Source organism: Cololabis saira, chromosome 13 (assembly GCF_033807715.1).
Source record: "Cololabis saira isolate AMF1-May2022 chromosome 13, fColSai1.1, whole genome shotgun sequence".
NCBI lineage: Eukaryota > Metazoa > Chordata > Actinopteri > Beloniformes > Belonidae > Cololabis > Cololabis saira.
The window spans coordinates 38374289-38579288 of NC_084599.1; the positions used below are offsets into that span (position 1 = coordinate 38374289).

Consider the following 205000-nt stretch of genomic DNA (forward strand, 5'->3'; position numbering starts at 1 on the left):
GAAGAAGCGACAAAGACGGACAAATAATTCAGCTATCAGTAAATAGTTGAAGGAGTAGGACGACCCGGCAGAATTCTCCTCCGTGTGAAGGAAAGACTTATCAAATAAAAGTCTTCCTGACACCTGCTGAGCTCCGGAAGATAACGAGAGCCACCGGGGCAAAAAAAAGAAAGCGGCTTAGAAAGAGAGCTGGGAGCAGCGGGTTCCCTTTTGCTGTTAATCAGCTGGGATTGTGACGGCGGCATCGTCGCTCCAATCGGGTCCTGCTGGATGAAAGAGATCCTGGTTCTGAGCGGCTCGGGCTTATCTGGCAGCTGATGAAAATTACCCCTCGTACCGGACTCGCTTGCCTTCATCAGATATGACCCAAGCCAGACGAGCGCTAGAGCCGTCCATACCCCCTCCTTCCCTCCATCCCACCGGCTGCATTAAGCTCTCCCGTGTCACTCGGCAGCCCTCATCCTCCCAGCCAGTCTGGATGAAAAGCCGTTCTCTCCCCCTAAAACCATCAAGGACTGTCTCTCTTGCTCTGTCGGATCCTGATTTCAGACAGCCCTGAGGTGAACCGGGTCGCAGGAAGGGGGATTCGCTTTCAGCATGCAGACTCCTCGATGAGTATCCCCAACCTCCCAACCTTCTCCGTGACATTTCCCAGGAAATTAGCTGCTTTGCTTGGCTGGCAATGTCACAGTTGCGGGTCTGGATCCAGACCCTGGTGGTCGGTAGAGGAGCCGCTGGTCCGGATCCAGACCCTGGTGGTCGGTAGAGGAGCCGCTGGTCCGGATTCAGACCCTGGTGGTCGGTAGAGGAGCCGCTGGTCCGGATCCAGACCCTGGTGGTCGGTAGAGGAATAAAAACAATCCTGATTCAAGCCACCTCCACAATGCATGTACCGGCAGTTCGGGGTTAGGGGTTACGGTGGAAGGTTAGGGTTGGGGGTTAAAGGAGCTTGAGGCTCCTTTTAAGAAATGAGACTCTCTAGCACCACCCTTCACCACGACGGCCGTTGGGGGTACTGCAGCCAACAGCGAAGCCGGCACGGGAGAACGGGGAGAACGTGCATGCAGCGTCATGTGACGTCACTTCCGCAGGACAGCGCGGGAAATTCGGACACAGAATTGCAGAACATTTTGCAGCACACAGCCTGTTCAAGGCAAAGGAGAGATACACTAGAGGAATCATTCTTTTGGGTTTGGAACGCTTCATCTGACATTATTACTAGAAAACTTAAAATGTATACAGATTTTTTTCATAAATCCGGCCTCAAGCTCCTTTAAGGTTGGGGATTATGGTTGGGGGTTAGGCTTGGATGTTAGGGATTAGGGTTAGAGTTTAGAGTTGGGGGTTAGGCTTGGGGGACAGGGTTGGAGGTTAGGGGTTAGTGTTTGAGGTTAGAGGTTAGGGTTTGAGTTGAGTTGAGTTATACTTTAATGTCCACTAGGGAAATTTGTTTTAGGCATCAAATACATGCATAGCTTATAAAACCACATACCATCAACACAGACAACAACAGATATCAGGCTCAATACCACAATAAAATTAGTAAGAAACCAAGCAGCAGTGAACGACATTACACACACCCTAGGCAAAAATTGCATCTATCCCGGAACCTCATTTCATTACATTTCATTACTGGTACAGTATGAAAAAAAGCAAGAACAAAGAATAAAAACAAGCCTTTTCCTCATTTCCTCATTAGCAGCATGGTAGTAAAGATATAAAAACAAGGACTGACTACTACTGGATCAGTCAGCAGCTAAGTTACATCAGATCAAGTCTGCTCCTGTCCCCTACCTGTCCCGGTAGGGACTCTGCCCTCTAAAGGGAGGACAGGTAGTTTATTTAATAAGGACAGGGAGGTGGGGTGAAAAGAGAGCTTGTAACAATCTCTCTTCCATTTACTGGCTCTGAACCGTTTCCTGGACGGCAGGAGCTTGTACTCAGAATGTAAGATATGGGAGGGGTCTCGAAGGATGCTTCTGGCCAGAACTACTACCCTGAACTACTGAATTGAGCCTAAACTACTGGGTTTAGGCTTGGGGGTTAAGGTTGGAGGTTAAGGGGTTATGGTTGGGGGTTAGGCATGGATGTTAGGGTTAGAGGTTAGAGTTGGGGGTTAAGGTTGGAGGTTAGGGGTTATGGTTGGGGGTTAGGCATGGATGTTAGGGTTAGAGGTTATGGTTGGGGGTTAGGCTTGGGGGTTAGGGGTTAGGGTTAGAGGTTAAGGGGTTAGGGCACACCTGATTACCTCATGCAGCACACTACGAGGTGGAAACGACCTGGACCAGAAAGACCAATGCAGTCCCTTCACTTAACTTCAGAGGGATTATTTCTGTTACACATGTTTAATCGGTCCGCTCGCGTCATGTTTTACTGGTTCACCGACGGAGAAAAACTTTAGAGGAAGATCAGGTCATCTTCAGACGCTGGCAGGCTCCTCGAAGGCAGTCAGAATTCTGTCCAGCTCAGATTAAGTTACTCAGCACTCACAATAGGTGATTTATCAAAGCTGCAATTAATTCCAGCGCAGCCACTACGTCCAGAGTATAAAGAGACGTCTGCAGTCGTAACACCGTCAGGTTTGTTGTCTCTTTGCTTTATTTTTCAAACGGCCTTGTGGCCGACCCTCACCGAGTCACTGGGAGGATATCTGTGCAATCATGTCTGAAGGAGGTCGTCCATCATCGTCTCCCTCATTTCTTCCTGGATATTCTGCAGGTAAATAGGACAATGGGCATTATTGATTTTCCACCACTGAGACGAAATTGGCTCGGAGCATTTTGGGAGGATGCCGCTTCAGGTCCACGGCTCCCTCTGCAGGTCAAAGGGACGCTGACGTTTAACCCCCCCGAAACACCCAAGCCAACTCTGTAATTGGGCCGGTGAAATTCATGAGCACGCGCAGGTGATGGTGCGACTAAAATACGAGACGCTTCCAGAGTCAACAGCTCCCATGGATGTTCATAAAGATAACAGAGAATATACTGTTGGTTGTTCTTCCCAATCCCCCCAGGGGGAGGTAAATACAGCCTGGAGTATTGAGAGGGTTTTTGAAAACATCACCGTCATTCTGCATTCACAGAGGCTTGTAACCCACATTACTGATCACTTACAACAGATGCACAAGAAAAAAACACCACGCGATAGAGAATCGGGAGCTCCTGTTATCTTAGACTTGATACAGCGTTAAAGGTAGGGTAAGCGATTCTACATGACTTGAATCTTTGCTCTCCATCCACCGGCCGCCCGTCTCGTGTACATAGTTACTGGGATGTACCTGCAGGCTGAACGAGCGTTCACGTCTGTTCTCGTATGCGTGAACCACTATGTAGCGATGCTATAGTGGTAATATAGCGGTACTATAGCGATGCTAAAGAGGTACTATATTTGCACTATAGCGGTACTATAGTGCTACTTTAGCGGTAATATAGCGGTACTATGGCGATGCTATAGCAGTAATATAGAGGTACTATAGCGATGCTGTAGCGGTAGTATAGCGGTACTATATTTGCACTATAGCGGTACTAGAGTGGTACTATAGCGGTACTATAGCTGTACTATAGCGATGTGATAGTGGTAATTAGGGCTGTTTGATTAATCGATTTTAAATCGTAATCGCGATTATGTAATTAGAACGATGTTAAAACGTGAAAATCGTAAAATCGATTTTTCACTTTTTTTTTCTTTTTTTTTCTTTTTTTTAATTTTTATTTATTTTTTTTACCTTGTCTGCACACATATTAATGATTGATGGAAATACCTCTCAATACCTGCGACAAGTGCCCCATCGGAGAGGCTCTTTAGTGTAGGAGGGGGCGTTGTAACATGCCACCGGGCATCCCTCAAGCCAGATGCCGTAGACCGGCTCGTGTTCCTTGCAAAAAACTTGCAAATGTGAACAGCAAATGTAATGACTGACATTACACACCTCTACCTCCTTCATGGGTTGCATTATTATTTAGCATGCAAAGACCCAGTTTAGTTTAATTAGAAAATGTCTTGTTTTATTTAATTGGAAATATAACTTACTGTATGTTTGCAAGTGCTGATTTGCTGATTTTTTTTTTCAGAGATAAAACTTTATATTTTATTATATTTTTTAAAACTTTTTTTCAACTTATTTTACAGAGTTTTGCACTTTATTCATTCATTTTTGGTTTAATAAGAGCAAAGTTTGCACTTAAAGCCCAATGGGGCAAATGTTCAATAAAAAAACAGCATATTTGAAATAATTTCTTTGCCTTTTGTCAATTCACAAAATAATCGTAATCGAAAATCGGATTTTGAGAGAAAAAAATCGAGATTTTATTTTTGGGCAAAATCGAACAGCCCTAGTGGTAATATAGAGGTACTATAGCGATGCTGTACTGGTACTATAGCGATGCTATAGTGGTACTATATTTGCACTATAGCAGTACTAGAGTGGTACTATAGCGATGTGATAGCGGTAATATGGCGATGCTATAGCGGTAATATAGAGGTAGTATAGCGGTTCTACAGTGGTACTATAGCGGTGCTATAGTGGTACTATATTTGCAGTATAGCGATGTGATAGTGGTAATATAGAGGTACTATAGCGATGCTATAGTGGTAGTATAGCGGTACTATATTTGCACTATAGCGGTACTAGAGTGGTACTATATTTGCACTATAGCGGTACTAGAGTGGTACTATATTTGCACTATAGCGGTACTAGAGTGGTACTATAGCGAATCTATAGCTGTACTATAGCGATGTGATAGCAGTACTATGGCGATGCTATAGCGGTACTATAGTGGTGCTATAGCGGTACTAAAGCAGTACTATAGTTGTACTATAGCGATGCTATAACGGTACTATAGCGGTACTAAAGCAGTACTATAATAATAATAATAATAATGATAATAATAATAATGACTTAGCGCCCTTCAAGGCACCCAGAGCGCTTTACAGAGACCATTATTCATTCATACACATCCTCACTGGTAAGCTGGTGGTAAGCTACGTTTTGTAGCCACAGCTGCCCTGCAGACTGACAGAAGTGTGGCTGCCATATCGCACCTAACGGCCCCTCCGACCACCACCAACATTCATACACATTCAAACACATTCACACGGGGCAAGGTGGTAAGATGTCTTGCCCAACAACAGCAAACTGGGACAGAGCGGGATTCGAGCCCCAAGTTGTACTATAGCGATGCGATAGCAGTACTATAGCGATGCTATAACGGTACTATAGTGGTGCTATAGCGGTAGTATAGCGGTATTATAGTTGTATTATATATAGTGTATATATATATATATATATATAGTTGTACTATAGCGATGCTATAGCGGTACTATAGATTAGATTAGTTTAGATAGTCCTTTATTCATCCCTCAGTGGGGAAATTCGCTTTGAGCAGCAGCAGTACACAACACACACATGCAGCGAAAGGAGGATAAAAAAGTAAAAAACATATAATTACAAAATATAAACAGTATATACATTGGAATGAAAATAAAGGTAGTGCAGTACGAGAAAGAAAAATGATAATACTCACATACAGTAATGAAGGGAAGTGAGACATACATGCTCTGCGTGGGTCTGGTGGTGTCATGTCTCTGGTCTGGCGTTCCCTGCACGGTGGGGATCAGAGTTCACCCTTTCATAGACATAAATCCATCCCTACGATCTGACCTCCGACCCATCAGCATGTTCTCCATGAATGTGCTCATCCAGGCCTTTGACAGATCACGTGTCGGCTCCACAGGTCCGGATTTAACTCCCATTGTTATCCTCTGATGTGACGAGCAGCGTCTCTTTGGACTGCTTTAATCACATCGGACAGATTCCCGTTCCTGCGGAGATTAATTTCAAAAATGGACTTCACTCTTCATGATCTTTAATATTTCAAATGGAAAAAAAGAGAAGGTGAATTGTGGTTATTTCTGTGGAACCCAGCCCAGCGATGTCTGTGAGTCTGGAGTCTGAAAATGTCAGGAAATGGTGGAGTAGGACCCAGATGCAGGAGACCAGGAGTTCCAAAAATGGTGATTTATTGTACTTAAATCTAAGAAAAGCGCTGCTTAGCAGGATTGCAAAACACCAGAACATGAACATTACAAAAACCAAAAACCAGACCTGAAACATGGAGGAACAAAACAGTACAGACCAGCAGGGAGGAAGGGATAAAACAAGACCAGATATACACAGAGGGGTTAACGAGATACAGGTGCAGACAATCAGGGCAGATGGGAACCAGTCAAGACAAAACTGAAACACAAAGACACGGGCTTCTAAATAAAACAGGAACTTAAACCAAACACGACAGAAAGAAAACGTTTCCATTAGTCTGTTCGGGATAAACCCGTCCGTCCGTCGAGATGAAGACAAGGCAAGTTTATTTGCATAGCACAATTCAACACAAGGTAATTCAAAGTACTTTACATCAACACAATTAAACAATAAATAACAAATAAAATGAAATAAAATGATAAGAAAAGAGCTAAAATAAATAAAAAGCACAGGTTGTTAAAAAGTAAGGGCAGTAGAGTACAGCAGGTACATCTCATTGTTTTTAAAAAGAAAACTCGCGCACACACATCTCATTCTTAAAATAGCAAGAATTACGTTTCTATACGGTCAAAACGTACAAAGACCGGGTCAAATACAGGATTACAAAAGTAATCTGTAAGAATTCGTACGGTGAATTAAACCAATTTGACAATTCTATGCCACAATACCTGTTTCTGGGTCTTATTTGCAACAACTGACGAGAATTACGTTACAAACGGTCAAAACATACAAAGACCAGGTCAAATACAGTAGGCTATTACAAAAGTAATCTGTATGAAGGCGACTGATTTTGCATTTGTGTCTTCATTTCCTCGTCTGGTTTCCTCTGACTGTTTATCTGGGAATGCATGTGCCGTTGTGAAAATCTCTAGGTGGCATGAGGCTGAACTAGACTCCCAAAGAAAGAGAAAATACAGACCCGTTTTTTGTGGAAAAACCTGTTAAATACTCTATAATATGTTTTTCCCACTAGCTTAATATCCAGACTGAAACCAAATCCATCTAAGTTACCAAGAATAGGACCTGAGAGATAATCCAGTTTTCAGTATGTTTAATTAAGCTATTGCATGCAAGTGGGTCAGAACCTACATGCAGGAATGACAACAAACAAAGGGATGTTCAAAAATTTAAAACAAAGTACAATTCATCCCTACGATTCTGATGAACGGATCATTGTAACGTCAGAGCTGATGTTTTAGGGACAAAGTATCAGTCTGCACACTCTGTACTCAGGCCAAGGCTAAATTTTCTATCACACTGTTTCTCCGTCTGTAGAGAAGAGTCATTAATATTAACGATAAGGCTTCCTCAGATTCAGCCGAGCTGGTGTCTCTGCAGCTGCTACCTTCGTAATAGTGGAATGGTGACTGGAAAACTGAGGAAAATTAAGAATAAATTCAATCATCATGAAATAAAGCCATGAAAGACTAAGGCCCAATCCCAATACTCCCCCTACTTTCTTTCACTAGGCCTAAAAAAGAAGAGCCAGATTTTAGGGCACTTGTAATCTTCCCAGGGCCCTGTCCCAATACTCCCACTACCCCTACTTTCAGCACCAACCCTAAAATCAGGAAGCTGAGAGGCGAAAGCTGTTTTAATTTCAGCTGTAGTGCTGTTAATATGCCACTTTAAGTTTGAATATTTTTTCAGGTGTAAAAGTAACCGTTAAGATCCCCAACCTGGGCTCAGTTTATCCAAATAACGCCTGTTAAGAAATTTGACCCGATGTTTTCGGAGATGATAAGAGCCGCCGGTCCGGAGCAGCAGCAGCAGCTCACGTACAGACGTGATCCCCAGGTCGACCTGCGCCGTCGTCCCGGGGGAGAAACCTGCAGCTCTGTTGAGAACTACCGCTGGCTGAAATAAATCATTTAGGAAGATAAATGTTGGATTAATAGATTAAATCTAACAGTTGTAGCTACGCCTGTTAAGAAATTTGCTCCGAAAATTTCGGGATTTCTGCCTGCCGGCTCCGGAGCTGATTTATGGTTCCGCGTTAAATGGACGCAGAGCCTACGGCGTAGGTAACGTAACCTACGCTGTAGGCTCTGCGTTGGTGTAACTCGGAACCATAAATCAGCCTTTATTCTGGCGTGATCTTCGCAACAACGGGCAAACAAGTGATTATGTACATTCACTGAGTGAATATTATGAAAGTAAAATATATATTTCTCGCTAGAAATGTAATCAAAACACATTTTTATGCAGAAACTAAATCAAAATATTGATTTTATTCACTAAAAAATAAGAAATGTCCGCCATGTTTGTTTTTTTTTTTTTATTCAGACCGCAAATGACGAAAAGCATTCTGGGAAATTTTTCTGGCCCTAGATAAGCTAGTGAGAATCGTAAATCCCTCGATCCGTAGAGACAAATTCATAGCAACTACACTCGTTTTCTCCACTACCCCTAGGTGAAAAGAGGAATTGGGACACCACTACCCTCACGGGAATGCGCAAAATTTAGGGGTAGGGCTGAAAAGTAGGGGTAGTGATAGTATTGGGACAGGGCCTAAATGGCAGGATTAAATGTTCGAGTTTTGTTGAAATCAGTGCCTTCAGAAAAACTGAGAATATAATGACAAATACAGCATTGATTAACCAAATGCAGAATCTCACGATGGACCTCTCTGCCGCCAAACAGTTCAAACGGAATAAAGGAGCCACCGCGGCGTGCGACCCGGCCTTGTCACAGAGGTTGACACGCCCACATCTCCACAAACAGTCTCCAGATATTTCTGGGTTAACTTCTAACTTCATTTTAATTTTTGGTCATTTCCCATTTTTCATCCTCTTGTAGCTCGGATTGATTTTGACTGTAAAACCAGAGATCGACTGCGATCAATAACACATTAATGCATCTCCATCTCTCCATCGTCCTCTCCTCCGTTTAGTCGCCGTCGCCATGAATCATTAAACAATCGTCTGACTGATCAAACGAGAACCAGTTGGGGTTAATGAAGGGTTTCAAATGCTTCCTCTGGGTGATGTTCCAGGTGGGGGTTAGGGCAGGGCCGGTACTCCCCCACCCCTGAGGCAGCACGGGAGATTTTTTTATTTTTTATTTTTTTGTGGCACCACTTGGTTCATATTAGATATAAAGCATTGTATAATATGTTGCACACTCACAGTTAACATTAAAACAAAAATTGCAAGTGAATCTCCAAATGTATTTTGGGTATAATCGTTTGTCATCAACAGCCGTCTATCAACGTCATACGTCATCATGGATCACTTGTCAACAGAGCGCAGTAATCCTACAGCCTAAACATGAGCAGGAGTTAGAAACACAAAAGTGGAGCGATAAAACGCAAAGAAAAAAAAAAAGGGAGCAAGAAAAAGCCAAATTGCCCAAGCTAGATGAATATTTTGTTGGCCATAATCCTCCTCCTGTGGGGGATGAACCTAACGTTGTTAGCAGAGATTCATCCCCGGGCCCGGGCCGGGACAAAAGCTGCATCATGGTCAGGGAGCAGGTTTACAGGTAGCTACAGTTAGAACAATCACAGACACACTGGCAGCAAGAACATGTGAGTTTGTAAATTGTTGATATAGTAGCCCGAGAGACGAGAGGCTCCAGGATGCAAAGGGTCCGGACATATGCCCCGCCCCCCGGGCCAGCTCGGATATGTTCCACTACTGGGTTAGGGTGATATTCAGGGAGATGTTTAGGGTGATGTTCAGGGTGATGTTCAGGGTAGGGAGTTAGGGTGATGTTCAGGGTGATGTTCAGGGTAGGGAGTTAGGGTGATGTTCAGGGTGGGGGGTTAGGGTGATGTTCAGGGTGGAGGGAGTTAGGGTGATGTTCAGGGTGGGGGGTTAGGGTGATGTTCAGGGTGAGGGAGTTGGGGTGATGTTCAGGGTGGGGGAGTTAGGGTGATGTTCAGGGTGAGGGAGTTAGGGTGATGTTCAGGGTGAGGGAGTTAGGGCGATGTTCAGGGTGATGTTCAGGGTGGAGGGAGTTAGGGTGATGTTCAGGGTGATGTTCAGGGTGGAGGGTTAGGATGATGTTCAGGGTGGGGGGTTAGGATGATGTTCAGGGTGAGGGAGTTAGGGTGATGTTCAGGGTGGGGGAGTTAGGGTGATGTTCAGGGTGGGGGAGTTAGGGTGATGTTCAGGGTGAGGGAGTTAGGGTGATGTTCAGGGTGGAGGGAGTTAGGGTGATGTTCAGGGTGGAGGGAGTTAGGGTGATGTTCAGGGTGGGGGGGTTAGGGTGATGTTCAGGGTGGGGGGGTTAGGGTGATGTTCAGGGTGGGGGGTTAGGGTGATGTTCAGGGTGATGTTCAGGGTGATGTTCAGGGTAGAGGGTTAGGGTGATATTCAGGGTGATGTTCAGGGTGGGGGGTTAGGGTGATGTTCAGGGTGGGGGGTTAGGGTGATGTTCAGGGTGGAGGGTTAGGGTGATATTCAGGGTGATATTCAGGGTGATGTTCAGGGTGGGGGGTTAGGGTGATGTTCAGGGTGATGTTCAGGGTGGAGGGTTAGGGTGATGTTCAGGGTGGGGGGTTAGGGTGATATTCAGGGTGATGTTCAGGGTGGAGGGTTAGGGTGATGTTCAGGGTGGGGGGTTAGGGTGATGTTCAGGGTGGGGGGTTAGGGTGATATTCAGGGTGGAGGGTTAGGGTGATATTCAGGGTGATGTTCAGGGTGGAGGGTTAAGGTGATGTTCAGGGTGACGTTCAGGGTGGAGGGTTAGGGTGATGTTCAGGGTGATGTTCAGGGTGGAGGGTTAGGGTGATGTTCAGGGTGGGGGTTTAAGTTGATGTTCAGGGTGGAGGGTTAGGTTGATGTTAAGGGTGAGGGAGTTAGGGTGATGTTCAGGGTGGGGGGTTAGGGTGATATTCAGGGTGGAGGGTTAGGGTGATATTCAGGGTGATGTTCAGGGTGGAGGGTTAAGGTGATGTTCAGGGTGACGTTCAGGGTGGAGGGTTAGGGTGATGTTCAGGGTGATGTTCAGGGTGGAGGGTTAGGGTGATGTTCAGGGTGGGGGTTTAAGTTGATGTTCAGGGTGGAGGGTTAGGGTGACGTTCATGGTGAGGGAGTTAGGGTGATGTTCAGGGTGAGGGAGTTAGGGTGATGTTCAGGGTGGAGGGTTAGGGTGATGTTCAAGGTGGAAGGATAAGGTGATGTCCAGGGTGGAGGGTTAGGGTGATGTCCAGGGTGATGTTCAGGGTGGGGGGTTAGGGTGATGTTCAGGGTGGGGAGTAAAGGTGATGTTCAGGGTGGGGGGTTATGGAGATGTCCAGGGTGATGTTCAGGGTGGGGGGTTATGGAGATGTCCAGGGTGATGTTCAGGGTGGGGGGTTATGGAGATGTCCGGGGTGATGTTCAGGGTGGGGGGTTATGGAGATGTCCAGGGTGATGTTCAGGGTGGGGGGTTATGGAGATGTCCAGGGTGATGTTCAGGGTGGGGGGTTAGGGTGATGTTCAGGGTGGGGGGTTAGGGTGATGTTCAGGGTGAGGGAGTTAGGGTAATGTTCAGGGTGAGGGAGTTAGGGTAATGTTCAGGGTGATGTTCAGGGTGATGTTCAGGGTGGGGGGTTAGGGTGATGTTCAGGGTGAGGGAGTTAGGGTGATGTTCAGGGTGGAGGGTTAGGGAGATGTTTAGGGTGGGGGGTTAAGGTGATGTTCAGGGTGAGGGAGTTAGGGTAATGTTCAGGGTGAGGGAGTTAGGGTAATGTTCAGGGTGATGTTCAGGGTGATGTTCAGGGTGGGGGGTTAGGGTGATGTTCAGGGTGAGGGAGTTAGGGTGATGTTCAGGGTGGGGGGTTAGGGTGATGTTCAGGGTGGGGAGTAAAGGTGATGTTCAGGGTGGGGGGTTAGGGTGATGTTCAGGGTGAGGGAGTTAGGGTAATGTTCAGGGTGAGGGAGTTAGGGTAATGTTCAGGGTGATGTTCAGGGTGATGTTCAGGGTGGGGGGTTAGGGTGATGTTCAGGGTGAGGGAGTTAGGGTGATGTTCAGGGTGGAGGGTTAGGGAGATGTTTAGGGTGGGGGGTTAAGGTGATGTTCAGGGTGATGCGGATGAGAGGCTTGTACTTACATCCCGGCTTATCTAATGGAGAAGTTAAACTCGTGTTTAATTCAGGAAGAGTTCCGCAACCATGAAACACACAGCTCCTGTTACGGGCAGCTCTTCATCATTCCTCAGTCATATTTGTTTTGTCTTCCCATCTTTCCTGCCATCAACAACGTGACAATGGAAACCACCAGGAGACGGTCAGCTCTTCCCTGCCGTCTCTCCTGATGAAACACATTTGTTCCTGCCGTTCTCGCCTCCTCGGACTTCCCTGCCAGGAACGCCGTCTTTTCCCAGCTTCCCTGCGATGTGTCTGAGAGACGAGATGTTCTCTCTGGAAATGTGATTATCACCAGTGATGTTCCGACGGAGGCCAAAATGCACAGACGGGCCGCTGCGTCACGGTACAAACAGACGTCATGCCGGCCCATCTCAGACTGGTTCCTCGCCAGCAGACTGGCGGCCAGAGATGCTGCACCTGGTCTCGTCCACTGTGACCAGTTGACGTCAGAACCTGCAGTCCATCTGCTCGTTTCCACGGCTGGTAGCTGGTAAAGGAACCGCAGGTCCGGACCCTAGCAGTTGGTAGAGGAACCGTAGGGCTGGATCCAGACCCTGGTGGTCGGTAAAGGAATCGCTACTCTGGATCCAGACTGGTGGTTGGTAGAGGAACCGTGGGTCCGGATTTGGACCCTAACGGTCACTAAAGGAACCGTAGGGCTGGATCCAGACCCTGGCGGTCAGTAAAGGAATTGCTATACTGGATCAGGACTGTCGGTCGGTAGAGGAACCGCGGGCCCTACGGTTACTTTACCGACTGCTAGGGTCTAGATCCGGACCCTAGCAGTCGGGAGAAGAACCTTAAGGCAGGATCCGGACCATAGCGGACGGCAAAGGAGCCGCTGCTTTTTTAAGGCTGAGTTATGGTTCTGCATCAAAACGACACCGTGCCTACGCCGTAGGGTACGCGTCGACGCGTACCACACGCCGTCGCTGACGCGTACCTCCCAAAAATTGTAACTACGCGTCGAGGCGACGCAGACCACATGCAGACGGAGAGGGCTGTGATTGGTTTGCTTGGTATCAACGCATTTCCGGTTTCCGGTTTGAAGCAGTCGTGAACTTTCAGCGCTCTTTTCTTCGTTTATGTGTGATTTTTTTGTTTTTTTGCACAATAGTCGTCCTTATCTCTTTGATTCACTGTGACCGGAAAAGTCGGATAAACCATTCAGGAAAAGATCGCGACCTAGTGGTCGCGGGGGGTACTGCACCGCGGAGAAATGGAGTGACGGAGAAGTCCGAAGGGTTCACAACGGCGTCATGGTGACGGCGTAGACATGGCTTCGATTTGACGCAGAACGATAATTCAGGCTTTAATGTGCACATAAGCTTCAACCTCGAGGTGAAAACGCTGAGGCTGGTCTCGCCATGGGTGCAGATCCCGGGGGGCACAGGGGGGACATGTCCCCCCCAATTTCTGAAAAACATGAATTGTCCCCCCCAATACAAATACCATAAATTATTCAAAATTGAACAAATGTATTTTCAGACTTAAAGGTTGAATATGTAGAATATTTATTAAAAATATATACTTCTAAAAAAATAATACATCCACGGTGCGTTTTGAGGTGTACAGAATGAAAGTATTGCTACTCCATAAATTTATTTTTTTAGTCTGAATTAATATTTTTAAAATTTTTGACGGGCTCGACAATGACTTTTTGTCAACGTTTTGTTTACATTCGTACCTGCCCGTACTTGTACTTGTTTAGGGCTCCATATATCAATTGATCATGCATAAAGTAGTCCCATAGGATAAAAGGAAGATGGTGAGAAGAATTTGAGATGAGAAGACACTACATGCCCAAAACCCTTAAAATTATGATTTACGAATATAACAGTTAAAGGAGCATGAGGCTCCTTTTAAGAAATGAGACTCTCTAGCGCCACCCTTCACCACGACGGCCGTTGGGGGTACTGCAGCCAACAGTGAAGCCGACACGGGAGAACGGGGAGAACGTGCATGCAGCGTCATGTGACGTCACATCCACAGCCCAGCGCGGGAAATTCCGGTCACAATTGCAGCACATTTTGCAGCACACAGCCTGTTCAAGGCAACGGAGAGATACACTAGAGGAATCATTCTTTTTGGTTTGGAACACTTCATCTGACATTATTACTAGAAAACTTAAAACGTATACAAATTTTTTTCATAAATCCTGCCTCAATCCGGCCTCAAGCTCCTTTAAGTAAGCAGTGACACACACTGTTGGCTGTTTAGGACAAATAAACAAGAAAGGTAAGCACAGTAAATGATTCCCTGTGCAGTATTTTTCGGCGAGTCTTTACCAATTTATGGCATGGTATGAGTTGCATATCGGCTAAAAATTAAATTCACGTTGGTGTCCCCCCCAATCCTGACATCGGATCTGCACCCCTGGGTCTCGCCCCATCTGAGCTGGTGTCATGAGGACATGTGTAAAAGTACAAAAGTACAAATCTTCAAGCATGTGAGGATTATTCCGGGACTCTACGTTGACTCAACCCAGCGAGGAACCTACAGACTTTAATGTGGAGTTTGCTGACAGTTATGATGGACATGCAGTTATTTCACTGGAGAAGCATCACGGTGAAACACATGGATCTCAGAGGGAACCACTGGATCAGAAGGTCAGTCAGAGGATGGATGCTGACGGTGTTGAAGGAGAAACCGAGGCGCTGCTTCTCCCTCCTGGCTCTCAGCCACCACCTCGCAGCTCCGGAGGGCAGTAAAAGAGAGTTATAACGATGCTGAGGACTTCCACTCCTGCTTCACTGACTCTCACCTCCAACACCGTCGTAAAAGTCACTTCCATGGAGGTAAATCACATCACGCCGGGCTTCGGACGTGAACAAAACTTTGTGAATGATTGCATACTTTACACGGGAACGTCAGTCACTAAAACATCGCTAAAAAGTGACCTAGAAGCCGCGATAAAATCAATGAACGGATGCAGGCATCTCCAAGGTCCCTAAAAACTCAGCTCAGTTCTTTTTTTTTTTACTTTATTTTTCAATTTTAAGACATAATAGAAAAACAAGAACAAAAACAGATATACAACAATACAAGAAAACAAGTGGGGAAAAAAAATGCCATTTTGTCCATCTCGCTAACTACATTTCTGTTTTTTAGTTAGTTAATATTAATTTGGTCAATCACAAACATAAAACTCAACAAACAAGATAACACAGGTTTTTCCCTGGTCAACATTGTGATTATTTTGACCAAAAAGGTCTGGGCTTGAAGCATAAAGCTTATCTTGCCCACCTTTTAACAGAATAGAATATACAAAAAGAACAAATGAAGTATCATAAGTCTACACAAAATAATAATAATAGTAATAATAATAACAATAATGATGATGATGATAATAATAATAATAGTAATAATAATAATAATAGCTTAAATAACTGTTATAATAGTAATAGTAATAATAATGATAATAATAATAATGATAGCTCTGAAAACAGAAAGTGAAAAGATGCTAAGGAAACCAACAAAACCAATTTAGGTTGTCATTTCATCTCATGCATGTGTTCATTCTTCTATGTTTGCTTATTATGCTCCTATATATGTGTCCATTACCTTTGCTTTGAATAATATCTTGTATGCTTTTATTGAGTTTCCTAGTTTAAGGTTGTTGTCTAATGAGTTCCACAGTGGTGTTCAGAGTGGTGTTCAGATTAACTATATCTTGCAATTTAAGTGTATTGTTTTGAATGAAAAGTGGGTTTGTTGATGCAAGATAATCAGCCAAGTTTACAATTCTAATTGCTTTTTTTTGTAAAATATAGATGGGTTGGATTATTGATTTGTACGTATTCCCCCACACTTCCACACAATAAGTCAGGTATGAGAGTAGTAGGGCTCTGTATAGTGTTTATAATGATCTTTTATTTATAATACCTTTCATTTTATATAATATAGCTATTGTTTTAGATCATTTTAAGTTATTAATGTATGGCTTCCATATGAGTTTTTCATCAATAGTTATTCCTAAAAAATGTAGTAGTGTTTGTTCGTTCTAGTTTTATGTTATTAATGATTAGGTTTATTGGAGCATTTATCATTTTGTTGCCAACAACAATGAATTTGGTTGGTTTAAAGTCGTAGGCTGTAGGTATTTTTTTCCATTGGTCGTATTTCTTCTACAACGTCCAACCATTGGCTCAGTCCAGGGGAGTCCATTAGCCAATTTCTTGTAATGGCTTTATTAGTCGCAAGAGATAGAATTTTAAAAATGTTTATGTCCTCTTTATTTATTACATCCTCTGGTATCAGTCCTAAGTAAATAACTCAGGGATCTTTAGGAATCCCATATCCCAAAACGTTCTCCATGGCTCTTAGGATCCCATCCCAAAATGCTTGTATTTTCTTACACGACCAGAGTGAGAGTGGTTGGCAATCAATTGCCCACACTGTCTCCATTAATATTGTTGCTCACGCAGTTGTTTATTTTGTAATTTTGGAGTAATAAAAAAACGAATACAATTTTTCCAACCAAATTCCCTCCATCTTTTGGAGCTGGTTGAGGTGTGTTGGGTCCAGTGTTGTGCATGAACGAGTTCAAATAAACGCGTTCATTGAACACGTTAATTTCTGTGAGAACGTTGAACTGAACGCAACGTATTTGCAAATAAAGAACTTGAACGTGAACTTGTTCATTCTGCAGATCATGAACTGGAATTTGAACTGTTCAGATTCTGTGAGTTTCAGCTTCACTGTTTAGGTCCAATTATTACGGAATATATTTCACCAGCGGATGGCACATTTAAAATACTCAACAAGACGACGACTTCACACTACATTACCCACAATGCAGTGCACACTAGCATAACAACGGGCACCAGCTCCATGGCAACAGCGGGCCGAGCCCGGTGCATCTTTACATGACCAGTGAAGAGAGAGACGTTGCAGACGCAGCGTCAGTGAGACGTCAGATGATGATCTGCTTATCATTATCTGCAGGAATTTTACATATTGTCTCCCAAAGAGTCCGACGGTAAAAATCGAACCTTTCTGTGCAAATTATGTCCACCTGCACTTCGAAAACAAGTCCCATTGTCTGCCTCGTCAACTTCAAATTTAAAACGTCATGTGGAGTTAAAGCCTCCGTCCAGTGTGAGAAAATATCTGCAAGTCCTTGATAATTAAAAAAAGTCATCAGGAAAGACCAAGAAGACCCAACAGCCCCAAACGACCCCAGTCCCACTGCTGCACCTTCAGGGGGAGGATTTACCTGCAACGCAGAGACAAACTGATTATGGACTACATTGTTGGAGATTTACAGCCTCTGAGTAAAGTTGAAAAGCCACTAGGACAGGGGTCGGCAACCCGCGGCTCTAGAGCCGCATGCAGCTCTTTAGCGCCGCCCTAGTGGCTCCTGGAGCTTTTTCAAAAATGTTTGACCTTTCTTTTCCTTTTTTTTCTTGTTTTTTTCTATTTTTCTCTTTTTATTTCTTTTTTTCTTTTTTCTTCTCTTTTTCCTTTTTTTCTTCTTTTTTTCCTTTTTTTTCTTTTTTTCTCTTTTTCTTTTCTTTTTTTCCTTATTTTCCTTTTTCTTCTCTTTAATTTTTTCCTCTTTGTTTCTTCCTTTTTCCTTTTTTAATCTCGACATTTCGACTTTTTTCTCAACATTTCAACTTTTTTCTCGACATTGTACTTCAACATTAATCTTGACATTTCGACTTTTTTCTCGACATTTTGACTTTTTTCTCAACATTTCAACTTTTTTCTTGAAATTTTGACTTTTTTCCTAAACATTTAGATTTTTTTCTCGACATTTTGACTTTTTTCTTGAGATTGTACTTCAACATTAATCTCAACATTTCGACTTTTTTCATGAAATTTTGACTATTTCCTCGACATTTAGACTTTTTTCTCAACATTTCGCCTTTTTCTCAACATTTCGCTTTTTTCTCAACATTTCGCTTTTTTCTCAACATTTTGACTTTTTTCTCGAAGTGCACAGGGAACAGTTTTAGGATAGGGGGGCGTTTCATTCGTACTTCTCACCTAAAAACATCGAAATTAACTGTATTTGAACTAGTTGAAAGTGAAAATGGTGAACTATGAACGTGAACTATTCATTTATAAACTATGTTGACTGAACTTTAGTTCATGAGAAGTATGAATATGCACAACACTGGTTGGGTCTTATTCATGGAGTGCCAATCCCCCTCTGACAACTCTATGTTTAACAGCTCAGTTCTTAAAACAGAACCAGACCTTTCGACAAAAACAAGCACGTTTGCACGAAGTACATTTATCGGTGACTCACTGTCGCCGCTGTGGGATTTGTCGCATCAAAGGAGGAAGCTCTGGGTTCAAATCTGACGGCCGGCGGGACTTTGTGTGTCCGTTCTGTTCCCTCACAAACCCAAACATAAATTAGTTTCTGTCTCCAGTCTGGGCCGTCTGCTCCTTCACCCGACGAGCTGCCTCTCTGCAAGCCTCTAATGGGATAAGTGGGCATAGCTAATGGGGCTCTGATTGCGCCGTCATGTCCTGAAAGGGGCCAGTTCCAGCCAGTGGCTGTCATTGTGTGCACATCTATGATGGCACGTTGTTTATTCCCAGTCCAAATGTAGAAATACAGATTTAGCTCGTCGTGTATCCCAGAGTTCAATAAACAGATTACTGAGCACAAGCGTAGCAGCTGTACGATGCAGCCGGGATTTAAAATGCTCTTCGATCAGGGATCATCACGCGCACCAGGCGTTTGTGAGACAAGCAGATCACGTGACCATTTTCTGTGTGGGAACAATAAAGTGTTTATCAAGAAATTAAACACTTTAGAGTCTATTAGAATGAAAATAGGGTTTAGAATACGTATCGTTGAGCCGCTTCACACACAGCTTACCATATATATGGCTTCTTCTGTGCTTGCTAACTTTGCTTTTTACCAAGTTCCCATTAATGTTGCTTCACCCAAACAACATCAGCCAAAATGAGCTGAAACAGCGCGAAGAAAACAAGAAAAAAGTAAAAACCTATGTGCCAGATAATAAAAGGGGGAAAAAGCAAATCAAGAGCCGTATCTCAGTGTTAAATGTTAATGTAGCAACCTCGTGCCACTGGGGTCACCAGACAGAACAGAGGACACAGGGTTTAGTGAAGAAATCCTTAATTTATTCTTTGCACCCAGACACACGTGAACCAGCACCTTCAGCAGCTCTGTCCTTCCTCCCAGCAGAGACGCTTGCTGGTGAGCAGCCGCTGTTCAAGTAGCCAGGCAGGGTGGAGAGATTGATTGGGCACAGGTGTGCCCAATCAGCTGAGTGACTGCTCCCCCGCAGCCCACGCCCAATCCTCCACCCTTCCACAGTTAACGTTTATGACAGATCGTTTAGGAAAAGACTGAACAAGCACAGGCTTTTGTAAGTTTGCAAGTTGCAACTGATCAAACCAAGAGACTTCTGCAGCAACGTTTTCTGAACGGACAAGACATCACTTGTCATAAAGTGCAGAACTTCAGCACAAACACCTCTGACCCACTGTGAAGCACGGAGGCAGAGGGTTGATGACACGGGCTGGTTTCAAAATTCACAGGAATACGGTCACATGCTGTGAAGTGAGCAGAGACTGTTTTTATCAGTATCAGCTACTCTGGAGGCCTCTTCACCACACTGGTGCCTTTCCTCTTCTTGATTAACCACGTCAGGAACAAGTCCCTCATGTGTGCACTGGAAAAACAGCCCCTCTAGAATTAAACCTACTATTAGTTAAATTTAGTCAAAATTGTCTTATTTTAAAAAACAAAATCTTTGCCAATGGGGCAAGAAAAATGTTCTTGGCTAGAATTCTTAAAATAAGCAAAACGGTCTTAAATAGTACTCTGGTTTTCATGAAACAAGGCTTTTTTTACTTTCCAAGAAATGTGTTTTTGTAGTTTGTGGTCACCCACTGCTGTATTTAGTCAGAGATGGAAAACACCAGTTTGAAAAGCGAAACAAACAAAAAAAAAAGATTTCCCCTTCCGCACAGATTTAATCCATCCTCATGCCTCTGTTACACCTTTCTGCAATGCTGGTCCACACAGAACTCATTCCAGTCATGTATTTACAGCGCTTGCAATGCCCCTGTATTGCCCCTGCATCAACCCTGCATTGCCCCTGTATTAATTCAATTCAATTTTATTTATATAGCGTCTAATACAACAAAGTTGTCTCTAGACGCTTTCCAGAGACCCAGAACATAAACCCCCGAGCAGTTATTACATAATCCATGGCAGGTAAAAACTCCCCTAGTGGGAGAAAAACCTTAAGCCAAACAGTGGCAAGGAAAAACTCCACTTTAGGAGGAAAGAAACCTGGACCAGGACCAGGCTCATAAGGGGAAACCCTCCTGCCGAGGGTCAGACTGGTGGGTCAGGGACGGCAACAGCACAGCAGGCAGGTGGAAGCAGCAACGGGATGACCAGGGGTGGGGACCGCAGGCCAGCACGCAGCTCCCGAAGCTCCGGCCCAATCATCAAGTCCCAGGTTGGGGTGCAGGGTCGGGGAAAGGTTGAAAAGTCAAAAATCAACCCTGCAACACCCATGCAACGCCCCTACATCACCCCGTGGAACGCCCGTGCATCGCCCTTCCAATGCCCCTGCAACGCCACTGCATCGCCCCTTCAAACGCCCCTGCATCAACCCTGCAACGTCCCTGCAATGCCCCTGCAACACACCGTGGAATGCCCGTGCAACGCCCTTGCAACGCCCCAGCAATGCCGCTGCATCCTCCTACATCACCACTGCAACACCCTTCCAACACCCCTGCATCGCCCTTCCAACGCCTCTGCATCGCCCCTGAGTCGCCTCTGCAACACCCCTGAACCCCCTATTCCATCACCGCTGCATCGCCCCCGCATCGACCCTGCAACGCCCTGCAACACCACCGTAACAGCGTCACAAGGTGGTACAGGGGTGTATCAGCCACGGGGAGAACTGTTCCACCTCCAGGCCATTCACACAACACAGCGGCGTAACGTGGATGGAGCTTGATCATGATTTCCTTAGCTTTTATTAAATAGATTACATAATATAATATTTCCTGTGTTGTTCATCTGAGGCTGTTTTTGTGTTATCACGTTCTGACGTGTCGACTTAGGGAATTAAAGTAGTTTTTCTCAGGTCAATAGTGCGTTCGTGAGAACAGTAACGCCTCTCGGAGCAGCCGCGGTGATGAAGTGTAAACTGCCAGCGACCTCTACACGGGATGCTGCCCTCACTTTGATTATGTATATCAGAGTGTTATTAATCCATTTTCAAACTCAGTGGTCCAATAAATAAATACATGACAGCGCCTCGCAGAAGTGATGAGCAGACTGACACTCGGCGCACTAATAACTGACAAAAGACAAGAATGTATGTAAGATAGATGAGAACGCGGCATCTGGCCCTTTCACGCCTCATTGAGTTGATGGAATACTAATAAAAGCTATATGACAACAGCATACCAAGTGTGCAATTAATATTCTAAAATATTCCTGCTCTGCGTGGGGCACAGACCTGTTCGAGGCTCGCAGGCAGGGAAAGTGGCGGCGCTGTCAATCCGGTACAAAGAAGACGTCCTTATTAACCTTCCCCCCCGAGCTCCGGCTCCGACAACCAGGCCGGCTCTGCCGGACGCTCAGCGCACACAAGGCTGCCGTTTGTTGTGCTGCCGCCTGACAGCCGTCCTGACAGCAGATAAATAACTCCCTCTGGACCCTTTTGTTCGCCAAGCAGAAAGGCCGGGAGGAGCTAATTGATGGATCTGAAGATGAAACTGAATCCAGAATGGTGAAGTGCCGTTCCTGCTGCTTCTTTCTTTACACCCTGGGTCTGAAGGTGAGTAAAACCATACGCTGTAGTTTAATTAACTTAGGAAAGTAATGAATTAACAGTGCTGTGTCAGTATTTCTTCAGGCAGGAGGACCAGAGAGGAGATTTCTGAAAGTGGGGAAAGAGGATGAGGTTGGTGCAACAGACCGAGATCTAGAGATCCAGAAGATGGAAACAGATGACCTGCTACGACCAACCCTAAAGGCATTAAACATACACAGGAATCTCCTGGAGGTCTGCAGAGGACTGCTGCTGAACTGGTTTCTGGACTTGATCTTTTCTGAAGACTCTTCTATCACGGTGGCCTTCAGGGTCCAAGAAGACTTATCAAAGCCAGACTAAGGCCCCGTTTACACGTAGCAAAAACGGTGGCATTTTCATGCGTTTTGGCCGTTCGTTTACACGAAAACGAAGCTCAAAGTCACCAAAAACGATCATTTCTGAAAACTCCGGCCAAAGTGGAGATTTTCAAAAAGTCCGTTTTCACGTTTGCTTGTAAACGGAGAGAAACGGAGATTTAGGTTTCAAAACGTCACATTATGCCACAGAAACGTCACCAGCGTCATTTGTGCGACCTGTGTTTACAATTCGTTTGGCCACCGTCAATATTTTCTTGTATTTTACCTGTTTTATATTCTGAAGTCACACTTAAAAGTAACTCCACTTCTCTGTCACTCCAAACGAAAGACTCTTGTTCCGTCTTGGAAGTAACTGGCAGTCAAGGCTGATTTATGGTTCCACGTTACACCAACGCAGAGCCTACGGCGTAGGGTACGCGGCGACGCGCACCGTACGTAGGCTACGCCGTCGATTTAACGCAGAACCATATTATTCAGGCTTCACACGTGTCATTTGTTGACGTTTTCTTCCAGGATTCTGATTGGCTAGCATGACTTTACGCTTCTCGTTACACTGCCCCCTGTAGGTTTGGATGCTCATAGCACCTTAACAGCGTATTCATGTGGGTTCGTGTAAACGAGGATATTTTTCAAAACGTAGAGGGGAAAATATCCGTTTTTGTAAATACCCGGCTATGTGGAAACGTGGCCTTAAGTTTAAACATTGAAACATGGAGATGACCAAACTCGAACTGTCTGAAAACACGTGCTTCATGTTTCATCTCATATGACTCAAGTCCTCAGATCGTTACATTTCAGTCCTGGTAGTACCGGATCTCAGTGCTGGATTCCACGCCGTTGACTATAATGTCATACTGGACCGGCTGAAAAACTGACCAGCACTTAATCCCGTTACCTGGTCTCATCAGGCTTATGTTCTTATATGGCAATTGCCCCCCGTACCAGGGGCTCCATGATCTAACAAAAATAGCAGTTCCCCAAGGCTCCATCTGCTGCTCAACATCTACATCCTCTCTCTCATTCAAATATGTTATCATAATTATGCAGATGACACACAAATATACATAACAATCTCACCAGGAGACTACAGTCTCCTACAGTCCAATTCAAACACTGATCCAATGCATTGATCAAATGCCACAATTTCTTCAGTTAAACATAGACAAAACTGAAATAATAGTGTTTGAAACCAAGGAAGAAAGATTTAGGGCCAATCCCAATACACCCCCTACTTTCTACCACTAGCCCTCCCTCACTACCACTACCTCTAAAAATGAAGCCACAAATTTTAGGGCCCTTGTAATCTTCCCAGGGCCCAGTCCCAATACCCCCACTACTCCTACTTTTCAGCACTACCGCTAAATTTTGCTTGCTACGTCACTGCGTGGTTTACGTTCGGCTACATAAGCGACTGCGTAGTTACGTTTGCACATACGTCACACCATATCAGGAAGCCCAGAGCTAAAAGCTGTTTTAATTTCAGCTGTATTTCTGTTAATATGCCACTTTATTAAGTTTTAATATTTTTTCAGGCGTAAAAGTAACCGTTAAGATCCCCAACCTGGGCTCAGTTTATCCAAATAACGCCTGTTAAGAAATTTGCTCCGAAAATTTCGGGATGAGAACAGTCTGCCGGCTCGGGAGCTGATTTATGGTTCCACGTTAAATCGACGCAAAGTCTACAGCGTAGGGTACGGCGTACGGCGCGCGTCACCGCGTAACCTACGCCGTAGCCTCTGCGTTGGTGTAACGCGGAACCATAAATCAGCCTTTATTCTGGCAAGGTTTGAAAAAGACTTTGCAACAACGGGCAAACGAGTGATTATGTACATTCACTGAATATTATGAAAGTAAAATATATATTTCTCGCTAGAAATGTAATCAAAATGCATTTTTATGCAGAAACTAACTCAAAATATTGATTTTATTCACTAAAAAATAAGAAATGTCCGCCATGTTTTTTTTTTTTTTTTATTCAGTCTGGAAATGATGACGTAAAGCATTCTGGGAAATTTTTCTTTTTTAAAAGGTTTTTTTGGGCTCTAGTGGCCCTTTATTGAGATGCAGACTGGAAAGGGGTAGAGAGAGAGAACGGGGAAGACACGCAGCAAAGGTGCGCGGGCTGGATTCGAACCCGCGACCGCTGCAGTAGGAGGACTGTAGCCTCAGTATATGGCCCGCTGCTTAACCCACTGCGCCACCGAGCGGCCCATTCTGGGAAATTTTTCTAGCCGTCGGTCAGCTAGTCAGCATCTGAACACCCTCGGTCTGAAGGGCTAGAATGGTAACCACTCGCCCTAGGTGGAAAGAGGAATTGGGACACCACTACCCTCACGGGAACGCGCAAAATTTAGGGGTAGGACTGAAAAGTAGGGGTAGTGGGAGTATTGGGACAGGGCCTTAGCCTTGGTTTTGTACGCAAGCCTTTCTTTCCCACCTCGATTCCCGGCAGGCTCTAGGACCCAGTAGAAATTTAGACCAATGAGAGCATGGCTAGATTATAAACAGGTCATATCCGGATTCTCCTGGTCTGAGACAAAGCACCAACCATCTTCACTAAGTAGTGGCTCTACGTCAATGATCCGTAGTCCTACTGGTCTGAACAGAACTTTGTTCACTACAAATTTCCCCAGTATATCATCTGAGCCGGGAGTGTTAGTGGTTGCACTTTTGATGGCTTGACAGCTGAATCGGTGTGTATTTGTTCCAGTGTGTGTAGTTCAGTTTCCGTCTGTCTCCAAGTTGCACACGAATGATTTCAAGTTTTAGCTGTATCAATCTTAAATAATTTGATCATTACACTTGTGTTTACATGCAACAAAGTCAAATTGTTGCCTTAATCCAACCATATATCAAATTTTGAAAAGCAATCTATACACTTTAGCCGGGCCGAACTGAAGCTCTTGAGATGGAGCTTTTAGTGCCAGATAAGGCATTCTAATCAGAGTTATTCCGGCATGTATACCAGCCCACACTTACCCGAACTACTGACCGCACCGGGACCCTTCTGGAAGTGATGACACCGGGAAAACCAGAATATCAACACGGTTGGAGAAGAAGACGGACAACAAAGAAGGAACCAGAAGACAACCAGCGCGAAAGTGGGTGTGGCGCCACCTAGCGGCGGGGAGTTGAATGAACCTCACTCAGTAATTGTCTTCTTGCGCATTTTTACTTGGATTTCTCTGAAACTCCAGTTTAATCCTCAACTAGATTGTTGCCAATAGCTGGATTTAGATGTGCATGAAACCACAGAGAGTAACCTGAGTTGACAGTCTCCACGTATAACTGGGGGGGGGGGGGTATCTTCACCGTTAGATTACAACTGAGGGTGGCTTTGTCACCATTAGATTGTTGTGCTATTGGCCACGCGGGGTTGCCAGGAGACGAGCTCTGTTCTCCTCCGGTGGACTGGAGATGGGGATGGACTCATCTTTGAAGTCAGCCCTCCAGGAACCGAGGTCTTTTTTATCCACTGGTTTGTTCAGACTAGAACAAAGGTCGGCAACCCGCGGATCCAGAGTCGCATCCTAGTGGCTCCTGGAGCTTTTTCAAAAATGTTTGACCTTTTTTTTCTTCTTCTTTATTTTCTTTCTTCTTTTTTTCCTTTTTTTCCTCTTTTTTTCTTCCTTTTTCCTTTCCTTTTTAATCTCGAGATTTTGACTTTTTTCTTGAAATTTTGACTTTTTTCTTGAAATTTCGACTTTTTTCTCGACATTTCCACTTTTTTCTCGAAGTGCATAATGAAAAAAAAATCTTCCCCCAGTTATAACTAATATAGAAACATGCAGCATGTGTTGTCTTCATTCTAAGGCTTATACAAGACTTTTCATTTTTTGCGGCTCCAGACATATTTGTATTTTGTGTTTTTGGTCCAATATGGCTCTTTCAACATTTTGGGTTGCCGACCCCTGGTATAGAAGGTTACAGGAACCGGATGGAACCGCTCCCGAGTTTCAGCCCTCAAGTGTCAGTTCAGGAACCCAATAATATCTTGAGGGAAAGAAATGAGCATTTTAACAGGAGGAACAGTGTGAGCAGAGCGCTGCTCGAGTGAGGACCTCTTTAAAAGAAAGACGTGGCCCCCCTGCAGATGCAAACTGGATTCATAAGGCTCTTCCTTTCTTACTCTGGTGATTATTCTGTTCATCTGCCTGAACGTGAGGCGTGAAGAACATAATCTTAAATGAAACCTGGACGCATCACGTAGCTGGACAGGACTCTGGATGCTGCCGTCTGTTATGAACCAAGACCTGAACCAAGACCTGAACCAGGACCTGAACCAGGACCTGGACCAGGACCTGGACCAGGACCTGGACCAGGACCAGGACCTGAACCAGGACCTGGACCAGGACCTGGACCAGGACCAGGACCTGGACCAAGACCTGAACCAGGACCTGGACCAGGACCTGAACCAGGACCTGGACCAGGACCTGGACCAAGACCTGGACCAAGACCTGGACCAGGACCGGGACCAAACCCTCTGGGACTTGGGATTTGAAGCCCAGTTTAGAGCTCTAAATGACTGCGTTTCCATGCATCAATAACCCTTTTAAAACCAGAATATTAGCAATAACCCGAATTTGCACGGCCATGTAAACACCAATAACCCCTTTGTATAACCCGAATTTGCTCATATTGGGGTTTTTAAAAACCCGAATATGACCCCTGGGTTACTGCTTTTAAAACATGAATATTGGGTCATGTAAACGCCAAACGGAATATCCCCATCAAACGGAACAGGAATTTGTTTTCTGCGCATGCTCTGTTCACAAGGAATCCTGGTCTTTTGAATCCAGGAAGTTCTTATAAACACGGAGAAATCTCTTTTGGAGTGAGGAAGAGACTAATCATTTCATAAATGTAATAAAGGATATGAACATTTTAGCATTTGTAGACGGTAGAAAGTACCGCGATAGTGAGATTTACAAGACAGGTGAGCGAAAAGTTGCGCAAAGCAGCATTTGTTTTGAATTTGGATACAGGAAGAAGAAGCAGAAATTGCGTCATGATGTTCTCCGCGCGTCGCTGTTTTGATCAAGATATCCCGAATGATTAATTACCATGTAAACGGATTTTGCGAGTACATTCCTGTAATGTTTTTTCAAACAGTTATTTCCATCCGTGCATCTCAGTCGCACATTGAATCCTATAACGCAGCATTCTTAGCTTGACGGTTGCGTTTAAGTGGACACAGCTTTGGCTGGACGGCAGGGACACTCGTCCTCGTCGCAGCTGCTGCAGAAGCTTCCAGGTCTGACCTGAGTGTGACATCACAGGGGGCGTGTCCCATTCTGTGCAGTCGGTGGTCAGATCGTACATCATTTGCACACGTGAAGGTTAAAGGCGCAGCGGTAACCCCGTAAACCAGGGATGTCAAATGTGCGGCCCGAGAGAAGTTTCCAACGCAAAAAAACGAAATGTTAATTTACTAAAAAGGAAGGCATAAATAATTGCCATGAATCGCAGCATATCGATAATATATTTCTTCTACAAATCCATCGTTATTCCACAAACAGAGCAGTTTTCAACATTTTTTTAGTTTTCTAGAATGCATTTGCCGATTTTATTTCTTTGTAGACGGTCGTTTATTTTTATTAACTGACTACTATTATATATTTTCGCAGGAAAAATATCACTGCTAAAAAAGATGATAGAAGATATTTATTCGGAAATTTCAGTTCTGAATACGAGGATAGTGACAAAGTAAAACAGTTAAAAAAGAAGTGCTGACTTTTTCGGCACACTGGCGTAAATATCCGCGCCAATTTTTAAAAATAAATTGTACTGGAAAAATCTCTAAATCACAAAGAAACACTCTCGGATGTAATAAGAAAGATTTTGCTTTTAATTAAATTTCCTATAAAAAAGCGAAATATAAAAAAAACATACTTGTTTCTGTTTATTTTTGTAAAATGATATTAAAAGTATCTTACATAATTTGAAAAAAAACGAGAAATTTCAAGAAAAGATCCTGAAGAAATATATTCTACATAATTAGTGTAAACAAAGTGCATATTTGCTTTAAAATTAACTAAACTGATATTGGATTAGATAAAAATAGTAAAAAAAAGAATTAAAAAAAAAAATGTTTGCACCGTTTTTGTTATTTTGAGCGTGCGGCCCGCGAGAAAAAAAATTGGTCAAATCCGGCCCGCCAAGCAAAATGAGTTTGACACCCCTGCCGTAAACGATCCATTTATCACTCTGATAACAGTCTTTTCTTTCCCAAACATCTTACAAACACAGACTCCGAGGGAAGTGCAGCCACAAATACTTAAAAACTCCTGATAAACCTTTGACTCTGTCCGCCGTGCCCCCTGGGTAATCTGTCTGCTCATCTGGGCCGCAGGGCCGAGCCGGCTCTTAGCTGCACGTTTACATCCGTTATCAGTCTGCAGCAAACCTGATTTAGAGTCTCGGTAACAGAATTATTCCAAGGAGAGATCGTCTGGACTCCGCCGCCGTCGACCGCCTCATCAGATCGGATCATCTGGACCGAGGTCGAGGTCAAGGGTGTCGTGGATCCGGAGAATGTTTGGTTGTTGACTGTTTGATCTTCCTGTGGGAGGCGGTTCCCCGTGAAAACTTCACAACCGCTCCAGGCCGACCCAGAACCCAGAACTGGTCCCGGCTTCTCCAGGTCGTCTCAGTGGAGGACGAGAACGCAGGACTAGAACGCAGGACTAGGACGCAGGACTAGTGGAGCTCGTAATTACTGTAATTAGGACCTTGGCAGCATCTCCACTCAAGCGCATTTCCGTTCGTACAAAACGCGAGCGTGTTTTCATTCGTATAAAACGCAAATACGCTTAAAGTCGTATAAAACTCGAGCGGGTTTAAGTTCGAATAAAACTCAAGCTTTTAAGTTTTTTTTTGTTTTTTTTTACCTTGTCTGCACAAATATTAATGATTGATGCCATAACGGTAGAAACCAAAGGCATATATATGTGCATTATTACTATATTTTATATATATATGCATACATGCGCATACACATACATAAATATACACATACAAACCCAGTGATTTTTTATTTTTTTTTTAAGGGGCGTTTAAGTTTGTTTAAAACGTGAGCAGATTTCCGTTCGTATGAAACTCAAGCGTCTTTCAGTTTGTATAAAACTCGAGCGCGTTTAAGTCCGTTTAAAAATCGAGCGCGTTTAATTTTGTATAAAACTGAAGCACACATAAATTTGTTTAAAACGCGAGTGCGTTTAAGTTCGCATAAAACGCGTATACTACCCAGGACTAGTGGAGCTCCACCAGGATACCGGTGTTGGTGCTTTTTTTTCCCACCTGCTTTTTTTTCCCGGCTCCCCGTACGTGATGACGTTCCGTTTTGTGATTGGCTTCCGTACGTGATGACGTTTCGTCTTGTGATTGGCTTTTGACCGTACGTGATGACGTTCCGTCTTGTGAAAACTGATGATTAATAAATGTAATAAAGCAAATCGATAATTTAAAATGTCTATTAAGATCAAAATATTTAACTGCTTACTGCTATGCAGCAAGCAAAAGATTGTTTACCCTATACTGTATATAGTAGGCTATTATTGTTCTCAGCTCACTGATGAATCTCCAATGGTCTAATGAAAATAGTCCCTAATAAATATTTTAACTCTAATATTTTTTTTAGCCTATGTCAGTAAGATCACTGATAATTCTGATAATTCCTTGTATATGTTTCTTCTCCCTTTTACCTCCACTATGATCTGCTGCTTCTGACTAAAATACCATCGCGGGGAAAAAATGCACACTTCCGGGGAAAATATTGCAGCCCGATACAATCTGGTACCCACACCGGGTCAACGACTCACGTGATCCTAGACCCGTCTGGCTCCAGCCAGAACCCTGAACGGGTCTCAACCATGGATCTATTATATAACTGGATACCGTGCCAAAAATGGCCGCCCATTCATTTCAATGCATTCTGCTCAGCCAGCGCATGTGCCGAAAAAATTTCTGACTTCCTGGTTTACTTCCTGGTACACGGGCCCATAGAGCATGCGCAGTTGAGTCACCTCCCATGATGCTCTGGGGCAACATCAATGGCACCGACACAGCCGTGACGTCACGCCCAGAAAGAGACTTTTCTTTGACTTTTCTGGCCGTTATAAAACATTTTTGACGGATATAAAGTCCATGACTTAAAAATATAGAATACAAAGATTAGTAAATGCCGGTGATTACAGCTGGAGGTGTCCTGTAAACAGTTTTAGAGGCTTCTCTTTTACTATTGTGGTCTATGGGAAAAAAGCTTTCTGGGCCCCATGGGATTTTTTGTTGCAGTACCGCTGCTGGCCACTGGGAGAAATCGGCACACCTTCTGAGCGCGAGGCTGGGGGGCTGCTCTCAACCCAGAGCGATAAAACCTGGTTCAACCGGAACAGCTGTCACCACTCCTGGAGCCGCCCCCTGGTGGTCGGTGGAGGAACTTCACAGGAAAACGGGATACTGCCGGGATTTTAACCCTAGTGCTCCGTGTCAAAATGACCCAATTCTTCTATCCTTCTTTCCTCCTGCCATGCTCTCTCCTTCCTTCTTCCTTTCCTCTTTTCCTCCTTTTTCTTCATACCTCCCTTTTGTCATTCATTCCTTTATTACCTTATTTGCTTTTCCTTCCTTCTTCCCTCCCTTCCATCTTTTCTCCCTTCCTTACTCCCCTTCCTACTTCCTTCCTTCTTTTCTCCTTTCCTTCCATCTTTTCTCCCTTTCCTACTTCCTTCCTTCCTTCTTTTCTCCTTTCCTTCCATCTTTTCTCCCTTTCCTACTTCCTTCCTTCTTTCCCTTTTTCTCCTCCCTCCCTTCCATCTTTTCTCCCTTCCTTCCTTACTTCCTTCTCTTCTCCCTTCTCCCTCCCTTGACCCAAAGACAGCACAAGTGTTAAATGTTGCCCCTGGTGGTTAATCAGAGAACTGCAGCTCTAACTGCAGAGACTGCGAGGTGGCGTGGTGAGCTCTTCTTAACCTCCCCCAGACAGGATTTCACGGCGGCTCCAGACGGGCCTTTGAAGAACCTCGTGGCCGTAAACGGCTCCTGGCCCTCGTTTGATCGTAAAGACGCCTCCACCTTCACCGTGGCGGCAGCAGCAGGACGTGGAGGGACTGACAACGGCGTGGAGGCCGAGCGGCGTCTCCACGGCTATCAGGAGTGTTTAATAACCAACTCCTGCGAACCAAACGGGGGGAGGCCGGTCTGGCGGCGAGCCCGTCCCGCTCGGCTCGGGGAAGATTAGAGGCCGCAGGACTTACAGGCTCAGGTTCCTCCTGCAGGTAGAAAGTAATTACTGTAATTAGGAGCTGGGCAGCATCTCCACTCAAGCCTCTTATCAGAGCTGCGTCCTTATCGGGGAATTTAATTAGAAAAATCTCTCCGCTTAATGATTCAGTGAAGTTCCCGTTAACTGGAGCCAGGCGACTCCCTCGCCGATTGTGGTCCGGAAGTTTATTAGCCGGCTGAGGGAAGATGTACGAGATGAACTCTCTCAAGTTCTTAAAGCGGAGTTACAGAGTTACAGAGTTCTGGTTCAGGACGGGTTCGTCCTGGTCGTCGTGCATGAACTTCAGGGATGGAAAACCATGACTAGGCTGCATTGAAACCTCTGAGGATCAGCGCCGCTGACGTTCAGGTTCATCTGCCGACCCAGAAATACTGAAAGTTTAAAACCCAAACTGCATCTCGTTTAGGTGCTGAAGAAGTTCATAAACTACAGCTCCGTTCACAGCAGCTGGATTTTAAAGTCAGATAGCTTCCTTCCAAGAGGATACAAACACTGATCCAAGACGAGACGACAAACCTCAAACGTAGTCTGTTTTTAATTGGCGCTGATTAAAACAAAGAAAAGAGGAGGTATTTTTGGTTTTAATGTTGAAAGTTGATTTGTTGAAGGAGTGGAAGCAGAGATCTGTGTCTTCTTAATGTTTTAGTTCCAGTTTCCTCCACTAATATCAAACCCAGTGTCTCAGAGGCGTCCTGTGCGACAGCGCCCTCTAGCGGCGGCCGCGGCTCTGTCCGTGACGGAGGATAAACTCACCTGTTCTTCAGGTCCAAATGTGACGGAGGATAAACTCACCTGTTCTTCAGGTCCAGATGTGACGGACGTTCGGCTGCTGGTCCGGTTCCTGACCGGTTCCTTTCAGTGTCCAGTTTGCATCTTCTCTGTTCGTGCCTGCACTTCCTCCCGCAGTTCAAACAAGAACGCGTATCCGCTCGTATAAAACTCAAGCGCGTTTAAGTTCGTACAAAATGCGAGTGCGTTTAAGTTCGTACAAAAAACAAGCGTGTTTCCGTTATTATAAAACGCAAGCGCATTTCCATTTTCTATAAAACACGAACATGAAACACGAGCGCGTTTAAGTTTGTATAAAAAACCTGAGCGCGTTTAAGTTTGTATAAATACGCGAGTGCGTTTCCGTTTCTATAAAACACGAGCGGATTTCAGTTATTATAAAACGTGAGCGCGTTTCTGTTTCTATAAAACGCAAACATGTTTCCGTTAGTATAGAATGCAACGCGTTTAAAGGAGCATGAGGCAGGATTGAGGCAGGATTTATGAAAAAAATTTGTATACGTTTTAAGTTTTCTAGTAATAATGTCATAATGTGATGAAGCGTTCCAAACCAAAAAGAATGTTTCCTCTAATGTATCTCTCCGTTGCCTTGAACAGGCTGTGTGCTGCAAAATGTGCTGCAATTCGGGGGCCGAATTTCCCGCGCTGTCCTGCAGATGTGACGTCACATGACGCTGCATGTGCGTTCTCCCCGTTCTCCCGTGCCGGCTTCACTGTTGGCTGCAGTACCCCCGACGGCCGTCGTGGTGAAGGGTGGCGCTAGAGAGTCTCATTTCTTAAAAGGAGCCTCAAGCTCCTTTAAGTTCGTATATAAAGCGAGCACGTTTAAGTTTGTATAAAACACAAACGTGCTTAAGTTCGTACAAAACACAAGCTTGTTTCCGTTCGTATAAAACGATACTGCGTTTCCGCTCGTAAGGCCGCGTTCAGACTGCCAGCCAATATCCGATTTTTAGCCCATCCAGATTGAAACTGGATGACTCTTTTGAAGTCTGAACAGTCCCAAACCGCATGAGATCCGATTTTTGCAAACCAGATGGAAACCACCTCCGGGAGGTAGTTTCATATCCGATCATTATCGCATTTGGGCAGATGCGTCTCAGTCTGAACAGCTCCAAACACTCAGATCGGTTTTGACTGTCCGTGACGTCACTCTACGCGACGCCAGACCAGACCCGTGCGCCAAACCACCCGCCCATTTCCAGTTGTGGAGCTACGTTACAGGTATGGCTGTTCGATTAATCGATTTTAAATCGTAATCGCGATTATGTAATTAGAACGATGTTAAAACGTGAAAATCGTAAAATCGATTTTTCACTTTTTTTTTTACCTTGTCTGCACACATATTAATGGTTGATACCATATTAATGATTGATGGCAATACCTCTCAATACCTGCAACAAGTGCCCCATCGGAGAGGCTCTTTAGTGTAGGAGGGGGCGTTGTAACCATGGTGATATACTAACATGCCACCGGGCATCCCTCAAGCCAGATACGGTAGACCGGCTCGTGTTCCTTGCAAAAAACTTGCAAATGTGAATAGCAAATGTAATGACTGACATTACACACCTCTACCTCCTTCATGGGTTGCATTATTATTTAGCATGCAAAGACCCAGTTTAGTTTAATTAGAAAATGTCTTGTTTTATTTAATTGGAAATATAACTTACTGTATGTTTGCAAGTGCTGATTTGCTGATTTTTTTTTCAGAGATAAAACTTTATATTTTATTATATTTTTTCAAACTTTTTTTCAACTTATTTTACAGAGCTTTGCACTTTATTCATTAATTTTTGGTTTAATAAGAGCAAAGTTTGCACTTAAAGCCCAATGGGGCAAATGTTCAATAAAAAAAACAGCATATTTGAAATAATTTCTTTGCCTTTTGTCAATTCACAAAATAATCGTAATCGAAAATCGGATTTTCAGAGAAAAAAATCGAGATTTTATTTTTGGGCAAAATTGAACAGCCCTAGTTACAGGTATGGAGCAGTCGGAAGATGCTGAAAACAGCAGTCCTTGGACAGAGGAAGAAACAAAATGCCTCATTAATCTGTGGTGAGCTGGCTCCATCTTATTGTTTTTGTTGTCGCAATTACATGACTTCACACAATACACGTGCTGGGTGTCGCCTCCGCTCCGACGTCGTTGCTACGGCAACCCGTCAGATCAGTCAATGTGTGGCGCAGTCTGAACAGAGCCAGATCTGATTTGGACACTTGCTAAAAACAGTGTGGACAGTCAGCCCTGAAAATCGGATATGAGAAGGAATCAGATATGAATCAGATTTGCCTGCAGTCTGAACGCGGCCTAAGAAATGCGAGCGTGTTTTAGTTCGTAATAAAACACGAGTGCGTTTTGTTCGTATAAAACGCAAGCGTGTTTTTACGTCCGTATGAAACGCGAGTGCGTTTCCATTCGTACACAACACGAGCGTGTTTCCAGTCGTATAAAACACGAGCGCTTTTCCGCTCGTATACAACGCAAGCGCGTTTTGTTTCTATAAAACACAGGCGCGTTTTGTTCGTATAAAATGCAAGCGTGTTTAAGTTCCTATAAAACACGAGCGCGTTTCCGAGTTTTGTGCGGCTGATGCGTCTTGAACACATTCCTTCAGGTGAGTCAGATGTTTTTCCTCCTGGTAACAATCCTGATAAATCACTCCCGTCCATTTTCTCATAAATGTTGATGTTTGTGTTGAAACAGAAAAACTTTTACACACATTGAACACACTTTTCAGTTTTTCTCCTTTTTTGTGACTTTTTTATTCAAACATTTTGTCCCTTTGTTCTCTCTACCTGCGTTTGGCACTACAGACACGTTAGATCGTTGTTTTTCACCATCTATTCAAAGCCTTCATCTTGCAACGAGCAAAGTATGAATACAGCTAATAAAAATAAAGGTTTACATTTTTCCTCCTTACTTTACACATAAAATAAAAACACTTTTTTGGACCCCCTCAAAAATGGGGGTATTAAAATATTTGACATTTGTATCACAAATCAATGCAATGAAACAAAAAAATAAAACATAAAAACTGTACAAAAATGATAAAATTCATTTTAAAAATGTTGTGATCTGGAGATGCGGAGTACATGATGCTGTGTTCTATCACTGACCGTAAACCTAATTAAAAACTGCTGCCGCCTCATTTCTTCTGCTGGATGAAGTTCAGGTTGACGGGGTGCCGGACGTGTGGGAGCAGCGGGAAGTTTGGGTTGGGATGAACCACGGACCCTTTGGAGACAGAAGAGAGACCAGGGTCAGTCCCGCTGGACAGCTGTGACTGCAGATGTTTAACCCTTTATGACCTAATATAGAACAAGTCTAAGCATATTTTTACATTTCTGCATGCTATACTATTTATGGAGTATTTTTATTTGCTATGCATCAAAACAACCCATATAAATCAATCTTTAATAACCTGGATGTTACAAGTCCATATTAACTAAATAAATTGCTAAAAAGTGCAAATAACTACCGAAAAATAGTTTTTTAATTTTACACATATTTTTCTAAATACAGAAATCCCATAGCTAGAAAAAAGTAACAGAAGCCTTTCAAACCACGGAAAATGTATTTGGAATTAATTCATACTTCAGTTTTTGAGATACAGTAATCCCTCGCTATAACGCGGTTCACTTTTCTGCTGCTTCGCGGATTTGCATTGTGCATCGTGTTCTGCATTTTTTTTTTATTTCGGTCCATTTGGATACAACATAATACAACATAAAAAAAAAAGGTCCAATATTTTAAGTGGCACCGAAAAGGTATAGGTTGAAGCCAAGGCTTATTATGCCTACCCTTTTATGAACCTCGACTCAGGAGGTTTTATACAAAACAAAACTAATAATTTGGGTTCAAACATTGAAAAAGAATGGATATATTGGACAAGTAACAGAGGTATCTAGACAAGAAGCAAAGACAAAAAAAAAAACAAAGATGAAAACAAAACAAAAAACATACTATAAATTACAAGGAGTGATAAATTAAGTGGTTCTTGGCTAGAGACTGTACATAGCGGAGAGCAGAGGTTAAGAGTAGGGTGTGTAAAAAAAAAAAATAATAATTTTAACATACCAAGTGGCTTACAGGAACCTGGTATGATGTGGTGCTGCTTCACCACACTCCTCGGCTAAACGGCCGCGGAGAGCGGTCATGCAAAACACTTGCTTCAATTTGCTACTATCATGGTATTTATTATAATATTATCATATCAATGTTTTATATTTAATTAATATTTTATTTTTGAACTTTTTTTTGAATTTGGTTACAGTAGTGCATAGTTTCAGTTCATTTTCATATTCTGATTGGCTAAACAGTCTCCCCGCTTCTTCACTTCCTGTGTCAATAACGTTGGTCGCTTAGCAACGATGCTGAGAACGGCCAATGAGCTTCAGCAGCAGCTCAAGAACGGGACCTTTGATGAATCGTTCATTACAGTCTCAGATATAATCCATGGTGGCATGTCGGTTTATAAGAATCTTTTTGCCCAGAAGAAAAAAGAGCGACAACAACGACCCATAACTATGTTCTTCTCTGGAAAAAACACACCTGCACCGCAGCTTTAGGAGAAAAAGGCGCTACAGAGCGAGTCAGGATGCAGCAGCATCAGAAGAGCAGTGAAATACGCGCCAGTCACAATTTGCCCTGCTGTACTTATTGTATTTTTTTTCATAATCACTTTTCATTTTCTCTCGTTCAAATCCAGTCACTCAGGTTGCGGTGGGTCGGTGCTGATCTCCACAATTTGAAGCCTTGTATAATAATTGTAAAAAAAAATAAAAGGTTGCTACTTTGCGGATTTCACTTATCACGGGTTCTTTTTTTTAAACGTAACCCCCGCGAAAAACCAGGGATTACTGTCCCTAATGATTACTATCATTTTATACATTGCATCTTCATCCGGCGGTGAAATCAGCTCCAAAGCTTCGCTGAAGGTAAACCATTTTGTGCGCACAGACTTTGGTGGATCCATAATATGTGTGTGTGTGGGCTGTTGCTGAGTAATCTTTTGTGAAAATCTCTGATAAAAAGCACGAACAAGACCCGACTGCTGATTTGACGTCACCTCCCTTTTTGCGGGAAGTGGCGTGAAAAAATCCAACCTGACGACATCAGTGATGATGTACGTGTCGACGTACGTCAACGTAGGACGAGCTGTGAACACGTACCGGATCAAGAAATAAACCGCAATGACAATTATGAAGATTTTCGCAGTTTCACTGGATTATTATCTGATTTTTCCAAATGATTTAATGGATTAAAACTCTGGGACTCTAAATGCAGGATATGGAAGTGAAAATGATTATTGCTCTGTTTTATTTGGTTGTAATTGTACATTTTAAATATCGATATGCAAGCAGGAGCGCCGGCGCTCCAGGCGGTCTTTAAAGGGTTAAACTGCAGCGCGTCTGGTCTGACCTGGAGCCATGAAGGGTTTCCCCGGCTGGAAGCCTCCGTTTCCCTGCTGGAGGAAGTTCTGGGGCATCCTGTAGGGCCAGGGCGGGGAGAGGCCGTACTGGGGGGTCTTACTGGGCTCCCACATCCAGGGGCCCTGGCTCAGGCCCGCGGGCTGGGCTGGGTGGCCCGAGTCTGGAAACAGAAACAGATATTACCTCCCTGGGTTCAGGTGAACAGCTGCTGCATGGGTTTAAAGGTCAACATCGGCTGTGAGAGTACAGTCCTGCAATCGTTCGTACCCTCTCCAAACCCGCCGGCTTTTCTTCTTCAGTGGATTAAAAAAGAGATAACCATATGATCGTATTATTACTCAAAGAAAACTACCAATGATTCTGACTCTTATGGTCGAGATTTCGTAATAATGAAGCCAAAACCAGAACAATGTGGGCAATACCAAGTACCACAAATCAGGAAGGGTAGATCCTCCAGAACCAGATGTTTCCCTCGGCAGCAGGTGTTTCCATCGACAGTACCGTATTGGCCTGAATATAAGACGGTGTTTTTTGCATTGAAATAAGACTGAAAAAGTGGGGGTCGTCTTACATTCGGGGTCTAGACGTTATACCCATTCACAACGCTAGATGGCGCCAAATATCTATAAAGCCAATGCTGAACTTAACTCCCCAGGCCAAAGCCAACCCGTCACGAAGAAGAAAAATAAAAAGAGCGGTAGCACGAAAAAGAAAAATTAAAGAAATAGCGTTAAGAAAGAAAAGAGAAGAAAATAAGAGAAAAGAAAACAGAAAATGGATGAATGTAACGACAATCTGGAGAAAAGTGGGTTGAATATCGGCCAGGTTAAACGGCAGCTGAGAAGTTATGATGCAAACTTCAAGATGATTATTTGAATGAGGCAAAATAACATGATTTTTTTAGTTTAATCATTTGTTTCAGATGTACTGTAATTATTTTCTGTATAAAAATGGAATTTGGTGTTCAAAAAGTCTTTTTTTCAAACTTGAGTCTTGAAAAAGAGGGGGTCGTCTTATATTCGGGCCAATACGGTCTTTCAGCACCAGATGTTTCCTTAATAAGCAGATGTTTCCTAGAGGGGTACTTGGTATTGCCCGCATGTCATTTTATCTTTAGCTTCTTTTTCTGTTAAATCAACGGCATGTTGAAGAAAAACAGATTTTTGCAACAACAACAAATAAAACAACAACAAACCGGCAGGGTAAAGGAGGGGGCACTAACGTTTGCATGTTGTAAAGCTGGACCTCTATGGAGCCAAATCAAGGCCAAAAGTTTTGCTAATTTGAAAATAAAATTTGAACCTGAAAATAATTTTTTAGTTTCAATTTTTTTTTCCAGTATCAGATCTTTTTTTCAGTTTCACATGTTTTTTTTTTTTCAGTTTCACATGTTTTTTTTCAGTTTCAGATCTTTTTTCTTCAGTTTCACATGTTTTTTTTCTTCAGTTTCACATGTTTTTTTTCTTCAGTTTCACATGTTTTTTTTTCAGTTTCACATGTTTTTTTTTTCCAGTTTCACATGTTTTTTTTTCAGTTTAAGATATTTTTTTTCAGTTTCACATGTTTTTTTTTTCAGTTTCACATGTTTTTTTCAGTTTAAGATATTTTTTTTCAGTTTCACATGTTTTTTTTTCAGTTTCACATGTTTTTTTTTCAGTTTCAGATCTTTTTTCTTCAGTTTCACATGTTTTTTTTCTTCAGTTTCACATGTTTTTTTTTCAGTTTCACATGTTTTTTTTCAGTTTCACATGTTTTTTTTCAGTTTCACATGTTTTTTTCAGTTTAAGATATTTTTTTTCAGTTTCACATGTTTTTTTTCAGTTTCACATGGTTTTCTTTCAGTTTCACATGTTTTTTTTCAGTTTCACATGTTTTTTTTTTCAGTTTCACATGTTTTTTTTCAGTTTCAGATCTTTTTTTTTCAGTTTCACATGTTTTTTTTCAGTTTCACATGTTTTTTTTCCAGTTTCACATGTTTTTTTTTCAGTTTCACATGTTTTTTTTTCAGTTTCACATGTTTTTTTTTCAGTTTCACATGTTTTTTTTTTCAGTTTCACATGTTTTTTTTTTCAGTTTCAGATCTTTTTTTTTCCAGTTTCAATTTTTTTTTTCAGTTTCAGACTTTGGTTAGTGACACATTTCTGTTTAAAAAGCTATTTTAGACCGTACTTGAAAAGTCTGAAACTGGAAAAAAAAAATTGAAACTGTGAAAAATAATTTTCAGGTTCAAATGTTATTTTCAAATTAGCTAAACTTTTGGCCTTGATTTGGCTCCATACACCTTGAGTAAAGTGAGTTGTGTAAAGGTAAAGTGAGTTGTGTAAAGCTTCAGAAACCCCCGACAGACGCCCCCCACCTTCACCCGTGAGTACCTGACTTGACTAAAGTGCCGTTCCCCATGAGTGAGCCCGCCTGTGCCATGTGGTTGTGCCAGTCGCGGCCGGGCCCCCCGGGGCCCCCGACCCCGCCCAGCTGCCGCCCCGCCGGCTGGGCGAAGATGATGCTGGGGTCGTTGAGGTTCAGGGGGCCGGGGTTTCCCCCCGAGCCCGTGGGGCTGCCGCTCCCCGAGCGCAGGGCGAACTTCAGGCCCGGCGGGGACGGGACGGTGGGGGAGGACGAGCTGAGCACCGGGCCGTGGATGGGCCAGGAGGGGGAGGGCAGGTGCACCGGGTGGTGGGGCTTCCCCTGGGAGGAGGGGAGCAGCCCCAGGGTGCCCAGGGCCCCCGGGTGGAAGGGCCCCGGGTGTGAAGGGGGGAAGCTGAAGAGGGAGAGCTGGACCTGCGGGTGGACGGGCTTCTGGGGGCCCGCCGGGCCGCTCTTGCCCACGGCGGCCTGAGGAGAACCGGAGACCTGGGAGGAGCTGGGGGCGGGCTGGGGGGAGTAGGGCGGAGTCTGCCTGCTGTCCGACTGCAGAGAGAGAGAAAAGACAGGTGAGGACATGTGGGTCTGGAGCAGGGGTCGGCAACCCGCGGCTCTAGAGCCGCATGCGGCTCTTTAGCGCCGCCCTAGTGGCTCCTGGTGCTTTTTCAGAAATGTTTAACCTTTTTTTCTTCTTTTCTTTCTCTTTTTCTTCTTTTTTTTAATCTTTTTTCTTCTTTATTTTCTTCTTTTTTTCCTTTTTTTCTTTTTTCCTTTCTTTTTTAATCTCGACATTTGGCCTTTTTTCTCGACTTTTTTCTCGAAATTGTTCTTCAACATTAATCTCGACATTTCAACTTTTTTCTTGAAATTTTGATTTTTTTCTCAACATTTCGACTTTTTTCTCGACAATTCGACTTTTTTCTCAACATTTCGACTTTTTCCTCGAGATTGTACTTCAACATTTTGACTTTTTTCTCGTCATTTTGACTTTTTTCTCGACATTTTGACTTTTTTCTCGTCATTTTGACTTTTTTCTCGACATTTCGACTTTCTTCTCGTCATTTTGACTTTTTTCTCGACATTTCGACTTTTTTCTCAAAATTTTGACTATTTCCTCAACATTTCAACTTTTTTCTCAGCAATTCGACTTTTTTCTCGACATTTCGACTTTTTTCTCAACATTTCGACTTTTTCCTCGAGATTGTACTTCAACATTAATCTCAACATTTTGACTTTTTCCTCGACATTTCAACTTTTTTCTCAGCAATTCGACTTTTTTCTCGACATTTCGACTTTTTTCTCGAGATTTTGACTTTTTTCTCGAAATTTTGACTATTTCCTTGACATTTCCACTTTTTTCTTGAGATTGTAGTTCAACATTAATCTCGAAATTTCGATTTTTTTCTCGAAATTTTGACTATTTCCTTGACATTTCAACTTTTTTGTTGACATTTCGACTTTTTTCTCAACCTTTCGACTTTTTTCTCGAAATTTAAACTTTTTTCTCAACATTTCAACTTTTTTGTTGACATTGCGCCATTTGCCTTCATTCTAAGGCTTATACAAGACTTTTCATTTTTTGCGGCTCCAGACATATTTGTCTTTTGTGTTTTTGGTCCTCTTTCTACATTTTGGGTTGCCGACCGCTGGTCTAGAACAGAACCAGAAGCTGGTGCTCCGGGCCGGGACTCACACATTCAGACGGCTGGCGGGTCCTGCAGGGCCCGTCTGGGCCAGGCTGGGGGATCGGGATGGACTGGGAGCTCACCATGGACCGCACCATGTGAGGAGCTGGGGGGACAGGAAACACGTTTAATTCAGGTAATACAGCATTTAATGATCACACCGCAGTAACCAATCAATCAATCAATCAATCAATCAATCAATCAACCGTATGTATGAAGCATTCTAACGTGCCATAAGGTGATCAAAGTGGCGTACAAGTGCATGAAAACATATGAAACCAACAGGCTTTTAGTTTCCATTCTGCGCGGAAGAAAGTGAATGGATGGATGATGGATGGATGGAAGAATGCATGAATAAATGGAAGGATGGATGAGGAAGGATGGATGGATGTTCTAGTTTCCAAATCCTGAGACTTGTTAGGATCTAATCTTTTAAATAAATGGACATGAGGAACCGGGGGTTTGAGACCTGGGGCTCCGGCGCTCCTCTTCTTCAGGTTCCGGTACTCGGGACAGTCTCTCCGCACGTGTCCCGCGTCCCCGCAGTGGAAGCAGCGTCTGTCCTTGGGCTCGCGCTCGTCCTCCTTCACGTCCTCGTCTTTGTCGTTCTCCTTCTTCTTCATCCTGCGGAGAACGAGGAGGAGTGAGAACAGGCTAACGGCTACGTGCTACTTCCTGTCCGCGGGGCCGGGCGGCGGACGACCTGCGTCTCTTGGGACAGTCCTTCATGTAGTGTCCGATCTTCCCGCAGATCCGGCAGCAGCGGTCGTTGGGCGCCAGCTCGCCGTCCGTCAGCACCTTCGAGTCGAAGAAGTAATCCTGCGAGAGACGAGAGAGGGATTAGCGTTTAGCGGCGTGAGTATGGAGCTAGAACAGTCTCATAATTTGCAAATGCACACACCGTTTCACAAATGCACAGGACAAAATTCACGCAGTTCAAACAGCAGGTGTATCCGCTCTTTTAATCTGATTGGTTTATGATTAAATCGTCCCCCACGTGGGGTGCGCTCTTATGATTGGCTGAAACAAAGGAAGACATCTGATTGGTTGCAGATCCTTCCGTGTTAAAAAAAAAACGTATTTGTGGATCGAGTCACGTCAGAGGAGTCTCAAAAGTCACACGCAAATGCAGCGCAGCTCACAGACAGAAAACGTTTCTAAATCAGGTTATATTTGTGTGCGTATCAAAAATACATTTGTGTATCTTGTCCTACGCACGTGTGAATTTTTCCGTGCATTTGTTGAAACGGTGTGTGCATTTACGAATTATGAGACTGTTCTAGCTCCATACGCGAGGCGTGAGACGGAGCACGGACGAGGACGAGGACACGTACCACTTCGGTGCCGGGGATGGGGTAGAAGGGCATCCCGAACAGCTTCCTGCCGTTGATGAAGGCCTTCATGATGAAGTTGGTCACTGAAAGAGAAGAAGAGGCAGCAGGTCGGTTCACCTGACACCTTCAAATCTGGACCCAAAAGAACCTATAAACCTGAACCGAGTTTCGGTTTCCACCAAGATCAACCTTCGCTGGACAGATGAGACCATGTCCTCCTAAGGCATCACCTTCTAAAACATGTTCTCCTAAACCAGGGGTCGGCAACCCAAAATGTTGAAAGAGCCATATTGGACCAAAAACACAAAAAACAAATATGTCTGGAGCCGCAAAAAATGAAAAGTCTTGTATAAGCCTTAGAATGAAGGCAACACATGCTGCATGTTTCTACATGTATATTAGTTATAACTGGGTCCTCGGCTGCAAATGTAGCTGCTAATGTCTTTCCACATCTCTTTTTGTTACGCAAATCTATGGAAGAGTATTAGGGCCAGGTAGGAGAAAAATAAAAATAATATTTTAGAGGAGGAAGATTTTTTTTTCATTATGCACTTTGAGAAAAAAGTCGAAATGTTGAGAAAAAAGTCAAAATGTCGAGATTAAAAGGGAAAGGAAAAGGGAAGAAAAAAATTAAAAAAAAATGGAAAAAAAAGAAAGAAAAAAAGAGGAAAAAAAGGGAAAAAAAAAGGTCAAACATTTTTGAAAAAGCTCCAGGAGCCACTAGGGTGGCGCTAAAGAGCCGCGGGTTGCCGACCCCTGTCCTAAGACATGTCCTTCTAAAGCCTGCTTTATGGTTCTGTGTTAAACATACGCTGTAGGGTATGCGGCCACGCGGGAGTCTCTCCGTAGGCTACGCCGTAGCCAGACGCTTACCTCCCAAAAATGTAACTACGCGTCGAGGCGACGCAGACCCAACGCAGACCGAGAGGGCTGTGATTGGTTTGCTTGGTAGCAACACTTTTCCAGTTCCAGACTGTGCCATCCCCGCCAATTTTAAACATCTTGTTGTACACGGACAGAACATTATCAACATGGACCAAGTCAAGGAGCGACTCATTGTGGAAGTCCGTAAAAAAAAACAACAAAGAATCAACTAGAGACGACGATAAACCATTCAAGAAAAGAACGTAACCCCCTAGGGGGGGTACTGCACCGCGGCAAAATGGAGTGACGGAGAAGTCCGGAGGGTTCACGACGGCGTCACAGCAACGGCGTAGGCTCTGCGTTGGTTTGACGCAGAACCTTAAATCAGGCTTAAAACATGACCTAAGACATGTCATCCAAAGACATGTCCTCCTAAGGTTCCTACAGACAAACTGGGGGCATTTTAAAGTGCATAAAAGGACTGGTCGGCGTTTACTGGTCGCTGTCATCTTGTCCCAACTCCGTAACCGACGGCAACACATTTTGCACAAATGATGGAGTGCAGACGATTTAAGTGTTGCAGAAAAACAAAGTACTTACTTTTGCGCGAGACTCCGGCACCCAGATTGTGATTCAAGTCAAAGGGATCTGAGGAGGAAAAGACAGAGTAGCTGTGGTAAAAAATATTGATATGGCAATATATATCGTGATACTTTGCGGGCCGATTCGATATCAATATTCAAAATTTTTATATATTTTTTTTTTTTTTTTTTTTTTTTAAATAATAAATCATGTTTCAGACAGGTTGTATATCTAGTACAACTTTATTGTAACATGGGCTTAAATAATATTGTTAATGTTAATTTCATATTATGTAAACAATATGAAAAAAATACGCAAATATGTTGTAACTTTAACTTGTATAGTTACAATATTATGACTGAAATGTTTATTTTTCATTTGTAGTGAAATTTGTCAGCTTTCATGAAACATTTTGTTAAGCAGCACTGATACGTGTCCATGTTTACATAGAATAAGTGGATCAAATGAGCACTGATTTCCTGCATTAATTTAGTTTTTTAGAATTTTCTGTTAATTTGCAGATGGGAAATGTAACTTTTGTTAAGTGGATTCAGTGCAGCCAATAAATTCTGAATTTCTTTAGTGACACAGATATCGTGATGTATCGTGGATGAAATGTCTTGCAATATATAGATTATCGCAGAATCGCTGTATTGTGATATTATCATTATCGTTGGCAAAATATTGGGATATTATTGTACCTATAAGACATTTAAGTTAAACGTTTAAACCAGGGGTTCTTAACCTTTATGACCTTGGGGCCCAATTTTTTCAGTACAGAGTGGCCCGGGGCCCATTAAATATTAACACTGTATAGCAGGGGTATTCAACTAAAACTTGAATACTATATATATATATATATATATATATATATATATATATATATATATATATATATATATATATATATATATATATAAAAGTACATATTTGCCCATTAACATGTGTAACTTGAATTACACATATTTTTTTTATCTTAAAAATAAAATAGATTTAATTTTATTTTTTAAATGCTATTTTATTTCTCTACCAGCAGTTTGAATTTCCCCTTTTCTTTGTCAATTGTCTCAACACATTTTTATAATAAATGAATATAAACACATCTTAACAATTGAACAGTTTTGCAATTTCTCTTTCTTCCCCTTAATCTTATGCCCCACCTTTCTGTGTCGTTCAGTGAGAGAACTGAGCTTTCTCCTGTCAGGACTTTAAATCTGGGCTGGATGGTGTCAGGTTCTCATGTGAAGATGCTCATTGGTGAGCCTGGAACGATATTTAGTTTTAATCATGTTCATTATGGAGAAAGCTGCCTCACAGCTGTATCTGGACCCAAACATGCATGGCAGGATGTTTTAAGATGGTCAGTTTATTTTTCTGTGACTTCAGTTCAGACTTGAGTGAAAATGTTTGATGAAAAACTTTGTGTTTTGTTTCAGTGGCGTTTCACTTTCGCACTTTGAACGCCACGGTCTCTGAACGTATGAGACACTGGTTTTGTCCCAGTGGGAAGACTGAACCAGGATGAATCTGTCCATTCTGGGTTGAACTTTCCTTTCCACCTGTTACGCTTCTCATCTCTGTATATAGAGTCAAGCTAATTACCGTATTTTGTTGACCATACGGGCGCCGTGTGGAAAGGCGCACCTTCAGTTTTGTGTCATTTCTGGATTTAAACACACACACGGCGTGCTGCCTTACAACACACACAAGCATACAAGTGTGCATATTTAAAAATAGAGCGGGAACAAAACCTATTTTGATTTTACTTTAAGTTATTTACATTAATAAGTTGTCAGGACTGCGCGTGTCGGGTTTCATCCGAGCCTGATCAGCTGCAGCGCGGCCAGAGTCCGCAGCTCTCTGGTCGCGCTGCAGCCGAGTCCCTATCCGATGCTTTTGCAAAAGCTCGAACAGTCCAGTCCAGCAGACACGTCAGCCCACGCATCTACATCTACCATCCTTCAGCAGTAACGACGGAGCCGCCGCCCGAGCGGCACCGACCTCCTCGGCCGCGGGGACGCTTCAGGATAAATGATCACGCCGCGCTCGCTCGCTCTGGGCGCAGACGCAAGTAATCGATCCCTCATCCTGGCGGATCTAAACCTACTCTGTGCAAAATGAAGGATGTACTCTGTAAATACACACCATTTCTCTTACTATTACACGTACAGCTAGCTGAGTGTCTTCTCCTCATTTGGTCGGGAGTTGTTATGCAGTCCCGCGGCCCCCGCGGCCCACACGTACAAAACAGAATTCTTTTCGCGGCCCACTAGATGGCGCTCGCGGCCCAAGTGTGGGCCGCGGCCCTATGGTTAAGAATCACTGGTTTAAATGTTCTTCTTAGTGACTTGAATTATTGGATGTTTTGGAGAAGCCATGGTCCTATGACTACTTAACTATTAGCTAGACGAGCTACCTCAGTGACAAACTAAACAAGCTGTCAAAGATCCTGTTTCGAACACTTTAACTCTCTGTTACAGTAATCATAATACTGCACTTTAATTACTTCAAAGGCTTGTTAACTACAGTTTACACTGTTTCAATAAATTGAACTAATTTTCTCATTACATCTTTGATTCATTTTGTCCAGCTTTTGCAAGCTGTAGATTCAATCAGACACATATAATGTGTAATTTGATGTTTTTAGTTTTCGGTTCAATAAATTCAATCCAAGTAAACAGAATACTCACTAGACGTCACCAAAACCCTCTGTCTCTCTGTCCCCTTTAAATCTTTCAGAAAATTATGCAAATGTATCGGATTACATCGAATCGCGTCAAATCGTATCGTGAGCTGAATATCGTGGTATATATCGTATTGTGAGCTAGTATCATGTATCGTATCGTGAGACCAGTGAGAACAGCAACAAGCTGACAGAGCCAGAACCAGAGGCGGGTCAGTACCTTCGATGGCGATGCACTTGCTGGTCCACTGCTTCTCAAAGGTGGTGAGCCGCTTCCTCTGGCGGATGCTGATGACGTGCTCCTTGAAGTCGAACTCCTCGGTGTAAAACCGCAGGAGCCCCAACCACAGCTCCCCCACCGACTCTGCGTTCGGCCGGCGGTCCGACAGGCGGCGGCGCTGCGCGTGAAGGAGACCGACAACAGAACCTCATTCATTCTTCATCATCATCATCATTCATGCATCAACTGCGACTCTGGAGTAGGTAGGAATGGGCGATATTTTACCGTTCATGATATACCGTCAAAAAAATTCCCCACGGTAAGAATTTGTCATCTCGTGGTAAAAACGATAAATTCCCGTTGATGATGTTTTTGTGTAAAGCTGATTTATGGTTCTGCGTTAAATCGACGCACAACGTACGTGTGAAAGAAAGAAAGAAAGAAAGAAAGAAAGAAAGAAAGAAAGAAAGAAAGAAAGAAAGAAAGAAAGAAAGAAAGAAAGAAAGAAAGAAAGAAAGAAAGAAAGAAAGAAAGAAAGAAAGAAATGAGCAAGAAGAAAGAAAGAAAGGAGCAAAAAGAAAGAAAGAAAGAAAGGAGCAAAAAGAAAGAAAGAAAGAAATGAGAAAGAAAGAAAGAAAGAAAGAAAGAAAGAAAGAAAGAAAGAAAGAAAGGAGCAAAAAGAAAGAAAGGAGCAAAAAGAAAGAAAGGAGCAAAAAGAAAGAAAGAAAGAAAGAAAGAAAGAAAGAAAGAAAGAAAGAAAGAAAGAAAGAAAGAAAGAAAGAAAGAAAGAAAGAAAGAAAGAAAGAAAGAAAGAAAGAAAGAAAGAAAGAAAGAAAGAAAGAAAGAAAGAAAGAAAGAAAGAAAGAAAGAAAGAAAGAAAGAAAGAAAGAAAGAAAGAAAGAAAGAAAGAAAGATAAATTCCCGTTGATGACGTTTTTGTGTAAAACATGGTGGATCTGAGAGCGAGGAGCTTGAGTCATTCCAGTTTTGCAGTACAGGTGTAACTCATTTAATTGGTTTTTATTAATTAAATTTAATTGGTGTAGTTTAGTAGTATTTAGTATTATTTTAGACCAGTGTTTTGGCTCCAAAGACTGAATGTGGTGATAGATTTATAGTTACAAAGGTGGAGTTGAATTGGTATTTTTTTATCGTCATCGGGATAAATGCCAGAAATTATCGTGATAAATCTTTTAGTTCATACCGCCCATCCCTACTCTGGAGTCACTTCAGGCTCCAGGCGGACTCTCCGGGACCAGATCCTAAGAACGACGGGGGTCCGGAGGATTGAAGCGGAGCTGCCCTCGTGGTCCAACTCACCAGATCTTCAAGGTCGCCGAAAAAGAACGCGTTCCAACCATCGACCATCCGCTGAGGGACGGCGTCACCGTCGAAGATCTACAAGAGAGCAGATGCTAGTTTTGAAAATGCAAATGCTAGTTCTGTTTTATTATTGTAGCTGTAGTTTTTTTGTTTTGTTTAAAAAATTTTTTTAATTATTTATTTTTTTTGCATATGACGAGGAGAGAATCTTTGACCGTACTGCTTCCATTATCTATGCCAATTATGACAGTACTATGATCATCTTGTTACCATGAGATTCTTAATAAAAAATTGATCACAAAAAAAAGAGCAGATGCACAGCTTCAACCATGGCTCGGCGTTTGGGGAGCGGCCCGGGTGCCGGCTGGACGGACGTACCTCCTGCAGGACGGGGATGACCGGCGGCTCCCGCTGCTGCAGGAAGTAAAGCACCATCAGGATGTAGGCGTAGGACGAGAGGCTTCCTCTGGAGGCGTCTCCGATGTCGCAGCGCTGCCAGGACCAAAGACACAACACCTGATGAGCTGCGCGTTGATCATAAAGTTGCTTTCGTCAATGAAAATTAAGACTAAATATCATCGTCAACGAACCTTTATTTGCTGAGGAAAACGAGACAAGTTCATGTGACGATAATGATAATTAAATATATAATACAATATCGTAGAGGAATAAAAACCAGACTAAAATATAGATTACAAAATAAAAACTCTGCTAAAATGTGTCTTCATTTTTCGTGACCAAAACGAGACAAGATGAAATGTTATAACAAAGATCCTTAATATCCATTTTTCAAGTTGTTTCCTCTCGTTTAGTCTTTAAACCAGTTTAATCTTTAGATCTTTGGATATACTTTCCTACATAGACGTGGAAAAGAAAACCCAATGTGTCGTCGAAAAAGAAAATAAATAAATATGTTGTAAACTCAAATTAGAGTCTTATGTATCTGGAAAAATGTATTCTTGAGTCTATAAGGTAACAATAATATAATAACAAGATAACCTTGTTTGAATTGTAAAATGGGTTTGGCTAAATACAATCTTTGACTAAAACTAGACTAAAATGGACAATTCTGACTAAAATGAGACTAAAATGCTCAGACTTTTAGTCGACTGAAACTTGACACGACTAAAAGGAGAATGAACGTGACTAAAACTAATACAAACTATATTGATAGCTTGACCCAAAAACTAAACTAAAACAGGCTGATAGAAACAACACTAGTTGATCAGACCCCCCCCGCACGCGCTCGGTTTGCAGACGCACCTTTGCGAAGACCTTCATGGTGTAGCCCAGGAACTGCACGCGCGAGTCCAGCGCCGCGTACGTCGCCAGCATCCGGGTGTTGTGTTGAGCCTGCGGAGGAGATCGCTCGGTTAGTTCACACAGACCCCTTTTACACCAAGCTGGTTCCAGGGCTGGTTCTGGGCTAGAGCCAGACTTAGCGCCAGTTCTTTGGTTTTACACAGCCTAAGCACCGGCTCCTGGCTCTCAAAACTGGTGCTACAGGAGAACCGACTCATTGCTGGGCCAGCTCAAAGAACCAGTTTCGTCGGGGGCTACGTGCTTACGTCGGGGGCTGGGGGCGGGGCTGGGGACGGTGCTCCTGAACAACCAAAGCAGAATAAACACGGAAGAGCGCCGTTTTTAAACAACGGAGCATTGAAGACGGCGGTTAAGCAAGCAGACTCTTTTATTATGACATCAATTTATTTAATAATGGATGTAAAACAGAAGCAGCAGTGGTCTACGGTACATTCCATCAACAGTAACGTTGGCGGGCTCCGTGCCGCCGATGGAGCGAGGACGTGAGGCTGCCGCTCGATCGGCGGGTTCCCGGCCCACGGGGAAGCGTTCCAGCCCTGGGACGCTTGGACGCGAGGCTGCGCTCCATCGGCGGGCTCCGTGCCGCCAATTTTTATTAAATAAATGGATGTCATAATAAAAGAGTCTGCTAACTTAACCGCCGTCTCCAACGCTCGATCCATTTATTTAATAAAAATTCCTGGCCCGCGGGGACGCCTCCCAGCCCGCGGTTCTGGTTCCGCGTTACACCAACGCAGAGCCTACGGCGTATGTTACGTAGGAGGAGAGGAGTTCCTGAGGAGAGGAGCTGCTGTGCCCCGGGGCTGCCGGCTCTCGAGTCAAATTTCTTAACAGGCGTTATTTGGAAAAACGGTTCTTACTTAGAACCAACCGCGAACCGGCTCTAGCACCAGCCCTGGAACCAGCTTGGTGTAAAAGGGGTAAGAGACGGAGTCCAGGGGGCGGGCCTTCAGATGTGGGCGGGGCCTCCACTCACCAGCGTGTTGTAGAGGCTGATGTCTCCCTCCAATCCGCTCTGCCGGTGCTCAAACTTCACGATAGGCACTTTGGCGGTGGTGATGGGCAGGATGTTCCTCAAACCTGCGGCGGCCGGGACACGGGAGACGGTCAGTGACCCCGACCACAGACACGATCAAGCTACGGGAGAAACCAGCAGCTAAACGGCGAGTCACCTGCGTGCTTCTTCAGGATCTTTGCCAGGCCTTCGATGATCTCTTTGCAGTTCAGCTTCTGTTGAGGGATCAGAGGTGGTGAACACGAGGAAAATAACCCTTAACTGCATGAATCACACGCGTCTAGGACGCCCACCTCGGCGGTCTCGTGGCCCTCCAGGGTCATGCAGATGTCAAGGTCGCTGTCACGGAAACCAAAGCCATTTTTAGAGGATCCGAACAGGCAGAGCTGGGCTTTATCTGTGGATGGAAGGCAAAGAACGATGATTATGTAGCAGAAAACACTGATGGGATGAAGAAGCCGACGCCTTTGGACTCCAAAAGGAGAGGAACAGACGGCCCAACTCCGCCAAACGTGTATCCATGACAACGGAAGGTTGTTTACATGACGAAGAGGCCGATAGAGGTTTCCACAGACACTTTCCTACATAGACGTGGAAAAGAAAACCCAATGTGTTGTCGAAAAAGAAAAAGATGGGGAGAAATGCGGAAAAATAAATATGTTGTAAACTCAAATTATAGTCTTCTGTATCTTGAATGAAAGTATTCTTGAGTCTATAAGGTAGGGGTGTAACGATACACTAATCTCATGATACGATACACGATATTGAGGTCACGATAACGATACGATACGATATTATAGCAGTATTTTTTTAACAACCTTGAATGAGGAACATGAAAAAATTAAAAAATTATCTTTTATTTGAAAGACACAAAATACAAAACAATGCTGTGTGTTTGCCCTATTGTTACAGTTTGTAATGCTTTATAACTGTTTAAGTTTTAAAGAGAAAGCCAGGCCAACCATTTTCCACAAACTGAACTAAAAGTAAATGTCAGGTTTGCATTATGCATCTTCAGTTTCAAACAAGTAAAAATATTTAGCCACAAACTGAATAGTTTCTCTCATGTATGACTTGACTTTTTTTTTCTCCAGAAATTTAACAACTAAAATTAAATAAATAAATAAAAGTAAATAAATACATACAATTTTACATCATAAAACAGATTGATTCATGCTCACCTTATAAGTGTAAGAGGAGATTTATTTTTGTTAAGAAAGTTATTTTGGTAATTCAGGGTTCATTATTTTATAGATATATTCTTTATATTCTGATGTAAATCAGGGACTATAATGACACTAGTCAGTTTATCTGTAGTGATTAGTCTGTTTTAGATTGGGCGGAGTGATACGCCACAGTACGGCACTAGCTGCTGTGTTGATGTTCTAAAATCCTACACTGTTGAGGGACAGTAAAGTACACTGGAACTCAGCAGAAGTTTCCCCGTGTTTATCCTACTCATGACCCAAAAAAGTTTTAATTTAATAAGGTAAGGCTTAACTCTACACCAGCCTTACATAAGTAAAAGTTCAGAGCGGAGGAAGATTTTGGTCCGCGGGTCGAGGCGCCGTCAGCTGCGCGTTTCTAGTCAACACAATAGATTAATATTAATAACCCAATATCACGATACAGGTTGTCACCTCCACGACATGTTTCGTGACGTTTTTTGTATCGCGAAATTTCGTGGCACGATATATTGTTACACCCCTACTATAAGGTAACAATAATATAATATAATATAATATAGTATGAACGTGACTAAAACTAATAAAACATAAAATGATAGCTTGACCCAAAGACTAGACTAAAACTAGAATTGAAACAGGCTGCTAAAAACAACACGATAAAAGATCAAACCAGTTCCTCTGCAGCAGCTGAACTCTCACCGTTGAACTCCTTCCTGATGAATCTCTCCAGGCCGACGAGGATCTGCTCCCTCTTCTGCTGCTCCAAGTGCGAAGGCGACAACTCGTCTGCAAACCAACAAACAAACACAAACTTAGTTGCGATTAAAGAATAAACGGCCTCAGATCTACCGGAGCGACAGTCACAGCGAGTCTGGTTTGATAGAGCTGCTGATTGTTCGACATAAAAGTGATGTTCCCAAACTGGCGGAGAGACGTGGTCTCGCCAACGTGTCCTGGATCTGGTCCAGGACCGCTGTCCGTCTGGATATGCTGGAAGGAAGCCTCTAAACCTGCTGCAGAGAAGCTGCTGTACTCCTTACTTTTAACTTATAGACACAAGTAACCACAACAGTCCTGACATGTCTCAGTTCAGAAGACCAGTATCAGATCAACAGAAACCATCGATGTCCATCCCTGGCAGCGCATCGGTTGTCCGGGTCGACCTCGCTGTTAGTGGCGACGTTGTAACACGTGAGCGCTCGAGTGGATGAAGCCTTGCTGAACGGTGTTCTTCACTTTTGAACAGCTTAAATAGTAGAGCTGGAGGTAAACGATTATTTCTAAAACAATTAATCTGGCGATTATTTTATCTATTTATTAGTCGACTAATCTAAGGAGTAATTGGATGATTATTCTAACAATTATTTTTCTGTTGTTCGATTAATAAAAACTATAATGTATCATATAAATAGAAAAAAAAACTCTTAAAAATTGTTTATTAAAGGCAGTTAATAAAATCATACAAAATAAAAAGAACTGTTTACTCTTACAGTCCAACAAAAATCTCTCCTTTAAAAAATTACTGAATATTTTAAAAATACACTGCCATTTATCCAAATTTGTTAAACATTTTCATATTTGGATAAAACAGGGCACTGTTTCACACGAAGTACATATTTTGATTACATAAAAAAAAGTCTAATCATGAAAGGAACTTTTTCTACGGGGGATGGAACTAAAAAAACAAGTTGTTTTCGGTAGGAACCATTTTCCAGTGACACTTTAGCGTCTGCTAACCAATTAAAAAAGGTTTTTCATGCTAGTAAACGGAGTTATGACCAGAAAACATCAAATAGGAGCTGATGCAGACCATAATTTGATCATGTGACTTCGTTTTATTATCATTATTATGCTGTAGATGTGGCTGTTTTGCTAGTGTGAATCAACTTCAGAAGGTTTTTGGGACTAAAGTTAAAGTATTCACATAGTTTTGATGACTTAGAGCTGTTTTTTGGGTTTTTTTACAGGACTTTGTTGGGCTGTGATGAGGTTGCAGTTTCAGTCCCATCCTGCAGAGTGAGGACTGTTTGTTTTGGGTGACTACCGTATTGTCCCGAATATAAGACGACCCTGATTATAAGACGACCCCCTCTTTTTCAAGACTCAAGTTTGAAAAAAGACTTTTTGAACACCAAATTACATTTTTTTATACAGAAAATAATTACGGTACATCTGAAACAAATGATTATAATATATTGGAGAGAAAAAGCATGTTATTTTGCCTCATTCAAATCATCATCTTGAAGTTTGCATCATAACTTCTCCTCAGCTGCCAGTTAACCTGCCGATCTTCCACCCACTTTTCTCCAGATTGTCGCTACGTTTTTCCATTTTCTGTTATCTCTTCTCTTATTTTCTTCTCTTTTCTTTCTTACCGCTATTTTTTATTTTTCTTCTTCGTGCTACCAGCTATTTTTATTTTTCTTCTTCGTGACAGGGGTTCGCTTTGGCCTGGGGAGTTAAGTTCAGCATTCGCTTTAAAGATATCTGGAGCCATCTAGCGTTGTGAATGGGTATAACGTCTAGACCCCGAATGTGAGACGACCCCCACTTTTTCAGTCTTATTTCAATGCAAAAAACACAGTCTTATATTCAGGCCAATACGGTAACGTGTGCGTGGAGATGTGTCGACAACAAAATATGACGTAGATGATATTTTGAAGCTACCGGCCTCTTTAGTGGAAAACATCTGTTCTAAATGTAGCCTTCATTAAAGTTCATGACATCAGAATCATCTCCAGCTCAAGCGTGGGCGTGGCCACGGCGGTCTGGGGGAGGAGCCTACGTACAGTAGCACAGCTTGCAGAGGCCGTCCAGGATGTCCCGGAAGCGCTCGTTCATCGGAGGCAGAACCGCCAGCTCGATCTTCTTGAAGTCCTCGGGACAGTCGTCCTTCAGGTGACCGTCTCGCTTGCAGATGCTGCACACGACCGTCGGAGGCTGCAACGACAAGAGGACCAAAGTGTTTCCCACCAGAACGAGCAAACGTCTGTCCTGCATGAAAACGTCTCCGGTTCGCGGCCGGTGAGGACACCGGACACCCGTGACGGGTCAAACCAGCAGGACCGGAACCTGGGGAAGCTACTAGAGATGCACCGATCGATCAGCCACCAATCACAATAGGGCCACCTATCAGTTCTGATAGGAGTTCTCAAAATAGTTCAAAGCTGATCCGATGACGTTTACAACAACAAACTGCCGCCGGCTCTTGCATTCCTACATCTCAGACCGAGGTCTCCTAAGGGGGCGTGACAGTCTCTACAAAACATCAACACTGAAACTGGCGTCGCCGGTATGGGAGTTTTACAATGTCCAAAAAGGACAACAAATTTGCAGTTTGCAAGGTGTGCAAAGGAGATGCCCCGAGGAGGAATGTTACAACAGAATTTCAACACAACGAAGCTGATAAGACATTTGAACGTTTCTCACATCAAGGAGTATATTAAGTTGTCAAAGTCGGCCGCTAAGGCAGAGAAAGAAAAGGAGGAGCAGCAACACCACTAACTCAACTGTAACAGAGACCTATAAACAACAGCAACAACAGCAAAAAAAATTACGAACTACATCACAAGGTGATGGATTCATAAGCCTTGATCATCCTTTCTAATACAAGACATCGGGTTTAAACGCCTCGTTAGCTGCTTGGATCCCGGTACACACTGCTGAGTCGTAAATATTTCACTGATGAAATCCCGCCGGATTTAAACCAGACTATATACAGTCACATCCAACCCTTAACCCTCACGCAGGACGACAGTCGTGTCAGTCGCTCCACGAGTAACATCTGGAGTTCTAGTGTGAAGAGTTTCACTCACAAGAGTTTCCTCACACGCGGCGGAGGCTATCGCTAAAGCTTTCACAAAGCTTTCATAATTAATTTTTATTTCAAGATTTAATTCCTTTTTCCACAGGAAAACTAAGGTTTACAGTTTACAACTTGTATCAACTCTAAGAGAATGACATGTCTGCTGTTGTGTGTGTTGGTGTACATGTTGTACATAATTACTGCCACAAGAAAGCTTAAACTAGTAAGCTTCATTTACTTTTTGTAAGTGTCAAAGTCAAAGTCGTCATCTAAGAGTCTCTTGAGTGAAATATTGCACATCAATCTGCAATAAAACAGTCAATTCATGATACTTTCTCATCTCCTCATTTTTAGTAGAGACAACAATATCGAAGAATTTATGGATTTCATGGTGTGATCGGTGATCGGAAATATCGGGATTGGCAGATACTGCTTTCGTTGATCGGCCCTCAAAATCCTGATGGGTGCATCTCTAGAAGTTACTCCCCAAGAACGTCAGCTTGAGCATCAAACTTTGATTTCACTCTCGTGTCGTCAGAGGAAAAATCCATCTTCCCCACGTGAACAAGCTGCTTACCTTCCCACCGGTGAAAATCATCTTATCAAACACGTAGTGCAGGTCGTCTGAGGCGACAGGTCCAGCCGTCTTCCCCCCCTCTTCCTCCTCTTCTTCTTCTTCCTCCTCCTCCTCCTCCTCCTCCTCGTCGCTGTCCAGCAGGCCGTTGGGGGAGGAGGAGGAGGGTTTGTTCCCCTCCCGTATTCCCAGGTTCATGAGTTCAGCATCTAAAGTCTTCCCGTCTTCCCCGTCGCTGTCGGGCTCCTCCTCGTCCTTCGACTCCTGTCGTCCTCCCGGAGTGCCGTGACGTCCCTCATCCTTCCCATCATCCTCCTCTCTGTTCGTGAGCGCATCCTCCGTCATCCCCGGTCCCTTCAGCCCTCGCCCCCCCGTCCTCTTGCGTCTCCGGCGTCCCCCGGCGCCTCTGGTCTGAGGGCAGGCGAAGTATTTGTAGGCGGTTCGGAAACGCTCCTGGATGGACTCGAACACCATCTGGCTGTTCAGGCTCCGCGCCACGTTCCTCTTCAGGGCGAACGGATCTGGAGAAGGAAGAAGAGACGGGTGAACCTCTGAGATCTATGGGCTCAAATTAAAGCCATAAATATTTTGTATTATATTCTGTAAATAAACTTTGTACTTGTAGAAATATTTTGTGCATGTGCAAAAAATATTTGTACTTGTAGAAATATTTTGTGCATGTGCAAAAAAAGTACAAAAATAGAGACATATTTTTTATCAACAAAACAAATTAAAAAAATTTCAAATAACAAAATAACATATTTAAATATTTTTTGCACATGTACAAAATATTTCTACAAGTACAAATATGTTTTGCACATGCACAAAATATTTCTACAAGTACCAATTTTTTTTGCACATGCACAAAATATTTCTACAAGTAGAAATATTTTGTGCATGTGCAAAAAATATTTGTACTTGTAGAAATATTTTGTGCATGTGCAAAAAAAGTACAAAAATAGAGACATATTTTTTATCAACAAAACAAATTAAAACATTTTCAAATAAAATAACATATTTAAATATTTTTTGCACATGCACAAAATATTTCTACAAGTACCAATTTTTTTTGCACATGCACAAAATATTTCTACAAGTACAAATATTTTTTGCACATGCACAAAATATTTCTACAAATAAAAATATTTTTTGCACATGCACAAAATATTTCTACAAGTACAAAAAATATTTGTACTTGTAGAAATATTTTGTGCATGTGCAAAAAAAGTAAAAAAATAGAGACATATTTTTTATCAACAAAACAAATCAAAAAAATTTCAAATAACAAAATAACATATTTAAATATTTTTGCACATGTACAAAATATTTCTACAAGTACAAATATGTTTTGCATATGCACAAAATATTTCTACAAGTAAAAATATATTTTGCACATGCACAAAATATTTCTACAAGTGCAAAGTGTATTTACAGATACAAAATATTTATGGCTTTAATTTGAGCCCATAGAGATCCCCCTGGACGGTGCGGTGGCTTCTCTTGAACCGGACCGGCCACCCACCTTCGATGGCGAGCCGCCGCCGAGGCCAGTTCTTGCCCTCCCGGGACAGCAGCTGCTTCAGCCGGATGCTGATGATGTGTTCCTCCAGAGCGAACTCCAGCGTGTAGAAGCGCAGCAGCTCCAGCCACAGCTGGCCCAGAGACGCCCCCTTGCCCTGGTCCGTGGTCAGGTTGATCTGCAGGAGGAAGCAGGAGAGGTCAGCGCGAAAAACACAAAAACAGGCTGGTTTTTCTTCTTAAAAGTCATGAATCAGTAACAATTAACTGGGTTTGTGTCTTAATTAGCTATAAAATGACATTCACTGCGTTTACCGACGTCAGTTTTCCCACGTCGGTAAATTTGGTGTTTTGATAAAAAAAAAGAAAATAAACAACCTTTTATCTGTTTTGACTGTGTGCTGATAGGCTTTCATTCCCCTTTAAAGGGGAATGAAAGCAGCTCAAGCAGTAAACAAATTACCGTAGATGACCATTTAGTAGCCCGGGCGTTTAATATGTTAAATCCACTTGGACCCCAGGCGTTTATAAGAACCAGGCGGGTATTTGCACCAGGCTACAATTTATTTTTGCAATGAGCAGCACCAGACCATTACTTACAAAGAACATATGAGATCACCATAAACCACTGGAACTAAAATTGTACACACTGTACACAACACAACACCTCACGACGAGCTCCCGATCACGAATCGTGAGGTCGCAATAAAATCAAGCGTGTTTGAAATCCTGGTCTCTCCTCGTGAAGGAATCACAGTTGAAGCAGCTACGACCCGATTGGACTCATCCTTTCACAGAGAGCATGCGCAATCTCTGATGTTACGTCAAAAACTATTATTTGTAGTTTAAGTTTTGCAAATTCACATTACAAATCATGTTTTAATAGCAAAAAAAAAGAGCGCAGTTCCACGTACGGTGCGTGTCGCCGCGTCCCCTACGCCGTAGGCTCTGCGTTGGTGTAACGCGGAACCATAAATCAGCCTTCAGTGTGTGCGCTGTCTGCTGAACTCTTTTTTCTCTTCTCGTTTTGCTGGGACGCCGGGTTCCTCCGCCGAGACCTTTTGCGGTACGCGTTCTTTGTTGTGTCTAAAAATGATTCGCAGTGCACACACCCAATCAGAAACGGTACAGATATTTTGGGATTTTAATATATTAAAAAAAAAAATTATAAATAATAAAGAATCCCCATAACCTTTGATCAGGTTGGCAGGACGCACGTTTGGGTGTGGGAACAGCCCACCCCTGCCCCAAAACCGGCCTCGAGTTCCAGTACACAGACTTCAGGTAAACATGTGCATTTTATATGCATGCAAACATTTTTGGAGCGGAGCGGGGTGCAGTGTTACTGGAGCGCTGAGCGGTTATGGGTGGAGCGTTTTTTTTTTTCTCGTGCTCTGATATACAAAGACAGTTTGTCTGTGTAACGGCGACACACGGAGCTGATCAGAGCAGTATGAACGATACTGTACACAATACAATGCAAATACAGTGTTATTACCAGGTTATTACCGGTAGTCGCCCGGGCGTTTAATTGAACCGGCGTTTATTATGCCAAATGGGCTCGGACCCCCGGCGGCTATTAGAGCACAGGCGCGTATTTGCGCGCAGGCGACTATTTGGTCATCTACGGTATTTTAGCTTGTCTGATTTATTCTGTCACCAGACACACAGCTTGCCATGAAGCACCCGGCATTTTTCAGGTATTTCATGACAAACCGTGTCCGATAACAGAGAAACCAAACAAGCTACAGTAAATATAGATAATATGAACTTCAGAATCAGAATCAGAATCAGCTTTATTGGCCAGGTTCGAACATTGTCCAACAAGGAATTTGACTCCGGTAATTCATTGAACTAATATAACATTTAGAAATTTAAGCTGAAATGTCCAGCATTTTCTCTAAAGAAAAAGAGTTTTCAAAACTAGTGGGACTACTGGAATTAAAGTTCACCAGGCAAAAATGTAATGATGAGAAAAAAAAAAAAAAAAAGACATACAAATCGATTTTTAGGAATTAATATGAGAATCGATTTAGAATTAAAAAAAACGATTTTTGTCAACACAGGCCTACGCAAGACGCAAACAGGACGTCCGTTTGCGTCTTTGAGGAGGTCCTTTGAGGATTTCCAGCACCTGAATCAGGACTTGCGTACCATCCCATCCCGTACCGTCGCATTTATCGTGCATTTATCGTTATCGAGGTAAAACTGCCCAGTTTATCGTGATATTGATTTGAGGTCATGTCGCCCAGCCCTAGCTTTAACCATATATGTCACAGCTCAGTTTGTCCATGTCAAAGCTGCGGTGTCCCCCAGGGCTCTGGACTCAGACTCCTTTCATTCCCCCTTCACTTGCGTCCCCCTTGGTAACATCATTGAATAAACGCTCGGCTCGACTCACCAGGCCTTCCGTGTAGTGACCGTCGTCAAGTTTCTTCTGCTCCGGCTTCGACCTGCTCTCCCCCCGGGCCTCGTTGCGGTTCTCCCCCCGACCCTCCGTGGAGCTCGGGGGTCTGTGCTCCCACTTCACGAACATGTCCAGCACGATTCCAGTCAGGTGATACTCGTCCACCCGCTTCACCTCGAAGCCTTCGATCTGAACGGGAACAGAAATGAGCAGAAACTCAAGGGGGGGTTCAGGTCTGCAGCTCGGTCCAGGTAGCGGACTTCCTCGTCCCCGTCACCCTGCTGGTGAGACGCTGAAGTGCAACAGTTTGCTCAGGGAAAACTTTTACAGGTATTAAAAATAAATCAAATAAAAAACATAATCCTTCATGTTTTTGTTGAACACCTGAACCAGCAAGACCAGAACCTGAAAATCAGACCTGCAGGTCTGGATCCAGACCTGCAGTTCCTCTACTGACCACCAGGGTCTGGATCAAGACCTGTCTGTTAACTTAAATAAATAAATATATAAACATATTTACAGTCTGGTACTAAAGAAAGGAACAGTTTCTGTCTGGAAACGCCCATTAACGGGAGGTAGAAGGCGTTGCCGTGACGACAGGAGTTAAAGAGGGAATCTCTGATACAAAGATGTTTCAGTGATATTTTTAAACAACGTGTCTCTCAGTTGGAGGCTGAACAACTAACAAAAGGTTCAACATCTCAGTCCCTCGGTGATGAGTAATCTGATTACAATCTTCCGTCTCCAGAGCTCCAAGGCCCTTTCACTACTCCAACAAGGAAGTGACTCACGCCGGGAAGCTTTTCGGAGAAATGAAACCTAAACTCCGAGCCTTAAGTTTCACCGATGACATCACGGTGTCCGTCGTCACGGCAACCCCTCCCACACAAGCCCCAGCAGCGTTTCACCACCGCCACATTGATCACATTTATTACATTCATCAATGATGAATATCAGCGTAGTTTAACGGGTCGTTTATGTTTATATTATTGTGATTTTTAGCAGGAACAAGTGGGGTTTTATCAGACTGGAACAAACCATAGAAGAAGAAGTGTAACTATAATTTGTTTAATATCCTTTTGAGATTCATTTGATTCATATTTAACATAAACAGAAGTTTAAAGTTGGAAGGCTTTACAGGCGTCTCTATCTATATTTATTTTTGTTTTTCATGATTTCACCTGCTATATTAACACAGACAACCCCCCTGCCCCGACAGGTTCACATGGAGGTGAAATACAACCATAAAGGACCAAAACTGTTTTAAAACCAGGCTGTAGATGTCAAGTTGGACGTTTAAACTAGGGCTGCAGCTATTGAATATTTTGGTGATCGATTATTCTATGAAATATTGCATCGATTAATCGGATAAAACTTACTTTTTCTTTATTAAAGCCCAATTATAAATACACAATAGAAAACAAGACAGATTACTTGATTAAAAAACAACCAATTTGTTTCTTTTATGAGAATAATTGACATTTATTTACATATTATGCTAACTAGTACATTTTCCAATAAAAATAAATACAATTATTTTAAACTTAACATTTCCTGAAACATTAAAAAAAAAATTTTTTTTTAAGTATCAAAAATAAAGAATATTCTCAAACACTGCTTTTAAATTGTGCAACTTCACATTCAGAACCAACACGTTTCAACGGAGACGCTTGGCTGTGGACTGGGACAAGAGTCTTACACTATGTTTTTATTATTTTTATAGATTTTGTATTCATTTTTAATTTGAAATAATCCAACACTTTCCGCATCTTTTTTCTCTTCCTCTTATTACTTTCGCTTTGCTTCGTTTTCTCATTGTCCCTGTTGTCAGTCCCGGCCGGCTAAACTGTTCACACACGTTACGAAAAGCGCGATGCCGCCTTCTTCCGCTTTGTAAGGGACACATGCGTGTTAGCACGTTATCACGTTAAAAAGAAGCTGTGCGAAACGTGAAGTTTAAATTTATTTTTTATTTAAACGAGGCTTCGAGGCAGAGGAAATTCCTCCATCATTTTTTGTAATCGAATTACTCGAGGAATCATTGCAGCCCTAGTTTAAACCCTGAAGGTCACCGACTGACCCGCCCTTCGAGCCGGACCCCGGTGGCCAGCGAAGGAACTGCAGCGTCGTCGTGTAGAGAGACCGATCGGAGACTCACGTACCCAGCGGCCCAGGTAGACGGGGAGGACGGGATCCTTCCTCTGCTGCAGGAAGAAGATGACCATCAGGGCCAGCGAGTACGACGGGACGCCTCCTTCGGACTGGCAGTCGATGTGACACAGCTGCAGACAAACATGTACAGGGAAGATACGTTTTTGAACTTTATTCAAACTAAAATATCAACCTTTATGATGCAGGGAACCTCTGGCCAGTGGTGCAACTACAGACTCTGGTTACTGCAGTAAAACCGATGGGTGGATCATCGTTTGATCTTTTTAAAACACAATTACACGGCTACAAATCCTGAACTCAACCATGTTTTTATTTTCTAGTTCTCCTGAATACTGATCTGTTTTTTTGTTCTATTATTCCATAAAACTAAAGGTCAATTTAAAAAGAGAGAACAGAATCTAAAGACAAACTTTAAACCGTTATAATTTTACAACCACGTCATGGTGCATCGCCACACAGCCAGTTCCCTTGGAGATGACCCGGTGGCCGCCTCTGTAACCCCTTCAGAAGGGCTGGTCCCTGTAGCACTCTATAATGTAATAATTTCCTGAAAATGTAATAACCCCTAAAAATGTAATAAAATTTGCACTTAACTCAATCGAAAATTTAATAAAAGCCAATATAACATAACATATAAATAACATTTTTACCAATAATGTAATACCTTATTACATTATTGGGAATTTATTACATGGTACTCAAAGTCTGCAATTTAACCCAATAGTCATAACATTCTTAGATACTTAAAACACAAAATGTAGAACTCTGCACTGAAAATGAATATATATATTACATTATTTGTCAAGTATTACATTATCAGTTTTGGAAAAAAAAAAAAAAAAAGACCCACCTATAAATGTAATAAATAATAAGGTATTACATTATTGGTTAAAAATGTTATTACAATATCAGTTAGGATATATTATTACATTATTGGTGAAGTTATTACATTATTGGATTTTATTACATTTTGGATTGAGTTAAGTGCAAATTGTATTACATTTTCAGGCGTTATTACATTTTCAGGAAAGTATTACATTATAGGGTGCTACAGTCCCCCCCCCAGCGGAGGTTCCCGGTCTTACCCTGGCCCAGTAGCGGAAGGCCAGCACCAGAGGAGCCAGTCTGGGTTCCAGTTTGACCAGAGCTGCCAGGTGGTTGGTGGTGAGACAGGCCACGTCGTTCCCCGCGCTCACTTTACACATCAGACCGCTGCGAGAGAGAGAGAAACCAGTCACGGAGGGCAACAGCTGGGAAAAAACACCCATAATGCACTGCAGTCTTCCTATCAGGTGGATTTTTCCTTGTTGCACTGAAGTCGGCTCGCGACTCAAAGGTCAAAGGTCAGACCTGGAGAACACCAAAGTCCATCTAACAGTCAACATAGTTGAAATAAATATCTGTATAAATACACACTCACCTGCAAGGGTCTCGGCAGAACACAGCGGGAACTTTGGCGTGAAAATCTGACTCCACCTCAGAAAACTCAGCTGGAAACACAAGAGGACAGGAAGGTAAACAAAAGAAAAGAACGAGCGTCGCTCTTCGTTACAAACGTTACAGTTTCCTTGGAGACGTAAACAAACAAACTAACAAACAATACTGAAGAAAAAAAACAGTCAAATGAGTCAAAAGCGCTTAGTTGCATCGCTTGCTCGGGGTCGGTTGTCATGGAAACGGGACGGGAGCCTTGTGAACCGTCCTGTGTAAGAAACGTCATCAGGTCAAAGGTCAGATCTCAGGCGGGCTCAGACCGTTGAGACTTACGGGTCTTTTTGAGGATTTCCAGCACCTGAATCAGGACTTCCGGCTGCGTCATCTGGAGACGAAAGAGACTCGTTAGCGTCACGTACTACGGAGGACGTACGACGCCCTGAAGACACGGGCGACTCACCGTGGAGGGGTAGGTGACGTCGATGTTGATGTCGCTCGTCTTGAAGGCAAAGCGGGTGAGACAGGAACCGTAGAGACGGAGAGAACAAGCTGGAGGAGCAAAGATCAGACCAGGATGTTAAACACAAATCTGTCAAATATAAACGTCATCTAATGACTAATGAGTTACTGACTCGATGTCGTTCACCTCCCTGAACCTGGACCAGAGAAAGATGAAGAGAATTGTCTGACGTTCTAGAACCATCTATCATCCAACCATCCATCATCTATCCACTCAACCATCCATCCATTGTCATCCAATAATCTATCCATTCATCCATCTGTCCGTCTGTCCGTCCGTCCATCCATCCATCCATCAATCAATCATCCATCCATCATCTATCCATTCATCCATCTATCTATCATGTGTTCATTTGCAGTGAAATTTGTCAGTTTTCATGAAACAATTTGATTCTTGTTGGGCAGCACTGATGTGTGTCCATGTTTACAACGAGCACTGAAAATGTGTATTTTCTGCATTCATTTAGTTTTTTTATAATTTCCTGTTAATTTGCAGACAGAATAATCTTTGTGAAGTGTATTCAGTGGTCAATAATTAATTCTGAATTTCTACAGTGACACATATCATGATGTATCGTGGATGAAATGTCTTGAAATGTATAGATTATCGCAGAATCGCTGAATCGTGATATTTCAATTTTTAGATTAGATTAGATCTTTTTGTGATTGTTATATAACAACGAAACTAAAAGAGCCATCCGTCAGTGCTAAAAAATAAATAGATTCATATAGAGAAATAGAGTAATAATAGTATGATATTATCATTATTGATGGCAAAATATCGTGATATTATCATTATCTTGGTCCACATTGTTGGCCTTAAAGGGATTGTGACATGAAAAACACATTTTTCTTGATTTTTTGTGTTTAGTTGATTTTCGCCTACGACCTCAGATCAGACGAGACAACCCGCTGCATAAGCATATTACTAAGCGGAGGAAAAGAAACTAACAAGGATTCCCTCAGTAGCGGCGAGCGAAGAGGGAAGAGCTCAGCGCCGAATCCCCGTCCGAGCGGCGGGCGTGGGAAATGTGGCGTACGGAAGACCGCTTGCGGTCGGGGGCCTGAGTCCTTCTGATCGAGGCTCAGCCCGTGGACGGTGTGCAAGACAAAATCACATACCATTGATCCACTGTCTGCTGTGTGCGGGGAGTTTGGGGGAGAGGAGGAGTGGAGGGGGGGGGGGGGGGATGGGGGGGGGGGTGTGGTTTGGAGGAGGAGCGGGGCAATGATTGACAGGAAAGGGGGAAAAGGACGCGTTTTTCACAGGCAAAAAACACCGTCATAAAAAAGCCAGGCATGGAGTACTGGAGTGAAGTTTTTCTTGTTACACCCTTTTAGACACATTTGAGGGATGTTGGCCAAGACTTTTTATAGTGTTAAAAGCATGTTAAAAATTATGTCACAATACCTTTAAAGGAGCTTGAGGCCGGATTGTGGCAAGATTTATGAAAAAAATCCGTATACGTTTTAAGTTTTCTAGTAATAATTTCAGATGAAGCGTTCCAAACCCAAAAGAATGAGCCCTCTAGTGTATCTCTCCTTTGCCTTGAACAGGCTGTGTGCTGCAAAATGTGCTGCAATTCGGTCCCGAATTTCCTGCGCTGTCCTGTGGATGTGACGTCACATGACGCTGCATGCACGTTCTCCCCGTTCTCCCGTGCCGGCTTCACTGTTGGCTGCAGTACCCCCGATGGCCGTCGTGGTGAAGGGTGGCGCTAGAGAGTCTCATTTCTTAAAAGGAGCCTCATGCTCCTTTAAGTCGGACTCGTGGGGGGAGTTGGAATCTAGCACGGCTGCCCTTTGTCACCGATTCTGTTCACTACTTTCATGGACAGAACCAACAAATTCTTCCTCATGTTGTCTATCTTCAAACAGCAACTAGAGATGGTTTAGACACCTAAAGGGCCCACGAGGACTAGACCAGCGTTCTCTGGTCCAGGTCCATTTCTAAACAAGAACTCTCCCTCTAACAGTTCAGACTAAAGACGACATCACATCCCGCCGTACAAACCTGCCAGGTGCCTCTTGATGACCTCCTCCATCCGGGCCACCACCACCTTCCGGGTCTCGAACTCCTCCTCGGAGATGCCTTGCTGCCGGGCCGTTTCCACCACGGCCAGGTCCACGGCCCTCAGCTGGGCGGCGGAGGGCGGCGGCAGGGCCCTCAGCTCGTTCTCCTCCTGCTTTTCCTGACGGAGCACAGCAGAAATTAGTGACTACGTTAACATGCAGTCAATGGCCCTTTTCTAGCCGGAATATTAGCAATAACCCGGTTTTGCATGGCTAGGTAAACACCAATAACCCCTTTGAATAACCCGAATTTGCTCATATTCTGGTTTTTAAAAACCGGAATATGACCCCTGGGTTACTCCTTTTCTAACCCGAATATTTGGTCTTGTAAACGTAATGGGATATTCACATCAAAAGGAACATGAATCTGTTTTCTGCTAATGTTCTTTTCGCAAGGAATCTTGGTCTTTTGAGACCAGGAAGCGACATACGGAAATTCTCACGCCAGTCGGCATCGTGAACTCCATCATTACTACCCGTTCCCACCAGTCCTGACTGCACCTTCATTTAAACTTTCTAAAGTGTCCGGGGTCTCTGGTGGAAACGGGTAGCATGGATATGGACGGCACAGCTCCGGCTCCAGTTGCCATTTCTTCACGTTCTCGCCTTCCATTAACCCTTGTGCTGTCTTTGGGTCAAAATGACCCAATTCTTCTATCCTTCTTTCCTCCTGCTTCCTTCTTCCTTTCCTCTTTTCCTCCTTTTTTACTCTCCTTTACTCCTTTTTCTTCCTACCTCCTTTCGTCATTCGTTCCTTTATTACCTTCTTTGCTTTTCCTTCCTTCTTTCCTTATTTTCTCCATTCCTTCCTTCTTCCCTCCCTTCTTTCTTTCTTTCCTTTTCTCCATTCTTTCCTTCCTTTCTCCCTTCTTTCCTCCCTTCCTTACTCCCTTTCCTCCTTCCTTCCTTCTTTCCTCCTTTCTCCCTTCCTTCCTTACTCCCTTCTTTCTTTCTTTTCTCCTTTCTCCCTTCCTTCCATCTTTTCTCCCTTCTTTCCTCCCTTTCCTACTTCCTATCTTCTTTCCTTCTTTGCTCCTTTCTTCCTTCCTTCCTTCCTTCCTTTCTCCCTTCACCCTCCCTTGACCCAAAGACAGCACAAGGGTTAATGAAGAAGGAGACGAGGAATAGGTTTAAGTCCTGGTGATGGGTCAGTACCAGCATCAAAGCGCAAAAGAAGGCGACTTGGGCTGTTGATTATCCGCCGTGCTGCTGTTATTGTTGTTGTTTTGAATTTGGATACAGGAAGAAGAAGCGGAAATTACGGGAATTGCGTCATGACGTTCTCCGTGCGTCGCTGGTTTGATCGAGATATCCCAAATGATTAATTACCATGTAAACATAGATAACCCTGTTTGCTCACGCATGTAAACAGATTAATCCAAATGTTTCAGTAACCGGAATATTGACGTTAACCTGAATTTGGACTGCATGTAAACGTAGTCAGTGATGGTGTCCGGTTCCTCCCCCCCCCAATGGGCAGCAGAACCGCGGCTCGGACTCACGTACCGTGATGTTCTTCTTGTGCCTCTTCTCCTTGATGTGCTTGTGAGCACCCTGGACGTTCTCGATGTGCACGGAGCACAGCTTGCATAAGTATTGGTAGTTGGGGTATTCGGGGGACTGCTGCAGAACCAAACAGGAAACAGGATCAGTTTGATGCCGAGAGGAGAAACGTTTAAAGAAGAAACAAAATCAGGTAAAAGGAGGGAAAGTAAAACTACAAGTCTGACTTTGATGTCGGTAATCAACAACCACACCTAATAATAAATGCCAGAGAGTAAATAATTATATTGATTTTTGCCTTTTAAACAAAGAACTATGTGAGTTATGAAGTCATGTCACCCAGGTAGGAATGGGCGATATTTTAAGGATTTTACAATATCAGCTTCTGTAGTTTATGACGGCTGCTAAACAGGACAAACAGGATGTTGAACGATTTAAGAGAATGAAGACAAAGGGCACAATGAATACATTTAAAGAAGAGCTGAATACGCAGAACTGGGAGTGAACTAACAACTCTACAATTTAGCATTAGACTAATGTTATATTACTTTCTGCATTCCTTTATAAGTATACATGTTTGTTTGGGGTTTTTGTTGTTTTTCTTAAGACCCAGAAAAACTGGATGAAAGTAAAGTGTAATTATGGAATACCGCAGACGTTTTACGTCATCTACCCTTTCAGACACGTTAAACAGGATTCATGTGTAAGTTTATTGTTATGCGTGTGCACATTGGTATGTATTTATTTTGTCTACATTCATTGAAAACATCTAATTATTTATAGTGTTAACGTTGTTATACAACAGTTTTGACGTGTCTGGAATGAATCAATAAAGGAATGAATAAATGAATGAAGTGCAGGAGTAGGCATGTGTTGAAAAACATTGATTCTTCGATTCTAAATCGATTTTCATATTAATTCCTAAAAATCCGGACTGAGGAAATGTCACCCAGCTGTGTCGATGTTCCATCCATCCATCATCCATCCATCATCCATCCATCATCCATCCATCATCCATCCATCATCCATCCATCATCCATCCATCATCCATCCATCATCCATCCATCATCCATCCATCATCCATCCATCATCCATCCATCATCCATCATCTATCATCCATTCATTCATCCATCCATCCATCATCCAGCATCCATCCATCCATCCATCCATCATCCATCCATCATCCATCCATCATCCAGCATCCATCCATCATCCATCCATCATCCAGCATCCATCCATCCATCATTCATCCATCCATCATCCAGCATCCATCATCCATCCATCCATCATCCATCATCCAGCATCCATCCATCCATCCATCATCCATCCATCATCCATCCATCATCCAGCATCCATCCATCATCCATCCATCATCCAGCATCCATCCATCCATCCATCCATCCATCCATCATCCAGCATCCATCATCCATCCATCCGTCATCTATCATCCATTCATCCATCCATCCATCCATTTTTCATCCTATCCATCCATCCATCTATCATCCATCCATCCATCCATCCATCCATCATCTATCATCCATTCATCCATCCATCCATTTTTCATCCTATCCATCCATCATCTATCATCCATTCATCCATCCATCCATCATCCATCCATCATCCATCCATCATCCAGCATCCATCCATCATCCATCCATCATCCATCATCCAGCATCCATCCTCCATCCATCCATCATCCATCCATCCATCATTCATCCATCCATCCATCATCCATCCATCATCCAGCATCCATCCTCCATCCATCCATCATCCATCCATCCATCATTCATCCATCCATCCATCATCCATCCATCATCCAGCATCCATCCATCATCCATCCATCATCCAGCATCCATCCATCATCCATCCATCCATCATTCATCCATCCATCCATCATCCATCCATCATCCAGCATCCATCCATCCATCCATCCATCATTCATCCATCCATCCATCCATCCATCCATCCATCCAGCTAACATCCATCCATCAAGCATCCATCCATCCGTCATCTATCATCCATTCATCCATCCATCATTCATCCATCCATCCATCATCCATCCATTCATTCATCCATCCATCCATCCATCCATTCATTCATCCATCCATCCATCCAGCTAACATCCATCCATCAAGCATCCATCCATCCGTCATCTATCATCCATTCATCCATCCATCCATCCATTTTTCATCCTATCCATCCATCCATCCATCAATCCATCCATCCATCCATCATCCATCCATCACCAGACCCAGTAACAGTCCTCCTGCTCACAGAGCCACGTTAATAGATAACGTATTTACTAATCTGGTAGAAAACTAAACATTAAGTTTAAGTATTAATGAACAATATCAGCTTCTGTAGTTTATGACGGCTGCTAAACAGGACAAACAGGATGTTGAACGATTTAAGAGAATGAAGACAAAGGGCACAATGAATGCATTTAAAGAAGAGCTGATTAAGCAGAACTGGGAGTGAACTAACAACTCTACAATTTAGCATTAGACTAATGTTATATTACTTTCTGCATTCCTTTATAAGTATACATGTTTGTTTGGGGTTTTTGTTGTTTTTCTTAAGACCCAGAAAAACTGGATGAATGTAAAGTGTAATTATGGACTACTGCAGACGTTTTACGTCCTCCATCCTTTCAGACACGTTAAACAGGTTCATGTGTAAGTTTATTGTTATGCGTGTGCACATTGGTATGTATGGGATGTATTTATTTTGTCTACATTCATTGAAAACGTCTATTTATTTATAGTGTTAACGTTGTTATACAACAGTTTTGTCTGGAATGAATCAATAAAAGAATGAATAAATGAATGAAGTGCAGGCCTGTGTTGAAAAACATTGATTCTTCGATTCTACATCGATTCTCATATAAATTCCTAAAAATCGATTCGTATGGCTAAAGATCTTTTTTTTTTATTATTATATTTTTGTGAACTTTAATCCCAGTAGTCGCGTCATTTAATACATGCACGTGGTGTGAAACTATCAAACAATGAACACGGTCAGGTTTAATACTAGTATTAATATGTTGCATGACTACACAGTCATGTTATTCAGTTAACAGCTCAAAAAAACATTTTAACAACACTAACCCAAGTCGATATCGGATCGGATTGAATCGTGATAATCGATTCTGAATCTTAAGAATCGGAAATCGATTCTCGACATTTGAATCGATCTCCAGCCCTATGCAGGAGTCTAGACTCTGGGTTGATGTCTAAAGATTGATTTTTTTTAAGTTTTTTTTTTTATCATTACATTACAACTTTTGGTATTTTTTTGTTTATGCCCAATAAATGAATGTTTTGTTGGACACGAGAATAACTAGTACCATATTTTTGCCTTTAAATATGTTTAAAAAGTATGTAAAGGTATGTAAACATTAAAGTTTTCAGTTATAATTGCTTAAATTGTCTATATTTCATTACTTTATATACTGTCTTGGGATTACATTTGCATAAAATGCTAAAAACCAAATTCAAAATCAAAATGATTTCATGTGTCCTCTGTTTGCTGCCTTGGATCTATTTGATAATTCTGACCCACACAATGTTTCTGAAAGCAGTTACAGGACTGTCTCAGAAAATTAGAATATTGTGATAAAGTCCTTTATTTTCTGTAATGCAAAAATGTCATACATTCTGGATTCATTACAAATCAACTGAAATACTGCAAGCCTTTTATTATTTTAATATTGCTGATCATGGCTTACAGCTTAAGAAAACTCAAATATCCTATCTCAAAAAATTTGAATATTCTGGGAATCTTAAACTGTAAACCATAATCAGCAATATTAAAATAACAAAAGGCTTGCAATATTTCAGTTGATTTGTAATGAATCCAGAATGTATGACATTTTAGTTTTTTTAAATTGCATTACAGAAAATAAAGAACTTTATCACAATATTCTAATTTTCTGAGACAGTCCTGTATATCAGCATTCTGGGAGCTGATTGGTCCTTACAGCATCATTAGCTGCAAATACTTGCTGTTGAATCTCAATATAATACTAGTATTAATATTTTGCAGAACTACACAGTCATATAATTCATGCAACAGCTGAAAAAAAGAGTTTTAATAACACTAATCCAAATCAATATCGGAATCAAACCGGATCAAATCTTGATAATCGATTCTGAGTCGAATCGATTCTTGACATTTGAAGCGATCCCCAGCCCTAGGTGTGAGCAGGAAGCTGAACTGTAAACCGGGACAGTTCTGGGACATAGGGCTGCACGATTCTGGACAAAATGAGAATCACGATTTTTTTGCTTAGAATTGAGATCACGATTCTCTCACGATTTTTTTCCAATATAAAATTTATTGCACTTATTACTTTAACTTTGCAACAGCTGAACAAAAATATAATAACAATAAACATCTCTTGTCTTCTTTACACAAACTTTTGAATAATTTAAACAATAATAACAATTTTGAACAATATTTGTTCCTCCCTGAGTTGAACCCCCTTTCAGAAAGGGGACTTGTAACAGATCCTGTAGTTCTGAGGCAACAAATTATTCCTCTGGCTGCTTTCTGCTGTAATAGCTGACATTGAACATAAAAACAATAAACATCTCTCTTGTCTTTAAATAATAACAATTTTAACAATATTTATGTACAATATGTGTCAGGTGATGATAAAGGTAGATGTTTCTCCAAATGTAATCCACAATCATTAACAAAATATAACAAACATGACAACATGATAGTTGACCATGACAGGACTACAACAACCTAGAACATAGGCCTAGTCCTTTTTTTATGCAGTCATCTTTAAAAAAAAAAAAAAAATTAAAAATCGTCGTCATTTGGAAATGAGATTGCGTTCAAGCATGAATCGAGATCGCGATTTTTTAACGATTAATCGTGCAGCCGTACTGGGACATGTCCTTACTTTGATCAGCCGGTGGATGTAGTCTCTGTAGAGGCGTTCCTCCGCCTGCTGGAGGCCCAGCTGCTGCTCCGCCAGGAGTCCCTCGTCCATGTCGAGCCTCGCCTCCGCCGCCTCCTCAGCCTCCAGGTCCACCGGCGCTGCAGCTTTCACCACTATAACAAACATGGAACCGTTTAGCCGAGGTGACACGCCGTCTCAGAGACAGTCCTCCAACCCACCGTGGGATAGGGTTGGGCGGTATTATGGTAACACCCTATACTGTCGGTGTCTAAAAATAGCAGCGTTATCATTTTCAATACCGTCGTGAAAAAATGCAATGGACTTATATAACAGATAGGGGTGTAACGATACGATAATCTCACGATACGGTACGATACACGATATTGAGGTCACGATAACGATACGATATTATAGCAGTATTTTTTTAACAACCTTGAATGAGGAACATATGACTGGAAAAAATGGTCTTTTATTTGAAAGACACAAAATACAAAACAATACTGTGTGTTTGCCCTATTGTTACAGTTTGTAATGCTTTATAACTGTTTAATTTTTAAAGAGAAAGCCAGGACAACCATTTTCCACAAACTGAACTAAAAGTAAATGTGAGGTTTGCATTATGCATCTTCAGTTCATACAAGTACAAATATTTTGCCGCAAACTGAATAGTTTCTCTCATGTATGATTTGACTTTTTTCTTTTCCAGAAATTTAACAACTAAAATTAAATAAACAAATAAACTATGAAAAGTCCCAAACTCCAAATGCAGCATGACTTTTATTTATCTTCTGACAGAGCTAAGAGCTTCAGCCACAAGCTCCCAGCCTTCAGCCGTAAGGTGAACCCCGTTATCGTTTCATCCCGCTCCCACCTTTGGTGACACAATCTTTACATCATAAAAAAGATTGATCCATGCTCACCTTATAAGTGTAAGAGGAGATTTATTTTTGTTAAGAAGGTTATTTTGGTAATTCAGGGTTCATTATTTTATAAATATATTCTTTATATTCTGATGTAAATCAGGGACTATAATGACACTAGTCAGTTTATCTGTAGTGATTAGTCTGTTTTAGATTGGGCGGAGTGATACGCCACAGTACGGCACTAGGTGCTGTGTTGATGTTCTAAAATCCTACACTGTTGAGGGACATTAAAGTACACTGGAACTCAGCAGAAGTTGTCCCCGTGTTTATCCTACTCACGACCCCAAAAAGGTTTAATTTAATAAGGTAAGGCTTAACTCTACACCAGCCTTACATAAGTAAAAGTTCAGAGCTCAAAACCCCCCAAGAGTCCCGTAATCGGGGCCACAAAACGGTACTAGTTTCTTCTGGGTGTAGTGAGATTTTGGTCCGCGGGTCGAGGCGCGGTCGTCACGTGATCCCGCTGCACCAATAGGATGCAGTTACTAGTAAACACAATATATTAATATATATAGTAGGGCTGGGCGATATGGACCAAAAGTCATATCTCGATATTTTCTAGCTGAATGGCGATACTCGATATATATCGATATTTTTTCTGTGCCATAATTGGGGTTTCCCCCAAAGCTTTATAGCATCTCTGTTAGCTTCATTTTTTTCTGAGGCAAACCCTTAAAAAAACAGTCAGTTTTAATACAAAGCCTCGTGCCAAATGTCACAGAGGTTCCTTTATTAAAGGAGCTTGAGGCCGGATTGTGGCAGGATTTATGAAAAAAATCCGTATACAATTTAAGTTTTCTAGTAATAATGTCAGATGAAGCGTTCCAAACCCAAAAGAATGAGCCCTCTAGCGTATCTCTCCGTTGCCTTGAACAGGCTGTGTGCTGCAAAATGTGCTGCAAAATGGTCCCAAATTTCCCGCGCTGGGCTGTGGATGTGACGTCATATGACGCTGCATGCGCGTTCTCCCCGTTCTCCCGTGCCGGCTTCACTGTTGGCTGCAGTACCCCCGACGGCCGTCGTGGTGAAGGGTGGCGCTAGAGAGTCTCATTTCTTAAAAGGAGCCTCGAGCTCCTTTGGGGAAGGAGCGCGGGAAATTCGGTACCGAATTGCAGCACATTTTGCAGCACACAGCCTGTTCAAGGCAAAGGAGAGATACACTAGAGGGCTCATTCTTTTGGGTTTGGAACGCTTCATCTGACATTATTACTAGAAAACTTAAAATGTATACGGATTTTTTTCATAAATCTTGCCACAATCCGGCCTCAAGCTCCTTTAACAGAGGTCTGCACAATATCAAAATATATAAATATATAAAACAAATGAAATAAAAATAAACTGCCTGCATATATAGAATAAAAATGCTTCTTGAATAAAATAAAACAAATATCCCTTTCCTGCATGACAATTAAATTAAAATACACTGTGCAATTAATACAATGTAGACGGTAACAGGCAGACTTTTCCACTGACGTTGAGAGTTGTGCAAATAACAAAACATTTGTGCAAATCTCAAATAAAACATTCAAGTCAATTTGTCACAACACAAACTATATCAAAATCCTAAAAAAAAAAAAAAAAAAAAAAAAATGTAAATCGATATAAACGATATTGTCTCGTACCATATCGCGTTTGAAAATATATCGATATATATTAAAATCTCGATATATCGCCCAGCCCTAATATATAGCTACAGTTTGTCACCTCCACGACACGTATCTTGACGTTTTTGTATCGCGAAATTTCGTGGCACGATATATTGTTACACTCCTAATAACAGATAATTAAATATCAAATAAAAGTCATTTATTGCCTAAAGCTGATTATATGTCCAGTAGCACTTATGTGTGGTTGAATTTTCAGTTTTACTTAAATAGTTGAATATGTTTTAGCATACATTTTGGAGCCCAAATTTGGATACCGCCCAAGCCTACCGTGGGACTTGGCCGAGGCTCCAGCGGGGTTCCGGTCCGGCTCCGCGACGCCCCTCAATGGAGGTCCAGGCGCGGCAGGAGAGCTGGCGTCCCTGTCCACAAGAGAGCGAGGCGCCCTGGAGTCGGCAGACTGGGCCAGCTGGTTCTGGGAGCTACCCGCCCTGCCTTTGGTTCTCTCCCCAGAACTAGTTCTTCCAGTCAGTCGGGTCAGTCTGGAGGACCGGCCTCTCTTCCTGTCCTGCGGTTTCTCTGGAAATGCCTTCCCTGGCGCGCAGCTCAGCGGGCTGCCTGTGCTGTGTTCATCCTTGGCAGCGGCGAGGTGATCTCTGCCGCGCTGCGGGAACTTTGAACCCTCCTTACTGGACCTCTGAGCGGGCGACGCCTTGGCTCCTCTGGACTGGGACTGTCTGGCTGGTTTCACTGGACTCACGGACTCGTCCATCCCTCCTGCAGCTCCAACACCACGGAGAAGAGGCCGGGGGGGCGGGCCGCTTACGCCTGGGGGGGGAGAGGAGATCACAGCTGTCAATCAAGGTGCAAAAGCTCAATGTGTCCTGGTTGATCCGATTCATCTGGGATAGTAAACGTGTATGTATGTGTATGTGTATATATATATATATATATATATATATATATATATATATATATAAATAAATGAAAATGTATTAAAAATGGTTATTGGTTCAAACTATGATAACTATACATTGTTTCAATTTGTTGATGTTATAAAATGTATGAATATGTATTGTTTTTATTTAGATCTGGATGATAAACGGTATGACTATTTTTTCTTTATTTTCTGTTTTTCCTTTTTTTTATATATATATATATATATATATATATATATATATATGTTACCTCTTTAAGTTTTGCTTTTAATTTTTTTATGTAATTCTACTGTGTATTATGTGTCGGCCCCCAGGGAGAATAGCTGCAGTTTTGCTGTAGCTAATGGGGATCCAAATAAAACTATAAACTTCCACATGAGGTCACATGACAGTCCCATCTTCCAGTTCGTGGGTCGTTTAAATGACCTTTACTGACAATCAAGTCTACTAGGCTACGTTCACACTCCAGTTCCCAAGTGACCCAAATCCGATTCTTTGCTCATATGTGACTCAGATCCGATTTGTTTATGACAGTGTGAACAGCACAAGTCACATGGAATCTGATCTTTTCAAATCAGAGTCAGGTCGCTTCCATATGTGGTTCTAAATCGGATACAGGTCTGATGTTTTGCAATGCGACCTCAGTGTGAACAGCCAGGTCGGAATTAATGCGACTTTGACGTCACACGCAGAGCCCCGAGCCGCGGGGGAGACACGGGAGACGGCGGGGGTCCCTCCGGGCCGCCTCCGCCTCTCCTCCTCCCCTCCCCACCGCTCACCTCTTTTTCACCTACGACCTCAGAACAGACGAGACAACCCGCTGAATTTAAGCATATTATTAAATAAAGAAGCTAAGGATTCAAATCCGCGAAGCGGTCGTGGTCGCATAACCTGCCCGTTTTACAACAAGCTGGACCGTGTGTTAGGTGATAAACCCGGCTGAACGCCGGAGAGCAGAGCTGACACTCCGGGGAGCGGAGCTAGAGCCCTGCTATAGCGGGACTGTGCAAAACTCTGAGAATTCATGCCCGCATAATGATAGAGATGCAAGAGAAATGTCCAGACAAATCTATCTGATTTAATGTTAACATGATAATTGTGGAGCTTGATGGATAATTAGCAGTTCACAGGCACCTGTTGGATGCAAATCCATCATTGTGATCATCACACGCCTCTGCGCATGCGGGTCAGTTCAGGGCCACGATGCGTTCACACTCGAGTCGGATATAGGACACATTTTAAAAGATAATGTGAACAGCCACACAAAAAAATCGGATATGGGAAAAAATCGGAATTGAGCATTAAGGACTGCAGTGTGAACGTAGTCCTAGTTTAACTCAATTGTCAGCACGTTTAAGCGCCTCTGTAAAAGCAGCTGCTCTCGCTTTGTTTTCAGGTGTTTGTTAACACAATGGCACTCAGGAATGACATCAGCGAGAATCTCAGAGAATCAACTGTTGCTGCTGCACATCACTCTGAGAAGTGTTGATGTTATTTCTAAACAATTTGGATTCCATCGTTCTACAGCGATGCCCCGTTTCCACCAAACTGGTTCTGGTTCTGGGCCAGTGCCGAGTTTGGAACCGGTTCTTCTGTTTCCACTGACCAAGAACTGGCTCCGGGCCAGAAGAACCGGTTCCAAGGTAGCACCAACTCTTTGCTGGTCTAGAGGAAAGAACCGCTTACGTACGCGGAGGAGGCGGAGTCATCAAAACCAACAGCAAGACTGGGAGACGGAGACATTTTCAAATAAGAATTAATCTGGATGCAGCAAAGCATCATGGGTCTGAGGAGGAGACAACCTGTCTTTTATGGCCCTTTTACACTAGTACCTACTCTGCGCGCTTCTACTCGCCCCCGTCTTGCGCTTTTCCACTACGGGCCGAGGCGGGTGGAGCCGTGCCAAGTAGATACTTTTTCTGTACCTATTTTGCAGAGGTTCTGAGTGTGCTGAGTCGGCCCTGGATCTGACGTCATCACAATACACGCCACTGATTGGTCGGGGGGCGGGGCCGTAAGACGTTTGAATCAGGAAGCGGGAGTCAGCGCGAGAACGACTTGCGGCTCGCTGCAATTTTATTATACAGCGCAAACGTCTGTTTCATGATCAAACTCTGAGGTGCAGATGTTCATAAACCTGGTGCTGAGGAGAGAATTAAAAAAGGGATCTAGACGGGCAATAAGGAACAATCAGATCAACCAGGCGCTCTGTTTTCTTCTCAGCCGCTCGCGCCTCCAGCTGATTTCTCATCAGCGCCGACACGAACAAAGCGGTTGCGCAATTGAGTACGTCACAGCAGCTTCACCCCAACCTGCCCACTTCTCACCTGGATGTGGAAAAACAAATGAGGACAAAGCGGGTGGAGCCGAGACGAGGCGTGCTGAGTCGAGGCGCGCTGAGTAGGTACTAGTGGAAAAGGGCCATTAGAGATGTGTTCACGGAGGTGCTACGTGGTTGGTCCACGTAGCACCTCCGTGTTAGAGCAGATACCTTGTTGTTGCTGCAACTTTCATGCAAACGCAAATGAAGTAACTGACGTTTGCAGCGACGTAATGACGTGGCTCCCCTTAGCACCTGAGCTGTGGAAAAACAAACCAGCACTGGCCCAGAACCAGCCCTGGAACCGGTTTGGTGGAAAAGGGGTACAAGAGAGATGATGCACAAGTGGAAAACATTAAAACTGGAAGAGTTTTGAGGAGAAAGCCCCGTTTCTCTGAGAGCAACATGGCTCATGTTTGCAAAGTATGGGCTCAAATTAAAGCCATAAATATTTTGTATCTGTAAATAAACTTTGTACTTGTAGAAATATTTTGTGCGTGTGCAAAAAATATTTGTACTTGCAAAAAATATTTGTACTTGTAGAAATATTTTGTGCATGTGCAAAAAATATTTGTACTTATTATTGGCACATCAAAACAGTGCCATAATTCGCCATAATTCGTAGTTGTAAAAAAAGTTTGCAGCTTTTGTAAAAAGGTTTGTAGCTTTGTATATCCAATGTTGCACAGACGAATTAATTCCACAGCTACAAAAATGTTTTAAACATGCACAAAATATTTCTACAAGAACCAATTTTTTTTTGGACATGCAAAAAATATTTCTACAAGTACAAAGTTTATTTACAGATACAAAACATTTATGGCTTTAATTTGAGCCCATAGCAAAGCTGCATCTGAAGAAACAACACCACTTCTAAAACGGCAAATTAGAAAGGTTTGGTCATGAAGAATCCCCGCATTTAAAACTGTCAGGCACGGTGGTGGAGGGCTGGTGGTCTGGGTCGGTTCTGCAGCTGCAGGACCCGGATATCTCCGCCGTGAGCCTGTCCGTCTGACAGCTAAAGCTTAGCTGAAACTGGGTCACACAGCAGGATTATGATCCCAGACACGACAACAAATCCACGGCTGAACCAGAACAGAACCAGAACAGAACAACGGCGATGCAACGGTCCAACCGGGGGGAACCCTGAACCGGACCGGGATGTTCTGGGGGGCTCAAGAAAGTTATAGGACCTTTTCATGGCTTTATAAACACGAGAAACAGTTTGGAAAAAGAGAGGATAAATTATGTTGGGCCTTTCTCCGGTTGGACTAGTTTAGGACCAGACAAGGACTAGTTAAGGACAAGTTTAACACCAGGTCAGGACTAGTTTGGGACTAGTTTAGGGCCAGGTCAGGACTAGTTTAGGGCCAGGTCAGGACTAGTTTAGGGCCAGGTCAGGACTAGTTTAGGACCAGGTAAGGACTAGTTTAGGGCCAGGTCAGGACTAGTTTAGGGCCAGGTCAGGACTAGTTTAGGGCCAGTTCAGGACTAGTTTGGGACCAGGTAAGGACTAGTTTAGGACCAGGTAAGGATTAGTTTAGGACTAGTTTAAGACCAGGCCAGGACTAGTTTGGGGCTAGTTAAGGACTAGTTTAGGACCAGGTCTGGACTAGTTTAGGACCAGGTCAGGACTAGTTCAGGACTAGTTTAAGACCAGGCCACGACTAGTTTGGGGCTAGTTTAGGACTAGTTTAACAGCACGTCAGGACTAGTTTGGGGCTAGTTAAGGACTAGTTTAGGACCAGGTCAGGACTAGTTTAGGACTGGTTTGGGACTAGTTTAGGACTAGGTCAGGACTAGTTTGGGACTAGTTTGGGACCAGGTCAGGACTAGTTTGGGAGCAGGTAATGACTAGTTTGGGACCAGGTAAGGACTAGTTTAGGACCAGGTCAGGACTAGTTTGGGACCAGGTCAGGACTTGTTTGGGACCAGTTTGGGACCAGGTCAAGACTAGTTTGGAACCAAGTCAGGATTAGTTTAGGACCAGGTAAGGACTAGTTTAGGACTAGTTTAGGACCAGGTAAGGACTAGTTTAGGACCAGGTCAGGACTAGTTTAGAACCAGGCCAGGACTAGTTTAGGACCAGGTAAGGACTAGTTTAAGACTAGTTTGGGACCAGGTAAGGACTAGTTTAGGACCAGGTCTGGACTAGTTTAGGACTAGTTTAAGACCAGGCCACGACTAGTTTGGGGCTAGTTTAGGACTAGTATAACAGCACGTCAGGACTAGTTTGGGGCTAGTTAAGGACTAGTTTAGGACCAGGTCAGGACTAGTTTAGGACTGGTTTGGGACTAGTTTAGGGCTAGGTCAGGACTAGTTTGGGACCAGGTCAGGACTAGTTTGGGAGCAGGTAATGACTAGTTTGGGACCAGGTCAGGACTAGTTTGGGAGCAGGTAAGGACTAGTTTAGGACCAGGTCAGGACTTGTTTGGAACCAAGTCAGGATTAGTTTAGGACCAGGTAAGGACTAGTTTAGGACTAGTTTGGGACCAGGTAAGGACTAGTTTAGGACCAGGTAAGGACTAGTTTAAAACTAGTTTGGGACCAGGTAAGGACTAGTTTAGGACCAGGTAAGGACTAGTTTAAGACTAGTTTGGGACCAGTTAAGGACTAGTTTAGGACCAGGTAAGGACTAGTTTGGGACCAGGTCTGGACTAGTTTGGGACTAGTTTAGGACCAGGTCAGGACTAGTTTAGGACCAGGTCAGGACTAGTTTAGGGCCAGGTCAGGACTAGTTTAGGGCCAGGTCGGGACTAGTTTAACAGCACGTCAGGACTAGTTTGGGGCTAGTTAAGGACTAGTTTAGGACCAGGTCAGGACTAGTTTAGGACTAGTTTGGGACCAGGTAATGACTAGTTTTGGACCAGGTCAGGACTAGTTTGGGACCAGGTAAGGACTAGTTTAGGACCAGGTCATGACTAGTTTAGGACCAGGTCAGGACTAGTTAAGGACTAGTTTGGGACCAGGTCAGGACTAGTTTGGGACCAGGTCAGGACTAGTTTGGGACCAGGTCAGGACTAGTTTGGGACCAGGTCAGGACTAGTTTGGGACCAGGTCAGGACTAGTTTGGGACCAGGTCAGGACTAGTTTGGGACCAGGTCAGGACTAGTTTGGGACCAGGTCAGGACTAGTTTGGGACCAGGTAAGGACTAGTTTAGGACCAGGTAAGGACTAGTTTGGGACAAGTCTGGACTTGTTTAGGACCAGGTCAGGACTAGTTTAGGACTAGTTTAGGACCAGGTAAGGGCTAGTTTAGGACCAGTTTGGGACCAGGTCTGGACTAGTTTGGGGCTAGTTTAGGACTATTTTGGGACCAGTTCAGGACTAGTTTGGGACCAGGCAAGGACTAGTTTAGGACCAGGTAAGGACTAGTTTAGGACCAGGTAAGGACTAGTTTAGGACCAGGTAAGGACTAGATAGGACCAGGTAAGAACTAGTTTGGGACCAGGTAAGGACTTGTTTAGGACCAGGTCAGGACTAGTTTGGGACCAGTTCAGGACTAGTTTAGGACCAGGTAAGGGCTAGTTTAGGACTAGTTAGGGACCAGGTCTGGACTAGTTTGGGACTAGTTTAGGACCAGGTAAGGACTAGTTTAGGACCAGGTCATGACTAGTTTAGGACCAGGTCAGGACTAGTTAAGGACTAGTTTGGGACCAGGTAAGGACTAGTTTGGGACCAGGTCAGGACTAGTTTGGGACCTGTTCAGGACTAGTTTAGGACCAGGTCAGGACTAGTTTGGGACCAGTTCAGGACTAGTTTAGGACCAGGTAAGGGCTCGTTTAGGACCAGGTAAGTACTAGTTTGGGACTAGTTTAGGGCCAGGTCAGGACTAGTTTAGGACTAGTTTAACACCAGGTCAGGACTAGTTTGGAGCTAGTTAAGGACTAGTTTAGGACCAGGTCAGGACTAGTTTAGGACTGGTTTGGGACTAGTTTAGGGCTAGGTCAGGACTAGTTTGGGATCAATTCAGGACTAGTTTGGGACCAGGTCAGGACTAGTTTAGGACCAGGTCAGGACTAGTTTAGGACCAGGTCAGGACTAGTTTAGGACTAGTTTCGAACTAGTTTAGGGCTAGGTCAGGACTAGTTAAGGAATAGTTTGGGACCAATTCAGGACTAGTTTGGGACCAGGTCAGGACTAGTTTGGGACCAGGTAAGGACTAGTTTAGGGCCAGGTCAGGACTAGTTTAGGACCAGGTCAGGACTAGTTTAGGACTAGTTTCGAACTAGTTTAGGGCTAGGTCAGGACTAGTTAAGGAACAGTTTGGGACCAATTCAGGACTAGTTTGGGACCAGGTAAGGACTAGTTTGGGACTAGTTTAGGGCCAGGTCAGGACTAGTTTGGGATTAGTTTAGGGCCAGGTCAGGACTGGTTTAGGACTAGTTTGGAACTAGTTAACGACTAGTTTAGGACCAGGTCAGGACTAGGTCAGGACTAGTTTGGGGCTAGTTAAGGACTAGTTTAGGACCAGGTCAGTACTAGTTTAGGGCCATGTCAGGACTAGTTTGGAGCTAGTTAAGGACTAGTTTAGGACCAGGTCAGGACTAGTTTAGGACTGGTTTGGGACCAATTCAGGACTAGTCTGTGAGTAGTTTGGGACCAGTTCAGGACTAGTTTAGGACTAGTTTAGGACCAGGTCAGGACTAGTTTAGGACTGGTTTGGGACTAGTTTAGGGCTAGGTCAGGACTAGTTAAGGACTAGTTTGGGACCAATTCAGGACTAGTTTGGGACCAGGTCAGGATTAGTTTAGGACCAGGTCAGGACTAGTTTGGAACTAGTTTAGGGCCAGGTCAGGACTAGTTCAGGACTAGTTTGGAACTAGTTTAGGGCTAGGTCAGGACTAGTTAAGGAATAGTTTGGGACCAATTCAGGACTAGTTTGGGACCAGGTAAGGACTAGTTTGGGACTAGTTTAGGGCCAGGTCAGGACTAGTTTGGGATTAGTTTAGGGCCAGGTCAGGACTGGTTTAGGACTAGTTTGGAACTAGTTAATGACTAGTTTAGGACCAGGTCAGGACTAGGTCAGGACTAGTTTGGGGATAGTTAAGGACTAGTTTAGGACCAAGTTAGGACTAGTTTGGGACTAGTTTAGGACCAGGTCAGGACTAGTTAAGGACCAGATCAGGACTAGTTTGGAGCTAGTTAAGGACTAGTTTAGGACCGGGTCTGGACTAGTTAAGGACTAGATTGGGCTAGTTAAGGACTAGTTTGGGGCTACTTAAGGACTAGTTGAAGACTAGTCAGAACTAGTTTGGGGCTAGTTATGGACTGGTTATGGGCTAGTTAATGACTAGTTAATGACTAGTTGTGACCAGGTCTGTACTAGTAAATGACTAGTTAATGACTAGTCAGCACCAGCTCTGGGCTAGTTAAGGGTTAGTTAAGGACTAGTTAATGACTAGTTAAGCACTAGTCAGCACCAGCTCTGGGGGGATGAGGGGCTAGTTAATGACTAGTTAAGAACTAGTTAGGCACTACCTAGTACCAGCTCTGGGGGGGATGAGGGCTCCTCCAGCCCCCAGACCTCCATGACCGAACCTGTCGCAGTTAAAACCAGCCCCGTGTCACGAGTCACGTGTCTCTCCGCGGTCTCTGCTTTGATGTTTTTATTCGCCACTAGCTGAGGTGTTAGCCGAGCCTGCTAACGGGCTAGCTCCAGGAAATAAGCCCAGCTGGCCCAGAGGAACCGGGAGCAGAGCCGACCCCCGCCGCGCCGCCGCGGCCCCGAACACTTACTGCGAGCTGAGGCGGCTGGGTTACGGTTTAGAGACGTCCATGTCCAGGTCCATCATGTTTAACATCCACGGCCCTGAGAACCCGCTGCATTGTGGGAGTGCCGGTGACGACACAGGGGGGCGTGGCATCTGCTGCCTTCATGGTCCCTCGGAATATTGGAACTCTGTCTACCTGTCTATCTATATATATATATATATATATATATATATTTACTTATTTATAAGTTATCATTTACTTATGTATTTATATATATATGTATGTATGTAAATAAATACTTATTTTATATCGGTATAATACATATTATTTAATATTTATTACTTATAATACTTATATGTGTGTAAATAATACGTTTATTTAAGTTTAAGTTTACTTATTTATAATAAGTTATTATTTACTTATTTATTTACAATATATATATATGTGTGTAAATAAATAAGTATATATATATGTGTGTGTGTGTGTGTGTGTGTGTGTGTGTGTGTGTGTGTGTGTGTGTGTGTGTGTGTGTGTGTGTGTGTGTGTGTGTATATATATATATATATATATATATATATATATATATATATATATATATATATATATATATATATATGTATAAATATGTGTGTGTAAATAATATGTTTATTTAAGTTTAAGTTTACCTATTTACAATAAGTTATTTACTTATTTATTTACAAATAAATATATACATATATATATATATATATATATATATATATATATATATATATATATATATATATATATATATATATATATATATATATATATATATATATATATATATATATATATATATATATATATATATATATATATATATATATACATATATATATATATATAACCTGAGGAGATTGTAAAACTGCACATAGAAAAAGTGCCTTTGGGCAGTCATACTTTTCCTATCGAGCAGCTCATACCTGGAACACTATACCCATACAACTAAGGAACAAAACATCTCTTCATTCATTCTCTAAAAACACAAAACAGTGGTTACTGGATAATCAAATATGCTGTCATAATCTGGTATAGGGGTCAGGTTATTGTTTTTATACCTGTTTTTGTGCTTTTGTGTGAGCTAATGTGTTTGTGTGCTATAATTCTTTTATGTTGTTTGTCTTTATTCGGAGTGTCATGGTTTTACTAATTGTTTGTACTCTGTGTTTTAATGTTTTAGTGCGTGTTTTTCAATGTTTTTTATATATACCATCAACCTGCCAGGGACTGCAGATGTAAATTAGCCTGTATGGCTAAATCTGGCACATTTACATGTGGACTCAAGTGCTCATGTCAATCAATGTGCGTTGTCCCTTTTAAATAAATAAATAAATAAATAAATAAATATACCACCGTGAGCTCAGTGCGTTCAGTATCTTAAACATTACCAACTAATACTGGAGGATTTTCAACTGGAATATCTTTTTACAGGAAGTGTATCGTGGGAAAAAGAACGCTCAAATTCAAATGTGAGAAATGTATTTGTCCTCAGGGGGAAATTAAAGCCACATTGTAGCAGCTTGACATAAATATTATACAGGACATTATATTTACATCTCTTGTGCTTCCATTGAGAACATCTATTTGGGAGTCTGGGGGTCTGGGGGGGGGTCTATCAATTAAAAAGCCCTATAAAAAATTAAAAAAAAAGTCCCTATAAACAACAGCCCAGAAAAATACATCCCCCATTGTTGTGTATTTTAGTAGTATTTAAAGTAGAACAGCGTAGCCAAAAGACTGATGAGACAACAATAGTAGTATTTGCTGATGTGATTAAATGTAGTTTGTGAAAGTATTCCTTTGAGAAATGTGACCCAGTTTGTGCAAAGTTCTCTTTGAGAGGAAAAACAAAGACTTTTAGCAGCTGATTTGGTTTTCCTCCAGCAGAAACTGGGCCACAGTCTGCAGGACTTCAGGACTAATGAGCTGGGGGGGGTCTTGGTTCTTCCAGTTCCGTTTTCCCTTTCAGAATAAAAGCTTAAAACGTCAGCTCATCCTAAATTTGGAAAGATAATTTATTCCCTATATATTTTATTATGAAAGACGAACAGTCTGTCTCTGTCAAAGTGGACCAATGTCGCCTCCTAGTGGTCAGAGGTGTCACATCCCAACATCTGAACCTCCAGGTGATGGATCTCCAGGTGATGAATCTCCAGGTGATGGATATCCAGGTGATGGATCTCCAGGTGATGGATATCCAGGTGATGAATCTCCAGGTGATGGATATCCAGGTAATAAACCTCCAGGTGATGAATCTCCAGGTGATGGATCTCCAGGTGATGGATCTCCAGGTGATGGATATCCAGGTAATAAACCTCCAGGTGATGGATCTCCAGGTGATGGATATCCAGGTGATGAATCTCCAGGTGATGGATATCCAGGTAATAAACCTCCAGGTGATGGATCTCCAGGTGATGGATATCCAGGTGATGGATATCCAGGTGATGGATCTCCAGGTGATGGATCTCCAGGTGATGGATCTCCAGGTGATGAATCTCCAGGTGATGGATATCCAGGTGATGGATCTCCAGGTGATGGATCTCCAGGTGATGGATCTCCAGGTGATGGATATCCAGGTAATAAACCTCCAGGTGATGGATCTCCAGGTGATGGATATCCAGGTGATGAATCTCCAGGTGATGGATATCCAGGTGATGGATCTCCAGGTGATGGATATCCAGGTAATAAACCTCCAGGTGATGGATCTCCAGGTGATGGATATCCAGGTGATGGATCTCCAGGTGATGGATCTCCAGGTGATGGATATCCAGGTGATGGATATCCAGGTGATGGATCTCCAGGTGATGGATATCCAGGTGATGGATCTCCAGGTGATGGATATCCAGGTGATGGATCTCCAGGTGATGGATATCCAGGTGATGGATCTCCAGGTGATGGATATCCAGGTGATGGATCTCCAGGTGATGGATCTCCAGGTGATGAATCTCCAGGTGATTTCATACTTCAAAGCTTCAAATTGAACTTTAATGAATTTTAGCAACAATAACTATTTTGACTCACATGAGATGAAATAAAGACCTCAGGCTCCGGTTTCATATTTTATTGTCCTTCTGTCTTTGAGGAAAGAAATATAAACAAAAGACATGAATTTTGGGGTGAATTGTCCTTTTATTTTACTTTATTCGTCATTTCATGAGTGAAACTCTGGCCAGCAGCTTTCTGGAGACGGTACTGCTGGTGGTACTACCTAGTGGTCTGTAGAGGACCTGCAGGTCTGGATCTGGACCCTAGTGGTCTGTAGAGGACCCGCCGGTAAACAATTCTGCACATGTAGACATACACATAGGATACTATCACACGCACACACACACACACACACACACACACACACACACACACACACACACACACACACACACACACACACACACACACACACACACACACACACACTTATAATTATGTTTATTTTATATTTTATTGTCATTTTTAATCTCATTTTGTTATTGAGGTTATCTTGCATTATTACTATTACTGTTAAGGTTGTTTTATTAGACTGTTAAATGTACTTAAGCAGGGAATATCAGTATGGATCATATTGTTTCTGTACATTGTTATGTCTGTTATGTGTGGACCCCAGGAAGAGTAGCTGATGTACTGCCAGAGCTGGGTAGAGTAGCCAAAAACTGTACTCAAGTAAAAGTACTGTTACTTCAGAATAATATGACTCAAGTAGAAGTAAAAAGTAGTCATCCAAATAATTACTTGAGTAAAAGTAAAAAAGTACTTGGTGGAAAAACTACTCAAGTACTGAGTAACTGTTGAGTAACGTCCGATTCAAAGAGACAAAAGTACAAAATAATCATCTTCAGCCAAATTAAATCAATAAAATAATAAAATAAATTAAAATTAATAAAAAATAGCTTAAATTAAAATAATCTTAAAGTAAATTCAAGTACTTTAATACATAATAAAATTAATAAAACAGAATAAAAAAATCAATTAAGCACAAGTAACACAAATTTCAAGCCTTTGTACTTTTCTTTTTTAACCAGGCAGAACTAGAACAAACATGAACTCATAGAAACTTTGTGTGTGTTTGAGTCTGTGTAAATGTGACAAAACATGCAAAAACAAACATTTTTCCTAAAGAATCACTCAGATATGTCATGAGATTGACGCGTACGCGGATAAAAGGGATAAAAGAAAAGTAACAGCTCAACGTAGCCTAATGTAGCGGAGTAAGAGAAACAGTTTCTTCTTCACAAATCTACTCAAGTAAAAGTAAAAAGTATAATGATTAAAAACTACTCCTAAAAGTACAACATTTCCCAAAACTTACTCCTCAAGTAAATGTAATGGAGTAAATGTAACTCATTACTACCCACCTCTGTGTATTGCATCAGCTAATGGGGATCCTAATAAACTCATAAAATCATAATAAATATATAATTCATAAATAAAGCTGCAGTCGGAAACCCAGCATCCAGTAACTGGATGTAAAATGTAAACATAGTTTTTAGTCATGAAACTCCTGGGCTTTTATTGTGAAGTCCGTCCCGGAAGCGGCCCGGTGCCGGGTCGGTAACTTGACCGCGGGTTCTGCTGTTGAGTTGGCAGTTCGGCTGCAGAGATGCTTCCCGCAGCGATCGCCGTGTTCCTGACTTTATTCTCGGTGACGGAGAGCAAACAGAAAGACCTGTACACCTTCAAGGTGGTGAACAGCAGGGGGAAGCTGGTGTCGCTGGAGAAGTACCGGGGGTCGGTGAGTCCCGGTCCGGAACCAAAGAACTTTAACTTCTCCTCCACAGATGTTGCTCTGCATGAAGGACTCATGCGTTTCCTTCATGCACTTTATAAAAGTCTTTTGCATGCAGCATCTGCAGATTCAAGTAAGGTGGAGGGGCTGCAGACCCAGGTCCAGTACCGGGTTCTGGTCCAGGACCAGGTCCAGTACCGGGTTCTGGTGCAGAACCTGGTCCAGTACCGGGTTCTGCAGCCCGCAGGCACCAGCCGACGTGGCAGCCGCGGTAGGTTTGCAGTCAAGACCCCCAAACCCAGACCAGAACCAGGACCAGGACCAGTTCAGCTCCAGACTGCACTGATACAAATATTGTGCTTGATCTACTTAAAAAAATAACTCAACTTTTTGCATGAGATTATTATGTAGATCAAGAAAGACTAGTCTTTGTATAAACTTGTTATGTATGTAAATAATACATTTTGCAAGTACACTCAACTTAATTGGGTTTAAGTTTACTTTACTTATCAACATTAAGTTGACTTTGATTTATTCACACACTCACACATGTGAATTGGTCTCCTGGAGAAGCTATCCAAAGCTTATGGTAAGAGCCAATGAACATACCCGTAAATACAGTAGACAGGAATACATACATGCACTTGCACTTATATAAGCTACACACTTAACAATACAACATGCACATTATACTAGACTACCACTTACATCACAACATATCACATTGCAAACACTTAACATGAAACATTTTGTGGTCCCAAAGTGTACATTTATATGAGCTTAACAATTGTTTCTTTAACTGGCGTTTGAAACTGTTCAGATTGTTCCATAAACTGATTCCTTTCACACAAACACAACGTTCCATCAATTTAGTCCTGAATCTTGGTTTTTTAAAGATCTCTGTTCCTTTTAAGTTATACTTGCTTTCTCTTTTTTCAAATCTTTTCTGAATGTTGATTGGTAATTTAATCCTACCCCCATTCACTAATCATTTATTAACAAGTACTTATAATAACTAACTATAATATAATTATACTCACACACTTACTGTACCTATACATACATACACATAATTGAATATTTCTATATATTTATACACACATGCCCATATAAATATTTATATAAATATACTTATTTACACCATACTATCTCTATATTAACTCGGTACATTAAAAGTTGAAGTTTTTCATTCCACATACTGATACGGGCTCGGATCAGAGCCGTCTCTGAGTTAGGTTCCTTCGGGAACCGTGAGCGGGTGTGTTATGGGTGTTTTACGGGTGTTTCCGTGGCCGCAGGTGTCCCTGGTGGTGAACGTGGCCAGCGAATGCGGCTACACCGAGGACCATTACACGGACCTGCAGCGGCTCCAGCGGGACTTCGGCCCGTACCACTTCAACGTCCTGGCCTTCCCCTGCAACCAGTTCGGGCAGCAGGAGCCCGGCAGTGACAAGGAGATCGACAGCTTCGTCCGCAGAGTCTACGGAGTCTCCTTCCCGCTGTTCAGCAAGATCGCGGTGGTGGGAACGGGAGCCAACAACGTCTACAAGTACCTCGTTGGTGAGTGAGCCCTGACGCTTCGGTCTGACACAGGCCTGGTACACAGCCAGTACCAAACCAACGGTAACAGAACAGGGCCAGCATTTACATGAGGACTCACGCAAATGTCTGGCTGTAGTTTCCAACAACGGCTCGGATTGGCGGGTTTTTACTTTAGAACCAACAACAGTCGCTCACCAGCGTCCGCGACCCCCTGTAGACCTTCTAGATGTCTTCAGTTGAGACCAGTCTGGTCCCTAGTGTGGCGTGCGTGCGCACAAAACAGGGCTTGAAAGATGCGCACGCCACCTTCTACGCAAAGGTTGGTGTAGCAGGGCGAGTGCTACGGGGCCCGACCTTCAGGATAGAGAGGACATGGAGTTTAGTGCAGAACCCTTTTATTGACTGACACCGCCACACGTGCACAAGCGCAGTAACACACCGATCACCAGCAGCTTCTCCGTAGCCCAGCTGCAGTCTCCCAGTCCTCCTTATCAAGGCTGGCAGGCAGGAGAGGCTGACGGGCCACACCTGTGTCCCGTCAGCCTGAGTGGCTGCAGCTCCTCCACCCTGCCACAGTTGGGTTTTTTTTTTAAAACGGGAAAATGTGCGTATCTTTACGCCAACCCTGACCTTCGCGCACGAACATTTTGAAGATATGGGGAACTGGCGACACTGGCGGTGAGGTGGTGAAATGAAGCCAGATTCCTGTCATACTTTTAATTTCATCACATATCAGACTTATAATATAATAGCGCTGATCGTGTCCCTCTGTGTTTGAAGCTCAGCATCAGTCAGGACGCGGCCACTTCCAGCTGCGCCATGCCTTTGGTTCGCTCTGGTGCTGATGGTGCTGCAGCCGCGGTGCAGGGCACGCCGTGCCGGTGTCGTGCCAAAAAGTGATTGCCTGCCAGAATCTGATTTCTCCCCTAAAAATGGGTCTTTTTACCTGCCGAAAATTGATTGAAGGCCAAATACAATTAATGAAAGGTTGTTTCTGCCCTAAGTATGACTGGATCTCATTCTTGAGCTTCATAATCTGAAAGATCTGAAAGATCTGAAAGATCCGTCCATGGCATTCACGGTGTTTAGCGCAGCAACGACGTGCTGCCACTCACTCGCTTTCTTTTTGTTAGTGACGCCAATACTGTGACCACCAAATAATGTGGTTTTCCTGTTCTCATCCACAACATCTCCATCTCAGTCTCCGTGAAATTTAGTGGCACAGTGGCTCGACACATGTCTCATTCATCCTGACGCACAGCAGAAACAGACTGCAGGCAGAGGCTGTGCATGCTCAGCAGGCTCATTTATATGCAAATACAGTCATGAAGTACTTTGCATTGCCCATTCATGGTATAAAGTGGGCGTGTAGAGGGTGGGATATGAGGCGAATTCACGTGCGCAACCTTCCAGCTGGACTGTGATTTATAAAGCGAACATTGCGTCCAAGTGTGCGTGCACACGGTTTTATAAATCAGGATTTTTTTGTGCGCACGCCATTTTCGGCTTTTGAGCGCACGTACACTTTAAGTATGAACCATACGCACTCTTTGATAAATGAGAACCCTGGTCACTAGTGTAGTCACTAGTCGGCGGCAGATATCGATCAGAGCCAGAGATCCTCCAAGTCCGTCTACTGACCAGTCACAGTGGAACTTGAAATACGTATTAAAAAAATTGAAACGTTAGAAGAAAGTAGGGCTCTAAGGGCCTGATTTACTAAAGGTTTGCGTGCGTAAAAACGTGTGCAAACTTGACATCACCCGCAAACCAATGTGCAAGCTGATCTACTAACAGCGTGCAAAGAGGACTGCGCCTCTCAAATGCGCAAAATAGCACACGCTGTTCATTTAGTACTTTTGCCCTGATGAATAATCAATATGGGGCGTACCCGCCAGAAAGCGCTACATACTGGGAGGGGAAAATGCAAATAGGTTCATTTACCACACGCAATGAGATTTACCAAGCCTGAAAGTTATTGCGGGGATTGTGATTGCGTCTGTATTTAGTACGTTCGAAAGGAAGGTGCTAATCTGCTGCTGCTGTTATTGTGGCAAGGAGGCGACATCACTAAAATCAAAGAATACGCAGAGAGAGAGTCTTTATTCTGCTGCATGCTATTTTAAAAATGGTTGCACAAGTTTTATTAAAGGCCACTTTTTCTTTAGTTCTTCACCTCATATCTTGTCACCTTCTTTTAACCTCATCTGCCGTTCTTTTTGTCTTACCAACTGCATTTATTCTATTGCAGATTTTCTCCCATATTGCGTTTCTTTTGGTAATGTTTAAATTTCTTTGCTGTAGTTCATGAATGTGTTTATTTGCCTCTTCCACTAATATCTCTAACTCCAACTCGTCAAATTTCATTTTGCGCTTGCGACTATCCTGCTTTCCATCGAGACTCTCCATGGCGCAAACCGTAAGACACGCAACACCTCATTTAAATACTGAGGTTTGCACCTGTTATCAATTGCGCAAGCATTCTCAGTTGATCACCCGCAAAACACACAACAACAGCACGTGCAAACTTTTTCAGTGCACACGCAATTTAGTACTCTTTATTTAGGATCTTAGTAAATCAGGCCCTAAGAGTCAGAAACAGTGGTAACAGAAACAGTGCTAACAGAACCGGTGGTAACAGAACCGATGGTAACCGCTGCTCTGTTCTCCTGAGAGGTTCTGCTTTTGTTCGGGACGTGGAAACATTTGACTGATGTCCCTGTCTCCTGTGCAGAGGTGTCTGGGAAGGAGCCCGACTGGAACTTCTGGAAGTATCTGGTGGACGTGAGCGGCCGCGTGGTGGAGGCCTGGGGTCCTCAGGTGTCCGTCAAAGAGATCCGACCCAGAATAGCGGAGCTGGTACGGCAGATCATCCTAAAGAAGAAGGAGGAGCTTTAGCGCCTCCCCGCGCCGGTTCTGCGTGCGACCCGACTCGCTGGAGGCACTGATTAAACGCTGCTGTGTCCACTAGGGTCCGGGTGTTTGATGCCAGCTTGTGTACGAGGAAGCGCTGCAGCAGCAGTTTTACACCAAAGAGATTCTGTCAAGTGTGTTTAAGTCTGTTTTTGGAATAAAGGTTTACTGTGATCACCTGCTTCAGTGTCCACGTCGTCTTTCTGGGTAGAACTGCGGTTCCTCCTGACCACCAGGGTCTGGATCCGGACCCGTGGTTCATCTACTGACCACTAACAAAGTACTGTCAGTATAGATACAGTAGTTTGACTGTATGAGTCAAATAAAAAACTTAAACATGAAATAAATAAATAAAAAAACTCCAGCTACAACTACTGCTACTAATACCACTTATACTAATAATGATGATAATAATAATAATAATGATGATAAAAACTACAAGTTACTTGTATCCAGTACTGGAGATGAGGGGGGATGAGGGGGGATGAGGGGGGATGGCATCCCCCCTGAAATAAAAATGGTCAAAATCATCCCCCCTGTAAAACTGCCATCCCCCCTTTCCATCCCTTATGTCATTTCATCAATGAATGTCGTATTACTATTTCAACATTTAGAGTCATCACTAGAAAAATAACAGCAGAAAAATAACTTATTTGACAATTTTCACCTGTTTCAAGTACATTTTCACTTGAAATAAGTAGAAAAATCTGCCAGTGGAACAAGATTTATCTTCTTATTACAAGCAAAAAAATCTTGTTCCACTGTCAGATTTTTCTACTTATTTTAAGTGAAAATCTACTTGAAACAGGTGAAAATTGTTGTTTTTTCCAGTGATGAGTCTTGTTTTAAGTGTAATGAGATTTCTTTTTACTAAAATGAGACATTTTAACTAGAAATAAGACAAATATTCTGGTTAAGATTTTGCGTTTTTGCAGTGATCCATTTTACTTATCCTGTGAAGGACAGAGTCATATTGATAAGTTCAGAAAACTGTTTTTTATTGTTGTGTTTTGATGTATTTGATGTAAGCCCAGTGGATATTTAAAGCTTACAGAAGGCTGCATTTAACTGCTGCTATGTCATTCCTGCAGTATTTCTGCAGGTGTTTTGGTCACTGCTATTATTTGTAATATATTATATTATTTATAATCAGCACAAATTATCTGTCCCCATAAGATAAAATCCACCATCCCCCCTGATTTTTTTTTTACAACTCGAGTACTGCTTGTATCTATTATTGTAGATTATAATACAAGTACTACTACTATTAGTATTGGGCTGGTAGTGCTACTACTACAATTAATATCAACAAAAACAACAACTTCTGCTGATTATTATTATTATTATATTAATTAGTTTTAGTCCTAAGGAAACTTAATTCAGGATCAAATAGACTTATATTTATTTACATTCAAGTTTAGTTCCCTCCGTCAACAAAAGCATCATCATTTCAGGATTTCTCAGTGACGTCTCCTCAAAGGAAAAGTTGGGACTTAGGTTCACCACCAGATGGGGACATTTATCTCCTCAAGAAAACTCAAAAACCTCTCATCACAGGTGACAGAGACCAGAGACATAGACAGGAGACAGACAGAAATAGAGACAGGTGACAGACAGAAATAGAGATAGGCAACAGACACAGGAGACAGAGACTAGAGACAGAAACAGGAGGCAGGTGACAAAGACAGAGACATAAAACAGAGACAGGAGGCAGACACAGGAGAGATAGACAGAGACTGGCGACAGAGACAGGAGACAGAGACTAGAAACAGAGACAGGTGACAGACAGGATACCGAGACAGAGACAGGAGAAAGGAGACAGCAGAGAGGAAACAGAGACAGGTGACAGACAGGATACCGAGACAGAGACAGGAGAAAGGAGACAGCAGAGAGGAAACAGAGACAGGTGACAGAGACAGGAGACAGGTGACAGAGACAAAGACGGACTCGAAACAGGTGACAGAAACAGAGACTGGAGACAGAGAAAAGCAGGAGACAGGTGACAGGAGACAGACAGGATACTGAGACAGAGACAGGAGAAAGGAGACAGGTGACAGGAACCAGGTGACAGAGACAGGAGACAGGAGACAGAGACAGAGACAGTTGACAGAAACAGGAGACTGTGTCCAGAACTAAATAAGGAGACAGTGTTTTGCAGCAGCGTGACGACATGACGTCACCAAGTGGTCACAAGAGTCCCAACATCTGGAGCAGCTTCCTGGATCTCCAGTTTCTGACGCGCTCTTTTCATCCAGCCATCACATCTGGGCACCTTTAACCGGTCTGAACCGGTTTGTTCTGGACTTACATGTGACGGTGACCACAAAGGATGCACCAGGTGGCAGCAGGGCCGCCGCAAGGGGTGTGCACGGGGCCTCGCGCTATGGGCCGTTTTTTTTTTTTCCTTCTTTCCCATATAAATATCAACAGTCACGTTCCATTACAGACCTAAATGTGTACTAGTCTGTGCATATCAATAAATATATGTGCAATGATGCGCGTGTCTGTTGTTCAATACAACTGATCAGACCAAGCGCAGACACCAGCTGCTCTGATCCAGACGGTGGAGTGTGGAACAAACTGTCACACAATGTCGAGAGAACGTGACAGATTTAGGAAATTTCCATCAGGGGATGAAAAAGAAAAAAACTAAAGAAAATGGAAGAGTTTAATGCCTCTCTGAAAGGCTTGTTTGATAAATTTGTTGTTTGTTGTTTGTTGTTAGAAAAATCACTGATCCGACCGGGTCTCCAGCAGCCATGGGGCCCCCCGTCGAGGCAAGCCCAGATGATGATGAGGCAGGGGAAGGTATCCAGTATTTTGCTAATTGGAGAGTTAAAATTGTGCATATAGACACCCGATCCGACTTGAAAAACCCCAAAATTTTGCGCGTGTGAGCGTAGCGAGTGCGCAAGGGCCCCTACCAGCCATTTCGCACAGGGCCTCGCAAATCTCCCAGACGACTCTGGATGGCAGCTTCCTGTTTCCATCTTCTCCAGGGCTCTTGAAGCTAAAACCCTCCCTGACCTGGTGCCTCCTCTTTAGGGAAGGAAGTAAAACACAAACCAGCAGTTTTCTATCATTTCATGAGCAGCGTTTAGGGATGATGGTGTTTCCAACTCGCCTACAGAAGTCTTACAGCATTTGTTTCCCCTGTAAGGATGTGGCCAAGCAGATAATAAGTCTTATTTACAATAAACCTTTGATACGTTTATCTTTAAACAACTGTGAGGGAAACAGAGGGCCACCGGCGGCTGGGAGTCATGTGACCTCCTCATCCTCCTTAACGCAGACTGATGCGGTCAGTGGATTAAGCCGTGTTGTCCTCTCTGCCACGGGCTGCTTCCCTCCGACTCCTCTGCCGTCCCAGGACCTCTCCGGACACCATGGGCCTGTTGGACATCTTCTCCTCCATCAGAGACCGAGCTGAGAAGTTTCTGAATGAGAAAAACGTGGTGACAGACGCCTTAGCGAGGATAGAGGAGAAGACGGGGATCCGGAAGAAAATCGTTGCCTTTGGTACGTCAGCTTCCTCTTTGTTCTGCAATGTGCTCCGTTCATGTGAAGCACCTTCTGGACGGTTCTGTCGGCCCGGTTCTGATCCAGTGGACCGCCGTCTGTCTGCCTCCTGCTCGCCGGAGGATTCAGTTAATCCTCCAGCGAGCAGCTGCTGTCTCTGCATGGAAATGCTTCGTGTTTCATTCACGGGTTTCTCTTCTGACATTGCTTGGGAGTCCGGGGTCTCTGGGTCTCTGGTTCTTTGGGTCGCATAGAGGCAACTTGTATCGTAAAAGATGCTATATAAATAAAATGCAATTGAGTTGACATAAATCTCTTAATAAGTAAAGCATTCAGACACTTTTATTTCATCTTAACGGTGCCAAGACACTTTTTCTGCCCAGTTCAGCAGTTTTTATCCCAGATAGGAAAGACTGTCTGGTCCAATCGTGGCCACTTCTGCTCTATTTGGACTTAATGTGGCCCAATTCTGCTGTCTTTGGCCCAAACGTGGCCCACTTGTGCTCTATATGGAGTTAATCTGGCCCAATTCTGCTGTCTTTGGTCCAAATGTGGCCCAATTCTACTCTCTTTGGCCCAAACGTGGCCCACTTCTGCGCTCTTTACTTTAAATGTGGCCAACTTCTGCTATCTTTGGTCTAAACGTGGCCCACTTCTACTCTCCTTGGTCTAAACGTGGCCCACTTCTGCTCTCTTTGGTCTAAACATGGCCCACTTCTCCTCTCTTTGGTCTAAACATGGCCCACTTCTCCTCTCTTTGGCCCAAACGTGGCCCACTTTTGCTCTCTTTGGTGCAAACATGGCCACTTCTACTCTCTTTGGTCCAAACGTGGACCACTTCTGCTTTCTTTGGCCCAGACGTGGCCCACTTCTGCTCTCTTTACTTTAAATGTGGCCCACTTCTACTCTCTTTGGTCTAAACGTGGACCACTTCTGCCATCTTTGGTCTAAACGTGGCACACTTCTACTCTCTTTGGTCTAAACGTGGACCACTTCTGCCATCTTTGGTCTAAACGTGGCACACTTCTACTCTCTTTGGTCTAAACGTGGACCACTTCTGCCATCTTTGGTCTAAATGTGGCCCACTTCTACTCTCTTTGGTCTAAATGTGACCCACTTCTACTCTCTTTGGTCTAAATGTGGCCCACTTCTACTCTCTTTGGTGCAAACATGGCCCAGCTTTGTCAGAATGTGCAAGTGGGCCATATCTGAATTAAAATAGCTGCTATTTTGCTATTTTGTCGCTATCTGCTATTTTGGTACAGATGGGGCTTGAAATCAACGAATAGTAGGGGTCCCTTATGGTTTACGGAAGTCTAGGTGCGTTTCCACCAGCAGGAGTTCCGGGTAAACCCGCCAGACAAGACGTCTTGGGATTCAAACAACCCCTCCGCCGGACCTCTATGTTGGTGTAACATGACAGCAAGACCTGAACCGACTCGACGGTCCATCCCTCGTTTTTTTCATGTAGCAAAATGTCTTTGGTCCGAATGCTTAAACGATTTGTGGTCCCATGACTCTCCCCCTCCAGTCCCTACCGGTCCTCGGCCAGAGGGAACCCCTTCCCTGCGTGCTTCATGCCCATTTTACACTTCTGGCTGTCCTAATTTAATCATCAGAAAAAGAGAGGTTCAAAGAGCACCTGTCTTTCAACAAGAGGCGGTGTAATTATCCAGAAGTTCTCATTAAATCTAAATCCAAGGACCACTCAACAGGAGCATAGCCTGGAACAATGTGGTACACCAACACCGTACAAGCCAAACGTAGACGGAAACCAAATGAACAAAATGTAACTTTAGCTTTTTAACTGGCATCTTCAACCAAGGGGATCCGTTCAATTCACTAAACACAGACATATTCCACAAAACCCTTTCTTCATGAAAATGAATGTAAATTTTTCTTTATTCCCAAATAAAGTTAGAGATTTAGATATATACGTTTATTGGAAAGTGTTTTTTTTTAATTGCTTTAAAATTATTATTATTTTTTTTATTATTACATTAATTGAAATTTGATTTATTAGGAAAAAGGGAGGGATAAAATAAGCGTAGTCTTCTTTCTGTTCCCTTTCATTCAAGGAAAGAGATTTGTGATGAAATGAAATGAAGTCCAGGTCCTCCTCTTCATCCTCATTCTCTTGAGGGTTTTTTCCAAACACATGCGGTGCGTCCGAAATGCCATACTAAACAGTATATATTCAAAAAGTATACTTAAGTTTGGCACACTTTTGAGTAAATATCAGTAGTGTGCATTAATTGGGACGTACTACTCAGAGCCACACGGCACTTCCTGCCGTTGGGAGGGGGAGTTGTTACCATGGTAACAACTCCTGTCACAGCAGCAGTAGCAGCACCGCTCCGCTCTTTCCCGTTTATCCTGGCCCAAACAAGATTACATTATATAATATTATTATATACAAATATTATAATATCAATACTATATAATCATATTATTATACTTAATATTATACTTATGAGATATACATATCTGGTTAGCACGTAGCAACCAAACACCGCTGCATTGGATTGTGGGACATTTCTGCTTAGCTAGTGTCCATCAATCCACACTAATAAATATCTCCGCAATGAGTATGGATAGAGCTACTATTGAGTACATACTAATGTTTCGGACGCACTAAAAAATCTCACATACTGTTTTTGCTACTCATTAGGGGGGAAGTATGGAATTTTGGACGCAGCTCTGGTTTATAACTTTATCACCGAGCCTTAGGAGTCTGAGCAGGACTGGTGGGTGGTACCTGGTGGGACCCAGGACCCGGTCTGAACATGCGGCTGCAGAGGAACAGTTCAGGGTTGAGTCCTCAGGACATTTGTAGGGTTGCCACCTTTCAGAAATAGAAATAAGGGACGCCCCAATTTCAACAGCCCAGGAGCCAAAAAAAGGGACATCCCCAAAACTTCTGAACTGCATAGAGATGTATTTATTTTATATGAAAAAACAAAATGCTTTGATTTAAAGTTTAAAGTGTCTTAATAGACCCTAGGCCGGAGGTCAATGATCGACTTTGTTGTCGTTTCATCTGACCTTCGGCCGCATGTCTTGGACACTCGGGTGAAGAGAGCGGCTGAGCTGTCAACTGATCACGACCTGGTGGTGAGTTGGATGCGCTGGCGGAGGAGGAGGTTGGACAGACCGGGCAGACCCAAACGGATTGTGAGGGTCTGTTGGGAACGTCTGGCTGAGCCCTCTGTCAGGGACATCTTCAACTCTCACCTCCGGGAGAGCTTCTCTCGGATCCCGGGGGAGGCGGGGGACATCGAGTCCGAGTGGACCATGTTCTCTGCCTCCATTGTCGACGCGGCGGCTCGAAGTTGTGGTCGCAAGGTCTCCGGTGCCTGTCGTGGCGGCAATCCTAGAACCCGGTGGTGGACACTGGAAGTACAGGATGCCGTCAGACTGAAGAAGGAGTCCTACCGGGCTATGTTGGCCGGTGGGACTCCTGGCGCAGTAGATAGGTACCGGCAGGCCAAGCGAGCCGCGGCTCGGGCGGTCCTGGAGGCAAAAACTCGGGTCTGGGAGGAGTTCGGGGAAGCCATGGAGGAAGACTTTCGGTCTACCTCGAGGAAATTCTGGAGGACCGTTCGGCGCCTCAGAAGGGGGAAGCAGTACTCTGCCGGCACCGTTTACGGTGTGGGTGGAGAGCTGTTGACCTCGACTGGGGACATTGTCGGACGGTGGAAGGAATACTTCGAGGATCTCCTTAACCCGACTGACATGCCTTCCACTGAGGAAGCAGAGGGTTGGGGCTCGGAGGCGTGCTCATCCATCACCCAAGCCGAGGTCACTGAGGTAGTTCGTAAGCTCCTCGCAAGCTCCTCGGTGGCACCGGGGGTGGATGAGATTCGCCCTGAGTACCTCAAGTCTCTGGATGTTGTAGGGCTGTCTTGGCTGACACGCCTCTGCAACATCGCATGGAGGAAGGGGACAGTACCGCTGGAGTGGCAAACCGGGGTAACCGGATCATTTTTATGGACAGGATTTCTAGGCGCAGCCAGGGGCCGGAGGGGTTCCGGTTTGGGAACCTCAGGATTTCATCTCTGCTTTTTGCAGATGATGTTGTCCTGTTGGCTTCATCAGACCGGGACCTTCAGCATGTGCTGGGGCGGTTTGCGGCCGAGTGCGACGCGGCAGGGATGAGAATCAGCACCTCCAAAACCGAGGCCATGGTTCTCCACCAGGAAAGGGTGGCATGCCTTCTCCGGGTGGGTGGAGAAGTCCTGCCTCAGGTGGAGGAGTTCAAGTATCTCGGGATCTTGTTCACGAGTGAGGAAACGATGGAGCGTGAGATTGACAGACGGATCGGTGCAGCGTCTGCAGTAATGCAGTCGATGTACCGGACCGTCGTGGTGAAGAAGGAGCTGAGTCGAAAGGCGAAGCTCTCGATTTACCGGTCAATCTACGCCCCTACCCTCACCTATGGTCATGAACTTTGGGTAGTGACCGAAAGGACAAGATCGCGGATACAAGCGGCTGAGATGGGTTTCCTCCGCAGGGCGGCTGGACGCTCCCTTAGAGATAGGGTGAGGAGTTCGGTCACCCGGGAGGAGCTCGGAGTCGAGCCGCTGCTCCTTCACATTGAGAGGAGTCAGCTGAGGCGGCTTGGGCATCTGTACCGGATCCTCCTGGACGCCTCCCTAGGGAGGTGTTCCAGGCATGTCCCTCCTCCCTAGGGAGGTGTTCCAGGCATGTCCCTCCTCCCTAGGGAGGTGTTCCAGGCATGTCCCACCGGGAGGAGACCCCGGGGAAGACCCAGGACACGCTGGAGAGACTATGTCTCTCAGCTGGCCTGGGAACGCCTCGGACTCCCCCCGGAGGAGCTGGAGGAAGAGCTGGAGGAAGAGCTGGAGGAAGAGCTGGAGGAAGAGCTGGAGGAAGTGTCTGGGGTGAAGGAAGTCTGGGCATCTCTGCTGAGGCTGCTGCCCCCGCGACCCGGGAACGGATAAAGCGGCGGACGATGGATGGATGGATGGATGGATGGACGGATGGATGGATGGATGGATGGATGGATGGATGGATGGATGGATGGATGGATGGACGGATGGATGGACGGATGGATGGACGGATGGATGGATGGACGGATGGATGGACGGATGGATGGATGGATGGATGGATGGATGGATGGAGTGTCTTAATAGCATTGAACTTGCATGACTGTACAGACAGCCAACCATACTAGCAACTGAAATAGCCTCCTATGCTATGTATGTCCACATCAGCCAAGATGTAGAATATAGCTACAGGTGAAGGTCGGAAAATTAGAATATGGTGTAAAGATTAATTTATTTCAATAATTCAACTTAAAAGGTGAAACTCTCATTACATGGAAAGCAAGATGTGTTAAACCTTTATTTGTTATAATTATGATGATTGAATTGTTTATTGATTTCATAATATAGAGATTTTTTATTTGGGGTTTTCATAAACTGTGAGCCATAATCACCAAAATTATAACAAATAAAGGCTTGAAATATCTCACTTTGAATGTAGTGGGAAATAATATATTTGTTTCACCTTTAGTTGAATTTACTACGAATGAAGTTTTGCAATATATTCAAATTTTCCGACCTTCTATGGAGGTAGATTTGTTTCTTAATTATTCAATCAAAAAAAAGATTGCTTCAATCAAAAAATATATTTTCAATTAAAAAAATACTTCAATCAAAGAAAAAAAGTGTTTGAATGCAAAAAAATATTTGAGCATGTCTGACCCTGTGGGCTAAACAATGAGGAAGCATCCGCCCACTGCGGGATGTTTGTGTCAAAATGATTCAATCAAAAAAAAAAGATTTCAAAACTTTTTTCACTTCAAACAAAAAGAAATCAAATCAAATCCAAAAAAATATTTTCAATCCAAAAAAAGTGTTCAAATTTTTTGGGTCTCAAATATTTTTTTGCATTCAAACTTTTTTTCTTTGACTGAAAAAGTTTTTTTATTGAAGTGATTTTTTTTAATTGAAAATATTCAATTTTTTTGAAGCAACTTCTTTTTTGATTAAATGATAAAGACACAAATGTCCTACCCATAATATTGCCCAAACACAAACTACTTCAATCAAAAAAGTTGCTTCAAACAAAAAACTTCAAAACATTTCCAATCAAAGAAAAACATTGTTCAAATGCATTTTTTTGAGTCTCAAATATGTTTTTTGCATTCAAACACTTTTTTCTTTGATTGAAATATTTTTTTTGGATTGAAGTGAATTTTTTTTAATTTTAAATACCTATATTTTTTGATTGAAGCAATCTTTTTTTGATTGAATAATTAAGAAACAAATCTACCTATATAACCTTCACCTGCATATTATGATATCAATAAATAAGAGCATTATATATGTCTGAATTGGTTCAATGTTGTGCCAAAAAGTGATTCCCTGCCAGAATCTGATTTCTTCTGATTTCTGGCCGCGGGAGCGCGCACAGCAGCCCGTTGAGCGATAGCGCTAAAACGTCAGATTTTCAGATTATGAAGCTCAAGAATGAGATCAAGTCATATTTAGGCAGAAACAACTTTTTCATTAACTGTATTTGGCCTTCAATCAATTTTTGGCAAGTGAAAATGCCTATTTTGTGTTGTAATGGTCCTTTAAAAGAGTTAAAAGCAATCCTGTGAGCCCTAGTATTTAAATTATGAAGCTCAAGAATGAGACCAAATCATATTTAGTTAGAAAAACCTTTCATTAACTGTATTATTTGGCCTTCAATCAATTTTTGGCAGGTAAAAAGACCAATTTTCAGGGGAGAAATCAGATTCTGGCAGGCAATCACTTTTTGGCACGACAACAGAACGCATTTTTTAATTCCCATAATAACAATTCCATAGTTCAAAGGCCTAATAGTTTGGTGTGAGTGTCGGTCCGTCCCGTGAGCAGGAACAGCAGTGTATTGAGATGGATGAGTGGATGAGATGGATGAGTGTATTGACATGGATGAGTGTCGGAGCGCAGGAACGTGACATCATGGTGCCTGGTGCTCCCATGGGTGCTCCCCGTCTCCCTCTCGGAGAGCTGACGTTAGGGGCTCATTTCAATCAGATTATCCAGAGACAGCGGAGCAGAGCGGCCTCCATGAGCGAGCAGCAGCTTAAGCTGATCAGAGGTACGTGCTTTTGTTTCAGCTCTTCCTGTCGTCTGTCCGTGTGGCTGCAGCTGCAAACCTAAATACCTCTTACAAACCTAAATACCTCTTTAGTCCCTCACCGGTTTTGAGATTACGTTTTAACGTCCATTAAGTAAGCAAATTTTAGCATAAACAAAACAAAAAAAAGTCGTCATGGCAACAGCAAACAAAAAGTTAGAAAACACCGTTAAATAGCCTACTCGCCGTCAAAATACTGTTAAAAAAAATCATCAAAACATCATTAAATCATCAATAAAACACTGTTAAAATAGCGTTTAAAACATGCTTTTACAAACTGACAGTAACACACAGTAATTTGCCCGGCAACACGGTTACAAAAACCCATAAATAAGCCACTATAATAAATTATGATATTTAAATAATAATAATGTAATAATAAATAATCAACATCATCATCAAGTGCTGATGAAGAACTTTATTCGTCCCCAAGGAAATATTGTTGTTATAGCAGTCTGGTATAAGTACAATAAAAAGTATGATGGAATAAAATACTGAGGTAGAAAAGAAAAAAATATTAATAACATAAAATGTATGAGTTATGATTTATTCAAAAAAAATGTCTTATGATGTTCGTGATTATGTTTTAAAGTCTATGGGGTGGGTATTAAAGTGAGGATGTGTGTGAAAATGACCAGATGTGTGTTTTTTAACCATGACTGTGTGGGCTTTTCTACGTTAAATGTTGATTTTATTGTGTAAAGCACTTTGCATTACTCGTGTATGGAAAGTGCTGCATAAATAAAGTTTGATTTGATTTGATTTGAATAAAAGAATGGAACAAGGACACTTGAAAAACTCAAGATAAATATATAGAAGGTGCTGTGGCATGAGTCGGAGTGCACAGGTGACAGGTAGATTCAGGTGTGTGATGATCGTGGCTCCGACAGGTGGATGAGAGGGGTTGAGAGGGATAATCCATGATAGCCAGCAGCAAATGTTCTGCCAGCATCCTGTCCTCCACCAGACTCAACAGACATTATGAGGCACATGCAGGTAGAAGAGAACCGTATCATATCCAGCTTCATTTAGACCAGTGTCGGCAACCCGCAGCTCCGCATGCGGCTCTTTAGCGCCGCCCTAGTGGCTCCTGGAGCTTTTTCAAACATGTTTGACCTTTTTTCTCTCCTTTTTTTTCTTCTTTTTTTCCTTTTTTTCTTATTTTTTCTTCTTTTTTTCTCTTTTCCTTTTTTCTTCTTTTTTTCTTCCTTTTTCCTTTCCTTTTTAATCTTGAAATTTTGACTTTTTCCTCGGCATTTCGACTTTTTCTCGAAATTTTGATTTTTTCCTTAACATTTCAACTTTTTTCTCAACATCTCGACTTTTTTCTCAAAGTGCATAATGAAAAAAACAATCTTCTCCCAGTTATAACTAATATAGATACATGCAGCATGTGTTGACTTCATTCTAAGGCATTCTAAGACTTTTCATTTTTTGCGGCTCCAGACATTTTTGTCTTTTGTGTTTTTGGTCCAATATGGCTCTTTCAACATTTTGCGTTGCCGACCCCTGATTTAGACCAACTAAAATCATTTTTGTGTTAGTTTCCTATATTAAGTCGGCTTGTGTTGCTGGTTGTGTTTGGAAAGCACAGAAGGTCACGTTATCAGAGGCCTGGAGTGTTTCAGCGCTGAAACACACTGTCTTCAGGAATCTCAGCTACTGCAGGCAGGAGTACGGATGAGACAGAAGACAAACCCAGCATCCTGGCTAGTTTTAGCAGCATACACACACACACACACACACACACACAATGAAACAGGAGCTCGGCAGCGACCTGATTTATTTGAGATGATAAAAGTCTGATTTAGTTCCAGCCTTGAGGTGGTTGCAGAAGCTCAGGTCTGAGTCATCTTAAACTCTAAGATCTCTAACCTTGGTTTTTGTCTCTTTACCTCTGAAATCAAGCTGAGCAGCAGCTTTTATTCCTTTCTGCTGCCAAATACAGTTATTTCTGTCCTGTCTTTACTTAGTGGATTGAACCGAGCTGTTAATTTACTTTAAGGACTGATAGAGTCGGTGTAACGGATCATAGTTGATCAGACTGAATCCCAGGGGTCCAGGACTTGACCCCTGAGGGACGCCACATGGTGATAATTAAAATGATTAATTATTATTGAAATGAATGTAAATGACGATGGGAGGGAAGGATAGAAACACAGATCAGAGTGACCGTCTGTCCCCTGTCCAGGTGCCGTCTCACTGACCGGACTTTACCTGGTGTACGGGTACGGCGCCTCGCTCCTCTGCAACCTGATCGGCTTTGCCTACCCAGCCTATTACTCGTGAGTTTTTCTCTCATTTTTATTCTAATGTGCTGATTTTCTCTGACTCCTCTTTCAGGTGAAAGCTCCTGTTTATTTCATTCTCACCCTCTGACGTTAGTCACTAAGTTTGTTTTTGTTTGTGTTTCTGTTTAAGTGGTTATAACGAGGTCACAATGTAGTCATGTTCATAAGTTAGTGCCCCTCGTCTCATCCTGGGTGTTAAAAAAGGATATGAAACAACAACTTCAGATGAACGATAAAATATAACTTTTTTTACTATGACATCAATTATTAAATAAAGCCAAAACAATGTAACAAAAATTTAAAAAAATCATGTGGGCAATACTAAGTACCCTCATGGTTCAGTAGCTTGTAGTGAGTCGTGGCTTTATCAACATTTTGGCCCATTCTTCTTTACAAAGTTGTTTCAATTCAAGGACATGCAGGAATCAGTAGCCATGACAACATAGCAGAAAACAGGCATTTATAATAATAATAATAATAATAATAATAATAATAATAATAATAATAATAATAATAATAATAATAATAATAATAATAATAATAATAATGGATCAGATTTATAACGTGCTTCTTTTCCCTCCATGACACTCAAAGCGCTCACAATGGTTCCATTATTCATTCACTCCTCATTCAAACTTGCACAAACAGTCCTCTTTATTCACTTCCTTTATACTGGCATGGTTAAAATGACCTCAGCTGAGCACGACCCTCCAGTGGAGTGAGTCGTGTCAGAGTGTTAAAACAGCAGTTAATGGTAACACGCTGGGATTAGCCTCTCGGCTTACATGACTTTCCATTTTGCTGCAAACACAGGTTCCAGTCTTACTCAAAACTGCTTTGATTCATGTTGTCTTGGTCCCTCATGAACGTTTACTCCCCTTCCCATCTAATACAGCTAGGGTTCTGTGCACGTCTGCAGGCCAGAGCTTCAGGAGCTGCATCCTGACCTGCCATTGTTTATATTTATGTTTATGTAATAATTGCTCGGGGATCATATTCTGGGTCTCTGGAAAGAGAGACAACTTCTGTTGTAATAGATGCTTTATAAATAAAATTGAATAAAATTGAATAGGCACGGGGTCTGAGGTGTTTCTGCTGAGGAGCTGTGTTTGGTTTCCTCCAAACATGGTTCTGGACATTCAGACCAAACATCTCCACCTTGGTCACATCTGTAGGTTCTTTTCATCAGAATGTCAGTAAAGTATAGTAGAAATTAACCGTGAAGATATTGTTCCCAGTCAACTCTGCCTCCCGGAGCATCAACTTAAAGATATTTTTCTTCCATATCTCTCGTAAAACTCTCATGTTCTGCAGAATCAAAGCCATTGAAAGTCCGTGCAAAGAGGACGACACCAAATGGCTGACGTACTGGGTGGTGTACGGCGTGTTCAGCCTGGGAGAGTTCTTCTCTGATATCTTCCTCTACTGGTTTCCGTTCTACTACGCCTTCAAGGTAAGAGAGCAGGCGTGAAACAGAGGTGAGCCCCACGATGCTCTGTAGCATTGGGCCCTGGACAGGAATAGAGGGTCTGCCTTGACGTCACTTCCCCACTGGACCAGACCACTTACTCGCACTGAGTGGCAAAACATCAGCAAAAACAGCTGCAACTAGTGGAAAAGACGGGATAACAGCCGATTATCGGCTTAAATTAAAGGCAGTTGGACTTGACAGTGACCCGTACAGTTACCAAGAACCAGCGGTCCATGGACATTAATATTTGGTACAGTTACCCCAAGAACCAGTGGTCCATGGACATTAATATTTGGTACAGTTACCAAGAACCAGTGGTCCGTGGACATTAATATTTGGCCACGAATTGAGTTTCCTGATATTTATATGTACTTAATTTCTATGCTGGGGAAATACACGAAGCAAAGCTTGAAGGCTTACAAAAGTCTTGACGCTTGGTCCTACTTCAAGGCAGGATTTGTTGGTGAAATTAAATTGATGAGGACACCGAACTTTATGATTTGACCGTTTAACGTTAGCTACCCAAAAATCAAGGGAGTCAGAAATCCACGTTTCGGTGCCTGGAATCCAGTTGTTTCTGTGAATTGCAGCGATCCATTTGTCTCTCTTAAGCTTATATTTTGTCAGTCTGTAAAACGATAACTCCGATTTCTTGCTAAATCTATGAGTACAGTCGATCGCACAACAGCTCTTTCCCATTTTAGATGTTTTCCAGTTGCTCAAACTGAAAGTTTAGCTGCCACTCAGTCTTTCTGACACTCAGTGGGCGAAACCCGCTGTGAAGCCCGCATGCGCATTCCCTCTATATGCAGCTATATGTGTAAGGGTAGAGGTGCTCGTTATCCCCAGTAACCCCCACTCGTCCGTCCCCTGCACCCCCAGTGTCTGTTCCTGCTGTGGTGCATGGCCCCCACGTCATGGAACGGCTCCCAAGTCATCTACGACAAAGTGGTTCGTCCCATCTTCCTCCGCCACGAGGCCACGGTGGACAACATGGTCAACGACCTCAGCGGGAAGGCCATGAACGCCGCCGAGAACCTCACCAGGGAAGGTATGACCGGTTCGGCCCCAGTGGTACCAGTACCGAGCACTACCCACCCCCCAGGCTAAACCTGCCCTGCGTCTCCGTCCTCAGTCCTGTCCACGCTGATCAAGAACAAAACCTTCAGTATGCCGGTGCCCAAAGTCGCCCCGTCTGACGCTAAGGGCTTACCAGAGGCATCCGGAGAAACATCAGGAGTGAAAGTCTCTCCGTCAGAGCAGAATGGAGAAGAGCGAAGGGTAAGTAGACGAGGTGTTTCCCCGGTCTGTCCTCCTCAAACCTAGAAGAGGTTTCACCCTTGTAGTGGAACCTTGAAGGTCACATCATACCTGCCAAGTTTTGGATTTAAAAATAAGGGAAATTTTCTGCCGCTGTCCCACCAGCCCAACCGAGGTCCAGTATCTTACATTTTAAAGGAGCATAAGGCAGGATTGAGGCAGGATTTATGAAAAAAATTTGTATACGTTTTAAGTTTTCTAGTAATAATGTCAGATGAAGCGTTCCAAACCAAAAAGAATGATCCCTCTAGTGTATCTCTCCGTTGCCTTGAACAGTCTGTGTGCTGCAAAATGTGCTGCAATCGTGCTCGGAATTTCCCGTGCTGGGCTGCAGATGTGACGTCACATGACGCTGCATGCACGTTCTCCCCGTTCTCCCGTGCCGGCTTCACTGTTGGCTGCAGTACCCCCAACGGCCGTCGTGGCGAAGGGTGGCGCTAGAGAGTCTCATTTTTTAAAGGAGCCTCATGCTCCTTTAAGACAGATTTACGAGAAATCTAAAATATCTACCTGTCAACCACTTATAAACTACAATTATGTGCTCAGAATCTGATAGTTCTACCTTTGTTGACACTGAAAGGCTCTGGACATTCCTGTGTATGTAATTCCTATAATAGAGACAACATTAAAACACAAAGGGGAATTAAAGCACATTTATTTATTTTAAATAGTTTCAGTTTATATACACATTGATTGTCTTCAAGTGAAACATTTACATTTTATTTTTATTTGTCATTTTCACTCATGTGGCTCTCTGGCGCCTCCCTGGTGCTGCTGACGGACATCAGTCCTTCCTCTGTGAGAGACAATAAAATCGCAGTTACACATTTTACAAAACACTTAACTGTAACGTCCTGCTCCTCTTTAGGAAAGTAAATTCGGTTTCCCATTTTTAGATATAATTACATGAAGTCTTCGCTTTTTGGGCAGAAATGTTTTCTCTATCGTTACATCCATCCATCTCTAATTTGTTGTTCCGAGTTTGTTCCCGTTGTCGCCACTAACCTCGCGAGAATCAGGCTACAGCAAGGGTTCTCACGAGGACGGTGATGATTCGTTTTGCAGAGACACAGGAATGCTTTTAAAAAATTATTATGTTATAAAATGGGAAATATATGGGAAAATGCTAATACGGGAGGACGGCAGGAAAGAGGTTAAAATACGGTAGTTTCCCGGCCAAAATGGGAGACTTGACAGGTATGGGTCCCATTCAGATCCCAAAGTTGATCTCCACTCCTAAATCCTCTTTTCTTTTTTCCTCCGGTTCGGTTTTCCTCTCCCCTGCTCCCCACTCACTCTGCTGTTATTGGTTACCTTCCTAAGCTAGTCAAAAATGTTACTGTCAGTCATGTGACACGTCAACAGAGCCCGTCGTTCCTGTCTGAACTGAAACATGTCCTGGGCCTTGGACACGTGTACTTGAACGCATCATGGCTCTAGTGCAGGTCGGCGCAGCAGCTGACCGCTAGCGACCAGTTAGGCAATTTCCTGGCCATATTAAATGCTTTATTATATATTGTTTGGGCCATAACGTTGGGTTATTTCTAAATTAACGGGTGTAAGTCAGGTTTGAGGTGTTGGGAACCCCTGACCCATCTACAGCGTAGGATGTGATGATCCCCGTGTCAAACCATTCCCACACAGCCCTAAAGGATTCTTTAGATATTGTTGCACCTTCTTGAACTTTTTGTATGTTTGTAAGAGAGTTGAGGAGTACGGTAATTCTTCTGTCCTGCCGCCTGTTCCAGCCTTTCCTCGGTTAACCAGTCTGGTAAGTCCGTCGGTTTGGTGTTAGTATTGGAATAAACATCCTTCTAATCACAGAAACACGATGTGTGATGGTTTTATGGTAGAGTAGCTTTCTTCTTCAGTGGTGATGTGGTGGTATGACCTGTAATGACCTGTGATGACCTGTAATAGCTCCCAACTCCTCCCTTATCTGCTGCTCTGAACTGGATATGAGATCCAAACACTCAGCTGAAATCCTATCAGACTATAAGCTGAAAAACAAAACCAGGAGGCCGAGCACTGGTCCTAGAGGGACACCGTTGTTAAATCAAACTGGAGGGCTGGACCTTGCTCCAGTTTGCATGATTTTTCTGTTGAAGTAGGGTTGTATAAACTAAAGTATTTAGTGTCTCACCAGACGTCACAACAATCAGGATGCTGATGCACCGCTAGGCTAACAACTAGGCTAACAACTAGGCTCACATAAAAGGAGACCTTTTTCCCGTCTAAAACAACAGCAGACTTCACAGCAGCTCAGGACGTTGGCTGCGTCGCTTCCAGCTGGATCCAGGAGCACTTGGACAACGACAGAACTTTTATGATTTTTCCTTTTATACGACGAAGTAGTGGATTCAACGAGGCAGTCGAGATGTGATCAAACTGTAAACTTTAAACTTTCATCTGATGGCGTACATGAGCTCCAGATGCGAGATGAGAGTTATTTACTGCAAAGAATTTAACTCCAAGTATTAAAAATGATGGGTATATTTTTGATCACAAACAGATGACCTTTGCTAAAAATTGCTTTCATAATTTACGTATTAAGGGCCATATTTTTGTGAAACCTCTGAGATTCCAGCTGAAAGTCGAAGCATGGATAATAGGTCAGAATCAACTTTATTCGCCGGGTTTGTCCAAACAAACGAGGAATTCAGCAGACTTTGCCTCTCGAGTAAAAATAAATAATATGAAAACAGCAGTCAAAAAATATGGTACAAGACAGAACTAATATTTACAATATTTACATTTATCGCACAAAAATCTGCGACTATTGAAGGTTCAGTGGTGTATGGGGGAGAGTGTGTTCATGTTCTGTCCGACTTTATTCTGAATACTTTAGTGCTCGTGTGTATTTGAGTGTACTTGTGTGTATTTGAGTGTACTTGTGTGTACTTGTGTGTACTTGTGTGTACCTAACCCTTTTACACCAAGCTGGTTCCAGGGCTGGTGCTAGTGCTGGTGCTAGAGCCGGTTCGCGGTTGGTTCTAAGTAAGAACCGGTTGCTTTTACACAAGCTGGTGCTGGCCAGCAGCTGGCCAGACAGCCACGTCATCACGTTACTGTATACGTCTGTGTACGTCACCATTTCCCGGTACAACTAGCGCCAAATTCAGTCACCACAACAAAGATGGAGAAATTAAATTTGAGTTAAGCTACAATTTGTATTAATTAAATGACACACTGGATCTTCAGTTAGACCGGAAAAAAAGCAGGATATTAATTATGATCACATACTTCGCTAAGAAATGCATACTTTTACTTTGGAAAGATGATTCCCCTCTAACTTTCAATTTTTTTTGGGATCAAATTTCAGTTTTTTTATACCATAAAAAGATATTTAAAAAAAAGAAAACAAAGAAATCACCTAATATTGTTATTTACATGTGGCAAATGGCGCTCTTCCGTGTTTATTCTGCTTTGGTTGTTCAGTAACACCGCCCCCAGGCCTTGACGTAAGCACGTAGCTCCCGACGTAACGTGGTTCTTTCCTCTAGACCAGCAAAGAGTTGGTTCTTGTCTAGCACCAGTTTTGAGAGCCATGAGCCGGTGCTTAGGCTGTGTAAAACCAAAGAACTGGTGCTAAGTCTGGTTCTAGCCCAGAACCAACCTGGAACCAGCTTGGTGGAAAAGGGATATGTGTGTACTTGAGTGTACTTGAGTGTACTTGTGTGTGTTTGTGTGTACCTGTGTGTACTTGTGTGTACTTGTATGTGCTTGTGTGTACTTCAGTGTACTTGTGTGTACCTGTGTGTACTTGTGTGTACTTGTATGTGCTTGTGTGTACTTCAGTGTACTTGTGTGTACCTGTGTGTACTTGTGTGTACTTGTGTGTACTTGTGTGTGCTTCAGTGTACTTGTGTGTACCTGTGTGTACTTGTGTGTGCTTCAGTGTACTTGTGTGTACTTCAGTGTACCTGTGTGTACCTGTGTGTACCTGTGTGTACTTGTGTAGAGCCCAGATCGAGCCGTGACTTGTTTTTCCTCTATTCTGCGTTGGTGTTTCTTGCTCTAACGGTGGTTTGTGTTTGTGTTTCATCGCGTCAGGATGAGATCGGTGTAGACTGACGGTGAGTCCCGGCTGAGCGACACACACCAAACACAACCTGACCCCCCCTTAGCTGTCAGTCCTGCTTCATGCAGGAAACACCCGTGTGGAAACGTGAAAACACACGTCTGTCAGCAGAAACTCATGGTGTTTCTCCCTGTTTCTCATTCAGCCGTACAGGAGAGGAGGAAGAATAGGATCCTCACTGAGGAGGAGGAGGAAAAAGCCAGGACGTCGCCCTTCATTCTGACGGATCCCGGAGACTGTTCCTGTTCATCTATCTTTTAGTCCAATAGCTGAGGAACTCTTTGTTTATCTTTATTTAATGTCTTTAAGATTTGGGGATCACTGGTTTGTTTTTGTTTTTATATTCGCTGTTTCCCCGTCCTAAAAATGTTCCCGTTTGAGGTTCATCATCGTTTAGGGACGAAATATTAAATCAGGGGATTGAAGTTTTTAAAGAGCTTAATCCCCAAATCCTCTTGTGAAATCCCCCCCTCCCATTTACCCCCATACCCAGCAGCACCACCCGTACCGAACCAATCACGATGGGGCGGGGGCGGGGTTTATGTGATGACTCTTACACTATTCAAAACATGATCAACAAGTTTTTAACGTAAAACAAAACAACAAAGTTTGATACTGGTCTGATTGTAGCTCCGCCCCCTTCAGAGCAATCCTCCTTGTGATTGGTTGTATTTCCGGAGGCATTTTCTTCTGCAAGCCTAGGTTCTGGTGCTGGTCGTCCAACCCAAAGAAACCACTCTAATTCTTTGTATGGAAGGGTTACAGAATTAGGATTCTGGTTCTGGTTCTGGCTAGGCTTTGTGATGGCAAAAATGGTTGTTCGTTCAATAAAGATGTTCAAAGATGAATGTCAGGACACCTCAGCTGTCTTTCTGAAGTTTTAATGAAAAGAGGAAAAACATTCAAGGCTGGGAACAAAGACAAAACATACATATCACCCTGACAACCATGCTTTGTCAAAGGAGCATGACCTCACCAAGGAATGTTCACTTGAAAACAGGATTTGTGAAAGCATACAAGATCAAAATGTATACCAAAATTTCCCATTACAGCTTCCATTCCCCCAAAAAACATTTTAGATTCTATTAATTCAGATTAAAACTGTTTGCACCAGTTGTTCTCGCTGTTTAGTACCGGTTGTTTTCAGACTTGTTTTTTCTCTTCATACAAATATTTGAAGTGTCCCAGCAGCCCGCTCGGTTTCCACGGTGACCCGTCCAGATGGGACAGAACCACCACTGCTGGCGGCGGTTGAATTGGTTTGATATTGGATATTATGAATTCAACACCCATAAAACTTGTGATACATACCAATGATTTTGGTCAAACCACTTGTGATGTGTTCATGGTCATCTGACTATATATCACAAGAGAGTAATTATTATAAAATCATATTATGGGCTGATTTAATGAGGTTTAATGAAAACAATCGGTGTTATGTATCACAAGTTTTATGGGTGTTGAATTCATAATATCCAATATCCAATATCAAACCAATTCAACCGCGGTCCACTGCTGTGTCATTTGGGTCGGCAGCAGAGACGGAAGGCCCGGTGTCTTCCAGCTGGGGTTGAGATGCTCAGAAGAGTTCCTAATCCGACCCAAGTGTCGTTGGTTCCCGAACCAAACCAAAACACGACTGAGGAGGAAGCCAGGGGCCGAGACGTTTCTACTCTGAAATAAACCGTCTTCTTGACTGAATGTCTCATTCTCATTGTCATTTCTTACCGCCGTTGTTCCTCTCGTCTGGTAACAGCTGAGTGAATCCATGAATCAAAGACACAAATGTAGATTATTCACAGTACCTGAGTTGTAAAAAACAATCAGGGGGGATGGTGGATTTTATCATATGGGGACAGATCATTTGTGCTGATTACAAATAATATAATATATTACAAATAATAGCACTGACCGAAACACCTGCAGAAATACTGCAGGAATGACATAGCAGCAGTTAAATGCAGCCTTCTGTAAGCTTTAAATATCCACTGGGCTTACATCAAATACATCAAAACACAACAATAAAAAACACTTTTCTGAACTTATCAATATGACTCTGTCCTTCACAGGATAAGTAAAATGGATCACTGCAAAAACTCAAAATCTTACAGTAACAAGAATATTTGTCTTATTTCTAGTTAACATGTCTCGTTTTAGTAAAATAAATCTCATTACACTTAAAACAAGACTCATCACTGGAAAAAACAACAATTTTCACCTGTTTCAAGTAGATTTTCACTTGAAATAAGTAGAAAAATCTGCCAGTGGAACAAGATTTTTTTGCTTGTAATAAGAAGATAAATCTTGTCCCAGTGGCAGATTTTCCTACTTATTTAAAGTGAAAATGTACTTGAAACAGGTAAAAATGGTCAAATAAGTTATTTTTCTGGTGATGACTAAATGTTGAAATATCAGTCAAATTCATTGATGAAATGACATAAGGGATGGAAAGGGGGGATGGCAGTTTTACAGGGGGGATGATTTGGACTGTTTTTATTTCAGGGGGGAGGCCGTCTCCCCTCATCCCCCCTCAACTCCAGTACTGATTATTCAGAACTAATGGTTTATAATCAGTCTTCATAATCACTGCTTTTTTTTAAAGAAAAAAGTAAAGACGAAAGACATGGCAGGTCTCAGGTGAACATGTTTGGTTGCCTAGTTACCAGTGCAGGTTTAAGCCCCGCCCCCTCTAATTAACAACCTGCAGATTCTTCTTACCTGCTGTAAAATAAGTGCAGTTCACACCTGCAGGTGTCAGGACGACGAAGCAGCTCTAACACTGTATATAAGTGATAAAAACAGAGCGCAGAGGCTTTATTCTGCAGAATCTCCACCATTTCTGCTCCACCTTCTTTTCTTTCAGCTGTTTTTACACAAAACTTGAATATAAAATCATTTTATAGTCATTGAAATGTAATTACAAATAATATTGACATTACAGTTTTAATCCTTCTTTTTGCCTTGGTCGTGAGATTCCTGGGATGTAAATCAGATGACAGGAGACCCTTTAGATTTCAGACTCTTAAAAGAAAAAAAAGTACACCAAGACAGTTTATTTCCCCAAGCTGTAGCTCTGATGAACTCTCATCACTCATAGTCTCACAATAATCAATCACTGTGCAATAATAATAATAATAATAATAATAACCAATCATATGCTGTAACAATGCACCTTTCAATAACAATGTCTACTTCATACTGCTGCACCTTTCACTTTTAAATTGTATATATGTTAATAAGAGCCATTTGTCTATTTTCTGTTTGCAACTATTTAAATCTGGGTTCAGTGAGCGAAATAACCGGAGTCATATTCCCCATCTGGCATGTTCAAACTTGGCCAATAAAGCTGATTCTGATAATTTTCCTTTTGGAGATTTAAAAAGTGTTATTCAATTAAATTAAGCTTTTTTTAACAGCAGCTATTATTGTGACAACATAAATGACTTTTGAAGCCAAAGGGCCACTTTTAAACCTTCGAGACAAAAATCTGAAATCTGGACGTTCAGTTGCGTTTAACTGGAACTACAACTCATTTGGAACTACAACTCCGTCGCGGCGTTATGACGTAGCACGTGACGTGACGACGCAAGACTCTCCACGTACTTCCGGTTGTCCCTGCTGATGTGTATTTCTTATTTCCCACCGTTTTTCCTCTGTTTTTCGTCGTTTCTGCGACGTAACTTGCGGTTTGGACACAACAGACGCCCTTTAAAAGCTTCAACAAGGGACACAGACTTCGGTAAGACCTGAAGGAAAGTTCTGGATACGCGTTACGACTTTAAAAAACCCAAAACAAGACTCCGTTTAAAGGTTTGGCAAAATAACATAACAATCGTTTGCCAGAAAAATAACGCCAACTACTGACTTAAAAAAAATCTTATGGTACTTTTTAATATTTTGAAAAGTTCGGCTAAATAAATGTCCACGTACTTCCAACGAAAATGTCACATTTGGACTAAATGGAGACAGTCTGAGGTGTTTTTTCTCGGTGCATTTGCCACTGAGTAGTTTGTATTATATTCATTTAAATTTAAATCTATAAACAATATTTTTCAATCTGTTCTGTGCCGAAACTAAGAACATGTATTTCCTTGTAGGTTTTATCAGTTCTGGACAACCACAGCCTCATAACATCATTGTTAGTCTTATATAACCTTAATTTAATAGATTAGTCAACAGAAGTCTGGAGGAGCTGACAGGGAAAAGCATATTCATGGTCTAAATATACCAAATGCCATTTCCTAGTGAGCATGGTTCTTTGGTGTTAGTTATTAGGATTTAAAATGTCTCTTGCAGCTAAATCTTTCATTCTTTAGATTAAATTAGATTATTTTCAACCTTATTGTCATTGCACAGAGTACACAGTACTGAGACAACGAAATGCATTTAGTATCTAACCAGAAGTGCAAAGAAGCAGAAAGTGAGGAATGTACAGTCGTATAAAATAATGAGGTACAGTGTGTGTAAAGTGTGACAAACTATGAAAGGATATATACAGTATGGAAGATATATACATACAGTAAAGTAGTTATCTTTTGAGAAACGTCAAGTTCATCTGATTTCTGTTTCAGATGTGCAGGTTGAACCTGTCTTCAGCAGGATGAATATTGGCTCTAAAACTAAGAAGCGGGTGGTTCTGCCCAGCCGACCCGAGCCCCCGACCGTGGACCAGATTCTGGAGGACATCAGCAAAGCTGCTCCTGATGACCCGGCCTTCAGCATCCTGGACAAAACTGGAGGTGAGTCCACACAGACTGCGTTTACATGCAGTCAATAACCCTTTTATAACCGGAATATTGTCAATAACCCGAATTTGCACGGCCATGTAAACACCAATAACCCCTTTTGAATAACCTGAATTTGCTCATATTCGGGTTTTTAAAAACCCCAATATGACCCCTGGGTTACTCCTTTTAAAACACTGATATTCGGTCATGTAAACACCAATAACCCCTTTGAATAACACGATATGACCCCTGGGTTACTCCTTTTAAAACCCAAATATTGGGTCATGTAAACGCCAAACGGGATATCCCCATCAAACAGAACATGAATTTGTTTTCTGCGCATGCTCTGTTCACAAGGAATCCTGGTCTTTTGAGTCCAGGAAGTTCTTATAAACACGGAGAAACACAAGACCAGGAGGAGACTAATCACTTCATAGATGTAATGAAGGATATGAACATTTCTGCATTTGTAGACGGTAGAAAGTACGGTGATAGAAGATTTACAAAAAGGTGAGAGAAAAGTTGCGGGAAGCAGCATTTGTTTTGAATTTGGATACAGGAAGAAGAAGCGGAAAGAAACGGTAATTGCGTCATGATGTTCTCCATGCCTCGCTGGTTTGATCCAGATATCCCAAATGATTAATTACCATGTAAACGGAATATTCCGAATGTTTCAGTATCCGGAATATTAGCTATAACCCGAATTTTGACTGCATGTAAACGAAGTCTGTGACATGAGATAAGTAAGATTTATATTTCTCATTTTGTACTTCATGCTGTTATTTTTCTTCAACATTCAGTATCTCACCAGACTAACTTGCAGATTTAAATGGAACTACTGTTTATGTTATCGTCATCTGGGCCTCTCTGCTGTCGGATGGATGTTATTCTTTCTTTATCCCAAAACCCTGGAGGTGGAACCGGCTGGTCCTGGCTGGTACTAGCTGGTACCGGCTGGTCCCGGCTGGTACTGGCCGGTACCGGCTGGGCCCGGTGGTTGGCCTGGTCTACAGCTGTCCTGTGCTTCTGTCCTCAGACTCGTCCCGGCCTGCAGACAGCGAGGTGGAGCTCCGGTTCCAGCAGTGTCGTCGGTACCTGGAGCTGAACGAGCACCTGACGGAGGCCGAGGCCCGGCTGCAGCAGCAGCGGGAGGAGCTGCAGGTGGCGGGGGAACAGCTGGACCGACGGGTGGAGGAGGTCCAAGGTCAAGTTCTCTGACTCCACACTCTGTCAGTCACAAACTGTCCAGGACGCATTCCCTGAATCCGGGTTTACCGTCTCAAGCTTCCACTGAACTCTGGCTCACATCTGGAATATGTGCGAGTTCGTGCCCGAGCGATGCTCAAATCTGTATTTGTTTTGACCTTCAGTCTGCGCGTTTAAATGTTTGAAAGAGCAAACATTTCTTAAAAGTGATGATTACAGTAAAAATGTGTTCAGGCTGAAGACGAAATCACCTTCCAGTTTTTCAAAATAAAACGCCAGAGTGAGCCCCGACTCATATGTAGGCGTTAAGTCAACGTCTATGGAGGCTGTGAGAAAACGATTTGAGCCACGTACGAGGAGAGTCCGAAGTGGAAAACCTCCTTTTCTTCGACACCACCCATCCTTTATTCCAGGAATGATGAGATGTAGCGAGAAACAGATGAGCCGAGTTTTAAAACCTTTGGGAAGAAAAACGCTCCCGCTGAGATTTAAACATCTTAGATTTTACGTTTTTATTTTGTTTATATGTGAAAATGTTCACTATTTTCCCTCCAGAAACTATAATGAAATAAATCTTTATAGGCCTGTTTTAATTTGATGTCTGCGTTTCATCTTTTTTACTCCTCGTTTTGTGTTTTGTGGTATGTGGTAACCCAGCAACCATGCAGGTTGTGCTGGTGCTTTCAAAAGACACGACCATTCAGAATAAACTTAAAATGAATACAAGGGAAGGGAACTACTAAAGGGAACCGCTTGTGAAAGTCCATCCGGGCAGCAGTACCACCGCTGACCACACGGTGGCGACACCACGCTAAAGAAGCTTCGCCATCTGTCCTGAGTCTTTTCCTCTTCAATACAAATAATTAATCTGGTCCTCAGTCCAGAACTACGACGGAGTATTAGGGCCAAACTAAAATAAAAAAAAAGGGAAATTACGAGAATAAAGTCATAATGTTGCGAAAATAAAGTCAGAATAGAATAAAGTCGCAATATTACGAGAATAAAGTCATAATATTGCGAGAATAAAGTCGTAATAGAATAAAGTCATAACATTACGAGAATAAAGTCATAATTTATGATAATAAAGTCGTAATATTACAAGAATAAAGTGTTCATTTATGAGAACTTTATGAGGAAGAGTGTGTTAAAATGTTGAATATTGAGCATCTTGTGAAGTTATATTTATATATTTATAATATATTTAATATTAAAACTTTATTCTCGTAATATTACGACTTTATTCTCGCAACATTATGACTTTATTCTCGTAATTTTACGACTTTATTCTCTTATGACTTTATTTTCGTAATTTCCTTTTTTTCTTAGTTTGGCCCTAATACTCCGTCGTATAGAACATTGGAGGTAACGAAAAAGAGGTGAAGAAGCAGTTTGTAGCAGGTGGAGAAGAGCGCCAAAGACGATGTGATAAAACAGTTTGAGCAAGAATGAAAGGAAACGGTCTACAATACGATGGCGAGACCAGCAGTGTTGTATTTTCAGTGATGCTGGTATACGATGTAATCTGATTACTATAATGTTGAATGATTTCAAGTCGATAATTGTATCTTTAATAATTAAAATTCATGTTTCATCTCCAAATTCAGTCCAATTTAAATCAGTAACATTTACTCTTCATTCCTTTCCTGAGGTGGAGGGGGGTGTTGGAGCTGGTTATTCTGCTAGAGGACTTTGGGACTAGTTAGTAGTCGTGTCAATCCTTAAAAGCACTGGAGTCAATCCTCCAATAGTGTAGAAATAGCGGTAGTGCAGTCGCCACGCATATCTGATCTCAGCTGATGGATGAAAACATTTATAGTGAGTTCAACATCATCATCCACTTCTCTGTGTTATTGAGCTGCAGTTGAAAACAACCTCGTATGGAAACTTCTGAACCAGGATGATGTTCTACAATCACGCAGGATGATGAAATAACGTTTGTTTTGGTCTCGGTTTCGGTGGTCTTGACTACAAGTCTACATCAGAGCTGTAGAAGATTTGATGTCTTTATGTAATCATTTGAATTAGAAACATAATATGTAAGGCTGGTAATCCTGCATGGAGCTGTGGAAACACAACAGGGAGTCATATGTGAACACTGAGTATGTATAATAGGGGCCCTAGAGCAGGTGTTTAAGAGAGCCGGGAAGGCCTTGCAAAAGTGCCACTGATAAGCACAATGAGCACAGTGAGGGTGTAATATATTTTATGAGATCATACGTGTACTGAAGGAATGAGATAATTATAACGAGGGCAGCTGGTGTGAGCTGAAGGTGGGAAAGTACAGTAGTAGCAATTATAACCAGCGGAGCCATATGTCACCCAGATAAGATTGGGAAGTGTTACATACCTATGTTGAGGTGAGACGTGTAGGCTTTGAAGTCAAGGACAGAAGCCTGTCTAACGAGCGTAAATCAGAGAAAAAGGCATGAATGGGTAGAAAAAACATATGGAGCTGCTGGGGCCGTATCGAGCTTTTGTATGGTATAAAACCGGGAGAAAAACGCACGGGTGTCAGAGCTTTTCGTGGTCCGGATCAGTACGGCTCTCCTGTGAACGAGCTTTACTTGTATTTTTTGCAATAAAGACCTTCACAGTATTTTTGTGGACGAATACCAGCTGAACAACCGACTCTTGTGTTTTCTTTAATTGTTGGACGAAAGGTTTATACTTCAAATTATTGTGGAGTTCCCGAAAAGGATTTTCTCTACAGAGCGACGGCACATGTCAGTTGCTCTGGAGATGAAGTCAGACAGGCCGGACTGAGATGGTTGGACATATCAGTAGAAGGATGAAGACCAAAGAGATGAATGGATGTAGTGAAAGAGGAGAGAAGAGGATGCAGAGGACGGGGTCAGATGGAGACACATGAATCGCTGTGGCGACACACGGCACCGAAAAACTGCCCTAATGGAGTCACAAGGTGGCATCTGCAAAACTGAAATGGGACAGAATCCGAAGGTGACGCTGCGAAGTAACGCTCACGAGGCAGTTTAAGGAAACATCACTTTTTATTGGATGAAGACATTAATAAAGACACTCTGTTGTCTGTTGTTTGGCCCGTTTCAGGCGGCGCCACGCCAAGCGACCCTGACCGTGCTGCTGATGAAGTGATTATCGGCTCTAAATCTGTCTTTTACCATTCAAACATCCAGCTCCTTTCAGTTTTATCTTTTGAAAAATCCACTTTTCAAATCTTTTCAAATCTTTGTGATTGTTCAGAGGTGATTTTGGTTCTGTGGTTGCAGGTTCTGGTTGTTTTTCGAGCTGCGGAATGAAGTCGACTCTGAATTGAGTCTTAAAGGGGGAAAAAATCTGACTAAAAACTCATATTTGCAGGAGAACGCTGATCATGGATGGTGCATCGAGCTCTAATACATTTCCTGTTGCATGTTGGTCACAAAGCTAAGAGGTCAGCAGCAATGAGAGATGAAATGACCTGTCTACTTTTTAAAGCCATCTAAATAAGGACATTTCAGATCTTCAACGTGAAGCACGTGGATTGTGACATTAAAAAAAAGCGTATTTTTCTTGCAAATTTGCAGAGTAATGAAGATTTGATCGTCTATTTTCCACGTGCCCTCCCTCACTCTGCCAATCATGTTGCCACAGCAACAGGGACAATTGGAAGATTTTTACTGGCTGGGATCTAAGGGGGGCGGGCTACATGTACTGTTTCAGACATCCTCACTTCCCTTTTCCTGCTTCGCAGCTGAAGAGTTGAACCAACGCTTGTTTGATGATGAAAGACAGATTTGAGGACCGTATAATCGTCAGACCTCAGGGCTTGAAAAGGTCGTTTTTTATGCACAAACAGCCCCTAAATGCAGACGAAGCTCCGCCCGTCCGGCTCTGCAGGCGCACATGAAAGAGTGACGGCACGATTAAAGAGAATATTCATTGTCATTATATTCTTTCTGGACCTATCACTACTTTTTAGGGCAACACAGTTAAGCAGATATCGACATGTTGTACAGACTTGAAGCCCCACCGTCACTAACGAGGCCGGTTTTCGTTAAATCGGTAGCAGACGGGACCTGGATCTAGTAGCAAACACAAACATGACGCTGCAGCACTAACAGAGGCGTGTGGTTCGTCTCGCGGACAGTTCGTATGCTTACAGGTCGTCACGGCACAAGAATACAGACGGGCTTTAGAAAATACTTCACCCCTGAATAACATGAGTGCCCACAATGTTTACAGGTGTGTGGATATATTAGCATGCTGTCAGGAAGCTTCTGTATACCTGCACGTTATTTACAATACTGGCCGAGACAAACAGATGCAGAAGGTCGAGGAACTGAGAGTCTTTAACGGGTTGAAAAGAAGAGTGTTTTTTGGTGAAGAAGATGGGGTGCGGCTGCTGTCAAACACTTGTGTTAAAGCATTACTTAATACAATATGGTTGGTTGGTTGGGCAAAGTTACCCTCGCCCACATGTTGGCAGCTGTTTCAAAGCACGGGGCTTACTGGTGTACCGAGCGTGAAGAACTTTGGTTTCATCGTTTTCAAAGCTCCTCTCGTTTGGACCACTAGGAACCCGGGTGCTTTCGCCCCCATTTCATTGACTAGGTAGTCCCCAAACCTACCAGAATCGTAACATCATATTTGGTCGACTGGTAACACAAGGGCTCAAAGCTTTAAAGCAGTTTCTGTAATAAAAAAAACAAAACACAACTACATATACATAGTTTTTGAATAGTCAGAAAGGTGAAAAGTGGGTGGGTCGGTGTCCTTGGTGAGTCTCTGTTCTTGGTGGGTTTGTGTCCTTGGTGAGGCTGTTTGCTTGGTGGGTTGGAGTCCTTGGTGGGTCTCTGTTCTTGGTGTGTTGTTTCCTTGGTGTGTTGGTGTCCTTGGTGGGTCTCTGTTCTTGGTGGGTTGTTTCCTTGGTGTGTTGGTGTCCTTGATGGTTCTCTGTTCTTGGTGGGTTGGAGTCCTTGGGGGGTTGGTGTCCTTGATGGTTCTCTGTTCTTGGTGGGTTGTTTCCTTGGTGGGTTGTTTCCTTGGTGTGGTTGGTGTCCTTGGTGGGTCTCTGTTCTTGGTGTGTTGTTTCCTTGGTGGGTTGGTGACCTTGGTGGGTCTCTGTTCTTGGTGTGTTGTTTCCTTGGTGGGTTGGTGACCTTGGTGAGGTTGTGTCCTTGGTGAGGTTGTGTCCTTGGTGAGGTTGTGTCCTTGGTGAGGTTGGTGTCCTTGTTTGGTCTGTCTGCAGTCGTTTCAGTTTATAGTTCAGTTCATTCAAAGCTTGCATAAGATTGTTCTTATCAATCGTTTCCAGCAGATGATGATGGTTAACATAATGAAATGAAGGTTTTTTTTTGCTTCATGTCTTCTCTACTTCCTACCAGGCCGTGATTATAGTACAAGTACAAAAAAAAAGAAATAAGTACAAAAAAATGCGCTTTTTGTTGATCTTTTTTTTCCTTCCCATTTGAAGTGTCTGTTTTCATCTTGACACGTCAAGATGCATACGTCCAATTCTGTACGCATGGTAGATGGAAGCGTTTGATCAGTTTTTCGGAAAGGGGAAAAACTTGAATGCAGTAAATAGTAAAGGGTCAATACAAGAGGTATAAGACCGGTGCACTCATGTGTCCATGTAGGTCTTAGTTTCATTCTGGAGCCAGGGATCCCCCTAAGAATCGGCTTTCCCCCCGGACTTCTCATTGATGGTGGCTGCTTGGCTATGCATGTCCTGCAGGCAGGAGGCCATGGGGCTGGGGGTGTAGTTAAATGGAGTGACTCGGGCAGCCTTGCTTGGGGATCCTTGACGGAAGGTGACAGCTCCACCAACGTGGTTGTCTGATGTGCTTGTGGTGCCTTGACTCCTCAGTAGGACATCCAACTCGCCGTCCTGGCGGTTGCCCCCGGAGCTGGTGCTGATGTTTTTGTGGAGAGCCTGTCTCGTTTCCTCTTCAAACATCACTGGAAGTGGTTCGACCGTTGGAGAGGTGCTCGAGTGAGTCTTGTTGTTTGAGAAGTCTTCGGTCTGGACTGTCGCATCACTCGTCTTCCGAGATGCAAGTACGATTGTGGGCAGTTTTCCTGGAAGAGCTGGTGTCTTTGGCTTTTCCCCGTCAGGAGAAGGCACCAGAGGTAATGCATTGGCCGGTAGGGTGCTTTTCAAGATTTGAGGTACATCTTCATCCCTAATCCTCCTCCAGGTGATCCCATCATTATGTCGTGATGTGGATCTTTGACCTCGCTTCTTTGTGTCATCCTCGCTTTTTGCCCTTCCACTTGAATCGGATGACGATGAGCGCAGGGAAGAGCGGCTGGTCACTCGACTCAGTATATTGATGCTTGGGGATGAAGCGTGACGTTTGAAGGTGTCCTTGTCCTGTTTCTGCCGAAGTCCAGGCGTTCTTCCAGGCCCGTTTCTCTGAGCCGCCCTGCAGGGACTCTCAGAGCTGGTTCTCCTGGACAGACGTCTTCCAGATAGATCCCTTTCACTGGATGTAGCTCTGGAGAGGTTTGCTGTTTGCTTCTGGAGGTTGGGGTTTGGATTCTGGACCGACTGTGCTCGATTAGGACCTTTCACCAGCACCTTTCTCTGGGTTTGCGCTGCAGCCTTTAGCTCCTGACAGCGAGATGAGCAAAGAAAGACAGCTGAGGCTCCGGGACCTGTCCTGTGTGGGGATCCGCTATGCGAACATCCCCTCTTGTGAGGAGAGCCGTCCCGTCTCAGCGCTGTCTTTGACTCCTTGATGAAAGTCAGCTGTCTCAAGAATCCACTCCTATCGGACTCGCCGCCACTGGAGTGAACAGAGGTCATCCTGACAAGATCAAATCTGTTCCCTGGTGGCATCCTTTTCCCACTGACCTGACCGGTCTGCTTATTGGCTGTTTGGTTGGTCACTAGCGGTGACAGAGGTCTAGTTTGCCTGACTGTAGTCTGCATGAAGGGAATTCGAACAGGTGACTTCTGAGTTTTGGGCGGTGGAGATTTCTCATGTTGATTCACAACAGGAGACCGTCCCCTTCTTTCAGGGGGACTACTGGCTGGTGGGCTACTGGCTGGCGTAGATGGCTTTCTCTGGATGGATCTATTTATCTGTATTGGGGATGTTATCTTTGTGTGTGACTGTCTGGATGGCGTAGAGCTCTGTGATGACCCGGAGGAAGAGCTTTTTGGTATTCTTGGAGGTGGAGTGGAGCTCCTCTTTGGGAGAGACAGCTCCATATCCTGGGGCCAGCCTAGTCTGTGAAGGCTCTTTGATCGGTGCTGAGCGAGGTTTGGGTTCTTTGGAGCATCCATCTTGGTTTGCACCTTTCTGGGAGGAGGTCTTTGTGATGGAGGCGTGTCTTTTTTCGGAGTGTAGATCACCGTCCTGCCTCTAAAAACCATCGGCAGGTTTGGGACTGGCTTTCGCTGTGCAAAGTCCAGAGGCTTATTAGCTTTTTTCTCTTTTGCAAACTTCTTTTCTCTTGGCGTAAAGCTGGACGTCGACATGAATGACAAGACTGACTCGGTCTCTTCAGAAGACGGCTCCTGAGACTTTGATGCCTGCAGCCCACTGACAACACAATCGGCACCTTCTTGTATGGCTCTCCACTCAACACTGTTGAGGTCTGAATCGTTATCCCATGCTGTGTCATCACTATCCATGCCCTGATCCATGTCCCAACCATCGGAGGATCTTTGACTTTGTTTTTGGGCACTCTTTCCTTTCTTCTTCCTTGCAGCCATCTTCCGCCTCTGCTTGGGCATGGCAGACGTTATGCACTTTTGAAGGAGGTCGTCCTCGGAGTCCATGCTGACCGAGCTCGGCGAGCTCTGCTCCTCATATTGGCAGTGGATGGTCACGGGCTTCATTTGTTGCATCATGTTCAGTGATCTGTTGTGCCTGTTCTTGTACCATATTTGCTGAGCTTTCAATTTCTGATCCTCAAATTCCGCATCGCTGAGCGAACTGAGAGACGAGCTGAGCGAGTAACATGCTAAGGAATCATCCCTTATCAGACTCTGTTTGATCTTGTTAAAGCCTCTGGGCTTTACTTGGGTATTGTCCACCCTGCCTATATTTGTCATGCTTCGTGACAGGGTATTTCTAGCGTCCCTCATCTGTTTTCTGTTGGTTTGTTTGCGTACTTCATTATTCTCATCGTCATAGAAGCCGTTGCTGTCCTCCGAAGACAGCGTCAATTGTCGAACCAGCGTGTTTCCTTTCTGTGATCCAGCATTAAGGTTTCCATCCGGGTTTTGCTTTATTACAGGCAGTTCAAATTTCCTGACGGGGCCTTGACCTTGACGCCGCTTTTGCTGATTGGGAGACTGATCGCGATTCTTCTGGTTGGCCACTCTATCGGCCACCTCTTTGCTTTGCATGAGCACCCTCTGAGTGGGAACCACATGTTTGCTCATCCGATTCATTTGTGCCTCTGTTGCGCAGTTCGTCATCCTGTTCGGTTTATGGAAATGGGAGAATATCCTCAAGTCCTCTATCCTCTTTTCTTCATTGTCCATTGAATTCAGACCTTTGGCCGTGCAGTCTTTAGCCCCCTTGTCCTTCACTGAGTACTGAAGTGTGTCGTCACTGAGCGACGTCGTGCTGGAGAAGTTGACCGGTGTACCTTCTGCAGAATCGGTAAAAGAGGAATCATCAAGTTTGAAGTCCTTTTGTGGGATGACTATTCTCCTCCCAGGACATATTTGAGTTTTTCCATTCGGGAGCATCATGTAAACGGGAAGATGAATTGGTTTTCTTATCTGCGAGTTGAGTAGATGAGGCGGGATGGTGGTCATCAGAGATGGTCTCACTTTTCTAAACTTTGAGGGCATTGCTGAGTTGATGCATTCTTTTAGGATTTCGATGTCATCGTCTGAGTTGCCTTCGCTGTACCGCTCCGCGTTGTCGAATCCCTGCTCCTCTTCTTCAGGGAAAGGGAGATTCTTCTCATTTTGCTGGAGTAAGGGCGTCAGTTTCAGCTCAACTTCTTTCTGGATGTAGTGCTCGTGAAGAGGCAGAGCACTTAAACTCGAGGCGCAGGAAAAGTTTTCGGTGGGCTTTTCCACCGTGAAGTAGATCATAGTGTCGAGGTCGGGAGGAAGGTTGAACCTTTCCTTAGAGTCTGTGATCTCCATGAACTTCCTTAGGCTGTTTTCCCATTGCCCTGCAATGCCCGCGGTCTGCGCGTCTGGTCCATTAGGCTCAAGGCAGCATGGCGTTTTACTCCGACTGGGAGGCATCGTTTGCCCGGGGCTATCTGGGAGATCACTGGGGCTTATTGTTCCATCGATCATCTCGCTGCAGGGGTCGCTCTGGATTGAACTGGCGATGGAAGGAGACTCGAAGCTGCCCAGGGAACTGACGGAGCTGCAGCGACTTAAAACCAGAGGCGTTTCATGGATGTAGTTCTCAGATGAACTGGACGGAGATCTGTCTTCGACTATTGCCGGTGAAGCTCCCCTGAGGAACACCTTTTCCTTCTTCTCAGAGGATGGGATCCCGGTGGGATCTGTGTCTTTGCTGGGGAAGGTTTTTGAATCCGTTAACAGTAGCTGGCTGTCGCTCAGATCCTCCAAGGTTTCATCCTCTTGGACTTGCTTCGCTACTTCTCCATCCTCCACTTCAATTATCTCCAATGAAGAGTCACTCTCAAGCTCGTTCTCACTCTGTCCATCCAGCGCTCCATCACCAGAGGACAACGACGACAGTGAACTGCATCGCGAGAAGCAGATGGGGGTGTTTTCCACAGAGTATTTCTGCACCGTCTCCATCGCTCCGATGGTTGGACTTCTGGTGGAAGTCACTGGAGGAAATTTTGTAATACTACCCCCAGTCATCACAGTGGGTACCCATGCCTGTCTCCTCATTGCTTGGGCAGCCTGGACATTGATGGCTGTCTTTGCAACGCCGAATTTAGTCACACTCTGAATCAGTGGGACTTGTTGGTAAGAAGGAGACAGTTTAATTGACGTCATGCTGACGTCAGAAGACATTTTAGTGGACGCACTGACGGGTGTTTGTAACGGCGGTTCTTGGTTCTTTTCTGTGTCCGTGTTGAGATCCACATCCTTCACATCTTTATTGTCCACAGAATCCCTCTCCGGAATATCCTGATGGCTGGTGTCGTGCAGCATGGCAGGTCCTACGTTCAGGTACTCTTGATGAGCCACCTTGAGGTCAAGCTGGTTGGGTCGTTGTTGCATCATTAGCGCTCTTGGATTGGGCCGGATCTGGTCTTTGCTGCCGCAGTAGCCATCGCTGGTGCTGCCGCTGTTCAGGCTGTCCGTCGATACGCTTGATTGTGCAGTTTTGAGGCGCAGGAGAGCGTGGGCTCTGCTGAGGCGCTCTCTGTGCGCCAAGCTGCTGGTATCAGAAAGACAGCAAGGGGAGCACGAGTTCGCCCGAGCCTCGTTGAGTTCGTCCAGTCCGTACGGCCAGTCTGCCAGATGGTCCTCGGAGCTGAGGCTCAAACTGTCCTCGGAGGAGGTGTGCATGGTGATGTCCTCCACCAGTCTGTCGATCTTGGCGACAGTGTGGGTGATCTTTTTCGCAAGCTTTTCAGCAGCAGCACAGACCACGTCTTCAGGAGGAGCGTGTCTCTTGTCAGCCATCTGAGACGGGTTTAAGTCCCGCTCAGGTTCGCTGTCCCTCTTACGAGCTTGGTTTTGCTGAAGGTTGGAGTTGGTGAGGAACATCGACAGCATGGAAAAGCTACCGGTTTCCAGGCTGCTGGAGATGTTGGGCCCCTCGTCGTCATCAAAACACCCTGAATCAGACGCGTAATCCTTTGCCAGACTTTCAATTTGCCGTAGGGGCTTGTTGAGGGTCAGGTGCTTTGGGCTCTGTTTCTCAAGGGTATCGAAAGTCTCCGATAGGTGTTTAGCGTCCAACTCTGCCTCCAGCGCCTTCTGTTTCCTCATGTAGAGCGACGGCATGCAGGATCCAGGAGACACCACTGCAGCATCTTTGTACTTCAGGGGTCGATTGGTGAGGAGGTTCCTCAAAGCCGCGGCGCTGCCCATGGCTATCATCTTGTGCTTGGAGTGAATAAGGTTGCGCAGCATGCTGACGGCGCCAAGGTCCCACAGCAGTTCCTGGTCTTTGCAACTTCTGGCGGAGAGGTTCCAGAGGGTCCCGCAGGCGTTGCTTACGATGGTCAGGCTGTGGGAGCGGAGGTGCTGCAGGAGAGTCTGGAGGCAGTTGTGGTCCCTCAAGACTTGCCTGTGAAGAAACAACAGTGGGACAATGACTTAGCCACTGGTGTGTTTGGGTTTTATAGACGTTTATACGGTACAAATCAAATAAATCCATTAACTTTTCACTGTAAATGACCGTAACCAAAGGTTTATGTATCAAGGCCTATGTTGAGACATGTCTCTTGGGGAATCGTACCCCGGTCTTCCAGAGATGAGAACATGGGCATGAGCCTTAAGCTCCCTCCACAGATTATCAACAGGACTGAGATTCGAGTTACACCAAGATCCTTGAAAGAGTTTTGGATGAATCTAGGTGGAAGTGTTTCGGTCATTGTCTTGTTGGCAGACCAGCAGTGACCTAAGCCGGACTGGTGGTAAACTTCTTTATATTATTTATCACAATAGCAACGTAATCTCTTTGGTTTTCAGTTTACTCTACTCCGTCGCCAAAGGAAAGCATCACGTGTTCAAACATCTCTGGCTTGGTCTCACCAGACCAAAGGACAGACTTTTAAAACTCCTCACAAAGTTACAGATGTTTTGTGAACATTAGATGATCTTGAAGGCCACTACGATAAAGAATGTTTGCAACAGCCATGAAATATCCCTGAAGAAGCCAACGATCACCTTCGCAAACATCCAGCAACTCTTGTTTTCCATAGGATGCCTAAAGTCTAAGACTAAATCTAATTTACTAAACGTTTGTGCAGGATCTCCGTCCATTTGCTGCTATGTTGTCATTCCTGCAGAAACAGTCCTTTTTATACACTTTCTGTACACTTACAAACTCAAGAGTGCTTCAGTTTGTCTGTAGGGACCTCGTCCACAATATCGCTTCAGTGCAGTGACATTTTACATTTTTTGGGTGACAAATATAAAATATTCTCTTTCTCAAAACTGCTTTGTTTTGCGCTTAACGAAACTTTACACTTCCCCAACATCTAATGATAGACCGGAGGTTGATTTAACTCCAGAATGTTCCTTTGATGAACAGGTAATATAGATTCAGTAGGTTAGGATAAGGGTTAGTGATGTCTAGAAACTTTATGGTATTTCCTATACTGTCTATGTTCATGGCTCACCTGTAGTCCTCCCGTGTGGCGATGAGGCTGGACACGTTTCGGAGGATCCCTCCGCCGCTCTCGATGATGGCCAGCGAGTTGGTCTGGCAGCGGTACGTCAGGGTGCTGACCAGGAAGCCCAGAGCGCCGTCCACCGAGCAGATGGCCACCTTGTTGTCGATGTTGTGAGCGGACAGGTTCCACAGAGCGCTCAGGAGACTCTTCAGGGTGGACTCCTGCAGAAACGCAACAAAAACAGGTTTTCGTCAGCTGTGATCCCTGGGTGTTGATTAGAAACTCCTCTGGGGGGGTCGGTGTTCATTACCTTGGTTGCCTGCAGCGCACAGGTCATCAGAGCGGACACGCAGCCGATGTCCCTCAGGACCCTCTTGCTGCTGATGTCGGCCCTCCAGGACAGGTTCCTCAGGATGCTGGACACCACCTGATGGAGCTCCTCGCTGTCGGAGGCCAGCTGGGCCACCAGAGCCTGGAGGCAGCTCTTCTTTGAGCACAGGGTGGCCTGGAGGATCAGGGACAACCACAGAAGTCAAAAGTGCATTTGTAGTTGCGTCTCAAGGTTTTTGAGGTTTTTAGGTCTCCCAGAAGTCTCCAGAAGTCCCTTTCATTTGGACTCATTTGAACATTATGAATTATGTGATATTTTTAGTTGGTTAAAATACGGTATCAGATGACTCTAGAAATAAATGTGACAGAAGAAAACCCTTGGAAACTCTTTTCAGGTCTGACGAAACCGCCACGTTGAACTGTGGTTGAAGGCAAAGATACAAGCAGCTAGTGTAGGTCCTCTACTGACCACTAGGGTCCGGATCCAGACCTGTGGTTCCTCTACCGACCACTAGGGTCCAGATCGAGACCTACGTTTCCTCTACTGACCTCGCGGTTACAATGTCCAACTTTGAAGCAGAAATAATTTACAGTCTGGTTCAAAAACAGTTTTGGTCTCCATGGTTACATCTCATATCCATGACGACCGTACAGGGTTGAATTTTATGCAACTTATCAGATAAAATTATCTATAATTTGGGGTGTGGTCTTCATACCTCATCAGGTGAAAAAGGTCTGTAACCGGGTCAAGTTCAATCTTTCAAATTTCAGGTTCATTCGAGATTACATGTCAACAGAGGCAGCTAAGATGTATATGCATTCTATGGTCATTTCCCATATCACTTACTGCTTAACAACCTGGTTGCAGGCTAGCACCACTACTATAAAACCATTGCAGTCTTTGTATAAACGAACACTCAAAATCCTTGATAAGAAATCAGTACATTTTCCTCATTGTCCAATACTAAAAAAATATAACTTGTTGAGTTGGGAAAATATGATTAAATATGTAGATGTTTGTATTATGCACAAGATTATATACGGCCTGACTTCTCCTCTATTCAGACACTTGTCAACATTAGAACAACTGCTGATCGATTCACAAGAGGTGCAGCAAGAGGGGATTGTATTATTCCACTCAGAAAAAGTGCTTTCAGTCAGTCTGCATTCTCTGTTAAAGCTGCACTAGAATGGAACTCCATCCCTGCAACTATCAGAGAACTGGACACATACAGTTTATTTAGAACTCATTTAAATAAATGGTTGATTAATACTCAGCTCTGTCAGCACTAAAACTTAATTGCACCTTTCTGTATTTCTGTACTTTCTGTACCTTTCTGTACCTTTTCTGTATTCTTACATCTGTCCAGGGACTACAGATGAAAAATAGCCTCTTGGCTAACTCTGGCACATTTACAGCAATGTTTTATTGATGTGCATTGTCCCTGTCAAATAAACCAATAAATAAATGAAATAAATAAATACGCTTCATCTCACTACAGCCCCTAGTGCTCAGTCGAGGAACTACTTTCTTTGTGGCTTCGACCCGGAGCGTCAAGTTAGCACGTTAGCATGAGCTACGCTCAGCTAAAATGGCTAGCTTGTGCTAACGGAGCAGAAGTGGGCGTGTCCTAAGAGTCAGAATTTCCGGCTTCAGACTGAGTTTGTAGACTTTGGTGTGACGTCACAGTCCCTCTTATCCGCTCACAGCGCTGCGTCTCGACGGTACCTTGTTGACGACGTCCCCGAAGGTGAGATTGGTCATAGCCATCCCGGAGTAGCGGCGCAGCGCCATGTTGATGGGGTCGTTCTGGACGCCGTACATGTCCTGGTCCAGGTGGATCAGATCTGCCACCACCTGCAGGCCCCCTGGAAGGAAACACCAAACCAGTCACCAGACCGGCAGGAAAACATCCCTCAGTTCGGAGGAACGGTTGCCGCGGTTACTCCGATTCAAGCCTTCGAGAAACCTGACGAACCTAATTCGTTCATGGCTCGCCGGTACTCCTCCTCGAAGGAAAGCTTCATGATGGCACACATGGCCTGGCAGATCTGAGGGTCCACGGGTTCAGGAATATCTGCACAACACACACGGAGAGGAGTTTTAAACACTTGTGAAATAAAAACGAAGTACACCCCCGCCATGAAATAGCTTGTAGAACCAGAACCAGCTCTGCTTCAGTTCACTGGAGTTTTCTTCTCTATCAAGCTGAGGTCTGAACCTTGACTGGACCGCTGCTACATCGAGACTCTTTTTAGGTCCATTGTCTATTAAAAAAAAAAAAAAGCCCAAATCCTGACGTCTCTGCTGCTGCACTTGAGAACTGGTATTTGTTTATTTCAACCTGATCTCACAAAAATCCGTGAAATGCCCACGACCTCTCACCACTATTTTCCGTGGTACCAACACGGAAACTGGTAAAATTACGTGTGGGCACCACGGATATTGTACCATGCAAAGTCAATGGGATCCGTGGTCGTGATATATACACGGATTATGACATTATTATTATTTATATATTATTCTTTGTTATAGTGGCTAAATTATGCGTTTTTGTCGCGCAAGGTACGGTTTTTTACTGTCAGTTTGTAAAAACATGTTTTTAACGCTGTTTTAGCAGTGTTTTAATGAGGTTTTAATCTGAGCACCACGGATATAGTACTATGCAAAGTCAATGGGGGCGTGGTCGTGATATATACACGAATTATGACATTATTATTATTTATATATTATTCTTTGTTATAGTGGCTAAATTATGCGTTTTTGTCGCGCAACGTACTGTTTTTTAATGTCAGTTTGTAAAAGCCCGTTTTTAACGCTGTTTTAGCAGTGTTTTTATGAGGTTTTAATCTGACAACCACGGATATAGTACTATGCAAAGTCAATGGGGGCGTGGTCGTGATATATACACGAATTATGACATTATTATTATTTATATATTATTCTTTGTTATAGTGGCTAAATTATGCGTTTTTGTCGCGCAACGTACTGTTTTTTAATGTCAGTTTGTAAAAGCCCGTTTTTAACGCTGTTTTAGCAGTGTTTTAATGAGGTTTTAATCTGAGCACCACGGATATAGTACTATGCAAAGTCAATGGGGGCGTGGTCGTGATATATACACGAATTATGACATTATTATTATTTATATATTATTCTTTGTTATAGTGGCTAAATTATGCGTTTTTGTCGCGCAACGTACTGTTTTTTAATGTCAGTTTGTAAAAGCCCGTTTTTAACGCTGTTTTAGCAGTGTTTTAATGAGGTTTTAATCTGAGCACCACGGATATAGTACTATGCAAAGTCAATGGGGGCGTGGTCGTGATATATACACGAATTATGACATTATTATTATTTATATATTATTCTTTGTTGTAGTGGCTAAATTATGCGTTTTTGTCGCGCAACGTACTGTTTTTTAATGTCAGTTTGTAAAAGCCCGTTTTTAACGCTGTTTTAGCAGTGTTTTTATGAGGTTTTAATCTGACCACCACGGATATAGTACTATGCAAAGTCAATGGGGGCGTGGTCGTGATATATACACGAATTATGACATTATTATTATTTATATATTATTCTTTGTTATAGTGGCTAAATTATGCGTTTTTGTCGCGCAACGTACTGTTTTTTAATGTCAGTTTGTAAAAGCCCGTTTTTAACGCTGTTTTAGCAGTGTTTTTATGAGGTTTTAATCTGACCACCACGGATATAGTACTATGCAAAGTCAATGGGGGCGTGGTCGTGATATATACACGAATTATGACATTATTATTATTTATATATTATTCTTTGTTATAGTGGCTAAATTATGCGTTTTTGTCGCGCAACGTACTGTTTTTTAATGTCAGTTTGTAAAAGCCCGTTTTTAACGCTGTTTTAGCAGTGTTTTTATGAGGTTTTAATCTGACCACCACGGATATAGTAGCCTACTATGCAAAGCAACCTGATCTCACAAAAGTCTGGGAAATGCCCACGACCTATTTCCGTGGTACCAACACGGAAAGTGGTATAATTCCGTGTGACCACCACGATATAGTACTTTGCAAAGTCAATGGGATCCATGGTCGTGATATACACACGGATAATGCCCACGACCTATTTTCCGTGGTACCAACACGGAAAGTGCTATAATTCCGTGTGACCAACACGGATATAGTACTGTGCAAAGTCAATGGGATCCGTGGTCGTGATATATACACGTTTTTTTACATTATTATTATTTATATATTATTCTTTGTTAAAGTGGCTAAATTATGCGTTTTTGTTGCGCAAGGTACGGTTTTTTACTGTCAGTTTGTAAAAACATGTTTTTAACGCTGTTTTAGCAGTGTTTTAATGAGGTTTTAATCTGACCACCACGGATATAGTACTATGCAAAGTCAATGGGAGGCGTGGTCGTGATATATACACGTTTTATGACATTATTATTATTTATATATTATTCTTTGTTATAGTGGCTAAATTATGCGTTTTTGGCGCGCAAGGTACGGTTTTTACTGCCAGTTTGTAAAAACATGTTTTTAACGCTGTTTTAAGAAGAGACAGGCGATATTTAAAGTTTCTCCCATTTCCTCAACCACAGGGGATTCCCTGGGCGTCCCCTCTACGTCATAGAGTGACGAGGGGGGATCCTGATCACGTGACGGATCCCCCCGAATAATAATGATAATGCTAATGATAATAGTAATATTAATAATAATAATAATAATAAGAAGAAGAAGAAGAAGAAGAAGAAGAAGAATGATAATAATAATAAGAATGATGATGATAATAATAATGATAATGATACTAATAATAATAATAACAATGATGATAATAATAATAATAATAATAATAATAATAATAATAATAATAATAATAATGCAGAAATTAATTAATTATTTATATTAATCATAATATTAATATTTAGTATAATAATAAATACACCTGTAGCACAAACCAGTGTTTATAGCAAACATTCAGAGACATTATCAGACAATGATTAATGACGCAACACAGTCTCACTCCGGAGGCGCAAATAGGCTCCTATTGGCTGCAATGTAATCCCGTCTGCGGCTAGATTTGACGCTCGGAGCAGGTGATCACCGCGAGCGGCTTCCCCATTCCTCTTTTTTTTAAAAAATGCATATACTTCAATTTAAAAGATGGTTTGATGACATTTCTAGCGATAAATTTTCAGACACAAATAGAATACACCAAATTGTATGACACTTCCAATGTAATCCCGTCTATATGTGACGATCAGAGCAGTACTTCAATTTAAAAGTGTGGTTTGATGACACTCCTAAATTAAATACTTACCTGCTGTATTCTACTGCCCTTATTTTTAACAGCTTGTGCTCTTACAACGCCATATTAAAACAAATTATAAACCACATTAACACTTCATAGAAACAAAGATCGAGGGATGAGGTCTTGAAACGTTGTTTAATACGTTACGCCACTGAACGCAACCCTTCCTGTCGCCGAGATAGGCAGCAGGACAAAACGTTAAAATAGCACTAATAAATGCATATATTGATCTTTTCCATCACATACATCTACTCACGATATAAATATACATTTTATGGTCACACTTTGTCTGTTGAAAAATTAGCGGATATATTATTTCGGAACCCTAATGTCAACATCTTAACCCTAAACCGGAAGAGGTTACAGAACTACAATTTGCGCCAAGTTACAATACACAGCATTGTGCTACGTCATAGCTTTTGTAGTTCCAATGAATTAGCGCTTATATAAAACTGTGATCACGAACTTTGCAAGCTTATTATATGTTTTTAAGGGTGGGAAGCACGCCTGTTCGGTCTGATTTTGACTTTTGTATTGGTAAGAGGGTGAAATTATGTTTTTTATAGGTTTTGACCCTATTCAGTGGCGCCCCCTATTGGACTACTGTCGGGCATGATAGTAGAGGTGCAGAGCTTTCCAAAACTGTTGACCCCATGTCTCTAGCATATTTTGTTGTTGAATTATAGGCCTTCAAAAGTGTCACAGGTACAAGGTTCAAAGGGCACACCTGGGGAGCAGGAATTGCCCACAAATCTCATATTGACATATGTTGCTCCTGAGGTTAAGACCTTTCCAACGATGTCTTCACTGTTGTCCTACGACAAAGTTTGATTTTCTTGTTGGTACAGATCATGGATGTTTGACTTGTATATTCAGAGACCTATTTAAGGGGCTGAGCTGGAAACAATCAGTCAAAATCTTTTAACGAGTATTTTGTGGCCAGATTTCTTTAAGATATCGATGATAGTATTATACACAGTCATACTATTCAATTTGGACCAGTTCTGAGTTTATTTTCCCCTTTAAATACTGATTGTTTCACCTTTTGAAATTTTCCCATTAACTTAACATAGCTATTTAGAGACCCTTTAACCGCTTCCCCAGTCTGACAGGATGATCCTGGATGATCAAGGATGATCAAATGTATAATATATCATAGTGCTAATACATTTCTGTGTGTTTAAGTTATGCAAACACATCTTAAAAAATGTTTTTAAAAAAAGTTCAAAAGTTCTGGTAACCTCCTTCCGGTTTAGGGTTAAGATGTTGTTTGTGTTCAATAAATGGAGAGGAGACATGGAGCGTTTCTATCACTTCAGCAGTACTTTAATCAAAGATACGCTATACAGTTTATTGAACGTCTCTGCTTTAATTAACGTTCAACGGTTAACGTTCGAGACATCAGCTGTACAGCACTTCCTGTTTAACAGTCGGGGCAAAACGTTACCATGACAACACCGGAGGGGGCGGGGCCTCCCACTATAACAGAATCTCATAACAGATGTTGACATTAGGGTTCCGAAATAATATATCCGCTCATTTTTCAACAGACAAAGTGTGACCATAAAATGTATATTTATATCGTGAGTAGATGTATGTGATGGACAAGATCAATATATGCATTTATTAGTGCTATTTTAACGTTTTGTCCTGCTGCCTATCTCGGCGACAGGAAGGGTTGCGTTCAGTGGCGTAACGTATTAAGCCACGTTTCAAAACAGATCTTTCAGACCTCATCCCTCGATCTTTGTTTTTATGAAGTGTTAATGTGGTTTATAATTTGTTTTAATATGGCGTTGTAAGAGCACAAGCACATGCCTCCGGAGTGAGACTGTGTTGCGTCATTAATCATTGTCTGATAATGTCTCTGAATGTTTGCTATAAACACTGGTTTGTGCTACAGGTGTATTTATTATTATACTAAATATTAATATTATGATTAATATAAATAATTAATTAATTTCTGCATTATTATTATTATTATTATTATTATTATTATTATTATTATTATTATTATTATTATTATTATTATTATTATTATTATTATTATCATCATTGTTATTATTATTATTAGTATCATTATCATTATTATTATCATCATTCTTATTATTATTATCATTCTTCTTCTTCTTCTTCTTCTTCTTCTTCTTCTTCTTCTTCTTCTTCTTCTTCTTCTTCTTCTTCTTCTTCTTCTTCTTCTTCTTCTTCTTCTTCTTCTTCTTCTTCTTCTTCTTCTTCTTCTTATTATTATTAATATTACTATTATCATTAGCATTATCATTATTATTCGGGGGGATCCGTCACGTGATCAGGATCCCCCCTCGTCACTCTATGACGTAGAGGGGACGCCCAGGGAATCCCCTGTGGTTGACGAAATGGGAGAAACTTTAAATATCGCCTGTCTCTTCTTAAAACAGCGTTAAAAACATGTTTTTACAAACTGGCAGTAAAAACCGTACCTTGCGCGCCAAAAACGCATAATTTAGCCACTATAACAAAGAATAATATATAAATAATAATAATGTCATAATTCGTGTATATATCACGACCACGCCCCCATTGACTTTGCATAGTACTATATCCGTGGTGGTCAGATTAAAACCTCATTAAAACACTGCTAAAACAGCGTTAAAAACATGTTTTTACAAACTGACAGTAAAAAACCGTACCTTGCGCAACAAAAACGCATAATTTAGCCACTTTAACAAAGAATAATATATAAATAATAATAATGTCAAAAAACGTGTATATATCACGACCACGGATCCCATTGACTTTGCACAGTACTATATCCGTGTTGGTCACACGGAATTATAGCACTTTCCGTGTTGGTACCACGGAAAATAGGTCGTGGGCATTATCCGTGTGTATATCACGACCATGGATCCCATTGACTTTGCATAGTACTATATCGTGGTGGTCACACGGAATTATACCACTTTCCGTGTTGGTACCACGGAAATAGGTCGTGGGCATTTCCCAGACTTTTGTGAGATCAGGTTGCTTTGCATAGTAGGCTACTATATCCGTGGTGGTCAGATTAAAACCTCATAAAAACACTGCTAAAACAGCGTTAAAAACGGGCTTTTACAAACTGACATTAAAAAACAGTACGTTGCGCGACAAAAACGCATAATTTAGCCACTATAACAAAGAATAATGTATAAATAATAATAATGTCATAATTCGTGTATATATCACGACCACGCCCCCATTGACTTTGCATAGTACTATATCCGTGGTGGTCAGATTAAAACCTCATAAAAACACTGCTAAAACAGCGTTAAAAACGGGCTTTTACAAACTGACATTAAAAAACAGTACGTTGCGCGACAAAAACGCATAATTTAGCCACTATAACAAAGAATAATATATAAATAATAATAATGTCATAATTCGTGTATATATCACGACCACGCCCCCATTGACTTTGCATAGTACTATATCCGTGGTGCTCAGATTAAAACCTCATTAAAACACTGCTAAAACAGCGTTAAAAACTGGCTTTTACAAACTGACATTAAAAAACAGTACGTTGCGCGACAAAAACGCATAATTTAGCCACTATAACAAAGAATAATATATAAATAATAATAATGTCATAATTCGTGTATATATCACGACCACGCCCCCATTGACTTTGCATAGTACTATATCCGTCGTGGTCAGATTAAAACCTCATTAAAACACTGCTAAAACAGCGTTAAAAACGGGCTTTTACAAACTGACATTAAAAAACAGTACGTTGCGCGACAAAAACGCATAATTTAGCCACTATAACAAAGAATAATATATAAATAATAATAATGTCATAATTCGTGTATATATCACGACCACGCCCCCATTGACTTTGCATAGTACTATATCCGTGGTGCTCAGATTAAAACCTCATTAAAACACTGCTAAAACAGCGTTAAAAACGGGCTTTTACAAACTGACATTAAAAAACAGTACGTTGCGCGACAAAAACGCATAATTTAGCCACTATAACAAAGAATAATATATAAATAATAATAATGTCATAATTCGTGTATATATCACGACCACGCCCCCATTGACTTTGCATAGTACTATATCCGTGGTGGTCAGATTAAAACCTCATAAAAACACTGCTAAAACAGCGTTAAAAACGGGCTTTTACAAACTGACATTAAAAAACAGTACGTTGCGCGACAAAAACGCATAATTTAGCCACTATAACAAGGAATAATATATAAATAATAATAATGTCATAATTCGTGTATATATCACGACCACGCCCCCATTGACTTTGCATAGTACTATATCCGTGGTGGTCAGATTAAAACCTCATAAAAACACTGCTAAAACAGCGTTAAAAACGGGCTTTTACAAACTGACATTAAAAAACAGTACGTTGCGCGACAAAAACGCATAATTTAGCCACTATAACAAAGAATAATATATAAATAATAATAATGTCATAATTCGTGTATATATCACGACCACGCCCCCATTGACTTTGCATAGTACTATATCCGTGGTGGTCAGATTAAAACCTCATAAAAACACTGCTAAAACAGCGTTAAAAACGGGCTTTTACAAACTGACATTAAAAAACAGTACGTTGCGCGACAAAAACGCATAATTTAGCCACTATAACAAAGAATAATATATAAATAATAATAATGTCATAATTCGTGTATATATCACGACCACGCCCCCATTGACTTTGCATAGTACTATATCCGTGGTGCTCAGATTAAAACCTCATTAAAACACTGCTAAAACAGCGTTAAAAACTGGCTTTTACAAACTGACATTAAAAAACAGTACGTTGCGCGACAAAAACGCATAATTTAGCCACTATAACAAAGAATAATATATAAATAATAATAATGTCATAATTCGTGTATATATCACGACCACGCCCCCATTGACTTTGCATAGTACTATATCCGTCGTGGTCAGATTAAAACCTCATTAAAACACTGCTAAAACAGCGTTAAAAACGGGCTTTTACAAACTGACATTAAAAAACAGTACGTTGCGCGACAAAAACGCATAATTTAGCCACTATAACAAAGAATAATATATAAATAATAATAATGTCATAATTCGTGTATATATCACGACCACGCCCCCATTGACTTTGCATAGTACTATATCCGTGGTGCTCAGATTAAAACCTCATTAAAACACTGCTAAAACAGCGTTAAAAACGGGCTTTTACAAACTGACATTAAAAAACAGTACGTTGCGCGACAAAAACGCATAATTTAGCCACTATAACAAAGAATAATATATAAATAATAATAATGTCATAATTCGTGTATATATCACGACCACGCCCCCATTGACTTTGCATAGTACTATATCCGTGGTGGTCAGATTAAAACCTCATTAAAACACTGCTAAAACAGCGTTAAAAACGGGCTTTTACAAACTGACATTAAAAAACAGTACGTTGCGCGCCAAAAACGCATAATTTAGCCACTATAACAAAGAATAATATATAAATAATAATAATGTCATAATTCGTGTATATATCACGACCACGCCCCCATTGACTTTGCATAGTACTATATCCGTGGTGCTCAGATTAAAACCTCATTAAAACACTGCTAAAACAGCGTTAAAAACATGTTTTTACAAACTGACAGTAAAAAACCGTACCTTGCGTGACCAAAACGCATAATTTAGCCACTATAACAAAGAATAATATATAAATAATAATAATGTCATAATCCGTGTATATATCACGACCACAGATCCCATTGACTTTGCATGGTACAATATCCGTGGTGCCCACACGTAATTTTACCAGTTTCCGTGTTGGTACCACGGAAAATAGTGGTGAGAGGTCGTGGGCATTTCACGGATTTTTGTGAGATCAGGTTGGTTTATTTGCTTGTGAGTAGTTTTCACAGAAAAGAGGCTTCCTTCCAACAAACCTGTTTCTTGTTGTGCTGACAGGGACTTTGAAGTTACTGTATTTTGCGGACCATTAGGCTCAATATCATCAAACGGATCTATTTTCATACGGGTCTATTTTCATACAAAAGGCGTACCGGGTTATAAGGCGCATGATAAAATACATATAGGACTGTCTCAGAAAATTAGAATATTGTGATAAAGTCCTTTATTTTCTGTAATGCAAAAATGTCATACATTCTGGATTCATTACAAATCAACTGAAATATTGCAAGCCTTTTATTATTTTAATATTACTGATCATGGCTTACAGCTTAAGAAAACTCAAATATCCTATCTAAAAAAAATAGAATATTCTGGGAATCTTAATCTTAAACTGTAAGCCATAATCAGCAATATTAAAATAATAAAAGGCTTGCAATATGTCAGTTGATTTGTAATGAATCCAGAATGTATGACATTTTTGTTTTTTTAATTGCATTACAGAAAATAAAGAACTTTATCACAATATTCTAATTGTCAATCTCAACCTCAGTGGAAAAGTCTGCCTGTTACTGTCTACATTGTATTAATTGCACAGTGTATTTGAATTTAATTGTTACGCAGGAAAGGGATATTTGTTTTATTTTATTCAAGAAGCAGCAGGCAGTTTATTTTTATTTCATTTGTTTTATACATTTTGATATTGTGCAGACCTCTGTTAATAAATGTACCTGTGTGAAAATTGGCACGAGGCTTTGTATTAAATCTGAGTGTTTTTTTAAGGGTTTGCCTCAGAAAAAATGAAGCTAACAGAGATGCTATGCTATAATGCTTTGGGGGAAACCCCAATTACGTCACAGAAAAAATATCGATATATATCGAGTATCGCCATTCAGCTAGAAAATATCGAGATATGACTTTTGGTCCATATCGCCCAGCCCTACATGTAAATGCAGACATTCTTTTAGGCCCAAGGAGGTTTCTGAGAGTTCTTGTTGTGGGTTGGGGAGCCCGGCTCACCTGTGGTCTTGGTTCCCCCAGGGGAAGGCGTGGCGGCGTGGCTCTCGATCCAGTCCCAGCCGCTGTCGCAGTAGGTCCGGACCTGCTCCAGCATGTGCAGCACCCGCATCTCCCGGCGGGCCTGGCCCTCGTCCTGCTGCGAGTAGATGATGTTGTGCAGGGCGGCGCTGGCCCGGGACTTGGCCTCGCGGCTGCAGCCCTTGGGCGCGCCGCCCGCCGTGGTCTCTCCGGGACCGGCGCTGCCGTCGCCCGGGGCCTCGTGCAGGATCTGGACCAGCAGGGGCACGCAGCCGGACTTCCTCATGGCGATGCAGCTGTCCTGGGAGCTGGACAGAGCCAGCAGAGTGCGGGACATCTCCTCCTTGTCCCTGTTGGCCAGCATGGACAGCAGCCAGAAGACCATCTCCACCTGCGGAGGGAGAACACCGAGCTGAGCGCCAGAAACCCAACACTCATCTGTGCTGCATCTGCAGGCTCCCGGATGTTTCACCGTCGTTAACATCTTTTACAGGATATACCCAGTACTCGAGTTGTAAAAAAAAATCAGGGGGGATGGTGGATTTTATCATATGGGGACAGATAATTTGTGCTGATTACAAATAATATAATATATTACAAATAATAGCAGTGACCAAAACACCTGCAGAAATACTGCAGGAATGACATAGCAGCAGTTAAATGCAGCCTTCTGTAAGCTTTAAATATCCACTGGGCTTACATCAAATACATCAAAACACAACAATAAAAAACAGTTTTCTGAACTTATCAATATGACTCTGTCCTTCACAGGATAAGTAACATGGATCACTACAAAAACTCAAAATCTTAAGAATATTTGTCTTATTTCTAGTTAAAATGTCTCATTTTAGTAAAAAAAATCTCATTACACTTAAAACAAGACTCATCACTGGAAAAAACAACAATTTTCACCTGTTTCAAGTAGATTTTCACTTGAAATAAGTAGAAAAATCTGCCAGTGGAACAAGATTTTTTGCTTGTAATATGAAGATAAATCTTGTCCCACTGGCAGATTTTTCTACTTATTTCAAGTGAAAATTTACTCGAAACAGGTGAAAATTGTCAAATAAGTTATTTTTCTGGTGTTATTTTTCTGGTGATGACTCTAAATGTTGAAATAGCAGTAAAACCACATTCATTGATGAAATGACATAAGGGATGGAAAGGAGGGATGGCAGTTTTACAGGGGGGATGATTTGGACCGTTTTTATTTCAGGGGGGATGAGGGGGGATGCCATCCCCCCTCATCCCCCCTCAACTCCAGTACTGGATATACCTCGACGGCGAAGACGAATCAGTCGCTGCAATACCACACTTCTGGTTTTATCACATACGTGAGGTTATAGGTAAATAAATATCAATATATTTTCTCTACAAATATGTTCCTCCAAACACCAAAACCAGGTGAAGTACACTGGACCTGCCGCGACGACGAGAGGCGAGCAGCTCCTGATCAAAACTGAATTAAAATTAAATTAACGCAACATTATTCCAGGATTCTGAGTTGTATTTGTTAGCATCTGATCAGTTTCAAGTTTTGATACTCGTTGGCCCTGGTACCACGTGACCGAGCCACACCACACTCGGTCCGAGCCGTTGTACTACAACAGGACGCTTTTATACTTTTACATTAATATTTATAAGATTTTTTTTATTACACTTTCAAACCACACGATTTAAAATCTTTACTGAGCTGAAGTATTCAAGCAGAAACATCGCACGTTTCTTCATCATTTGAGGATTTCTTCTAATCTACATTGATATTTATATAAAAAAATAGATTTTTATTGATCTTCATTTGGCTTTTTTAAGTAGCTTTCACACCACGTTTCTACAAACCTCAGACGGATCGTAGAACCAAAAAAGTCAAAATAAAGCAGATCCCTTTATAAAGAGGTTGTTCTTTATTAATCTCATTAGAAACATTTTTAGCTCTAATTACTATCAACAGTTAATTGTTGATAACTTTCAAACACACTTCTTTATTACCCCTTTTCCACCAGACCGGTTCCAGGGCTGGTTCTGGTTCTGGTTCTGGTTCTGGAACAGTTCTGAGTTTGGAACTGGGCTTTCTGTTTCCACTGACAAGGAACTGGCTCCGGGCCAGAAGAACCGGTTCCAAGGTAGCACCAACTCTTTGCTGGACTAGAGGAAAGAACCGCTTACGTAAGCGCAGTCCATATTGGAGCAAATACGTTGTTGTTGCTCAACTTTTGCGCCAACGCAGCGACGTAACTGACATTTGCAGAGACGTAATCATGTGGCTTCCCTTAGTACCCGAGCTGTGGAAACGCAAACCGGTACCCAAGCGAGTTGTGAACCAGAACCAGTGGCTCCTGGAGCTTTTTCAAAAATGTTTGACCTTTTTTTTTCTTTTTCCTTTTTTCCTTTTTTCTTATTTTTTCTTTTTTTTCTTCCTTTTTTTCTCTTTTGTCTCTTTTTTCCTTTTTTTCTTCTTTTTTTCTTTTTTTCCTTTTTTTCTCTTTTTTTCTTCCTTTTTGCTTTCCTTTTTAATCTCGACATTTCAACTTTTTTCTCAAAATTTTGACTTTTTTCTCGACATTTCGACTTTTTTCTCAACATTTTGACTTTTTTCTCAAAGATTTTGACTTTTTTCTCAACATTTTGACTTTTTCTCGAGATTGTACTTCAACATCAATCTCGACATTTCAACTTTTTTCTCGAAATTTCATCTTTTTTCTCGAAATTTCAACTTTTTTCTCGAAGTGCATAATGAAAAAAAGATCTTCCCCCAGTTGTAACTAATATAGAAACATGCAGCATGTGTTGCCTTCATTCTAAGGCTGATACAAGACTTTTCATTTTTTGCGGCTCCAGACATATTTGTTTTTTTGTTGTTTTTGGTCCAACATTTTGGGTTGTCGACCTCTGTTAGGTGGAAAAGGGGTATATGTTGCACTTCCTTTTTGATGTTATATGAACTTTTACGTGAAGTATTATGAGTGAGCAAAGGACGTTTAATCTGACGCGGAGCTCATGTTGGTAGAGTTTGGTCGTGAGTTTGGTGGTGAGTTTGGTCGTGAGTTTGGTGGTGAGTTTGGTTGTGAGGTGTGACGCTACCTTGCTGCCTCCGTCCGCGGCGTCTGCTGCTGCAGCCGAGGACGAGCTGCAGTTCTCCGGCTCTCCAGCAGGGGGCTTCTCTGCTCCAGAGAGCTGCACACAGACAGGAAGGAGAAGAAGATGAGGAGGCGGTCATGGACCGACCCTGATGCCCCCCTGTGGTGAGGGATGAAGCCCCCGGCAGCATCCATGCAGCTTCTCCTGCCCTGTTCAGTCGTTATTCTGTAAAACCGTTGCACGTTTGTAACCTCCTCGTGTTTCAGTTGTATTTGCAGCTCGACACAGTTTCAGACTCTCTCTCTCAGTAGAAAAATGTTCACACACAAACACGAGCTTCATTAACATTCACAGGCTGGAATCCTCAGAGACTCAAATCAAAGCTTCCAGCCCCCCCCCCTCCTCACCTCCATCCTGTCGCCATGGCAACGCCTTAGGGATGTAATGTGTGTGAGAGAGAGATCTGAATGCTGCAGACAAAGAGCCGAGTGTATGTGTGGAGACCAGTTTCCCTCCTCTTAAAGAAAGGAGACCTAAATATCTGCCGTCGTCCCGTCGGACGGACCGAGTGCGTGGCGCCGATCCAAACCTCCTCCATTAAACACGAGCAGCAGCAGCGACGTGCCGACAAAATGGATGCCAGAGAGGAGAGATGGTTGGGACGACGTCCGCCGCCACCGGCACTCATCTCTGCATGTAACCCGGTCCGCTTCCACCCCTCCAGACCGCCCTCGGTGTCCAGGTTCTGGTCATTTACAGTTAAAACATCCAGAAGGATCCGGTATGATATAATACCGGGCCTCAGCGCCGGGCAGACAGGCCTGAGAGACAAATCTGGCGGGAAATACTGAGTACCCCCTTAGACCAAGGCCACGTTTACACATAGCCGGGGAATTTACAAAAACGGATATTTTCCCCTCTACGTTTTCAAAAATATCCTCGTTTACACAAACCCGCATGAAAACGCTGTTAACGTCATTCCAGCCAATCAGAATCCTGGAAAAAACATCAACAAATGACACGTGTAACTTCCAGTTAAGGCTGATTTGTGGTTCCGCGTTACACCAACGCAGAGCCTACGGCGTAGGGTACGCGGCGACGCACACGTACGGCGCGCATCGCCGCGTAACCTACGCCGTAGGCTCTGCATCGATTTAACGCGGGACCATAATTCAGGCTTTACTTCCAAGACGGAACGAGAGTCTTTCGTTTGTAGTGACAGAGAAGTGCAGTTACTTTTAAGTGTGACTTTAGAATATTAAACAGGTAAAATAAAAGAAAATATTGACGGTGGCCAAACAAATTATAAACACAGGTCGCACAAATGATGCTGGTGACGTTTCTGTTGCATAATGTGACGTTCTGAGCCTAAATCTCTGTTTTCCTTCGTTTTCCTCCGTTTTCCTCCGTTTACAAGCAAACGTGAAAATGGAGTTTTTGAAAATCTCCACTTTGGCCGGAGTTTTCAGAAATGATCGTTTTTGGGGGCTTTGAGCTCCGTTTTCGTGTAAACGAACGGCCAAAACGCATGAAAACGCCTCCGTTTTTGCTCCGTGTAAACGGGGCCCAAATCCGACATCCAGCAAATAAAGTAATATTTAATGTTTTGCTTAAAGGTATAGTTGATCACACTCTCCTCAGCAGAAATTTTTCTACAAAACAGCAAGATATAAATCTACACTTTTTACACAGAATGGAGAAAACACATAGGTTTCTAAATATCTAGCTCCCATTGGTCGTTTATATCGTTGAAAGAAAATAGAGGTTATAGTAGGCTACGTGAAAAGGAGTTCTTTGTATCTGCACTCGATTGCTGTTCCTCAGGAAGACCCGGATGTCTGGCACAGTAAAATTGAAATTGAATTGCAAGAACTGAATTTGAATTGTGAGAACTGAATGTAGATTCAGTTTTTCAATGCAATTATTCAAATTAAACAATACAAATTCAAATTATGTGATTCAGATTCAGTTTTTTAATGCAATTATTCAAGTTGAGCAATTCAAATTCAAATATAAATTATTCAAATTCGGTTTCTAGTGGCACATATTTCTGCTCATACAGCAGAACCAGAACCATGTGACAGGAAATGACTGTGGACGTACTGAGACGTCAACGTCTGCAGCAACTGGATCTTCCACATATGTACATACATATATGTATATATGTATATATATATATATATATATATATATATATATATATATATATATATATATATATATATATATATATATATATATATGTATGTACATATGTATGCATATATATATATATATATATACATACATATGCATACATATGTACATACATATATGTATATATGTATATATATATATATATATATATATATATATATATATATATATATATATATATATGTGTGCATATGTATGTACATATGTATGCATATGTATGTATATATATGTATATATGCAGTACTGGAGTTGAGGGGGGATGAGGGGGATGGCATCCCCCCCTGAAATAAAAATGGTCCAAATCATCCCCCCTGTAAAACTGCCATCCCCCCTTTCCATCCCTTATGTCATTTCATCAATGAATGTGGTTTTACTGCTATTTCAACATTTAGAGTCATCACCAGAAAAATAACACACCAGAAAAATGTGACAATTTTCAACTGTTTCAAGTACATTTTCACTTGAAATAAGTAGGAAAATCTGCCAGTGGGACAAGATTTATCTTCTCATTACAAGCAAAAAAATCTTGTTCCACTGGCAGATTTTTCTACTTATTTCAAGTGAAAATCTACTTGAAACAGGTGAAAAAACAGGTGTTGTTTTTTCCAGTGATGAGTCTTGTTTTAAGTGTAATGAGATTTTTTTACTAAAATGAGACATTTTAACTAGAAATAAGACAAATATTCTTGTTAAGATTTTGAGTTTTTGCAGTGATCCATGTTACTTATCCTGTGAAGGACAGAGTCATATTGATAAGTTCAGAAAACTGTTTTTTTATTGTTGTGTTTTGATGTATTTGATGTAAGCCCAGTGGATATTTAAAGCTTACAGAAGGCTGCATTTAACTGCTGCTATGTCATTCCTGCAGTATTTCTGCAGGTGTTTTGGTCACTGCTATTATTTGTAATATATTATATTATTTGTAATCAGCACAAATTATCTGTCCCCATATGATAAAATCCACCATCCCCCCTGATTTTTCTTTACAACTCGAGTACTGTATATAAGTATATATAAATCAGGTACGGAGTCTGAATCGGTAACGAGGACGAGGTTCTTCCTGTAATTTAGGAGACGTCTCCCCTTTGGGGGGTAATGGTTCCCGTCTTTGGTCTCGTTAATCTCAGGCGGAGGCAGAGCGGAGAAAAGACAGACCGGTTCTCTTTATCTCGGACTCCGTGCCAACCCTGCAGCCTGGCAACAGCCAATCACAGCTCAGCGCTGGGACCAGCAGACCCCCCCATCCCAGATCCCTCTGGCCTCGTCTCTGCACAGCAACCAGAACGGGAGGAAGGGATGGAGCTGGACGGGGAGGAGGTCTGGGCATGTTCCTGCTGGATCACCGCTCCATCACAGCTCGGTCAGCGACTCACTAAAGCTGGAACAGGCTGGAGAGAAGCGGTTCTGGACACCAAACCCAGGTTCTGGGGGGGTGTTTGTAGCAAACATTTTCACATTTAACAATAAAAACAAAACTTTTGTTCTCATTTCTTCCGCAAAAGAAGTTTCTCAGTAACTCGTTTGTTTCCAGTTTGTATCTATAAAGTTCTGATCAAATAATGAGCTCGTGATTTGGGGACAAGAAAACTGCAGGCGTGGGCCGAATTTGGGCCCAATATTCTTAAAAAAAAGGACTGAGGAGACAAAGACCAGATTTAATCTTTGTGCTGTCTTTGGGTCAAGGGAGGGGGAAGGGAGAAAAGAAGAAGGAATGAAGGAAAGAAGGAAGTAAGGAAGAAAGGATAAAAGAAGGAATGAAGGAAAGAAGGAAGGAAGTAGGAAAGGGAGTAAGGAAGGGAGAAAAGATGGAAGGAAGGAAAGAAGGAAGTAAGGAAGAAAGGAAGGGAGAAAGTAGAAAAGAAGGAAAGAGGGAAGGAAGTAGGAAAGGAAAGAAGGGAGAAAAGATGGAAGGAAGGAAAGAAGGAAGTTAGGAAGAAAGGAAAGAAGGGAGAAAAGAAGGAAGGAACGGAGAAAGGAGAAAAGAAGGAAAGAAGTAGGAAAGGGAGTAAGGAAGGGGGAAAAGATGGAAGGGAGGAAAGAAGGAAGAAACTAGGAAAGGAAGGAAGGGAGAAAGAAGGAAAGAAGGAAGGAAGTAGGAAAGGGAGTAAGGAAGGGGGAAAAGATGGAAGGGAGGAAAGAAGGGAGAAAAGAAGGAAGGAAGGAAAGAAGGAAGTAAGGAAGAAAGGAGAAAAGAAGGAAAGAAGGAAGGAAGTAGGAAAGGAAGGAAAGAAGGGAGAAAAGAAGGAAAAAAGGAATAAAGGAAGGAAAGACGGGAGAAAAGGAAAGAAGGGAGAGAGGAAGGAATGGAGAAAAGGAAAGAAAGAAGGGAGGGAGGAAGGAAAGAATGGAGAAAATAAGGAAAGAAGGAAGGAAAAGCAAAGAAGGTAATAAAGGAACAAATGACGAAAGGGAGGCAGGAAGAAAAAGGAGTAAAGGAGGGTAAAAAAGGAGGAAAAGAGGAAGGAAGAAGGAAGGAGAGAAATGGCAGGAGAAAGAAAGATAGAAGAATTAGGTCATTTTGACCCAAACACAGCACAAGGGTTAGAATGAAGAGTTTGGACCTGCTGGTCCAGTGGAACTAGTTAGTAAGAGGTTAGACTAGTTAATCTGCCTCAGCTCCAGAGAAGTTCAGCTTGACTTGAACTCGTGAAGGATTCCCCCCCCCCCAGCGAATCACATCCTCCTGTCAAATATGAAGCCAAACCGGTGGAACGAGAAGCCGGATGATGATAACCTGAGTGACAGAAAGCTCCGGACCGGCAGATTCCAGCTCGGCCGTGTGAGTAGCGGACGCCCCACGCCTCGGCTTTTATCTACTTTGGTGGATTTTTCCTAACGAGGGGCGATGAAAGGTGGTGACTGAAGCAGCGGTGAGTATCTGACGCTGGCTGACACCAGATTTACTCTCCACGAGCCAGAACACGAGCAGACAGCGTCACCCCCACCCCCCCACGCCGGTCTGGAGGGTTTACGGCCTCTGTTGTCTCAGACCGGCCGGCCGTGCTCTGGTGCTGGACCCTGGTCAAGACTGGACCTGTCTGGACATGAGGACCTGCAGGGTGGGGGGGAACTTTGGCTCCTTCCACTGAGATTTATGGACTTAAAGACTAAAAGAAATCTGACCTCATAATCTAAAAAGTTTCTGAATTTCTGTGGCCCTCTTGGCGCTCAGGAGGAAGTATTTAGTGTTTTTGTCTCTTAAGTTGTCACTAAGTAGACAGGAATCCCAGTCAGGTGGTATATATGTGTATATATATATATATACTGTATATATATATATATATATATATATATATATATATATATATATATATATATATATATATATATATATATATATATATATATATATATATATATATATATATATATATATATATATATATATACATATATATATATATATATGTAATATATAATGTGTTTGTGTGTATATATGTGTGTATGTATACAGGACTGTCTCAGAAAATTTGAATATTGTGATTTTCTGTAATGCAATTACCGTACAAAAACAAAAATGTCCTACATTCTGGATTCATTACAAATCAACTGAAATATTGCAAACCTTTTATTATTTTAATATTGCTGATCATGGCTTACAGCTTAAGAAAACTCAAATATCCTATCTCAAAAAATTTGAATATTCTGGGAATCTTAATCTTAAACTGTAAGCCATAATCAGCAATATTAAAATAATAAAAGGCTTGCAATATTTCAGTTGATTTGTAATGAATCCAGAATGTATGACATTTTTGGTTTTTTTAATTGCATTACAGAAAATAAAAGGACTTTTTCACAATATTCAAATTTTCTAAGACAGTCCTGTATGTATGCATGTATGTATGTATGTATGCATGCATGCATGCATGCATGTATGCATGTATGTATGTATGTATGTATGTATGTATGTATGTATGTATGTATGTATGTATGTATGTATGTATGTATGTATGTATGTATGTATGTATGTATGTATGCATGTATGCATACATGCATACATGCATACATGCATTTATGCATGTATGCATGTATATCAGGTGGTCCCACCCACTCTTCCACCACCAATAATAATCATCTAGTGCATGTATTATAATGATACGAGCTCGGGGGTCAGATCTAGAGAAACAGGCCCGCAGGAACTGCCGTATAAATGAGAATATGTGGTGAGGGCCGGGCTAACCGTCCGCCACGAACGTACCGCCGCCAGTGATGAGGAAGTCTGGGTTGCTGACAATCAGCAGAACGCATCAAGACGCTGAGCCGGTCCCTGCACATGTTATCTTGTTCTGAAAACCTGATTTCAGTCTGAGTTGTTGTTCTTACTGCTGGATACGGGACGTGTTTTCTGATCAACGCTGTTAGAGTCACTACTTTGTTGTGATTGTGGGTTTCTGAGAGTCAGCTGCTCTCTTCTGCAGCTGGAACGGTGAGAAACTTTAATATCTGGACTGTTCTGGACCAGTTTCACCCCTGGACATGACATGATATGGACACAGACCACTAGGTACAGACCACTAGGTACAGACCACTAGGTACAGACCACTAGGTACAGACCACCAGGTACAGACCATCAGGTACAGACCAAAAGGCAGAGACCACCAGGTACAGACCACCAGGTACAAACCACTAGGCAGAGACCACCAGGTACAGACCACCAGGTACAGACCACTAGGTACAGACCACTAGGCTGAGACCACCAGGTACAGACCACCAGGTACAGACCATCAGGTACAGACCACTAGGCTGAGACCACCAGGTACAGACCACCAGGTACAGACCATCAGGTACAGACCAAAAGGCAGAGACCACCAGGTACAGACCACCAGGTACAAACCACTAGGCAGAGACCACCAGGTACAGACCACTAGGTACAGACCACCAGGTACAGACCACCAGGTACAGACCATCAGGTACAGACCAAAAGGCAGAGACCACCAGGTACAGACCACCAGGTACAAACCACTAGGCAGAGACCACCAGGTACAGACCTCTAGGTACAGACCTCTAGGCAGAGACCACCAGGTACAGACCCCACGGTACAGACCCCCAGGTACAGACCACCAGGTTTAGACTCCTAGGTACAGACCACCAGGTATAGACCACTAGGTACAGACCACCAGGTACAGACCTCTAGGTACAGACCTCTAGGCAGAGACCCCCAGGTACAGACCATCAGGTACAGACCAAAAGGCAGAGACCACCAGGTACAGACCACCAGGTACAAACCACTAGGCAGAGACCACCAGGTACAGACCTCTAGGTACAGACCTCTAGGCAGAGACCCCCAGGTATAGGCCACTAGGTACAGACCACCAGGTATAGATCACCAGGTACAGACCTCTAGGCAGAAACCACCAGGTACAGACCTCTAGGCAGAGACCACCAGGTACAGACCCCAAGGTACAGACCACCAGGTACAGACCACTAGGTACAGACCCCCAGGTACAGACCACTAGGTACAGACCACCAGGTACAGACCACCAGGTACAGACCACCAGGTACAGACCACTAGGTACAAACCATCAGGTACAGACCACTAGGTACAAACCATCAGGTACAGACCACTAGGTACAGACCACCAGGTACAGACCACCAGGTACAGACCACCAGGTACAGACCACTAGGTACAAACTATCAGGTACAGACCACCAGGTACAGACCACCAGGTACAGACCTCTAGGCAGAGACCACTAGGTACAGACCACCAGGCAGAGACCACCAGGCAGAGACCACCAGGTACAGACCACTAGGTACAGACCACTAAGTACAGACAGGTACATAAACGGGTCTTCATAGCCTGCTGTACTCTAATTACACCTCGTTAATTCCTCGTGTTTCTGACCACACAGGTCCTCCTAAACCGAAGTCTGTGAGACGTCACAAGTTTCACAGGACAAAAACTTCAAAATGAGTCTCAAAGAAGACCCTTCCTGTGAAAACCACCAGGAGACTGAAGACGAGGAACTGGACCCTGAGCACTTCTACGGTAAAGATGTCTTATTGAAAGATTTCCAGAAGACTAGCCATGCGGAGAAAAGGACCACTTTGTATCTGTGCAAAGAAGACTTCAGTCAGTTCAAAGAGGGTCATCCAAGGATGAACCAGCCGGAGAAGCTGATCCGCCCTCTGACTCTTCTCAGACAGGACTTCAATCATTTCAAAGAAGACCTTTCCAGTGTTTTCAGAATACGTCATTCAAAAGAACGAGACCATGAAGACGTTACAGTGAAGGACGTCTCCTCCAGCCCCTCCAGGACCAAAACCTCCAAAACCGAGAGAACAGACGAGCCTCCTAAGAGTCTGTTCAGAAGAGACAAAAGTTCTCTAAAAACATCTCACAAAGTAAAAAGCAGGAAATTCAGAAAGGGTAAGGGCAACCAGCTGGACGTCAACGCTTCTGACGACAAGAATGAGACGAAAAACCCTTTCACTCAAATCGAACAAGGTGAGTTCATGTGGGTGCTGTTCTCAGGTACTATGCAGGTCTGGAACGGTACTTTACAAACAAATACAACAGAAAACGGTAATGTTTAAACATGTAAAACATTTGAGAACACCGCTCCAACCCTCTATCATGTCTGTGTTTTAATTCGGTTAATCTTGAAATGGCTGCAGAGCTTCCACGGGGTTGTGGATGTGATGAAGATCTGATACGTAAGGAGGTGTCCATCACTATCAACCTGGATATCATAAGCAAAAAAGAGGAAATATTTTGGGGGAAAAAATAGATCCCAAAGGCAGTTGAATAGAAAATTCAGAGTCAGAAAATAGCATGGGACCAAAACAGATCCCTGAGGTACGCCACAAGTCAGAGAAGAGGAACTTTCACCAGCGTAAATGGAAAAAAGTCCTTTTTGACAGGTTTGACGTATACCAATTTAAAACTGCATCTTTGATACCGACAAAATCAGTGCGGTTCCATGCACATCTAAATCAAGGATTAAACTGGAGTTTCCCAAAAATCCAAGTAAACATGCGTGAGAAGACAATCGATTATTGAGTGAGGTGTGTTCGACTCCGCGACGCTAGGTGGCGCCAAACGCACATTTGCGTTGGCGTTATTCCGGTTCCTTCTTTGTTGTTCGTCTTCTTCTTTTCCTGCTGTGTTGATATTCTGGCTTTCAGGGTGTCGTCACTTCCAGATTGGGGGGTCCCGGGGCGGTCGCTAGCTCGGCTACGCGTGGGTTGGTATAAATGCAGAATAACTGAAAGCTCGATCTCAAGAGCTTCAGTTCTCTTAGACTAAGGCCTGAATAAAGCTGGGCATACACTGTGCGATATTTTAAATCGTTTGATTCAGCCCCATCTCAAACTGCACGACTAAATCGCTGAGTTCAAAAGTTTTACACGATTTATGATCTCACACTGTACGTCCTGATGCGACCCGTCTGCTCACACTATACGTTCATAATACTCACGTCGGACTTCTGTTACTGGAACTGCAACGTCAAAAAGAAGTGGAAGAGGAGGAACCCCGAAGTGGGAGACACCGAAGATGCTCAGTAAAAACAAACGCGCTGCCTTAAACCTGATTTATGGTTCCGCGTTAAATCGACGGCGTACCCTACGCCGTAGGCTCTGCGTTGGTGTAACGCGGAACCATAAATCAGCCTTTAGCAATTTGTACCATTCTGTGTGGCGATAAATGAAAAAAGATGAGACAACGTCGTGATTGGACAAGGAATTGGCTGGGCAGACGTGGGAAATGTGGTCTTTTTTTCTGCTATTAAAACATGATTTGTAATGTGAATTTGCAACACTTTAAACTACAAATAATAGTTTTTGACGTGACATCAGAGATTGCGCATGCTCTCTGTGAAAGGATGAGTCCAATCTGGTCGTAGCTGCTTCAACTGTGTGATTCCTTCACGAGGAGCGACCAGGATTTCAAACACGTTTGATTTTCTTGCGAGCACACGATTTGTGAACGGGAGCTCGTCGTTTGGTGTAACTCTCTCGTTGTTACCCCACGTATACTGCACGAGGCACGACCAACGAATGGGTCAAAATCCGGCCCGATCCAAAAAATTGTTGCACGAGTGGAAAATCGGTTCAAAACGAGCCGACAATCGCACAGTGTATGCCCGGCTTAAGGTGTAAACATGGCTGTTGAAACTTCGATATCGGTCGGATTAAGGCAACGATTTGACTTTCTGTCGTAATCCGCTGAACGAACCGGTGCAGAAATGTCTTAAAGCACCACGATGGCAGCATTGCAAGGGGAGAGGAAAAGGAGGATCATCAAAAACTCTGAAAAGAGTAGTTTCAGTATGAACTGGGTCTGGAGGTTCCAGTTACAGGTGAATGTCCTGGTCATGGAGCCCTGGACCAGCTCTATAGACCTATAGATCCTAGAGAGGTCACCGACGTTTACAATATCAGTCCAACGTGCTTTCTGCACTTGGAGAAGCCGTTTGACCGTGTCCCTCAGGGAACGGACCTCTCGGCTCCAGCCAGATAAGCAGACGTTAAAGTAGCCTACTAATGGATGCACTTTTGCCTCATTTGAAATACAACCTCCCTGATTTGATGTTGTTTTCTCTGCAGATGATTTGAGTGATGACTGCTCTGCGGAAGACGAACCTTCAAAAACTCAACGGTCCCGTGGAATCACTTTATTCAGTCTCAGAGATGATAATGAGGTGAACCTGGGGTGAGTTCAAGCAGGCCACACCCACGTCATTTAATGAGAGTTAAAACCATCTAAACATGAAACGTGATGCTGTTTCTACTCTTCCAGGGATCCGCCAGCCGCAGACCTGTGGTCAGTGAAACGCTGTAAGATCATCTTATTTTATTATTTTAAAGACATATGTCTCCACTTGGGTTAGGGTTCCTCTTTTTCTTTAATAAAGTCTTAACTTTATGATTTAGAAGCTTTCTCCTGCTAAAGAGACGTGAAGTCTATTTTTGAGCTGGAAAAGCAGAAAATCCAGTCAATTTTCAAAATAAAACACCACCAGGGCGCAGGTAGGCTCAACCGACTACAGCGTGTCTAACCGCCGCTAACTGCTGGCCGTGTGACCACAGGTCCCGGTGGAGCTCTGCAAGTCCTTCGCTGCGTCCGAAATCGCATACTTCCACAATAATGAGTATGCAAAATGAGTGTGCGAGATATTTTAGTGCGTCCGAAACCTTAGAACGTACTCAAAAGTAATGTTTTAGTGTGGATTGATGGACACTAGCCGAGCAGAAACTTCCCACAATGCAATGCAGTGGCGTTTGTTTGCTAAGTGATACGTATATAATTCATAAGTATAATATTAAGTATAATAATATTATTATATAATATGAATTCAATAATATTCATATATAATAATATTATATAATGTCATCTTGTTTCGGCCAGAAGAGCGGAGCGGAGCGCTGCTACTGCTGCTGTGACAGGTTACCATGGTAAAATATTATTTTAATATTGCTGATTATGGCTTACAGTTTAAGATTAAGATTCCCAGAATATTCAAATTTTTTGAGATAGGATATTTGAGTTTTCTTAAGTTGTAAACCATGATCAGCAATATTAAAATAATAAAAGGCTTGCAATATTTCAGTTGATTTGTAATGAATCCAGAATGAATGACATTTCTGTTTTTGTAATTGCATTACAGAAAATCACAATATTCTAATTTTCTGAGACAGTCCTGTATATGTTGTTCATTGGCAATCGAGTTATGGTGCAGCTCAAGTGATATTGCGGAGTAATCCAAAAGTAATGTAACTAGTAATGTAACTAGTTACTTTCAGCAACCAGTAACTAAGTAGTGTAAGGGATTACTTTTTAAAAAAGTAACTAGTAATATGTAATGGATTATTTTTTTTGAGTAACTACCCCAACACTGTCCACGGAGGAGCTACGAGGACCAGGTTATGGTTCTGCGTCAAAAAGACGCCGTGCCTACGCCGTCACCGTGAACGTCGTTGTGAACCCTTTCGGACTTCTCCGTCACTCAATTTCGCCACGGTGCAGTACCCCCCATGACCGCTAGTTCGCGACCTTTTCCTGAATGGTTTATCCGACTTATTCCGGTCACAGTGAATCAAAGAGATAAGGACAACTATTGTGCAAAAAAACAAAACAAACAAAAAAAAGTCACACATACACGAAGAAAAGAGCGCTGAAAGTTCACGACTGCTTCAAACCGGAAACCTGAAATGCGTTGCTACCAAGCGAACCAATCCCAGCCCTCGGTCTGCGTTTTGTCTGCGTCGCCTCGACGCGTAGTTACAATTTTTGGGAGGTACGCGTCAGTGACGCCGTGTGGTATGCGTCGACGCGTACCCTACGGCCTAGGCACGGCGTCGTTTTGACGCAGAACCATAACTATTAGAGCAAATACCTTGTTGTTGCTTCAACTTTCATGCCATCGAAAACCCAACGACGTAACTTACGTTTGCAGCGACTTAATGACGTGGCTCCCCTTAGCACCTGAGTTGTGGAAAAACAAACTGGTTCACAGCTGGTTCTCAAGTTGAACAAGTTTTGAACCAGCCCTGGAACCGGTTTGGTGGAAAAGGGGTAATAGAAGTCGTGTCCCCTTGAGCTGTCATTCATTGTCATTGTTTTATCTACAGTTGCCTGCTATTTGACCTTTGACCCCAACACGGCCAACTCGGAGCTCCACCTTTCAGAGGGAAACCGGAGGGCGACCCGTGTCTGGAAGGAGCATCACCTCCCAGAACACCCGGAGCGGTTCGGCCACTGTCCTCAGGTGCTGTGCAGGGAGGGGTTGCTGGACCCGGCGTACTGGGAGGTGGACTGGACCGGCGGTGCCGACGTCGGCGTCACCTACAACAGCATCTCCAGAGACGGGGGCGTGGAGAGCTGCCTGCTGGGACACGCCGAGTGCTCCTGGAGCCTGGAGTGCTCTGAGGGTTGCTACACACCCTGCCACAACGGGAGGAGGTTCAAGTCCTCGTCGCCGGAGCCGTTCACTCGCAGGGTCGGGGTCTACCTCAACCCGCCTGCCGGATCTCTGTCCTTCTACTGCGTCTCTCCAGACACCGTGGTCCACCTGCACACCTTCACCTGCACCTTCACTGAGCCGCTGTACCCGGGTTTCTGGGCGTGGGCCTACGACGGCTCGGTGTCGCTGTGCCAGGTGGAGCTGGACTGGGAGCGACTGGGTATTAGCATGGAGAGGCTAGCCATTAGCATGGCTGAACCAGAGACCATAGACATTTATACGTAGACGCCTCATAGACTGACGCTGCCTATTGGAGCTGACGTTCAGTGCGGCCGCCATCTTGGATGGGTCTCCAATTCGCCCCCAGTGCATTTATTTCTACTGAGGAAGGTTTTATCCCCGACTACAATCATCCATAACTCCCCGAATCTTTACCCGATCTTCGATTTTTTTTTGGTTTGTTACAAACGGCAGAGATTTAGTTATGATACAGGACGCTGTCACACATTAAAAATACGTACTTCTATGCTGAAAGAGTTTGTAACAAAGACATATGGTATGGCATATTGATAAATGTATAAATTCATTTTAATGTTATTAATTTTCCTTAATTTTATATTTTAATAAAGAAACAAGTTTGATTGTTCATTTGAATTTGAGTCATGAGCTGTCATTAGGCCATTATGTGAAATTTCTATACATATAATTTCATTCTGTAACACACATACAAGCTCCCATATATACTGTAACAGCTCAGTACATTTTTTAATCAGAAAAAACCCCAGCACCCAAACAGTGGATCAATGAACTTGCATCATATAGCACTCCAGAAAAAATACTGTATTCTGTTAGAAAAAAACTTTGACCTTATTTAGGGACCCTTTTTTTGAAATTTTTGCCTTTATTGGACTAGCTAATGATCTGAATCATCTACTGCATTAATGAATGTGTTTTTCAGGTCTTGATTATTTCTTTATTATGCATTTGCTCCAGTATTGTTATGCATATGTGAAAATAAGCTAAATGATTTTGAATGATGTAATGTACTGACCATATGAGGGAGGGAAGGGGAGAGGGGTGTGTTGTAGTATTTTTTTTTTTTTTTCTTATTAATATTATTCATTTATTTTTGTTTAATTATTGTTATGATGTGTTAAAAAAGGGGGAAATATTGATATTTCTATTGTTATTGTAAATCTTATTTTTTTTTCTCTTATTGCCCTCAATAAATATATCTATAAAAAAAAAAAAAAAATCCACGTCATTCAAGGGTCTTATACTACCCTGTTAGGCTTGCAACTGGGGCTGGGGAGCTAAAACCCTTGAAAAAGAACTGTTTTGCAGTTTCTTGCGTGTGCTGGCACTCTGTAACTCCAGTGTAGTTAATTTTGCCTGGACCCATCCAAGATGGCGGTGACGCTGGATTACGTTCCAGCATGTCATGAGGTGTCTACGTATATATGTCTATGCCAGAGACCCACTGACCTAAACGCTCATTTGGTGCACTAACCTTCAAAGAAGTGCTGCAGGTTTCCTTGAAAAACAAGTTTTTTTTAACTTTTCTTTTCAGGTCAATGGTTATTTTGATTTAGGTAAAGAAGCGTCCTTGTTACGTGTCCTCTGAGGACGTCCAGTCAGAAAGACCTGCGTATTTAATTCAGTCAGTACTCACGTGAAGAGTTTGTCCTGAACACCACAATAAATATAACTTTCCTTCACTGTATCTCCTTTTCCTTTCTTTCACTTCGTCAGACAAGTTATTAAAAGGAGCCGTGCTAGTTCAACGCTAGCCCGAAAATTTAGAAAATCACAGGTCCTCTACTGTCTACCAGGGTCCAGATCTGGACCTGCAGTTCCTCTACTGACCACTTTACAGCAAAAGTACAGAGACGGCACAAAAGACAGTGTTGGTCTCCATGACAACTGTATGGGTGAATTTCTAGGAACCCCGTTAAGTAAAACTGTACAAAGACACGAATGTACGGCAGCATTCGTTAGCATCATAAGATACCATGAGCTAAGTCAGCAAAGCCAAAAGGGCTAACTTGTGCTAACTGAGCTAATCTTGGTCTGCTCCACCAGTTGCTACCAACATGTCCCGGTCCAGAAAGACGAGGAATACCAGTCACATGGTCTGACTCGCTGGCGAAGGCCTCCAGACCAGCTGACACCACAAAGAGATCCACGGCTGGCCGGAGAGACTCCCAGAAGCCTCCTGGTGCCTTCCTGCCCCCTGATGTGTGATTGAACCCTCAGCCGTGGTGATGTGGCAGCTGTTTGTGTTGTCTGACCTGCAGCTGGGTCTCCTGGTTTCCTCGGATCTCCTGCAGCTCCTTCTCCAGCTGCTCCAGGCGAGCGACGCGCACCTGCAGAACACGGTTATAGAATGAGGGGCATGTACAGCTAGCAGCGAGCCATGCGACCGCTTCAGCCGGCGGCTTCACCTGAGTCCTCTGCACCATCTCGTCGCTGGAGCCGAAGCGCTCCTCCATCACGGATCGGACCTGCTGGACCTCGAACTCCAGCTGCTGCCGGATCAGATCCATCTGCAGGGAAAACTGCAGAAACACACCGAGGTCACTGGTTCTGTCAGCGTTTAGCTGCTCAAATTACTTCCTCTCCAGCGCTAAACGTTCACCAACAAGTCTGGAGCAGGTGATTGCAGATCGATTTTAGTGTATTCCTATATTTTCTGAGCTCCCACAACTTGTTGTTTACACCAAAAATATCTCAAATGTTTAATTTATTCATTTATTTTTCTTTCTAAAAGCAACAAATAACCTTCTCAGGCCTCCTGTAGGAGTTTAATCAGCTCTGGGTATGAGAGACATCAGAGCAGGTCAGTAGAGGATGCTAGGGGCGCCCCCCCCCCCCATCAAATCAAGAGATTAAAGAAATAAAAAACAAATAAATAAATAAAAATATGCTGTAAAATGCAAATAATTATTAAAAGAAGGTGTTATTTCATGTCTGTGGGTGACTGTCAATAGTAATTAAATATTGTTTAAATATTTATTTGGTTCCAAAATGTTTTTTATTTTATTTTATTTACTTCCGGAAGTAAGGAACGCCGGTCAAACAGAATCCAGTGTAAACTCTCGTAACCCTGAAATTCAGTTATCAGCAACGAATCAGCAATCAGTATTGTGACGTTTTCATATGTTGTTTTTAATCTAATGTGATTGGACAATTCATTCCCCGTCTTTTTTAGAAAATCAAACTGAACTACACAAACCAGGTTTTTATGTTTGTTTTAAATAGGTTAAATCACACTTGCTTTTGGAATAATATTTGTTGATCAAATATCTGAAAGAATGGAACGTTACCTTTTCAAATAATATAAATTCCAGACAGAACAATGGGAATGTTAATGTTTTTCTTCTCTCTAATGTGTAAAATAAACTTACGGAAGAGTATTAGGGCCAGGCAGGAGAAAAATAAAAATAATATTTAGAGGAGGAAGATTTTTTTTTTCATTATGCACTTCGAGAAAAAAGTCGAAATTTCAAGAAAAAAGTCGAAATGTTGAGAAAAAAGGCGAAATTTCGACTTTATTCAAGAAATGTCGACTTTTTTCTCAAAAAAGTATTTGTATTTCAACATTATTCTCAACATTTTCACACTTTTCTCGAAATTGTATTTCAACATTAATCTCAACATTTCGAGTGCACAATAAAAAAAAAATCTTCCCCTCTCAAATATTTTTTCTCCTGCATGGCCCTAATACTCTTCCGTATAAACTGAACCCAAACCTGGAAGAAAAAAATAACAGTGGATTTGTTGAAATGTTAAACCCCTATTTTATGTTTATGTTTTCTTTTTCCACTGCAGCAGAACTGAACTGCTTCACTAAACCTTATGACCAATAAGCCATTGTTGGATGGTTAAATTTTTCAAAATTAAAGAACATAAATATTATTTTCTACCTTTCTTTTTTCCCCATTGTACCAAGCTTGTACCTAACCGTGACTTCTGCGTACCGTTACACCCATGTATGCCAAAAACATCGTTAGCACCAGCCACCGTTGGTGTGTGTGTGTTTGTCTGCGTCCTACCGTGTCGATGCGCGGCAGCTGAGCCAGTTTCTGCGACAGCGCCTCCAGCTGGCTGAAGTACCAGCAACGCTCCCGCTCCTCCCGGTCGATCTCCCCCAGCAGGAGGTTCCTGCAGATGTTCAGATTCAGCTGTAAACATCTGCTTTTGGCGCTAAAATCAACCTGTCCGAGCCTGTTGATGCTCGGCGTTTTACAGTGGGGCAAAAAAGTATTTAGTCAGACACCAGTTGTGCAAGTTCTCCCACTTAAAAAGATGAGATAGGCCTGTAGTTTTCATAGCTACACTTCAACTATGAGAGACAGAAGGGGGGGAAAGAATCCAAGAAATCACATTGTAGGATTTTTAGTGAATTCATTGGTAAATTCCTCGGTAGAATAAGTATTTGGTCACCTACAAACAAGCAAGATTTCTGGTAACTTCTTCTTTAAGAGGCTCCTCTGTCCTCCACTCCTTACCTGTATTAATGGCACCTGTTTTAACTGGTTATCAGTATAAAAGACACATGCAGTTTTTTACTTTTTCATCTGATTTTAATTCATATCCAACTAGACACAGTGGCAATCTTCATTTACCCTTGATTGATGATTGATGACATCTGGTCATCAATTTAATATTACATTTAGATCCAAAACTCTGGAATGACTTGAATGTGTCGCTGATGTCAACATTATCTTTTACCTCCTCCTCCATCTTATTCTGTCTTAACCTTCAATGTCTTTATCTTTAATTTAATCCAGATATTGTATCCATGTTCTCTTTTACTTCGAGAAAAAAGTGGAAATGTCGAGAAAAAAGTGGAAATGTCGAGATTAATGTTGAAATACAATTTCGAGAATAAATTTGAAATACAATTTCGTGAATAAAGTCAAAATGTCTCCTCTGGCCCATCAAATCCAGTTAGGGGAGCGACTGACAGCTATAAATGCAGCAGCCGTAACTAACTAACTAACTAACTAACTAACTAACTAACTAACTAACTAACTAACTAACTAACTAACTCACATCCTTGGAGTGGAATGTTAAGGGTACGTAAGTTATGCAACTGCATATGTGTTTCAAATCAATATCGTCATCAAATTTGGACTTTTTTCTCAACATTTCGACTTTTTTCTCTAAATTGTACTTCAACATTAATCTCGACATTTCGACTTTTTTCTCGACATTTTAACTTTTTTCTCGAAGTGCATAATGAAAGAAAAATATTTGAGAGGGGAAGATTTTTTTTTATTGTGCACTTGTCGAAAAAAGTTGAAATGTCGAGAAAAAAAGTCGAAATGTCGAGAAAAAAAGTCGAAATGTCGAGATTAATGTTGAAATACAATTTCGAGAAAAAAGTCGAAATTTCGCCTTTTTTCTCAACATTTCAACTTTATTCACAAAATTTTGACTTTTTTCTCGAAATTGTACTTCAACATTATTCTCGACATTTTGACTTTTTCTCAACATTTCGACTTATTTCTCGATATTTCGACTTTTTTCTTGAAGTGCATAATGAGAAAAAAAATCTTCCTCCTCTAAAATATTACTTTTATTTTTCTCCCGCCTGGCCCTAATACTCTTCCGTATATATCTCATCTTTTTAAGTGGGAAAACTTGCAGGTGTCTGACTAGATACTGTTTTGCCCCTCTGTGCATCGAGAGCGTTGCTCCTCCTCCTACCTCTCCTTGTACAGCTCCTCCAGGTGATGGTCGCTCAGTCGTCCGTCTGCTCCGCTAATCACCGCCGTCTTGGGCGGGGCCCCGTCCAGGAAGTGATGCGGCATCATGATGGAGGCGGCGGCGGACAGGACGTCCCCGCCGGACGCCAGGCTCTGGCGGGACGCCGGCCTCAGGGGGTTCCTGGCCCGACCCGCCGCCATGGAGGAGGAGGACGAGCAGCTGGAGGACGGGGGCAGGGCCAGGTGGTCGTCCCCGGCCCCGCCCAGCCCCGGCCCCTGGAGCCCCGGGAGCCCGGGGAGCCCCGGCCCCCCAAGGCCGCCCGTCAGCAGCCGCAGGTTGTGGGGTTGGTGTTTGAGCTCGTAGTAGTTGGTGAGGTCCATGTGGAGCTCTGGGGAGGAAACGAGTAGGTCAGTTCGGACTGACCCGGGACGCACAGAACATTCATGCTGGGACCTCCGTCAGGTAAGACCCACTCATGACCTTGGACCATCGTCCACTTTACACCTGGCAGGACCAGAACCGTAGACCAAGGCCCAGTCCCAATCCCCCCCTACTCCTACTTTTCATCCCTACCCCTAAATTTTGCGCGTTCCCGTGAGGGTAGTGGTGTCCCCATTCCTCTTTGCATCTAGGGCTAGTGGACATAACGAGGGCTAGTGTGTATGAATCCAGCCCTTCAGAATGAGGGATTTCAGATATTGACTCGCCGACGGAGGGCCTGAGAAATTTCCCAGAATGCTTTACCTCATCATTTGCAGACTGAATCAAACAAAAAAACATGGCGGACATTTCTAATTTTTAGTGAATAAAATCAATATTTTGAGTTAGTTTCTGCATAAAAATGCGTTTTGATTACATTTCTAGCTAGAAATATACATTTTACTTTCATAATATTCACTCAGTGAATGTACATAATCACTCGCTTGCCCGTTTTTTCAGATCTCGCCAGAATAAAGGCTGATTCTATGGTTCCGCGTTACACCAACGCAGAGCCTACGCCGTAGGCTCTGCGTTGATTTAACGCAGAACCATAAATCGCCGGCGGCTCTTCTCATCCCTGAAAACATCGGAGCAAATTTCTTAACAGGCGTTATTTGGATAAACTGAGCCCAGGTTGGGGATCTTAACGGTTACTTTTACGCCTGAAAAAATATTAAAACTTAAAGTGGCATATTAACAGCGCTACAGCTGAAATTAAAACAGCTTTTAGCTCTGGGCTTCCTGATATGGTGTGACGTTTGTGCAAACGTAACTACACAGTCGCTTACGTACCCGAATGTAAACCACGCAGTGACGTAGCAAGTGGTGTCCCAATCCCTAGGGAAGATTACAAGGGCCCTACCCAAGTGGCTTCATTTTTAGAGCTAGTGGTAGAAAATAGGGGGTGTATTGGGATTGGCCCCAAATCTCCGGTTCTGGTCCTCGAGGTCCGGTTTCCCAGCTCCAACACACCTGATCCAGATCAAAGGTCTTCTTTGGCATTTCTAAACGATGCAGGACACCGGACCTCAAGGACTTCAAGGACCTCAAGAACCTCAAGGAACCCAAAGATCCTCAACGACTTCTACGACCCCAAGGCTCCCTGCCATAGTCGGTATAAGAACCGGAGACCTGTCTGCAGGTTCCATGGTGGTCCAGCCTGTGTTTCTCCATGAAGACTCCCTGGTCTGGGGTCTGGTTAGGTTTTTAGGGGCCAATAACACTCTACGGGTCCCGGGGTTCAGGTAAACCCATTTAGTCCACATGCCCCCGCTACATATCAACCCCCAAACCATCATGCTGAAACCTTCGTACCCAAGAAGCCTACTTTTGTTTGTATTTTATAATTTTTGTATTATTTATCCTATCATTATAAATACATTAGGTGAGTTTATGTCTTTTTTAATTAGTTGCTTATATTCTTTTGAATTCTTTGGTTTGTATAAATGTTTTTTTTCCCCCTTACTTGATTATGGGATGGCTCAGAGTTCATGCATCAAATGTATTTTCTTGCTCTTTAAATTCTGCCTTCAAAATCAAAACATTTGGTTCCAGATTAGACCTCAAAACATCTGCCACCGGTTCAGTTCTGGCCGACACGTTCTCTTAATTACAAATAAAGTATCATTTCATGATTCTTATTTAATTAGACTGGAGTAACTGAGCTGACGAGCAGAACCCGGCTGCTGCTTTTCATTTTCCTCGGCCGTTAACTGGATTCTGGTCCAGATGATCTAATAGACACCAATGATGAGGCGCTGCTGGCGGCAGCCAATCAGCCGGTCCAGGCTGATGGGGATGTTACAGTCGTGTCTGGGAGTGGTCTGGTTCTGAAGTGCTCGGCGATGAGATTTATTCTTTAATCTACAGCAGATGGAAATCTGCTTGGTTTTACAGCAAATCCTTGGAAAATGTCGCTAAATTAGTCTATAAAATCTCAGACTGTTCATTAACATTGAGTCGCAGGGACGGCAGACACATCCCTCTAGACCTCCATCCAACCTGCTTCAACACCTCCGTCCAGACCTCCCTCCTAACCCTAACCCAGACCTCCCTCTAGACCAGGGATATTCAATTGGCGGCCCGCGGGCCACATGCGGCCCGCCAGGAGCCTTTATGTGGCCCCTGGTCATATTTCAAAAAAGGGGGTGTTTGTTGAAAAAAAATAAATAAATAAATAAAAAAAAAAAATTATAATATTTTTATAACTGGCTACTATGGACTAAAATGGTTTGCTCAATGCTTAATATAATATTCAAATAAGGAAATCTTGGTGGAAAATGGTGCTTTGTCATTATGGCGTTTTATTAAAAGTAGGTCAATATCAATTTCATTAAGTTTGCACAATGCATGGTTTCAAAATGAACTTGCATTTAAAATAATATTTCTTTATCTGAATATTATATTTAACATTCACAATGACTATATCTGGAGACAATTAATACATCATTCATATGTAAACTAGATATATTCAAATGTATAATACAAATGTATTATATTTACATAAGTCTTCGTCTTTGAGTGCAAAATACATTTTGAAAACCCCCACATTTTCAAATTGTGCGGCCCTCTCCATACAGTCCTTTTGCAGATGTGGCCCCCGGCCGAATCTAGTTGAATACCCCTGCTCTAGACCTCCGTCCAGACCTCCATCCAGACCTCCCTCCTAACCCTAACCCAGGGGTGTCGGACTCCAGTCCTCGAGGGCCGGTGTCCTGCAGGTTTTAGATGTTTCCCTGCTTCATTGCACCATGATACAAGTGACTGTGTCATCAACAGAACTATCCAGACTTTGATGACAAGCTGGTGACGATGATTAATTAGAATGAGGTGTGTTAAAGCAGTGAAACATCTAAAACATGCAGGACACCGGCCCTTCTGGGATTCAGTTTGACACCTGTGCCCTAACCCTAACCCAGACCTCTCTCTAGAAATCCCTAGACTGTAACCCTAACTCAGACCGACCTCCAGACCTCCGTCCAGACCTCCGTCCAGACCTCCCTCCGACCTTCTTCAACACCTTCCTCCAGACCTCCCTCCAAACCCTCACCCCAACCCTAACCCAGACCTCCCTCTGACCTCCTTCTGACCTCCTTCCAGAAATCTCTCTAGACCTCTCTCCAGACATCCTTCCAGACATCTCTCTAGACCTCTCTCCAGACATCCTTCCAGACATCTCTCTAGACCTCTCTCCAGACATCCTTCCAGACATCTCTCTAGACCTCTTTCCGGACATCCTTCCAGACATCTCTCTAGACCTCTTTCCAGACCTCCTTCCAGACATCTCTCTAGACCTCTTTCCAGACCTCCCCCCAACCTCCCTCCTAACCCAGACTCCCCTCCAACCTCCTTCCAGACCTCCCTCCAAACCCTCACCCCAACCCTAACCCAGACCTCCCTCTGAACTCCCCCCAGACCTCTTTCCAGACCTCCCTCCTAACCCTAACCCTGACCTCCCTCCAGACCTCCTTCCAGACATCTCTCTAGACCTCTTTCCAGACCTCCCTCCAACCTCCCTACTAACCCTAACCCAGACCTCCCTCCACATCTCCTTCCAGACCTCACCTCCCACCCGATGTAAACGGGCTCTGGGGGTGTTTACTAGAATAATAACATGTGATAAAACAACTTAATTCAGAATTAATTAGAACATTACAAAACATGCTAACACACGGAACCATAAGAGAGTACAAACGGACCTTTGAGCTGGTGCAGAACGTCGCTCCTCCCAGACGACGCCAGAGTTCCCGCCTCCTGCTCCAGTTTACTCTGCAGCTGCTTCAGCACCTCCTGCACCAGTGAACAGAGTCAGACCCTGGACGGTTCAGCCCCAAAACCAGACATCAGAACCCACCCAGTACCACAGCGAAGCCTGCAGAACCCACCCGGTGCTGCAACGGGCAGACCGACCTCTGTCTGTGTCCTGATTCTGACGCTAAACCCGGCTGAGCTCAGCCAGATAATCCAGCTGCTCTGCATCTGGACACGTGTCATGTGCACATGTGACTGATGGGAGTTCAGTTCTGATCCGTAGCTTTTCATTTGATTGATTACTTTGCTCTGGAGATCGGATCATTTGATTGGATGCAGAAGATTCGATTCAGACATGCATTAAAGGTATAGTCTGTAATCGTATTCAAAAACATTTATTGTTATACTGGGTGAAATGGTCCTTCCATCTTGAGAGTAGCCAGTGAATAATGTGTTCAGAAAAAGGAAAGAAGAAAATCCGACCTCTCTGACACCTTTAATCCTGTAAAAACTCTGACCAATCTGTTTTTTGTGCACCGAGTGGTACGGATTGGTCAGAGGACCAGAGGATTGGCAGGGGGGAAAGAACCAATCAGATGCCTCCATTTTAAGTGTCTAAAAATGATGCGCAGTGCCCACCCAATCAGAAACGGTACAGATATTCTGTGATATGTTTTTATATTTATAAAAAAATAAAATTATAAAAAAATAAAGGATCCCCATAACTTTGATTGGGTGGGCAGGACACACGTTTGGGTGGGCACAGCCCCCCCCGCCCCCCCCTAAAACCGGCCTCGCTTACAGGTGAATGAGACATGGGGTAGTTTTGTTGAAAATGTGCTGTCCAAAATGTCCTTGAAAACTCGACTCCTGCAAATGCGCGTTCCCCAAAGTTTGTGGGGGCGTGGCTTTGGACGGAGCGCTGACGGGAGGGGGAGGAGGGGGCGGAGCTTAGAGGAGGTGCCACTTTCAAATCTTGCTAGCTCTCCAACATTACAGACTATACCTTTAAAGTGCACGCGCATGCATGTTTCCGGGAACTGACCTTCATGCCGAACGTCTCCGTCTCCAGCTTGGACAGGTGGTTGGAGTTGTCCTCCAGCTCCCTCCGCAGGTGGGAGTTCTCCTTCCGGAGAACCTCCACCTGGAGGGCCAGCTGGTCGTAGGAAGCCATGTTCAGACTCCGCAGCGCCGCCTGCAAGAGAGACACAAGTGAGGGAGGACGTCAGGTGAGACGCAGGTGAGGGAGGACGTCAGGTGAGACACATAAAATATGAAAGAAATAGGTTAAAAAATTTTAAAAAAAATTACGCCCACAGAGTGCAAGCTGACTCATTGGGTGACGTATTTTAGAAAATCATTTATTCTGAAAGGATAAATAAAAACGGAAATGTGAGTCGGCTGATCGTCAGTGGCTTTTACTGGTCCCAGTGTTAACCAACTGAAGAATTCAGCGCAACCCACAGCTTATAAACCCCCAGGTGGTTTCGTGCCTTGTTGAGCCGCATTTTGTAATAACGGTGCATTTTGTAATAAACGTCCAAAATGTAATAACTTTTTCATTTCATTTTGTAATAAACTGCCCCATTTTGTAATAAATTTTGCCACATTAGTTATTGCATTTTGAGAAGATTATTATAAAATGCACTTGCAACTTTTTTATTTTCTAGGAAATGTACAAATAATATAGAATATATTGAACCAATACGGACATATATTATGCTCCTATATATTGATGTCATAATATACAGGTGAAGGTCTGAAAATTTGAATATATTGCAAAACTTAATTTGTAGTAAATTCAACTAAAGGTGAAACAAATATATTATTTCCCACTACATTCAAAGTGAGATATTTCAAGCCTTTGTTTTGTATAATGTTGATGATTATGGCTCACAGTTTATGAAAAAAATTAGAATATTTTATGAAATCAATAAACAATTCAATCATCAAAATTATAACAAATAAAGGTTTAACACATCTTGCTTTGCATGTAATGAGACATATTAGTTTCACCATTTAAGTTGAATTATTGAAATAAATGAACTTTTACACCATATTCTATTTTTCCGACCTTCACCTGTAGTTATATTTATATTTACCTGCATACAGTAAATCTCGGTTGATGTGGACGTACATGTAGCAAAAGAGCATAGGCTATTTCAGTTGCTAGTATGGTTGGCTGTTCAATGTTATTAAAGCACTTTAAACCTTAACCGTTGTGCTGTCTTCGGGTCAAGGAAGGAGGAAGGAAGAAAAGAAAGAAGGAAGGAAGGGAGAAAAGAAGGAAGGAAGGAAAGAAGGAAGGAAAGGAAAAAGGAACGGAGAAAAGAAGGAAGGAAGGGAGAAAAGAATGAAGGAAGGAAGGAAAGAAGAGAGGAAAGAAGAAGGAAGGAAGGAAGGAAGGAAGGAAGGAAGGAAGGAAGGAAGGAAGGAAGGAAGGAAGGAAGGAAGGAAGGAAGGAAGGAAGGAAGGAAAGGAAAAAGGAAGGGAGAAAAGAAGGAAGGAAGGGAGAAAAGAAGGAAGGAAGGGAGAAAAGAATGAAGGAAGGAAGGAAAGAAGAGAGGAAAGAAGAAGGAAGGAAGGAAGGAAGGAAGGAAGGAAGGAAGGAAGGAAGGAAGGAAGGAAGGAAGGAAGGAAGGAAGGAAGGAAGGAAGGAAGGAAGGAAGGAGAGAGCAGGAGGAAGGAAGGAAGGAAGGAAGGAAGGAAGGAAGGAAGGAAGGAAGGAAGGAAGGAAGGAAGGAAGGAAGGAAGGAAGGAAGGAAGGGAGGATGGAAGGAAGGGAGGAAGGAAGGAAAGGAGAAAACAATGAAAGAATGTATGAGGGGAGAAAAGAAGGAAGGAAGGGAGAAAAGAGGAAGGGAGAAGGAAGGAGAGAGAAGGAGGAAAGAAGGGAGGAGAATTAGGTCATTTTGACCCATTTTGTTTATCATATAAAATAAATAAATTTCTAAGCAGTTTAGAAGTTTTGGGGATGTCCCTTTTTTTGGCGCTGCTGAAATCGGGCGTCCCTTATTTCTATTTCTGAAAGGTGGCAACCCGGGCCCCGACCCGGGCCCCGACCCGCCTGGAAGCGGTGCTGGAGAAACCTGCATCAGCGGAGGGAGGTTTGGAGGGAGGAAAACAACGGAAACAAGACCACGTCACCAGGGGGAGATGGCAGATGAAGCGAGGCACCCGAGGGTGGAGGTCAGGGCTGCACATGCTCAGTCTGCACCTCATCCCCCACCGTGGGACAGAACCAGCGACCTTCAGCGCCGATCCCCCCCCCTCTGTTCCTGTCCGACTCAGCAGATCTGGAGCTACAGTGAATGTCATTACTGTCATTGCTGTATTCATTATGATGCTGAGCTGCATCTCTGCTCTGATCAGCTCTGATCAGGAAAAATACATCACACACACACACACACACACACACACACACACACACACACACACACACACACACACACACACACACACACACACAAAGAAAAGAGCGCTGAAAGTTCACTACCGCAATAGATGGATAGATGGACGGATAGATGGAAAGATGATAGATAGATAAATAGATGGATGGATAGATGATAGAATGATAAATAGATAGGTGGATGGATAGATGGATAAATAGATGGATATATGGATGGATAAATAGATAGATGGATGGATAGATGATAGATAAATAGATAGATACTTTATTGATCCTGAAGGTAATTTAGGGCATCCAGTAGCTGAAAAAACACATAAAAAGCTCTGCTCAGATCAAACATGGAACCTCCTCATCTGCTCAGACACCAGCAGCTTTTAACCAGCAGAAAAATCAAAGTGTGTTTATTAAACCGACGAGCAGCTAAAATAAATCAATTCCACCCCCCGATGGAGTCTGCTGATAATCAACCCCCACAGAGCCGAGGCCGACATGAACATCTCCATCATCTGAGCTCCACCCGCCATGTTGACTCAAACCAGCGTAGCTGGAAAACACGATGGACACTGAAGCTTTATTCTGTTTATTCTCCGTTTCTACTCCTTCTTTTGATGAACATTACTAGGAAATCAGAAATCGGGACCCCCCTCATGATATAAATGAGAAAAAAGCTTCCAAAACTCTCTTCAGATGTCACAGTCTGGTTATTTTTATACATTTGATGGTATAAACTAGGTCTGGGCGATATATCAAGATTTTAATATATATCGATATATTTTCAAACGCGATATGGTACGAGACAATATCGTTTATATCGATTAAAATTTTTTTTTTTTTTTTATGATTTTGATATAGCTTATTTTGTGACAAATTGACTTGAATGTTTTATTTGAGATTTGCACAAATGTTTTGTTATTTGCACAACTGTCAACCTCAGTGGAAAAGTGTCTGTTACTGTCTACATTGTATTAATTGTACAGTGTATTTTAATTTAATTGTTATGCAGGAAAGGGATATTTGTTTTATTTTATTCAAGAAGCATTTTTATTCTATATATGCAGGCAGTTTATTTTTATTTCATTTGTTTTATACATTTTGATATTGTGCAGACCTCTGATAATAAAGGAACCTGTGTGACATTTGGCACGAGGCTTTGTATTAAAACTGACTGTTTTTTTAAGGGTTTGCCTCAGAAAAAATGAAGCTAACAGAGATGCTATGCTATAATGCTTTGGAGGAAACCCCAATTATGGCACAGAAAAAATATCGATATATATATCGAGTATCGCCATTTAGCTAGAAAATATCGAGATATAACTTTTGGTCCATATCGCCCAGCCCTAGTATAAACAACTTATTGAACAAAAGTATGAACAAAGCAAACTGGTCTGGAGATATGTCCTTTGGAGGAGGGTCACAGCAGGAATACAGCCCATAATATATGTTTGAAGGTCCCCTGGGACTGCAGAGCTCCGCCGGGGAGTGTGTGTGTGTGTGTGTGTGTGTGTGAGACTTTAATGTTCCCATCAAAGACCTTGGATGTATTGATGTGCCCCGTTACCATGGCAACAACCCCGCATCCCCACATCCCTGCCTCGCTGTCACGGTGACACATTTCCATCAACTGATGGCTCTTTCTGCTTTCTCTTTGACACACACACACACACACACACACACACACACACACACACACACACACACACACACACACCCATGTCCCCGCAGTCACCGCAAAGCATGCTGGGTACAGTAGGGGGAGCCTGAACCCCCACATCACACAGAGAGATCAGAGAGCCCAACGAGCGTTGAGGGAGCCAGTTAACAGCACTGTTGCCATGGAGACGACCTCCCTGCCACACGCGACCTGGATACGAGATGATGACGGCATGAAGAAAAGAGGGAACCAGGAAGATGGTTATCAGGTGACTTTTCTGGTGAGGAAACGAGGAAGACGATTCCTGGAGGAGTCTGAAGCTCCGGTCCCGGACGGGAGGAAGAGAGGAGGAGGGAGAGGACGGAGGAGAGGAAGAAGGAAAGGAAGAAATGAGGCCAAGGAGAGGAAATCTGCTGACGTTACAGAATAATTGCTTGAGCTGCAGAAAGATTTCAGAAACTCGAGCAGCACTGAGACGTCCTCACTCCTGAGGTCCTGAGGTCTCGCTCCTGAGGTCCTGAGGTCCTCACTCCTCAGGTCCTCACTCCTCAGGTCCTGAGGTCTCACTCCTGAGGTCCTCACCCTTGAGGTCCTAAGGGTCCTCACTCCTCAAGTCCTCACTCCTGAGGTCCTGAGGTCTCGTTCCTGAGGTCCTGAGGTCTCGCTCCTGAGGTCCTCACTCCTGAGGTCTCACTCCTGAGGTCCTCACTCTTGAGGTCCTAAGGGTCCTCACTCTTCAAGTCCTCACTCCTGAGGTCCTGAGGTCTCGCTCCTGAGGTCCTGAGGTCTCACTCTTGAGGTCCTCACTCCTCAGGTCCTTACTCCTGAGGTCCTGAGGTCCTTACTCCTGAGGTCCTGAGGTCCTCACTCCTGAGGTCCTCACTCCTGAGGTCCTTACTCTTGAAGTCCTAAGGGTCCTCACTCCTGAGGTCCTCACTCCTGAGGTCCTAAGGGTCCTCACTCCTGAGGTCTTCACTCCTCAGGTCCTCAGGTCCTGAGGTCCTGAGGTCTTCACCCCTAACACCCTGAGGTCCAGCGGCGTTTTTCATCATCAAACATCTCCTGGAACAATAATCCGTCTCCTCCAGCTCCTCCTCGTCTCCTCCTTCCCCACCCAGAGGATGCGGTTGCCATGACAACCAGACACTCTCAAGAGAGAGGAGGAAAAGATGGAGGATGGGAGGAAGTGTGGGGGGCGGAGGAAGTGATCGACACGCTCTTTGTCCACAGAAGCATCTTTGAAGGCGGTGCCCCCCCCCCCAAAGCCGCTCCGGGGGTCGGCCGTCGATAACGCCGCCGCTAAAGGAAGCGTTTATTGAGCTTGTGAGCAGCTCAGTGTCGTTTCCATTTCTCAGGCGCAGCGCAGAGCTGCTTCTTCTTCAGGCATTGTGGGCAGATTTAAGGAGACAGAAGCAGATCGAACCCTAACGTTTTTGTATTCAGGATGAAAAATATAACTTTAATCTTATTCTAGAGGTGAGAGACTTCCCAGGAGAAGGTTGAAGGTCGCTGTGACGCTGAAATGCTGCACAGGCGCGGCCCGGGGAGCTGGCTGTCCGATGATTAAAGGTTCACTGGACATTTATTCAAGTGAAAATGTGGATTATTTCAGCCTCATGAAGTCTCACTGCTGCAGTCAGGCCGACCTCAGCGCTGCAGCATCCCGGAGGACGACGTCTGGGTCCTTCATCCCGGGAAGTATCTCGTCGAGACAAAAGACCTTGAGGTCCCTCGTCTCGGACCGGGGAAACCGGGGAAACCCGGGCTCGGCCCCCTGGGCGTGGCCAGGTCTTCTCTCAAGGGATGTGGCCCCTCATTTATTGTCATTGATATTTAGAATTGATATATTTTAATAACCTCTCCTGCTTGTGACCCTGGTACCCCATCAAATCCGCCCCTACTAGGCCCGTGGCGACACCCCTTAACGACTTTGACCAATCAGAAAAAACACTTCAGCTAAACGTGCTCATCTTCAGGAAGAGCTTCTCTTGCGCTGCAAAACTAAAATCAGACTGAAAATAAGTAAAACGTCAGTCAACTAGATATTTTCCATAAGCTTGTGCGAAGCCCTATTGAAATCGGAAAGATTATTATTATTCTTATTTTATCCGAAAACAATTGCGTTTTTGAGGTGCATAACTTACTCGAAAAGTTGTGAAACTTGGCACGAACGTCCCATGTGGCGAAAAATTACGTATCGTAATAGTGTCAAAAAGGGGCGTGGCCTAACGGCTCAACAGCGCCCCCTAGAAAACTTTGTGCCTCAAGCCCCATAATACGGTTTGATGTACATGCACGAAAATCGGTAAACACCTGTATCATGTCGCAACTTAAAGAAAACCGAACAGGAAGTCGGCCATTTTGAATTAATCGTGTAATTTTGGCGCAATTTTATGCCCTTTTCACATGTCGTACTTTAACGAACTCCTCTTAGCAGGATCGTCCATTCGACATAAAACTCGCTCAGGAGACACAAAAGATGTTAACGATGAAAAGTTATCAAAATCGTGAGTTTTCGTGAAATGGCGTGGCCGTGGCACCGCGTCAAACTTCAACGCTAAACAGGAAGTGATACTAGTAGCTGATTAACCGATATTTGATTCAGCCATAACTTTTGAATGTTTTGACATAGAGACTCGTGGGTGGTGTCATTGGACTTGGTTTTGAGTCCTTGACCTCAATTGCTGAAAATTGCACGCGCGAGACCCCGTTCATCGCTGCTTGCAGCTTTAAATAACATATATATACTACAAATATCATAGAAGAGAAAATCAACCTGATGGATGGATGGATGGATGGATGGATGGATGGATGGATGGATGGATGGATGGATGGATGGATGGATGGATGGATGGATGGATGGATGGATGGATGGATGGATGGATGGATGGATGGATGGATGAATATATGGATGGATGGAGGATGGATGGATGGATGGATGGATGTTTCATGGATGGATGGATGGATGGATGTTTCATGGATGGATGGATGGATGGATGGATGGATGGATGGATGGATGAATGGATGGATGAATGACGGTGAGGGCTGTATCACTTCCTGTCAGCAGTTCTCTCTGACGTCGGCAGCATTAAGTGAAACATTCTGCTGAGTCATGGCGGTGCAAACACGACCTCGTGGGACCTGATCGACGTGATTGATCGGATGACAGGACACCGCGGGACAGCGGCGTCTCTGTGGGTCTGGGGATGAAGCGGTGACGAGGACGGAGTCAGGACGCGGTCAGGCGGAAACACATCCTGCTTTGTTCTCCATCACTGAGCTTCCGGCAGAAGCGAAGCTTCACATCGAGCTGCAACTCTCTCTGCTCAGCCAACCGTGGTGAAGGTCGGCAGCAGGACCAAGGTCGCAGGGACGGGCCGAGGCCGTCGGCCTCCCTTACGTAACCTCAGCAGCTCCGGCTCAGGCAGGAACATTTCTGCTGAGTCACCGCTGGAACACCCGGAGAACGAACCGTGACTGACGACGGCGGACTGATTACAGCATCGTTGGGTTGGAAAACCCCTGGAGAGACGAGGGGTGGAGGTGGAGGAGGTGGAGGGGGACTCTGATCTGTGGTAGACGATAGAGTTCTCAGCTCCTGGTTGGTATCAGGGTTGAAAAGGGAACAGCAAACGACCCGGACGACTGGAACCAAAGAACTCTAGCGGAAGAACTGGGCCGAGAACTGGGCCTGGTGACGAAGATAACTGCTTCAGGCTGTTTTGCTGAGCTTTACCCCCACAACCTTTCCAGATGAACCCAGAACTTTTCCACACCAACCCAGAACCTTTTGCAGAGTAAAGGCTGGATTAAGGTTCTGCGTCAAACCAACGCAGAGCACACGCCGTCGCCGTGATGCCGTCGTGAACCCTCCGGACTTCTCCGTCACTCCGTTTTGCTGCGGTGCAGTACCCCCCGTGACCGCTAGGGGGGTGCAATCTTTTCCTGAATGGTTTATCCGACTTTTCCGGTCACAGTGAATCAAAGAGATAAGGACAACTATTGTGCAAAAAAACAAAACAAAATAAATCACACATACACGAAGAAAAGAGCGCTGAAAGTTCACGACTGCTTCACGAACCGGAACCGGAAATGCGTTGCTACCAAGCAAACCAATCACAGCCCTCTCCGTCTGCGACCTCTTGACGCGTAGTTACAATTTGTGGGAGGTGCACGTCAGGCACGGCGTGGCGTGCGGTGTGGGGTGCGCGATGCGGCGCAACCTGCGGCGTAGGCTCAGCGTCGATTTGTTGCCCAGAACATTCCAGACCAACTCAGAACCTTCCAGGCCAACCCATAACTTTTCTAGACCAACACAGAACCGTTCTAAACCAACTCAGAACCTGTCTATATCAACCCAGAACTTTTATAGACCAACCAGAACCTTCTAGACCAACCCAGAACCAAACCGGTGGTCTATTAGTCCCATTAACACCACATGATAAGTTTGTTTCAGGCTTCCTGAGTTTAACTGGGAGCAACGTGAAACTCCCCCACAGACATGAACCCCGGATATGAAGACGCCTTTAAATATGTTTGTTTCTGCTCTAGTTCACGTTTATGAGACAGACCATAATAAGATCTAACGTTCACTACTTCAGTACCGAGGCTGGAGATTCAGGGAAGGAAGAACGCAGAGGTACCACAACGCTCACATTCAGGCCGTGAGGAAGCGCTGAAGCTCCTCCCTCCACCTTTCAGGGAGCGTCTCACGTAACACCTGCCACTTAGAAACTTCTGCTGTTTGCTTTGACCTTCTGACCTACTGACCTTCTGACCTTCTGAACTCTGAACTCTGAACTACGATTCTGAGGAAGCTCCATCTGCATTTCTTTAAATCTCCAGGTTCAAGAGATCCTCATTTCTGCAGACCTCCACCTTTGTCTGCAGACCTCCACATTTATCTTCTCCTGATAAATCTATTTCATCATTATTACTTATGAGCAGAGACCTTCACACAAAGATAACATGTGGTTTGATCTTTTATTAAAACTGTTTGATGAGAAACAAAAAGATAATTGAGGACGAAAACAAACAAAACAACCACAGTCTCTTTTAAGTATTTAACTCTTTAACTGGGGACCAGGGGCCCTAGAGGCCTCTATCTGCATCCTCCATCTCTATCTACATCCTCCATCTCTATCTACATCCTCCATCTCTATCTACATCCTCCATCTCTATCTGCATCCTCCATCTGCATCCTCCATCTCTATCTACGTCCTCCATCTCTATCTGCATCCTCCATCTGCATCCTCCATCTCTATCTACATCCTCCATCTCTATCTACATCCTCCATCTCTATCTACATCCTCCATCTCTATCTGCATCCTCCATCTGCATCCTCCATCTCTATCTACATCCTCCATCTCTATCTCTATCCTCCATCTCTATCTGAATCCTCCATCTATCTACATCCTCCATCTCTATCTGAATCCTCCATCTATCTACATCCTCCATCTCTATCTGCATCCTCCATCTCTATCTGCATCCTCTATCTGCATCCTCCATCTCTATCTACATCCTCCATCTATCTGCATCCTCCATCTCTATCTACATCCTCCATCTCTATCTACATCCTCCATCTCTATCTACATCCTCCATCTCTATCTACATCCTCCATCTCTATCTACATCCTCCATCTCTATCTACATCCTCCATCTATCTACATCCTCCATCTCTATCTACATCCTCCATCTATCTACATCCTCCATCTCTATCTGCATCCTCCATCTCTATCTACATCCTCCATCTCTATCTACATCCTCCATCTCTATCTACATCCTCCATCTATCTACATCCTCCATCTCTATCTACATCCTCCATCTATCTGCATCCTCCATCTCTATCTACATCCTCCATCTATCTACATCCTCCATCTCTATCTACATCCTCCATCTCTATCTACATCCTCCATCTCTATCTACATCCTCCATCTCTATCTACATCCTCCATCTCTATCTGCATCCTCCATCTCTATCTACATCCTCCATCTCTATCTACATCCTCCATCTCTATCTGCATCCTCCATCTATCTACATCCTCCATCTCCTCATGCATCTGCATGAATCCTCCCAGACGCAGTGAAACCCCAAATCCACAAACGTTGAGACACTAACCAAACTGTCAAACATGTAAATAAAAACAATCCAATCATCTACAACTCAGGTTTTACCTCCAACGAAGCATCAACAACATAAACATGTTGAAACTCAGACATTTGTTATTTGAGTCTAGGAAACCTCTAGAACTTCCAGAACTTCTAGAACCTCTAGCACCTCTAGCACATCCAGAACCTCTTGCTCCAACTCTCTGAGATGTGTTGTTGCCATCAAATTCAAAATGAGCTGATGTTTCCATGAAGAGGCTGATTAGTTGTTTGTGTTCTGTTGGGTATGAAATATGATTTTATGAGGTTTGTTGATCATTCCTTTTTGTATTCACATGTTAACCCTGCCTCCTAACGCTGGTGGAGTCATGAACCTGAACCTGAACCTGAACCTGAACCTGATTCTCTGACATGAACAGAAAAGTCCTCTAACTGAAACACCAACAAACATCCAGGAATATATTTAGATATGGATTTATTTAGCCAGTTAATCGAAGAGAAATGGTTAAAGTAAGGCTATACACCCTCCCTTGCTTGTATCACTCCATGAAATGCAATAGAATAACAATAATATAGATAAGCAAAGCTAGCTCTTATTATGTGTGTAATTTTGTATGTTTTTAATGTTTGTATTGTGTATGTTTTTAATGTTTGTAAGGGAATGTCAAGTATGTGTACTTTTCTAACTCCTTTCTTTTAATTGTGATGTGAGCCCTGTTAGGGACGAGTGTTGCAAATTAGCATTCGCTATAAACGCTATGATACAGGCATCAGATAGCCATTTATGTCTGTCTATGTTTTCTGTATCTGTCCCTTCCAAATAAACAAAAATGAAAATGAAATAATAACTAAATATTCGATTAAATAAACTTGCAAATTGGCACGAACAAACTCAAAAATTGTGACTTTTTAAATCCTTAATTCCGCCAGAAAAAACCTTGAACAGACGTCATGATTTCAGTACTTCACTGTGAGACGTTAATTCAAATGTTCTCATTCAGCTGCGTAGACATGAAAACAACTCATCTATTCTCTCCAAATATTCAGGTCAAACCTCCAGAGGGGAGCAGGGCCCTGCAGGAGCCTACAGTCTGCAGAAAACCAGAACCGGACCTGCAGGTCTGGGTCCAAATCAGCCAATCAGACATTAGATAAACCCAAATCCTGGTGTCCCGATTCGGTGGTCCCGGATCACATACTAGCCCAGACTGCAGCACAGATCCGTCCTCAGTACTGGAGTTGAGGGGGGATGAGGGGATGGCATCCCCCCCTGAAATAAAAACGGTCCAAATCATCCCCCCTGTAAAACTGCCATCCCCCCTTTTCATTCCTTACAGTATGTCATTTCATCAATGAATGTAGTATTACTGCTATTTCAACATTTAGAGTCATCACCAGAAAAATAACACCAGAAAAATAACACCAGAAAAATAACTTATTTGACCATTTTCATCTTTTTCAAGTAAATTTTCACTTTAAATAAGTAGGAAAATCTGCCAGTGGAAAAAGATTTATCTTCTTATTACAAGCAAAAAAATGTTGTTCCACTGGCTGATTTTTCTACTTATTCTAAGTGAAAATCTACTTGAAACATGTGAAAATTTTTTGTTTTTTCCAGTGATGATTCTTGTTTTAAGTGTAATGAGATTTTTTTTTTTACTAAAATGATACATTTTAACTAGAAATAAGACAAATATTCTTGTTAAGATTTTGAGTTTTTGCAGTGATCCATTTTACTTATCCTGTGAAGGACAGAGTCATATTGATAAGTTCAGAAAACTGTTTTTTATTGTTGTGTTTTGATGTATTTGATGTAAGCCCAGTGGATATTTAAAGCTTACAGAAGGCTGCATTTAACTGCTGCCATGTCATTCCTGCAGTATTTCTGCAGGTGTTTTGGTCACTGCTATTATTTGTAATATATTATATTATTTGTAATCAGCACAAATTATCTGTCCCCATATGATAAAATCCACCACCCCCCTGATTTTTTTTTTACAACTCGAGTACTGTCAGTCCTGCTGCAGAGGGAAACACGCAGCAACAAACAAACCAACAACAAAAGCAGGAGGGGATGCTGAGCAGCAGCAGCACCAGCAGCATGGTGAATGTTGAGCAGCTCCAGCACCGCAGGAGGGGCCGGGGAGACCAGAGAGACCAGCACGGACCGGGACTGGGCTGGCAATGATCATCCAGCTGGAAAATCAGCCCAATTAAACCATTTAGCTTTTATAAAAAGACTAATCTCTAATCTCGGGTCACCGTGAAGCGCAGCTGCGTTTATTCCTCCGCTCGAGTTTCATCTGACCTCCTTTTTTTTCTTCTGCTGCTGCTTTTCTGACGACATCTATGATTCATCGGCTCCTCCATCCTCCATCCTCCATCCTTCTGTCTCCATGAAGGAGACACGCAGAACGCGCACAGACGCGCCCACACCACCCCCAAAAAACGCCAAGAAACGATGAAACATTAAAATCACATGCATCTTTGACAAACACACCTGAAATCTGCGCCGCAGCCTCCGAGCCGCTCACATCCACCCTGACTGCTTTTATTCACAATGACGGTCAGAACCGGGCCTATCCGGGCCGAACTGGACCCGATAGGTTTGGGACACTCGTTCCAGATCAAAAACCCGGGACATAAAACGGACAAAAGGCGATAAATAGCAGGATTTCTGGGTCTTACCCAGTCTTACCCGGGTCTTACCTCATGATCCGAGCAGAGCTGGAAATCACTGACGATGAGGAGAGAGAGGATGCTGAGATGGAGGACGGGAGGGGAGGAGGAGAGGGTGGGAGGAGAGGAGGAGGAGGAGAGGATGGGAGGGGAAGGCATTTCAAAATATGTCCCTTCCAGCCTTTGATTCAAACAAAAAAAAACAAAAATGTTCAGCAGCAAGACGAGCAACTAAACAACTAACACACTTTCTGTATTTTATTGTCCACTGTATCAGTTGCGTCAGAAATTATACAGGACTGTCTCAGAAAATTCGAATATTGTGATAAAGTCCTTTATTTTCTGTAATGCAAAAATGTCATACATTCTGGATTCATTACAAATCAACTGAAATATTGCAAGCCTTTTATTATTTTAATATTGCTGATCATGGCTTACAGTTTAAGAAAACTCAAATATCCTATCTAAAAAAATTAGAATATTCTGGGAATCTTAATCTTAAACTGTAAGCCATAATCAGCAATATTAAAATAATAAAAGGCTTGCAATATTTCAGTTGATTTGTAATGAATCCAGAATGTATGACATTTTAGTTTTCTTAATTGCATTACAGAAAATAAAGAACTTTATCACAATATTCTAATTTTCCGAGACTGTCCTGTAAGAATTTGGATTTAATGTGGGTAAGTGATGCTCTTTTTATTTTTATTTATTTATATTTTTATTTTATTATTTTCTTTTTTTAATTTGGTTTATTTATTTTGTTTTTCTGGTGTAGGCTACATTGTGTAGCTCCCAATTAAAAGAGTGTGATATTGTATATTGATGATTTTCTGTTTCTGGTGTATTATAATCCTGTAAGGGATGGGTCTTCGGACATGACACAAAAATAAAACTCATTCATTCATTCATTCATTCATTCATTCATTCATTCATTCATTCATTCATTCATTCATTCATTCATTCATTCATTCATTCATCCATTCATTCATTCATTCATCCATTCATTCATTCACACACACTCATATCGTCCTTCACCGTCGTGTTACAGATGTTTGCAGCTGTCTGAGGCCTAAAACTCCGAACCCGCTCATCTGGGTCCAAATTGAGTGTATTTCCCACAGACTATAAACAGTGGAATATTGAAAATTTTGAGTGCATTTCTCATAAATTGTGGAATATTATTTTTTTAATGGTAAAATTAATATCATTTAAGGCAACTGCACATGTAATTTTTATTTTATATAAACTTAAAACATTTAAAAATATTACTTAAATATTTTTGGGTAATCTGTTTGAGTTATGTGAACTTATTAGGATTTACAGTGTGAGCAAATAAATCAGTGGAGGATTTTAAGTCCAAAATAATGAGAAGCTCTCAATCATCAGATTTTTGGCGGATAAATAAATACATTTGAAATATTACAGGAAAAAAACTATTTATCAGAAAAAAGTAATACCTACATAATTAAATATATTTACAAATATATTTACGTTTATTAGGGAAAATTACATGACAATAACACAGAATTAAGTTTTAAAACAGTTATTGAGAGAAAGCTTCATAAACTCAAATATTCTGACTTTAGAAACTTGACAAAAGTTGTAAAATATTTTTTTTTTTTTTAAGTAAAAACTCAAATTAAAAAGGGGAAATTCGGATATTCTGGTGGTAAAAGCGCGACGTTCTGGTCGGGCGCACATCTGGGCCGTGATTTCAGCTCTTTACTCTTTAATGTTCTTGTTCGGAACCAAACCGAGGTTTTCCTTTTCTCCAGATATGAGATACTGCGGCAGAGCTGGCAGAGCTGGCAGCTCGGGGCCTCCTGGTGGCCCCTGGGGGCCCTGCATGCTGCAGGAACCAGCTGCACATTATCACCAGCACGACTGTTTATCAGCACCGAAAACCAGCAAGTTGTTACAGGAGAGTCTGAACGTCACCAATGCGTCAAAGTAGGTGTGTTAATAATGTTTATTTCTTCTACCCCCCCCCCCCCCCCCCCCCTTTATGTTGTGGTCAAAAAATAACACGTGGAGCTCAGGCCTGGGATATTTGCACATCAACATTTCATCAGGCCTGTCCCAATTTACTCTCAATTCACTCTCAGTTTATTGTTTTATTCAACATTACTAACAACAGAGGAACAGCAGCCGTATGTTCATCACTAAGAAGTAAGAAAAGTTTATTAAATTTCATGCTTTCCTGCTAATTACAAACAGAAATACATCATATTTAAACTCTGGCTTCCTCAAACAGTTTAAGAGGAGCTGATGTTTTCTGAACCGGTTCCTATGGGAGGAGAAGTGGACCATCCAGCCTGGACCTGAAGGTGTTTCAGGGTTTCTGATGACCTCGAGGTCAAAGGACTAATGTTCATCAACTCGTGTTAGATCTGAGAAGATGTGAAGATCATCCTGATGTAACAACAAGTTTCCTTCTGTCTTTCAAATATAATTTTGAGTTCATATCATTTAGTTGTCCAGTCTGGACCGAACCGGCTCCCAGGTTCTTTAACATGTGTAGATATACAGCGTATAATAAACCCTCCAAGATCATAGGGGGTTGAAAGTTCCCCCATGAGCAGCTTGGGTGTGGTTCAGCTCTTTGTTTTCTCCTGCAGTTCCCACCACCGCCGCCAGAGGGAGACAAGTGTCGGAATCTCTTATTTTAGCACAAACAAAGAATAATCAGAATCAGAATCAGAATCAGAATACTTTATTGTCAGTGTGCCTGGGTACAGTGAGGTTTGAAGCAGCATCACCTCTCCAGTGCAAGACAAATAGCAGTAGTGCAAACAATAAGAAATATAAAGCAATAAAAAAGGTTAAGGTGCATTTGAATCGTTTTTTTTACAGATGACAGTATATACATATGTAGGAATATTGCACAGAGTCCGGGAGAAGTATTGCACAGTTAAAAAAGACAGTAACGAGGATAATTCACAAGTTGTTCAGGGTGATTATGGCTTTGGGGAAAAAACTGTTTTTGAGTCTGGGAACAAACAGGGAGAAAGTCCCCGAAATATACAAAATAAGAAATATATGCTGAGACTGAAAATATGCAGTAGTTCATATGTAAGGATTGCTACAATTTAAACATATTAATATCAGATTATTATTCGTCCACGCCCTGATCTCCTCCAGGCTCCACTACTGTAACTACTTTTGAATTTGTATATGTTACCACTTGGGTCCATCATTCGGCATCATAATATTCAATATCATTCTTATGCTGATGACACACAGTTATATGTATCTGTTACTGCCAATCATTTGAGCCCAGTCAATGACCTCATTCAATGCATTACTGATATCAAGTATTGGATGGTAAACTAACTTTTTACAGCTAAATGAAGAATAAACATGGATTCTTTTAATTGGTCCAAGTGCTCTGAGGCAACATATTCTCCCTTTATTAACTCCTCTGTCAGTAAAACCCTGTGAGCTTGTCAAAAACTGTGGGTGGGTGTTATTTTAGATGCTGATCTTAACTTCCAGAAACACATAGCTAATGTCTCCAGGACTGCCTTCTATCGTCTCAGAAATATATCTAAAATAAGAAGGTTTCTGTCACAATCAGACTCTGAAAAGCTGGTTCATGCCTTTATCTCCACTAGATTCGATTATTGCAATGCACTTTTTGCAGGACTGACAAAGCAAGTGTTACATAAACTCCAGCTTATTCAAAATGCTGCAGCCAGAATTCTAACAAAAACCAAGAGGTATGAACACATCACTCCTGTTTTATCCTCTCTTCACTGGCTCCCTGTTAAACCAGTAGATTTTAAAGTACTTCTTATTGTCTTTAAATCTATGAATGGCTTAGCTCCCTCCTAATGGTTGACATGCTGAATACATACCGGACAGATCCCTTAGATCATGAAATAAGAGTCTTCTAATCATTCCTAGAATCCACACTAGATCTGCTCATGGTGCTTTCAGTCACTATACGGTCCCACTCTCTGCAGGAACTAAGGTCCTCTTTCAGCCCTCTTTCAAAAGCAGACTAAAAACGTACCTTTTTGCACAGGTTGACTGTGCATATAAACCTCTAAATGACTGTTTGTTTGAAGAGAATTAAATCCTGACCACTGCAACAATTAATTTCTGTTTGGGGACTAATAAAGTTTTTTTAATTAAATAACGGGGAGATCAATCATATGGTGGGGGCAATAGCAAGACTGTACGGAGGAATATTAGGGCCAGGCAAGAGAAAAAAAAAAATTTGAGAGTGGAAGATTTTTTTCTTATTGTGCACTTTGAGAAAAAATACGAAATGTCTAGAAAAGAGTCGGAATGTCGAGATTAATGTTGAAATACAATTTCGAGAAAAAAGTTGAAATTTCGTGAATAAAGTCGAAATATCGCCTTTTTTCTCAACATTTTGACTTTTTTCTCGGCATTTCGACTTTTTTCTCGAAATTTTATTTCAACATTAATCTCGACTTTTAGACTTTATTCACGAAATTTTGACTTTTTTCTTAAAATTTCGACTTTTTTCTCGACATTTCGACTTTTTTCTCGAAATTCTTGTTCAACATTAATCTCGACTTTTCGACTTTTTTCTCGACATTTCGACTTTTTTCTCGACATTTCGACTTTTTTCTTGAAGTGCATAATGAAAAAAAAATCTTCCTCCTCTAAAATATTATTTTTATTTTTCTCCTGCCTGGCCCCAATACTCTTCCGTAAGACTGGGAGACGGAAACATTTTCAAATAAGAATGCATCTGGATGCAGCAAAGCATCATGGGTCTGAGGAGGAGACAACCTGACCAGACCACATGGGTTTGTCCTCCTGTGGCCCCCCCACCTGCAGACGGGGGCCAAATAGGTTGAATGTGCCATGTAAATTATTAAATTACTAATCAATGACTTCAGTGTTTCAAAATCAGACAAAATCCCTGAAGAACAACAACAAACGTCATCTGTTCTTGTTTTTCATTTTGTTTCTTGATTCATGATATGTTTGCTCCAACTTTCTTCTTCTTCTCTTCCTCTGCTTTACTTTGTTTTTAGAGCAGAAATGAACCCTTTTCCTTCGGTGCGTGTAAACAAACACAAGCTCTCTCCTGTTAGCCCGGCGGCTCATGGATGTTCTGGCCTATTTTCTGTATGATGACGTGAGCGAAGCTGATGGAGGTAAAGATGTGAAAGAAAATGTATTTTTACTTTGGAGGAGGAGGATGAAAATGGGACTTCCTGCTGGCAGCAGTGTGCTTCCTTCAAATTAAAAGCCCAGCATCTTACTTTTTCTTTATCTTCCCCAGTGAGAATTTTGATGTTCATGTTCATGTAAAGTCAAGTTTACGAGCTGAGACGGTAGAAGAACTGGACGAACCCGCCGAGACGTCACCGCCAGGTTTTATGAAGGAGTACTTTTGTTTTTTTAGCTCATGCTACCCCGTGACGCTAATGTCACATGAATTCTGAAGACATCTGTCCAAACACTCAAACACTCAGCCGTCTGCGTGAACCCGTGATAAGTGAAATGCGTGAAGTATGAACCTTTTATACAAGGCTTCAAATTGCGGACATCAGCACCGCCTCGCACGTATTTCACTGCTCTTCTGAGCCAATGCATCCAGACTCCACACTGTAGGGTCTTTTTCTTCTAAAGCCCGAGGTACATGTGTGTTTTTTCAAGAGAAGAAAATAGTTATAGGTACCGTAGTTGTTGTCGCTCTTTTTTCTTCTGGGCAAAAAGATTCTTATAAACCAACACGCCACCATTGGTTATAGTTGAGACTGTAATGAATGATTCATCAAAGGCTCCCTTTCTTGAGCTGCTGCTGAAGCTAATTGGCCGTTCTCAGCATTGTTGCTAAGCAACCAACGTTATTGACACAGGAAGTGAAAATGCAGGGAGACTGTTTAGCCAATCAGAATGCAGAACACGATGCACAATGCAAATCCATACAGTACCTGCTGAAATGAAGGCTACAGGGGCATTAATGGGAGCATTTAAAATAATGTTGTTTTTTAAGTAACTAAAACGTGTCAGGGTTTGACATTTGCCCCAGTTTGTGTTTCAGTTCTGTCCCTCATGTTTCCCATCTGCCCTGATTGTCTTCACCTGTGTCTCGGAGTCGTTATCCCCTGTGTATATCAAGTCTTGTCTTTCCCCTGCTCCCTGCTGGTCCGTACTGTTTCCTTCCTCCATGTGGCATGTCAAGTTTTGATCCTGTTTTGAGTTCTGGTTTTTGGTCTGCCTTTTTTGATCCTGCTCAGCAGCGCTTTTGTCTTTGGCTGAATAAATCCTGCTTTGGTGAACTCCTGCCTCCTGCTCTCTTGCGTTTGGGTCCTCAACAAAACCTCATCGTGACAAAATGTTACTTTTCATAGTAACTCATTACTTTTTTGTCTAAGTAACTGAGTTACTGAGTTACTTTTTTAATGAAGTAACTACTAACGGTAACTTGTTACTATTTTTCAGTAACTAGCACAACACTGGACGCAGGGGAAGCCGGTCGGCCGGTGAGGAGCAGACCGGGCCCCCTAGGGGTCAAGAGAGGAACTGCAACGTTTTAAAAGTTTTTCTTCATATGAAAAAATGAGGCCTTTATTCTGAAAATCTCAGAAGTGTCCTGTTTCCACCAGCGAGGCAGGAGGTGATGGAGCAGGGAGGAGGAGGAGGAGGAGGAAGAGGAGGAGGAGGGAGAGGAGGAGGAGGAAGAGGAGGAGGAGGGAGAGGAGGACCGGGGAAGTGTGCGGCTCAGCTGGTCTGATGATGAAGATGATGATGAAGATGATGATGAAGGTGATGGTGATGACCGGCGGGTCCGGTTTCATCCCTGCATCCGTGCGCGTGCACGCGTTTATGTAACAGCTGTGCGCGCGCCTGAGCACAGATGACAGCTGATTAGTGACGTCAGCAGATACCGAGCCGGAACCGGGAACAAAGCAGCCGGTCCCGAGAAGAACCGTCCCAGCAGACTGATCCTGCTCCTGAGCACGTCGGCAGGACCGCGGCCCCGGGACTCCAGCAGAGGAGGAACCGGTTCTGGTGCTGAAGCTGCGGATCAAAGTCCCGGTGGAAACATCACTGAGGTCAGAGCTGGAGGACGGTTCGGGACGGTTGGGAGGGTTTGGGATGTTTCATCTTAATCATTCAGAGCAGTGAGGCTTCCTCACACTTTCCGGTCAGGATATCAGCTGTTTTATCTGTTTTATCCGGTCCAGACCCGCGGTTCCTGTACCGACCAACAGCTAGAGGTGGGTAGAGTAGCCAAAAAATGTACTCAAGTAAAAGTACTGTTACTTCAGAATAATATGACTCAAGTAGAAGTAAAAAGTAATCATCCAAATAAGTACGTGAGTAAAAGTAAAAAAAATACTTGGTGAAAAAACTACTTAAGTACTGAGTAACTGTAGAGTAACGTCTGATTCATGTTTTTAACACAACCATTCAGACAAAAGTACAAAATAATCATCTTCAGGCAAATTAAATCAATAAAATGAGAAAATGAATTAAAATTAATAAAATAAATAAAATTAAAATAAGCTTAAAGTAAATTAAAGTTCTTTAATAAATAATAAAATAAATAAAATAACAGAATAAAAAAATTGATTAAGCACAATTAGCACAAAATTTCAAACCTTTGTACTTTTCTTTTTTAACCAGGCAGAACTAGAACAAACATGAACTCATAGAAACTCTGTGTGTGTTTGAGTCTGTGTAAATGTGACAAAACATGCAAAAACAAACATTTTTCCCAAAGAATCCCCCAGTGATGTCATGAGATTGACGCGTACGCAGATAATAGGAATAAAAGAAAAGTAACAGCTCAACGTAGCCTAATGTAGCGGAGTAAGAGGAACAGTTTCTTCTTCACAAATCTACTCAAGTAAAAGTAAAAAGTATAGTGATTCAAAACTACTCCTAAAAGTACAAAATTTCCCAAAATTCACTCAAGTAAATGTAACGGAGTAAATGTAACTCGTTACTACCCACCTCTGCCAGCAGGGCCTGGTTTCGGACCCGCGGTTCCTCCAGGATCATCTGAACGAGTCGGAACCACTTTGATTGACAGGAGGTGGGCGTGTCTTACCTGAGGTCAAATACTGTCTTTTCTAGGAATGTTCAACAAAACCAGACAAGTTTTTTTTTACCTTTTTAAGTTTACAGCTTTGATTTTAATTTTGATGATAAAAGGACGGCTGAAGAAAGTCTGGTGAAGCCACAGAATTTAGTGCACTTGAAATCTTCCCAGGGGCCTGTCCCAATACTCCCACTACCCCTACTTTTCAGCACCAACACTAAAATCAGGAAGCTGAGAACCAAAAGCTGTTTTAATTTCAGCTGTAGCGCTGTTAATATGGCACTTTATTAAGTTTTAATATTTTTTCAGGCTTAAGGTAACCGTTAAGATCCCCAACCTGGACTCAGTTTATCCAAATAACGCCTGTTAAGAAATTTGATCTGAAAATTTCTGGGGATTTCTGCCTGCCGGCTCGGGAGCTGATTTATGGTTCCGTATTAAATCGACGCAGAGCCTACGACGTAGGGTATGGCGTACGGCGCGTGTCGCCGCGTAACCTACGCCGTAGACTCTGCGTTGGTGTAACGTGGAACCATAAACCAGCCTTTATTCTGGCGAGGTTTGAAAAAGACTTTGCAACAACGGGCAAAGGAGTGATTATGTACATTCACTGAGTGAATATTATGAAAGTAAAATATATATTTCTCGCTAGAAATGTAATCAAAACGCATTTTTATGCAGAAAATAACTGAAAATATAGATTTTATTCACTAAAAAATAAGAAATGTCCGCCATGTTTTTTTTTTTGATTCAGTCCGCAAATGACGACGAAAAGCATTCTGGGAAATTTTTTCTAGCCCTAGTTCAACTAGAGAGGATCTGAAAACCCTCGCTCCGTAGGGACAGATTCATAGCCACTACCCCTCGTTTAAGCCACTACCACTAGATGCAAAGAGGAATTGGGACACCACTACCCTCACGGGAATGCACAAAATTTATGGGTAGGGATGAAAAGTAGGTAGTGGTAGTATTGGGACAGGGCCCAAATCTCTCTGAAGCTCCCACTACAACACCTCAACCGGGTTCAGGTCTGGACTTGGACCCGGTCACTCCAGAACCTGGATGCTTGTGGCTCCAGAAACCCCCCAGACCATCATCCCTCCCCCTCCGTGCTTGATGGTGGGTCTTCCCCCGCCGCCTGCCTCCGCACAGGAAGTGACATCGTGTAGTGTGGGCAGGCGGGTAACCATGACAACGGCCCTGCCAGCCATGACATGTTTGCTCTGCCAGAGCATAAATCTCTGCAGCGTGTCTCCGTCTCCTCCGAGCCTCGTAACCACGGCGACTGGACAGCTCTCACTACTACTAATGTTATGTCATTACACACACAGGATGCTATCAGGAGTGTGTGTGTGTGTGTGTTTGTTCACAAAGATTAACGGGCCGCTGACCTGTCACTGCGGTGGGTCAGATAAGGAGGCGGCGACGTCACGCCGGAGAGGCGGAGCTGATGGAGAACGCCGGCAGCTTCCCCTTAGACCAGGGGTCGGCAACCCACAATGTTGAAAGAGCCATATTGGACCAAAAACACAAAAAACTAATATGTCTGGAGCCGCAAAAAATGAAAAGTCTTGTATAAGCCTTAGAATGAAGGCAACACATGCTGCATGTTCTATATTAGTTATAACTGGGGGAAGGTTTTTTTTATTATGCACTTCGTGAAAAAAGTCGAAATGTTGAGAAAAAAGTCGAAATGTTGAGGAAATAATCAAAATTTCAGGAAAAAAATTTGAAATGTTGAGAAAAAAGTCAAAATGTTGAGAAAAAGTCAAAATATCAAGAAAAAAGTCGAGATTAATGTTGAAGTACAATCTTGGGAAAAAAGTCGAAATGTTGAGAAAAAAGTCGAAATGTTGAGAAAAAAGTCAAAATGTCGAGATTAAAAGGAAAGGAAAAAGGAAGAAAAAAAGACAAAGGGAAAAAAGAAAAAAAGGAAAAAAAAGAAAAGAAGAAAAAAAGAAGAAAAGAAGAGGAAAAAAAGGAAAAAAAGAAGAAAAAAGGAGAAAAAGAGAAAAGAAGAGAAAAAAATGAAAAAAGAAGAAAAAAGAAAAAAAAGGAAAAAAAAGAAAAGAAGAAAAAAAGAGAAAAAGAGGAAAAAAAGTGAAAAGAAGAGAAAAAAATGAAAAAAAGAAGAAAAAATGAAAAAAAGGTCAAACATTTTTTAAAAAGCTCCAGGGAGCCACTAGGACGGCGCTAAAGAGCAACCTGCGGCTCTAGAGCCGCGGGTTGCCGACCCCTGCCTTAGACCAACATGTCAGAGCTTTAACCGGCATTTCTTTATTATTCGTGTCTTTGTCGTCCTCTGAGGTATTCTGGGACGGTTTGGTGTCGGTGTCACAGGTTTCACCACCGATCCAGAATGTTCCTGGGTTTCTTTGCTCTATTAAAGTCACATGTGACCCACTAAAGTGCAGTAACTTGGATAACAAGAGATTTACAGTAAGTTTTCAGAACCTTTTCATGGAAAGACACAAACGGACTGTGTAAGAAGAACCGGACAAACGCTCCTCTCTACCATAACACCATAACATAAAAAAACAGGACAAAATGAATGGAACGTAATGTTTCTGTAAAAGGTATCAGTTTATGGAACAATGTGGATACAGAAGCAGAAGAATAATAAAAGCCAGTTTAATGAAGAAATATCATGATAATTGTTAAGTTAGGTGGGTTTTCTTTTTTTTCTCTCTCTCTTTTTAGCACCATTGTCATATTTTTTTTCTTTGAATCAAAAAACAATACGACTATCTGTGTTTGACGACAGCTATTTTTTACTTTGTTGTAGTTTTGGTTTTGCCAGCCGTCTTTTATACAGATCGACGGCTGTGTACAAGGTCATTGATGTGGTTGGGTTGTGATGACCCGCCGGTCTCAGACTCCTCCGAGGTGTGAGACAACAGGTTTAGTTATTTCCCGAGCACATCGTGTAACATCCGTCTTTTCCAGGTAACGGATCCAGATCCGGAGGACTCCAGCTCCCATCATGCCCGAGCAGAGCAACGACTACCGGGTGGTGGTGTTTGGAGCCGGCGGGGTGGGGAAGAGCTCGCTGGTGCTGCGGTTCGTTAAAGGCACTTTCAGGGACACCTACATCCCCACCGTGGAGGACACCTACACCCAGGTGGGACACGGTTCTGACCAGGGCTGGGGGTCCATTCAAATGTCAAGAATCGATTCCGATTCTTAAGATTCAGAATCGATTATCACGATTTGATTCGATTCGATTCCGATATTGATTTGGGTTAGTGTTATTAAAACTGTTTTTTGAGCTGTTGCATGAATTATATGACTAGTTATGCAACATATTGATACTAGTATTATATTGAGATTCAACAGCAAGTATTGGCAGCTAGTGATGTTGTAAGGACCAATCAGCTCCCAGAATGCTGATAGAACTGCTTTCAGAAACATCGTGGGGCAGAATTATCAAACAGTTCCAGGGAGGAAACAGAGTCCGTATTTTTTAACCCATTCCATTTAAATTTTTTCAATTTTTGGGTTTTAAATTTTTTAGAATTTGTTTTTTAGCCTTTTATGCAAATGTAACCCAGTATATAAAGTAATGAAATATTGACAATTTATGCAATTATAACTGAAAACTTTAATATTTTCATGCCTTTAAACATATTTAAAGGCAAAAACATCGTGCCCAACAAAAAATTCCTTTTTTGGGCATAAACAAAAAAATACCAAAAGTTGTAATGATGAAAAAAAATCGATCTTTAGACATACGAATTGATTTTTAGGAATTAATATGAGAATCGATTTAGAATCGGAAAATCGTTTTTTTCAACACAGGCCTAGTTCTGACCCAGACCACCGGTCGGGCCGGGGGGACCCGGGAACCGGCCGTCAGACCTCCAGACCTCCAGCCTGATTCACGTGTCCCCTGGTCTCTGCAGGTGATCAGCTGTGATAAGAGCGTGTGCACGCTGCAGATCACCGACACCACAGGGAGTCACCAGTTCCCGGCCATGCAGCGGCTCTCCATCTCCAAGGGCCACGCCTTCATCCTGGTCTTCTCCATCACCAGCCGCCAGTCGCTGGAGGAGCTCAAGCCCATCTACCAGGAGGTCAGAGTTAGGGATGGGAATCGAGAACCGGTTCTTGTTGAGAACCGGTTCCCAGTGTTTCAATTCCTTGGAATCGTTTGCCTTTTTTGCAAACGATTCCCTTATCGATTCCAGTGGGTGTGAATGACGTCACCACGCAGGTTGCGTAGTTACGCAACGTGCGTGGTGATGTCATTCGTACGGTGGCCGAGACCCACCATTGCTGAAAATTAAAGAAACGCTGAAAATTAAAGAAACGCTGCAAATAAAAAGAAACGCTGCTGCAAATAAAAGAAACGCTATGCAAATAAAAGAAACGCTGCAAATATAAAGAAACCCCGCTGCAAATAAAATAAACGCTGCTGCAAATAAAATAAACGCTGCTGCAAATAAAATAAACGCTGCTGCAAATTTAAAAAAAACTATGCAAATAAAAAAGCCACAACGGAAGTGAATTACCGGGGACTATTTTTGCTGATGCACCTAGTTAGTGTTTAATAAAGCCTGTAGTTAGTGTTTAGTAAACCTCTAGTTAGTGTTTAGTAAACCTCTAGTTAGTGTTTAATAAAAACCTCTAGTTAGTGTAACTAGTGTGTTTGGGCCAGTACTTGTAGCTGCAGCTGCAAGACCAGACTAGTCTGAAAAAGAGCTTCATCCTAGAGATGCTGCTGTAGAGCTACATGCACGGGGGACACCACCATGATTCACTGAGTGGTGCCCATCACCCCTCCTTCTCTTTCCTTTCTCAGTTATTAATCAGAAGTATCTCATAATAACCATCTTTGTTCTCCATTGTTCTTGTAGTTTGTTGTGCTGGTCTGCCTGTGACTTGTCCTGACCGCTGTGATCCATCGTCCCTGCAGATCCTGGCCATCAAGGGCAGCGTGGAGGCCATTCCCATCATGCTCGCGGGCAACAAGAGCGACGAGACGGCGCAGCGCGAGGTGCAGGCGCGGGAGGGCGAGGCCCAGGCCTCCACCTGGAAGTGTGGCTTCATGGAGACGTCGGCCAAGACCAACTCCAACGTGACGGAGCTGTTCCAGCAGCTGCTGGCGCTGGAGACGCGGCGGGACATGAGCCTGAGCATCGACGGGAAGCGCTCGGGGAAGCAGAACCGGGCCGCGCAGCTGAAGGCCAAGTGCAGCGTCATGTAGCGCCGGGTGGGGGACGACCGGGAGGAAGACTGCAGCCCCCCCGTCCGTCTGGACGCTGAAGCCCAGTCGAACAAGATGTGAGGAAGGTACCGATGACAGGGAGCGTGCCGGTACAGCTGAGCTCCAGCCGGGTCGTTCTTCTGCTCCCAAATACTCGTGTAGACGCCAGCTAGCCAACTAGCACCCTGAACCGCTACGCTAACGCTGTTAGACCTGGTTCTAAAGATCGGACCAAAGATACTCTATACAGAAGATAGCGCATTACTGTTTCTACCAATGGTTTGAAATGGTCTACACTTCCTGTCTCCTAAGTGGGCGTGGTCGCCCCTCTCCCCACATCGTTTTGGAAGACTATTGTCTGTTCATGTCAAAACAATACAACATACAACACTAGATACAGTACAACTTTAATATTTGCACCTTATTTTGCCGCTCGTTTTTTTTATCCGCTACCTTAATGTCTATCAACCCAGTACAAGATCCTTCCAAAAAGACTGATGTCGTTGGAGAGTTCTGGAGTCTAACATCCATGTGGTTCTCTCTTATTTCCTCTTCATCTCCCTTGGCATTATTCCTCGCCTTCAGCATCCATCGCAGTTATCTGATGCAAATCAGGCGATGATGTCATTTAGCGGCTTTTAGGTCGCCCAATAACTGCTTTCCTTACTGGGGGGGTTTAGACGTCATTGATTCGTCTCTTCATTCCGCCACCACCCTCCAGCGGTGCGTTCAGAGATCCCATGAAGGCGCTACGCCACCTCAACACAGTCCTCTCCTCCCCTACGCGGTGCGCTTTGTCCCACGCCAGTGAAGAAGAAGTTCCTCCGGTCTCCACCCGTCCGACCGTCATGGACACAAACCTGCTGCTGTTGGTCTTTTCTTCGCCGCCAGTATCTTTCTCGTCACACCGACTCCGAATGTGCGGGCGACACGCCGGGCCGTCCCTCGCCATCCCTGTTTTTAGAGAGAAATACCTTACAATGCATGTTGTGGGACAAAGTAAAGAGGTGAGCAGTTTTTCCCATAAGGCCTCAGCTCAGCACGAGATGATAATCATAATAAAGACGTTCTTCTTTATCACTTGTGGTGTTCTGATTTCATAATTACGGCCAAGTGGTCCCCGCTGAGGGGGTGGAGCTACCAGAGGGCAGCATCTCTAGTGTTCAGGACATCTACACCAGGGGTCAGTAACCCAAAATGTTGAAAGAGCCATATTGGACCAAAAACACAAAAAACATATAGGCTATGTCTGGAGCCGCAAAAAATGAAAAGTCTTGTATCAGCCTTAGAATGAAGACAACACATGCTGCATGTATCTATATTAGTTATAACTGGGGGAAGATTTTTTTTTCATTATGCACTTAGAGAAAAAAGTTGAAATGTCAAGAAAAAAGTCGAAATGTTGAGAAAAAATTCAAAATGTTGAGAAAAAAGTCGAAATGTCGAGAAAAAAGTCGAAATGTTGAGATTAAAAAGCAAAGGTAAGCCCCTTTTTTTGTGAGTGAAAAGATTTTTTTAACTATTTGACTCAAACCTGAATTGAATTAGATGCATATTTTTGAATGCCATGAACACATGGAAAACAAATTATTATCAAGCAATTCACTTTAATACAAAATATCAAAACTAACTGAATAAAATAAGTATCTTTCTTAAAAAGAAACCTGTCCTGCTTAACTTAAAATTGTATGAATGAATATAAAACAATAGAAAGAAAGCAGAACATCCATTCTGTAAAAGTGCACATTTTTAGTGCAATGACAAAAGTGCAAACAGAAAATCTGTAGAAAACTTGTAAACATACTTGTGCCTCAAAGACCATGACTATAGGCTACAGTTGTAGTAAAGCAGGAAACTCAACAGCTCAGTGCCATTTTCCATTGACATTTTATGACTATTTTTTGACTCTCACAGTAATACGGGACAAAGTGCGTCTCTTTTCAGCTCAATACGGGACGTACTTTAGTTTATAAATACGGGACGATTCCATTTTTCAAGGCACGGCTGGCAACCCTATTTATATCTCATTACAAAGGTGTTTGTGATAAAGTTGACAGGATTAGTGAGTTTATTCCTCCCCAAGCACCTGAATTCAGGGTCGGGGCCTCTGACACTTGTTTAAGTAATGAGCCGCTGGAATCGCAGTGGGCGTGTCCAACACGGTCTCAGTACACGCCCCCATGCTGACTCCATCCAATGAAAATACTCGGATGACTTACATCAGGACGGGCAGCAGGTAAAGGTAGGTGCTCGTTTCTCTTAGTTAAGATGAATGAATTAAGGAATTTTATGAATATAGACAAATAGAGAGTTTACGTTTATATGGATCCCATTCATACAATATAATTTACATTTGTAACATCTGAAAAAAACATGCAGCGGAAACCTGCATTTAATACTTTGATTTTTCATTAATAATATATAAAATCACAACGAACTTGGCGTGTTAAGCCTGAATTATGGTTCTGCGTTAAATCAACGCAGAGCCTACGCTGTAGGGTACGTAGCGACGCGCACCCTACGGCGTAGGCTACGGCATAGCCTGACGTTCACCTCCCAAAAATTGTAACTACGCGTCAAAGCGACGCAGACCCAACGCAGACCGAGAGGGCTGTGATTGGTTTGCTTGGTAGCAACGCATTTCCGGTTCCAGTTCGTGAAGCAGTAGTGAACTTTTAGCGTTCTTTTCTTCATGCGTGTGTGATTTTCCGTGTGTGATTCTCTTTGATTTACTCTGACCGGAAAAGCCGGAAGCTAAACAAATTATCAACTAGCGCTCTGGAGGGGTACTGCACCGCGGCAAAATGGAGTGACGGAGAAGTTCGAAGGGTTCAAGATGGAGTCACGCCAACGGTGTAGGCTCTGCGTTGGTTTAACGCAAAACCTAGATGTTCGTGTTCGTCCCGTCACGGTTCGGTGCACGAGTCCTCAGGTTGATCCAGGAGGCATTAGTGAGGCTGAAAGCTGAAGAAGAATCAGCAGAAGAAGAAGAATGGTGGTAGAAAAGCCGCCGGCCTCGTTTAAATCAGGTAAATAAGTTAAAAAAGACGTTTCTGCAACAACTTATTTGCTTACAGCACCTTGGTTCCCAGTGCAACATAACAGGGATGACAAGCGGTGGTGTGTGTATATACCGGTATATGTATATGTATATATGTATATATATATATATATATATATATATATATATATATATATATATATATATGTATATGTATATGTATATATACCATATATACTATGGTCCAGTGTCACTGCTACATCAATCAAGGCTCACATGTCCTGCCCATTGTTCTGTAAAGGTTCATTATTATATTTACTTAAGTATAAATGTTCATTTTCAGCATTATTTTTCTGCCCATCCCGATCTCTCGTGGCTTTAGGTAGAAACTTTTCCAAGTCGTCATCAAATCAAACTTTATTTATAAAGCCCTTTTCATACAACAGTAACACAAAGTGCTTTATATAATAAAATCAACATTTAACAGAAAAAATCAGACACTCATGGTTAAAAACACACATCCTCACATTAATACCCACAGAGCATACACATACCCCCCTCCCCCCCCCAACACAGACATTAAAACATAATCATGAAAATAATAAATTAATTAATTAATTAATTAATAAATAGCTGGCTTGACGCTGAGGTGAGGAGCGATTTCATAATGATGACGTAACTGAGGACGATGGAAGGGCTTTGCTGCCATCTGCTGGTCAGAGTGTGACATCACTTCCCAGTCCTGTCGGGAACACCGACTGGAGCTGCTGGTACTAGACTTGTAGTCAAGAAGACCACCTAAACCGAGACCAAGACCAGTTCAGCTCAAGACCGAGACCAGAAAGAAACCTAGTTCTTTCCTGATCCTGCGTGATTGTAGAACATCATCCTGGTTCAGATAGTTTCCATATGAGCTTGTTTTCAACTGCAGCACAATAACACAGAGAAGTGGATGATGATGTTGAACTCACTATAAATGTTTCCATCCATCAGCTGAGATCAGATCTGTGTGGCGACTGCACTACCGCTATTTCTACACTATTGGAGGATTGACTCCAGTGCTTTTAAGGATTGACACGACTACTAACTAGTCCCAAAGTCCTCTAGCAGAATAACCAGCTCCAACACCCCCCTCCACCTCAGGAAAGGAATGAAGAGTAAATGTTACCGATTTAAATAAGACTTAATTTGGAGATGAAACCTGAATTTTAAATATTAAAGATTGAAATTACAATATTTACCATTATAGTAATCAGATTACACCATATATCAGCATCACTGAAATGGACCTGATGCTTAATCAATCACAACGATATGCAAATATTATACATATATTTATTCAAACAAGGCCGTTATAAACACAGAACTGTAATTAAATACAGACACATGCAGATGCACCAAAACATTAAATCAGATGTAAAATACAAACAGTTTACAAAACTGTATATTAACAAGAGGGAGAACTGCTGATCACCAGATTCTGTCACCTTGGTAATGGACTCTCAATGATCCGAGTCTGAGACCTGGAGAGACCGAGAGACCGAGACAAGACCAAGACCAAGACCAAGACTACAAAAAAGTGGTCCGAAAAACTACAAGTCTACCTGGTACACGAATACATGAATGTCAGTAATAGTGATCTTTTAGACCTTCAACAATGGTTTGGAAAGCGTGCCCCCTGTGTACGACCCCAGCGACCCTTAAGCACATCATGGTGGGCTGTAAAACCAGCCTCACTCAAGGCAGATATACATGGAGACACAACCAGGTCCTCAGATGTCTGGTTGATAAGCTCGAGTGCAAGAGGGTTTCCATCAACACCCAGAATGTGCGGCATCACCCACCATGGTTTGTTCGGGAGGGGGAAAAGCAGAGGGCAAGGCCTTCACACCCTGACCTGGGCCCACTGAATGCAGCCAGAGACTGGCAAATGCAGGCTGACCTGGATCGGAGGCTCATTTTCCCCCCGGAGATCGCAATGGCCACCCTACGTCCAGACCTTGTCCTATGGTCCAACACCTGCAAGCTCGTCTACATCATTGAGCTGACAGTTCCTTGGGAGGATGCTGTTGAAGAAGCGTATGAACGCAAGAGACTTTGCTACTCCAACCTAGCGGCTGAGGCAGAGGACAGGGGCTGGAAGGCGAGGGTGCGCCCGGTGGAGGTCGGTTGTAGGGGTTTTGTGGCCAGCTGGACAGCGAAACTCCTTAAGGAGGTCGGAATCAGGGGACACACTCACAGACAGGCCATCAAAGAACTGGCCAACACTGCCGAGAGAACGAGCCATTGGCTGTGGATGAAGAGGAGCGACACCATCTGGGCTGCTAAGCCAAATGCTTAACCGTGGGACAAACACCCGGGTCTGATCAACCTGTGGTGGGCCTGCCTCGGCTGAGGGCGTCTTGTGATAATTGGCCAAAACGCCCCATGATCTGAGGACACAACTGACGATGTGTCCCTGGGGCTAAGCATGGCTCTAAAGCAGCAACTCCTCTTCCACTCAGGTATGCAGTCAGGCGCAAGCTTGGCTCAGGGAAGAGGACGCCCCTGCCATGCATAGTCCTGGGGGATTGTACTATCTAGTCCTTTCATCGAATCTTAGAGAAATGTATGTTCTTAAGGAGCGATGTTCGGGGTCAGTGACACAACTGACGAGTCTCCTCCCTAAAACTCTCACCCTTTTTCCAATAAACCGGTTCCAGGCTGGTACTGGTTCTGGGCCAGTGCTGAGTTTGGAACCGGGCTTTCTGTTTCTTCTGACAAAGAACTGGCTCCGTGCCAGAAGAACCGGTTCCAAGATAGCACCAACTCTTTGCTGGGCTGTCAGCTGTCAGCTGTTGTCCGTTCCTGACCTCTGACCTCTGGAATAAACGTTATTGCTCAGTCGCTGCAACGCTGGACTTCAGCCCGGTCCGTTGGTGGTGACGGTACCGGACATGTGAGTCAGTGAGTCAGAGTGCTGCACGTTCTGAGCCTTTTGTGAAACTACTGTTTACTGTCAGTGTTTACCCCCCCGTTCCCCCCACAGCTGCCTGACCGGCACAACACAAGCTGCTGTTTGTTCACATCTGCAGCTCTTCATGGAGGAAGACGAGCGTCCGGGGTTTCAGGAACTTCCTCCCCGCAGTCGTTCATCTCAGACGGTGATGGAGATCTAGACGTCTTACATCCTCCTCAGTCTGGTTCTGATGTCTTCAGGGTCCGGTTGGTCCGTGTTTACTCTGGCCGGCGGTCGATGGCCCGTCCCGGACGCCGCTGGACTCAAACAAACCCAGCGGGTCCAAAGTCAGCAGCGTGAGTCACGCCGGAGCAGCCGGAGCAGCCGGAGCAGCCGGAGCTCGGACCATCAATCACACGCCGCTCCGACAGGAAGTGGAAGCTCGGAAACTCCAGATCTGCGTTCTCACAAACAAGTTCTGTTTACCGGCCCTGACCCGTTTATCTGTTCATCCTTCGTCAGAGGAACACTCCCCCACTGGCCCGGGGACTTTGGGCCAATCCCAATACACCCCCTACTTTCTACCACTAGCCCTCCCTCACTATCACTACCCCTAAAAAAGAAGGGACAGATTTTAGGGCACTTGAAATCTTCCCAGGTCTGTCCCAATACTCCCACTACTCCTACTTTCAGCACCACCACTAAAATCAGGAAGCTGAGAGCCAAAAGCTGTTTTAATTTCAGCTGTAGCGCTGTTAATATGCCACTTTATTAAGTTTTAATATTTTTTCAGGCGTAAAAGTAACCGTTAAGATCCCCAACCTGGGCTCAGTTTATCCAAATAACGCCTGTTAAGAAATTTGACCCGATGTTTTCGGAGATGAGAAGAGCCGCCGGCTCGGAGCAGCAGCAGCAGCAGCAGCAGCAGCAGCAGCAGCTCACGTACAGACGTGATCGCCCTGCGCCGTCGTCCCGGGGTAGAAACCTGCAGCTCTGTGGAGAATTACCGCTGGCTGAAATAAATAATTTAGGAAGATAAATGTTGGTTTAATAGATGAAATCTAACAGTTGTAGCTACGCCTGTTAAGAAATTTGCTGCGAAAATTTCGGGATTTCTGCCTGCCGGCTCTGGAGTTGATTTATGGTTCTGCGTTAAATCGACGCAGAGCCTACGGTGTAGGGTACGGTGTAGGGTACGGTGTAGGGTACGGTGTAGGGTTTGGCGTACGGCGTAGGGTACGTAACCTACGCCGTAGGCTCTGCGTTGGTGTAACGCGGAACCATAAATCCGCCTTTATTCTGCCGTGATTTTCGCAATAACGGGCAAACGAGTGATTATGTACATTCACTGAGTGAATATTATG

The 205000-nt window shown here is 42.9% G+C and overlaps 8 protein-coding genes across 10 annotated transcripts; 5 read left to right on the top strand and 3 right to left on the bottom strand.

Moving 5' to 3' along the window:
• Positions 1-35086: 35086 nt before the first annotated feature.
• tut4 (terminal uridylyl transferase 4) lies at positions 35087-84886 on the bottom strand. The gene is made up of 30 exons (XM_061738860.1): positions 84790-84886; positions 76123-76620; positions 73266-73417; positions 68357-68473; positions 66792-66969; positions 64719-64807; positions 64592-64643; positions 64245-64314; positions 63910-64036; positions 62815-62934; positions 60647-60841; positions 58250-58424; positions 56731-57248; positions 55138-55288; positions 53048-53134; positions 51455-51558; positions 51319-51376; positions 51123-51226; positions 50087-50176; positions 49202-49315; positions 48821-48898; positions 47501-47678; positions 44616-44663; positions 43152-43234; positions 42521-42636; positions 42287-42441; positions 41826-41923; positions 40144-40678; positions 37761-37931; positions 35087-35573 (listed from the first exon to the last, which is right to left on the bottom strand). The coding sequence occupies exons 2-30, from the start codon at positions 76562-76564 to the stop codon at positions 35485-35487; spliced, it is 4494 nt and encodes a 1497-aa protein (XP_061594844.1). The 5' UTR covers positions 76565-76620; positions 84790-84886; the 3' UTR covers positions 35087-35484.
• Positions 84887-86873: 1987 nt separating this feature from the next.
• Positions 86874-87846, bottom strand: LOC133458801 (histidine-rich glycoprotein-like). Its single transcript, XM_061739003.1, has 2 exons — positions 87811-87846; positions 86874-87734 (listed from the first exon to the last, which is right to left on the bottom strand). The coding sequence occupies exons 1-2, from the start codon at positions 87844-87846 to the stop codon at positions 86874-86876; spliced, it is 897 nt and encodes a 298-aa protein (XP_061594987.1).
• A 1489-nt stretch (positions 87847-89335) lies between these two features.
• On the top strand, positions 89336-94141 carry gpx7 (glutathione peroxidase 7). The gene is made up of 3 exons (XM_061737279.1): positions 89336-89515; positions 90808-91069; positions 93786-94141. The coding sequence occupies exons 1-3, from the start codon at positions 89384-89386 to the stop codon at positions 93947-93949; spliced, it is 558 nt and encodes a 185-aa protein (XP_061593263.1). The 5' UTR covers positions 89336-89383; the 3' UTR covers positions 93950-94141.
• A 3133-nt stretch (positions 94142-97274) lies between these two features.
• On the top strand, positions 97275-115492 carry reep6 (receptor accessory protein 6). Of its 3 annotated transcripts, XM_061738849.1 has the most exons (8): positions 97275-97483; positions 106830-106923; positions 108244-108382; positions 109283-109451; positions 109536-109681; positions 111469-111491; positions 113774-113796; positions 113947-115492. In XM_061738849.1, the coding sequence occupies exons 1-6, from the start codon at positions 97351-97353 to the stop codon at positions 111481-111483; spliced, it is 696 nt and encodes a 231-aa protein (XP_061594833.1). In that variant the 5' UTR covers positions 97275-97350; the 3' UTR covers positions 111484-111491; positions 113774-113796; positions 113947-115492. The 3 variants fall into 3 exon arrangements, with proteins under 3 accessions (XP_061594833.1, XP_061594832.1, XP_061594831.1); XM_061738848.1 differs by lacking the exon at positions 111469-111491; XM_061738847.1 differs by lacking the exons at positions 111469-111491; positions 113774-113796.
• Positions 115493-117388: 1896 nt separating this feature from the next.
• c13h19orf25 (chromosome 13 C19orf25 homolog) lies at positions 117389-120327 on the top strand. The gene is made up of 3 exons (XM_061737280.1): positions 117389-117540; positions 118373-118540; positions 119565-120327. The coding sequence occupies exons 1-3, from the start codon at positions 117423-117425 to the stop codon at positions 119744-119746; spliced, it is 468 nt and encodes a 155-aa protein (XP_061593264.1). The 5' UTR covers positions 117389-117422; the 3' UTR covers positions 119747-120327.
• A 2414-nt stretch (positions 120328-122741) lies between these two features.
• Positions 122742-184521, bottom strand: apc2 (APC regulator of WNT signaling pathway 2). The gene is made up of 14 exons (XM_061738850.1): positions 184481-184521; positions 171651-171800; positions 170554-170644; positions 166376-166763; positions 164716-164824; positions 163105-163218; positions 162952-163026; positions 147564-147656; positions 144465-144873; positions 134260-134358; positions 134010-134149; positions 132261-132455; positions 131957-132171; positions 122742-130899 (listed from the first exon to the last, which is right to left on the bottom strand). The coding sequence occupies exons 2-14, from the start codon at positions 171777-171779 to the stop codon at positions 125364-125366; spliced, it is 7593 nt and encodes a 2530-aa protein (XP_061594834.1). The 5' UTR covers positions 171780-171800; positions 184481-184521; the 3' UTR covers positions 122742-125363.
• Positions 152514-162318, top strand: LOC133458685 (uncharacterized). The gene is made up of 5 exons (XM_061738851.1): positions 152514-152626; positions 155606-156201; positions 158304-158409; positions 158497-158534; positions 160329-162318. The coding sequence occupies exons 2-5, from the start codon at positions 155664-155666 to the stop codon at positions 160943-160945; spliced, it is 1299 nt and encodes a 432-aa protein (XP_061594835.1). The 5' UTR covers positions 152514-152626; positions 155606-155663; the 3' UTR covers positions 160946-162318.
• Positions 184522-191168: 6647 nt separating the features above from the next.
• LOC133457902 (GTP-binding protein Di-Ras1-like) lies at positions 191169-198738 on the top strand. Its single transcript, XM_061737282.1, has 4 exons — positions 191169-191499; positions 195438-195612; positions 196394-196564; positions 197407-198738. Exons 2-4 carry the CDS (start codon positions 195475-195477, stop codon positions 197695-197697), a joined length of 600 nt encoding a protein of 199 aa, XP_061593266.1. The 5' UTR covers positions 191169-191499; positions 195438-195474; the 3' UTR covers positions 197698-198738.
• Positions 198739-205000: the final 6262 nt, after the last annotated feature.

Bases quoted from the DNA above. Each gene is read 5' to 3' on its own strand.
- tut4 (XM_061738860.1), bottom strand. From the start codon at position 76,564: ATGGACGAGTCCGTGAGTCCAGTGAAACCAGCCAGACAGTCCCAGTCC. The intron at 42,442-42,520 runs GTCGTCCGCCGC...CGTTCTCCGCAG, and splicing joins GACTGTCCCAAGAGACGCAG to GATGAAGAAGAAGGAGAACG. The intron at 35,574-37,760 runs GTCAGACCAGAC...CTGTCTCCAAAG, and splicing joins GAAACCCTTCATGGCTCCAG to GGTCCGTGGTTCATCCCAAC.
- LOC133458801 (XM_061739003.1), bottom strand. From the start codon at position 87,846: ATGAAACCGGAGCCTGAGGTCTTTATTTCATCTCAT. The intron at 87,735-87,810 runs GTGAGTCAAAAT...AATCACCTGGAG, and splicing joins AGGTCTTTATTTCATCTCAT to ATTCATCACCTGGAGATCCA.
- gpx7 (XM_061737279.1), top strand. From the start codon at position 89,384: ATGCTTCCCGCAGCGATCGCCGTGTTCCTGACTTTATTCTCGGTGACG. The intron at 89,516-90,807 runs GTGAGTCCCGGT...CCGTGGCCGCAG, and splicing joins TGGAGAAGTACCGGGGGTCG to GTGTCCCTGGTGGTGAACGT. The intron at 91,070-93,785 runs GTGAGTGAGCCC...TCTCCTGTGCAG, and splicing joins CGTCTACAAGTACCTCGTTG to AGGTGTCTGGGAAGGAGCCC.
- reep6 (XM_061738847.1), top strand. From the start codon at position 97,351: ATGGGCCTGTTGGACATCTTCTCCTCCATCAGAGACCGAGCTGAGAAG. The intron at 97,484-106,829 runs GTACGTCAGCTT...TCCCCTGTCCAG, and splicing joins GAAGAAAATCGTTGCCTTTG to GTGCCGTCTCACTGACCGGA. The intron at 106,924-108,243 runs GTGAGTTTTTCT...CATGTTCTGCAG, and splicing joins GCCTACCCAGCCTATTACTC to AATCAAAGCCATTGAAAGTC.
- c13h19orf25 (XM_061737280.1), top strand. From the start codon at position 117,423: ATGTGTATTTCTTATTTCCCACCGTTTTTCCTCTGTTTTTCGTCGTTT. The intron at 117,541-118,372 runs GTAAGACCTGAA...TTTCTGTTTCAG, and splicing joins AACAAGGGACACAGACTTCG to ATGTGCAGGTTGAACCTGTC. The intron at 118,541-119,564 runs GTGAGTCCACAC...TTCTGTCCTCAG, and splicing joins CATCCTGGACAAAACTGGAG to ACTCGTCCCGGCCTGCAGAC.
- LOC133458685 (XM_061738851.1), top strand. From the start codon at position 155,664: ATGAGTCTCAAAGAAGACCCTTCCTGTGAAAACCACCAGGAGACTGAA. The intron at 156,202-158,303 runs GTGAGTTCATGT...TTTTCTCTGCAG, and splicing joins TTTCACTCAAATCGAACAAG to ATGATTTGAGTGATGACTGC. The intron at 158,410-158,496 runs GTGAGTTCAAGC...CTACTCTTCCAG, and splicing joins GATAATGAGGTGAACCTGGG to GGATCCGCCAGCCGCAGACC.
- apc2 (XM_061738850.1), bottom strand. From the start codon at position 171,779: ATGGCTTCCTACGACCAGCTGGCCCTCCAGGTGGAGGTTCTCCGGAAG. The intron at 166,764-170,553 runs GTCCGTTTGTAC...TTTCCTCCCCAG, and splicing joins CGTTCTGCACCAGCTCAAAG to AGCTCCACATGGACCTCACC. The intron at 132,172-132,260 runs GTAATGAACACC...GCGTTTCTGCAG, and splicing joins GTGCGCTGCAGGCAACCAAG to GAGTCCACCCTGAAGAGTCT.
- LOC133457902 (XM_061737282.1), top strand. From the start codon at position 195,475: ATGCCCGAGCAGAGCAACGACTACCGGGTGGTGGTGTTTGGAGCCGGC. The intron at 195,613-196,393 runs GTGGGACACGGT...TGGTCTCTGCAG, and splicing joins TGGAGGACACCTACACCCAG to GTGATCAGCTGTGATAAGAG. The intron at 196,565-197,406 runs GTCAGAGTTAGG...TCGTCCCTGCAG, and splicing joins TCAAGCCCATCTACCAGGAG to ATCCTGGCCATCAAGGGCAG.